A 228655-nucleotide genomic window follows, 5' to 3' on the forward strand; every position below is an offset into this window, starting at 1 on the left:
TGCATCTGGCCTGAGCCATTTAACGTTGCCCCACAACTCTCTGCCTTGGTATTTAGCTCTACAGGAAACTTTATTACAGAGTATTGGTGGTGTAACTGTATACCATTACTGCCCCTGGGCTATAATGACCCAGATTGAAGGGTTTGCAGTAAAAAGACAGAGATGGAGCTGCAGGAACCAGGAGAGTTGTTGATATGTGACCCAGAGGCGAAAGCAGGACTGAGTTGGGAATTCATGTTTTAATGGAGCCACATGTGTGTATATTTATGCTGAATCACATCAAACATTGCACCAGACAGACACAGAGAGTTTAAAAGAAGGCTGTGCAACAGTTACAGTATGTGTTGGTACTTGCCTGACTGCCTGAGAGGAGGGAAACTTTAGCTGGCACTCAATCAGCAGCGAGGGACAATAAAGGTCATTTAACAGAGTCTGAGCTCCACCTTCGATAAACAAGGTAGAGGAACACTGAGGCTCTCTTTGGCCTTATGTTCTCGTGTGTGTGTGTGTGTGTGTGTGTGTGTGTGTGTGTGTGTGTGTGTGTGTGTCAGCTTGCATACGCACACATGACCTCATGAGTGTTTTTGAATCAGACGCTTTTGTTAATAAGTCAACAGTTTCTGACTGAGACAAAGTCAGGAAAGTGATAAATTCCTGCCATGCAGTGTTTAAAAGGACGTTCACTCAAGTGCTGTGGACGTAGTATACATGTAAATATACAGTATATATAATTTACTTTTACTCTGACTTTTGCTACTCAACTACACTGATTACCACAAAACAACTTTTGATACTTAAGTACATTTAATATCAAATATTTTAAGATATATAAGTACTATTCATATGGGTGTCTTTCACTTTTACCAAAGTAATATTTTACCACGATATCTTTACTTTTACTCAAGTATGACTTTTGGGTACTTTTTACAGCACTGATCATACCGCTATACTTTCATTTAGTAACATTTTGAATGCAAGACGGTTTATTTATAAAATATGGTACTCCTACTCAGAGTTGTAAAAAGCATCCAAAAGTCATACTTGAGTAAAAGTAAAGATATTGTGCTAAAATATTAGTCTGGTAAAAGTGAAAGACTCCCACACTAACAGTACCTCAGTAAAAGTCTTTAAGTATCTGAAATTAAATGTACTTAAGTATCAAAAGTAATTTTGTGGCAAAAGAGTACTTGAGTAGCAATAGTCAGAGTAAAATTATATATATATTTACATACACTGTATACTGTGTGGTGACTGATGAGCTGCCTGGCCGAGAATCTAATCTGATATTCTGCATTGACCTCTGAATTTTCTCTCATTTTTTAATTTAATTGGCTTTGCTGCAGCATGTAATCTGCAAAGTAACTAGTAACTAAAATGACCAAAAAAATGTAATGGAGTAAAAAGTATCATATTTTCCTCCAAAATGAAGTCTGGAATTAGAAATAATTGAAATACTGAAGTACCACTACTTCAAAATTGTACTTGAGTACAGTAATTGAGTAGATGTACTTAGTTACATTCCATCACTGCTGCTACTTTACTCGAGTAAATGATCTAAATATATCTTCCACTTCTGATGCCATGTATTTGAGTTAAGAGGCTGATAAACGTCTGTCTTTTCTCCAGAACTGACAGATGTGCAACATGTGTGTGTGTTAATGCTTGTTTCTAATGTTTGTGTGTTTTCCCCAAACGTTCGTTATTATGATAAAAGTTGGGGAAAATGAAATCATGAATAGAAAAATATAACACAAAAGCTGCGTGAGCTGCATGTGTAAACACAGAACACAAAACATTTTCTGTTTGTTGATTAATTCTCAGTAGATTTAACAAATTTCTGCTCTTAATCTTGAGTTTCTGCTCCATTCAGCCCCCCTTTACCCTCCACTTCCCCGCCCCACCGCTTCACCCTCCCTCCATCTCTCTTTGTGTTGTGTAAAGACTTTAGCTGGACTTTCATCTGGCCCAAACTCATTTTCTCCGCATATCATTAACCTTCTCTCTCGCCACTTTTTAAATCAGAGCTCAAACCGAACCAAAACATTCGCCTCTCTTTGTGTTTAATAGTTAAGCTTCCCTCGTCCGGTCCTCCACATAAAAAATAACCTCATGGGCAGAGTTTATTTCTCTGATCATGATTTATTCATGTTTTCTGGTTCACTGGAGTCTGTTTCATGGAGGCTTTCTCTCCAAACTTTGTTTCCCAATCATGCTTAACAAATCGAAAAACGAGGTGATGAAGTTAAGCTGACATTAAAGGGATGATGATTGTAGATATTTGAGTTATTAGCCACGACGTTCACTGACAAAATGTTCACTGATTCCCAGAAATGATCCTCCTGATGAGCACAGTAATTCTCAGTTCTTGTTCCCTCACTCTCCAGAGCCTTTTCACTTTTCTTTTCAGCCTTTTCTTTTGTGCACATCGTCCAACTGGCTCTGCTTTGTTCGTTGTCTGGGCAACTGCAAATCCCCTGGCAGAAATAATGACCTTTTTCTGTATTATTTCCTTTCTACCCAGTGCCTCATCTCCCCTATTCTTTATGGTCTCACTTGCTTTGCCCTGATGCTTCTTTCATATTTTTTTTCCTCCCTCTTTTTCGCAACATATGCTCCATTTCTCCGCAGAGTTTTGGTTTGTTGTCACTAAACCCCCTTCTCTCCCTCCTCCCTCGCTACTCATTCTCGCTTTGAGAGGAAACCAGTGGAGCATAAAAAGCAGGTCTGATCCTGTGAGGAATTCACTTGGAGAGAGAGACTAACACAGAGAAAGAGAGAAGTTCAAGTTATATTGCGCTTATGAGTCAGCGAAGACAAGAAAGCACCTGGCGCGATAGATAAAAAAATAAAATAAAAAAGATAAAGAGGAGGAAAGAGAATAAGTTGCACAAAACATCAACGAACTGTCAAAAAAGAAGAAAGGGGGGTTTTTTTCAACACAGAGAGAATTGTTTTAAAACTAAATAAATTCTTTACTTTTTGATAAAGGTTATTGCATTCAGCTGAACATTACTATTTCCATCCAGGAGGGATGACGGATGATCTACTGCCTTGTCATTTTGAATATGCAGCTTGAATTTATCACTTCTATGACCTCGCTTAAGTAAAAAAACACAAACATCTGAATTAGAAATGGGAAGTGTTCAACTCGAAGGCATGAGACAACACACACACACACACACACACACACACTCACAGGCAGCCTGTCCACCCCCTGTCAGGGTCTGACAGCTGTGCAGGGCTGCAGGATTCAGACAACACAGATCAGTTGCAGAATGCGAGGCTTGCAGTATGTTGGGAACCGGCGTAAAACCACATACCAGGCATACTACCCTCTGAAACCTCTCAGCCACTGTCTTTTTCACTGGGAATATCCAAAAAGCAATAAATGTCTCAGATTTGAGATGGTCAGATAAACCCCCAGAGAGCCCCACAGCTCTGTTTACCACAAAATACCATCTTTTTTCCTCATGCATGTGTGACTTCAGGTCCAGGTTTGCTTCAAACATACACGGGAGTGTGCATATGTGTGTCTGAGTAAATGTACAGCTCTTCATCCACCCCTGTGCTCCCCTCTAATGTCTGTTTACGGTAACGAGTCTGTGCTGTCAGTATCAGTCACAGGCCCCGGCCAGGTCGGATTTGATTGGCCCCTGAGGAGGATCTGGGGGCGGTGGAGGTGTCAGGGGGTCACAGGGTCGCTGTCTTCCCCAGGGGGAGGTTCCTGGTTGGGGGTCAGGGTGTGCGTCACAGCCCTGGAGCGCTCTTTTTAGGTGTTCGGTGAGGAAAACGGTCGTGTCAGCTCCTCTCACTTTCCGCAGCGCTCTCTGTCTTTCCGTCGTTTCTGTTTGTTCCCTGTTGTGTTTCTATTTTTGGATGCAAGATTGTTGATATATTCTCATAGCTAGATTAAGAGTCTTCTGTCATGCTCTGTGTGGCCGTGTGGCTGGCACAGCACTGCTTGGAGCTTGGTCTCTCAGGGCTGTGGGCACTGAGCTGGCTACAGTTTTTCTTTGTTTACCCTTTCTTTAATGTTCTTTTAATCAACACAGCAAGACAGTGTACACCAAACTTCACTCTCTCGGGGGTTCACGACACTGTTTCACTCATCCCGTTCCCTCTTGAAACAATGGCAGGCAAGAACTTATACATACGCTCAGGCAAGGAGATATGAAATGCTACTGAAGTGTTACACATGTAACTATACAAATTGAATAAGAGTTAAGTGCGAAACAGGATGATAGAGTAATTATTATATTTAACAGTCCAAAACAAATCTGTGGACTCATTTCTTCTGAAAAACATATTTTACCACTCAGCTTAATAAGCCACACAATCAATATCTAAACTTAAGTAATATAAACAACCCAAAGAAGATGTAGAGTCATACGTATATGTTTGTATCTGTGGACATTGAAGCGAAACAGGCTTGTGTTTTGATGGTGGAGTGAGAATAAAATAAGCATAATAAGTGTTTACGTTTATACTTTAAGTTTATGTAGATGCCAAACTCTTGTACTTTCACTTACGTAGGGGTTTTCAATGCAGGACTTTCACCTAAAACAGTGTATTTTTAAACTATAACGACTTTCAATTAAACGCACTACAAAGAGCCTTTAACTCATTACGAAGCAGTCTCAGTATAATACTGATCCCTTTTATGACCTACATAAGCAAATGAGACTTCCAGCGTGAAGATTGGCTATTTCTGTATGAATAAAACAGTTATTCTCAATGCCCGTCACAGGGCTGGAGTCCAACTTATCTGGGTTGGATAAGTCATGAAATTAAAACTATTTGTCACGGTGGATTGCTGAGGGAGAATTGAGCGGTCTCATAGCCTGAGGTAAGAAGCTGCTCTGTAGTCTGTTTGTACAGAAGCACTAAAACAGAGCTTAGTTTATTTCACCATCCTCCTCTTTTGGCCGAAGGAGCTGCCAGAGTAAACAAAAATAAAAGTTTTTTGCAGTAGGTGTTAGTAAGGGTTTGTTTTTACGGTACTTTTGCACTTTTAGTATTTCTTCCACCACTGTTGGCAGTACATCCAACAGTTTGTACCAAAGTAGTGGACTGACCAGTTGCAATTTGTTTATGTAATGTATTGTTTGTTTTTTCTGCATCTGGTTTGGTATTTTTATATAAATAGTTTAAATAATGACTTTACATCTGTGAAATTTTTTATCTTAAAAACATTTTTAAAAAGTGCATCGTGGTCTTCGTTTAAAGTGATGACTCAGTCTTTTGAAAAAAGAGGACTCATGTTTGGATTTTGTGTTTTTAATGATCTTGAGGAAGAAACGTCCCTCTTTTTGATCATCCTTCTCGCTCTCTTGTAACCAAACAGTGCTTCCAGGCACAAGAAAAGTGCTCGCTGTAACAGATTCATTTGTCTGGCTGACACCACGCAGCCTCTCTCGCACACATAAAAGTATCTGCTGGACAAATCCTATCCTGCCTCGAGTGTCCTTGTGATCACGCAGCTGGATGTGTGTGAAGTGTGATGAGCTCAGTGTTGTCAGGGGAATGTGGGGAGCGAGGGTGAGGAGGGAGGGGAGGTGGGATTCCAGATGACCCCTCACACAGTCAGGAGTCCCTGGAGACCCTCTCAGCTGTAGCGGCGCACTTGTGCCTCGTCTTCCTCATGGCTGGAGGTGGAGGGGGGGGGGGGGGGGAGGGGGGGGATGCAGACTCTTTTGAGAGTCAGGTTTCTCTCCCCCCTCAGAAATCCCCTGCTATTCATTTGTACACACACACACACACACACACACATCTGACAGTGTGGAGGACTGCAGCCTCTGCTATGGCATTTGGGAGGCTCCTCTACAACTGTCGCCTTCTGTTCAAACTGTCACTCCAGCCCCTCTAGGATTTTACTTCCCTTTTCCCTCACCCCTTCCCTCCCTCCTCTCCTCACCTGTCTGTGCCAGCCATTGAATGAATGGGCTCCCTTTTCTTCCCCGATCCCTCCGCGCTGCTAACAATAGAGCTATGGGAATTGTTCATCAGATGCGCTCTGATCTTCTTTGTCTGGCCCTCCACCCTACTGTCTTTACCAATTACATGTTCAGCCTTTCCACACCCCTGGTCTTTAGCTCAGACAGTAGTTTAAACTTGGCTGATCGCTGCCTTAAACAGCCATGCCATGTTCCCAGGGCCTGTGGCTGCATGTAAAGGCTTATAATTATAGCTATCCTTTAATTATTTTAATTAATATTCAAATTGGCCGTAGCTCAAGGGAGAAACAAAACTCATCTAATGTAGTGGAGTAATCTTGAACGCCTTGCCCAAGGTCTGATCTGCTTTCCGTCTCCACTCCCTCCCTTTTGTCAAACTTTCAGGCAGGCTGTTGCTGGCTCCTTCCAGTGAGAGTGAATGTTGTGGCGGATTGAAAGGCGCTGATGACGGGGTGGGTGGGTGGACGGGTGAGGAGGATGGCGGACGGGGGAAACTCAGAGGGGTGCGAATGAGTGCCATTGCAATGCAGTGAGAGGTGGTGCTAAAAATACCTATTGACACATGGGCTCTGACTCACAAACAGGGTCACAGACAAACACACAAGGCGGTGACTAAAGAGGTCTCATTCATGCACCAGCGCACACACATTCAACACATGAATGCAACAATTAAAATACAGGTTATTCACATGAAAACTGAGCTTTAAAACACTGAATCCCTCTGAGTTTGTGTTTTGGAGAGCTCCATGTCAAACAGAGAGACGGCCCTTTCCACACTCAAGCAACAAGTCCTCTGAACAAACAAACCCAGCTGCCATATCGTGACCCACTGCAGGAGGAAAATGGGAGAAAGCCGCTCTGTACACACTGTGCTGAATGCTCACTGTGGCAAACATTGTGTCTGAGTTTACCTCGCGGTGACACACTGCTGAGGCAGTTTACCGAGCGTTGATCACCTGAAGAAAAGAGACGCTAGCAGTCGGATTTTCTCCCCCATTGTGCTCAGCTTTCAAAGCATCCAGTACAGATGAGTCTATTTTTTGCTGTCCACACATTTGGCCTGAGGGGAACTTTTAATCAGACTTGTGCCTCAGTGTCCACAGCAGCACTGCGGCATCAAAAAACCTCATTCACATTTTTACATTTTTTAGTGGCCTTGAAGGATCAGTGCAGTAGGAAGTACTCAGTCCTTATCATATAAGCAGTGATGGAATGTAACTAAGTACATCAACTGACGTAATATACATAAGTACACTTTTGAGGGAGGCCTACTTGTACTTTAGTTGAGTATTGCCTTTTTTTGACTTAATACTTCCACTCCATAGAGGTCGAATACTGTACTTTTTACTCCACTGCATTAATTTGATAACTTTAGTTACTAGTTACTTTTAAAAATCCAATAATCAGTCGCTCATTAATATTCAATATATAGATACATGTAAACATATGTATAATTTACTCTTAATGGTACTTTTGATACTAAAGTACATTTACTATCTGATAAGTTTACTCAAGTACTATTTGTAGGGGTAACTTTCACTTTGACCAAAGTAATATTTGAACACGATATCTTTATATTTACCCAAGAATGACTTTAGAGTACTTTTTACAATACTGCAAATATGTAAAAGTACTGATAAAATAATCTAAAATACTCCATTACATGTAAAAACACAAGTATAAGTACAGAATCAGCAAAATGTGTTTAAAGTTTCAAAGTAAAAGTATAAATTCTTTAGGAAAATGGCCTCTGTGGGTGATATATTATACGACAATATTTGATTATTGGCCCTTCATCGTATAAAAAGCATTATACTGTTGTAGCTGGCCGAGGTGGAGCTAGCAACTGCTTTATAAACTGTTCAGTAGTTTAATTTAGTGGTTCGCAGTCCCAGTGCCAGGCACCTCCAAAGTACATGTAAATCTAAGTGGTTGTGAGATGATTAATGGAGTTGGAAAGAAAGAAATTAGATATATAATTCTACCTTTGTGTTCATTGGACCTTTATTTAAATTAAAGAGAAGTGTAGTGGAGAAATCTGCCTTTCGTCAAACTGCTTAACAAAGAAGGTGCCCCAGCTGGACACTTTTTTTGAAAGGTGTCATTAGTCAAAAAGGTTTAAACCTCAGCAGTGCCTTGTATTTTATGAGCTCATGACATGTTAATAAAAGCAGATAAAAGAAAATGTACAGTATTTCAGCCTGAAATGCAAGGGCATGAAATGGAATTACTGAAGTACCTCGAAATTGTACGGCGTAAAGCAATTGAGTAAATGTACTTCGTAACTTTCCACCCTTGCAGGTGATGGTAGTTGAGGCCAGCATCAAAAGAAGCTGTAGAGGACATCCAATCTTAAGGGCCGAGGCCTCGTCACCCCCCACAGCGCTGCTGGAGCACCGGGACGCTGACTGGAGGGACAACTGCCTGAGCTGTAAATCAGAATGTGCTTGACCGTGTGTGGTCTCTGAATATAAGTGAAAAGTGTGTGACTGTAGCAGAATAGGGATTTCTACCACAACCTTTACAAGGTGCATGGAGAAGGAAATTGTTCAAAGGGATGCAGGAGCACGTGGACCAAAACTCTGATAACTGCTGGTCTGAAATTCATTCAGGCTGATCTGCAATCTGTGTTTAAGACAGAATTCAACCCTGTTCAGTGGTGGAAAACATTATACTTCAGTACAGTTTTAAGGTACTCGTACTTTACTTGAGTGTTATCAATTTTTGTCACTTAACACTCAACAGAGTAAGATTATAGATAAAACATATGATAAACTTATGAAATACAGAATAATGTGTTGTTAAAGATTAGAAGTTCACAAAAATGCAAAGATTACAGAAAAGTCCAAAAAGATAAATACAAATATGTGCAACAGAACTTTGTTTTTTCTTCTTTCCCCTCACAATAATCATCTAACAGTGAGTTATTTTGTGACCCTCTGGATAAAACTGCCTGACTCTCTATAAAGCAGCTCCACTTCAGCCAGCTGCAACAGTATAATGCTGCCTTTGCATTTTCACATCATCATTAACACTTTAATAATGTCAATTCAGTCACAGGGGAAATTTTACAGCAGAACAAGCGCTTTTACTTTTAAAAAACTTAAAGTGCATTTAGCTGGAAACACTTCTGTATTCCTGGCTGTTTCACACAGGCTACCTATCTATTACAGAATTCAATTTTAAGATTTTACTTATTACTTTTAAATCCCTACATAGTCTGGCTGCAGATTACATTTCAGAACTGCTAACCCCATATCCTGCTCCAAAACCCTTCAGAGCAGAGATTCAAATGGTGCTAACAGCTCTACGGTGCAGGTTTAAAACAAAGGGGGATCGTGCTGTTTATGCCGAACAAACTCCCCCTAAAAAATCAGATCAGCTGAGTCAGCGACTCAATTTAAAAAGCTTTTGAAAATATACTTTGGATTATGTTTATTCAGAGGTTATAGTTTGCTTTTATCTCTCTATGTTTTAAACTACTTCTTTTATTGTTCTTGTATTCCCTGATTTTATTGCATTTTATTTTGTTTTATTTCTCAATTATTCTCAAGCTTTGCACCTTTTGAAAGGTGCTATAGAAATAAGCTGTCTTGTTGTTGTTGTTGTTGTTGTTGTTGTTGTTGCTCTTCTTCTTGTTATTATTATTATTATTATTATCATTATTATTATTATTATTACTATTAGTAATACTTTATAATAACATACACAACAATGTGAGTAGTTACTGAGCAGTGAGTAAGGAATGAATCAGAAATGACTTATAGTCATGAGTAATTCCTCAATAACTGTAATTTGAGGACCATATAGTAGATAATAATGAGTTACTTGAGAACAGACTGGGAGATAATACATTAATGAATAAGGTAATGATTAGTTTATTAATATCTGTGAATCAACATACTATCAACCAGCTGCTATATAATGAGTCTGTATTGGTAATTTCTCAGTCTGATGTCTCAATTTACTTGATGATACACAAAAAGAGTAACTAATGATTTAGTAATTGGTAACGAATGAGTCGTCAGTAGTTCACGCCAGGCCAGTTGATAGTTAATCAAGACTCATGAAGAAAGTGCTCGGTATCTTGATTCACTGATATTAGAATCTAATCATTACCTAATGATTCATTAATATAGTATCATACAGTCTGTTCTCCAGTAACTCATCATTAACTATCAAGTCGTTCCTGATTCATTCCTTACTCGTTCCTCAGTTACTACTCTCACTTTTGTGTACCTTATTGTGGTGTAACTGTATTGTTATTATTATTATTATTATCATTAGATTGTCTTAAGTATTGGCAGCCCACCTTTTCTTGAGTAATACACCTGAACAATTGCACCACTGACCCTCATAACACTTTGTTACCGACCTCCTCCGAGGTGATAAATCTGAACATGGTTGTAATATCACGTAACACATTACTGCACATACACACTATAAACACCACAAATGAGAAGCCTGTTCACAATCAGCTCGGTGCACCTGACTATTAACTGGAGCACAGACTCACACTAATGCTGGCTTTGATAGCCCTCTAGTGACCACAGAGGTGTACCTGCCAGCTGAGATATAGAACTATAATTTACTATAATGAGACTTGCTGCAGTTCGGTTGTTTCTATAAAGCCAACAGGGACATTTGATTTTAGTTTTTGTCTTTAAATGAAACACTAAAACACTCGTGGCACTTCCCATTCACTCTCCATCTCACCTGTGTGTGTGTGCATGTGTGAGAATGTGTGTGTCCACAGCGCCCAGGGGAGCAAATAAAACCAGACTAATGAATTTCCCTGCTCTGCTTATGCTCCGGCTCTCATATGAAACCAATTCATTACTTCGTGGTCTCACCCACATGTTGGTGGGGGTCACGTAGGGAGCAACAATGGGGCAAATAAGAGAGAAAAGGGTGGAGGAAGAGGTCAAGAGTCGCCACAACAACCAGCTTGCGTCATGAGAAAGCTTTCCGAGGAGTAAAAAAAAAAAGGAAAGATCAAATTTAAACCACATGGGCATTAAAGGCGTGACTGATGCTGGCAGCTGAGATATTTAGCACAGCAGAATTTAATTAACAGTTTTTAAATTTATGGTATCATGCTCCAGTAAATCTTCGTCCTTTGTCTGGCTGTAATTACTGCCATACAGGTTTGAGGGCCACAACATAGTTTGAGCTCTAGCTCGGGAAATTAAGCAGCTCATGGCTCCGGCTGCAAATCGGAAACAATTCCAGATGATTCCTCTCTTCCCCCCTCAGAGTTTATCTAGTCAGCAAATAGCATCTCTGAGTACCGCACAAGTTGGCACTGGATCCAAATTATGCAAGATGAGGGGATTTCCACCCACTTCCATTGCGTAAATAATGATTATGGCAGTTCACAGTGGTGATTATCATCATGGCGTCTCAGCTCGCTCATGAACGGTGCCCACTGGGTCACGGTAAACATAATGAGATAATAGCTGCAGACAGATTTACTCTGACAGGAGGACTGGAGAGGTGTCAAGAACGTGACTAGATTGACAGACATTGTCAATACAGTCATCCCATAATGAGGTTGATGAGCAGCACTCAAATGAGACATAAATCTCAAGGATTTGCTTCACATTTTTTACACATGACCATAGAAATCATTTTATTAGAAGCTGGGAGAGGTGATAATTTATTCCACATGCTCCTGGGTTAATAAAAGTGGTGGCGCAGCGGACAAGGCTCAGGGTTATGTTGTATTGTTAGAACAGCTCTCCTCTTCCCATGCATATCCCGTATTATTAAATGTAGTCATGTAAGACACGCAGTGGCTTCGAAATGAAAATTGGAAGTGCTTTGATAAACAAACACAATCATAATAAAAGCAGGCTCACAACATAACTTCAGCATCTTTTCAAGAGCCTGTCGCTTCTGTTCTGCTCCCTCGAGGGGATCAGACGCCTCTTGAGAGAGCAAATAAATCACATGCTGTTTGTTTCAAGCAGTGCTCATAGTAGAATCTGATTTAAATATGTTTTCTTCAATATTATTCACAGTGGTGTTGCAGAAGATAGGAGGCTTCAATCAGGCCTGTCTGCAGGCGGGGTCAAAGGGTACATGGTGAGTAGTCTCAGGTCCACTGAAGAAGAGATGAGTAAACCTCTGTTTATTAACTCCGCCAAGGAAGTTTTGTCTTCACCCGGGTCCATTTGTTTGTTGGTTTGTCAGCAAACTCAGCAGTATTACACAAAAACAACAAAAGAGATTTCCACGAAATGTAGATGGAGGTTTGGTCTCAGCCCAGAAAAGACCCTGTTAAAGTTTTGTGCTGATCCAAGAGGTTTTTTGACAATTTGATATGAATCCTATCTGGTGATCTTTAATTATGTTAAGCAGTTATGGGACAGTTTAATTTAGAAAGATATGGGGCTATCGAGTTTGATATCGGATAAGGCTTGACTGAATTGAAAGGGACTGTTGGGCAATAATTTACTCCTAAAAAGAGAGAGCCCCTCAATTAAAACATTCAACTTTAAGATGTCTACAAACTGAAACAATGAATTTGAACCTGGCTTCATCCAATGTTCAGATTAATTAATTAAAGTGTTTTACCTTATTTTATTTTTTTACCTTGTTTTACCTTAAAGTAAAAGGAGGAATATAAAGTATCTGTAACTGTGACAATCTGATTTGTAAGAAATTTCAGCGTTTTAAACTAACTGACTTCCCCTTGTGTGCTTCATAATCATATCGAGTATGTGTATGCGAAACAGAGCGAGCACTGCCTGGATGGCTCATTAACACTGAATCTGGAGAAAGTTGCTAGAGACTCCATTGTGTCACCGCGAGGCTAATGACAGAGAGCTTATTTAAAATTGACTGTGTTGGTATTAGAGCTAGGGATGGGTGGGGATGAGGGCCCCAATTTGGGAACGTTTGTCCAAGTCAATAATTACGAATGGCTGGCCTGGTTTTAAAGGATGAGTGCACCTAAAAATAAAAATTCAGTCATTATCTACTCACAACCACGCTGATGGAAAGTCAAGTGAAGTTTTGTATTCCATTAAACATTTCTTGAGCTTCACAGCAAAACAGTGTTGCAGTACGCTCCTAGACAGCTGAAGTAGATGGAGACATAAAAAACAACAGAGAAAAAAACATAAAATTGCTTCATACAGCTGGTCCAGTGTTTTCAACATTTAAAGAAAAAAGTCCCTATCTACTTCTGTTGTTTAGGAGCGTGTTGCAGCGCTGTCCACAAAACTTTGGGTGAACTTCTCCTTTAATGCTGGACTAGAGTCCATCCTATAATGTATGAGACAAAAGGCCCCTGCTCATCACAGAGGTCATACAGTGTCTCCATGTGCACAAATATTTAGCGTAACATTAGTTTTACAAATACAGCACGAGAGCTCAAGGTTGCTAATAGTTAAAATTCTACCTTAACGTTTTATCGTTGGCTAAATTTTACTTCATTTCATGCTTTCTGCTTCAACTGTCGCCCATCTGGAATTTTACCGATAAAGTCGTTTGGGGGGGACTTTAATTAGATACGAGTACAGCGCAGCTGATCGTTAGTATCAGTTAATCTTGATGCAGTAATTATCTCTCTTTGGTTCTTATAAAAGGAAGTCCCCTGACTAATTACAAGACAACTTTAACCATAAAGCACGAACATCTCCATGAGAATACACATACACTATAACTCTGAGTCTCTTTGGCAGTCAGACAGGATAAAAAAAGTGTAATTAGTTTGACAAAGCTCATCCAAACATATCCCAGCTGTCCATTTTGATCACAGATTTCCTCTAAAATTTTGTCAAATCGTTTTGAAGTTCCCACATCATTTAATCATGTGCATCTGAAATGAGTGGGAGTTGGCAGGGTGTCTTTGCTTAATCAAACAAGAAGTCATTAGAGGGTTCGTCATTAAAAGATAATTTCCTGATAACATATTTAATCATCTACATGCATTATCTATCACAGCGAATATATTAAAGATTTCTTTAAATATACTAGAAAAAATGTCACAGACACCTATGTGGTTTAGAGGATTATTTATTCTTTTATTGCAGAAAGCAGTCCAGTCATCAGTAGGCATACTAGGAATGAAATGAGGAATGCAGCAAATAGCCTTCACACACCTCAAGCCTTCACACTACACTCTCCAGACGCTGTCAGTTTTCATACTTCCAAAAAAAACTAAAACATAAATCCACATCAACACAACTAAAAGTCTGTTATGTGTCTAACAGCATGGTAGTGTTGTGTAACTGCTTTGAACTGTACCAGCGGTAGAAATGACTGCATGTGGCTGCAGTGTGATGCATTACACAGTAACACAGCACTCTGCTGTAGAGCTCCCTCAGTGAACACATGAATGAGGTCAGACTACAGCACGCAATAATACAGCACTCGGGATTGGAGCGGGGCCATCGCACATCACAGAGAAAGAGAGAGAGACCAGAAAGAGAGCAAATGTCAGTTATTCTACTTCAACAGAATATTTGATGAAAACATGGCGGTGACGACCACTAAGAATTGTCTGCAGCGGTGCCTTAACAGCTTTACAAGACCTGACCTTGAGATTGAGTGAACATCACAGGACAGATGGAGTGTGTAATGTTATTTATAATGATGGACAGATGGAAGCCGAGATGGCCAGTCTCTCTTTCTGTGTGGTTAAAGGAATAGTTCGACATTTGGCAAATACACTTCAGAGATCAGCGTACGGTAAATATGAAGCTACAGCCAGCAGGCTGCTTTCTGATAGCTTAGCTTAGCACAAAGACTGGAAACAGGAGAAGAGCTAACTTGGTTCTGTCCAACAGCATGAACCTTTAAAACTCACCAGTTACATGACAAAGTAAGAGATCTTTTAAACATAGGCTAACTGTTTCCTCCTTTATTTCCTACTCTTTATGCTAAGCTAGGCTACTCTCCAGCTTCATATTTAACAGACAGATAACACTGTGGCATCCGTCTTCTCATCACACCTTTTAGAAAGTAAGCAAATAATCGTACTGTACTTTCCAAAATGTTGAACCATTCCTGTAACAGATTTTTAAGCCGTCTCTGTTGGCTCAAACCTACTGATCTTTTCGCATATAAACTTGCTTAACTAGTGTAGACAAAATCCTGCACTAAATACTGTTGATCTCCGTCTGTATTGAGGGATCATTTTTGCAGTAGTTAAAACACTACAGGTTAAATTCCTGAAACAGCCTCGTCCAGCAATACAGGATTCAACTACCCTTCCCACCCCGTTTTATATTTAATTTCCTGCTGACTGTGTAGAATCACACCAAATAAAATATTACTCTCAGATACAGTATAACTCAAATCAAACCCCAGTTTAGATAAATTAACCTCCAACAGAGCTGCAATTCTGCTAAAAGCAAAACTGTGTGTGAAATACTGGTTTGATCCATTCTACTTTTATGGTCTAATATATCTTATATCCCATCCCGCACCCTTTAATCAAAGTTGTGAGAACTGATGGTCTATAAAGAAGATTTAGAGTCCTTTTCTTAAATCTTCAGCTGCTCTGAGAGCTAAAGGGCTGCTCCAGTGAATGACATCATATTGACAGTGCTTCTGATTGGTTTGTATCATTCTTTTCTGAACTTTGGCGTCACAGCTGTGAAGTCACTTATCAATAAAGAGATTGAGTACCAGTTGATTGATTATTCCAGGCTCAGGGAAGTTACTTTGTTCAACTACATGCAAAAAAAAAAAGAGGAAAGATTAAATCAAACCAAACCAAACCCATTCCTAGAAGCAACACTAAAGAACAAGCTTCATGGATGAACAAGCAGAGCAGAGGCACAGCATGGAGTACATGAATATGCTCTGTATATAATAGGGAGAAGGAAATGGGCTCAATGAATTAGAAGGGATCATGTCATGTCATGTCATGAGGAGTGGAGGAGCAAGAATAAACGAGAAGGAATGCAGATTAAGGAAAAAAGGGAATGAAAAGTGCACTGGGGTAATCAGGGCAAAGTCAGGGGAGAGGAACAACTCATGTCTTCCTGCTCGTCTTTCCCTCCGTTATCACTCGCACTCATTTTCCCGCAGGACATTGTACATGTTGACAGTAAAGCCAGATGGCTTATCGTCCTTCCGGCTTCGACGTCCAAAGCCTTCATCTTCATCATCTCCATCCTCGTCGTCGTCTGCGTCCCGGTCTCTCTCTTCCTCGGGCTCAGTGCTGGACTCCCCATCGTCGTCATCGTCTCTCTCTCCCGCTCCTTCCTCCTCTGTCGTCCTTCCTTGAAGAGCCATGATCTCCGGCAAGTCTGGGTGATTTTCCCAATGCTCTGTAGACCATAAATAATCCCAGCAATAAATTTATTCCACCCACCTGCCATTCTAACTTTTCAAATACACTTGAGCTGAAATGATGAGTCATGAAAGAGCCACTTCTACCTCTCAGGCAGCTGTAGCCAGGTGGTCTCAGGCAGAGGCACAATCTGCCATCAATTGCCAACCTCAGGAGACTGTTAGCTGCACGGTAAACATCGTTACGAGCTGCTTTTGCTGTCTTATAGCATCTCCTCTCTGCCCATGCTGAAGGAACATAAGGAGATGGAGAGAGGTGCAGCATTTCAACGACAACATAAACAAAAGAGAAATAAGACAGGTCTATTAAAATGAACAACTAATTGTTCATTGATTGATTAAAGTCAGCAGGTGTAGGGCAACCCTTCAACATTGTAAATAAATGAATACATCCTTTTGCTATGTTCAAGGGTTGTCCTACACCTGCTGCCCTGCTTACAATCAAACTCAACAGAACATACCTGCTGCTCCTTTGGATCGGTGCTCTAACTGCACTGCAGATGTTTTACTTTCTTGGTTATGTTAAGCATCACTGTAAGGGGAGTAGTGTGTGTGTGTGTGTGTGTGTGTGTGTGTGTGTGTGTGTGTGTGCGTGTGTTAGTAACTATCCATAATAACACTGAATGTTCTGGCTTTGACAAATTGACTGCAGCATCATTTCTGTGGTTAATTTCTCGAGTAGACCTCAGCTAACTAAGGTACTTCATAACCAGCCCCCATATTGATTTACGTTCTCAAATATTCATTACATTTAGCCATAATTAACATATATTAATTAGCCTTTATTTCAGCTATTACTCATATTGATTTACCATGATTAAGTTAAAAGCTAACGTTAACATTATCTTGGGCCCGGATGTTTAGACTGGATGCTTTCTGCTGAGATGCTGTAGCATTGACATTGTGCTATTCTGGTAGGCTAGTTTGATTGTACATCGACCCACTGTACTGCTCAGTTTTCATTTTGTTTCAGCTTGAAATAATCCCAAACTTTGGGCAATTTGTGTAGTTTTTTCTTCTCTCAGTATTTTCTCTCTCTTCTTCCATTTTACAATCTGCACCATTAAATAACATCTTCTTTATGTCATGCATCCACAGCCTTGCACACTGTCCCATAGTAATAATCATCTGTACAACAACGCTGTGTATATTCATAGGGCTAAACTATTTTTTAGTGGCCTATGGGCCATCCATTTTATCTATAAACACATAAATGCATGTTCTTCAATATAATGAACATGCTTTTTGTTTCTGAATACTGTAGATACAACAAATTAGCTGGTCAGCGTCACTGATAAACACCTCACATGAGAAATGTGGACTGAAGTCATTGTGACTTGGAGTCAAGTTGATACGAGTCACTGTTATGATGACTTGCAACTTGACTTGACAGAAAATTAATGACTTGAGACTCGACTTGGAAGTTAAAGACTGTCTGTCTGTGTTCACTTTATGTTTTTTTTGTTTGGCTGTCAGTGTTTCACTCTTTAAACGTGGCAGGGAGGGAATTATTTTTTTTGATTGAGAAGAAATTAGGCTCATGATCAGCTACTGAAGATAAGACTGCAGTATCTTGTGGGGTGTTGAAGTGACTTGACTTGGGATTTGCTTGAGACTTGGGCCAAATGCTTTGAGACATATGTGTTACTTACCCTCACACACATCCCAGGCAGTCCAGCTGAGCTCTTCAGATCCCTGGTTTCCTAGGTGTGGATCGTTGTCCTGCAAACTGGGATGTTTGAGCTTCAGCACAGAGAGGAAAGGCGTCCTTTCACACAGATAACCAACTGAGCTGTATGGCTCCTGCAGCTGAGACACGGGGTAGATGCCTGCCAGAATCTAGAGAAGATAAAACGAAGGCAAACATAAAAACAAGAGGAAGAAAAAGATCACTAAGACAAATCAGAGCAAACTCCAAAATCCTTTTTGCGAATGGCAAGATAGTATCAAAAACAGTTTGAAAAGTTGAGCAGCCACCACACAAAACAACCCTGGAATTCATCAAGAGCCTTTGAAGGATACCAAGAGGGAATGTATAAAATCAATAATCCATTTTCCCAGAGGTATGTGAGCATGTTTTCAACACAATTACGTTTCTATGGAGCCTAAATAGACAAGTAAACTCAAAGTCACATCTGCTCTGAAGTAAGCAAAAGTGAGCTTGTACCTGCAGCTGTTTGTCGACACGGGAAGGGAAAACCAGTCCGGGGCAGTCGCAGAGTTTCACTGTCTGGGTGAGGTAGTAGGTCTGGAAGTATTTGGTGTGACCTGGGGTCCGAGATACACTCACCACCTTCCTCCCCACCAGGCTGTTAATAACAGATGACTTGCCGACATTAGGAAAGCCTGGGGGAAGAAAGAGAGGTCAGTCTTTAATATCTACAAATGATGTTCCTAATTTAGTTTTATGATGCTAGCCTGAAATTGCTCAGTGGTGGTTCAGGTTTTTTTTTTTTTTTAAATCAATTTTGATGGTGACGCCTTGAAGACAGATATGATTTACTTCATATGGACACGTTTTTCATATCATATCAGATGAAATGACTGTGGATTATAAAAAGAAAAGAACATTTAACAGGTCCAGTAAAACGCATAGGAGGCCCTTGTTTTCTTTCCTAATCACATTAAAATGAAATAATATTGAGGTCCCAGATAAGCTTTGAATAATAAAAGGTGCTTATTGATGCAATTATCCTTATCAAGTCAAGTTAAAAAAAGACTCTAATCAGAAATCACAGTTGAGAAGTTACTTAGAAACCTCCTTCTCTTATTTCCAAGGTTTTATTTAGGAATCATTCCTCAGAAACTTCCACTCAATCTGGCAATATGATTCACTTCTCTTACCTATGCAGCCAATTGTGAGAACCCCATCTTTGTAGAGCTCCTGGGATGGGCTGCTCATCTCCATAGCGCTGTCACTTTGATGCTCAATCAGCACCGACTCGGCTCCATCATCTGGACGCTCGCCATCCAGTTGCTCAGCAACAGCATCTCTCTGAATCTTCTGCTCCCAGCTGGACAGGTCAACTTTGGAAATAAGAGGTACCACTTATAAGGATCAAAATCAATGTCCATCAAGTTCAGAGTGGACAAATGACTGACATGCCTGTGTTATCACAGCTTAATTATGCAAAGAAAATAGTCACAGACACCCACCTCTCCCTGCTGTGATCTCTTGGCAGGCCTTCAGGATATCGAGAGGACCTCCAGCGTGACTCCAGCCAGCCTTCTTCCTCATCCTCTTCTTCTGGAGCACTACAAACCAGCAGACAGACAGACAGGTAGTTATTCTCACTGCAACAAGAGCCAATCAGGTTATTCTGGTGATAATGCACACAAATAAATCGACTGAGTGGCAGGTTTATTTACATTTTATTTGTCCTCAGTCCTTTTCTTATCCTCCCAGTTTCCCGCCCTCTCCTTACTCTCCCTCTACTCACCTGTGCTGTAGGGCTGTCCAGGGTGAGAGGTGAAGCACACTATTTGCAGGTGCGGGAATTGGGAGGTCATGTAGTGTTTCCAGGCGATCACCAGTGGGGGAGGACACAGATCGGCTTTGTTCAACACCAGGACCACCTGCTTCTGGAGATCTCCTGTGATGTAGTGGTACAGGGCTGGAGAGAACTGCAGCACCTGGGTAGGATTACATGAGGATACCCTGGGTTAAAGTATTAATTATGGCCTATTCAACAAGTAAACCATGAGATCATGTCTTTATTAATAGGAACAAGATGACTTGTGCTAATACTGGAAACTCTAAATGGAGGGTAGGAATTCACTTCACATAAAGTATATCTGGCTCGTTAGAAGTTTGACTAAGTATGTCAGGAGCTGATGTCTTATAATTAGAACCAAAAAAAACTGGGTTTAACTTTAACTTGGAATCAGATGACACTAGCAAATCTTGAGCACAGCAAAACGTTAAATGAAGCCACTTCCTGAGTTTATCAACAACACCACAACAGTTTTATAAGATTAAATAAGAAACTAATGAGGGAAAACCAATGTTCAATATTAAATACTGTAGGTCACACTGCTGCTTTGAGGGTCAAATTTATCCATATACAATATATGACCATTTTATTTGTTGTTAAAAAATGGCCAGATTTCCCTTTAATTACATTTTAAAAGGACAGAAACCGTAAAAATTAAAAGTAGGGGTTCAAAGTGGTATAATCAGGTGGAATACATTTCTCCAAACATCTATTTTCTTTTTTTCCAAATCTACTTTCCTAATCTTGCATCTTGTCAATGTTATCATTATTTTGTTTTATTATAATATATAGTTTTATCTATACATGATCCATCTCTTGTAATCTAGACAACCATTTTAATTGACCAAATTGCCAAACAAAAACATGATAAACTTGAAAATGTCTAAAGTAAACAAAGTAAACAGACAATAATGAACACCATGTCAGCCATTCAGATGGATGTTGACTGTGTCTCCATCTTGTGGCCGGATCCATCCTGTAGGCTTTTGCTTACAAGGTCACCTACCGGGTGCCTGATGTCCACGATGAGCAGGATGACATCTGACATCTCCAGCACTCGCCATAGCTGCCTCCATGTCTAAAGTGAAGATTAAAGGAGAGAGACGTAGGTGGGGTTTAATATTGTAAATTGTAAAATGATTTCTGTTCTTATTCAGCATAACAATTTACTGGGAAACAAGGGTAAAAGATTAATTTTTTTTAACTACTTTAAGCTAATATCTATAATTCTGTTTTATATCATGCCCCAGTTTAATAGACTGTATGAATGTGAGGTTTAATTTAAAGATATATATGTAAACACGGTGTTTTCCCATGTTTCTTCTGTGTTGCTCTGCTGACGTCTTTGATAAACCAAATAAACCCGACAGCGACATCTCAATGCCAGTCGGACTAAACGCCGAACTCAAGCTGCTATTTTCTTTAGTCTGCGGCCCAACAGGTAAAGGTGGGTCTCCACCCTAACATGAGTGACAGTAAAGCATCAGACGTGCATTGTAGATGAATGAGATGTATACATATTGAAATGATCATGAAAAAATAAAATTAATTTGTATGTAAGCTACGCGACATAGGGGTTTTCTCGCTGAATGTTATCGTAAACAAGCTTTGTGATTAGTTCTCTATTATAAAAATAATATTGAGTCTAAATCACAAAATAACCTGTTCAAACAGCACCTTATTCATATATGTTTTATTTTTCCATCACATTTATCCTCAGCTCCACTTAAAAAGCCATCATCTCTAGATTACTGAGAGTCACTTATCACACCACCAGCTGCTCAATGCCTGCTTCTGCTGTAATGTTCCTCCTGAGCTCAGCCCACGCTTTGAAATTAAATGATCTGCAGGGTTTTTTGATTTTGAAAAATAGCGTTAGCATTTTCACTGCCAGAGCAAAAGAGAACAATATCACTGCATGCAAGATACAGTGGTACTACAGTGGAAAATACCAGACAATAGACAGGTGTGACAAAAAATCCCTGCAAATCCCTGCATGAGTCAACTTTACCACAATTAAATATTCAGTTCATGATACATTATGGCAACTCATTAATAAGCAGGATTACTTCATCTGCTGTCAAAGGGTTCGACTGAATTCATTAAAACTATTTATGACTACTTCTCCTTTTTGCGCAGAAAATGTTCAGGCAGCTCGAGCTTTTAAGACTCGGTTCTCTTGACACAATGGCTACATGCTAAACTGGCTGTTCTCAACGGAAGAAAACAAATAAAATTGAGGAGAGAGAGGATCAAAAGCAAATGTGTGCACCAGAGAAGGTAAAAAAATTGAGCAATCCTGGTTCACCAGGAAATTGGTGAAGTCTGACCTGTATTTCTTTACCTGCTGGGCGACTTATAACAAAGAATGGATTGAATTTTGATTCAGGGCAACGACAAACAAGAATAGGTTATATGAACGCGGGCATTAAATATACAGTAGCGACTACAATGTTTATGGCAATGTGCAAAATTCCAGCAATGTCCACCAATGATCATGGTAGGTTTGTCTGAGTTAGTTTAGGTTGCTAAGAAAAGGTTGAAACAAAAAATTTGGTTACATTATTCACAAAGGCAGTGTTATACCCCACATGTGGTGCCAAATTGTTCGATTATCAAAACAAAATGAACTATAAAATAAATTAAAGAAAACAAGTTTTGGCTCCAGCAAGGGCAACTTCATTGTTGAAAAGCCATTAACTGTATCGATTACCTCTAGATTGTGCTCAAAGTGGCTGAGAGACCCAGGGGGGTTTCTGGAGTGCAGGTCATCCAGGTAATCTCTGTACGACTTCTCCTCTTTCCTCAACAGATTCTCTCGTGTCATCTCATAATTCCAGGACGGCCGTCGTGGGAAACCAAGACCTGGCAGTGAATAATCAAGTTTAAGCGTGTCAAGCAGTGTGACCCACTCCATTAACCTACTCTGCTCATCTGTTTGCCTTATTTTGAGACATGTCATGTGGAAAGCATTAAAAAGCCAGACCTTTCTCTGTGGGGTAGATGTCATTGATGTTGATCTCAAGTTCTTTGTCCGAGACGTGCTGCAGGACCTTCTCCCTGGCCAGCTTCTTCCTCTTTTCCACCTCTTCTTTACTCTCTTTCTCAAAGTGCAGTCGGAACCTGGACATGTTGAGTTAGCCAACTGTTACAAGCTCACAAGGGGTTCATTGTCAAGAGCAAGATCCACCTGTATGTCTAACTGTTTGAATTCTGGTTGACAAAAAATATGAGGACTTCTCGATATCATTGCAGAATTCTTTTATTACAAAATAATTTATCACTTAAATGGGTTTAAATTGCATTATTACATATTAGGAATTCATAAGAACATCAGACTATGGAATCTGGATCGGTACGTGGATCTGTGACCTCAGACCGATATCCGATAGGTGAATTAGGTTAATATTGGCTCCAAATGCCGATACTTGATCAAACCGCTCCAACTCTAGTTCTGACATATTGCTCCAATTATTTATCATAGAGTAGACACTGTTTTTCTAATTCAAACATTCTGCTGCTGCTCCAGGCATTACATTTTATGTATCCCTGAATATCAAATAACAGACGCTCTGTGTACTGTGTATCTATCTCAGCAGAATATATCTTTCAAATTGCCATTCTTTTAATGAAAGTGAGTATGAGTAATAATACTGACAACTCACCTGTTGGGGTCATATCTACCTTCTCTGTTGAAGGGCTGCTGATTTATTCTCCTAACATCAGTGGTCTCACTGTCTGACGTGTCCGACTGTCGCTCTCCTCCTCGCTCCACACTGGCATTACGGCTGCTCGGCCCAGAACCTGTGTCACCTGGAGGTCAGGGGCAATCGTCAGGGATTAATTACAGTCAAAAACAGGCATGGATTATGCACTAATCAGCTTTCTTGAATCCAATACCAAGATCTACTTATTTTCACTCATCTTGGCTGTTACAGATCTCGATATGCTTCTAATCAGCTGCCCTCTCTCATGTCCCAATCCAGGAGGCTTCAAATTACTTCTTGATGACAAATCTACATTCACCCTGCAATGGCCTCTTCCGCTGATGAAGTTATTAACAGATGAATGGCCCTGACCCTATGAAAATTCATTTCCTTTCAAGTTATGTCACAGTTGTACTCAGAAAGACCCAACTGCTACAGAAGTTGTTAAGTCCTAAAGGGGATGGATTCAATTAAGTTGCAATTAAACAACTTTAACAGTTGTTTAGGGTCTAAAATGATGTCTGGTGGCTGTGTCCTGTGCTCAATCTTGAGTGGTATTACGTTATACATAAAGCTCATGGAAATCTTAGAGTCAACATGTCATCACTATTAAATGCTGTTTTGAAATTGATCTGCAGGTGGCTGTTCGCTACCCCACGGTCTGAGCTAATTTGGCACTCTTTATTTCATTATCAAGAGCTAAAAATCAAACATGTATGCGATTTTCACGCTTTTGTAACAAATGCGCAAGCCTGTGCTGTTGTTTTATTTACACTCGTCAAGTTCACAGGCAAGTTATATCACTATATTGTCATTACAGCTAGCTTACAGACAACATGGAGGTTATTTAACAGGCTGCCTACACGAGTGGTACTTAAAATCTGACTTAAACCAACACAGCACAGACACCGACACAACTGTTCGTGCTCCACACGTATAATTAGCTGTGGAGCACGACCCGTTAGCTAACTGCTAACGCTAGCATGGTTAACGCTAACGGCCAATGTAGTTACCTCTCTTCCTCTCCCGTTTGACTTGTAGCTGTTTCTTCTTCTGTTTGTTGCTAAATGGCTTTTTCCGGGGCATACTTAAAAATAAGCTGTTTAATATATATAGCTATGTACTGTGTATTGCTACCTACAGCTTTTCTAATTGACGTTATTTACATGGGTGAAGTTTCTCGACTCCTACACTTTTCAGTGACGCCATATCCACTGCAGACTGCAGAGAATGGCGGACGAGACCACATTTAAGTGTTTTCAAAATCACACGAGGTGAGATCATTTTGGCTTACGGTAATTTTGATCTTATTTAGAGGTATTTGAATTCGAGTACACGGCCTTATTCCAAGTATCATTATTTACGTAGACCTCAGGATTGTTGGCTAAACTGACAGTAAGCCCCCCTTCTCCGTAATGGTACAGTCCACTTTTGTAAACACCTCGCAAATTTGCACATTCCAGCAGAGCAGACGAGATGAAACAATGAATGTACCTGGATGTGCAGTTGCATGATTGTCATGTAATTAAGACACAAGCAGCTTTGTGTTTGCTTATCTGTTTTTCAGGTGTTATATATCTGTCTGCTTACAGCTGGAAAAATAATAGGTGTTTACATGTAATGTATACAGAGCTTAAGCAGTGTATCAATCAATTAGACCTACTCAGTTCACAGATAATTGATCAACAGTCATTTTGATAATTGGTCCATTGTTAAAGCAATGTTTCTGAGCCAAAAATATCATATCAAATATTTGTGAGTTTTCAAATGTGAATAATTGATATTGAATAGACTGGATTTGGGTGTTGGACTGCCATCTAAAATGTTATCCTTAGCTGTGGGAAGACTTTTACAAGCATTTTCGCATTTTTTTTCCACATTTTATGCACAAATGATTGTCCATCAATCAAGAACATAATCAGCAGATTACAATCTTTTAGTAACACTGAATGAAAGTCTTCTCATGAAGCCACTGTGACACATAAGAAACATTCAATTTGGTATTATTAAGACTGAAACTGAAAAAAGCCAATGACAAATATTTCAGATGGTTTATTGTATTATAAACTGAAAATAAAAACACAAATTTCAGATGTGCCAGTATGTCCATAAAGAAGTCTTATAAACATTGTCATCATGGAAGTACAATAGCATGAACACATTTGGATAACATTACTTTTAGGACATAGACACAAAGCAGTACAATAGGATTACATGAAATGTGAACTGGCTCGTCACTTCCCTGAAGGTAGTGAAGGCCTGCGAATAGGTCTCGGTTATATGGATTACCACATCCTTTAAACACACAATCATACTTTATAAACTTGTAGTATATATATCTATATATATACTTGATTGTTTTTTTTTTTCATTCCTGAAAAGGAAATAACCGCTATGTCCCCTTTAAAGTTAAAAAGACTTAATTGTGGGTGTGTATTTTACAACATAGTAGAGGTATTAACACTGATGTCTCTGTACGAAAGTATAAAAATTTACCTTCACAGTCAACTGCCAATTTTATTAACATAGAGGCCATAAATTGCCGTGGCCAAAGCTGTATTTGTAGGGAAGAGCAGGAGGTGATGCAACAAGAATAAAGAGAAGCACTGTCTCTTTGACTGTCTTCCCTTTATAAAACCATCACTGTGATGGACTTAAAGATATTTTATTGCAGCCTTTACATGCACTCTCTACTCAGACAAGACAGCTCAGCAAAAGAAAAAAAACCTAATCAAACAAGGCAGAAAGAAAAAACTGATAAACTGATAAAAATAAAATCAAAATTATAGCATTCAGTATACTGCGTCACCATGTTGTTTGTCCCGTCTGTCTCAAACCATCATCCAGGCACAGTCATTTGTGTGTTCCAAAGTTCTTGTATTATCTTAGTATTGCTTATATCCTTCGACTTTCCATCCTCGAATTAATTTTAACTTCCCCAAGCCCCTTTTCATCCCCCCTAAGAGTTGAGGTGCTCCACTTGAATAGTGGATGCTGACACAGTGAGACAGAGGTCCTTGTTGGAAGTAAGGTCCGCTACAGTGACTGGTTTGTACTGGATGTCACTTGCAGACACCGTCTTGTACTGATGCATGTCAAATGGACAGGAAATGGCTTCTGTCTGGGGGTAGCCGCTCTGGCTCTGCCCTTGCTGCCCTCCGCCTGCTCCTCCGCTCCCAGCTCGACTCGATCCTCCAGCTGCGCTCTCTGCCTGGCCCTGGTTTTGGTTCTGGTTCTGTTGTGCCGACTGTGCTGCCGTTGCAGTCAACTGGTCTGGACTGTGTTTCTCCATGTGTTTCACCAGATACGTCTCCTGAGATGAAGGGAGGATAGGTAGAGGGGAAACAGTGGACACATGACTACACGGTACAAGGTAGTTGCCAGTTGTCTGATGCCAATGAGGCGATTCATAGTATTTCATGTAGTAATGTTCTTCAGAAATGGACATTTGTCTTACTGAGGTATAAGTGCGGTTGCAGAGACCACACGAGTAGATCCTCGCATGTTTGACCGTGTGTGTAGACATGTGAACTTCCAGGCTCGCTGCATCTATGTATCCTTTATTACAGTTGGTGCACTTGTAGGGTTTGTCCTTGTTGTGCTGACGCCGATGGGACTGAGAAAGAATGGTTATTGGACAAAAGTAGTTTTACAGTACAGCGGATATTAGAACCAACACATTACATAAATTTACTGTATCAGACGAAAACTACATCCTTTCACACCTGTAAATTTGAGAGTTGTGTGAACGACTTCTCACATCCTGGATGGGCACACTTGTATGGTCGATCCCCGGTGTGAATCCTGAATAAAAAGCACTTTAATGTACATAAATGGACTCCTATTATGTTCATGGTGATCTAACCTGACCCCAGAGAGACACTGAGGCAGATGAGAAACCCAAGACCAGTGACTCACTTACCTGTTGTGCTGCTGAAGGTGACTGAGCTGTCTGAAGCACTTTTGGCAGTAGGAGCAGGAGTAGGGTTTCACTCCGGTGTGGATGCGGATATGTTGGGCCAGGTAGCTAGAATTGGCAAATGACTTGGTACAGTGGGGACACTTGTGGGGCTTTGACTCTGTATGGTTTCTGATGAGGGCAGACAGCAGGGTGAAAGAGAAAGAAACAGGATTGTAAAGGTGGACTGAGACAAAAGAAAGATGATACGGTACATGACACATTCAAAGTAATTGCCTCAGTTTATCAAAACCTGTCAGGAAGTTCATTAAAGACAAAAAATTGGCATTGTTTTACACTTATGCTGCAAGGAAAGCGCTGTCAGTTTTATGTCCTTTAAATTTGATAATTTAGATTTCTTTAAATTTCATCTTTTGATACAGTGTCAAACAATCACAGAATAACAAAGCAAAGGAGGATTATTTTGACTCTGTCCTTTTTATGCATATCCTTCTGCCCTAGATGATTGGAATGTGAAAATAGAAAAAGAAAATATAACGTATTAATTGCAAATTTTAAAAAAGGTGCAACATGTAAGAGATGGCCACCTTGAATTCATACTCCCAACAAACAGGGGCAGCATATCAGCAGAGTGACTGCTAACTTTATTCTTTTTATACATAAATGACTGTAGCGAATGTTAGCTTTTGGGGACCGTGGCTAGCTGGTTAGCACGCTAACTTCAGTAAATATCTCTATAACACAGAACATTAACGGCTTTGACATAGCGTCAAAACGGTGGTTTCTTGACCTTCTGTCGATAATTTTGTTTAATTTTTAATGTTTTATACTCATTTTCTTACATATTGCACCTTTAAGTTTTAAAAATGCATCCGTTTGGACTAACATGCCTCCAGAAATGAGTGTAAATCGATCAATTTGATGACAGCGACAAAGAAGAGCAACAGGATGATTGTAAAATGATTTCAGAGAGCAAGAAAGCAGAGCATGGCAGCAAAGGATTTCCATTGCCGTTCAATGGAGAAGGTAAGAAAAGGTATTGAAGTATACCAAACAATCACACAATGGGTTAATGGGGAAGCACAAAGGAAATATGTCTTTCATTAAACCTTCATTTCAAGTTGTATTTCTACATGTGTATGTGTTTTTCTATTGAAGAAGCACTGGCAGAAGAAATGACAGAACACACAGACAAAAGGAGTGTGTAAAGCAGGAAAATGTGATGAAAATGCAATGCAGATAGTACAGAGAGAAGCAAGTATTGTGTGCACAAATGAAAAAAAGAAAAGAAAAGGTCAAATATTCTCATCAATTAATATAACACAGCTCCATGCATTTCAAATGGCCATTCTGATTAATGTATAAATTATGGAAAATCTTTTTATGGACAGAGCCCAACTTTAAAAGGTGTAATTTGAATTTTGATTTTTTTGAAAAGGTCACTCCTGGATGGATCTGGTAGCATGCGAGCCAACATCTACACGGCAGTGAAATATGCATCTGCACACCTCTCCAATTTCTTCCCCAGGAGGAAGGTGAAGACAGGAGTCTGGGCTTCTAAAAAGCTCTTGGCAGGACAAGTTAACAGGACAGGGGAATATGGTATGGGATTGGTTACGGGGAAAAGGGGGGTGGGGGTCTGCAGTACCGTGTGTGCTGCTGTAAATGACTGAGCTGCCTGAAAGATTTCTGGCAGTAGGAGCAGGTGTAAGGCTTGGCCCCACTGTGGATGCGGATGTGCTGGGCCAGGTAGCTGGAGTTGGCGAATGACTTGGCGCAGTGAGGACACTTGTGAGGTTTGGCCTCTGTGTGCGACTTGGAGTGGATCTGCATGTCAGACTTACTGAGGAAGGTCGCCGCACACATCCGGCACCTACAGGCGGAGAGACACAGAAATGGGAGGGCGGGATGGAAGAACAAGAAGGAAGAAGAAGGACACATATACAGAAAAAGAGACACAAGAGAAGATGATGGAAAGGAAAGAAAAAAAAGGAGATGATGGTTGTTGGAAGTAGACAGGGGAACCACAAAAAGAAAGAAAGATATGATAGAAAATGAAACTTACAATAAAAAGGAAAATAAATGATATCAGATAAAACAATGAAGACAGGGGATGGGGGGGGGGTTAAATTAAAATGTACAAGAAAAGTAAACAGGGAAAGATGTCAAGGCAGAAATCAGTAAAAACGGACAGGGAAAGGTACGTAGATACAATAAAAAGAGAAAGAGCAGGAGTGCTTGAGAGTTCACAACTCAAAGAGCATGCTATATAAAGACAAAGAGGACGGTAGAGGCCAGGTAGCATTTCATTTCCAGTGTGTGCAGAGGCAGAGAGGGCGACTATGAAGCACTGATGTATTTGTATCTCAAATACATTAAAAGAAAGAATCAACTGCCACTAAAACACAGGCAAGTTCTGCCGGGACATGCAGTGAAGTGTGTTTACAGGAGGTGTCTGTGTGTGTCAAATGCTTATATCCAACAGCGTGTAGTTCATCTACAAAAGCTTAACATCTCTATGCTGATTTCAACAGGACACAGAGGAACAAGTGCGATTGCATTCCACAGCTAGAGCGAGGAGAAATGGGGATGCACAGCAGGTGTTACTTTGACACCGTACCTGTATGTTTTAGTGCTATCTTTAGGCGCATGGTCTTCGTCTTCATTTGACAGCTCATACGGGTCTCCAGGGTGATGCTGCAAAGTTGCCACCTGTCAAAAATAATACTCAAAGTTATCTGATGATTTTTTTTTTTTATCATGTCTTATTTTTCTTTTTATTCTGTATTTTCTTACCTGGCCACTGGCCAGATGAGCCAGTATTAGCGTTTCATTTCCTGATGGACCGATCCTGGCCACCGTTGTCTTCTTCTTTCTGCCTCGTTTTGAGGGCGCTGGCATCACGACCACGTGCGACGCCGCATCCCCTTCTTTTTTGTCTACAACAGGATCAACGGCAGCAGGGTGAGAGGAGCGAATACTCATGAACCGAGCAGTAGATTTTAGAAAGAGGGTTTGCAAGCTCTGTGGTACAGCTGTTTACGTTTCTAATGATCCTTCCTGTTTTTTAACTGCCCTCTACACATTGATCTGTAGGTATGCTGACATCAAAGTCTAAATCTAAGCAGGCTGCAGGAGGTCTCAAGTTTTTTATTGTCATTATTATTCTTTTTCAGGTGTAATTGGATTTAATTTACTGAAATTGGTTCACTTAAAAAAGGCATAGAAGCATTAGTTAATGGCTCAGACTGGATAAGCATTAAATCATTAGCTGCTCATTTTCAGGTTTAGTTGCTGTGTAACTGCAGAGACCAGTGATCTGTGAGAGCAGTGCTCAGTTGGGTTAATAACTCACAGATATCATTAACTGAACAAAATCTAATCTTATTTTCTCTCTCAAAGCCCAGGGCATAGTAAAAAGGACACCCACCAGGTCTGATCATGTTCCAAATCACTAAAACGATAGTATATTACGCAGAATTAACATTTTTCTTGGTCTCTTGAGTTTTGATTTAAAATACAATTTGTGGTTCAGCTGATTCTTGTAAAAGCAAATTTACTGTATGTGCGGCCACAGACATCAGAAGGCATTGACATTATACTCAATAATACAGTAGTTGTGGCTACTGCGGCTACATTTCAGAACCATATATGAAACGTATATTCACGTGGTATGTGTCATTATGCTTGTTTTACCTGGAGGATGGAGTGCTGAAACAATCATGGTCGTTGCTGGGTGACCCGAGACAAACGATTGAGACGAGGTGGGAGAGACGAGTGTTCCCTGAGGAGTTGTGATGACCAGACCCGCTTCACCGAAGGTGACGGACAGAAACAAAGAAATTATCACACATGACAAAGGCGACTACAGGCAGTATTACATTAAAAGACTGTAACTGTGGAAACTGTTCAGTCTAAAAGTGTATTACCAACACAATTGTGTATGTTAAACACAACATGTTGTGTGTGTTAAGATAGTGCTACAAGGTGCTGCTCCTCCATTATTTGATGAAGACCTGAGGTTGTAGCATAAATTGAGGTGTTTACTTTACTTACGTTTGTTTTACAAACAAAGTGTGCTCTTAGCCTATAGTGCTATGAGCACACTTTGTTCTCATCACCTAAATGTTTTAATCCACTGCTGCAAATGTATGTTCAAAACTAAACATGTAGGACCTAGATCAGCCTTTGGTGTTCTCCTGGTTTTAAATTGATCATCATGGAATAAACTAAAACAGCCTCAAACTAATAAAGACCCAGACTCACCTGCTGTCATGATGCCCGTGGAGGGGACAGACAGCATGTTCTGGTTGCTGTGAGGAGGGTGGAGTTGTGCCACACCACCAACATGCCCTCCTCCATCTGTCTTTGTCCCAGGAGTGGGAATGGTGAGAAGGGCTGTTTGATAGTGGGATGCAGAGGAAGCAGAGAAGGTAGCGTTCTTTTCCTGCTGCTCCTTCATCTTGTTCAGGAACATGGCATTCTCAATCTGTCAGGAGGGATGAGATTTTAATTTGATTTAAGGGATTGTTCTCCTCTCAGTGTCTTTTTGTAGTCGCAGAACACTCCTCAAATGAGTTTGTTTTTCAAATCAGGTCTGAAGGAAATATATATTCTTGATTTAATTGTCCGGACTTACCTGTCCTGGTACTGTGGGGATGGGAGACCAGAAATACGATGAATTAAAATGAGAATCTTCCATCATTTCTGTAATGACATTTTCAATTATGATTAGTAGACACACACAGAGGTTATTTCTTTGGTCAAGTGGAACTCTTCAAGTATATTCAAATATGTAGCTGTCATTTCATAGGTGAAATTAGAGCTTGGCTCTTGATCTTTAATAGACTACCTCCTGATATTGTGACACAAGATGAAACAATTGAAAATGTAAGTTAGAGTCTACTGCAATAAGTCCATGTAAGTTAATTAAACAGAGACCCACATTTCTCCCAGATGATTTAAAAATAGTTATAAAGAATATATCAACTAAGTTGGATGCCACTGAAAGCTGAGAGATGATTGGCCATGATGTGATTATCCTAGTTGGAGGGCCGAGCAAAAGTGAGCTGCTGAGCCCCATTAAACCCCAGGTTTACAGTGCGGTTATGTCATTAAGCACAATTAATGTTTCACTTTAATAACATAATCAGACTCACAATTAGGTTCAGATTAGAAGTGGGAATCACAGAATTTCTCATGAGACAATTCGGTTCACGATGCGGATTCTGTGATAATTTATACACTGCAAGACAACCATCTAACGATACATCATGATGTCTGTGCAACTGAAGAATACAAAATGAATCCCATATAAAGGCGAAGTGCAGGAATTACACTACTACTACTACTATTAGTTAGCGATATTGGGATATGTAAAGTGCGTAGATATGCAATAAAAGTCAAATGAAATGTGTGGCATTATTTTTGGGGACCATAAATATTGACAAAACACAAATATTCAGATGTGTCACAGAATAAACAATCAAGTGAAACACTTAAACATCCCAACATCCCAAACTAATTTTGACAAGTGTATGTATTTATTCACTGCATTGTGGCGTTTGTTGCGCAGAATTTGACAACTGAAATGAAACAATGTGCAAGAAGAGCATAAAAGCTTAGTAACACACACACGCACACTGACTGCGACTTGTCTATGTGCGCCAAAAGGCCAAACTAGCAAAAAGCAGAACAATCATGTAGATAAAAATGTTTAACGGATGGATACTAAGTTTACACCTCGAGGAGTTATGAGGAAGTGCCAGCATGTATTAATAAAAATATTGACATTCAGTGCAGCCGGTGAATCGTATTGTAAGAGGAAGCGATGCATTTGGCTGCTGGTATCGTGCATGCTGGTTCACCTGAGCCATCTTTCATCTTACTAGTCGCACATGTTTTTTTCTACTGTGATAAGTCAACATTATCTGCTTTTAAAAAGGTCGTATTAATCAAGTAACCACATAGAGGAGTGTGGGGGCCCCTGGAGGTGTGGGGCTCTTGGGGCTGCTGTAAATAGTACAGCATTGGGCCCAGCAGTCAAGATCATACTGGTTATAAAGAGATGCAAAGACTGACTGATAAGAGGAATTATAAAGGTTTAATAACTAACTGATTATAAGAGGTATGATGGGAAAACACCATAAATATGGCTTGAGACTGTCTCTTGTAAAAGTGTACACTAAAGATTATACTCCTCCATTATGTAATTTAATGTTCCACTTTCTTATCTGGACCACAGCTGTAAGGTGAAGGATTTGATGATCTGTCGTGCCAACACACAGTGACGGACACAAACTAAATTTGGGGGTTATTCACAGCAGATTTCAACTTCCCAGCTTTAAGTTGGCTCCCGCGTAATGATCAACAAAACACCACGTAATACTAACTTTTATGAAACGCCACAAATGAGACGCGGGCCTTGATAATGTTTATAACAAGCCGTGGCTCAAGAGAAGGACTCCATTTCGGCTCCTTGCATCTTGTAGTTAATCGGGCCCGACGTGCTGATTAACATACAGTTAGCTAGCAGACAGCGGTGTCTGTAGTGCCCTCCTGCTCGGGGAAAAAAAATAACAAGCAAAGCGAAAAAAAAAAAAAAACCAAAGGATGAAAAAACTGAAGCGAAGAGAAAAAAACCAATAGACCATCCTCACAGACTTCCGGCTGTGGAGACGGGTGGAGAGGCGGCAGCGGAGTCATGCAAATCTACTCAAAATTACTACCGACTGCATGGAGAGTGGTGGCGTTTACCGGTACCGACGACTCCGTCTCCCTCCCCGGAACTGTCGTGGGTCGGGACGAGTTGGACACAGTTTCCAAATCGGTCGAAATTCCTGCAAACCAGTGAAGTTTTCCCCCCTCTTTTTTTTTTTTTTTTTTTTTTTTTTTTTTTAGTTTTTTTTTTTTCCCTCCGGTGAAGCAGCTGCCTCGTCTGAGCTTCACTTCCTCCGGATAAGGTCGTCAGACAAAAGAAGTGTGTGTAGTGACGTCACTTCCTGTAATTTGGGGGACGGTTAATTTAAAAAAAAAAAGAAAGAAAAATTGTAAAATATCAACGTCTTCTCTGTTAGCTGGTGTGTGTCATCACAACAGTTAAAAAAGTGAAGATACACGGATTTTTTTTTATCACATCCGGACTCGATTGTTTGGGTTTACTTTGTTCCGTTCGAGCTTCAAGTTGAGGCAGGGCAGCCGGTGTGATGCATTCACGTGCTGTCGGAAGTAACAGAGTCCAATACAATTTGTTCCCTCAAATCACAGCTAAACTTTCCCCTTAGTTCAGTCATTTATACCCTCAAGTTACTTAATGAATTCCTTGCGTTTAATAAAATTGATTGATTGAAATGTTTATTTTGAGTTGTAAAACAAATCATATTTACAGACAATGATAGAATAAAGAAATATATATTGTCAAGCACACAATGACTTTGTTTATATATATTCGAAAACACTGTGAGAAGAAGTATATAAGTACGTATTTAATCCCGTCCCTTTCCCATAAGTCATTTAATGGTAATTTATCTTTTTCCTTAACGGTCTAACTTATACTCTAATTTTCCTAAACTTGTCTAAATATTATATTGATTGCCTTTTATCTTTGTCATACAAAAATATAAAATAATTACTGTTATACTATCCTTATCAAAATATAAATTCATTATTTACATATTTCTATCAGTCATATTTATCTCAATCGTATTGACCTTTTATCTTTTTGTATATGAAATTGATTTGTGCCTTAAAGGATAAGTTCCCCCAAAAATGTTAATATAGGGTGTGTTCTGAATCACATACTTTTTCTTTTTTACTTTTAGTACATACTGCAGCTGCCCTTACAAAGTATATACTGTTGCATGCTGTATGCATACAATTGGGACTTCTAGGTGATGTATCGTAGGCAACACAATGAACTCAGTACAATGCTGTACTGGGTTCTCTCCCGCAGACAGCTTAACAACCATTCACACCTGGGCTCACCTAGCCTTAGCAACCCACATGAAGGCCGGTTTGACCAATGACCCACAAGTGGCCCTAACGATTTGAAACTCAGAGCTCACACGTGTCCTTAATGAGTCTGTAAGAACACACCCACACAGAGTTTAAAAGCCAGCCTACTCCTCTCCAGTTAGTTAGAACTGAAGAAGCCTCTTGGATGAGAAGTGAAACGTCTTCCAGAAACTGAAACAAGTCCAGTTGCCTACGATACAGCACCTAGACTTCATCAACATACAATTGGGACATACTAATTTGTCATGACAGTGCCCCCTGAACTTTGACCCTCTTGCTCCTATGTCTTTTCGCAGCCCTAGTACTTACACTTAAAGGTGCTTTCATCTCTAATTGCAGTGTCTGCCATTCTGTAAAATGGGCAGTCTCAGCTTTATTTATATTTGTGTGACACACCGTGACATATGACACATATCTTCCACTGCACAGATGATTGTGGGTCAGAATAGCCAGAAAAGCACACTGGCTTTCATACAGCAGAATGTGACGCATGCTGCATGTCATACTAAATTTCATTTTTCTTACTAAAATATGGCAGTATGGGTATTGGAACGCAGGGATAGTCTACTCATCTCTTTACTGATGGAAAGTTGGGTAAAGTTTCATAGTCCACAAAAAGATTTCTGGAGCTTCATAGTAACAGTGTTGCAGCGTTCTCCTTAACAGCTGAAGTAGATGGAGGCTTCAACAACCAAAAAATAACCATGAAATGGCTCCATGCAGCTCATCTGGTGTATTCCAAGTCTCCAGAAGCCCTGAGATCCAAATTGATTTTAAAATACATTATTTACACCCTTTTATAAGTCAAAATCTTTGCTTGAGCTGCTAAGCTAAAAAAAAAATGTGTTGCACTCAACAGCTCAACCTGAGTGAGAAAATAACATCTTTTCAAATCAATTCTGGATCTCGGGACTTCCAGAGACTACTTTAATTGTTTAAGAGAACGCTACAATGTTGTTTTGCTGTGAAGCTCCAGAAATGTTTTGAGGACTACAAAACTTCACCTGACTGATAATCAGCACAGGGATGAATACACAATGACTGAATTTTCATTTTTTGGTGAAGTTATCCTTTAAAATTGGCTAATTCATTCACTCAAATGAACAATTATCAACATTATTTCTATAAATACATGTCACTCCATGGGTGGATTACCTAAAGACCCAGGGCCCAAGGGTCCAAGTAGAGTTGAATTTACCCACCAGGGTAGTGAATTATTTGAATTAACAGAAAACTAATTGAGTATTTTAATAATCAGTTCATGCCTTTAGCCATTTTCAAGCAAAAATGGCTAAAAATGAACGACTCTAGCTTCCCAAATGTGACAGTTTGCTGACTCTCCATCCAATATTGGAGTGCATTGAATATTTTGGGGTTTTGGACTGTTGTAAATAGAAAACAAATTAAACACACTTTGAGGTTGCAGCAAATTTATTTCAGATTTTGGAATTGATACCATGCAATCTGGTCCCTCCAAATGTTCACAATGAAGTAGTACCAGGAAGTGTCATGCATTCCTCTCCATAATTGGTGCATGATTAAGAAAAAAACCCAATTTTCTACTGCATATATTTTTGCAATGTTTAAAGGTTGCCTTCTTACCCGTTTATTGTATATCAAGTCATTTTTTGCCTTGATGTTTAGTTGGCAAGCATATGTTCAGTTTTTTATCTAATAAAATATCAAAGTATGAATAGCTTACTTTTGACACATTTTCTCCTCTTTACCTTGGTTCAAATAAACTTGTTGGCACTGTCTTTATGTTTGTTTTGTCTCATGTACGAATTGGAAGCTCGAAAATACGAGCTGGTGGGATAGCACATGAAGGCAGCACAGAGTGAGTCCTCCGGCTGTCATTGTGACCTCTAGTCAGTCAGGCTTTATTTATATAAATAAACTGCATGTAACATGTACAACTGTTTACAATGACGTCTGCTTTGATGAGTAAGCAACACAATTTTGTAAATGTACAATAATATTAATTGTTAACTGTTTTTAAAGGCACTTCTTCACCCGTCCACACGGTGTCGCTGTAAGGACAGTTATACACGTTTACTGTCGTCAACATCCGGCGACACGTCTCTCCAGACCAACACCGAGCAGTCAGATATTTCTTATTTATCTAACACGATGTTGTTTCTTTGACTATTCCGGAGTCAGTCGGGCAGTTTGAGGTGTAGTTTTGGGTCATAGTTTGAGGTTTGGGGTGAGGCGGTTTACAGCTTCAAATGGGGGAGGTGAGGAAGCTGCAGAAGAAGTTGAGACAGATTGAAAATCTGGAAATAAAAATCAGTCTTACCCCAGAGGAGAGATTCAAGGTACAGAAACACTTCATCTGCATTTTCCCCCTCCCAGTGTGATCCATGTGTAATATGTGTGACTTCTGCAAAGCCTGAATAGATTTCCCTAAGGTGTAACAACAGGTCACGACTGCAGCTCTGGCTTTATTACACATTTAGTCTAAATTAAAGACAGTTGAACAAATATGAAACTTCACCAGCCTTCAGAGGAGCAGTGTTGAATATTCAGACACCAGAAACGTCATTTAGGCATTAAAGTAAGTCAGACTTGGCTCAATACGGCCAGTGTTGGAATATAACTAAGTACATTTAAGTAGGCTACATTTACTCAGGTATCCTACTTGTACTTTACTTGAGTGTTTACATTTTTTTCCCTTCCCACTACATTTAGGATGCAAACACTTCACTTTTTACTCCACTAAATGTATTTTATAACTCTAGCTACTTTGGCTCTGATGCAACATCCTCTCACACCATGTCCCACCTACATTGATATCAACATCAAATAAATGTATTGGAGAAGAAGTATAAAGTAGCAGAAAATGGAAATACTCAAGTAAAGTACCTCAATGTTATACTTAAGAACAGAAGTTGAGTAAATTGTGCTTTGTTTATTTCATCACTGGTTGTTTGAAATGTTGACACAGAGATTTTCATCGTTACTTGATATGTATATTGTCCCAAATATCGTTGTCGGCCTATATGTTGTCTGATATGCACCAAAAACTGTTATTTTAGAGATTATAATGCACTGATATCACTTTAGACGCCAATGTTTATTGTTAAACTGTAAAATATCCTGTCTTCATTACATATTATTTGTTGGAAGTGTTTGATGACCACATTTGAGGGATCATTGCAAGAAATGTGTGTATATGGATCGATATATTGATGTTTTTAGTTTGGCGCTTTTACTCCCTTCTATCAGCATCGGCCCCAAAAATCGAGTATCGGTCAGGTTCTGGTGACGAGTTACATTGTAGTACCACATTTCAAAATTGATTAATTTTATCTGCAGCAAAAAAGAGTGTTGGGTTGCAGCGGTATGAGATTTTCACCGTAAAATGAACTTCTCAGAAAATATCACGGTTTCACACTATCAGTGTATTTCACAATTATTATATTTGTTATTATTAGTTACAATGATCTTTAACTGAATGACAACAAAGGGGTCTCTTGTTTAAACAAATGCTTTACTATAATTTTTTTTTTAAATCTCGTCCTGACAGACATGAAACTATGCAAATCCATACAGTATGATAATCGTCAACGTTCTTATCACGGTATATCTTTTAAAAGGTGAATCGCTGCAAACCTAATACAGTGTACATACATGTAAATATATGTATAATCTATTTTCACTTTTACTTTTGATACTTTTTTAGTACATTTAATATCAGATTCTAGAAGTAAAGCATCGCACACTATAAATAACAGTGTTGATCTCAAAAAGAAGCAAAATATGTAATTAACATGAATTAATTATAATGTTGGAGTGAATGATTTGACAGCTCCTGCCGCAGGAATTTGAGAGATCAGAAGCTTACACTTGCACCGAGTGCATCAGAAAAAAAAATAATGATCAGGAACTTGAGGAGAGACTCGGTATGTAAAAGGGCAGAATCTGAATTTTGTAAATTATGGCTGTGCCCTACAACAGGGTTGTTTCTTTACTGGGCTGCCCTTACATCCCCTAATTGGAAACTGGAGAATATATGCTCACACTGGTGTCCCACACATGATGGTGAAGGTTACTGGTATAGCAGCCATAATTCATTTCTCTGTGCAAGTTGCATTTTATTCGTTTGAACTTGTAGCGTATGATGAAATAACCCACAACCAACCAGAAACTGATTGTAATACAAAAGCAACACAAAATAAATTCTCTTTTAAGTAATACAACACTTTATTTAATTCATATTTATCATTTTAAAAGCGTATTGCACTTAAAATTGGGGACTGGTGGTGGAATAAGTAAGTGCATTTACTCAAAGGTGCTGTCCTAAGTGTAACTTTGCAGTATTTAAAATGGAGCATTTCCATTTTATTTGACCACTTTCTTTTAGAGGGACTTGTTGCACTTATTACTTCACTAACAGACACTTTTGAGATCAAAGTTTAACATAGAAAACATATAACACGTTTACAAAGTATGATGTACTCTTACATATCATTATAATATACTGTATATAAGCTCAAAATGAAAATGCTGCTTACAGAGTTACACATTAATACAAAAAAAAGTAGTAAAGAAAAGTACTTTTTACTCCGCTGCAATTATTTGACAGTTTTAGTTATTAGTCACTTTGCACAAGACATATGAAGAGCATATGAAATGTGATGATTGGTGGCAAATTAAACAACCCAGCAGTTTAAACAGGAACAGCTGACAATTAAACACTAACTATGTTGATAATTGTTCAAGTCATTGTTTTATTATAGCGACAGCACACATTTATACCACACATCGAACAAACAAGCTCAACTCAACCTCAGTATGCTGTTTGTGGTCAACAGAAAGGAAAGATTGTTATATAAATAATCATACACATACATTGTTTAAGTTAATTTTTTATGCATGAGGATCTCCTGCTTTTACTTTTATTACTGTAATGTATTTTTAATAATTTTGAGGCTCGAACTATTGGGTGGACAAATCAATGGAGAAAACTGAAAATAATCATCAGTTGTAGTTCTATAAACAATATTTCAGAGCTCCACAACAGCAATATCCTGCTTTTAAATGGATGCATGAGTAATATTAATCTAATGATATAACATATGATAATACAGCAGTCACAGGGGACATTTCTCTTTTAATACTTTAAAATATGTATACTCACATAGAATATTTTCACAGTGTGGTAGTGAGTAACAGATCTTAAGTCGATACTTCTGCCAGAGAAGGATTTTTTTCTAGGGTCAAAATCAAAGTAGCAGATATACAGACTTGTAGTCTTTACTAAGGGTCAAACCCTCCCCAAACATTGGCTTCCTACATTTCCGACAATATAACTCAGTCCTGTCTTTGTTAGACCGTCCCTTACCACTAATTTCCCACATATTGTCAAAATTCACCTCCCCAGTTTCTGTCCAAAAAATGTAGTCTCGAAGCCCGAGCCGAGATAACTCAGATGAGATCATTATTACATCATCAGGAGTCATTTTACTTAAAAAACAAGCTCCACCAGAGCCACAAAAGACATCATGTAAGTGTTTTTATTATTAAAGAAGTCAACCTCTTATGTGTAAAATGTCGGGAGTGCTTGTTTAACACAGGAAACATCCGCTTAATATGAAGTTAACATACCTAATTCGCTCATTGATGCACGGTTCACAGCTCACAGTCAGACAGGAGCTCCGTGTGTGTTGCCAGTAGCAGTGTAATAAATCAATACAGGCTGAGCGTGTTGGTTGTGCATATAAACAACTTGTGGATTGAGCAGCTTGGTTTACAACCAATCTCGTGCCTTCTTCCCTCTCAGATCTCCAGGAAGGCGGAGCTGCGTTCCAGATTGGCTGAGCTTCAGCTGCAGCTTTCTGGCCCGCAGCAAACTCTGGGGATTGTGGGAGACGGAAAAAAGGAGAAGATGAAAAGACAAGTGTAAGGAAGTGAGGGAGAGGTAGCGGCGAGGGGGGGCCAGATGGAGAGACGCGTAATTCTTCAAAAGCAACAACATTCACTTTGAAGCCTTTGATCTTTTTTGTATGTCTATCCAAACACACTGGAGGTCAAATACTGTCACGCTCGAAGAAAATGGAAACTCTCTTCTGTTCATAATGTCTCATGTAAACATCACTCAGGGATGACATCTACCCATTAAAGCCCCTCAGGGTTGTTAGCACATCACTGAAATCACCATATGCAGATATTAACATCAAAATGAATGAAACATATTCTTTCTGGAATCTTGTTATTAAGAAGTGCTGTTTTTGTTTACGCGGGACTCGGATTGCCTCCACAGGTATGCTCCCTGTCGCAGAGGACGCCGTGTGCTGTTTGCATCTCGATTATTCATTCAGCTCTTGCTTTCTGCACTGGCACAGGGAGGATGCCCCTGAGGCCCTTCCATCACAAACGCCTCCAGCCTCCAAGATCCTTAAGGGAGAAGAGGAGTCCAAAGCTCAAGCAACGCCAGCGCCGGCTGCCAGGCAGAGGGAGAGAGGAGGGGGAGCAGAGATAGGCAGACGTCGGGAAGGGACAGAGCCGGCCAACGTGTCAGATCAGTGCCGAGACGCGGACAACGACCGGCATCTACGGCGGGAAGGTGGGATACTTAAGAAAAGTGGGCGAAGAGATTGTAATTCCAGTTAAAAGTACAACGCAGCGCCCTAATTTATCCAACTTCAGATTATACACGTACGCCCAGAGGAGTCCTAACAAGCTCATGTGGCTGCCAGTATTAAAACCAACAGGCTGCATGTGCTTCCCTGAAGACAGGACCCACGCTTCGCATTAGCACACTAATCCATACTGAAGAACTGTGTAGATTAACAAGCTGGGGCGCTGATGAGGCAACACTGCTAATTGCACAAATCATTTTTTTTTATTTACAGAAGCTGAATTTACATCCCTCAAAGCGTCTTGGGAGAAGTCAAGGTTTCGCTTGAGGCTGCTCGAGGGTCACAATGACATAGTTACCTGTGTGGTTGCTGTTGACAACCTTGTGGTGTCTGGAAGGTAAAGCGGGAAAGAAGCCCTGATTTGCATAATGGGTGTGCAAAGTGAACACTTCACCTAATTTATCACTTAATATGCTCCGGCTCTCTCCCTCGCTGTCTGACATGTATTTGTTTTTCTTCCTCCGCCCCGACCGCTCGGCGCAAATCTCTTGCGATTTATGTTGAGCGCCTTTTAACTTTGCTTGTTTTCGCCCGCCTTCTCTCACTCACTATAACTCCCTCTTTCAACTCCCCGCATCCTCTCTTTCTCGCTCCGTCCGTCTTTCTCCTCCAAGCCGAGACACGACGGTGAAGGTATGGCACGTTCCCACGGCGGCCGAGCACAAGAACCTGGGGGGTCACACCGGCGGGGTCACCTGTCTGGCTGCACCTCCCCCTGAGTTCTGCAAGAGGCTGGGTGAGGACACGCGTGCACATTCACACACACACACACACACACACACACACACACACACACACACACACACAGATCCTTACATGTGGGCAGGCTGCAGTTGAGTAATGCCTGTGTCCTGCGGTCTGGTAATTATAGGAGCGGTTCATCAGATCAAACCCAGTGAGAGATAACCTCAGCAGACACTTTAGAGAGTTCACTGTCTGTCTGAAGCAGGCAGCCTTCCATCACTTGAAATCCACCGGCCTCTCCGGCTCTCCTCCTACACTCCCTCCCCACCTGCTCCTCCAACTTAAAATACCAAGTGGAGAAGTGCAGCGCATAAATGATGCAGCTCAGCTCATCGACTAATTTGTTTCTTTTTTTAAAATCACGTCCATTCTCTCTTTGCCTCACTCTCACAATCTGTCTTGTCTTTTTTTTTTCATTTTGTACATCATCACTTATTTACAGCTTCCTCCCAGCTTATTTTTTTTGTCCTCTCTTCTCTCTCTTTTCTTGATCCCCGCTCCCCCCTGCTCCTCCTCCTCCTCCTCTGTCCTCCCCACTCTTTTGTCTGTGTCTGCCCTCTCGCCAGCCTGGTCACTGTCTTTGTCCGACAAAGAGAGGTTTATTTTGAGTGGCTCTGCAGACTGCTATGTGAAGATCTGGGCCCTGAGCATTGGTACGCTTAACCACGCAAACATGCAAACACACACACACACACACACACACACACACACATATACATATATATTAAGGTAGACGGAGCCCCGGGGCTATGTCTGTGAAACACGGTGTGTGCGCATTGTAATCAATGTATTCCTGTGTGACTGCTGGTCTATGTCCTGTCAATTAAATTAGTATTTTCTCGTTACCTCCAGGGCAGTGTGTTAAGTCTATCTACACATTCAACGCTGTGACTGCGCTCTGCTTTGTGCCAGAGGAGGACGGCTACATCATCACCGGGTCAGGTGTGTTTTTGTGTGAAGACATGTGACACAGCGAACACAATAATTGGACCTAGATTATGTCAGATCACATTGTATTTGTGTTTGCTTCTGTACATGTATGTGTTCTGGGAACGTGCATGCATATCTGTGTGTGTGTGTGTGTGTGTGTGTGTGTGTGTATGTCTTTACTAGAGTCTCACACGGTGGCATCATCTGCCAGTGAGTTAGAAAGTGTAGCGCAGAGTTATCGGGCTGAATCAGGGAGATGGAGGCACACAGTTTAGGCAGTCAGGCTCAGGTGGGTCGACCGTGACCAGCAATAATGACTGCCAGACGCCTGTCAGCACATGTTAACCTCACACTCTGTCACCCCTGCAGACGGGGGGAAAGTTCAAGCCTGGAGCTGGCACACCTTTGAAAACTGCCAGTCAATCAACGCTCACGAGGAAGCAGTCACATCCGTCCAGGTGGGTGGGTCACTCACCTACAGGCCGAGGATGCTCAAGCTGTTTTTCATGTTCAGCCTATTTTTACACAAAAACACTCTCTGTAGAAGCTGTCTCAAGTACTTTCAGAAGTCTTAATTATTAATTTGTGGAAAAGCTTCTCCTCAGGAAATCAAACGGCTGTATTACTTCACTCTTATCCTCCGTGTTTATAGCTCTCAAATGGAAATCAAAGATATTTGTTGAGATGTAAGCTGCGGAGCTCGTCCATCTTTAGAGAGTATACTGTACAAATTATTGTGAGCAAGAAAAAAGATTTTTATGGATGTTGAAATCCAAAGCTGTGCTGCATATGCACATTTTTTCAATTTGCAATCAAAATGTGCCTGAAGCGTTAAAGCGTAGCACATCATTGTCATCCTCTTTGTTGTTTATCATGCAAAGAGCACAATCCATTTATAACCAGCAGCAGCACAGAAACTGTTCACACACTTTTTTTTCCCCATGTACACAAACATATGTACACTCTCTGTGTATCTGTCTATCTCTCTCACACACACATGCACACACACACACATACTGGGTAAAGACTCAGATCACCATGACAACCGTGTCTCCTGTGCCCTCCACAGTCTCAGGGTCCGCTGGTGTTCAGCGGCTCGGCCGAGGGAGGGGTGTCTGTGTGGGAGAACCGGTGTTCGGATCGAGACCCTCTAAGGCTGCTGCACCACTGGAGCGGTCAGGTGACGGGCTGCGGAGGGGGGCCGGCTGGGCGTCTGACCCTCAGCCCGCGGGGGGATCGAGTGTTCCTGGCTCACGGTCGAGCTTGGCTCAAGATCCTGCACTGGAGGACAGGTGACCTCTGGAGTGGGATTGACAGACTTTGTGTGGATGCGTGTTACTCACATTGCGGGGACCTATTTTCCTTACAGGGACAAAATGCAAGTCCCAATTTGGAAAGCATTAAATTATAGGGGGAAGGCTTGGTTTAAGGTGAAGGTTAAGGTAAGGCAAGTAGTAGTTATGGTTATGGTCTCCAGGAAATGAATGTAAGTCTATGTTAATATCCTCAAAAGCAAAGGAAACACAACTGTTTGTATGTGTGGACGTGAATTACTCACATTGTGGGGACCCGCTTTATTATGGGGACAAAATACAAGTCTATGTTAATGTCCTCAAAAGCAAATGAAACACAACTCTCTCTCTCTGTGTGTGTGTGTGTGTGTGTGTGTGTGTGTGTGTGTGTGTGTGTGTGTGTGTAAGTAAGCGTATCACTCACGTTGTGGGGACCGGCTTTCCTTATGGGGACCCCATAACGTAAAGAATTACATTTTAGGATGAAAACTTGGTTTAAGGTTAGCTTTAGTGTAGGGGTTAGGATTAGGCAGTCAGTCATTAAGGGTAAGTGACCAGGAAAGAATGTAAGTCTATGTTAATGTCCTCAAAAGCATGTGTGCGTGTGTGTGTGTGTGTATGTGTGTGTGTGTCGGATGGAGAGAGAAAGACTGAATAAAAGAAGGTAGATGTCGGAGCATTTGCATAATCCTCTACCTAACATCTGTCCAATTATCACAGGAGAGATGTCCAGACTGACCAATCACAGCAGCATCACCGGGGTAACAGATTGTGCTCACCAGACAGGAGGCCTCCTAATTGGCTCCTGCTATGATCTGGCGAATGGAGAGAGCTCGCTAAATTGTGAGTCGCAGAGTAAACCATGTGCAGCCACAAGTTACCCGCTCCACTCTGAGAGGGTGAAAGCACAATACAGACTTGAGACAAAATCGAAAGCACTTTGTTTCCCTCTGTTGACCTCCATTTCTCTTCTCCCCCCCCTCTTCTCCCTCTAGTGTTCTCGCTGCCTCAGTGTCGGTACCTGGCCTCTCTGACCTGGCCCGACGCTCCCAGAATCCTCTGCTTTGCGGCGTGGACCACGGGGAGCGGAGACCACCGGTGGGTCACCGGAGGTCGCGACCTCATCGTATGGGAGCAGCTCCCTAGTTCTGGGAAGCAGAGGTGGGCACGATGCATGTCAACGCAACTCGGCTAAAAAGATTTGAGTCTAAACCGCTCAATTATATTTCTCATTTGCATATTTATTCCAAGGTCAACTGCACTGCTAATTCTAAAGCTATACTGGGATTTATAATGCGCTGGTGGATTTAACTGATTTTGACACGCACTTCTATTGATATTAGGCGTTTGATGAATTGCTCGGTGTAAATCTTACAGGGGTGACGTCACAGTGAGGAGAGACAGTCGACTGGAGTCCTGCTCGCTGGAGTCTGAGGGGGACTCTGAAGATGACGAGGAGACTGATGGTACACACACACACTAATTCAATTTCACACCTTTTCATGTATTCGTTTACTGACGCACACGCTTAACGGGTTACCATGGAATTGATTTCACTATCAGGTTAATTTTAGATGATGCACGTCGTGACGAATCCTCGTGACCTCCTTTGTCAAATTTAGATTGTGAGGATGATGAGGACGAGGGGAGAGCCGGCCGACGTGACAGCGCGGAGGAGGATGGAGGGTCCGGCTCGTGGCTGCGCTGCGTCCTCCAGTGAAAGCCGGCTTTCTCACTCCGCGGCCTGAAGAGGAAATGAGAAGGAGGGAGCGCGGTGACAGCGAAGGAGGGGTGCAGGGGAGTGAAGTGTGACAGACTGAGTGTCAGTGTCGAAAGGGGAGAGTGAGTGTGTGTGTCTGTGTGAGCCGTAGGCAGATTGTTTTCTATGTAAATATTATTTCCACATAAAATAAAGCTGTCACACTCTCACCTCTAAATTTGCGTCTGTTGTTTTTTTTTCTTCCTTCCAATCTGACCTGCCTCTTCTTCAAACATCAGTTCATCGCCCTGCTCTGCCGGTGCAGCCTGTGTAAATGAATGTAAATTAAATTTTATTCCATCTTTATTCCCCTCCCATCCTCCCTTTCTTCCTCCCCCTCTCCTTCCTCCTTTGCTGTCTCTGTCTTTCTCTCCCTCTCTCTCTCTGGGGTGTCCTTGCTGTTTTTGTAAACATAATTGAAGAGTTATTTTTTTCCTCCGCCTCTAAAACGAGCTTATTAATGTCGTCCTCAGTATCATTTCTGTTTGCCTCGTCAAATTCATTTCTTTTCCTTTGCGTCCATTTAATTGAACCCGTTTTAGAAAAAAAAACACATAATTAGCATTTAAATCTCTTTCCTACAGTCTCTTGCCCTCCCTCCATCACACACACTCTCTCTCTCTCTCCCCTCTCTTACTCCAGCAGACTCTACATGTCTCCGTCGCCACGGCAACCGATGCTTTTTTTTTTTTCCTCCTCTCACTCTGTATCTCCCCCTTTCTCTCTGTCTCCCTCTCTCATTCCCTCTCTCCACTGCCAGAGGTAGGCATCATAACTGATATGTGTCGGTGTGTCTGTGTCCGTCTCCTCGGTGTGCTCGTGTGTCTCTCGGAGTGACATTTCTGTGGCATTTACGCGGCAGCGGCAGCGGCGGCGGCAGCAGCGCGCATAGGAAGTTACCGCTCTGCTCTCAAAGTGCCATATAGAGTCCTGGCTCCGTGCATGACGCCTCTAATGATGATTAATGTGCCGTGCTCAGGTGTGTGCACTGTAAATGTGTGTGTGACGGACAGACAGACAGCCAGACAGAGAGACAGTGAGTGTGCACTCCTGCCTGTGTATGTGTTTACTGTATGGGCATGTGGCGCGTAATTGAGCGTTAAATTTGAAAGCCCAGGGGAGAGTGTGATAGATTTTTTTTTTTCCCTCTTTCTTTTTAAAAAGTGACAGAGTTGGCTCCGCTGCTGTCTGTGTTTACATGCTAAAAGAAGAGAGAAAAAGCTGGACCCTCCTCCTCGCTCTCTCCCTCTCTCTTCTCTCTCTTGCCCCTCTGTCCTGTCTTCCAGAGAGAGATGATCGGAGGAGCGGAGTCTCAGTGAACACAGCGAAGCGATGGAGAGATGGTAAGATGGATAGTGTCTGAGGTGAAGGAGGGTTTGTGTGGCGTGCAGATGCATGAAATGTCATTCTGAGTGATGGCTGGCATGGGAATCAATGTCTGAGCTGATGAGGTCGCGCAGGGCGCCGGCAGACAATACATTTTCTCAGATAACTTCTCTGTCACTCCACCTCCTCTCATGCTTTCCCCTCCACTTCTCCTCCAGCTCCATCTCTCCTGTCGCACGACTGACCGCCCTCCGCTGCCTCGTTCCCCTCCTCCTGGTCGGTCTGGTGGCGCAGCCCTCCACCTGTAACCGTGACGAGGGCGAGGAGCAGGTGGACGCCCTGCCGGTCCAGCTGTCCGTCACGGCCCAGGTCACACCCACCCCGCTGTGGGCGGTGGACTGGGGTCCCACGCAGCCCGTGGAGGACGAGACCTACCACTTCCTCTCCAGCCAGGAGAACGACCCCCTGCACCAGCATGGGAGCCAGCAGGAGGCCAGCACCGCCACCTCCGAGGACTGGCCTTATTTTCCTGACGCGAGCGCGCAGCCCCGAGAGGAGGCACCGCTGGAGTCCAGGAACCGGGAGGGAGTGGAGGACGGAGGGACGGAGGCGGAGGAGAAGGAGCCCGAGGAAGGTGGGCACCGGGAGATGCACAATAAGGATTTCTAAAATAAAGGTGGCCACGAGCTACAGCCCATGTGAACACACGCACACACACAAGTCCTCCAGGGAATGAGCTGTCAGCAGCTGACACTGTGCTGTGTGCAGCCGGCTGTGTCTGTGGCGGGGGATGCCTAATAAAGTTCTCATCACTCTCAGGGAGGAATTGGCCGCTGTCAAATTGCAAGATACAGAGAAGACGTCATCGGATTAGTGTTGTAGTTGGAGGCCTCATCCAATTTCACATCTCAGCTGGCTTCACCCATTTCTTCTGTTGTTCTGGATACAATTAGACATGCTGTGAGATTAGTAAATGTGTGTGTGTGTGTGTGTGTGTGTGTGTGTTTCAGTGGACCCTCAGTTCTACGTCACCGTGACCATCTCCTCCCTGCTCATCCTGACAGCGGTCGTCATCACAGCCAAACTCTGGTAGGAACCTGAGCTCTCTCCTCTGAAATCCTGTGTGTGAATGTCCACATGAATGTAAACAAAAGCAGAAAGAGAAAAAAAAAAAAAAAGCTTCTTTGATGAACAAGAGTGTATGATCAGCAAACTTTTCCCTGCACGAGCCGAGACACCTGTCTCACAGCAGGAGGCCACTACTGGTCCTCCTGATTAAAAGACCTGAGGGTTCTTCATAGCGAGTGTTGTGATGATGCAGCCCGGCGTGAGATTTAATACGAGATGCCTCCTTCAATATGGCTTAAATTTGAATTTCTAAATTGGACACTTGGAGACTAAGAGGGTTAAATGAGATGCTTGATTTGAAAGCGTCTTACAGATTCCTGCATTGCATTTACTCTGACAAAATTGATTTTTCGGAGAACAACGTGTACCTCATATGAAGCAGGCTTGTATCGAGGTGTAGAAACTTTCCAACTAAGTGGATAAATTGTAAGATATATCTAAGGTGGGGAGATCATTAACACGATCAGGAATAGAAAACATATTTCTGCTACACAGAATTGAGTTTCTTTCAGAAATCAGTGTAATCTTTTTCTTTAATCTTAATTTTTATCTTGTGTTACTGGATAATTCTACATTTTAGAGGCCTTAGTCACCTTTTGGTTGACTTGCTCGTAATCTGTAGACATTTCTCAACACAGATAAGTTTTAGGAGTAAAATATGTATTTATTTATTTATTTATTTAGGGCTTTCCATAAGTGTAAAGACATTGGAGTATACAGCGATTTTGAAAAATGGGGCTAAAAGAGTCGAGGATTTGCTATTTTGTGCTGAAAATTGAAGACTGCCCCCTTTTTACCCACTGACAGAGATGCTGGAAGTGAGTCACAGATGGGGGTGCTGAGGGGTCAGTCCATATAATGACGTCATTGTAAATGGTATACAACGTTCATATTTTTTGTATTCATTTCAATGAAGTCGCAGTTATTAACAACAAAAACAACATTTTGAGAACATTTTGCACTTGAGCAGATGGCAGACTTGAACACCAATGTGCTGTAGGTCAAAGCAGCCACAGCTACACACAAGAAGATGAAAAGAGAGAAATTTGCCAGACTCCCTGACAAAATCGCTCAATTTTGTGAGTTGTTGAGCTAGGAGGAACGTTATAGACGTTGTGAAACGCTGTCTATGAGCAATTCTGAATTAACAGGGCCTTCTAATAAATTCGGCATATGTTACACATGAAGTTGATGGTTTTTTAAAATGCCTTGTTATTTGGTCATGTAGCCCCCTCGGCGCCCTTACTTCCTGCGACCATGCCCACTGCTGGGTCAAGATGAAAATGTGTGGATGTGTATGGAAAGAGGCCAGATGTGTGGGTTTTAGTGAAAATAAGCCCTTGATCGCTGCAGATGTGTTTGCACGTGCACGCTGATCAGTCTGTCTTGTCCATGTCCTTGCTGTCCGTGATTACGTAATGCGACTGTATTATCCCCCTTTAAAGTGAGAGCTGCTGAGTAATTGCTTACTAATGACTTTTATTAACAACACTTCTGTTCCTAAAAGTCACAGTTGGCGCAGATGTGTCATTTAGTGCCCAATAATTAAACATTCCCTGTAACCAATAGGCAGGGGGAAGAGAAACATGGCTTCACTGGTGTCAGTACGCTTTAACAGCTCGGCGGCCATTAAACAACTCACTGCATGTAAACACAGGGTGGGGGTCTGTACATGTTTCGGGCCTTGTAGGCAGTGTTAGCTGCACACTTGGCCATTAGCTGGGAATGGGGAGCCATCTACGTGATGTAGTGAAGCACTTCCACGCTTTGCTGATCAAACCAATAACACCTAGTTTATTTGACCGCTGGGACACAAACCCCTTCCTCTCTCTGTGCGTCTCACACTCTCACTTTTCACTTTTTTTCTCACTCATTTATACTTTTACTCTCCTCCTCCTCCTTTATGTAATTCCCTTATCTGCTCATCTTTCCCACATTTCTGTTGTATCATTTTTAATTCCATCGCCTGGATCTGTGCAATTTGTTCTCCCCTTTTCATACTCTTTTAATCTCAGTTTTGCTCCCACACTCTTACATTATCCCCCCTCCACTCCCTCCCACTCGGGCCTCCATCCCCTACGCCTCCCAGGGATTTTTCTTCCCTCTGAATACCTGTGCTCCCCCCCCACCCCCCCCCCCCACCCCTTCTTCTTTCAGTTTCTTACTTCCAGTAATCGCTGTTGCCTTGCTCTAAGGCTGCCTGTCTTTGCACAGCTGGTACTCCCCTTATCTCCCTCACCAGTCTCCTATCTCTCCCAGCACCGCCAGTCCGGCTGCAGATCCACAGATAATCCTCCAGCTTGCTGTGAGCTGATACACGATAAACCCTTTTCTCTCTGTTCCTGAGACTGGCCTTGGCTCTTGTTTGGGGAACTTACTTCGCCGACCCCCGCTGTGGAGGAAAACCCATCAGAAGTGGCCTTACAAAAGTGAGATTTGCAGGGAGTCAGACCGGAGACATGGCAGCAGCCCCTCTCTATAGACTGGCTCGTGCTTCAGTGTCATAAATGTGTAAATAACGCCATGTGTTAGATGGAGAATGTGCCGCGGAATGAACGGGAGGGGGGGTACAGATGGACCGAAATGATAGCCTATAGTGGAAATTGGCCAGCGTCCAGTTCATTATGATTATAGAAGAGAGGCATATGTGCTCAGTGATTTTCCGGGCCCTGAAATCGTCAGTGTGGCTAATGTAGTCAAGCGTGACGGTGTTTGTGTGTAGCTGTGTGTGTGCACACGGAGAGAGAGGAGTCAGTGAGGAGAGGACAGGTGTTACCGGGGCTACAGGATGGCTTTTATGGCTGCGAGAACAGCTTTGTTGTGCCACTAAGTATTCTTAAGAGCCTGAACCTGTGACTCTCCACTGTGTCGTCACCTCAACCCGCCATCCTTCCTGAAGTAATGGCGTCACCCCTCTGTCCATCTCTTCGCCTTGATGCATCCTTCCCACCTCTCTCCCCTCCTGACTCCCTCCCTCAGTGCCTGTCTCCTTCCCCATTTCTCGCTCTGCCTCCCTCTCCCCTCTGACAGCGTTTTAATGAGTCCGATGAGTGCACTAATTCTCTCTCACAGTGGCAGTGTAATGTGTTCGCTGATGCTAAATGGCTCGCCTGTTCTTGATGCTCTCTGACTTTGTTTCTCTGCCTCTCCCCCCTCTGTCTTTTCTCTTTATTCTGCCTTTTCTCCCCTTATCTCTTTCTCTGTCCATCTCCCTTCCTTTCAACCTCTCCCTCCATCACTTCTTGTTCTCTGTCTCTCCCTCGCTCACCTTCTTTTACTTCAACTTTCTTTGTGTCCTTTCATCTCTGTTTCTATTCCTGTCCCTCTTCTTCTTTGGCTCTTTTATCTTCAATTCCCATCTTCTTCTATTCCCACATCTTTCTTTTTCCTCCTGTCTGTCTCCTCTTTTCTTCGCTCTCCATCGTCATCTATTCTTTCGGCCTCTCTTTCTCGTCTCCCCCACCCTCTGCTCTGTCTGTGCCACTATCCCTCTCTCCCAGTTACGATCGCAGCTGTTCCCAGCATCCGCCCCCGCTTTCCCGTGGCGTGGCTCCCCCTCTCTCCCTCGCGCTCCCTCGCTCCCTCGCTTCGGAGGACAGCCGGCAGACGTTGCACAGCACCTCCTCCTCCTTCACCGACAGGGAGAGGTAATGAGTCGCCTCGCCAACTCCGTGCACTCTGAGTGTGCGTGACTGTGAGTCTCCTTGCACCTCTGGAGTCAAGTTTGACTCTTTGTGTGTGCGTGAGTGTGAGTCTGTGAAGCAGCCTTATATTACCTCTTTAACGTGCATTGTGATGATGTACATGGAGTATAATTGGACCTCAGTGTTATTCTCTGTGGAGTATTCAGGGCCTCACTGTTGCTGCGGCTGTAAGATGTATCAGTGTTTTAAACTCCCTCTCCAGATGAGTCATCACGGGCCTGTGAAAAGGCGCCCAGCCGCCGCCGTCCATGAAATGATGCTTTTATTTGAGGGTATTTAAAGTTAATCTCAATCAGGATAATTATAGTGCTGTACTCCTGTGCTCCCTCTCACTTCCTCCCTCCCATCAGCTTTTCCTCCACCTTCCTCCTCTTCCTCCTTCTCTTCCGTCCCCCCCCACCCCACCCCCCCCGCCGTCCTCTCAGTCCCCTGTGATGCAGCTTTCCGTTTGCATGTACGCCACTTTTCCAGCTTCGGGCCTCCCTGTTCCACTTCTCTTCTCTTTCTCTGTCCTTCCTTCCATCATCAGCTTCCCAAAACACCCCTCCCCTCCTCCTTTCTCCCCCCCTCCCCTTCTCTCAGTCTCACTCTTCTTCTCTGTGTCTCTTGCTGTGTCAGGATCCCAGTTGTGAACCTCTGAGGTGACTGATTTTCCACATGGTAAACATTTCTACGGGGCCTGAGGAGCAACATCAACATGACCAGAGGGTGTGCCCGCAGCACCGCTTTATTTTCTCTGAAACTGTGAAATGAATTCAGGGATCCCAGGTATCCAGCCATCACAAAACTCCGCGGCTCCCCTGAGGTCTGAAAAAACCCAAACTCATCTCCCCGCTGCTCCCTCCTTCCTTCCGTCCTTCCTCTGTGCTCGGTGTAAATTTATTTTATGTGGCTCTGCGTCACTGTAACCTGCTCCCTGTTCTCCATCCCCTGTATGGCCCCAAGCTGTGCCAAGCTACCCAACAGCTCTGCGTTTCGACCTGCCTTGACTAACTCACAAACAAGCAGTTTAACTGCCGTGTAACATCCCATTACCCCCGAAATGCCCTACCTGTGCTTCCACAACAACACGGGAAGCTGCTCAGTGTTAATTCTAATCCAGCAGGCTGTTTGTGACACTCGCATTCAGTTCAGTTCAGCACACTCGTATCTGGTTTGCAAATGGTTAAAAAGCCATTCTCAGCATCTCCAAACACTGAACGGGGTATTTTACAAAGCTGTTTGGCACGGCTTTAGCCAACAGGCAATGTGTTTAACATGTCACGCTCCAAAAACTGCTGTTTATTCCCCGCTTTGGGCGCCTGAAATGCAAATAGTGTGGCTTTTTTCCTCTGCAGTGTGTAGAGGAGTCTGTTTTGTTTCGCTTTTTCCTCATGATTTGTTCTCTTAATTATCTGGCTTACGTTCACCTCTTTGTCGAGCCTCTACGAGCAGCCTTTGTTCCTGCTGGACTGTGTCGAGGTGTGTTAAGCATAGAGTACTTCCAGCCGTGGAGATAAAATAAAATATTCAGAGTGGGGACGGATAGAAGAGGCATTCCTGTTTTAAAATCAATGATTCCCAAAGGTTTCGGATGGTGCAGAGCAAAGACAGATTTATGTCATCATGGAAATGAGCATCTGTGAACTATACGCGTGATCAAAGGACTCATGTTACCACGACAAGGAATCTTTTTCCACCTGACAGCCAAGTATCTCAATCTGGAAAACAAAACCTCCACCATCTCCCTTCATATCATTATCAAGCCACTGTATATCAGCTGTCTCGGGTGCACCAAAGGAAAGTAGCACATCAAGGAGCATCATTTTCTGTCTCTACAATCAATCTGCATGTATACAGTAAGAAAACCTGTGAGAGTTGCTTCAAATCTATTATTTATAAATGTCTATTTTATCTATCAGTGAGTGATAGCTTACAGAATCTCTCAAAGCCAAATGTCAGTGTGTGTTTGGCAACTTTTCTAAGCGTCTTACAGACATAACCCCCTCCCCCCCCCAACGTACACACATTTCCACTACAGACATAGTGCTGGTGGCATCATGCGTGGCTCGTGCAATCCTCCAGATACCCAGTCTTGTGATTTTTAGTAGCAATTCCTGTAGAAATGTGGTCTTTCTGTACCATGGAAGTTAAATAAAAATTCAACACTGGCGTTTTAGCTCTGTGTGTCTATCTGTTTATTTCTGCGCATGTTGAATGAATTCCCCTGGGAGCTTGTGCGATGTGCAGCGCTTTATAGGAATGACAAAGCTTACACGGTGCATTTTAATAGCTACCCCCTGTACCCCTAATCTTTTTCTCCCTGAAGTGAACATTTAGTCCACCGCCTTGCATTGATTTTGAACCGCGGGCTTGGCATTAAAAAAGTCCTGCATGTGCCAATCATGTTTTTACCAGTGAGGAGCAGCTGAAAAGGAAGAATAAGGCTGCTGCTCGTGTGTGAAGCCCTCTCCTTATCTCCTCACCTCATATGGATTCCTCTCGCTTCAGAAAGATTAACAGGATGCTAAGCAAGAATCTCCTCTGTGTACAGTTTTTCAAACAAATGTCAATAAAATCAAGGCGGGCGCCAGTGGAGAAATGCCACCCGAGTGTATTGAGATTCTCCCCCAGTCTGCTGCACAGCAAGGGTTTCCATCTCCTCTGGGCATTTTACTGATCAATCAGGGTAATTGATTGGCTTTGTTCCACTCGGAAGTTTTAATGACCGTCTAGTTATGAGGCGCATACCAGCAGATGCTGCAGCAATCTGCAACCACTGTGGACAAACAACAAATGCAGAAGTTAGGTGTGAACTCCAGTCATCGCTCACATGCTCACGCGTATAATAAACACGCCCGGCTCACCTTCTGCTTTCCCTTCACATTACACCGTATGCCAGCTAACCCCTTTTCTCACTAACAAACACTTTCTAGAGGTGTACAGCTGTTAGAATTCACAGCTCCAGTCTGGCAAAAACTGATCTAATCAAGCTCAATCACACTGACTGAAATTAACACCACTATTTATAGAGGTGAGAGAGATGTTGGAGGGAGGGGAGGCTGGAGGAAGATGCGGGGGTTAATCGAAACAGGAGCATAATTTCCCCGTCTACTTCCCGCTCACTATTGCTACTGGTCAGCTAATCGCTGCCATTAACGTCAAGCGGGACGAGGAGCAGAGGATTTAGAGGAAAACTGAATCAAAAGAGTGAGAGATGGACAGGGCCGGCATGATGAAGGCAATTTTGACTGCGTGATGGAGGTACAAGAGAGGGTGGCAGGCAATTTCAACAGGCAATTTTGACATTGAGATAGAAGCTCTGGGCAAAACATACTGGTATGAAATATGAATGCACTTGGTGTGTGTGTGTATGGATGTGTGTGTAGCCATGCTGGTTGCGCACAGGGGAAGCCTCAGCTCTATAATACATTAGTCTCTTTGGGGACATGCCCTAATTAATGGCTTGACCTCCTAACGGGTAGCCCCCTTCTGCGAGTTAACATTTAGCTGTGCACCCTCCAGAGATGCACTTTGAAGTGCATTTAATAAAAGAAGTGACAGTGACATTAATGAGACAGTACAGTGCTTCGTTTTATTTCCCAACAATTTATATTCAGATTTTATACAAGTCTCAACTCAGCAGAGAGAAGAAAAAAAAATACAAAGCAACATAGAATTAATCTAAACCAAAAGAACATTTTTTAAACCAACAAGTGATACACACACACACAAACATGTCAAATACACTGATCCTGTTTCTGGTCAAAGGCAACTGACTTCTGCTGTTCTGTCCTGATGTATTGCAAGTGCTGTGTGTGTGTATGTGTATGTAGATATATATATATATATATATATACATACACACACACACACACACACACACGTGCACACACACACATACAGTGACAGTCCACCTGTTGGACTATTAAGAACTGCAAGAATGGATGTCACACCTGTCATTTCCATCAGCCAGTGTGTTTCCGAATCCTTCATGTTGAGATTTAGTGACAAGAAAAGTTCCCATTAAGCTTTCCGGTTTTATTGTGGCGAGTGTATGTGACAAGAGAACACCAGTCACATCCTTTAATGTATCCGTTTGTCCGTCAAAGTGTCCATCTGTCCATCCGCCGTCTCCACGCCTCAGTGTCTTGTCTTCAGTTGGACTTGGACCAGATCTTCCCACTGCCACGCAGCCTGAGTGGGAAACAACCAGTAAGATACAGTGGATTGGTGCTTCGTTTGGGATTTATTAAAATAATGTTATGTGTTACTTTATGTTTTCTATCTACTTGCATTGCTAAGCCCGCGTATCAAGGATGCAACCTGGGCGCAAAAGTCTCTTTGTGTTCAAGTATTAACATCAGCATTTAGTTTTTTTGCACTGAAATTGATCTCGGTTTCTCTTTCTGCAAATTATAAAGAATTTGTGCAAAGAGCCCATCTCTAATAATAACTGCTGCACAATCAGTCCCCTCCTTTAAATAGCTTTATAAAGAAATGGTGTCAAAACTAATTTTAATTCGAGGATTGAGGTTAAGCTATCATTAATTTGGATTTCAAAACACTAAGTGGATCTTCATTTGAATGAAGTGCAGTGCTGAGTGATGAAAATTATAGGGCTCTATGCTTCATCAAAATGTGACAGGCAGCCAGAAAATAATCACTGCTTTCTGTTTGCGAGTGACAACATAAACAGCAGGCGAGCAGAGCATCTCCTCTGATCACTGAAGGGGGAAACAGTTCTTTCAGGAGGATAGCACGAGGGGCATTTGTGTATCCAGTGACATTTTACAATCCAGGACAGATGTGAAATTAGCCAACGGTAATTGGGCCGGATGGAAGCAAAACAGAAAGAGTCCCTGATAGCAGGGTTAGAACACGGCTCCACAACACCGATGTGCATCTGATAATAAAGCTACTTCATGCAGACACATGCACGCACTCGCACACAGACAAACCACTTACACTAGCAGCTGGCTTTTTATCATTTATTGGGGGAAAAAAATGGAAACATAGCTGATTTTGTGTTGAATTAACTTTGCACTCTACGAGAACATTGGACTAATGGCTTTAATTCAGTGTTTAAATTCAAGTCTTCTTAGAGCTTCGGTTATAGCTAGGTAATTCCGTATTTATAAAGCACCTTTCACAAGCACATTTACAAAGTGCTTTACAGAACAAAAGAAGAAGCAGCAATAAAAGAAACTTAATGGAAAAAACCTCCACATGCTGCTTTTTCCAGTTTTGTGACATGTAGGAATAAATAGAACTTCTTGCTTGAAATTGAAAAAAATACAACATTTATTTAAGAGCGCACCAACTATTCTGAAGAAAACACTTTTCCAGTAAATTATTCTACACGGCCAAACGTGTTCAATTTCTGAAAGGTTTGGAAACTTTGGAAAAATGAATGCCATTTCTATGCAAAATGTTGATGGTTCATTTATATGAGAGCCGTCACCGCCAAGATGCTCAGAAAGCTTCATTCATGTGGACATGATGTGGCTCTCACCCTCCCTGAGTGTCTCCTCCATTTAATCACAGTAAATCCTAAGGTGATGTCACAGTACTCACCCTTTCACCTTTGAGCTCTTTTTGCCTGGTTGTCGTGGTTCCTGAGAGGAGGCGGGGTCTCGTGGCTCTGCAGGCTGGTCTGCGTCCTGATTGGAGGCGGCTCCGGCAGGGGCGGGGCCTGATGACGGTGAGGCGGCGCTGGCCTTTAACGTTTTCTGTAGGTTTGAGACCTGAGGGAAGAGTGAATAAAGAAGAGATTAAAAATGAAAGATTAAAGATAAGGGATGGGTTACAGGGGAGCTTCACAGCTTTCAAGTCTGTTTTAAAACAATAGTGAGGTCCCCATATGAACATCGAAACAGGTTTTTTCTTTGTTTGGTGTAATTGTTCCTACTTTTCATAGTGGCACTGATACATCAGTATCTGTATATATGTTGTGTGATGTGCACCGATATGAAAAACTTTTTTTTTTTAGAAATGTATAAGGCAGAAAAAGATGCTTGGGGTATAAATTCCCAGCAAATCCCAGATGATTTGTTTGATAGCGACATTTGAGGAATCATTGCAAAAAAAGTAGTATATATACACAAGTATATCGACTGATATATCTATATCTGAATTTTTTTACTGCCTAATATCACTATCGGCATCAGCCGCAAAAATGGTTCATCAGTCGGGCTCCAATTAAGAGATTCCCTACTAATGCGCTTCCAATGTGAGTGATGGGACACGTAATCCACAGTCTGAGTAATAATGTACCAAAGAGTTTATATGACTCTAATACGAGACTTCAGCAGTGTAAAAAAAATCCAACTAAAATATGGCTTTTGTATTTATGGGGAAAGCGTACAAGCAGAATTCATTTCCAGGTCTAGTCGCCCCTGGTGAAATCTGTAAATATGTATTTTCCCATCGGTCTCCATTCAAGCAGCAATTGAACATTATTTAGTCAGCGTTGAGTATGAAAGACAGACTGATGTAAAAAGGAAAAAAGAAAATGAAAACCAGCGTAACATTGTCACTGACCTTCAGGCCGCTTTCAACTGTTCCCTGTTTTTCGACGCAATCAACTATTTTTTGCAGGTTTATCCACATTTAAGAATCCTGCATATAGATGCTAACTTTGATGTGAAATGGTTTGAATAAAGGCTTGAACACACTACACGTCAGATCACAGTTGTGCTCACACTACACAACTTTTTGTGTGAGCCTTACAGTTGTGATTTTCACACTACATGAATGATCAGCAACACGGGGTCATACACGACAAGATCACACATGCGAGACGTGTCATGGGAATGAAGTGATCCAAACAGTCCAGGTTGTTTGAGCCCTGATTTGCAGATAATAAAAAAAAAAGTACGAAAAAGAAAATAATGTGGGTGAGAGGATGGATTATGATGCGCTAACAGCAAGATTTTTTTTTCACTGAAAACACATGACTGCTTGCTTGTATTATGGTTTAGCAAGGACTCAAGGTTACACATACCGAAACACACGTGTGTATGTATTATGATAAACTATAGGCTATTGTTGTGTCCACTCCATAGGAAATAGATACCAGATGAGGCTGGGATGAGGTTCGTTTCCAGTGTTCATTGCTGGGCTGCAGCTGAATTGGACTGAATTTCAGAGACACTAAGACAGTAAGACAGTAACCTTGCATGTATTCACAGAATGAGGACTGAGTTGTGTCTCCCATCACTTCTGTCCGATACAGCACACAGTAAGAAGGGATCTCTTCACAGCCAATATCACCAGGAGGTATGATTACAGCGAGCAAAACCTGTTTCAGTGTTCATACGGGAACCTGACTATTGTTTTCAGACGGAGGAACTGTGAACCTATACTTTAAAGTTAGATTTATGAACCCAGAGCTGCATGAGTTTGCCCTCAAACAAGATTCAAAAACAGGAAATATGCAGTCAGGGGGAAACTAAAATACCACGAGAAGCTGGAAGCATAAAAACAGAGATGTAGTTGAGGGAACAGTTGCATTTTCTGGGTGGAAAGAGTGAGAGCACTGTAGGCAGAAGGGATGAGGGACTAACCTCTGTTTCCACTTGGACTTTGACCTTTAACTGGCTCTCTCTGTATTGGTTTGCCCTCGAGACCTGCTCCTCAATACCACACAGCACCGCCTCGCACCCTGTACACCTGAGAGAGGAGACAGGCACAGAGGGAGGCAGAAAGCAGATTGTTAGGAGCTGGGAAAACAGATAATTGAGACATAAATCTAAAGTGTGTGCACAGACACACAGAGGTGATACTGACCACTCTTGCAGCGTGTTGATTATGTTTGGGAGCTCGTTGGGGCCCAGGTCACGACCCACGCTGCAGTCCACCTCCACCTGCTGGTTCCTCTGGTCCAGTTTGCCCTGAATGATGTCACAGTAAACGGCCTCAATCAGCAGGTCCTCCAGCTCCCGCACATTCTTCAGCTCAAGCTGCTGTAGGAGCAGCGAGTACGGCAGGCACTGAGGGGAAAAACAGAAACCTTAATCTCCCTATTCTCTTCTATTTTAACCAAGGTATGCAGGCAGATAATTTGAATTTAACGGTTTGATGGAAAATGACAAAGAAATGTTACAGTGAATTTGCCAGTTTGTCTAAATGTCACAGCCAGGGGAAGATGAAAGGAGTGTTTGGACAATCTAACAATCCTCCACTGGGCAATTATGGAGTTCAAGCCTACATACATTGAAAGCAGTGACATATTAGGGAGAAAAACCAGGGCAAAAGTGAAAGGAGCAATGGTAGTGGAAAGTAACAGAGCTAGTGAGAATAATGAATCAATTATTTATCATCAGGAGCAGAGAAAGAAAAGGGCATAAGCAGTGTGGTGACCAGGTCTCTCTTGAGAAAAAGACAAGTTTCTCAATGACATAACCTGTCTAAATAAAGGTTAAATATAGCAAAAAAATGGTTGAAAGGTGCAAATGAGAGAAACATAACTTTTAATACTATCTCATGCATAGGAGCGAGACGGGTTAGATGTCTAAAATGACATGAAAAGTAGTGGCTGTGCTAATAACTTTTTGTTAAGACCAAAAGGCTTGTGATTCTAATTTAGCCGATATAAAAACAGCCACAAGCTTAAAGTTACAGCCAACCTCACATGAACTTTTTGAACAAAACAGCAAAGCCATATCTAAAAGCAGAATTGTTAATACATCATTAATATTTGTATTATGAAGCCTACAGCTAATATGAAGACTGCAGAAATTAGATTTATTTTCTATTTTTGAGACAAATAAAACACTTCAATTAATCTTCACTTTTGAACAATGTAAACCAACAATGAACCGGTACCTTGAGGTTGGACGCCAGGCTGATGATGGACAGATGGCGGAGTTTGTTTCTCTGTGCGGGGGTCAACTCGGGAAGAGAGGCTGCTCTCTCTACAGCGGCAGACAGGAACATAAGAAAAAAAATAAGTCATGATGGGGAAAATATACCAGAGCAGTGTGTAAGTGTCACTTTGCTGAGGGTCAGACGGTCACACGTAATCGTAGCACTACTTATTACTTTGAAGTGTAATATGACGTTGAGACATGCAGGGGAGTGTGAAGCTGTTTAAGCAGTCAGAGAACAGGGTCGGGAGGAAGTCGGGAGAAAGTCGGTCTCCAGCGACCGTGTCTCCGTGCTGCCATGCTCCCCTGGTGACAGGACTCACACCCTCAGAGACAGCAGCTCTGACAGCTCCTCTAAGGGCTCCACTACACAGCTCTGTGAAAGTAAATGTGCTCCCTGTCGGCGTGACTCGAAAGGGAAGGGAACAATAAAGTAGGCTACATTCTTTTTCCAGGCTATTGGTTGATATTCAGCATAAATTTAGACATAATTAACATTCCACTTCTTGTTACAGCTTCCCGACGAAGTACACAGACAGCAAATTAAGTCACAACAGATTCGTTTATTGTTCATTTGCGCCAGCGCTGCTGTGAAACAGACAATCATCAGCCAATCGGAACGCTTGATGAAAAGTGGCCCAAACAGATAAAAGCACTCTAGTAATTTTGTCTGTGAATAACCTGCCTGCGGTGTCTCAGGTGAGGGAGTTTAAGCTGCTGTGTCAAGGTGCCTGCCTCGCAGCAAGGAAATACGGCTCATAATAAAAGAGTTGCCGGGCTGCCCTATTACTTATTTACACTGTGCTGCCACTGCAAATACCTTTGTAGTCGCAGTAGGTTCCATAGGCAAAGAGGTTGAGGAGCTGGTACACTGGTGCATGAGGGCCATTCTCCAGCTGTGGGAAGGGAAGATGAGGGGAAAAGAGAAAATGATGTGGCAGAACACAGAAGTAATGAGACTCGCTACATAAAAACTGTGCAACTATATTTTTGTCTTTGCAATGAGCAACTCTGAAGAGAGGTCTTTAATGAGTGAGAGAGACAGAGAGACAGACCAAATGAGGACCTGACTTCTTATATTCAGACTGGATTTATCTGAGGCTACATCACCACTAATACGTCTTTGTTTTAAAATGCATAACTTCGCTACGTTTACGCCTGCCGTCCACACTACTCTGGCGATTAAGGACCCCTAAAACTGAGACTTTTAGAAACACTGCTGGCCCTGTTTTAGTGTTTAACTCCGGACAGGCAGAAACAGAGACATTTGGAAAAAATGTCACTGGCACCTACATCAGTCACAAGGTGCCCTTCCCTGATTTGTCACGCACCTAACAAGTTGCCCATTTCCAGAAGAAAACAACAGCAGACATCAGACTTGACTACTAGTGTTTAATTCAACATTGATAATGAAATACAGGCATTGCTGACCTATTTGTCTATACTAGCAGCTGTCATGCAGTTTAATTTTGCATTTTATAATGCCACTACTGCCTACATGCAACAGTTTCAGTGTCCAGCTGAGTTTAATTTTGCCAAAAGCAGTCACGTTTCGCTGCTTCATTATTTTTGTCCTGTTTTCAGAGAAAATATCTCTAGCCTCTGTACCAGCCCTAGTACCTGTTACATATTAGGAAGTAAAAATAAGAGTAAGTACAGAAGTGCAAGCCCAGCCCGCTGTCTGTGCATGGTCATATGTTATGCGCTTTCATGCGTGTTAGTGTGGATGGAGAGTAGATCTGAAAGGGTGCTAAAATGCTTGTATAGATGGAGATCATCTATTTTTATTAAAACTCCTTTATTTTAAAAAGGAAACCTATTCCTGTGGATGTAGCCTGAGAAGAGATGCTTTTTCACCTGCATTAGGGGTGGGCATCTGGCCAAAAAAAGAATAGCATGATCTATTTAATCACAATCACAATTAATGATCTAAATTGCCATCTTATTTCTCAGTTTTAAAATACCCTGTACACTAACAGTCAAACAAGAAAAAAACAAATCTAGTTTCTCTATTTTCACCATTAAAACACAGTATTTCATTAAAGATTGGTCTTTTTTAGCACAAGCTCCTCATCATCCATGTTGCTATAACTCACATTGCATGATTTACAATACATTACACACTGAAGGTTAGAAACAGAAGTAAGAGGACATTAAATACTGCAATCTCTATGTGGACGCCTTTAAGATCGATCACAATCTAAAATTGCCAGATTGCCCACCACTACCCGGCTTCAGTATCTGTTTTCAGTGATTCTTTCTGATCAGACTTCAGGTCCCTGATTGATATTCAAACAGTGAATCACTTCCACAGTGTTTCCCTATGGCTGACACATAGCTATTAGCAGATGTCTTCAAGATTGTATATGTTAATGTAAGTGTTTTGCCTTGTGGATTATGTTTCAAATGGCTTTAATTCTTGCTGTACAGTAAACACCTGGTGGGGAAATCCACTGGGTTTAGCAAAAATAACTACCACGGTGCAAAATTTTGTGTCGCCTCAATTTTTTCCCATTTACATGTAAATGAGATGATATGATTTCTACAAATGCCAAGCTAATTTGACAAGTGTCAGTGATGCAGTGAAGAGCAAAAGAAAATGTTCTCTGTTGTTAAGCCACTAATATTGTTTGCAAAGAACACACTTCCAAGCATTTATTCGTCCCCCAAGAGGAAGGTCAAATGTCAGAAAATATAAATAGCAAAATGTTGTGGGAGATTTTTCATACATCTTTAAAAAGTCCTCTGACTAGAATACTGCCGTAAACATATAAAAAAATAATATGACAGGCCTACTTGCAAGTATTATTGTCTGTTTCATTCATATTTTACAGGACTGGAACTGCTGTGAGCCATTAAAAGTCAAGACACCACTGAGGCAAACAGAGAGGTAAAGCTTCGTGTTTTAATAACAGGCTGTTGTATTGTTGCTCTTTTGTCTACGGGAACTTTATAATGCGTCTTTTTAATTTGCTGTTGTATTCTTTACTGCGGCTACTGAAGTATTTTCATTGTCTGGACCATTAAGACATTTCTCTCACTGTTTCTGTCTCACAATTTCGACCCGGCTAGTGTTTCTCTACCTCTCTCTCTCTGTGTTTATCCAATAAAACAGTGCAGCAGATTTTACACCTGCTATTCTCAGATGTTAAATTTTCTACTCAATGTCCTCTGATACCATTCTTCTACAGTGCTGCTTGTTTTCCATTTTACCTGAAAAAACCTTGGTGTGCTCTTTTAGCAAATAAGGACAAATGCAATTTGACTGTTCGGTGCATAAAAAAGGGACACAAATCCTTTGGAAATATCCCACCAGCTCTGCATCCTTTCTAGGGCTTTAAGAATGGAACAATGGTGCTGCACAATCCTGCGGTACTGTAACAGCAGCATTTCACATCCAAAATGGGGTGTTAGCTGTGCAAGTTTAACATACAACATACGTAATAGGTTCCGGATGTACTTCCTCATTGTGCCCAGGAGTTATATACGTAGATGAGAGTTGAGTTGCAACTTAGATTACATAATTGGTGCACAAATGTAGACGCTTTAACTTCCACTTGCATAGATGATAAATTTGGTCCAGTGGTTTGAAAATACACTTGTGTTGATGCTGCACTAACAATGTGGTTGCATGCATCGCTGACCCCTCTGATCAGATTCTCCAGGTGTCTGGGATACATTAACACTTGTGAGATTAACTGTCGAGTCGTAATTAAGACCGTTTTCTCCATGCCAGGTCTGAAAAGGTCCCAAAAGACAAAAAGGGTGAAGAAGATAAAGTGCAGGAGAGTGTGTTTACCTCTCTGACATTAGGCAGCTCCAGGATGTCAGAGAAGACGTAGAGGCCTGGGGTCTCCAGCAGGGAGCTGACAGCCTGGGCCAGTGCTGAGCCTGACAGAGACAGGAGCTGCTCCACCTCCATCTGATGCCAAGGGAAACACAGGTAACAGAGACAAGGTTAGCAGGTTGAACAAAAGAACTACAGAGAGAAGCATGAAAGCATCAGAGCCATGTAAAAAGGAAAAAAGGAAATAACCTCCCTGTAACCGCCGTGGCTCTGCCACTTTATATAATGGGGGAGGAAAATGTGATCGAGAGACATCGTGTCACAATCTTCCATAAATACTTAATATCAAAGCTCTATTAATGAACATGAAACTCGAAACATAGTCCAGCAGCTACTTGTGGTCTGTCGAGAGGACACAGAATTGAACGAACAATGCTCCCTTTTCATTTAACGTCCAACTGCCAAGTGCTCTTGACCAAAGCACTTAACCCTCAAATTACCTGGAGAGCTACAGAGATAGTGGAAGAGTAGCTGCACTAGGTAGCACCAATACGGGCAAGAAGTGTAATGAATGTGAAGCAGGGCATGTATATTCATCAAAACCCATTCCCGGCATAGAGACGATGCAAATGCACTTTGGGCTGAGGGCAACACCAGAATAATTACCTCAGTAGTGAAAGAAATCTGCCTTTGCCTCCAGCAGATACTTCTTCAGAAAATGAATCCCAGCAAAACAAAACAAAAAACAACACAGGAACATTTCCTGATGCATAACCACATGTCAGGTATCTAAACATTATCATGACTCTTGCTTTGTAATCGCTCTATGGTAACAATAGCACAGAATTGCCTTGTGAGGAGATGTCCTCTGGACTTTGAGGGATATTATAAGATCTTAATCCCAGATGATGCATCTTGAGACACAAGGGAAGTTCAGTCTTACATATACATGATAAAGTTAGTGCCGTTGCATCAGACTGGTTTTATTACCCGCGGCCATTTCCTAAAATTAATGCAACAGTGTGTCTGGATGCCTACTGCTGAGCAAAGACTAGTCTGACTGGTTCTTCTCATTAATCTCAGTCGGTGCTTATCGGTGCTGATGTATTGTATCATCCTAAATCTGATACATTTAGATGCAGACATGCACATCTTCCATATGTTGTCCCACTGGACCACCATCGAGCAGGTCTAAGAGCACATTCTCAGGCAAGCTGAACAGATGAGCGGGCATGTGTTGCATCCCAACAAATTAACCCACACTGTTTGAAAAACAGCATCTCTTTCATTTCAGGATTTTTTAAAAGTCAAATTGAGAGCCGAATGTGAGGCTGAATTGCTTCCATCTGTTTATGTCTATTGAATTTAAAAGGAGGACAGACCTGGCTGCATTTCAGTGAGAGATGGCTGGAGGAATATGTGGATCTGTTCAATATTCAGGGTGCAGCTGTTCAGATACAGAGTACCATGGTGACCATTGAGATACAAAATAAAACAATATATGACACATATATAGACTGAATCAGTGTGACATTGCTAACAACAGTAGTCACTTCTGCTAGACAACTGTCAGTTCATTTGCATTGCAGTGATATGTGGAATTGCCAGACTTACTTCTTTTGTCATTTTCAGCCCTGTAATGTTTAAAGATATATAGTAAAGCACGAGTATTTAATGAACTGTGCTGCTTTGCTAACATCTTGGATGTAATCTACCCAAAAGCGACATCTCCAACAAATACTGAAGACACTGCAGTATGGACAGTGACCATACTCATATATTTTAGGACTGCCCAAAAATACAATCATTTTGGGAAAACATCAGAGAAAGAAATGGAGAAAATTTTGGAAAAGGACATCCCCCTGGACACAGAGTTATTCTAATTGGAAGTATCACCCAACCATCTGTTTACCACGGAACAATGTTATATATGGGTGACATGCTGAGAGCGACAGTTTTTTGTAGTGCTGTGCTATATTTTTATTCTGTATTCTCTGTTTTTGTTTTTCTTTATTCATTATAATTATTATTATTGTTGTTATTATTCTTATGTACTTTAGTCGAGTCTCTTATCAAAAGAATTTCACAGAAGTGTACTTGTACAACCAGAGTGACATAATAAACATCTCAAATCTTAAATGATGAAACACATGACTGCTCAGCTACAACTAAAAGTGCACATATTAAAAGGATGACCCTCAGTTATTGACGGTAGGATTCTTGTGCCTTATTTTTTTTGCTTGTTTGTTTTTCAATCTAAAAAATATTTTTCTTTTGAACGTTTAATTTTTAAAAGTATAGTCTTTTCAGGTAGGTAACTGCATGTGTGCTCTCCCCTATGAGTATTCTTTCATCTATATGACAAGTGAAGCCCAATCTCAAGGTGATTTTCTTTTATGATGTTAATTGCCTGTTGATGTGAATCAATAGCAATAAAGTTAAAAAAAAAAGCGACATCTCACCAGTGGTCAGACTCACTGCCTGTTTTGGGTAAGCTCAAGTTATTGTTTTCTTTATTCTGTGGCCCAACGGGTTAATAAAGACTCCAAAGTAACAATGAGACTTGAAGCATCAAACATGGATTTTAGATTATCTAGATGCATACACTTATAAATACAAATAACATCCTTAAAAAAAGACTATTCTATTGTTTGTAAGCTTGTGCATGATGCAGGGGTTTTCCACCTGGAAGTTTTTGTGAACAAACACTGATAATTCCAAGGATCCCTAAGTGCAAAAGGACGCAATGTTACTTGTACTACTACTAATTGTCTTGTGATGCAGTAATGAGCTTAGATAATGAACACTGTTGTTGCACTGCACTCAATTCATTCTGCCTATTATTGTCATCAATGGCTAATTGTGTATAATGGCAGCAAAATGTCAACAAAAGTACTTACTTTTAGAAAAATTCTACTCGTGTCCTAATACCTACTGTTCTCTTTTGTACTAGTACAACAGGCACTGCATGCTCTATCCGATACATTTGTTTTGCTATTGTTCTTGCTCTATTGTTATGCATGCCTAAAGGTAGCTTTAGATCCAAAATAGAATTAGAGTGTCAAACAAAATAAAATATTTCATAAAATAATTTCTTTTAAAAAAAAGGTACAAGGCTACTAAAAGGAAAACAATTTAAATTGGGTTTGGCAGTGGTGTATATCAAACCCAAAACTCACTGAGGCAGCACTCACTTCAATAGCCTCTCAACTCTAATAAGCAGTTCATCCATCTTTCCCATAATCCTCTTCAACCAAAACGGACTTTAAGATCACTGCAAACCACTTCTGAGCTTTTACTGAAATGGAGTGCATCTTTGTAAATTAGTTTATTAGTGATGAATTCAGCATTTCTTCACATATGCGGTCAGATATGTGATGTTTTGTCAATGAGCAAGTCAACTTCATACGATCCAATAGCATTTAACTCAAATTCTCTCCATAAAGCACTGAGAAAAAAGTCTGATTCAACTACCTTATTCCTTGATCACCACTTCACATGACAGGTAAAGTATCCTTAATCGCCACTTTTTGGAGAGGCTTAATTTTTAATAATTTTAACATGCAAGTGAATGCTTGAAACAGTAAAGAGCTTTTATCTGACAGCAGCACTACCACAAGTCTCTGCCTATTACTTTTTGGAGTCTACATAGTAGTAACACTGCAAGGGTAGAAGCCGAGTACGTGTAAATACTTGTTTCTGCACTTTACTGAAAATATGTGTGTATTTATCGCCTTTTGTGTATATGTCCATTTCAGCAGGTTTATTTTGGTCAGTATTTATTTATTTATTATCATTATATTTCTTTTTGGTCATTTTGGTTAGTATTTTTCTGAAGTAGTGTTCCTCAAAACATTTGCAGTCACAGCCATAACAAAGTTGAATGTTGTTTACTCCCCAAATACTCTTTTCTTTTTATTTGTTTTTTTGTGCTGGGTTGCCTGTATTGTGTATTTTGGTGTTGATGCCTGGATTTTCTAGTTTGCTGTGTGGATGCCTATTTCTGTGCTCAGATGCCTCTTTTTGTGCAACTTAATGTGAAGCCCTTTTAATTTCCTTGTACACTGTAATGACTATCTATCTATCTATCTATCTATCTATAGTGAGCAACTGTTTCACCCGCAAATCTCGAGACAGAGGAGTTAATTTACAAAAGGTTGATTGATCAATTTATTGTTCAAATCATTTACAATGCTAAAATAAGAAACATTACGTTAGGAGTTGCTGCTTTTCTCTCTATTATAGACTTTTGAAAGTAAATGTTCTAAAGCAAATTTATTTGGGTTTTTAGACTGTTTCAACCTGAAGATGTCTTTTTGATCTCTGGGAATTTGGATGACATATTTCAGGTTTTTGACTGATTATTTATGAACTTAATGGTTAATCAAATATATAAAGACAACCGACATATGAAACCGTAACAAATATATGTAATTGCTAATAATAGTTGATAATTGTTAATCCATATGTATATCATTCATACATATTCTCCTTTTTAAAAAAAAGACAGGAAGAAAGAAAGAAAAGGATACAAATAACAGGGACTTCCACTCTGACATTATCCAGAAACTTTCCCATACATTTTTCAGATTTTAATATCTTTAAAGTAGCAGTGCTTTCACTGGACTGTGACATCGCAATAATCTAATCACCACTGCCTACATGCAGTTAACACCCTCACATAAAGTTTTACCATTTTAATTTCCTTCATGTAGCTTTAAGGTTATTAAAGTCATCTTTTCCCAGACAGTTTGACATTATTATATAATGTATATTTTCTATCAGCCTGTCTCAACCCTTTATTGGAGCTATGTGAAGTTTAAACTGAGTGAAATATTCACACTTAAGACCCCTTGTTTTTATGTTAACGTCAACCAATCTACAGGATATATTCTAAGTTTTGTCGTTTGCAATATCTGATCCCCTACAGACTGCAGGTTGTTATAGGGTTAAGAAATTACAGCCAGGCTTGCTCAGCCAAACTCTCTGCCTGTGTATTAAAGTTAACGTTAGCTCCACAGCTAAATTACCAGGCTAACATTAAAGCTAATGATCTTATGCATCAACAGACATCAATGTCAAAGCAAGATAAAGTGCTCAGCGCACAAAACATATACATCGTTACAGGAACGAGACTATTTTCATAACAGTTCTCATTAAAATCTATGTTAGCGTGCTCGGTTATTATTCAAGCTCAATGTGTCATGCTAGCTCGGTTGCTAACGGCTAACGAACCGCAAGGCTTCGCTAACCCGTTGACGTTAGGCCTCAGTCCATTTTAAGCCTTTCTACTGATTTAAATCATACCACTAACTGCACGAATAACCGGTAAATACAACATGCACGTAAATGTTCCCACAAAAGAGTTAAAATAAGGCTGAATGTGTCCAAATTTACCTTGTTGTGTTGGTTTCTAGTAGACAGCTTCTCGGTTGATGAGTTCCGTCGTCAGCACAATCACGCACGACAACAAAGGAACGTAACATTTGATTGGACAGTACAACAAAGTGGGCGGGACATATCTAGCTGTCGATCAGCATCTTTCTCAGGGGCTCAGGGAGAACAGCGTCATCTAGCGGTGAGGTGATTTACACCACCTGGGACTGTAAATATCAATATGTTCATCACGCAGCAGCTCACAAACTGAAGGTCAGAAGTCCTCAAATAACTCAGAGGAGGCCACAAAAACGATTAAAGGGAGGACTTCTGTCTTCTGTCTTGTCTTTTATATTGAAATAGCCTTTAATCCTTTAGAAAAAAATCCAAGGCGGCAAAATCACAAACCATATAAGGCCATCACATGTGGCAAGTGGTCAAAACAGAAATGTTGGCATCTACTTTTCTACTGTGTGTATTACAGGCTCCAGTTACATCAAAGACTGGTAAACTGATTAGTAGGCTGTATTGAGGTGTGTATTTCAAACTGCAGAAAACAAAAAGGTAAAACATGTTTAAGAAGACAATTTTATTGATGTACGTTTCGTCTCTAATGTCTGAAGGAGTGCATGGAAGAATTAAAACATAGACTTCACCTGTTAAGCCAGAGCAGATATTTGCTCAGACCTGGTGACATATATACGTATACACATCTGAACAAATGTTCCCTTTATTATGATACATTATTCAAATAGACCTTGTAGTTGCAGAGACACACTCTCTTAAACATATGCATGTCATTTTCAAGCACAGACTCAAAATAGAGGCTAGTTTTTAACAGGTTAAAACAACACTAAAAGAAATCTAATCTGAAATAATTTACAGCTCCATTTTGAGTTGTAAATTTGCACAAATGTGACAATAATCATTCTTATGCCAAACGTCTAGGACACAGTGACAGCATTCATTAAACATTACAAAATGAAGGCATTTTTTCTCTAGTCAGACCTGGATGATCTAACATAACACTATTAATTAATAGTAAATGGACACACTTCAAATATTGTCACCTGATTGTCATTGTCAATCAGAATCTGAATCACAAATACTTAATTGATCCCTGAAGGCAAATTATAATGTTACAGTTGGTCTTTCTAGAACGGAAATGTCACACCATTGAGAGATTTTATTAAGATATAAATATAGAAGACAATAAGAAATAAGAGTGAGTAAAAATAAAATATACAAATAATAGAATAAAATAGAAACGTCCTTGTCTAAAATCAGTGCAATGCTACAATATATCTTATCTTTTAAAGGAATGTTTTTCCTTTCAGAATATCTCAACATGCAAACAAATACAGCAGCAGATCAAGACTTGATCTGAGAGTCTGAGATCGATTGCTTGCTCTCCTCGCACACACCTGGGGAATTCGCAGAATTTTCCTCATCAGACTCAAGCTGTTGCTGAGGTAATATCATTATATAATTCTTGTGATTATTCCTCCCCATTTTAAGAGGCGTAACAGTTGTCTAAAGAGACACAGTCCTCTCCGTGTTCTTCTCCTGACTGGTTATACTTGTTATCTGACTCTCAGCTCCACTGATAATATCTTTTACAGAGGGAGAGAGGAGGAGCAGGCTATAGACTGGGTAAGCTTCAAATAACTACTGTGAACATTTCTGACAACTGTGGACAACAGACTCACCTCGCTCCAGCCCTTGCTTCAATGATGAAATGTTTAAACTCTGTTGTGTGTCTTCTGAAAACACATTCATCATTTCTTTAGATGTTATTTGATTTATACTTGCTGTACGTATCAGCATGGTAAAACAGGCAGCTTATTTTTCTTTTGGTGGTTTAGTTTCCTCCTGGACAGTTTATTCAATATCATAAATATGTTAAACTTTAAACTGTCAACTTTAATACGAAACGTAAATGAATAAATGATTTAATGCATTAAATATTAAAATTAGATGGTACTTGTGCTTGTGCAAAGTCATGTTGTCCACACATCTCCGGTCTGCTTCATTCTCTACGTGTACATCAGATAGGCGGATATAGAAAGGCTGATCACATCTACCAATTCTCCTGGCTTATTTTTCCAGAGCATCCTGAAGTTAAACACACACACAAACACACATTATTGACATAATATATTACCAAGTCTTAAACCCCTTAACCTTAAATAGTCCTTCAGAAGGTGGAACAAGCAAAATGTCCTCATTATTCCAGAAATGTGCTCACTCAAGCTCTAAAAGTCAAATCCAAACATACCCAAAACAAACACCTTCTCATCGTGGTTTTGATGGGAATAATCTTCAATTTTCGAACAAATCTTTTACTCTTTAAAGACACAATGTGTAATTTTTTATTGATATATAAACATAGAAGTACAAGGCAAATTCATACACATGACAGGCCATTCTCACAGCAGACACTTTAAATTCTCATAGAAAAATCGTATTTATTAGTCTAGAAGGCTAAGAGATCACACTGAACGTAGAGAACTAGCTGCTAACACATCGCTGAACTGGCTAGCGAGAGCTACAACTACAGGACAGTCTGTAGTCAGGTGTTCATGTGAGTGGCTCTGAAGGGAGGACGTGGGATTTTTTCAGTTTGGATACTTCCAAAATGTAACTTGCTTTCACTGGTTTCTACAGTCTTGCCAACCCCAGCTTTAACAATGTCAGTTTACAGATTAGGAACTGATGTGTGTAGTTCACATTCGGATCATGGATAGGCCTCGTTCATGGAAGACATTTTGATATTTTGATGGCTGAATTCCCTTTAGCTGCTTCACTTACATAGTGTCACACTGTCAGGGCTTACTGGAACACTTGAGCAGAACGGAGCTGTTTTCAGTGTTATCAGTGACAGCTGTGCTCCTCCTACAATGACAAGTCAAAATGTCTCCTCAGAAAAAGACCTAATGCAGCCTTAAATCTACCTTCTAATCTCCAAACTCTGCCTTTGTAAAAGTAAAGCCGAGATAAAGTGACCTTGCCTTTGCTGAGATGTCTTTATGTTTCCTGTCTTTACACACACACACACACACACACACACACACACACACGTCTTAAGCTTTCTTCTCCAGACAGCACAAAGTAACCGACCCAATTAAGGGGAATGAGGAACACCTGTGCCGGTCAGCAGGGCTCCACAGACAAAGTGCTCATTTCTGTCTGTGAAGTCTGTTGATAGGGTGTGTTCAGTTCAGGCTCCCACACACACACAGAAACACACAAACATGCTGCTCCATAGAGTGCAGTATGATAAGATGGCTGCCCATCTCTGCACAGCTGTCTCTGCTCTTCAGCCAGTCCAGCTTGTCCCTGCTGAAGTGTTAACACGGCTCTCCGACATGAAGCCATCCTTCAGCGCACTCCCTGCCCTGCTTAACTGTTAATGAGAGCGAGGGCAAGATAAGAGGATAAGGGGGCAACACAGTAAATCAAAGGCAGCAGGAAATAAAGATCATGTACTGGTTTCATCTACACCCTGTCACCTGTCATTGAACAGCTCTGTCCTCTCACAGCTGCATGTATCGTTTTCGCTCTGAGGTAAGTTTTGAAGCCAGAGGTGAGGAGTGCAGGGCTGCATGTGGATAGGTGGATGGCGTATTAGCATGCTAATTTTCTAATTACCCCTAAACTTCAATAATTCGACCACCATGTTTCACTGTGGGTTTGATACACTGTGGTATCATTCTCTCTCCTGTTTGTCTCATTACACAGACCCTTCAGATACACTTGAATTCACCAGTAAATAGGCCTTTTCCCAGTCAAGTGTTTGGCCTTGTTTCACCTAATGAGAAGTGTATTAGAAACTGATACTCGTCCTCTGAGACCACTACAAGACGGCCTTCTTCTGACAGTACTTTTGCTGATTGGAGTCTTGCCTTCTTTATTTATCAAATTCTGTATCTGTGATCAAGTTGCTTTTCTAACTCTCAGAGGACGAAGCTCGATGTATTGATCTTCTGATGGTGTGGTCACTTTGGGTCTGCCAGATCGTGCTTTGGAAACAAGTGATACAGTTTCTTCAAATCATTTTAGAGTTACATTCGCTGCCCCCGATACTGCAGAAACCTGTAGTATTGCAATGTGTTTTGATGCAGAGAAAGGCCTTCTTTGCTTAGAATAACAATTTGACCTCTAACACTTTCACTTTCTCTCTGAATCCTCAAACTTTTGATCATCTCCAGGTTTACGTGACAATATCAGAGATGTTTTAATGTGGTCTTAGACTTTTAGACCCCACTGTATACATATATTTAAAGGAGACCTGTTATGCTTTTTAAATTTTTTGTGCAAATAAAAGATCCTAAAAGTTAAAAAGGTCAAAGTCCGCAGAAGCTCCTCTCTCCCACAGAAAACACTGCTCCTGAAACACCTTGTCAGTAGCCCCACCTTTAATTCTGTGACTTTGTGACATCACATTACATCACCGTGTCACACATTTGCATAATTTATACCTCGTGGTCAGTTTGGCATATAAGAACTGATTTAACACAGCTGCTCTGTTGTTGTTGGCAGTGCTGGCTCAGACGTGTGTGAGCTGACCAGTCAGAGGAGACCTCGTATTCAGGAGGAGGGTTCTTAAAGAGACAGGAGCTAAAACAGAGCGTTTCAGACAGAGGGTGAATACAGTGCCGCAACACTGGACAGTATGAGAAAACTGATGTGTTTTTGAGCATTAAAGCATGTAAACCTGTTCTAGCAGTAACCCAAAATAAAATGATGTATCTGAACATGATGTTGTTGATAACATTTCTGTACTTTGACTCAAGTAAGATTTTGAATGCAGAACTTTCACTTGTAATGGAGTATTTTTAAAGTGTGCCATTGCTGCTTTTTCCTAAGGATCTGAATACTTTGCCACTACTAATATTGTGTCTGTGTGCATAAGTGACAACATGAGAGACAAATAAACACTTGACCAAACTTCCAGCAGACATACATTATTATCTTTTGGGACTCGTAAATGTTATGAGGCTAAATTCTGGTCAAGCTCTCCAATCTCCTTTAACTCAACGTCTGCACTCTGTGCTACACCAGAGGATTAAAAATGGTGAATTGACAGCTAGCATGCTGCGGACTGTTTTGGGTCTAATCAGGCTCCCAGGGACCGAGGCAGGGCGTTGAGTGTTTGAGGAGTCAGACTGCTCTCCTGATGGTTATTGGCTTTTTGGCCTCCATCTGCGCCAGCCTCATACTGACTGTGCTCTGTGAGTATAAACACTGTCTTACAACCTCCCGAGTTCCCTGCCCTCCAGTCTGAGTGTGTTCATCTGCCCGTCTGTCTCTCTGTCTCACTCTGTTCCTACCTCTCACTGATTATTCTCTCTTTATTTCAGCTCAGTGTGCTTTTGGACACCTATAATTGGCAATAAAAAAGATAAAGCGCTCTCTCCAGTCCAGTGAGGGTCATGTAATAGAAAAAGCACAAAAGTCCATAATTGTGAAATATTTCTCCTGCAGGGCCAACAGTCTCTGGCAGCTCGGCCTGATAATGTGCTTGTGAGGACACTCTCTCATTTAAAACAAACACCACTGGGGATGTACGTGCTTGATCTATTACCACCACACACACACACACTCATACACACACATTCATAGACACACAGACAGAAGGTATTGAGCATGATTTTAGTACCTGAAAATGATGACTTGCAACTAGAGAAGGAATAAAAAGAAACACGTAACACTTTCCGTGACAACTGGATGTGTAACAGCGTAAGACTCTCGACAGAGAAAAAAATTGATTTCATTCTACTTTATGAATATTGCATACGAGACCAATTTTTATGTACTGTATCACTATAAATTGGCCAATATTCCTCGCAGTTAGGTGATGCTACTGTGGCTCAAGTAAGCTGAATGTTTAAGTGTTGTCACTTTATTTAGGCAGACTGCTTTTCATTTGCCATATCATGACACATTAACTGCACACTAAACCACATCTGCCACATGAAAAATATAGCTCATTTTATCAGTTCATTTATAAGATATAAAATATGTATAAGCACAATTTTAAAGTACGGTTCATAGCAGCGGTATATCTTGATGGTTTCTGTGAAATCTGTGTCACCCACATTTAACCTCACCACCGCACCTGCACCTGTGTGTTTACATCAGCAGTCTTGCCAGGAAACGGTGAGGTAATTAGTTTTATCGAGAAGAACCAATGCTTGTAATACACACTAACTGTGACCACAGCAAAACTCTTTAGAGGTTTGGGTAAAGTACACCGTTAATACTAAGTTGAACTAAAGACGGTAAAAGGCTTGACTTTCAGTTCCTCTGAACCTGACCAGTTTCAAACTCACCCTATCTCATATTTGTGTCTATGGCGGTGTCGTTTACTGAAAGCCTCATAGATATATATCTTTCATCGTCATTAATGACTTATATAAGATCAATTACTCTTCTTAGAAACCATTATTTCTTTCTTTAAATCATTAATAGGCAACAGCAAAGTAGTGACATAAACAGAGGAAACACAAATGTGGAAAAATATCTGGCAATGACACCAGAGAAAGTTTATGTTGTAAATGATCATTCTTAACAGCCGCGAGGGAGCTCATAGAAATGCAATTATTCCAGCAACAGCAGCAGTAAAATCTTACAGAGACTCACAGACTGTACAGAGGAGCATTATTGTTTGAAGAGGGAGGAATTAGTGGAGGGTGAGAAAACACAACAGTATGACAATTAAATTAGTTTTTGGGTGAACTTTGGTCCAGATTGAAATATCTCAACACCTATTGGATGGATTGCCATATGATCCCCCAGTATATCACGTAAACCCAACTATGTAATGTCATAAATGTAATAAAACACAATAAAAGCACTTGTGCCCTCATAGCCCTCAGTAGTGGCACATGATGCAGACACAGGACATGCGTGGGAATCTGAGTCTGTTGTTGGTGGCTGACCTCCAATAAACAGTTCAAGGACATGTTAGACATTTATTTATTACACCCACTGAATACAATAAAAACACATTTAAAACAGTCACCAGTCTTCATATTCTCTGCACAGAATTACAGGTCATTCTTTATTTTAGCTAGAAGTTAGTTGACATTTGCTATAGTCACGGCAAAATCAGACAGTGTTTGCGGTTTTTAAATGTTGCAATGTAGTTTTACTTTGCTGGCAAGGTTACAGGCATTTCATTAGCAGAGTTACAGCAATACTTTTCATGTGCAACTCAGGAACTGGTCTTTTGAAAGTGCAATTGGTTCTTGGTCTATCTGGATTCCTGGGTTTTTGTATCCATCCTTTGGTTCATGACTGAATGCCGAGCAACATTTCCCTCACTAATATAGTTGACTTGAACGTAACTTCAAATTGAAATACTCAACTAAAGTAAAAGTACCTCAAAATTACTCTTAAGTGCAGTACTTGAGTAAATGTACCCAGTTATAATTCACCATGGTCTAATAATAGAAGTAATACGATCTTTTACATAAAAGTAAAAGTAGAAATACCAAACTGAAAATGCTGCATTGCAAATATTGAATTAATAGGACAAAAGTATTATCTGCAAAATGCACTTAGGTATAAATAATAAAGGTTTAAACAATTATGCAGAATGGAGTTAAAATATTTAATTATTTTTATTGAGTCATTAGCTTGTAAGCAGAATTGTATCCTGTAGCTGGTTGAGGTGAAGCTGAACTTGACTACACATCTTTACAATAGCTGTCAAATACAGTATGTAAACAGTGTGATTCATTTCTTTCTTAACCAAGATGTTCAGTATAATATGATGCATTGTTATATAGTAGATTAAACCACCCACAAGAATATGAAATATAATCACATGGATCAGTGATAAGAATTCAACAGTATAAGATTTAATAATTGAGTACTGATAGAGGCCATTTTGCCCGTATAGTGAGGACTTTTACTTCTATACTTCAAGTACATTTAGCTGATAAAACTTCTGTATACTTCTTCCTTCACTGTATGTAGTACAATAGCAAAAATATTTCCTCTGACATTACAAAGAAGAAAAGTACACGTCAAAAGTGTCACAGATTTCTGCACTTGAACATTGAGTGCTTGAAATGTTCCTCATCTGACTTTTTCACACATCTCTCACTTTCTTTGTCATATTCACACACTAAATACCTTTGCTATGTTCAAGAGCAGGCCTGTTCCCAGGTGTCGGCTGCTCTGTGAACACCTGCAGGCTGACGTAGTTTTCTCTCTCATCCAGGGCTGTGATGCCCTTGTTAACACTCTTCCTCACTTTGTCTCTCTTTGCACTGTACCTCCTCTGGTCCCTAAAGGCTTTGGTATCTCCTCTACCAAGCAGCAATATTTCTCCTTGAAATTAAATTTGTCCCTGCTGGTTGATTTATCGAGGCACGTCCCCCTGCCTATAAAAACACTGCTGCAGTGCTGTAGCAAATGTGCTCAGAGAAGTTTAGTTAAACCTTCCTGTAAGAATCTCAGCTCTGCTGAAAAAGACTCTGCTGATCCAAACTGGAGCGTTCATCTTGTTGGCTCCATGTGGTGTATTTCTGTTTGTTGTTCTGGTGTTTCACTGTCAACTTGCCCTGTATTGAATAATCCGGGGTAGTTTCTTTACTCTGGAGCTCCACTGATCTGGATATGACAGATGCGTGATAGATGACAAAGAACATAGCGTGGGCATGTGAGTCAGAACGGAAGAATACCATTTTTAGAAATAGGTGGGAGAAAAACAGCAAGTAACTTCAACTTCTTGACATTAATTAAAAAAAACTAAAATTGGAACTGTGACAAGGTTGTGACGGCAAAGCAGCTGGGAGCTGTGTGTGTGCGTGGGTGTGTGTGTGCTGTGGGTGTGTGTGTGCTGTGTGTGTGGGTGAAAGATAATCTCTGAATTGAGGAGAGACTACACAGATTCAGGTGATAAGAATTTGTGATGATGTGCAACCACGAATTTTAGCTCAGCAGTCTCTGAAGTGGACACGGCGATAAAAACTAAATACTCCTCTGCTTTAATTAGTTTGGTCTGAATAACAAAACCTCATGAAGCAGAAGAGATGACACTGGCTGTGGGAATAAAGTGCCAAGAATGAAATAATAAATGGGACGTATACCAAAAAAAAAAAAAAAAAAAGAAAGGAAAAAAAACAGTTGACAGTCTGTTGGAGCAACAGAGTGGGCATCTGGTGTGTGTGAGTATGTGTGGTGTAGAGGTGATATTGTTGCAGATGCTCTATTAACGAAGAGAATACAAATAACTTTCCACCCACACACTGTGCAGATAAGTGCTGAGTCATACAAAAGAAACCTTTGCTCATGTTACAACAAATAATGCCCACCCACCATCAAATGTTTGTTTGTTATCGAAATTGGCGGGCCATCAATGTGAGATATGCCACCATGTGAGCTTACACGATTCGATGATCATGCGCACTTGTCAATTTGTGCAATCTGTACTTTTCACCCCGTTCTCTTTTTGTACACACGCTGCTCTATAAAATACCCAGAGATCAGAGAGAGGAAGCCAGAGTTTTTTGTTGCTCTACCGCTCAACGACAGACATGATGATGAAAGGTAAGACCACCTTACACAGTGTGTACAAGTGATGTCTCTGTGGGTCTGTTTGCTTGTGTTCTACCATTGTTTCTTCTCTCTGTCTCTTCAGGCCACGCCATCCTCTTTGTTCTCGTTGGCTTGTTGGTTTCTGAAGCCTACTCCCAGGCTCCAGACAAACCACAGGAAGACGTGACCTCTCTGAAGCTGGAGATAGAGCTTCTGAAGAATAGCTACAGACAGCTGTGTCAGAAATACACGGACGTGGCAGCCAACTGCTCAGTTCCAGGTACTGTACTTTCCTCTTCCTCATTCCAGCAGATGGATGATAGTTCACCATTTTTTAAATATATGTTCTGCATACTTTTTCTGCTTTTTTCTGTAAACTTTACCTCAGCTAACCAGGCGTTCTTTGTTTGCATTGTCCCTAAGCGTTCAAATGCACCGAGTGTCCCAGCCAGTGGCTTCATGTTGGAGAAAAGTGCTTCTTCATGAGCCCTGACAGGCAGGACTTTGCCACAAGTGAACAAAAGTGTCAAGAGATGGGGGGCCATCTTGCCATTTTGACCAACAAAGAAGAGCATGTGAGTGTTTTTCTGTGTATGGTGGATGCTTTTTTCCGTGTTTGAATTTATTTGTTTATTAACAAAAGACAGTGCGTTTTTAGGACGCCGTGGAAAAAGAAGGCCGAAGGATCGGAGGGTTATACACAAACTACTGGATTGGACTGTCGGACAATGAGACTGAAGGACTGTGGAAATGGGTGGACAACTCACCACTTGCAAGATCGTACGTATGAAATGGCTTAAACTTGACAAACACTTTAAGTACAGTAATGACTTTCCAGGCATGAACAAAATACACACACATAAGTGAGTGTTTGCATGTCCATGAATTGAAATTGAATGAAGGTTCAGTGACCAATAATATTGTGGGACACCTGCCTACAGCTTCAGGATGCATTGACAGACTAACAGTGAAGGATCAAAACCAGTGAATTCAACTTCAGACCTTAACAAATGTTTTTGGTGTGTAAGTCGACCTTGTTGTTCAGATGTAGTGAAAAGCAGAAGCGTCTGTTGAGCTTATTCGTTCCAATATGTGTTTGCACATTCAGACTTCTGATATTTCTATCAGTGACCGGCCACTGTTAACACTGCTGCTGCTTGCCAATAATACTCTCAAGATTAAACCATGCTAACAGCTTGTTGAGGCTGTACTTGAACAGCAGTGTCTTCAGCTTAAAGCTAAAAAGCTATGATAACATGGTGATGTTTAGCAGGAATACTGTTTAGCATGTTCACCACCTTACATCAGTGTGCTAACATGCTAATTATTTGATAATTAAGTGCAAAATACAGCTGATTTTGATGGGAATGTCATTAGTTTTTTTTATTGTGCTGGATGTTAGCATCGCCCTGGTGCACTCGACTAAAAGCATTCACAGATGATTTTTGAAGCCTGGAAGTAAAAAGCTAATGTTAGGCTATAAACGAAATACATCACGGTCGCAGGACTTCATTGTCACCACCCTGAGCTTCCTGCTACACGACACTTTGTACTTTTAGAGCTGACTGCCCATGGCACACTGGTCAAACAAGTCCAAACTACACAGTTGACCAACAACAGGTCTAAGAGTTGACTTTAAATGACATAAAAAAGGAAAGTGAGGAGGACGTGCACTCCACGTACGTCCAAGATGTATTCAAACCTACAAGATATATCGGAAATATCATTGGAAAATATGAAGCAAGGAGCAGTTATTCAGACTCAAGGTGACTGATGGTCACTTTGAAGGCTTATAAAAAAAATAAAATTGCAATTTTCTTGACAGATATTATGATTGTGATAAGGTTCACGATTCCTGAGAATGATCATACTGGGCATGTACGAGCTGTGTTGCTATGGATACCCCTACTATATGTCTACTGTCTGGGTATTTGTGTGTTTGAAAGCATGGCAAACTAACCAAACTTCATCAAATACAGACAAACAAAGATTAAACATGTTGAATCTGACCAAACAAACACAGGCAGCCATGGCAAACCAAACAAACATCTGTGTTTGTTGGAGAATTGGTGTGCCATGGGCTTCAAGTCAATGTCTCATGATTTCAGAAAAAAAACACTCCTGTTTCTTTTATCCATAGAAATATAAAGATTTCAAAACCTAATCCCTGAGCTTATCAGAAATAATAACATTTAAATTCATCGTATTTGGAGATATATGGTTATCACCGGCCAGGAAATGTACGAAAAATTGTCATCTGAAAAGTAACTAGTAACTAAAACTTTTTTTTCTCCTGCCCTGTGTGTAGTTTCTGGAACCTTGAGAAAAACGAGCCTGACAACAACGTGTCCGGTGGGGAGGAGGGAGAGGACTGTGCGGTGGTGGACAGCTACAGTCAGTCCTGGTTTGACGTCCCCTGTTCCTTCTCGTATCCCCGAATCTGTCAAAAGGACGCCAGTGCTATCCAGTGATCCCCATCACAGCACAGCAGGACCACGACTCAGTCATTAAAGATATTGATTCTTTATTGAAAAACATCAGTGGCCAACGTACAAAATAAAAAAACTATCTGACAAAAGCATCCTGTTTTTGATTAGACGTATTCAGTATCAACATTTGCTCATTTTAAGAATAATATATTTGAATATATATGTATAAAAGCAAGTAACCAAGTCACAGTATCAACGCAGTATCATAGAACGTCATAAAAAATACATTAATAGAAAAGACAAATCTGAAAACAATGTAAGAGGATATAATATAAAGAATTATTAACAGCAATAATCACATAGAGTAATGTTAAAATGCTGATTAAGTGGAAAAGCAGTTTCATAGACAATCTGATATAGTGGTGTTGGTGTTGTTCTGGGAACATTATTAATTAATGTTGCTCTAGGATCATCACTGTAACTGACCTATTATGTTTTTGTAATGTCGCAGCGTTCCGACTCTGAAAAAAGACTGGAAAAGTACACACATCGGTGAAATGATCCTTTCTAACACGCCATTAATGTACTGAAAGGCTCTTTTTGAACTCAAAACATGTTTTACTAAACCTGAGTATTTGTGTTGTTTAAACTGAACAGAATGCAACATGAAACTGAAAAAAGGGGAAATTGAGAGTAAAAACAATTTGTGAAAAAGTAAACAATGTGTCCAAATAGAATATAAACCCTGAGAGTCCTCGAGACAAAGGGGAATTCCAGTATTTTTAAATGTGCTCCCTGTATTTACATGTTTTGGTGTGTAAATGATTAATTTAAAGCTAGATTATGTAGAAATTGTCCCTTTGTGCAATTTGGCACCCCCTACAGTTTCTGAGCGCAACACCACAAATCCCAGGTCTGTAACAATTTGTCAGATTTAATGTAGGTGCTAACTACAAACAAAAGTCATTACATCATAACAAGTTGAAGTAAACACGTGTGTAACGCTGTGATCCTACCCTCTCACTGAAGTTACAGTGCAGAAACAAGTGATGGGGGGCGGAGTGGCTGAGACAGAGACACCATTCACCCAATTACAAGACACTAATGATTTTGAAGCCGTTATTTTAAGGTAGAAAAGTTACATAATGTTGCTTTCGCAAAAGTTTTATAATTGGTCCAACTCTGACCATCAAAGGTACATCCACTAAAATTGATTGTTTTTGCCACTGACAGGCCGGAGTTGTTATTCTAAGTGTCTGACAACATTACAGAAACGATTCCTACAATGATAGACCATTTTGTTATCATTAGCTGTGTCGGGGGTCCCAGCTGAGGCGATCTGCTGGACCCATCTCAAAACTTTTGGTAGGTATGAATCATTCACACATCAAAACATGGAAATCTAGGGTCCATGTTTGAGAAATAATATAATTCAACCCATTCAGCAGCCTTCTCTAAAAATAGATTTTGTGGCCTCTTCTTAAATTGAAATGACGGTCCTGGAGAAACATGTATTATAATCATCCAGGAATGACACAAAGCTATGACATCACAACAATGTGATTGATCAGTTGCAAAGATGGTCCTGGAACAGCATAAACATGGTGGTATCAGATAAACCCAACTTTGATTGAGGAATTGAGTGAAATAGAAAAGTTTCTAAGAAAACATTTACATTTTACGAATCACAAAATTAAAATCATTCTAAATGGACCGATATTTACAAGTGTAAAATACATTTTTGTGTGTCTGTCCGACATTTCAACAATGACAGAACTTTGTTTTAAACTTTTCAGAGCCACACCTACAGAGTTTTACAGTTTAATAGACAGGACAGAAAAATCTGATCTGGTCTGGTCGCGATGTCCTCTTGAAAAAGTCTTTCTGGGAGATATTATGTTCTGTAGAATCCTTTGGGCTTGGGGCTGAAACAGAAAAGTCACAGGTTTCTCTTTGAGTCACGGACACTAGACGCTACAAAAGGCAAAATGAAGATATTTATTTTATTAAAGTCTACATCAAACACCTCATGGCTAAAAGTTCTATTCAGATTTCAGTGCTGATGAGTGTGAATGTGTTCGGAGCCATTTCATCAGTCCAGGAAATGGTTGGTACATACTTTTTGCAATGGCAGAGTCGATGCCTGAGGTGTCTCATCTTCCGCTAATGTCAGCCACAGAGACGGAAACAAACAGAGAAACAGAGATAACTCTTAATGCCATCCAGTGTGATCTAACACAAAGGAATAAGGATGGTTTAACTGTACCTGTCTGCGTCGGCACAGGACGAAAACAAGGATCAGGAGGAGGAGGAGCACGATGACTGTGACACTACATATGATGACCAGCATCCACACACTCAGCTTTGGTTCTGTATACAACAGAGAAAGACAGTCATCAAACAGTATACAGTACAGAGAACACATCATGTACGAAACAAAGTCTCTGTCGTAAAGAAGATTGTTGCCACAAGGTCATGCCCTTGTCATATTTCCTGTCACATCTCACTTCCTGCGCTCACCGATCTTCAGAGTTATCACAGCCGACGTCAGCCGTGTGTCGCTCTGCCACAGCTCACACCTCCACTTTCCGCCATCTCCTGTACCCACTTCCGGGATGTTAACAAGGGCGGGGTCACGGTCAGATGTCAGAGTTTGCAAGGACGATTGTTCAGGTGGGACCCATTTCACTTTCAGGTCCGAGGGCAGCGGACGGCCGAGGCTGCAGGTCAGGTTGAGCTGCTGGCCAGAAATCAAGTCTGTTCCTGGGGAGGAGATGACTGGAGAGAGAAAGGGCAGAAAGGCAGAACAAAGAAATAAAAATATGCATTACAACGAATATGAAATGCATTGGAAAATTTGGAATTCAAAACCTCTCCCTTTCTCAACTTTTACTGTCTATGAACCAGACTGAGCCTTTGGCTTCTGCTGCTGCTGTGTGCCAGAGAGATTTGGCAAATAAAAAAGTTTTTCAAAAAGAAGCAGAGAAATAGCGTTACATAACTAACTAATTAACTATTATTTGTTACCTGATATCTTCACCTATCAGTAGCCATTATGAGACTGTGGTCCACACCGTGGTTTTGATTTGTTCATTTCATCTAGCTGTCTTGAACACCATTAAACAAATAAAACCTTGATGTACTTTACACACTAGCACTCACTCACAGCACTGTATTTGATACACAGACAGTCTTTTAAATACATGCTAAATTAAATCTAGTTTGGTGGACGGTGGTGGTTATTCCAGGGTGGGAAAGCGGGAGAGAAACAGAAAAATTGCAGAATGACTCAGAAGGATTTAGAGGGTTCAAAAGCAAACCGGGGGACCCACATTTGCTTGACACACCCCTGCCTTGAATTAATCCATCAGGTTGTTTCTTTTTCAAAGTCTCTGGTCGAATAATAGTTCAGATAAAAATGAGAAATCTTTTACATCATAAATCCTCAGAACACAGAGTCCAATTAAAATTCATTGCGTTATCACACTCCTCTGGCAGAGGCAATGCTCGTTATACTCTATTAAAACAAGCGCAGCTAGACAAGTGTATTAGCCTCATGCCACACCAGGGACACTTCCAAATAAACTCTGCAGCCCAGAGATGAAAAACACTTGCACACTACAACAGAGAGGTAGAAACGATTGTCTCCAACTTGTCATGAATGACAATTAGGAAGGAGCAAAGAAACTGGACATCAAAAAGATAAATGAGGACACTGTGATTATGAAAGAACAAGGAAGCAAAATTTCATTTGACAGATGTGACTGTGCTTGTACGAAACAATTTGTTTTGACTTACTTTGCAGCACGTTTACTTGCACAGTCCTGTTCAGAGTGACACCATTGCTAAATTTCATGCTGCAAACATAGTCGCCTCTGTCTTCTTCCTTCGCTTTATTTTTGATCAATGACAGATTTCCTTTTGTAAGGCCTGAGTGAGGAGTCAGTTCTCGGTTTTTGTCTGGCTGCCAGGTCATCTTATCAGTCAGAGAGAGGGAGAAGAGCCTCTGTGGATCACCAGGAATGGGACTCGAGTCCGTGTTAGGGAAGAAGTCCCAGTGCACTTCCTGGACGCTCTTAGCTTTGACTTCTTTCCAGGTGATTTCAGAGGGAATGGAACAGGGGATGGTGAGAGGTGAGGATTTAGATGTATACACAGGACGTGCAGGAGCTGGGGAGAGGTCTAAATGAAAAGGAGAAGAGAAATGATAGTTAACTTACGTCGAGGATGAGAGTAAACAAATGCATGAATGTGCATAGGACTCACCGACAACCGTAACTTTGATCTTGGCTTTGCTTTCTTTATTATCGAGTGTCACAACACAGGTCCACTCGCCATTATGTCGGCCTGTGGCTGTCACCGGCAGTTGCAAGATGTTTGTTCTCTCTCCCTGGGGATTCAGCCAGTGTATCTGTGGCTGCTTGGAAGTTTGAGGCTTTTCCGCATCGCAGGTCAGAGAGAAACTGTCCCCGGGCAGCAGAGGAGAGGGTGGGTTCATAGTCACTGGAACAGAAATTGAGCAAGGTAAAGCAAACAGAATGGAAATGATGATGATAAGGTTTTTATTTTTTTCTTAAAGCAATATTATTTAGAAATTTGCATTACATGCAATTTGGCGCCCTCCACAGTTTCTGAGTGCAATAAATAAAAAACCCTGGTCTGTGACAATTCGTCAGTCGCAGGCCTTGTACACACTAATATGGATATTTTTCTAAGCAGATATTTTCCCCTTCCATTTAAAACAAATGTTTTTCTTTTTTCTCCATACACACAAGAACACAAAACAGTTACAAATGCTGAAACTTTCTGAGCATGCTGAGTGAACTTTTTCCCATTTGGCGGTCGTGACTTTAAAACATAAACACTAGTAGCTAGTTATTAATTTACTTACAGTTATTTGACACATATTGCCTTAACTTTAATTTAAGATCTTTCTAGCACACTGACCAGGTGCTACAGAGAAGCAAAAGGTGATTTAATTTGTGTGGATTAACAACGAGGTGGAGTTGGGCAGAGTGGCTGAGACAGAGACAACTACTTAAATGACTAAACACGAATAACCTTTTCAAATGAACAGATCATGTCACCTTATTTTTACCCTTACCTTGGAGTTTTAGTAGTTGTAGTTTTAACCTCTCTTTTTGAACGTCTTGGCTCTTCAGCTTCAGTTTACATGTAAAAGTCCCAAAATTTTCTTTTTTGATGTTTTTGATAATCAGTGAGTCGCCAGACCAGGCCAGTATATCTTTCCATTTTCCCATTTCCTGCTCATCCTCTTTTTCTGCAAAGAAAATGGTTGTGACTATTGAAAAAAATCTTTAATTGCAATTTATTTTCGACAATTTTATAATTTACACTTGCGTAATTTGTTGATGGTAAAAAAAACACCAAAAAAAAGTTATATTTGTGAATAGTTCAATGCACTGTTTACCTTTATTCAACCCCGTCCCTCCATGGGTGTTATGCCAGGCAAGTTCAAGGGCACCAAAATGCCAGTACATATAATACTCGCTTAAAGAGACCCCATGTGGAGGCGTCAGGGTAACCGTCTCTCCCACTTGTCGATATATCACCTCATCTGCCCCTGAGAGAGTGAGAAGGACATCATGTGTCAGCGCACAAAACCAAACTGTTCACAAGTCTGTGAAATAAATTATTCACCTGCAATCAGTTCATCTTACCTGTTGTTGACATGAGCACAGAAAGGAGAATAAGGGCTGGCTGAATTAAGTTCCTCATCTCTGGCACAAATCTGAAAAACATTTGAGAAAAAATACGTATTTATAATAATGCTGTGTGATAATAATAATAATAATAATAATAATAATAATAACAATAATATACTTTATTTGTATAAAACATTTCATACATAGAATGGAGTTCAAAGTGCTAATACATTAAATTAGATTCTAAAAGAAACAGGGAGCTATAATTAAAAAAAGATGTAATCTGCTCTCGTTTACTTGGTTAAGCATATGGCAGCTTTATTTTTTTATAAGCCGAAGTCTATTCACTGACCTCTTGTGTAGTAAAAGATTATTGCAATAGTCAAGAGGAGACCAAAACATGATTCAGTTTCTTTACGCTGGAACGTGTAAGTTATAGTCTGACTTTTTCTATATTTCTAAGGTGGAAAAATGTGTTCACACAATCACTTCTTAAGTTCAGTCATGATCTCTAATGACACCCAGGCTTTTGCCTTGAAGTAGACCTGTTTTGCCTGAGTTATAAGGCCACTTAAATCTGTCTTTTTGACTTGAACCAAAGAAAATATTTTCTTGTTTTTTCTCATCTAGTAACAATTAACTGTTGCTCATCCAAAATTAATCATCTTTCAGCAAACCAATGTTCAATAATTTAGGTTGTTAGGGTTTTCAGGCACTGATATAAATACAATAGTGTGTCGTCAGCATAGTGCTGAAAAGTCAACCTGGGTTGTCGTATATTGTTGATCCAACTCTATATTTTTAAAATAATTTCTTTCTGTATTTATTTAGGAGCCTGTTAAGAAGTGATGTACTAGATTTCAGAAAAGAAAATAGTTAAAGAAAGTTAGAACATCTACATTATTGAAATCTGACACTAAAGCTGATGACAGTACCTAAGGTTACAGCAGTAAAGAGCTGAACCAACACTTCAATGACTTGTTGCAAGGTTCTTGAATTGCATTGCATTAGATTGTACAGGGTCCCTAACAAACTGAGCACGCTTCGATACAATACCTTGAAAATTAATGATATTCGATTCTATGTTAGATACCCCAGGGAAAAGTTTATTCAACATTAAGGGCATTAAAAAAAAGAAACAAATAACAGGACGTGTGTACTGTGTGTTAAGCACAACAGCATCTAAGTTAAGTTACTTCCGGAAGAGGTGGAGCTGTTTCAGCTGTTGGAGAGGAGAGTGGAAAAACACAGCTACTAGTGGGGTATCGATACTGCAAAAAATGAGTATTGAAAATGTTTCAAATATTCAGAGTAGATATTTCTGTATTTCTATATTGAACACTGGTGTAATACGTTATTGACAAAAAAATTAAAACAAATTTAAATACATAAATACATAAATGTTGTAGAGATTTTCTCACTTCACACCATTTTGTATGTTTATCAAATTTTGCTGCAAAGAAAATACATTTAGCAGGAAGCAAACAGGGGTTTGTGGTGGTCTCAGATTTGGAGAGATTTGTGGAGATAAAACACAAAGAGCTGAGAGAGTAGAGAGTAGGCGGCCTGTGGTGGGTTTTGGATGAGAAGACAAATGTTGGAGGGAAGAGACACAGAGTGCAGGCTGCGATGTGGTGGGCCTTGATTTAGTTAAGGTGCAGATTCTTATCCCAATCCTCCCCCTCTGCCTCTCACACCCCCTCTCTTCCTCCCCTGTTCCACGAAAGACGGATCTCTCCACGCTTGAAAAGAGAAAAAAAGAGACCACAGCAGCAGCAGCACACCTAAACTGTGGTTTAAGGTAGATGTTTCTCTCTTCTCTCTCCTTGTCTCACTCCCTTATCTCTCTCTTATCTCTCTACAGTGTATACATTATGTCATGATTGAGCACAAAAAACCTTTTCAAAGACTTTTTATCTCTGCTTTTATTCATTATTGATTCAACCCATTAAAAGAAAAGATAAAGGTTATGTATCAGATCTTTATTTTGAATTTAACCCAAGAAGATAAACAATAAAGGATTGCGAATATAACCACACGGCCCGGATAATTTCCCATGATGACGATAAAGCTGTTATAACTTTGAGTCGTGTTTAAAACCAAAAGCGAGCACAAGAGACAAAGATCAGAGAATTATAGGTTAAAAACTTATTTGACATTGAGATCAAATAAACGTCAAAATCAATGCAAAAAAGTATTAATGTTTGCCTCAAGATTGAATGCATTATACTACATAAATAGATGAGTAGACATGATTAGCGTTGGCTTCACCTCAAGGATTCAACTGAAATCACAAGATTTAGCTGAGAAAAAAGGACACTATTACTTTTTTTAACATGTGTAGTATCACTTCCAAATATCATGTGCTATACTACTTCTCATTATTGTCATATACCATGTAATGTTTAATATCATGTGCATTATTACATTGATTATCACATGAAATATCTTTTTTTTTTTAACTACCTTTGATATCACTGCCAATTTTACTTTCAGTGTCATTGCCAATACTTCTTTTTTCTATTTTAGTTCATTTTTAGTACTTACTTCTATTGTTTTGCTATTAGGCACTGTTTTTTTGCATTTACTCCTTAAACATGTTATATTTTGTATATTTAACTAGTATTTAGTGCTCTAGCGTCCTTACTCTCATAAAAACTGGGCCCAGTGTGCGACCCTGACTCTGTGAACCCACTGGTTGTTACTGGTTGTACTGTAAATCTTCGGCACAAGAATTTCCTTCAAGATTAATGAAGCTCTAACATCTTATCTTAGTTTATCTTAAGAACTAACAAAGCAATACGTAAGCTCATACAAACAGGAAAATAATAGGTTTAAGTCCAATGTGAGTTACATTTGCAAGACATTCAGATAATGTGGTACAACCGCGATTCCAAAAAAGTTGTGACGCTGTAAACGCATAGATAAAAACAGAATGCAATCAATTGCAGACGGACTTTCCGACAACAGTTTCAGGAAAGTTCCCGAGCCTATGCAGTGTCCTTTACACGATCGTGTGTTTCGCTTGGTGGTGAACCTCTCTCCGTCTTCGCTTGTCAACGACTTAGCCTTTTGAGGACGCCCCTTTCGCACCCAATCATGATACTATCACCTGTTACCAGTGAACCTGTTTACTTGTGAAAGGTGTTTTTTTTTTAGCATTACACAAGTTTCCCAAGTAAGTAAGAATATGTTTACAAAAAAATCAATGAAGTTGATGTAGTGAGACATTACATATATTGTCTTTGTGCTGTTTTAGATTAAGTATATGTCAAAAAGGATTAGCAAGTTATATACGCTGAATGTGGACATTTATTGAGGACTATTAGCGTAAAACTGTCAGTAGGCTCAGCCTGATTTTTGGTGTCAAGTTGGGCGCTAAACCTCAGGTTTTGCTTCTTGGTTTGCCCAGTCTTTGCCCAGTAAGGAAGGCTGTTTGATATACTTTTATACGTTTGCTGCCTCGAAAAAAATATATTACTCAGACAGATCGATAATACGCCCCCTACAATTGTTAGTCGGCTCGGCATGTACTGATATTTGAGATAATACCAATGGAATATCTAACATACAGATTAAATGTAAAATGGATGATATTTTTTAAAGACATTCCCTCTTCAGATACAAAGTGGGATAGTATTGTATTTTATTTAATTTCTAATTATTATTTATTATTTATTTTGTCTTCTCTTCAGATGTTTATTTGTGGCATCACTGTTAACTGTTATGGGATTGAGCTTTTCGTTATGCGTATGTGTATGTATGTATATACGTGGATACTGTGATGATGCGGCCGCTGTTGTAAAGCATAACAAAATATTTGGGGGGAAAAAAAGGATGCGCAAAGGATCACATCCTGTTTTGTTCATGTTTTACACGGCGTCCCAACTTGTTTGTATAAAAATATCAATATTTGAGCACCCTGGTGGTCCACGGGTTAAAGCACCAATGCTGAACACAATGTCGTCTTTCTTCTGCATATCATTCTTCATCTTTCTCCCCTTGTCTCCTGTCACATCTCTACTGTCAACTGTCCAGTAAATGCATAAAATGCCTGAAAAATCTCTTTAAAACTCTCTTTATCTCACCATTAGAGGCACCGATGATACACAGTGTAGTGAGGAAATTAGTTATAGCCCTCTACATAAAAGTATTAGGATACATTTAGAATTTATTACAATCCTAAAGTCCTTTTTATTCCCACATTAATCCCAACACATAAAATTCTCCTTAAGGCTTTAAAATCTTATTATCCTCCGTCTGGGACCTGACTCTTAAAATATGAGAACATTGGGTTGAAAATAAAGGAAAAGCCCGTTAAAAAAAACAAAAGGTTTTTGGTTTGTTACATAAGTTATCGGTTACCGAAAGAACACCTTTAAAATCTGAGGTGAAGTGTGTCAAGGAGAAACGTCTCAAGGCAAATGGTTTATGTATGTATGTTTCCGGTGTATCTATAAAAGATCAAGGACTGCAAACATGTGAATATGCAAAATATTTCAAACTTGCCAGGGGGGAGATTTGATAGAAAATAAATAAAGATGCATTATTTATTGCTGAGCTCAGAGTTTGTAAGAAAATAAGTGGAAGGGGAGATCAGAGACAGAGTGAAATTGATGATAAAGAAATGTCAAAGTCATCGCACCTGTGGAGCTTTAACCCAGAAACCAAGACGATCGTAATCTGCAGTCAGGATGGAGCGTCAACAACATGCAGAGACGGAGGGGGGAGGGGAGGGTCAAACACAGTGGTGAGGTGAAGATGGGGGAGAAGAAGAAAAACACAGGCAGGATTAGTGAATGATTTGTTGACTGAAATGAATTTAAATTCTTGTTTTGGGCTGAATTTATCATCTCTCTTTTAAAAATGTTCCTCCTCACTCAACTGAACACAAATAAAGTTTACACAGCTTGGAAACAAAATTGCTGAACCACTTTAGTACTTGACAGAAAGACATGATTTTTATATTAGAGTTATTTTCACAACATATTGCTTGTTTGTTGATTTATCTTCCACTGAAAAATCTGCAGCGCACATACTAACGTTGATGGTATCTCAAAATATTTTGCTCAGCTTGTCATATTATATTTTAAGGTCCACGTTAATTTGATGCACTTATACAAGCACAGAAATTAATTTTACCTTTCTGATATATAAAGTGTGTATAGCGAGAGTACATTTTGTGCCGTCATTGCATAAAATTAAAACATCAAATTGATTTTAGGTGTACAGAGAATTTTATACACAATCTATTTTAAATGTTTAATCTTTTAGTATTTCTTTCAGTTTTATTTAAAGGACCATATGCGCTTTTAATTTATACATCTTAACTCTAGCTGTAATTCGATGAATACTTAAAACTCACTATGACATTTCATCCCCAGCGGGTCGGCTGAGGTCTTACAGGTTTTCGATGCAAACTTAGCATCTGATATGAGAAAAAATCTGACGCTGATATCTCGTGTGTATGGCACTCAATGTTTTATATTTTAAAATATATTTAGCTAAAATTAAAAACAACTGACAGCATACTTACAGCTGGTGTTGAGTGCCGAGTGTCCCTCTGTGTTCACTGATCTGGAGTCAGGGTGGAAATGGTGAATATTTATCAAACAAACCTTCTTTTTAAGTGCGGTTGCACCTCCCTCGCCAACGATTGGTCTGGAAACGAAGCACAGAGTCAGTGATCAAACCCAGAATCAGAATAATGACCTTTGATTGGTTGTTAGTTACAGAGGAGAAGAGCAAGATCTCATCCTTTTGCTTTTTTATACAATTAACAGTTTTAATTAATCGCCCAATTTACGACTAAATTAGGGCAGTGTAATGTTGCCATATTTTAATCAGTCAATTCAAATGCACTCGTGAGTTTCTTTATTCCTTTTCACTTTTGAGTGTGTCCAACAAATAAACAAATAAACAAATAATCTTAATTGGCTGAAATGGCTCTTTGAGTTGCTGCCTGATAACAGAAGTCCCAAAAATTTGTGAAGGGTCTCACTGGGCTCATTATCTATCTTTAGCACGTTCTAAATAGCACATGGGCGGCGTACGGCCTAATTTATTGTAATTGCTCGGTTGATTTTCCCCTGTTCATAATTTTGTTCTGATTTAGATGCATAATTAGTGTATCAGAATTCAAGCCATGAACTGCTGGACCAATCTTCACAAAGGCAGTTGATAAACGAAAATTAAAAATGCAACATTTCCTAAACAGAAACACACACAAGCGCCTGAATGTCTCGCAGGGACGGCTGTACAGAGAGATGTGATCATGTGAGTTTAATACACATATGGTATAAATCTAGCATCAGGCTTTAAATCTTAAACAACAACCATCAACGCAGTTCATCTTCTCCCAAGACCAGTCCCTGTGCTTGTTCTACCACTATAGACTTAATTTTTCATTAAAATTGTCTTTGATCAATCATTTTATCAAAGATAAAGTCTTTAGATATCTTCTAGGAAGCGGGCGAATGCCGTTGTGTGAACAACGGGAGCTACGCACGTCAGTTTACTCCGTAGTCTTAAAGTTCACAACAAGATATATGGATGTTAAGATTAGATGAAGTCTGCGGGGCCATTTGTCTCGTAACAAACAAAGAGACTTTCAATGCACAGATGAAGACTCTTCGGAGTCCAAACTTGTAGACTTATAAAGGATTTTTCTTATTATCAAAGTGCCTTGGATACTTTGTCAGGCTGTCGACCAACAAGTAAGCAGGACAGTCACTCTTTCATGTCAAAATATTTGTTAGTAAGTGCTACTTGTGTATGTAAAAATACTGAATCTCAACCAAAGAAACATACATATAAGCAAAAATTGCCAAAATATTTTACTTTAATTCCCCCCTTAAGTAAAACAAAGAGAGGATGACTGGCTGCTCTGTTTAACACAATGTCGGCAAAAACTGTGTCGGGTGCTCTTGGAGAACGGGAGAAAAGGTTGATTACAAAGGCCCTCCGAAAAAGAAGATATCACAAAAGGAGGAAGGAAATATTAAAAAGCCTTTATTGTAGTGGCTAAATCATTAAAAGGGTAATCATGAAAAAGCCAACATGTTTGGACCATTAGGTCTTCATCAAGGCTCCGCGGGGCCTTTTAATGATTTAGCCACTACAATAAAGGCTTTTTTGATATTTCCCTTCCCCATGTTTTGATATTTTCTTTCTTGGAGTGTCTTGATTGCTTCTGGAATCCCCCTTGAGTTATATTAAAGTTATATAATTCATTTTTTTCCTTCACTGTTTGATAACCTGGCATGTATATTCTCTGTCTGCCACGGCGCTCCATTGACGATGCATCACACCGGTATCGAGTCAAACGTTCAGATCCCAGACACTGTTTCTTCACTGCATCACTTGCATCATATTAATTGTCATGTTTGAATCTTTGATGGTGAAAATAATTTTCCTGGAATCAAAAACAGAGGTCTGAGGGTTTGAACAAAATTCTCATCCATGCAAGCTTATGAACGGTAGACCCGCCAAAAAGCCCAAGAAGATGGAAGAGATTAACGTTTTCCATTAAATGTTTTCATCGAACCTCATTCTTGTTTTCTTTTTTGATAAACGATGAATTAGAGTTTGATGATAACACAGGCTGATCAGAGTTAACCAAGAAAATGAGAGCAGCGCAGGGATTTAACAAACAAACAGCGCAGGTTCGATCTCTGTATCAACAAACATTTATTTGCTAAATAAATTATACTGTAACTAAATGATATATATTAGATTGATCTGAAAATAGTCCTGCACTCACTGCCTCTTGTAGCGCTGCTTTTGATGGACCATGAACGAAGGTGTCACTTTATGTTGTAAAGTGGTGTGGACAGAAGGGCTCAGATGAAAGAACACTTCTGATGCAGTCTTCAACATAAGTGATTTTAGGCAATGTAATAACGGGACCGATATGAAGTCAGAGTAGATCATTACAACAGGAAAAGTCTGTATAGCTGTGTATCAATAGGGCACAGGACCACGCAAGTAGTTATACTTCTTTAACATTAGAGAAAGAGTTCGCAAGAATTCACGAGTCAGGTTCAACGAATCATTACTGAATCTAAGCGTAAGGCCACAGGCTATTTAATCCTTGAAAGTACAGTAGTTAAAAGCGATAGGGAGAAAAAATCAGCCATTATAAAAAGTGGTCCAGTGTCCCCAGTTTAAAGGACATCATATGAACATGAACTCACTGAGAAAGGAATATTTTGTTTTTGTGAGAAGATCAGCTTTTTGCAGCAATTCACAGTTAATTAGATATACAGGCCTACGGTCATGTTCATTTTTATTGATTTATTTTGGCGTTTATTTGTATAGGGACAAGTATGTAGCATAAACCGATGCTACACAGCAAAGCATTTATAGCCTAAGCTCATTTACACTGCCTGGGCCTTTAAAATACAAAAGATCATTCTTGCTGCCCTTTTTAAAAACTGTTTTGGTCTGTGTTTAAAATGATCCGAGGATCCAGTTTGAGTTCTGCAGGTCAGGAACTCCACAATCTGTTTATCCAAATGATGATTTCGGCACGATGTGCTCCCGATGGAGCCCGAAACACTGAGTGGAACCACGAGGTCACTGAGCACCTGCGGAGGCTGATTATAGAATTATAGGCAATTATAGATGAGTTAAAGATTAGAAAATGTGATGAAATGAACAAAACACCCAAGATCAAATTCAGACTACACTCTGCATCACATAGTAATTCTTGCATTTGGTAAATGTACACCTGTGAAGGAGCCAAACATCTGTTTGTGCTTATCTCCCCTCCTGAGCTGCTGTGGAGTTGCATTTGCACTCAATACAACAGTAATATAACATCTGTGCCGCTCTGTTTGTACTTTAACAGCTTATTGTGATCCTTACTGAACATAACTGTTACAATATCGCTTTACAGCTGTGCCAATTTGGGGAGTTTAAAAAAACCTTTAATAAACATTTATACAATTAAAACCAATCGCAGGTTTTGTCAGTTTCTAAAGAGGTGAATGAAACTGTAATGGCAGCCACAGTCGGCGTGAGTTTATCTTTGTTCGTTTCTTTTCAGTGAACCTTGATAACCACTTGAAAATCTGCTCATTAAAGCTCGAAACCGCCGAAGAAAGTTAACAAACTAAAGCACTTCTGTTGATTTACTGGCATCAGTGGGTGAGAAGAAGAGAGGGCAAAGTATTTATGGTACAGAAAGCTTGACGATCGTTTGAGGATCATTTATTCTTCCACCGCATTAAAACATTCATTTTTAGGCATCACAACAAAAATAACAATCCTTCTTCATACAATATTGAGTTGATCTGTCAAGCTTTGTCCCAAGCTAACCAATTACAGCTACAGGAATCAGTTAAGGGACCAGAACTGCAGAAACACACTGCCGAGGTGGTTTACAGACACGAACCACAACAAGGACAAAACAAACATCTCGCTCTCGTCTCATGTGTCTCTCTGAGGTTTGTCTGCATGCCTCTGTACTGCCTCCATGAAGGGCTCGCACCTGCTTCTGTTTCCCTCTGAGCTCGAAATGAAACGAGCCTTTTTGTTTGCTCCTCAGAACAAACCCTTCAAGTTACGGCTACCACACAGAAACGTTTACTTCTCGTGGCCCAGCGCAAGTGAACATCTGGGCGTCACATCTGGCACCACGAATAGGTCCAAATTCTACCGTCTTTCTCTGTGGATCTGTTTTTGAGCTGTGATTTTGATGGAAAACACCTGAAAGTGAGGACTCCCTCATTAGTCACACACCTAACGAGGGCGAGCGTACCACATCGTGTCATTACTGAAAGAGAAAAAGACAAAAAGTGTGGGCCACAAGCAAGAATGAAGGGTGATTCACTTTTTTCACATACATCTCATCTTTCCTCATCCTCCGTTCTCTCCTACAGAGGGTTTCCCTCACCGGGCAATCTCTATTCTCTGTTTCTGACTTTTTGTCTGTGTTTTATAACCATTTTGAGTTCGACTAATAGTGTGTGATGTAACCAAAACACTGGAGGATGTCTGAAGCACGTACAAAGACGGGGAGGTACCGAGTTTGTACTGTATGTGTTCTGATGTTTCAGAAATAAACAAAATGTCAGTGGAAAAGAGGTTAAGAATCAGAAACAAGTGACATTCAGTGACTGAAAACAGTGTGTCTGTCATGAGGGGAACTTCATTCAAGCTTCTTTGAAACCTCACGGTTGTGAAACAGAAGATAAAGACAGAAAAGTTCTTCTCTGTCTCTCCCACTCACAGCTTCACCTTCATCATTCATACACAAGTTATTTTTGAGCACTACTGTATTGTTTGTGGGCTGCTGCTCGATCATTTCATCAGAATGGAAAAATACATTCTTCTGCCTCTATTTCTTTCCAGTTAGTTTAATTATCTTGGCAGTAAATGTCAAGTCATGTTTGCATATTATTCCTAAGAAATGCAAACTAAGCCGAACGATTTGTGTGATGGGGAAACAGCATCATGTTTATGTTAAAACATACTGTTACCGTAATGTTTTCATTAACGTAGAGCTGATTTTGCTGAAACTGAGTTGATGATGACGTGGGTTGTGCCATGGAAAAAGTGCTGCACAGTCCCACAGCGCCTACATACAGCAATAACTGTTTCCGTAGTATTCTGTCAATAATCAATTTGAACTCATCATTCCAAAATACTGTCAGAGTGAGACCTCTGACAGTATTACTAGCGAGAGGCCTGTGGTAGGTGAGGGCTGCTGAAAGAGGTCATGATACAAAATACAGATTGAGAAGCAAACGCTGTCGTCAACCGTATGCTAAAACTTAATAAAAAAAATCCTGCAAACAATAAAAATCCTTTTTCGATGCCACAGCATCAACATTTACTTACTGATGCACCACTTTAGTATATGTTCATTTTGCACAATATTAAAGGGGCATTTTACATGTATAAATCACTATATATGAGCGGATTGTAACGTCACGTGAAAAATGAGACCTTCCCCGTCTCTCTTGTTGCCTGTGCAAGCCTGTGGACGATTTATTTAAGGTATTTAAAGCTGCTGGACTGTGGACTTCTTTGCAAAGGATTCGGGTTGCCACCGTCCAAAGGATGTGACTTTATGCACGTTCTCGAGTGCCTCGTCTCAGTGCCTCTCTCCGCTCCGCTAACAGACAGCACTAACATAAACTAAGTCCACTAACATAAACTAAAACAGTTCCACAGAGCACCTTTAAGGTGTACGTTCAGTAAAATGTTAATGAAATGTTCGGCAGCAAGAAATCTAAAATAAACCTAAATGCACAAGTTTTGACATCATAAAGCATTTGCTCTGACGATCCAATAAGTTATCGGAGGTACGGCACATAACCACAATGTGCTTGGTTCTAAACCCGAGTTACAAAGTGATTTACGTCATTTACAATGTAGATTAAAGATAATGTAGAGAAATGACAAATACTACTGACCACAGATCATATAAATACAAAAAATAGTCAACCGCACATACAAAGACACACACTCAGAGCACACAAAGATCCATTATCACACAGAGCAAGCTTAAAAAAGTGTGTTTTTAAGTCCACAGACTGAGCTGATCTAACGAGAAGGGAAGACTATTCCAGAGTCTGTGTGCCAAGACCGCAAAAGAGCAGTCACCTTTGGGTTTAAGTTTTGCATGTGGAATAACCATCTGTTTGGATGACCTAAGAGGTCAGTCAGCGATGGCAGCCAGTGCAGAAAGGCGAAAATCTGTGTAATGTGAGTTCTCCGACCAGACCTTGTTAAGAGCCTAGCTGCTGCATTTTGAGCAAGCTGAAGTCGAGCCAGGGCAGTTTGATTAAAGCAAGTAAAACGGGAACTGAAGAAGTCTGATTTTTGCAACATTACTCAGTTGAAATCAGGATCAGATCAGTTCACGGTGTTAAAACTTAAGTTCAGTGCGGGGGTTGTCACGATTAACTTAATTTTGAAAAAGAGGACACACTCCCCTTAAGGAAGCAAAAAACAGTTCACTACCTCCAGCCTACAATTTTTTATTGGTCATTAACGATGAAACAAATAATAAAAAGTCACATTTTAGTGAAGTAAAGGTCATAAGCAAACTCCTGTTTGTTTGTTCTCCCTACATAAATCACAATTATTCAACTGAGTTTCAGAACCTCCCTACAGTCTCTCTATGCCCATTAATTAATGTTGGTCTCGAACCATCACTGAAACTGACCAGTCTTGTTTTTGCAATGTCATAACTTAGACTCGAGGAAAAGGAATTTGCTTAAAATCCACACGAAGAGAAATTATTACGTGTATCATTGTGAACGGATGTATTTCGACCCAAACTTTTGTAAAATCAAAAGCTGTCAGACAAATTGAGTGGAGTAAAAAGTGTAATATTCACCTCTGAAATGGAGCGGAGTAGAAGTATAAAGACGCATAATGGATGCATGGAAATAATCAAAACACCTTGAATTTGTATTTAAGAACAGTACTCGAGTAAACGTATTTTATTGTCATTCATTTCAGCGCTTAACGCAAAGTGTCCGACGAACACAGGTGCTGTCATCCACCTCGCACTAACAGCTTTAGAACAGTTTAACCATTATATCTCATTTCCTGGTTCAGTTACCCTTGGCCTACTGGGATCCATCTTCTAGCTACAAAGCTTTCACACCCCAGCAACACTGGCACACTGCCATCTTGTTGTAATGACAAACTACAAAATGCATCATTTAAGTGCGAGACTGGTCAGTGATCGATCACCATGAACGAGTTGTTTAAACACTGACTGCACGCGTCAGAATCTGCTCTGACAACTGAAACCTGCGTGGAGCTGAAGCTTCACATGAGGGGAGTTTACAGAACGGGAAATCACCTCTCAGATCATCATCATTGTAAATTGAAGGATTGTTTTAAAAAATCACAAAGTGTGCTCTTTCCACCTACAGTTGCAGCGCAAATGAATGACTAAAAAATGCTGCTGTTTGGCATTCAAGATAATTGCCTTGTTTTCTGCATTACACATTCGTACCAGGTGGTTACATGGCTTTGTTTAAAGGGACAGTTCACCCCAAAATCAAAAATACATATTTTTGTGTTATTTACCCATCTAGAGTTTTGGAGATATCGGCCATAGAGATGTCTGCCTTACTAATATAACTAGATGTCACTGGTGCGCAGTACAGAAATGGTTACTCAAGATAATCCACAGACCTTGTTGTGAGCAGTTAAAACTACAACCAAACTACACCTGCCAATTCACAATGCATAAATAGGAATCCTAACCCTAACCCTTGATATCTAGTTCAATTGGGGCAGGCTTCTCTACAGTTGATATCTCCAAAAGTCGACACAGTCTAGACGGATGAATAAAACTACAGGTAAGGGGCAGAACTGTCCCTGTAACCTCTAGTAATATTCACCATAAGTAAATTTATTGTATACCATTATTGTCTCAGGTACTGAAAATCACATTCTCTGACCTGAATTTGGCTCCTGATGTTTTGCACAGGTAGAATTAAAATGCAAATACAAGAGGGAGAGGACACACTCTGTCTCAGAAATTTCAGTTTCACTTAGAACGAATGTGTGTGTGTGTGTGTGTGTGTGTGTGTGTGTGTGTGTGTGTGTGTGTGTGTGTGTAAGACAGACAATGAGAAGAGAGAACTGAGTAATAGCCATGAAAAGGGAATCCCATTGTCTCAAAAACACCCCCAGAGCAACAAAGATGTTATATTTTCATCGAGCACAGAGCGAGGGAGACACAGTCTGGTAATCGCCTACAGAAAAGACAAAAAAAACGCACACTGGGCCTCTAAGTGTGAATGTTGACATGCTCCTCACGACCCCGAGAGGAAGAAAAGGAATACATGACGTTTTTTTCTATTACTTTTTCTTTTTCATCACATCGGCTGTGTACCCGTTCAAATCAAACAATGAATGAGATTAAAGTGCTGACCTCCAGCTCCATCCGTGTTTGAAGATACTGAACTCATAGCCCTTTGTTCTACGTACTCCGCAGAATTTTAGGTCTATGCAGCAGAACAGTGTGTTTAAACAAGTAGTTTTCTACAGCCAAACACGGTGACCAGCCAAGTCAGCCACTTGGAGTCAATACAGCTGTGTACCCATTCACAGAAGGCCGAGCTGATGGTGAAAGCGCCCAAAACAAGCAAGACATAAAGATTGATGCAGTGGCAGAGCATCACAGGTAAAATACCAAGTCAAGTCAGTGTCATTTATATAGCCCATAATCCCTTATCACATTGCTTCAGGGCTTTACAATCTGGACAGTGAATGACACCCTCTGTCCTTCGACACTCATTTTGAGCAAGTAACAAAAAGAGGAAAAAATGGAAAGAACCTCAGGAAGAGCCGCAGAGGAGGGAGCCCTGCAATAGATGTCGCGTGTACAGAACAGACCGACACAGAACGTAAAGATTACAGCTGCAAAAATTCTGATACATGCAGGTTATTAAATAAATGGAAGAATCTGGATCCAGGAGGACAACTGAGCAAGTAACGGTGTCAGAAAGTGGTCGTTAACTACAAACCTGCAAGCAAATATTGACTGTTCTCAAAAAATGAAATTTGAAAACTCCCAAATTAAAATGAAGCATCGACTTTTGATTCTCATTGTGTAATTTCAAATCAAATGCCGGTGTGATGCCAAAATAAGCAAACCTGCCGTGGAAAGCACCCCCGTGTAGATAATAACCTTGGTTAGGTCGAGGCACGAGGAGTGAAATTAGTTAGGGTTAGGCTAAGAATATCAGGGGAAGCCAATCGGAGGCAGTGGGTGCTTTTCACGGCGGGGTTGATTAATACGGCACAACGCTGGAGCAGCGAGCCAACAAGGAAAGCAAATTAGCCATGGCGAGAAGCCCAAATACGTTGCATCAGTTTGCATTTTTAATTAGATGTAGCAATGCCTCCATGTGTTGTCTCTGTCAAATAAACTGATAAATAAATAACCACAACAAAAATGTATCCCGGTCCTTCTCCTTGGACTTTACCGCAAGGAACCTTAAACATAATAAAAATGAGCAAACAACACAAAAATTTTCACAAACAAAACGATCTCCCAGAAGGCCTGCGTAGGTGAGTTTTTCTCAACTGATGGCTGTTTCGACTACATCTAGTAGTAGTGAACACAGCAGGGACCAACACTAACGAGTTTAGGAGATTTCTCCTGTGGCCATTAATGCTGTAGAACAAATAGCATCAATGCACCTGAGTAAAATGAGTATAGAGTGTTTGCTTTAACTATACTTTCACTTCAGTGCATTTGAACACTTAATGTGTCCCTCAGTGGGCAATTCGAGGCTTGCGGGCACAAAGCAACACAAATAATTCATTCACACACATAAAAACAATTCAAAAATACAAAGTGTGCTGATGTAAAGACGAAGGTTTAAACACATGAGGTCAATGGCAGTGGCCAGTCTGACGCTGACCACAACAACATGGGAATATTATGTGAAAATGTGCTAAATGTGCCGGAGCATTTATCCACCTACACACAACATAAACTGACCGTCTACTGCACCGTGTCTGTTCATAAATCTTACGTGTTTTGGCTATATTGCACAGACAGAGGTATATCTCCCAGCAACTTATACAGACTGTATATCATGTACACTACAAAGGCCGGTTTAGATCATTTTTAATGTTCTGAATAACTTTTAGATTGACATGGTTTTTGTTGTTTCCTGTATTACGGTCCTAAAGTAAAAGAACATATCATGTAAGTAAAATGTTGACAATATACAGAGTCACTGGGTTTGCTGAAGGATACACGCACCACATTTTTAAGCCTTTCAGGCTCCAGAACACCTTTGGGTCTGAGTTACAGCATCATTTTGCAGAATGCCGCAAGATGTTATTAAAAGATGCCGGATCATTCTTTTGTTTTATATCAGATTACTTGACAACCAGCAGGACGTTACGGGGAGAGACAAACATGAACCTACAAACACAAACCAAAGACGGTCTCCAAATAAGTTTAAAGCTTTAGATCTTGTCCTCATTACTTTAGTGTTTGAGTGGATAAAAAACATACTATGTTGAATATTCTAGTCATGTTACATTTATAGACGCTGTATGCTACATAACGTATTGTACGTGGATTGCGACACACACATTACAGCACAGTATACGCTGCTTTTCTTATGGCATTATTGAAAGCACATTGAAAGCTATTTGTTCTGACAGCCTACTGCCGGTATACTCACATAATGAGCAGTACGATAAACCTGTAGAGGGTCAGTTCTGGCATTGTGTTGATATCATTTGAAAGAACTAATACCTTACGTATAAATAGTGATATTTTATGTATAAATATTGGTATTATATGTATATTTGTGCCCTAAAATACAAAAACAAAACACATTATCATGAGTTCTGCTCTGTTTCAAATTAGAAATCAGCAACAATATTGTAAAAATGTACGACATCTCCATGATTACTCCGTGCTCTTCAGAATAAGACATTATTTACAACAAATAACTCACAGTATGATATAAATACAGAACAATTCTTCTGAATAGAAAGACTAAGTATGACTGTAACAGTTATTGTCACATTCATTCTGAACATCGGTGAATTATTTTTAATATTTTTAAAAAGTAATTGATGGATAAAAGCTGCAACAATCATTTTTTCATGTTAGGCAGCAGTTTGCAGTCCACAGAGCTGAACTCTTGAGCAATATAGTCTAAATATTTACGTTCTCCTGGGTTAAAGCTTTTCTACATTTAGGAACAGATTTGTTCCATAAGAACACAATATCGTGTACTTCTTCATGTACTACTTGTGTATAGGCCCCCCCCATCAATGCTAACGATTGCAAAATCAACAAAATGTCATCATTCGTTATTGCACAAGTGTTTATCTTGTGCAATAACCATCATCATAACTATCTATCGCTTCAGTAAACTGAGGAACAGTTTTCTATTTTTGGCTTCTCTGATTTGAGATTTTGAAATCCCTCTCAGAGTCGTCATCATGAGCAGCACAGCGCAAAGACTAGTGAAGTCTGAGTACCAAAGAGGGTCAAATCCATAGATCAAGACTAATGTCATTAATATTGTGTAAGGGGATAAAACAGAGAGCCATTCATTCAGAATTATATTACTTGATCGAGCTCATCTGTGTTTTTATCAGACAAATATCACAAGGCATTCAGATATTCTGGCTCGTCGTCGTCTTGTAATCATTTGAGATCATTTGTGCCAGCTTTTGAGGCAAACTGCGAACAAGACAGATGATACCCAACCAAGGCCAAGACAAATCAATCAGCATTTGTAACGAGACAAAGAGTTTTTAAAATGTGGCCTTGGACAAGACCAGATTTGAGCACTAAAGCCTTGTCCCTCGGTGCCCCTTGGCTCCTGTCTGCGAGAGTGGATCTCCGGCAGCGTCTGGGAGATTTGCCAGTATTTGTAGAAACAATTTGTGCTCTCATATACACACATATTGTCATCCTGACTCATGTGTCTTCCCTCTAAAAGGATATCCCTTAAATCAGCTAATAACAAGCACAACACTGAGTATATGTACAGTGTGTTTAAGAGTACTCACATGTGATGTTCTCAGTGAAGCGATGAGTTCAGCACTGACATTTGGTAGACTGTCGGCACTGCAGGTGTCGCTTTCGTACTCACACACACACACACACACACACACACACACACACACACACACACAAACACAGGAAGTCAGACACCACTATGATCCCATCCTTTCTGTTATGTGCTAAATGGATTACATAGATCAGGATTACATTGTCTCTGTCTCTGCCTCTCTCTCTCACACACACACACCAAGTTTTACAAAGTAGGCTACTGATGCAAAATCTAAGAATTTCTTAGCTCATATAGGAGATCATATACTTTTTCACTCTTATATACAAACACGTATGTATGCATATGTATGTATGTAGTTTGTGGTCTTGTGTTACTGTGTTAAACAGGTGTTTACTGTGTGTTTCATTACATGTAGCGCAGCACTGGTGTCAACACCTGCGTTGTCCTGCACCAGTTTTGGAGAATACAGGGTTTCTGTGCCAATGCAGGCACGGTTTAATGCCTGTTGTGGCATAAAAGAGGCAAGAAAATGTGTGATATTAATTTGAACAAAAGGTTAAAGTTACAATTCCTAACATATTTATTTTTCAAACCCCTTTTTGATACTACTGTATGTATTTTTTTCTCTTGAAATAGCCATTCAATGTGTATCCAGTGGGTAATTACCTGTTTATAAAGTAGTTTGTTTCTTCACTGGCAGGGTCCGCCTTTCCCGCACTGCTTTCAAACTACCTAAACAAACAGGTATTTGGAAACAATTTCTTTTTTGGTTCAAATCCCTTTTTTATTCCATTCAATGTATATTCAGTCAGTGATTACGTCTTTAAAAAGTAATCTGTTTTGTTACTGGCGGGGTCCGCCTTTCCCGCACTGTTCTCAAAATACCAAATCCCTTTTTCTACACTACTTTATATCATTTTCTCTCAAAATAGCCATTCACTGTATAGCCAGCGAGTAATTACGTGTTTATGAAGTAGTTTGTATCGTTAGTGGCGGAGTCCGCCTTTCCTGCACTGTTTGAGCATCATCTAAACGCACAGGAAATGCTGCACGCTCAGTTTTACTGTCTGTTATTTTATCTCACTGACAGAAGTTTCCCTGTTCTGTTATATGAGGATGGAAATAATTTAACAAGTCTTGCAGTTGGGTATCCGTATAGTTTATTGACTGAGGAAAAAAAGACATCAAATTTTAATACAGCGCTCTAATCTTTGCATTTACAGCCTTAGAGAAATGACGTATACACACACATATATCACACACACAGAAAGTCATGAACAGAAATGCATTTAAATCAGCTGAAATAAATTCAAGATCGAAGGCAGCACAGAAGAAGTCGACACATGCTGCATTCATGTAAAAAATAAGTACAGACGGTTGCTGATTTCAATTGCAGTGGGAGAGCCCATTTGCATTCACTTCACTGGTTGTATGTGTTGAAAAAGCTCAAAGTGCCCACATCATTACATTTGATTTTCATTTTCATCAAGAGCATTCAAAAGCCCATTTACATTCATGCCATATTCACACTGGGGTTCTCTTCCACTTGCTTTCTCCTTATCTCTATCTTTTCCCCCTCTCTCACACTTTCTCTCTTTCTTTTTTTTGTCTGTCTCTCCTTTTCTTCGATCGGCCTTTCATGTCACTCCATTAGGAGGGGCTGCAGAGGGGGAACTGATGGTTTCTCTCTCCGGCGTCCTTGCTGCGGTTTCGCTGCAGCTGTTGGGCTGTGATAAAGAGAGGAAAGAGGAGAAGTTTTCACACTAATTACGACACAATAATGAAGCACTTGGTAAAAGGCACAGTGAAAATGAAGGTCAAACTGTCATTAATATAAAGTGAATGGAGTCCATTAGAAAGCATCTGTAAAGTGAGCAGATTACTGGAGAGCGGATAAAGCAGTCTCTTTTACTTGATAGAAGAAAGTTAAGAACATTTACCGGTTACACTGGCAGTACTGCCTGGGCGTGAGCAGCTGGCGGCCATTTTTCATCTTGTGCAATTTTCTCTATCGCAGGAAAAGAAAAATCACATTATAATTTTCAGGGGGTTTTCCTCAGTAACCCATCCTCCTCCAGCCGGACTACTAATTTAAATCTACTAAGCATACGATTCCCTTGATGATTTTCTATACATACCTTCTTTCTTTTGATCCTCTTGCACAAGACAATGACTAAGACCATCAGGAGAATCACAACCAGGCAGCCAACTCCAATTACAACCCACATCCACCAGCTGAGCCCCAGCAGCAGATCAGAAGCAGGTTTGGTATCACCTGGTTGAGCCATGACAGCAGACCACGGCAGAAGAGGAGGATAACGAATAAATGACTCATACACTGAAGAATGTGCTCAAAGTCAGAGGTTTTATAGTAGCAGTACGTACAGTTGGTGCATGTCGGCTTGCTGTTCTCTGAGTTTTTGGAGGAGACTGGTGGAGGTGTTGTAGTTGCCGGCTCTGAAAGCAAACGTACATCATGCCTTTAACAGTGGCCGCAGAGGCTGCTTTTTTATGTTAAAAAGCCTCCAGTAGAAGAGTGTCCTACCTTTAACCTTGATGTTCAGGCTCGCACTGTGCGTTTCCCCACCATGGGAGAATGTGCACTCCCAGGTCCCTGCATCTGAGAGGGCCACAGAGCCAACTGGCTGTGTTGACCCTGCCGGTAGACTCCCACCTGGCCTCTTCCACTGAACTGCCGGTACCGGGTTCAGACCGGTTATGTCACACCGGACCTCTACCTTGCTGCCCGGCTGCAGGTCACCAGAGGGGCTGGCTGAGACTGACAGAGAGGGACAACAGAAGGGGGCGAGGATACAGTGAGAGTCACACAGAGAAAAAGATGAACAAAGGACTTCATCCAGATCATGACAGATTATGACATGATTGGGAGCAACATTAAAACATAACATGGCAGTTTGGGTGGTTTTACAAACTGGAGCATCTGAATTTTAGGGATATTAAATCAGGAAATTAAAGGGGCACTCCACTGATGTCACACATAGAGCTCAGATTAAAAAAATGATACCAGTCATATCGTTAAAATAGCATTATAATAAGCTGTGATGTGATGTAACTTTTCTACCGCTTTATACTCCCACTCAACCACATTTTCGAGGCAACTACATTTATTTGATAACTCAAAGGTCATATTGAACATTTTTATGTAGACAAATCATTTTTTTAAATATTACATCTACAGATCATGTAGAAAGGTGCAAAATAAAAGAATCTCTTTTCCTAAAAAATTTTATGATGATTGTGAATTACTATTTTTTATATGTTGCTTTAAATGCTATAACTATATAATAATACAGTATAGTACAACACTGATATCTGTGTTTCTTGGCAATCAAGAGTCTTGGTAGTTTGGCTGAATGTTATCAATAACACCTTTAGGTAAACAGTTACTTGCTGACTGAATACTGCAGAGCCAAAGTAGCCCATTTTAAAATGTATTTATTTTATCAATAGCCAGATAAAAAAACAAAAAACAAAGAAAAAAACGCTGTTTCTGATGATCAGATAAAGGCACATCAGACCCGATAATCAGTTGACCCAGAGTGTACAGTACATACATGTGAATATATGTAGATCTTACTTTTATTGTATCCTTGATACTTAAGTACACTCAATATCAGATACTTTAAGACTTTTTCTCGAGTGCTATTCCTATGGGTGACTTTCACTTTTACCAAAGTCATATTTTAACATATATCTTCACTCTTAATCAAGTAGCTATGACTTTAAGGCACTTTGTACGACACTGATAATGAGGAGATTTCAGATTTGAGGAATTACTCCTGATGATGTCATCAGGCATAGAGATGTGCAGGAAGCAGAGAGTTTTAAACACGAGGAAGTCTACCAGGTGCTCGACTATTAAAAATCTGAATCTTGTGAACCCCCCAAGTTTGTAAAGATTCAAGAGTAATTTGCTAAAAAACCCTTTAATTTATTTTAAAAAATACCTGTGTGTGTGTGTGTGTGTGTGTGTGTGTGTGTGTGTGTGTGTGTGTGTGTGTGTATGTGTGTGTGTGTGACAGTAGATTTGCATTTAATGTGTTTTTATCTCTAGCATTACACAGCAAGAAATAAGTGAATAAATACTTTAATTGCTAATAATTTAATTGTTAGTAAATGTACTGACTGAAATTTGGTGTTTTTTAAAAAAAAATAAAATAAAATTGGGAGGAATTTCGTGTAACAGAATAAATAACAAGTATCATCATAAAGTATCTTATATGCACTTCCTTTTCTAAAAACTTGATTGTAATGATGAGACTCACTCAATGCAACACTAAGACTTATTTGCAAACACGTTTTCTTGCTTACCTGAGACCACAACAAGTGTATGTTGATGACCTTTCCCATCTGCCTTGCAAGTGAACGATCCAGCATCTGTTGGCTTCACACCCCTGATCACCAGATTATTCTGCCTCAGTGTTGACCTTTGCCCAATGTCACCTTTGTCTAATGCAGAAAAAATGTAAAGTAATTAGCAATATAAACAATATTGTGCTGTAGGTATTGTCTAAAGTCTGTTTCTACCTTTCATAGGGATTCTCCCATCGGAAACAATCATTTGATTCTCACGATTCCAAACCAGACTCCTTTTGTAGGCTTCACAATCTAGGGTGGCGGTCTCCCCTGTTTTTGTGACGATCACTCTGCCTGCAGCAGAGAGTGCACCCAGCACTGAAGACAGAGCATCACATTCATGAGGCACACTTCACTTAGTATGATATATTCACAGGAGGTTACCACAAATTCTGTGCATTAAGACAAGGACAAACTAATGTTATTGGAATATATTCTCATTACTTTGCATTAGAGGCTCATATAGAGAATATAAAGTTAAAAGGCAATTGATTTGGTTGAATAGAGGGAGTTTGTAGCCATCTTGGATGAGTAAAACAAACTGCAGCTATTTTCACAGGTAGATTTAAAAATAGTCTTGTAAACATACAACAAGGACAAATTTGGATCTACGTCACTTGTGACTAATTTACCTTTTAATGTAAAGGATCATTTACGATAAGTATATTTACTCACCAAACCCAAACCACACAACTGTCTTCATTTTAAATGTTGGATCTAAAAGTTAAAAATGACAAACACAAATGTACATTTCCATCAAAGAATAAAAAATGTGCTGCAGTAGTTCAAAGTGTGAATGCACATTTCCAGCTTCGAGAACCCGCACACAGCTTCTGTTTAAGGCGAGCAACATGTGATCCCTAACCACCGAGCTACCTCTCTACTTCCTTCCTCTCTGTATCAAAAATCTAAAACTTGCTTCGTAGACTTGAATAAAAAAACAGGAACAAATATCTCTTGGAGGATTCAAGAATATGTTTAGGCTCTTTTGTATTTAATTTTATGCTCAATAATTCATGCTGAGATGATTTTCTGTAAACCATCCTGATCCAAATGAAAATAATTGTAGGTACATCACAAATAAGAAGTTTGTCAAAAAGAAAAAGCAACAATTTTGTTCTGCAGTTTCGTTACTTACAAGGAAACCAAATCAAAAGTAAAAACTTCTGAGAAGTTATTCATCACTTCTTGTCTTACTCTTTGTGTTTCATGATTCTGAAAGGTTTAGGAAATAAATTCAGAAAGCTAAAATACTCACATCTATTTCAACAATCTATCATATGAAAGCCACAACTGATCTCTTTGTATTTTAGTTATTTTTGAGAGCCAGAACAAACACAATCTGACCAGAAAACTAACACTTACTAGTAGATAACTGTCAAAATTGATCTAAAAAAGTGTTCGTTGACATATTTCACAATAAATAAATGTATTTCACTCACCGACTGAGCAGTACTTATAGATTTAGATCACAAAGTATATAAACCATTAAAACAGAGTTTACCTTGACGTACATATTAAAGCATTGGAGACATGGTTGAGCACATTTTCTTCCTATTTGTTTACAATCGTTTAATCAAGACTCAGAGTTTCTCAAAATATATTTTGATTACAGATACAGGAGGGAACATAGCAAAAGCTGCTAAATGTTTTATAGTATATTTGTTACTCATTCGTCATCGTGGTCACTTCACGCAAGTCAAGAAAAAACTTTCACAATGTTCACATCGAATCCAATAATTTCAATAAAGCTTGATTTTATAATATAGTTCGAGATCTTACCTTTATTTTGCGGCAGTACAGATTTTAATGTCCTTACTGAAGGCCAAAATCTGTCCTCATCCTCTCTCTGCTTCACTTCACTCGAAAAACAAGAGAGCAAGGATGCAAAAACTGCACAAGGCGGAAGAGATCTTAAAAAGAAACCTGCAGTTTGGAAAGTTGTAGGCCAACACAAACCCCCAGCCCTTTGTGGGTTTGCTTATCATGCGTGCGCTCTCTCACATAGTAGGCCTGGGATTTTGTGCATGAAGGTGAATAAAGTTCAGCAACCTAAAAACACTTACTTACAATTCCCCTAAAGGATACGATCATTAACCTAATGTTAAGACAGTTTATAGGATTGTGCCAACTCATGGCTTATTTTGAGTCATGGTGTCGTAATCATAATGTGGAAAAACTATGAAGGGAACTGAAAGTCGCCTGAAAATCAACTCCGTTATGACTTAAAGAAAAGAACAAAGGCAGAATGACAGAAAGACAATTCTTTATTTGTCACAGCAGAAGTAACAAAGGATTTGTTTGCAAAATAAAAACAAAATAAAACAAAAATCATCCAGATATCACCCTCACCAAACGTTTAAGAAAAAAAACAAGTTGATTTGGTGCTTTGACGTTTTTTTTTATTTCCTTTTTGCAACACACATTTGAGCCGTTATTTTATTTGATTTACTGACAATTTCCTCTCATCGTGGATGCTGAACTGTTTTTACTGAAAAGGGTAGAGGAGGAGGAGGAGGCGCCGGGCTTACCGGGTGACACCAAGCTGCAACCGTCCAATTAAAGAAGAGGGGGCTGGAAGCAACATGTTTTGATAGGGAGGGGCAGTGACTACTGATGGCAGTGTAAATCAATAGCCAGGACACAGATTAACAGTGAAAGTTAAAGCATACTTATTAATAAGGAGTGAATAGACTTGACTTGAGGCCCGTTCCATGAGGCAGTTTCTAAAATTATCTGGACAGTAAAACTAGGAAAAGGTGTTTAAACAGATTTCATATGTCAGCTGTCCAGGTGACAGACTCTGCTTTTCTGAACAGGCGCATGGTGTGTAATCAATGGATCAAAAGAAAAATCCCCCCGCCCCCAACACCATATCTGTACATCTGCACCAACTTATTTAACTGTGTATATATGCAGTCTGAGAGATTTATTTACACTTTTGTCAGCAGGGAAGCGTGCCAGGGCATTTGTAAGAGTTTAGTGGGGTGTGACTACGAAGGTGTGTTTTTGTTAGCGTCCACATTTCTCCTCCTTCACCCCAAGTGTAACCTCCTTCATCTCATTCAGCCACTCTCCGATAGAAGTAGAGGTATCCCAGGTCTTTGGGAGGTTTCTCAGAAGCACACACCTTCTGATCGTTGAAGATGACCCACCTGTGAAACACAGAGATCACAAAGAGTTCACAAAGAGCTCCTGATAACAGACAGTAAATGCATTTAATTATGTACAAACAAGAGACTTTTAAACTAACAGGGTCTTATTTCAGCATAAAATATCCAACACTCAGTGTCCCCAATGACCAACATCATATCTGAACACAAAACAGTCATTTTTAAACAATCTTAAGCCATATCTTTCTAGAATATGGCAGAATTTGAGCGTAGCTTAAAAAATATAGGAGGCAGCTTGTCACCAGAGTAACCACCAGCTGCTGCCCTTTACTTGGCTGTAGCTAGCTACCGTTAGCCTGGCAGCCCGAGAGTGAACACAGCTGGACACCGAAACAGGACTGAACACAGCCTCCAAGCCGGATGGATACCAATTTGAAGACAGTACAGAGGTAAATTTGACAGAGGCTACAGGGACAAGAAGACACAGCCTCCCCTGTGGGGACAGGAGAGGCGTACAGCGGACAAAGAGCGAGAGAGTTGACCATGGTTACTTTTGCTGACCTTGATATCGCCCGTCGTGTTGACAAGCATGTTTGTTAACATAAAGAATTTCACCAACATTTTAGCCAATATGATACCAAAATAACTCTGTTTTCCATACCATTATAAGGCTTGGGTGCAGAAAGTGTTTTTTCACATTTTATTTATTGTTTTTGTTGTGAAGTTTAGTTTAATTTATGTTTTATGTAATTAGATTTTTTTTCCACATTCAACTTCCAGTGTCTGAATATTAAGAATTCAAAGTTCACGGCTGTTTGAAAGGCTGCGCCTGCATTATTATGCTATTATTTTATCATTGTATCAGTGGGATCAAAGTCTTAAAATGAAAAAAATATATATTTTTTACAATTATTTCTGGGACAATATATCATCCAGCAAGAAGTTGTTGTTATGACAGGCCTTTTAAAAACACCAGCTCTTTGAGAGGTTGATACTTTGCAGTCAGTAGCTATTATTGCTCAGACCAGACCTGGAGTATGGTGCCCCCTGCTGAGGCGCTGTAAAACTCAGCTACTATTTTATTACACAAGAATATGATTTTATAGACATTTAATATATAAATGAACTACTGATTAGAGAACAGAAAGCATTTACTTTGTTAGACTTTAACTGTTTTGGGGGTTTTTTTGCATGAAGAAAAACAGAATCTTCTTTCAGGATCTGATATTTGTAGTGGTTTTTTGGTTGGTTGGTTGGTCTGACCTTAAAGTGACAAGATACTTTAAAATATCCCTTAAAGTTAGAAACACAAGTGCAAAAAAGCCCATAAACAAACAAAAACTACTTACTGCTGATCCTTCTTGATGTGACTGACGTAGTGGCCGCACATTGTGCTTGTCCCCATGTGACTGATAAACGCAAACAGCTCATACTCTGAAAGGAGAGAAACCATGAGTTAATTTTAATTTGAAAATATATTATAAAATAATAAATATTGATGGCTGGAAGAACGACTTAAAAAAGAAAAATGTAATATCGCGGTCATCTTCATTTCATGTTTATTAACACATCTCTGCAGCTAATTTGTGAGGACACAGTCTGGGGTCTTGGGACTCACTTCCTGGTCCGTCTCTGACACGTGGCCCAGGTGGAGGCTCTCTGCCGCCCTCGCTCTCTGCGGCTGAGCGACCACCTTCAGACACATCCATGGACTCCAGGTCATCCAGGTGGGAGAAGATCCAGTCCACTGCCCGGTCCAGGACATTACTCTGTGAAACACACACCAGTTAAAAGGAGATATTATTAGAGAATATCAACAAATGGAGCTTTTAGTACAAGAACAATATTTTACAAGATAGAGGGCCAAAGACAGCTGATGTCATGTCTTCGGGGGCTGGCCATCAAAATCAAAAGCTGTGCGGAAAAATCTCTCACCAGCGTTTCTGGGCTAGCTTAGCTTAATGCAACTTTTTGTTAAGGTATTAAGGACAACACTGGTTTGAGTCTCCAAGCATGACGAAAAACATGGCTGCATTACAGTCTGAATAAAAAGAACAGCGGCATCTGTACATGCACAGCTCTACTTCTACACAAATGAGATAAGTAAAATCTCTAACTGGATGGAGTTTGATTCTAACCGTGGCTCGAAGTGCTTTGGTTGCCTGGTCTCGGCTGAAGCCCATGGATACAATGGTTGCCAGGTGCTCCTCAGACAGGCTCTCTGTGGGTGTGGTCCCAGCGCCAGAGCTGCAGCCGGGCAACACCAGAGGGGCCGAGAAGTCTGCGGTCAATCAGAAAGAAGACAACATAAAGAGTGAGGAGTGACCCGACTGACTGAGGATTCTGTTTCTGGTAAATTCCCACTGCTCTGCACACCTGGGTCATCCATATGGCTCATGATCCAATTCATGGCAGCATCGATTCCAGTGTTCCCAGTGTAGTAGACCGCTTTCCTGCAGGCCTCCAGTGGGAATCCCATTTCACATAACTGGGACACAGTGGAGTCATCGAGGACTGGAGCTAAAAGGTGTGTTAGGAGAGAAAAGTTGAATTACATTGATGTACTTTGTAGATCAATGTGCATTTTTACATTGTTTGTTTGCTGGTGAGAACACCAATTATTTGTAAAATAAAAACATTGTTTTTTTGTGCCCTGAACACTTTCTTGATAAATAAAAGTTTCCCAAAAAATTGACAAAATTGGCAAAATAATGAAAATAATAGAAACATCAACTCATATACTTCAAAAGCAGAGACCAAACAAAATGAACTTAGATACTGTCTCTTCAATTTAAAATATAACTCAAATCACTTCACATTATGCAAAAGTAAAAAAAATCAAAAGGCAACGGAAGGACGCACGGAAACAGAAAAGGCTGAAAGAAAGAAAAGAAGGAAACAACGAGGGACAAATAACAGAGGAGGAAGGAAAAGATCGGAAATGACAGACAGACTAACACAGCAGTGGGGAGTAGAGTGAGTCGTCCTCCTCGGTGAAATGGGAACCCAGGATACCTTTAACCTCCACGTCTGGGGTCATGAGTGGGGGCGGGGCCACCTCTGGTAGAAGCTCCTCTCCTGGCTGCTGGCCGGTAGCAAGTAGAGCGCTCAAGTCCAGAGTGTCAGGAACGTCGATGCTCACGTCTGCACAGCATTCAAACACACTTTTCATTTCAAACTTTACCACCATAGTTTTCTACAGCTTAGATTCTTGACATTATAGTAATATTGTTGATAGCATTCTTAGAATTTAATCATCCTCAGTTATTGTTTATTTTATACCTTAATTACCACTGCTTCTTGCAGGAAGCTCCGTAGAGGAGAGCTGCCATTTTTTGTTTCATTATCTTTTCTCCTGATTTTTAGTTATTTTGTGTGTGTGTGTGAGTGGAAAGGGAGTTCAGGATTTTAACTTTTTTTGGCGAAATACAGATCCCAACTCTGTTTGGAATACACATTTTTGAGTGCAACAACAAACATGCTCATAATATCTTTGCTCACCCAGTTTCTTAGGAACCCAGTCAAGGCCAAAGGTGAACTTCTTAATCTGGATGACCAGGTGGTCGGGGAAAGAGGCAAAGCGGGTCGTTCTGACAAATGACACAAAAGCTGATATTAATAAATATATTTAAGAATGTTTTTTAATTATCATGTCACTATCTCTCTTCATACTTGGTAGCAGTAGTCTTGGTTTGCACAGCTGAGCTCCAGAAGTCTGTGAGGATCTCTGGTTCACTGAGGGCCGCCATGCAAGCTGTGAAGGGGATTTGTGCACGCACTGTAGGGGCTGATGAGTCCCCCTCCTCACGCCGGCGTTCTGCCTCCTGAAGCTCTTCTGTCAGAGAAATATATGCATGGTTGAAAAACGAGGCATAAAACCAATAAAATGTCTATAGGAAACATATTCTATGATTTTAAGAAATTTAAAAGAATCATCCCTGAGACTTAAAGAGCCCTCAGATAACCCCCTTAAAGCAGCACTCTGTTTCCATGTCATGAGGGGCGCTATACACCCTGTGAAAACCTTGTATATCTACTGTGCATCTGTAAAGTTTTCTAAAATAAAAATAAATAAATAAAAATAATAAGAAAACAACTTCAACCATATCATCACCTCAACACTGATGGATAAAAAAGTTTCATGCAGCCACACCTTATTTGATTGTTGGTTTCTTACTCACCTTCTTCTCATCAAGATGATGAATTGCTGGTGCCTTTTTTCTAAATCATTACACTGTAACATATAATTCACAAGACCACACAAGGTGCCCTGATAGCTCACCTGATGGAGTGTGCGCGCCACGTTCAGAGGCGGAGTCCTCAGCAGCTGCCTGGGTTTGATTCCAACCCGTAGCTCTGTGCTGAATGTCATCCCGTCTCTCTTACCCACTTCCTGTCAAACTCTACAAGCTGTCCTATCTAAATAAAGGCTAAAATATAATCTTTTAAAAAAAGCTAATACTGCTAACCTAATGTAGAATTGTCTCACCTGTGTTGGTAGCCTGGTCCATCGGCACAGGCAGCTGCACGATATAATCCACCCGCTGTGTGTACTTGGCTTTCTGCGATTGCTGACACACAATCCTCTCCTCTACCAGGAACCTGAAAGCTTCAGATGGGTTGGACCCAGAGCGACAGTTCCTCTGTAGGTGAAAAGAAATAATATGAGGAGAAAGCTGGGGACCCAGAAGAGAAGCAAAGTGAGGGAGATGCTTTACCTCCACCATGTTTATGAAGTGCAATAAAAACTCCTGAGCATCCTGTTGTCGATTGGTGGAGAACTCCGGGTGGCCCCGCCCAACAAGTGCTTTGAACATTTGTGGTGCTATGCCGATTTGGTCTCCCTGCAAACAAGCATGAACAGTCAACGGTGAGGACTAATAATAGGTAGAGCATATTGTCAAGTATTTCTGAGAGTAAATCCCACATGTGCCGTGAATATCTGCAATATGTAAGACTTGTAAATCCACTGTGACTGATTGTTTCTTCTTACCCTGGGTTCAGATGCACCGTTTTCATCTCCAGGGTCTGGTGCTGGTTTGGAATACTCTCCTGACAACAGACCATACCCGAGCTTGGCTCTGTGATAAACAAATCAAGCTGACATCACTGCACATCCAACAATATACCAGAGTCTCACACAGGAGGAGGATTTGGATACAGGCCTAAATATATTTTTGGCTTTCAAATTGCATGGTGGAATGTCTTATCAGGGGGAAGACTTTTTCAAACAGTATCTGGGGAATAAAGACCCTGCAGCAACAAAAGTTGATATTGTTTGAAATTAGGCCACATACACATTAAATCTGCCAGATTTCAATTTAAAATAGACACATCAAATGTGTCAAATTTTGGTGTAAAATAAGTTACTGCACTGAACAGGAATACATCTAAACTCGACACCAAAAGGTGTCAAGTCACTGTATTGGACATACACACGAGAAGACTACTCCAGACTAAGGTTTCACTTTTCCACAATAAGAAGCTCCATCAGTTTAGATGAGTTACAGTAGAAGCAAAGCTCTCTTTTCCTTCAATCGCAAAGAGCTAAAATGACACGAGGCCAAGTGTCAGCACAGGTCTGCACTAAACCCTGCTGATATCAATAGAGCATTTCGATACAGGAGGATAACCCATATTAAAAATATAAATCACATTTAAACACGGAGCTGCCTGAAAAGGAGTCTGTAATCGGCTTTGTAGGTGAGAGCTGGCACACTATGAGTATGCTTGTGTGTATTCGTGTGGAGGGTTTCTTTCATCTACGGTGCATAATGGCAACATCTTCAAAGACAAAATGGGAAAGAGGTTAGGATGTGTGTCAGAAAGGATGTGTGTGAAGACCGTTATATGAGAAGATGTATACAGAGAAAGCACTTTTCCTGTCATTGCGTTCCTCCTGTACCTTGGGGGGATGTTTTTGGGCATCAAATTGTAATACAAGTCCATGTCATATTGGACAAAAAACCCACTTACATCTGGCTTTTGTCTAAAATGTAATTGGGTACAATCAGCATCAAATGACTGCAGTGGTCATGGGTGTCAATCAGCCTCGGTTCTGATTGGCTGTGATGAAAACACAACACCCTTGGCCCTTGTCGGCGTGATGACATGTGTTAAAGTAACGACTCCTTGCTTGGTCACACTTTGTCATCCGCCTCTGTTCAAACAGTGGTTGAACACTGTTCAGTCGGCGCTGAGTTTGAAAGAGAGACTGAAGTAAAATATAATTAAAACGTAACTGCTGTTAGTCGTTTCTGTGCTTTACAGTTTCCTGATCGATACTGCACATGTGCAACTCAACAAAGATGAGACAGAAGTGAGATGTCTCACTCCTTGGCAACTTCATCGTCAAAAACCATAATTCAAAATGTTACTGAATGCATCTTTTTTTATTGTTCTCCATTGTTCCCTGTTTTACCATTGAAATTGTGATGACAAACGCTACACACAACCACACACACACAAACACACAAAAAGGGAACAGATAGACAAACTCATCTACTTTCCCAGAGGAAAAGGAGTCAATCGCCTATACTTAGCAGGTTTTAGCTACGATTAAAAAAACCTGCATATATACACTAATTTAAAGTGGAAAAGTGGAAACAGAAAACAACTAGACAATAGGAAAAGACACTCACACTTGGGTTTTGAAGTCCTGGGTGGGGTCACTTGGGGCATCATCAATGATCTTGTCAATGTTAGACACATACCTGGGCAGCATGAACAAACGGATATGAAACAAATTCTTGACATTCAGTATCCTAACGTTAAAGCTGGACAGTGTGAAAAGTGTCACAAAAAAAGGAATATTGAAGAAATAAAAAGACATTATTTCACATCTATTACCTGTAATAATCAACTTGACAACAATATTTTTTATTGCAGTCGGTCATAATAATTTATATTGTCTTTCCCCACAGGAAATTACATATTCCCTTTAACAACTGGAAGAAACAGGAAGGAGGATTAGAGGGTACTGACTTGCTCTGGAAGTCTGGAACGGTGAAGAGCACTTGCATGACAGAGTTGAGGTAGCAGCTGTTCCCCAGGTTCTTCATGCCCGTCAAGCCGGGGCCAAACATGGGCCGTAGGGTGGTCCCCGACTCCTGGATCACTTCCCACTCCCCCACACGCTGGTTCACAGCAATCTCCAGCTCTGTCATCGTCCGCTCGGTCTGAGAGCAGAAAAGTCAAAGGGATCAGATAACGAAGGATACAGTGTATAAGCAAATATATATATATATATATGGCAACATTCATATAAAAACGGCAAGTTTTGAGAACAATGAGCAAATGGGCAAAATTAGCCAATATGCAGTAGTAATGACAGCAGTCAGATGATGAAGAAACTACAGACACATCATCACAGCACTAAGTGCTGCACTTTGTCTTCTGCTCCAGTGTAGCACAATTCCTCCACCCCCTGTCTGCACATCATCATTACGTGTGTGCAGCAATACATTAGCAAGACAAGAAACAACATTACAGGGCACGGTGAGACGTAGAGATATTGACAATTGTTTAGTCTGCACTCTGCATGAGGGGACAAGCAGGTGGCAAAAAAATGAACGACAACAGGGAATCAGAGTAGAAACAGGGTGGGAGGAAAATATCTGAAACTGGGGACATTATGTGGATACAATAATGTGTCTTCTATGAAAATAAGAGCACACAAGGAGAAGTATTACAATCCATCAGTAATAATACTGTAATGATACTTTAATAATGTCACAACGTATACATAATACATAGTCAACAAAGTGATGGCAAGAAAAAAATAAACATGAGGGAGAACCAGGCAAAACAAAATATGAATTTTCTGTGGTATTAGTTCAGTGTTGTTGGCTCTCTAAGACTGCAGCTAAAATGACCATTGACCATGTAATCAATAGCTGCTCTATGAGGAAGAGCCAGCCATAACTGTCTGGATGTCTGCCAATAGGAAAAAAAATCCAATATCTCTGACTAAATCTGTAAGACTTCAATCGTGAAGTGTAGAGTTGAACAATACTTTTGTCTACAGGAACTTGATCCAATGTTAAACGTAGTAAACCAGTGGCCAAAATGGCAGATTTGATATTTTTAATTGTCAAAGAGAAAAAAATAACAGCTTTGGCTAAAAACAACAGAAACACAGAGCTTACCTTCTCCATGGTCATCATGTCGATGCCAAAGTGAGATAGGTGCTCTGGTAACTTGGAATCCAGCACCATGTCATCCTCATCATAGGAGTACACATCTGGACATACAAAACAGTGGTGGAAGTTAAGAGCAATGAAGCACTGATGCCAAACAAATGCAAATACTGTGTATAGTCCAACAGAGATCCAACATAGCCCACATATTATGCCTGCAATGCAATCTGACTTCAGTTTAACTTCAACATTTTACCACAGAAATATGGTTATGCTTACCTGCTCCATCGGGAGTAATGGTACCGAGTTTGACAGCGAGAGGGTATCCTGTCTCCTGGAAGTGGAGAAGGGCGTGGTTGTTTCCACCGGAGCCATCAAAATACCTGCGACCACACAGCACTTTTCCGTCCGTCAGGTTCATCCAAATATTCTCTTGGAGGTCACACACCTCACACCGCCAGCCACTAGGATGTAGAGAAGACACAACAGCATTAACGGACTAACGCAATAACGGATTAATGGATCCTATATGCACTTCTGCAACTCAGAGAGGATCCGTAGTTTGTAGAGACAGCAGCTGAAGTTACAGTTGTGCACATTATTTCTTTAATTTGTGTATTCATGTGGAAAGTGGATGGTAGATTTATTTACAGGACGGCTGTGACCTGATGTCTCACCTGGGAGGGATCTTGACTCCGTTGTCGAGCTGTTTAAGATCAACGGCATGCCTCGACTCCTGTCTCACCTCTCCATCCCACTGTTGAACTTGTAAGGTGTGAGACACTGAGTCAGCTGCCATGATACCCGCCATCGACAGGGACACCTGGGGGGACGATAAATGAATCGATAGGAACAAATTACATGTGACTAATAGCTCATTGCGAAACTGAAAATAACACATGATTATCCATATGTCCCTGTATATCACTAAGGGCATGTGCCCATATGCTCTAGTATTCAGGGAATATATTGTATGAACATTGACTTGATCTATAAAGACTGTCTATATTGGTAACAAGCCTCTTTGCTGTTCTTGATATATATTGAGAGCGATCACACTGTGAGTGAGTAAATGATGACTTTTTTTTGCCAGAAAACATACAAAATAGCTCACCCTCTCTCTCACAACGTCAGGCATGGTAGCAAGGTCCTCTGATGTCACCTCCTGCCTGTCAGGTAAAATTACCACCTTTACATCCTCCTCATATAGCTCCTGCTCCACATCAAAACCTCCTTCAATCCCTGGACAGACCACAAACAGGATGAGAGGAAGACTAGGTCAGTCTCAAAACAAGTCACCTGTATGATCTATATTTGTGTTCTTCTCATGCTCTCACCTATAGCCAGCCTGGTGGGCTTTTTCTTAGGTGGGTGTCCAGATCCAGAGTTATTGTCATCTTCCTTCTGTGACAATAACATAGGGTGTCATTGGGTGTGGAGATTAGTTCACTTGACATGGAAACAGATGGCCCTGACAGTGTCAAATATATTCTAGATATGTGTCCATGTCAGAAAACACAAATCAAAAAGTAGAATAAACAATCCACCTTAGCCTTGCGAGTCCGGATGATGTGCAAGTAAGCCCTCTGGCCTGCCCGGGCATGGTGTCTGTCCACATACTGACCCCCAAAGCCCAGGAAACTGTTCATGCACACATACAGGCCACCTTCACTCTCCTGCAAAGAAGACACAATGTTCAGTGTTGCAACCTGTTCTTATCTCTCTCCATCCAGACACAACACAGACATGTGAAAATTAGATGCAATAATGGTAATAATAACTTTATTAATATGGCACTTAAATACATCAAAAGGTTTCAAAGCGCTTCACAGAATATATAGATGAAAACAAAATTGTAACCATGACACATTATAAGCTACTGTATTTTAGCCAACTAGCTAAAATCAGCCTGCTAACACTTGCAATTCAGTTTAACACTGGTTTGATGTTATCTATCCACGAGAAACTTCCCCGTAAAGATGGAGATATTATGTGCTTAATTATATTAGAAAGCATGGACAGTCTTGCCACAGTTGTGACCAGAAATCGTCCAGGTTAGCTTGCTAGCTACCGTTAGTTTGACAGCATACCCTATTACACTATCACAGCTAGCTAAAAAGCTAGAGCAGCTAAGTTTCCATTACAGTGCATTATTAGCTTAGCTTGAAGCTAGCTTGCTAGTTAGTTGCAACAAGAAAATATAGGAAGCCAGTGCGTCAAAGTGGGCGAGAATAGACATTAGACAAAAACAAAGGAGAGGGGAAACGAATGGGAAAATGAAACAACACTGTTTGTTGGCTGACGTTTAAATTTAAAAGGGAAGATGGCTCACCGGCGAGGAAAATGACAAGGCGCATTCGTCTTTGTGGACACGGTCCCCGGGCTTCGGAACCCGAATTGTGGACAAAACCGACATCAAAACCTCCCCAACATCCGCCATGACAAGCTAGCTAGTTCCGCCTTTCAGTGGGACACTTGCTCCTTTGAGTTTGGACCCCCAGCCTCTTGATTCCCTGGCTCGGTTGAGTGTCCGTTGTCTAGCCCGTGTTCTGCTGTCTGTGTTTGGCTGAATGAATCATGAGCCGCTGCCTTGTGTTGAGGGAAGGCCGGACGAACTCAGTCGCCCGCACGCCGACGGGCTGCGGCTCGTTGCCGTAATCTGTGGAACACGGCCGCCTGCCACGATTTTGCAAAGCAGTAAATTCACGTTAAAATCACATCTATTGAAGCTAAATCACCGCGCTCACGTGCGTTTACACGCGGGGGATCGATTAACTGTGAGTTTGTGAGAAGTGATCCACGCGTTCACCAGACAATCGATAGCGATTAATTACAGTTGAGCCTGTTTTATTTGTATGTTTACGGTAACGTCGGTTGAACTCAACCAACGGCTTCCTCTCGTGGCGACATCGAGGTACTGCAACCTAACTTGCTGGATAACACTCCGTTAAACACACAGACCAGCAACAACTAGTTCAAAACAACACATTTAGTTACATTTAGCTTGATTTAATTGACCAGAGCCACCATTTGGAGACGTTAAGGAGGTGCAGTTGTGAGTACACCATGTTAAACGAAACGATAGCACCTACTTTCCTTAAACTTTCCTCCTCCGTTCCCTAAATATTTCCGTGGTCTCTCCTCCTCCTCCTCCTCCCCCAGCTCCGTCTCCTCCACACGGGTCGTTCCTCGGACCATGGCGCTGCAGGCGGACTACTTCACTGTATACGTGGCGTTTTATTTTGTTTTTACAACATCACTTAATTTTGCCTCGGCAGCCCCGGGTGGTGGCGGCTCTAATGTTTTGTCCCTCCTGCAGCCGTATGATTTCTTGTACTACAGTGGAGTACGTGCTTATTTTGGTGGGGAGTGGACGAAGTCTGCGGAGCTGCTGGAGAAATCCATCTTAACCAAGCAGTCACTGTTCAGAGTCCGCAGACAGTGTCATGATGACTGTGTGGCAGCGGGGAGAGAAGCACTCGATAAACTGGGTGAGTTATGAGAGGTATCACATACTGCGTGTCTTCAGATGGAGGGATTGGGTGTTCCTGCGTGCAGTCGGTGGTGTGCCAAATGGTCTGCTTCAATAGCTGTTAGCAATCCCTTAAAATAATCAAAGTCACATGGATGATCTAGACTCTATACAAAGTCTAACATATTATTTAAATGCAATACATGACTTTAATTACCTCACCATAGCCTATGACTGTGGTTCCCAAACCCTTAACCTTGTGACCCCTTTTTAATAAAGTCATGTTTACTTGTGACCGCAGTGTGTGCATCAGCTGTCAGCACATCAGTTCAACCAGAGTTACATTTTAGAGGCCTGAAGTCAGTGATTGAATGTAACTAAGTTCATTTACTCAAGTACTGTACTTAAGTAAGATTCAGAGGTACGTGTACTTTGCTCTAGTGCTTTATACTTAGACTCCACTGCAGCAGACCCAAACCCAAGGACTCTTCATTTACTGTCATAAATGATTGCTATGCTATGCTGCTGTTTCTTACATGTAAGAAGCAACACATTTTCTTTCAATAGACTAATTCATTTATCGACTAATCGTTGCAGCTCATTCATTAATTCATATTAACATTCAACATTTTTTGCCTTAAGTCATCATATTTAGCTGTTAGTCCATTCAGTGGCTAATTTAATACAACAGCGATGTTAATTAAAGTGCATTGTCCCTGAAAAAATAAACAAGCTGTTTTCATTCACTTTTTACTGGCACCATGCCTTGCAGTTTGCCAAAACAACTGCTATGGATACAAGATAATTAGTGGGTTGACACTAAACTATGAAGCCACTGGCAGCTTCCCTGATTCACAGTTTTTAAATGTGTGCTTCAAGTCTGAGATTGACCTCATGTGAGGTGACTTTATACTTTATAAATCAGGGTTTGTTATGTATGAGTGAATCTCTTATCATCACTGTATAGAATGTAGATTTAAAACACAAAAGGCTTCATATATATACAAATGTTGATGATACCTAAACATTGTTCATCATCTGTATGACTGACAGACGATGTGAAATTCATGTTTTCTGTATTGCTAGACTCTGAAACGGGTCACCTGTGGGACCTCAGGGCCTTGGACTGGGTGCAGCAGAAGGCTGAATGTTTGAGGTTCTGTGTCGGACGCTCTGCCACACCTGCAGGACAGCTCCCTGTTTCTTCGGACATAGATTATGAATTCAGCAGTCGCAACCCTTACAACTTTCTGCAGGTCACATACTACAAGGTGAGCTATTCTTCGGGCAGCCGTACAGATCTATAACGCAACAACTGTTCATTTCTCATTACTAGGCTGACATATTACACTCCTGTCTGTCTGTCCTTCTGATCAGTTGGAAAAGTTGCAGAAGGCAGCATCAGCAGCTCATACCTACTTTGTTGCCAACCCCAGTCACCTGGAGATGAGGAACAACATTGAAAAGTACAGACGAATGGAGGGAGTGACCGATGAGGCCTTCCAGGACCGAGAGATCGAGAATGAGAAACACTGGGTGAGCACGGAGGGGGATGTCTTTGAGGAAATGGAGTTGCAGGAGGGTTTTTGTACAGGATAAGCAATCATGTCGTATAATATCCAGAAACTTCACTGGTTTGCTGGTTCATATACCAAATGATGCTAAAGGGAAGGGAAGGGAAGGGAAGGGAAGGGTAGAGACTCTAGCTTTCCACAGATGTACCATTTTTTCACTACTGTTTCGGAAAAGTTTAATATTTCAACTTTATTTAATCACTTTGTGCGGGCTCATGTGAAAAGACAGCCATGACTTGAGGGACTAACTTCCTCTCTCCCACTTTCACTTTCTCTTATCCAATCATGTAATCCAAACCTGGTTTTGCCTTTCGAAGACTGCTGCCTGAGCAACCTATTTCCTCTGTTCAGACGTGCTTGTTATAACACTATGAGACTTGTTTGAATGAAGCTTAAATGGCCCATGTAATTGCAGGCACTCGCGTCTCAAAATTCAACAGATTGAGTTTGTACTTTTATTTTCCTGTAACAAAAGCCAGTCTAGCAGCATCTTTATATTTAACTATATTATCCTCTCATTGCTCACTGTCAAACCCAGGTCCTGTATGATTCTGCAGTTCAGTCTGAGTCCTCTTCTGACTGGGTGCAAGTGGCAGAGAAGTGGAAATTGTGTGTGAATCAAACTCTGCAGCAGACAGAGGAGTGCAGGGTGCAGTGTGAAGTGGCCTCCCAACAGCTGCCCGATGACAGGGGAGTGGACACTGTTGACGGCGCTTATGAGAAGGCTGCGGGTAAAAAAAAACAAAAAAAACACAGGTCACAAGAAAAAGAAATTGGACTCATATCCAGAAATAAAACAGAGCAATCACTACATTTCTTTCTGTCTAGTTCTTTCCCTCTCACTGCTCGCATGCCGACAGTCCTGTGTGACCGAGGTAGCCACAAGACCGGGACGGATTTCTGCTCAGGAGGACTATCTGCCCTCACAGCTGGAGCATCTGCACATTGCACAGTTTAAAGGTCAGGGTTCAGAGGTCAAACTTAACATTATTCAAAGTATATTCAATGTTTACCCCCAAATCAAAAGTACATATTTTTCCTCTTGCCTGTATTTGTTTTTATCCTTCTAGTTTTGGTGTGAGTTTTCGTGCTCACTCAGCGCAGGATGTAAACATTCATGGCAGCCTCCTGAGTTTTTTGCTCGGTGATGCCAGGTGAGCTAGCAGAATCAGTTAGCTAGAAATTAATGTATTTTAATTACGTGGTGATACGGTTGACAGGGATAGTTAGGCAGAAAGAAAATAGTCCCTTCATGGAACTGCTCACAACAGAGTAACTGGGTCATGATTTCTGGAAAGAGACATTGCTGGTGAGTTTTTCAAATGTGTCATTTGAGATGTATCCATGCAGACCTGAGCGCAATGTAGATCCATTATCTTCAAGAGAAGGTAGACATCTCTACAACTGATATCTCCAGAACTCAAGAACTTACACCAAAACAGTCTAGATGGATAAATAGCACTACAGGTAAGAGGAAAAGTATTTTTTTTTGGGTGAACCGTCCGTTTAACACCTTAATTTTAAAGCCTTTAGTGCCTTAACTCTCCTTGTTTTGCTGCCTGCCTCCCCACAGCTGGTGATATTAAAGGAGCAGTGCAGACTCTTCGCTCTCTTCTCCTGTTTTACCCCTCTGACAGGGACTCCTTAGACAACCTGCAGCTCTACTCTGAGACACTAGGAGGAGACACAGAGTCACAGGGCACACAGCCAGCTCAGGTATCACTAAAACCACCACTGTGGTTGTAAAAGTCTGACTTCAGTTTCCTTTATCATTTTCTTACTTTTGTTCATGCTGACTTCATGCTTCTGTGTTATACAGGAGATTGTCACATACATCAGTCGCTCCTTACAGGAGAAGAAGCTACTGTATTTTGGCATGGAGAACTTTGACTTCAGTTTCATTGACCCAGTAAGTACTGAGGCAAAAATACGCTACTTTTGATTCACAAAATACATCCACAACTTTAATTATTGCATTCCATTTAGGACCTTTGGACTCCAGAGGATGTTGTACCTGAATCACTGAGGGACATCTGGAGGTGAGAAAGACTGAAGGTGCTAGGAGCTTAAAAAAAAAAGTTAATGTGAATTCGACTCAGCATTGTTTGTGTTTTACTTTCAGAGCTGAAAAAAAGAAAATGAATGAGAAAATGAAAGAGGGAGAGCAGCAGGAGGAAGTGGACGACAGTGGATTCTTTTCAGGTAAGATCATCCTCTTGTTTCAGTCAGTAGCACATACCAGTTTCCTTTCTCATCCTGTCTTTTTCGTCCTCTCTCCAGGTGGTCCGGTCCCTCAGGTGGGTGTGACCATCACCATGGACGACGAGCGTCTGAACGGGACCAATCGCGTAATGCTCGACGGAGTCATGACTGAGAAGGAGTGTGACACCATTCTGCGGTTAGCAGCAGTAAGTTCAGATTATTAAAGAGATTCTCAGATAGATCAGCAACACTCTCACCTGACGTTTCATCTCGTCTCTGATAGGCTGCAGGATCTGCCGGAGATGGTTACCGGGGACGACGGTCTCCACACACGCCTCATGAGACGTTTGAGGGTCTGACAGTTCTCAGGGCTGTGAAGGTGGGTGAACAGGAGATAACAGGAGCAGAACTATGACACGTTTCTGAGTGAACCTTAATAACCTGCACTCAAAATTAATTAACTGATGGTGAATTAATTAAAGAACCAAGCATCAAATTATCTTTGTGTGCTGTGGGGATCTCATGCCTGAACATGATTTATGAAGTATTTGTTTTTTCTTTTGTGGCAGTTGGCTCAGGATGGCCTGGTGAACCAATCAGATGCCAAGCTGTTACATGAGCTGGGCGAGAGAGCGAGAGTCCTGCTGCACTCCTACTTCAGGAGCCCCTCGGGACTCTTCATGTCTTTCTCACACCTGGTCTGCCGCAGTGCTGTCACAGGTAATACCAACATTATCCATATGTCTCCATATGGGGAGATCCTCATTACTTAACACGTGGAACCTCGACTACGGGGTCTCACAGCGCTCTGTTGACTCGTATGCTGTGAACTTAAATGTGCTCCTTTGGGATGTAAAATTATTCGTCTGATTTTCTCTGCTCCTCAGGTGACCAGGAGGGCAGGCTGGATCTGTCTCACCCTGTCCATGTTGACAACTGTCTTCTCGAGCCGGAGACCAAGCAGTGCTGGAGGGAACCACCAGCATTCATACACAGAGACCTCAGGTAAACAAAACTAATCAGTAAGGGAAAGAGCAGCAGCCACAAAGAGGTGAACACTTTCTTTTAGGGGTACACATATTATGTACCCTAACATATATTTAACAATCTCATTCTGGCCCATTTATCATTTTATTAGAAAGCGTATTAGCCATTCATATATATGTCTGTTGCTTAGCACGAAAACACCCTTATTTCATGAAAAAGTTTTAAGCCAGGTTGTTTAAACAGGGGGAATTTATAGAATCAAGCTGACAGCCTACTTCTTATATTAAAAAGGTGTGTTGTTTATTTTTGTACTGCTGTATATACAATGTCTCTTTCTTGTTTATAAACAAAGTTGAGAAAAAAAATGTTTTAAGTACTTTGTTTTAATGGGGATCTGTGTTGTCTGGCCTAGAATTTGTAAAATGTGGTCATGCAGATTATTAAGTGCTTTCTAATGACTAATACATAGCCAAAATGCTACTAATATGCATGATCATAAGCAGCTAGTTAATGTTTAATAGGTGTACCCTAATATAAAATATTACCGAAAAGAGAAATTGTAGTAGTAATGCTATATGAAGCTGTAAAGAAAAATAGAAATTACATTTTAAAGATCAAGTCTAAAAACTTTAACTGGCTTGGACCATAATCACTGTCTGCTTTCTTTCTCTCAGTGCCGTTCTCTACCTAAATGACAACTTCGATGGAGGACAGTTGTTCTTCACTAACAGGGATGCTAAGACAGTAACAGTAAGTCACTTTTCAACCTGAGGTCACTAATTTACTGATAAATTAAACCTGCTTTATGACCTTTATCCTTCCTCTACACATCTCCAGGCCAGAGTAAAACCCAGCTGTGGTCGACTGGTGGGTTTCTCCTCAGGTCCAGTGAATCCACACGGTGTTACCGCAGTGACCAGTGGCCGGCGGTGCGCGCTGGCCCTCTGGTTCACGAAGGAGAAGCTCTACAGGGACATGGTGAGAATTGTGACGTCAGCACACAGCACTGACCTCCTTCTCAGGTTGGACCTGTCCTCCTGAAGTCATTTGGTTGTTGATGTCGTGACACCGGCACTGGATAACAAGGCCAGCCGGAGTATAATGCAAATGCAGTGGTTGTTATCATGTTTTGGCCTTCACAGTGCCCGCTCTGATCATACCATGGTCTTTTTTATTGTTATTATTTTAAATCATTCTGTAGTTAAAGGTCCAGTGAGCAGGATTGAGGGGGCTCTTTAGGTAGAAATGTAATATACTTTTCATAATTATGTTTTCATTAGTGTATAATCACATGAAACTAAGAACTGATGTTTTTATTTCAGCGAGACCCTTCGTCAACATTTTCTTACAGTAGCCCAGAACAGACAAACCAAACGCTGACTCTATTTTTTGTGTGTGTGTGTGTGTGTGTGTGTGTGTGCGCCAAACACTGACTATAGAGGGCCATTCACATTCCTTGTAGGGGTGGGTGAGGCAAGGGGTGTTCAGATTGTTGATATGTGAAACCTCACTGCTAGATGCCACTATTTCTTACTCACTGGACCTTTAAATTTAAAGTTGGAATTATAATTTAGTGCAGAAACAGAAATACCAGGAGCTGCTCTGAAAAGTGTCTGTTTAATATTAAGCCAAAAATTGATACTAACAGCAGCTTACCCAGCTCGATGCTACTTAATGTTTAAGATCACGCAGACTGCCTAACGTATCTTCACAGTGAGAACTTTTAGAGGGAGAAATAAAAAGTCAAGTCAAAGTTTATTATAGCCCAATATCACAAAGCATGTCTCAAAAAAAGCCTTAAAAAACGAATATTGTCTGCCTACAATCTGTGTAATAAAACAGTAATGAAAAGCATTAACAAAATATACATAAACGGTCAGAAAGGTGTAACCATGCCCACACAGACTAAGTAAAAGTTGGATAGCAGAAGTTTAAACTAAACGAGGTTGAAGGCTGATGTGAAAAGATGTATTTTCCCTCAGTCTATCAGTGATTAAATAGGTCAGCAAAAAATATCTGGTTTCAGAATATTCCTCCAGAAAGTACAGGGATATAAAATTACTCTTAACAGTAATCATTCACTTGAACTCAATATTTTATCCGTCATTGCTGTGCTTTTGTGTCATCCCTCAGGAGCGAGAGGAGGCAGAGGCCATGTGGGCGGCAGACGGACAGAGCGTGGTGAAAAAGGACAAGGAGGAGGCAGAGGGCACCGCCGGCCGGAACGCTCGGAGCCAAGCACCGAAGGAGAGGAGCCGAGGGAGAGGCAGGGTGACGGGCGGCAGAGATGAGCTGTGAGAGCCAGAACAAACCTGATAGACTGAACCAACCAAACGGGAATACATACATTCTCAATTCGCCATCCCATCACAGGACCGTGGACACCTCTCTGTTCAGATTTTTCAGTTTTATCCACACATTCACGTTTCCTCTTGCTGCCTATTTATGTAAAGCTGCTTTCTTGTTTGTATACTGTGTTTATACTGTATATGATGAAGATGAATGAAGGAAAGACGGTTCTTTCCTCTCTATAATGTCGATCTGTACTTCTGTGAGTTCTGTGTGGAAATTAAGAGATTAAAAGACGAAATAAACGTGACTCTCTCCCAGGGCCGAATGAGTACTCCGTAGTGAGGAACTATAAGAGCATTAGAGACAAAGAGAGGAGGGAAAAGGCCAGAAAAGTGAAAGCAAGGCTGCGTAATCTATTAAGTGATCGCCTCACACCCTCTGTGGCTGCCTGCTGAAATGGAGAAAGGGTTAATACTTTCCTCAGTCTGTTTCTGTCTTTTAATAGTGGAAGCATGTGATAAGATATGCAATTAAACAGCAGCAAAGTAAAAGTAGTTACATTAGCGTCGTACAGTCTGAGACGAGGGAACAGAGTGAGAGAGAGAGGTGCACGGGGGGAAAAAAGGATAGAAATAGAGAGATTACTGTTAATCCCTCATAAATGAGTGCATTTGTTTATGAAGCTTAAAAAATCTCCCATTTAGAATATGGAATAGTAATCCAGCGAGAGATCATTTAATCATTCACATCCAGCGGAGTGTCACTCGACCACCCGTTCCCATCCCGTTACTACCAGTGCCTCCTTTCAGCCCCCTCCTCAGCCTTCGTCCAGTGCATTAGGTACTGAATCAAGCACTGTTTATGGCCCATATTAACACTCTCACTCCCCCCCTGTGTTATAATCCCCCCGCCGCTGCAGAATTGGGTCGGGAGGCCTGTTTAATGGAGCCTCGGTTTTAACCTTTTCCCTCCCTCACACGCTGAAACCATGCAGCACCCTAAAAGTCTGCATTAATCTTCTCTTAAGTAGGTGTTATGTCTATATAATGCATCCTAGCGTCCTCACCCTAAGTCGTCTACTGCTCCAATTACACACTTGGTTGGAAAGTATAACATTTATAGCTGTGTGATGTCATCTTTACATTTTATATGATTAGCAGAAATGATGTAAGGCCTAACAGCATACTACCTCCTGTTTTTATCGTTACTGAGTGCTGTGTGTAGTGAGTGGTTGATGTAGTCACTTATCCCTCAAGTTTCACTTCCACGCATTAATTATCCAACTATTTCAGGACAAAACAACTCATCGGCATATTCCGATTTCCAATCACGATCTGGTTTCTGGCCTTCCTGTGTGATGCTCAACATCATTTTTAGGAGCAATCATAACATGAGATGCACAAGAAGGCATAGTATTTATCCTACATTCATGTCACAATAGCTGTTTGTGACTGTCATTTAATCCGGTCACCCCACCCCTCTCCACCAACTTAACCCATTTATCTGTTTTTTTACAAAAGGTTCAGTGACCTTTTCCAGGCTTTATAGATTACAAAAATACTCTCCTAACAATGACCAAGTAAAGCAATGCTAGTTATAATATAAGCTACAAACAGAGATATAAAAAGATTTCATCGTAGGGATAATGCAAGATTGAGACACTCAAAATAACACAGAGTCTCTCTCTGTCTTTATCCTGGCTGGTGTCTGTTCGCCTGCTAACAAATCCTTTTTGGTTTTCTCTCAGTTTTACGCTCCATCTCACAGGCAGCGGTGCACAGACTCCATTTCTCCAAATCCAGGGTGAGCGCAGCCAGCAGCTCAGTCAGTCTGCTTCTGTCATCACCGTGCTCGAATGAGCAGAGGTCAACACTTTTAAACTACTGAACTGTGTTTATCCACGCTGGATCATAGAATAAAGCCAGGAAGTAAGCAACACACACACAGACAAAACACAAGCCTTTTGTAGTGTGTGTGTGTGTGTGTGTGTGTGTGTGTGTGTGTGTGTGTGTGTGTAAGCATACCCTGTTAGAGTCACAATGAAGATGTTTAATCATCTGAATGTTTTTCCTCAAGGCTTTCCACAGAAAGTAATAATGTGATCCTTGTAGGGAACCTTACTTTTGCCTCTCTTCTACTGGGAGGTCAAAGGTCATGAGCAGCGACAGCAGCACTAGTGGGCACAAGTGAGAATTTGTGAGACCTTGTTTCACCTCAGTTGAATGTGTTTTCCTCAGTTTCTGCATAAAATGTGGCGTCTGTGTCACGTGTCCACTTGAAAATCAGGAGGCAGAATGAACTCGTGTGTATTCAAGACACAATGCCCATTATACCACAAGAGATGACCCTTTATGTTAAGGTGCTTCTAATAAGCATTAATTCATAGGTACCTAGGCCCATACAAGTCCTGGTAAGATGCTTATTGACATTTGTTATGTCTGAATAATAGTATAATTAACACATTTGTTTTTAGATTTAAAAACAGTTTAAAGACTTCTCGAGAATGTTAATAAAAGCCTTATGAGTTTCTTAGAATTGTTTATAATTGCATAACAAACACATTCATTGAGTTGAACTAACTTACCTATGATGTCTGAAACCATTGCTAAGATTAAAACATACTTAATTATGCACTCATCAGCTAACTATACTTTTTGTAGCCACCAGATCTAAAGTGAGAACGATGCAAAAGATCGGTTGTAACTTTACAGTGGCCATCCAAATGACGTTTTTAGACAAAAAAGACACAGTATTCATTAGCCTTTACAAAGTATTATAAACATCAGTTACAACTTTAAAATAAACAATTGCATAATAAATGGTTTACAAAGCATTTTATGGTACGTTAGGAGAAAAATGTTTATGGCCTATATTAAACCATATATTATAACCATATTGGCTGTACGTCTTCATTGTTTCAGGGAATGAATTGTTTTCTGGACTATGAAACTTCACCTGACTTTCCATCAGCATGAGGGTGAGTAGATAATGACTAAATTCTCATTTTTGGGTGAACTATCCTTTAGGGCACTTCCCATGATCACTCGGCTGGGGCACCATGAAAGGCAAGTCAAACTTAACCAATGAAAAACCACCCTCTCTTTGGCCCGAAAGTGCCATCTCATGGCAGCGGGAGCAGGCTGTACATGTTTCATAACTAATACAGGTGATTTACTTTGTTAGATAATTTGCACCAGCAGTGACGTGCGCAGTGCTAACGGCTAAGGTCAGAAATTAAAAGATGATCCTCTAAGTTTAGATGCCTCGTTTTGTACCAGAGGGTTTCTGGTCCAAACATGGAGAGCCTGTGGTGTGACATCAGGCCATATATGATTAAGAAAAGAGAGAGAAAGTGTTTTATTTGACACTCAGAACAAAGAACACAGAGAACAGTAACAGTAGAACATATCCTGTACACTGTTAATATATGTCCGTGCCTGATGGTCATGTTTGTGTTGTAAAAATGAACCACAAAGAGCTCTCTCCTGAATCCCACAGATATTCTATATATCACCACTCTGCCCTGTCTGATCTCTGCTATTTTCCCTCTCTGCCCATAAACCTTCTAATATTAGCCTCACCTCGGGTTTACAAAACACAAACCCTCCTGCCAGTCATAGATCTTTTACCTTAGCACCATAAAAAGCCATGTTCCCAGGTCCTCTATTTATCTTCTTTGCCCTCCCCTCCACTATTTCCATGTCTTAGTTTTTAAAACGGATTCACCCCGGCTCAAGTCTTGTGACCCCATAATCACGCTCTGCACCTTGTTTGGTTTCCCCCACTGTCTCCTCTTCCCTTTCTGTCTCTTTTTTTTACCCCCACCGCACACCACTAACCCCCACCCCCCTCCACCCCTCTTTCTGTCCATCCCAGGGTTTATCCCCTCATCACTGATCTCCCTTCATCCCTCCAATCCTCATCTGTTCCTCATAGGAGCAGTGGAGAGAGTGAGTGACGGAGGAATATCCCACTGTGTGTGACACCAAAAGTGAATGAGCGGGAGAAAGTGTGGTTACAGGCGGGCTGAACTTATGACAACGACCAGAGAGCGACCGCTGGAGGAAGACTGACTAAAGATCTGCCGAAACACCTTGAGAGGAGTCTCCTTATTGGTGAGTGGACGGTCAGATGTTGTCAGACATTTTTGCTCTTGATAGTTGTGAAGTTGCAGCACGCTGCTCAGATGATGGATCAGAATCAAAGAGTCAGATAAAAATTGGGTTGAAGTCTGAGAGGACATTAGTCAACTTTAATAATTTGGCAAAATACTGAAACTCAAAATGATATTTTCACTGTCACGATGATTTAATCTTTAACTTCAAATTCATCCCTGAATTTAAAAGTTACAGTACTTAGGACGTTTTTAGATATCAGATCTGTAGATGCTGTTCGGTATCGACACACATTTAATTTACTTACATGTCCTTTATCTCGTGTTTATGGAACACACAGCAGCGGGATTTACATGGGATCAGCAAACAACGCTGGTTTTGTCATGTGGATTGATAATCTGACAAAAAACAAATTCCTTTTGTTGTCTGATTCGTAATACTGTGAGACATAATCTGCACGATAACTCTGTGTTAAGTTGTGGATATATCATGCGTGGACTCAAAGTGGTGACATTTTATTGTGAAATTACTGACTGTCTTCGCTTTAAAGAAGAGAGAAAGGGGTTTGGGCCATATGGACAAAATCCTCTAATAGGGTAAAAGTCATTTTTTATTGGTCTCTATATACGATCGTAGAGGAACCTTTATTGAGACGGATAAAATAACATGATGGTTATGTCTGTTTTTGGCTAGTTCAGTGGCTTGAACACGTGAGGAAAAAAGGTGCATCATTACATCGAGTGCAAAAATAATCAGAAATCGAATATTAACATAAATCGACCCTGATCGTTGATTTACGACATCCCAGAGGTAATAAACACCTAAACAAATTAATTTTATTTAACGATATATGTTGTCACGTCGTCAAACTCTCGTACAATATGTTTAGTTTTCTAGGAAATATAAGCAGCTACAACCAGCTACATTTTAATCAAACAAGAGCTATAGTCTTACATCAAGTTGGACCATGAATACAAGACTTTCAGTTGTAACTGGTCGGGGGTTTTCAGCTGAGAGCACCGCAGTCGGCGCTTAGACTCAAGTTCACAGGCCCAGTCCCACTGCAAACACTCTTTGCGTCCCATCCCACCTCCTCCATCTGCCCCCTCCCTCATTCTCATCCCACTATCCACCCCCCTCCCCCTCCCCTCCACATCCATCCCTTTCTCTATCTCTTATCCAGATGCAAAGAGCAGTCAGTAATCGGATGAGAGCAGATTTGATTCAAAAGGCTTCCCTTAAAATCTCAGCCAGTAGGATTTAAAACTCACTCTCCTGCCTAGCCTCTTACCCTCCACCCTCCATCACCCTCCCCTCCCTTCCCCTCCCCTCCCCTCTGCCCATCTCTTCTCTCTGACTGTGTTAATGCACTTCAACATCCAGCAACCCACTCGCAGTCATTTAATCACATGGAACAATGGCAGGGTCCCTGGGACAGAATGGCAAAAGGGTAATAGCACGACTAAAACACTCAAGCATTCATTACGGCAATCATTATCAAAGCAATTTCCCATCTGGAACAAAGGCCTAAAATCCCCTGGTAGCAACTTCAGCAACAGTGTGCTCATCAGCGGTGTAAGGCAGGACACCCAAAGCGTTGATGCCGAGGTGTTTGAAGCACCACACCACATTAGAGGCCGCAAATTTAACACATTTTTGGCCGACTTCCATTCACTTAAAGCATTAGAGATGGGTAAAGGATAGGGGCCAGTGGCAAACAATTAAAGCAAATCTCTTTCTTCTACAGAGTCACTCCCTCCTTCACTCCCTTCCTCTTCTTTTCACTTCAAACAAATTAGAGGCAAATCCACTAGGTCATGTGTTGTGACAGGGGCAGTCATTCAAATAGTGAGAGAAAGAGAGAGAGATTGCCGCAGGGACACATGAGATAAGATCAACGAGAGTATTCCCTGCTGTCAGTTTTCAAGGTAAGATAAAGGAAATCCTGACACGAGAAAGAAAAGTCTTTTTTAATATCTGTACGGTAGAAGGAGGAGGATGTTGTTGAGGTTATGTTGTGCTGCTTCACCGTGAGGTGAGTGCCATGTGTCGTGTCTCTTTGGACAAATCTGATTCTGTCAAATCAGCTCGAGATCGTGACTCTGCCTTTTCACTTGTGCCTTGATTACATTTGTCACGCCGTATGAGTTTGTCCATTAGGTGATTGAGTTACTGCTAAACAATGCTCCTTTAATCATGACATTAGCAAATTCAATAGCCATCAACATTAGGCGAGTGTTCACCGGAGTGTTAATGGCACAAACCACCTGTCAGTGTTGTGAATTTGTTGAGCTGATACACTGATGACATTATTACAGGACATACTGGTTTCTGTGTACATTCAGGGTGAGGATGTGTGTTCTGAACAAGTGTCACATCTCCCGAAGAGCAAACACTTTCTCTTCTAATGTCATGCTTGAATATTCATAAAGTCTGCTTGCATTTGTGTGTGTGTGTGTGTGCGCACACAGACATGAGTGCGTTCGTAGGTGTGTTCTGTGGGTTTGTGTGCGCGCTCCTGCGTGTTTATGAAAGTTTGCAAAGTAGACGAGGGCCAGTTTGACTTGCAAAATAGCACTGACTTGGAGACTGGAGCTAGGGAGGATTTAAAACTCTCAGGTAGGTGCAGGTTAAATATAAGTATTAGTACAGTCAATGCTTTTATTGGAAAATAAACATGCTATTTACAAGTATTTTCTTGAAGCATGCCTCGGTTAGTAAACTCTGTTTTTGCTCTGCTTTTCTTCTGCTTTGTTTCAGGATTACCAGCTTTCCTGCCATCTCTCCTTGTCTCCACTGGTGACGGTGCCTAACAAACATCGCCATGGGTGAAATGGAGCAATTGCGAAAGGAGGCGGACAGCCTCAAAGACCAGATCACTGTCAGTAGGCCCATCTATATCACCTTTAGTTAACTGAGTAATAAATCGTGTTGTTCAAAGTTTTTCAAAGTTTTGGAAAATGCTTAATTTTAACTGTTACATTTTTAAGGTTAGGAATTGCTTGTATTTGAATGTAATCTTTGTAAACTGCATAATTTTAACCACAATCTGGTGTTATCACTTTGATATTTAAATTTAAAACAATTCTGTTGCCAAATTTGGCTGGAATTAAAGGTGCAATATGTAAGATTTTCAATTTAAAACGTTCACAAATTGTCAACAGAATGGGAAGAAATATCAGTTTTGATCATATCTCAAAGGTGTATGTATTGTGTCGCAACAATATCTATTGACATTGGCATGCTAACCAGGTAGATCTTAGCTACATTGTACCTTAAGGGTTGATAGTTCAATAGTAAACAAAAGTGTGGGCGGAGTCAGCAAGTATGACCAAGCTTCATGGTTGAAGGTGCAACATGTCAGAGTTTTAGTTTAAAACATTAAAAAATCAACTAAATTATCAACACAATATGAAGAAATAACAGTGTTGACGTTGTGTCAAAGATGCTAACCAGCTAGCCATGGGCCTGAAAAACCTCTTTCTCCAAGCGATCCAGCAGTGCTAGCACCAACACTCCCCCAAAAGTCCGGCTAGCTGCATGGCTAACTGGACTAACAGGCTAACAGTAGCTATAGTCGTTGATGTTTAAACAGGAAATGGTTAGCAGCAGTTAGCAGTTATTAGCAGTGATATCCTGCCCCCTATTTGTTTGAATCAGACAGGCGGCTGATTCTCACACACTGCACCTTTAAATAATCGGAATCAAAGCAAGTGACGATATATATTGATTGCTGTGGCTTTAAAGCAATTATGTAATATTTATTTTTGCAACTGCATTTATGGTAGAAATTTAGATGTGATGATAAAGGCTTTGAGCTTGTGTTTAATAATGTCCTATAAACCGTTCATAACTACATCTTAGCTCGGCACAGGCAGTACCCTGACTTCCCTGTTTGTCTCTGCTCCTCAGGCAGCTCGTAAGGCGGTGCAGGACACCACGTGGCAAGAAGCAACAGGCAGTATCACTGTGATGGGTCGTGTCCAGCTGAAGACCAGGAAAACACTAAGGGGTCACCTTGCCAAGATCTACGCTATGCACTGGGGCACTGATACTCAGTAAATAAACCGCATATTGGACACAAATTGAATGAACACCTGCCATTTTAATTCACAGCCAAGGTTTTTATTAGATTTAGCACAAAATTGGAGTGAGGTGAGCCAATAACAGCAAGATCGGGGAATTAGATTTGTGAAGTACACTTTACTTTCGACTGGATGATTAATAGCTACATATGCTTGATGTTGATTTTACAGCTTTCATGTCTCCTCTTTTCTGTCTCATTCATTTTTTTTAATTACTCTTGTTGTGTCACCACCAGGCTGTGTGTCAGTGCCTCACAAGATGGAAAACTCATAGTGTGGGACAGCATCACAACCAACAAGGTAGGGGAGGAAAAGAGTGGTGCATCCAGATTACAGTTATGGTAGATGAGCGCAAATGTACACAATATGAAGCCATGAAGGTGCTTTCTAGGCCAAAACATTGCAGTGTCAATATCCTAAAAATAACATGGCATTATAGCTTAAGAATTTCTCTAAAACATCTATTATTGATGATTATGTAAACAGAAGTCAGAGTTTAAACACTCAAAATGTCATTATATTACTATATACATATACATACATCAGATCTGACTGACAAAATTGGACCAAACAACATCAACTGTCATCAGATCCTTATTCAAATGTTGCTAAATCCTGATTTGTGCATTGAAGTACAGTGACATCACCTTTAAAAAAAGGTGTTTTAAAAAAACAGACCTTTTTTAACCCTAACCTAAATGTTTTTAACATGGCAAAAAAATATTGTGTTCATGTCGGGCCCCATAGTTTATACTAGCTGATTAAGAAGATATGTTTTTCAGGGCCTTTAAAGGGTAACTCCACCCATTTTAAATATTAAAGTGTGTTTACAGGTCTTGGGGAGCACGACTGCATAACACTCATAGCCTGCATTGCATTGTGGGTAATGTAGGTGCTAGGTTTTGAAAAGCACTCCGCTGGACCTAACTCCTTTTACACTTTGGACCCATTATGGACAGTTTAAAAAATGGTCAAAATCGATACAGCAGAACTGGAGATATCGCCTTTTTATTCCACGCATTCTTCTTCATTTTCAAAACCTGCTGCCTACATTACCCACAATGCAACTTTTCCACTGAATGACATCACTGGGGGACATTTATCAGGTTGCATGCAGCTTCCTCTGGAGCCACAAAAGGCTTTATACGATTTTTTTGGTTGTGTTACCCATCGAGTGTTTCAATAATTGAAGTGTATGTAATTTTAGCAGTCGAAGACACGAGTCTCATCTGTCTTCCGTGTCCCCAGGTGAATGCCATCCCTCTCAAGTCATCGTGGGTGATGACTTGTGCTTATGCACCGTCGGGGAACCTCGTGGCTTGTGGCGGTCTGGACAACATGTGCTCCATCTACAACCTGAAGGGCAAGGACGGGAACGTCAAGGTCATGCGGGAGCTGGCAGCACACACAGGTAGGACGGGTCATGGATGCTCTAACGTTGGACTTGACTGAGTTGGGTTTGCTTTGTCTTGAAGTTCCTCAATTGGTATTTCATTCATTGGCCAGGCTACCTGTCCTGCTGTCGTTTCATCAGCGACAGTGAGATCATCACCAGCTCTGGAGACTGCACTTGGTAAGATTATAGTATGATTAAATGAGCTAAAAAGTATGTTTCAACTGCCTTTTAAACATTGTCTTTGTCCGTCTTCTTCCAGCGTACTATGGGACATTGAGACAGGGACCCAAAAGACCATCTTTGCAGGACACCAGGGAGACTGCATGTCCCTCGCTGTATCCCCCGACTTCAAGTTTTTCATCTCAGGGGCGTGCGACTTCACGGCCAAGCTGTGGGACATCAGAGAGGGCGCGTGCAGACAGACCTTTGGAGGCCATGAGAGTGACATCAACGCAATTGGGGTGAGGATCAATTCCATTTCTGACTTTTTTTGCTCAAAAGAGGCCAAGTTTCTGATCTCCTCTCTTTCTTCCAGTTCTTCCCCAATGGCAACGCAGTGATAACAGGGTCTGACGATGCCACCTGTAAGCTGTACGACCTGCGAGCCGACCAGGAGCTCATCACCTACCAGGACTCGGGCATCATGTGCGGGGTGACCTCCCTGGCCCCGTCCCTGTCCGGGCGCCTGATACTGGCAGGCTACGATGACTTTAACGTCAACATCTGGGACTCACTTAAAGCAGAGAGAGTGGGTGAGTACAAGTGGAGAACAGAGAGGAGAAAGTTGATATTAAAGCGTCTACAACCTCCAGTGTGTTGCTTACATCATGTTTTTTCTTCTGTGTCGTGGTCCAGGAGTGCTGGCCGGTCACGACAACAGGGTGAGCTGTATCGGAGTGTCCTCAGACGGCATGGCGTGTTGCACAGGGTCCTGGGACAGCTTCCTCAAGATATGGAACTGAGGCTGTTCCTGAGCAGAAAGAGAGCAGTCAACATCTGCCTGGGAGAAATTGAAGAAAGATAAAAAATTAAAAATTAAAAAAAAATTGGAGTTTGAGGGAGGGATGAGGGACAAGGAGCCACATAGGGTGAGAAGAGGGTATTTTAATTGTGCCAAGTCCTATCTATTGTTGGAGAGGGGTTGTAATGTGAAGATTTTCTCCTCTCTCTGTCACATCGCGCTCTCACCTTTCTTCTCACGTTATTGGGGAATTTGGGGCGGGACAAGGGGTAGAGGGTCTCAGAAAAGATCATTCCTCTTAATAGTTTCATTGCGGTTCAAATCGATAATATATGCACATTTATCGCAGCAATTCAGAGATCACCCGATGAGAACAGTTGCCAAATGGAAATGGTAGCACACTGGATGAGACAGAATTGAATATGTGTCAAGTCGCAGCCTGTGTAGGTTCACACTAGCTATGCTGTGTTTCATATCAAAGCATAAGTTATGTCATATGAATAATATGAGCAATTTTGTTTCAGACTGTTGTTTGTTCCTAGTTTTGGTAGATTCCCTACATGCTTACATTTAATTTCTTTTTCATTTTCTAATTTTAATTCAAATGGAGTTATAGATTGCAGATGTCTACATTTAGTGTTTGACTTGTTTTGTATGTGATTGATGGACAATATTTAGCAGGATTTGGGGTGTCATCATTTGGCCTAAGCCCCCTCCCTCCCCCAGTAGCTAGACCTGAAAAGTGCTTTGGGTAAACTGTTGGACTGACAGATGGGATAATAAAATGTTTTTCATGCTTCACTAAGCACTTACAAAAAAAGATGACCCATTTGTCTCAGGACAGGAGGACTTTTGTATGAGTGTTATATGGATGATAACGTCTATTGTGCGCAAATGAGCAATACATCTGAATCTGTATATGACTGCTTAACTTTTCCTCTACAAAGATAAACTTGAAGGACGGTTTGTGTACATACAGAAAGATAAAAACTCTGAGTTCTGACTAGAATTTGGACTGCCTCTTTTCCAACACTGGATTCACACAATGTGCAAAGTAAAGCAATACTTTCTTTCTTAAAGACTGTCTAATAAACATGGGATTCTGCATTACACTAGTCTTCAGTGTCCATTTCTGACAGGCTGACTCAGTTATAATAATAATAGTTATATAAAGCATTTCTGATTCTGATAATGTCCATAATTAAAGGTGTAATATGTAAGAAATGGCTGTCAAATTCAAACAGAGGGAGGGATATCGCCAGAGTAACCACAAACTGCTGCTGCTCTTAGACAGTTAGCTCATTTAGCCATGCAGCAAGCGGGCGTATTAGGGTTAGGGATACCTTTTGAGGTACGAAGCGGCTAGGGGCCAGCTGGTTAGCATGCTAATTTCACAACATACCCCTGGGGAACAGTACATACATGCCATTGACATATTGTAACAGTTACTCCTTCGGATTCTGCTGATAATTTTAGTTAATTTTTGATTTTTTTTTAAAAATCTTACATATTGCACCTTTAACTTCTGCTGGATTTGAATATAAAGGCATGAAATATGGCATCAGCATTGTAAAATCATCAACAGAATGTGAAGAAACACAGTGAGCAGCACTTGGTCTGCTGATACCTGCCCATATTAGTTGAGAAAACAAAGTCAAGGTAGCCAATTATTTTGTTTTGGACAGTTTAAAAAAAAAAATGTTAGATGTAAATGCATGGGAAAATGTTCTTATGCACTTTCAGTCCTTGGAAAAACTCTGATTGGATAGAAGCATAAAAACAGAAACATTTTATGGATCAACTTTAAATGTCATGGTTTCTTCACTGGCTCCCTCTAGTGTTTGTTACAGAAGCTACAATACAAACTTCAATGAGGGAAGGAAAACCAAAAACTAGTGCAGCTGCATGACACAAGATCTGCAAAATGAACAAATATTTATTCTTGAGCCTTTATTCTCTTTGTGCATAAATAAAAGACTAGAAATGTTACAATTTAGGTGTGGAAGAAATTAAGTTATAAAAGTATCTCAAAAAACATGAGAAAACACAAGAGAAACAATAGTTAACAATCACTACAAATGATTTAAAACTGAAGTGTGTATGCAAATAATTTTATTTATATTTACAAGATTACAAAACAGGGCAGAAAACTGCTGAAAGTGAAAGTTAAAGTAATATACACACAGAAAAAAGAAAGCTGTACAGATAAAAGCTTGTTTTAAGAGATATAAAAGTGGCAGGATTCTGTACACGTGGCTGCAGTTGATCATCTGTTCTCCTTATCCAGAGACACTGCCAGCACCCTGCGGTCCATCTGTCCGAGTCTCTGCTTATCTGGGGTGGACACCTTCGGCTTCATCTGGAAAGTTGGGAGCAAACATTACCTCAGCTGACACCAAATTAATCAATATCACCTAACAGAAAACAAAGCGATATACTGTAGTCCACATTAAGATTCAGTAAATACCTGAGAACGTTTGTCCCTGGGCGAGTTTGTTTCCTTAAGGATCTGCAGTGGGGAGCGGCCTTCAGTACCTTGAAAAGAAAAAGAAATGTCAAACAAAAACGTCATGTCATCATACAGTAGATCACAAGACGCCACAAACTTCCCACACACCTTTCTGCTTCCGTTTTCCAGACTGGCCTTTGTTTTCATTGGTTACGTTCTTCACGGCCAAGCGGACAGCAAGAGGAGAGGAGCCTCCTCTAGTTTTCAGCCCAGTGGCGCCAAAACCTTTTCCCAACCACTGGGGCTTGAACACCACCTGACTGGGGCTCTTTGGGTCGATGGTGGGGCAGCGGATGCCAGCGTGGAGCTGTGGCTGCTCTGAGCTGGGGACAGTCGGTGGCTCTGGGGCGGGAGCAGACTGCAAAGACGATTCTTTAACAAGCTCCTTCGTTTCCTCAGAAGATGGGGTTTGCTCTACTTCCTCTGACTGTGCTGTGGACACCTGAACTGGGGACTCATCTATATCAGCGGGCAGGGAAGGCTCAACAGGGGTCTCAGTTTCAACAGTGATAGAAGGAAGGGCGTAAGAATGATCCACACCATCCTTGAGCGGCTCCATCACCACACTAGGCACTGGGGATGTAGCACAGTCACGGTGCACCTCAGCAAAGATCTGGGTTGAAGTTGCTCCATCATGACAGGTTATCAGGCTCATGCTCAGCCTCTTATGAAGAGGAGACTCTTTTGCCTCTTCTGCCTCCTCCAGGCTAAAGTCTCCCTCGGTTTCCAGCCCCACCTCCACTTGGGGCTCGCCAAGAAGCACAAAGGGGCTTGAGCTACCCTCACTTTGCAGAGGGGGCATTACAGGGGTGGCCAGAAGGTTAGCGTGCTCGGCCAGGGAGCCAAAGTTGCGGATAGACTGAGGAGTCAGGAGGGGCTCAGTGGAAGCAAGCTCTTCATCCTTTAAGACCTCCTCCTCCACGACATCACTGAAGCGTTTCTCGGAGGCTTTGCCTTCAGTCTCGTTATGGAAAAGCATGCCCAGGCGGCGAGTAAGGGACCCGACTGTTGCTGTGAAGAACAGAAAGTGTTACAGGACATTATGGAGGTCAGAAAAGTCAAACTGAAAGTTATTCTTTAACAAATAATTACCTCTCATGACTTCTCTGACAGGGGTGCGGCTAATACCGACAGAAGGCGAGCGGGGATCAGTGAATGCCAGTGGACATTCACTTTTTACTTCATTAACAGCTTTGGGCACGAGCACACCAACCTAGGAAACATTATTTGTAATGGTTCAGCTATTTTACATATTCGCCCTTCCCCCACAGCTTACAGTATGATTGGTAACCTACCTGAATGGGTGTACGGTCAATTCCTGTTGAAGGAGAGCGTGGATCTATCAGCTCACCGACACGACTGTTTTTGATGGCCGGCTCTGGTTTTACTGGTGCACATGCAGTCATCTTGCTCTCACTGGATCCCATGACTCTTTTTAAATGTGAACTGGCTCACAGGAAAATAAAACAGAATACAGTTTTTAAAACAGAGAAAAACAATGAAAGATCACGAAATACACACAATAACATCATCAAAGTATAAAACAACACTAGTGGAAAAATTACAGATAAGATACTAAAGGATTTTCTTGTCATTTGTGAATAAAATCCAACGAGCACATTTCCAAACAATGAAATCTTACAAACAATAACGTATAAACAAGTAAAAAAAAAACAAGTTAATAAAACAAAACACTGTTGAGGAATACGTGTGGCTCGTTTTTAATAACGTGTGTGCCTGTAAACCTATATCATGATACATAACTAATGTAAAAACTAAATTCACCTCGTTCAACGCTGATACAAAACATAAATTCAAATGTTTACATACTTGTATTCATACGTTTATGTACATTAGCAAATAATATACACGCCAACAGCGAAGCTTAACCTACAAGAGCTGTTAGCTAGTCAACAACAAGCTAATTTAGCGTTAGCTTGTCTGAACCCAGCCTCTCACTTTCTGTCTTAATATCAAAACAAGACGCATCATTGTGATAGTAACACTGACCGTCATGAGTTTCATATGATTTGAGTTCAGACTACGTTAACTAACATCAGTGTGCAGTTTAAAATATATCCTCTGGCTTACCTTTCACGAAGACAAAGGTGATGCTGAACCTCTTTTCACTTACTCCACACTGGCGTTAAACGGAGAAACACACACGACTTTTAAAACATTTAAATGGCGGGGCTGCGTGCATGTTATTTTTGAATGAGCCAATCAGTGTGCGCGACCTCTCCGGCTCCTCGGCGCTGATTGGCTCAGAGGGCAGCGTTCTTGAACTGGGCGTGGTTTGCTGCTGATAACACAGTTTTGAAAGCTGCAGTCTGTAAGTGAATGCTTTGTTTATCACGTGTGTCTGTCTGAGGCAGGAAAATGAAATGTTAGGTCGGAACAGTGCCCCTCCCTGAAAAAACTGCCTGAAGATTTAATAGAGGTACACAAAGAACAAGAAACACATCAAGAATATTATTATCATCAACATATATTTTCTACATTATTTGTGGAAAAGCATATTGCAAAATATGTTTCTTTTTCACACCATCTTGACAGAAATATGGAGGCTAGAGTGTTCAAGAGGAAAATACTTTTTTTGCATAGAATTACCCCACTTAAAATGAGTCGTGGATAATGAGATATTTTTGTTTCACTTTAATAATGCTACACATTTCATTTATCACATATCCATGCACATGCATGTATGGAAGAGTATTAGGGCCAGGGGTTGAGAAAAAAAGAGGTCTCTTCCATTACTATATCCAGTTTTTTAAGTGACGCAACGGCATACATATATATATATCATCATCAACATCATTATGTTTTTATCAACCTAACATCAGTCAAGTCATCAACCAGCCACTAAAGCATATAGTCTCAGAAGGTTGACTTTAATCTTGAAATGTAGTTTATTCTAGACGTTTCAACTTTTTTCTTGAAAATGCATAATGAAAAAAAAATCCTTCTCATTTTTTTTTCTAATAATAATAATAATAATAATAATAATAATAATAATATGCAATATCATCAAATTAGGACATTTTCTGAAAGAGCTGACTTTTTTTAGTCTACTTTATGGTATGTAAATAAGGTGGCCAAAATATTTTAACACCACCACTCAAACTGTCCTGTGTACCCAACTTTTAGTCCAACTCACACAGCAGCAGTAGAATAATTTATAATTATAATAACACATACAAATGTAAAAGCCTTTTAAAATGTATTCATTTAAATTAAATGCAACTTATTAACTGGTGGCACACATCAGGCTTCATATATGCACAGCTGTAACTAATAATCCTATTATATAATTGTCATTATTCAAAACAAACTAGTTTTGATTTACATTCTTGGTACAAGTGTTTCCAACTTTAAACATCATCTGCCATCCCATCTGTTATCTGTTATCAGATTTGTTAAAGAGGTCTCTGTTCAGCGCCTCATACTTCTTTGTCACTCGAGCCAAGCTGTTTTGTTTACCGACTGAAAAAAAAAAATCACCAACAGATGTCTGGAATCAAAGCTTTATTGCTGAATATTATATTAAACATTGCAGTCAGGATTTAACTAGCCTGAAAACAATTATAGTGCAACAATTATGTTACAATACACAATATGGCATTTAGCATTATTTTACAATGAAGCAAAATTGTTTTACAAGAGCGATATGAAAAAAAGAGGGAGGAGCCCAGAGAGATCATTCTCAATGATATTACAATTATATGATCTTTTCATCCGTTACACGATTAATATCCCCCACCCAACCCAAAACACACACACACATACTGTACACACACACACACACACACACCCCTTTTCATAACAGTAACAGTCCCGCTGGTTGTCAGTTCATCATCCTGGTTGATATTTGATTACTAAAAAATTAAATAAAGTATAAAAAAAGAAAGCTGCTGTAGCACTTCTGTTTAGTGTCTGATCTCTGGACCGGCCTAATCCTTCTCTACGGAGCACTTGTACTCTTCTCTATTCAATGTTACAGCCATACTGTACCTTTAATCTACATAACCGTACTAAGTATAGTTTAAGTACTAAGTTTAACGTACAACCTGCTGTTGAGAAAGACTGTGAGAGCACTGAATATCATGACAAACATAACAGTCCACACGGCTGAATACAGAATAGATTCACTCATTCTACATCATCACTTTCTTCATTGAGAACAAATTTCAAATCATTGTGATATTTGATGAAACGCAGTTCTCAGGAGGAAATGTGAGGACTGTCAAACATGTAAAATACAGCGACATGACTGTATTACCGCTGGCTGCGTCCTCCAAGTAGAGACTAATACTGCAAACTTGATAAAAGTCCTTTAAGTGCACACGACCACAAGATGATGTCTCTAGGATGTTGGATAATTCACAGTGTCTTCCTCCGCCATTTCTTTGAAACCGTTACCTCTCTGATTCCGCTTCATTCAGTCACCCAAACATTTACCGCCCAGCAAACCGCACTCACACTCAATAAACCCCCTCCCCCTGGCTGGTCCTCATTCAGTCCCACCTTCCACCTCTCTCTGGCAGAAGTGAACCAGCAACGTGTCCAAGTCCCGGCGATCAGCAGCAGCGTACAGAGAGCTCTCTCCCATCATGCTGAGAGCCATGCGCAGGGTGGACCAGATGTTGTCAGACATCATGGTGGCTGCGGCACCTCCTGGCCCCCTCGCAGCTCTCGCTCCATCTCCGGCGGCCTGGCGCTGAAGAGACAGAGCTTCGAGGAAGTGCTCCACTGCCTCTCTGAAGAGACAGGAGAAAGAGAACAGGACAGGATGAACAACAGATAATCATGACTACATTTAAACAGTATCTGATATTAATTAAAATAAATTAATACAGTTTTTTCTTTCCAAACAGCTGGAATAATATAAAATATAATATTTAAATACAATAATCATAAAAATGAGCAAACATGAAACAACTTATTATGAATATAATACGGTTCCCATTTTCAAGCGCTTTATCCTACATACAAGCACTTTTCAAACCTTAAAACACCGTTTTTAAAATTCAAGTGTTTTCAAGGATTTCCAGTACCTGTACGAACCTTATAAATGATCCCCTCTCTGAAACATTTTCAACAAAAACATTTACATATTCATAAGTTGGATTTATTTTAGAGCTGTAATATTAAACGGCATTGTTTTTATTAAGCTAGGTTCATCAAATAAACTGGCAACTGAGTCGATTTTACAAAACTGCTGATGCCATCTAGTGGAAGTAAAAGCTATTGCACTGCACCAGGGTTTGTTAGGTTCGGATGTATCAGCAAATTCAGCAAGAAAGCACAATCAAGTCCAGTTCAAAGTAACACAAGTTTAAAAATAATTTGCTCGTATTGAATTTGAAACTAAAACAGAAAAAACATGATGGTGTTTTGTTCGTTAATAGTAACACAAGTAAGGCAGATTGTTTTTGTGATTTCAATTGTTAATGTTCTATGTTTGCAAAAAGAAAGGCTTGATCTAAGCAGCTGTATGTTCATCAAGTGATCAGTTTCACTTCAAACCTTTAGTCTGTCCACTTGCACAGGGCAAATGTAATGTTCATTTTACCTATTTTACACAAAGGTATAAAATAAGTCACATCGCAATAACCTAAGATTTACCAGGCCACTAAGTAATTATAAAACTATTACAGAAATGGGTAGCGTAGCGTCATGTTTTTATCCAATGTTTTCTTTTGGTCTAAAAGGAGTGTAAATATTCATGGAATCCATCTAATTAATGTAAATATGGTAACTGCGTCCAGACACATTCCTTTTAAAGCTAAAACCTGATACAAATAGGAGTATGCAAACACATCCAACCCATTAAAGGTCTGGAGCTGGGTCAAAAGTGAGCTGCTCTACAGACTGATGAACAGCAGTAGTGCTTGAAACATCACTACTTTGGTGCATTAAATATGTGGATATTGGAGTCTGGCAGTGTGGGGGGGGCATTTGTTTATTTCAACCCTTTTTCAGACAAAACTCACATACAGACCAAAGACTTCCTCACCTGTGTGCTCCTAGGTTGACACAGCTGATTCCCAAGTTGTAGCGGCTGCGTACAAAACCAGGCTGCAGTTCCAGAGCTCTCCTGTAGGCGGCTACCGCCTCCTCTGAGCGGCTTCCATTGGCGAGTGTAGCACCCAATTTATTCCACAGCAGGTAGTCCTGATGGAGACAAAAGAAAAGAAGAGAGCGCTCAGAAACAAACAGCAGGCAGTTTGGAGACAGATGTTAGGATCTCAGCACTTCTACACCAACCTGTGGTGTGACAGAGAGAGCGGCGCTGAAACAGTCCACCGCCTTGTCGTACTCCCCGCTGAGGTTGAAGAGAACTCCCAGACCACACTGCAGCTGAGGGTCCACCTGGGCGGGGTCAGAGTTAGCTGCATGCAGGTACAGGGTCTGGACATCAGTGAACAAGGATCTGTGCAGGAGAAACGGAAAGAAAAGAAGGGGTGAACACAAGAGAGTCAGAAGATATTTCTATCATTACAAACATCTGAGGATCACTGGATGCTGGATCTCTGTTTCGTTTTAAACCCAAAATCATTCTGAATCCCACATGTGTGTGTGATACTCACTCTGGCAGCAGTGACCCGAACCTCTCCCTCTCCTTGTCCCTTTCTCTGGCACCATCCTGTTGGCGTTCACGCTCAGTCTGCTCCCACACAGAACGGTATTTAGGATTGTGCTTCAGCCAGTCGCGAAGAGTCTCACAGGCCTGCCTGTGCAGCGATTCGTTAGTGAAACTGACAGCCAACGCCATCAGAGCTGTCAGGTTGTCGTTCTTCAGCTCTATACATCTAGTGAAAGAAGAAGAGGCAATGAGAAAAGGGAAGCAGTCACAGGAACCAACATTATCTTGTCGTACCTGAGCTGTAAGGTCACTGTACACTTGTATTAATTAGGCATCAGGATAGACTCTATTTCCATTATTGACTTTTTTGCTTTTTAGGCAGCTTCTTGAATTTTTTTTTGGATGTTTACTCAAAAAAGGCAGTAGAAGAGCACCTGCAGACATGAAAATTATTATTAAGCTACTATAAAAAGGTAACTATAACTTCCAAACAATGTCTAAAAGAAAACAGATGACTATATATTATATTTTGCCTCCAAACTTTACCAAACACAATGTCTGTTTTGCATCTGGATGGTTTAAGGCAACATTTTGCAATTCTGATTTCCTACCTGCGGAGGGCGCTGATGGCAGCAAATTCTTGCTCATTCTCTGCCTGACATGTTCCCAGATATTGCCAAGCCTGCAATTTCATGAGAAGAAAATGTACACACACACACAGAAAAGGGTAATTACAACGTCATTCTGTGGGGAAACAAACATGAGTGAAATCAAAAGTAAGACGACTTTTAGGGGCCGTTCTTACATTTATAATTTATGATATATGATTTAGGATGATCAAAGAAAATGTAAATGAAACCACAGGCTCACCAGCTGGTTGTCTGGTTCTCTCTGTACAGCACTTTCAAAGAATCGCACGGCGCCTGGGATGTCCCCTGCCTCCATCCTCTTCACTCCCTCTGACAAAGGGTCCGGGTGGGATAAGTAGGGGTTTTCCTCTTCAAACTGATACCCCTGGGGCAAACGCACGGAAAAAAGGAGGCTGCTCAGAGCATGTGTATGTAGACTGTCCAACATACGGCATGTCATGTACTTTTACGCATCAAATCCTCAAACATGTAAACAGATTTCTTAGCAGATGTCTGATCTGAGTGGGTTGACAGCTACCTTGTCATAAGAGGAGCTGAGTAGCTGATCGAAGTCAGACAGCCAGGGATGGCTCTCTGCATCCCTCTTAGCCATCTCCTCCCACTCCTGCTGCAGCTTCTCCCAGAAATCCACATCACTCTGACAACATGACAGATATACATCATTACTTCAGTCCCCTCACATTATATATCATCCTGTATTATAGACATATTTGACCTTTACTTTTCCAAAGGACTGATGAGAGTGTACTGATGGAGTTTTGTAGCATAAGTCAACAGTGGTTGTTTATTTCTCAAAGAGGATTAAGTTACTTTCTCAAGGGCTCCTTGATAGACAATTTGTGTTTAGGTAAGTTTCCCAATTCCCAAACATTTATCTTCCAGGACACCGGTGTGCTTCATCTATAGATATCACTGCACTTCAGGTTTGGCTCATTGATTCTCGCCTCACCTCTACAGCAGCTTTAGCTTCTTGGAAATCCGGTCCTGATGTGGCGAACTCATCCACCCAGGCTTCAGCCGATTCCTCTGACACCTGAATAGCAATGAAGAGCAGTAACAGTGACTGACTTGAGTCAGCAGTTGCTGGCAATGAAAACTGTTATTAGAGCTGAGGATGTGGATTTTAAAACAGGAAAAATATAGAGGGAAGTGAATGAATAGGAGGAAAAAAATGAAAGAAGAAATAACAAAGAAAAAGCTTTTTTTCTCCTACTCCTTTCTTACATTTCTTCCTAACTACCTCCTGATTGTCATTCACTTAGAAAATGCACTCAACAGCAACACAATAAATAAATGTTGCTGTTATTTTAAGGTTTGTGTTGCTAAAACTTAAATATAGCAGTAATTGCAGCTAAAAATAAAAAACCTATCGCTGTCACGACCACAGAGGTCCTACCTGCCTGACGACCTTGGCCCACTGCTCTGCTTGTTTAGCTTTAACTTTCTCAATCTTCTGATTCCTCGCTGGGGGCTCCAAGGGAAGACTCCCTCCCCCTGTCTCCGTCAGGAACTATGGCGGGAGGGGATGGCAGTGGGGAATGGGGCAATGTTTTGAGGAGGAGGGAGCAGTTGGTGAGGAGGTTTTTTTCGGAAGGGTGGGCGGAGTAGGAGTAATTTTAGTAGGAGGAGGAGTAGATGAATGGCGGTTTTTAATTGCGGGAATGGCAAGCCGAGAGTTCGGAGGTCAAAAAATGGAAAAGTACATGTCAAAGTTAGAGGGCAATAAAGTACAATGGAGCCATGGTGAACAGATATTCATCAAAAACAGGACTGAGAGCTACACATACATAGTATAATATGGAAGCCCATTTCTGCCAGGATGAGAAAAAGAAAACACATAAAAAGTTGGACATGACAAGTTTTCAGATTTGGGGTTTCTGGCTCAGGGAGAACGGAAAAAAATCTAAAGCGGTCAAAACTCCAGCAACACTTATCAGCCAATATTGGCCTATCACAGATGCCGTATCAGCATGTTGCCCTATAGGCGCTAATACAAAAACTCTTTTTTCAAAGATGTTAATGCAGAGAAAGATGCTTCAGTTCATTTATAATTATTAAAGTCCAAGTTTACTGTTTCAGTGCACTGATGTTTAGACATTAAAGTTAACTGTTCAACTGAAAAACATCCTGCCTTCATTAAATATCTCATATGTCAGAGGGTGTTTCATAGCCACATCTGAGGGATCATTGTGAAAAATGTGTGTGTATCGGCCAATATACAAAATCAAGTATCAGTCAGGCTTTAATTCTTTTTCTGCAAGTGTTGCTGGGGTTCTGACCTCTTTAGACTAGTAAGTAAAAGTAAGAAATTCTGACTGTTCTGATACAAAATCACACTCAAAATAACTTGAAATGACTTTACGTCACTTAATATATCACAATGTTTGATTAGTAAGTTAAAATTGTGACTTATTGTTTTATATATTAAACTTATTGAAAGAACTGAAATATAGTTTTAGATCTAACCTTTGATCTATTTGTTTCTTTTCTTAGCAGAAATGGGCTTCCACATATATATATGGCAACAGCCTTTTTCTGCTTGAACTGAATGGGGTCAAAGTAATCGCTTACAAGTACCCGAGTTTTACCCCAGTAAAACAAAAAACTGAAGGAAAACTGACTCAAGATGGGAATAACCACAGCTTGACTGTACACATTAAAAACTAAATGCATAAGAAGAAAAGCAGAGTCGTCTGTTTGCTGAACAAATTCCATCAGCAATGCTGTGCAGCCATGAGCTTCATATTACAGGGAGCTGAGTGGCTGCTTTTGGTTAGATTTTTGGAAAATGTTACTCTGCATTAGATACTGGGGTGATGAGTCACATGGCGTTGCCTATACTGTGCAGAAGTGAACCAATGTGCTTCCCCAATGTATTCCCAGTTGCAACCATCCCCTCCTCAGTGGGCAGAGACTCGTACCTGGTTGAGGTTGGAGGCCCAGTTCTGAGCCTCCTCGGCCTGAGCTTTATCTGTGAGCTGTTTGTCTGTTCTGCTCTCCACTGTCACACTGCCCTCGCCAATCTGCCTAATGAATCGCAGGAACTACACAACAACGAAAAAAATGACAGCAAAAACAAAAAAGCATTCACCATTAACCATTACTAATTGGTCAGGTTTATACCAACATACTGCTAGTTTCTTTCCAAACCAACAAGTTGCTCCCAGGGAACTACTATACAAAAATGTTAATGAAAAAGAGAAAAGATATGGAGATAGATATGTAAAAAGGAATGACACATGATTTAAAGAGGATCCAACAGCTGTCAGGTAAACATTAAGTCGTTGCTCACCTCTGTGTTTTGTAACTTGGGGTCATCAACCTTTGAGACAAGCTCATTGGCTGTCTGCCTCAGCTCCTCTCCTGGTTGATACTCCTTTGTCCTGTCAGATTAACAACAAAGTACTGTTAATATTATACTGTAAGGAATTCAGAGATAATGTCATGTCATTTCTTTACTTTTTGTTAAGTTATGTTGAGATAATGGGCTCTTGTGTGTTTTCCATTAATGTTTTTATATGCCATCAAACTGTCAGGGACTGCAGATGAAAATTAGCGTGAATGGCTTAATCTGGAACATTTACATGATGGACCAAAGTGCTTATGTTAATAAATGTGCATCATGCTCTTTTAAATTACATAAATACAAGAAGAAACAGTATTTATTCTGCATATGTACACCAGAACAAATCAATTCAGGCTGAAGGCTGTACTTTGCATTTTTGAGGTCAGTGCACTATGCTGATGATCAGACATCTGTAAGGCTGTTATTCTATACAACAACTTCAGCTCTGGTTCAGATAGCCTTTTCAATATTGTCACGGACAAGGATGAATTGTTTGAAAAATTTAAATTCAACAGAAACATCTGCCCGACAAGAAGACAATAACATTAAGGTTCAGACATGCATTCAAATCTGCTATCCTTTGTCTGCCTCTGCTACTATCCTCTTTCACTCCCCACACAAGTGGCTTAACTACAGTCTACTACATATTTATTGTAGCGTGACTGAAGTAGCCAATTATACAAAACTGAGTCTTCAACAGTTACTGCAGGGGGGCAGCCAAGTTATTGTTTGATGGAAGAGCGTTGTTCTTTGACAAGAATATGTCTGATGAAAGCCGACTTGTTTATATTTAATAATAACTACATGTTATTGTAGGCCCAGTTTCATATGCAATAGAATTTTATACAATATACTGTATACAATTTATGTAATAGGGGATCCCTCCTCCTTCTCACTATCAGCTAAGGGCTCCTTGGCTTGAAAAACATTGAAGACCCCTGATAAAAGCTATTTTTCATCTGCGTACTATGAATACTTTCTATCCATGTCCTCCATTCTCTGTTCTAACCATTCATTCTCCTTGTCTCCCAGATCTCCCAGCCACAACTTCTCCTCCGACTGCTCCAGATACTCCTCTGCCCAGCGTCCAGGATCTGGAGCATAGGAAAAAACACGGATAGGCAGATTGTAAAAATGACATACGAGGCAAAAATCAAAGGATTTATCCAAGGCAAATTTACTCTGATCTCAGTAGAAAGTGATGACACATGACAGACTGATGATGACATGCACATCAAGCAGAGTGTGCGTTTCCAGAGTGAAACACAGGTTAGCAACAAAGAGCAACTAAAGGAAACTCAAGCTACCTGCAGCCTCAGCGATAAATTCTCTCGTCCAATCAGCGTCTGCTGCATCACCGAGAGCAGTGAGCCCCGGTGCGGCGGCAGCGTCAGGACCTGAGAGGAACTCGGCTGCCCAGTCACCAGAGAGGGCCAACGCTGCCACATCTGGAGCTATGGCATAGAAATACGTGGTGCTTAAAATGCTGAAAACAGTCATAGTCTAAAGAAAATACCTGAAACGTTAGAAATAATACATGCCTCTCTGTGGAGCTTGTCTGTAGCTCTGTTGGTCAATCTGCTGCATTTCCTCCAGCAGCTGACCCATGTCAAACGTGTGTGGGGGTCGTGGGGGCGCCTGAAGGAACTCATTCACCAGCTGGAGCCAAAATAAAAGCATGTTACAACAGCTACGAAAGATTAATCTACTTTTTAGAGACTATTTGAAGAAAAGGCATCCAGTATACACAGAGAAACACATCTGAGTGGCTGAAATACACTGAATATGAAAAGGAACAGAAGCACTGACCTCTTCTTCAGTTGCAATTTCTATAGCAGCGGGGGGAATCTGTGAGAAAATATGGAAAAAAAGAGGTAACAGAGAAACTAGTGCCATGTCTGTTGTCAAGCAAGACTCAAATATGTACACTTCATAATAGAGACATTTAAACGGATATCTACAAATTACTCACTGTAGGTGTTGAGCGGTGCCGCCATGCCCCCCCTTCCTTGGTCATGTGACTGGTCAACTTCATGAGGGGATTGGCTCCCCCACATTCTGCCTCCACCAACTCCCGCATCGCCATGGCAACACAAGGATGAGGCAAACCCAATCAGACCACCTGAGAACTGAGAAGAGAATGAGCAGATGCATTTCTCAATTTCTGTTTTGGATGATTGTGCAAAATCCAATTTGTTTTCAAGACAGATCGGTCAACAGTGTGATAAATTCAAGAAACTCCAACAGGTGAAGTTCACAGTTATGTTGTGGCTGCTACAGGGATGCCCCGGCCTACAAATCATATTCTCCAGACGTAAGGAAACGTGTAGATCCTCACAACATCATCATTGTCATCCTTTTCAGTGAAAATTAAACGCAAAAATTACCATTCCAACTACAGCCGTGACTCACATCGCAATTGCAATATATGTCAATATCATCACAATGTTCTGCCCTACATGTAATCATTTGTATACTATCTCAAATCCCCATTTAAAACATATGTAATTGTTGTTGGCCTCTTTAAGAGCTGACAGGCCAAGCAAGGTGAATCTTGAGTGTGTTCACACTGCACAGATAAGCTCATGTCACGTAACCAAATTCAAGCTCCATCTGCTGTTTTTCGGGTCATTTCCTGGCTGAGGGTGAACCATTAATAATGTGGATGTGATGGGCCGGCAGGCACAGGCATTCACTGCATATTACATATTAGCACTCTGACTGCACTCCAGCCTTTTCTGTGTGAACAGGACATTCACATCACCATATTGTTATTGCTAAAAACAAGCCTATAATTATTATCATGTAGGGCCGGGTATTGAACTTCAACTCGTCTTTGGTACGGCCAACAAAATATGTCCATAGCAATGAGTATCAAAAAAACTGCAACTCAAAGTCTGAGCATGTTGTTAGCTTGTTCTTTAATGAGATATTTCCTAATTCAAATAACATTTTTGACAATTTCTGACTATTTAATTCAGGCAACATCTACCTGTGCACCTTTGTTAAATAACCTAAAGGGTATTGTAGAAAAAAACCTCTTAATCTTTCCAAGTCACAAATGACTTGACAAACCCTGGGTATTTATTTGACTAGAATGAAAAAAATAAAATAAAATCTAATTTTAGAATTTTTAAAAATCAAATTTTAACGTATAGATCTTATGAAACTTGATATAAACTTAAAATATATACATTTTTAATGTCTGTCAGGACATTTTATTTTGAGAAATTATAAATGTTTATTCACCCAAAAAAACCTTCTATTTTCATTCCTAAAAGGATAATAATTGTGAAATACCATCTACCCTTATACCTTGAAACCGTGATATTTTCTTTGAGGGTTCTCGTAACGTTAAAAAATCTCATAACATTGCAACCCTACTTGTAGCTTAAGTTATCAATTAAATTCAGAGGAGTGGAAGAATAGGTGCAGAAAATGGTTAAAGTACCTTAAAACTGAACTTAGGTACAGTATTTGAGTAAATTATACTTAGTTGCATACCATCACTGTTTATTCTAGTTTTTGACAATATGATTTTTATTTTAACTGCAAATGTAAATTGGTGTCCTTGATTACTAATAATCAGTATTAGCTCTAAAAATGCATATTGTTTTTTCCATAGTCTATAGAAAATAAGCATGTTTTCTAACAATCGGAGAACAGGATTTGTAGGTCAGGGCATCTCTGCAACACTCCCGTACCAAATCATAATGCTGTTTTGTCACAGGTTTTACCTTAATCAAAAAATTGCAGCTTCTGCGATTTGGATATTACACTAGGCCATATCACGATTTTGATAACACTTCCATTATTTGCACAGCCATACACCCAAAACTGTCATCATTACACAGCACCAACATTATATTGTCATTATGTCCTATTTGGTCCGCATTTATCTGATGATCACTCACCTGATCTTCCAGGAGTAAAACAATAACAAAAGAAAAATCCTTATGACAGTGATTTACTTCCTAGCTGCATTACTGAAAAAAAAACTATACGTTGTCATGGATGAAATCCTGCTGCTCAAATCACTGACCCACATCCAGGCTCAGAGATGAACAGCTGACAAACTGCTGTACATGCTGGCCTACTCAACTTCTCTAACCCCTCTGGAGGGATACGTAATAGCAACAATTTCCATAATGAACAGTCAGGAATAGAGATTTAATTCCCTGTGCACTCCACTCAACTGAGGACTACTCTAGCACCACAAAACATCATAAAAGAGTCTGATCCACAGGTGGGCTCTTATGGTTTAGTACACAGATGAAATAATATTTTATTCCTACTGATTCAAACAGCTGCTGTATGATGATTAGGGTCAAAGTAAGAGGATTAGACACAGATATTAATACGCACACTATCACAGATAGACAGGCCACTGTGACACCTGTCTACTCGCTCACTTCACCGTCACAAACACATTACCTTTGGAGGAAGGTACGCTTTTGTCCCGCACATTCACACATATCCTACTTTTATTGAGTGAGTAGAAGTATTACACTGTGCACACCTGAAGGCAACTCACTGCCAGCTCTCTCACACACACAGGTTTTTAAACTGTCAGACTGCTGTCATGTGTCAAAGCAGTTAACCAGACTGGGAGCAATGGTAGCTTTGTTTTGCACGAAGCTAGCAAGCTTCAGCTTCAGCTACAAGCAGCAACATTAGCTTGGTAAACCGTTCTCTACGTAACGTTTATTTCCTTTTGTAGCTCGTTAAACAGCGAGACGAAGGAAGAAGATTTGAAGAAATAACGACCCTTAGAACAATAGCAAGTGTAGCTAGTGTTAGCATACAGTGCTATCTAGCTACTGTAGGGCTAAGTGCAGACATCATTCCTGTAGTATGAAGCCACAGAGGCATGAATAGACGGGGTAGCATGATGTTCATCTCACCGCCGACAGCCGCTGCTGTAGCCGAACCGACAGTCCCTCCTCTCCGCTCTGCTCGTCTGCCTCCTCCGCCTGTTTTTTAACCCCCCGAATCACAGCAAAAGTTGCCGCAGTGTCAAACCTCCCGGTAACCGTCCAAAAGCAGCCGCGGCGTGTCACAAGCGCGTCTCTTTTTATTTACCTTCCTCCTCCATGACCCACAAAACCCTTCACCGTTCGCTCGGAGTGTCTCGTAACCGTACGCCGGTTTCGTATTCGTGAACGCGCTTACGTCAGAAGATGTCAGGGCTTGAAAAAAACAGAACGTAGTGGAACAGACGCAGAGTGAGCTACGTAAAAAAAAACAAAAGACATTGCGCAGGCGATCAAAGTCCAACAAATCAGGCGTGCAGTTGCCAGGTGCCAAACCAGAAACCCCCGTGATGAAAAAAACAAAAACCTCTTATTATTCTTTTTTTCATTTATTCTTCATTCATTATTCAACGATGTACAAATAAGTAATTGTAAATAAATAAATCGAAATAGGCTACACGTCTCCCGATTTGACACGGTGGGCCTCTGGGACATTGATGACCCCGGGCCCCTGACCCACTTATAGTTACAGTGGGATAGAAACAAAGGTCAAGTTGAAAAGAAAAGAAAGTGAACCCAGTGGTAAATGTTGGCTGGATACTTATTGCTGTTAAAAGACAAATGGCAAACTTAATTCCTTTAAAACAAATTGCAGCGCTGGTGTATAAAAACATTTTTTATTGTGTCCCTCACCGCATTTTACCTAAAGAAACATGTTTGAAAGTATCAATACAAGGCAAAATCTTTAAAGGTCAAAAGTCTAGTATTAATATATCATTATCAATGAAGAACATACTAATTTTATTTTATTATAATGTCACAGGAAGGATTCAAAAAAATCATTGAAACACATAGTAGCAGAAGCACAATGGTGACATGAAAACATCTTGGGGAATATCGAATGAGGAGGGTATAATTGCAAGTATTTTTGCCTTCAAACATTAAAAAATAAATATGTAGTATGGTATTTGTGCATGTTATATTATATTATGACTGGGACCTCAATTTCTCATAATCAATAGGAATGGCCTGTGACAAAATGGCCATTTTGAAAAAATTTTAAAAAATATGTTAAAATGATCTTTGACTCAACCAGCTGCAACAGGTAATGGGAGAGAGAGAGGAGACGACATGCAGCAAAGGGCCACAGGGTGGACCTGAACCCCTGGGCAAAAAAACTAACAAATGAGACTGAATTAATTTTGATGCACCATTATGCAGTTTTTAACTGCTTTAATTATCTGCTCTGACCTGCAATCTCCTCATTACATTGCCTAAGATCGTATATGTTGAGGACCACCCTTTTTTTATCAAACCCTTATGTCCCCCACTGCTTTTCAACATAGTGACCCCCTTGAGCACCGTGCTGGGTTAGAGTGGTAAATGTGAACATCTGTGTGAATTATTTGAAATATTTTGCCCATGAAAAGTGCTTGAACAGCCCTTGAATTGTATAATTTCATAATTGAACAAGTTTTTCTAACTACTGTAGATTGTCAATAGCCTTATCTTAGCCCTCATGTCGCCACCGCTCTTCACCACAAGTGACACCTTTAGGTATTCGTATAATGTCGTAGCTGTTGTTACCTTTAGGTCAACTTCTAACATAAGCAGCATTTTATTGCTCAACCTAGTAGAGTTTGTTTTAGGTACTTCATATAAACCTTGTTAGTTCAATCTAAAACAGTGATTTATACTTTATAAGACTATAATGTTGGTATCTTAAACTGAAACGTAACTTGTAACTCCAGCTGTCAGTAAAAAGTACAATATTTCCTTCTGAAATGTTAGTGGATGTACTGTATTAAGTAGCAAAAATGAAAATACTTGAGTAAACTTCAAGTACCTCAACATTTTACATATGTGCAGTAAATGAGTAAACTTTGTTGCATTCTGCTACTGTACATTTAGTCATTTTGTACTCCATATACTGAAATATAATAAAGTTGCATGACATTTGTTATGGGCCTAATCATACGTGATATCAAGATATTGTAGATTTTTAAAAAAATATGTGAACTTCTAAGTTACTTTTCACATATGACATATGATCACTTTTTAACAGTTTTACATTATTAGTGTCATTTCAGTGAGAACCCTCCTCTGACAAGAAAGCTCTCTCGTGGAGACGTCATATAGTGTTTTTATTATGAATTTTGTAATGTTTTCTGACAGTTCTCAATAACAATTAGTCAGCATAATCCATGTCATCATCGTATCAATAATTACAGGTAATGTTTCGATAGTAACATAGTAATAATATAAGTTATTAATCAATGCAATGTTTATTCCTTCTTAACATCACACTCAAAAACGACAGGCTTTATTTACTGACAGGTTTAGCACTGCACATTGATAGGCTACACAGACAGACAGCAAGAGACACAGAGGGAGAGGTGAAGGAAAGAGGCGGGAGGCAGGAGGGGAAGGTGAGGAGAAGCACACAGTTGTACATTCATTGAACCAAAGATAATTTATGGAGGGAATAAAAAGAAGAAAAAAAGGTTTTGAAATGTCAAAAAAATGACCTGGAAGCGTGAGAGATAAAATGAGTGAGACGTATCTAAGCATCACAACAATGTGCCCTCCTTTTTCTGTGATTCAGATATTGACAAGTTCTTAAATTACAACAATATTACACACAAATTAAGAGACACTCATCAAGCCAGGGATTATCATCCTTATCACTACTACTATTATTATTATTATTATACTGTTTTCTGGTGCTGTAAAGGTGATTCACTCAAATGGGGAAAAGAAAATCAGAATCTGCTCCCTCGCAAAGTGTGCAGAAAAAGAGTGGCTGCAATAATAATAGTAATAACAATAATATCATAATATTCATCATTGTATGTACAGAAAAATTCATTACAATCAATACAATCAAAACTGCCCAAGCTGAGCTGACATTCTGGAAACAGCAGGGGTAGCGTCATGGAGTGTGTTTGTGTGTGTGTGTGTTTTCTGTGTGTGTTTGCACGTGACGTCTTGTAGTTATTGTAAGAGCAGTGTGCAGTGAGTGAAACAGTGCAGTGAGAGTCACATTCCAGCGGTCACTGTGAGGGGAGGGAGTCAGAGGTCTGGTTTATTGTAGATGGTGATGTTTTGTCATTTAGTGGCACAAGCTGAAACTTTGCAAAGACTCCAATTTGGCTGAACACCTGGAGGCTTTTATTCTCTTTCAACTTGTGTAAATTATGAGGTGTATGGTTGATAGTCCTCAAATCTTCTCATCTTATCATCAGCCCCATGTAAAGTATAGTCAGGAGCTGAAGCGCTAAAGTAGACACAATACCAAAAAAAATACCTGCAAGCATAGTGGATTTTAGTTTTTTATGAGTGGCCGTAATGCCTGACCTCACTGTCCTCACTCTGGTTGAGGAATATGCGGCGAGAGGATGCAAAGACGGAGGGAAGAGCTTGTGCACAGACTTCTCGAGTCAGTCTAATAAGGGAGTGCGGAGATGTGTCGGGATCAAGGCTTTGTGTCTTTGCCTACAGATCTGTTCAAGGCCGGCATGTTGCGGATTGTTTTCATTTTGTAAAGATTTCATTCTGTGTTCAATAACAAAAGATAGAATACAATCTTTTTTTTTTTTTTTTAAACAAAAGTAGTCTCATTCAACCAGTGTTACACTATACAGACACATTACCATCTCGTGATTTAGAACTGGTGCACCACAAACAATTTTGGTGGGGTTTGCTCAGGCGATTAAATTACATTAACTGTATACATTGTGCCATTGAACATTTAGGTGGAGAACAACAGCCCATTGTTGGCTATAGGTCACATATGGCGTTGAGTGTCAAGAGTATTACAGTGACTGTGTTGTGCGTAGTGTTTGTAAGCATACATTCCTTATACTAGTGGTGTCAGCAGTCGTTGATATTAGAAGTGTTGGAGTGTGTGACTGGTGATCCGGTTTGTGGTTTCCATGAGAACTGGTGCAGAGACACGTGTGGCTCAGTAGCGGCGGGCGTTGCCGTCCCTCCCCTCCTTCTTGATGATGATTCGCTGGTCGTCGCTGGCGTCGTCAGGTGACTCCGCTACCTCCTCGTCCTCCTCCCCCTCCCCCTCCGTGTCAGCAGAGATGCCCATGCGAGATTCATAGGACTGTGAGAAAGAGAGACGTGTGGATGAAAACAGGAGGTTAAAGACTAATTCTGGCACTTTTGAACATATTTTAGGGACTTAATGATTAAATGCGGCAGCTGGAAGCCAGTACTCGGAAGTGATAGCTATCGTGTTTGAACACCAAAGTCACACAATAACACAAAACTATCTAACCGATTGTGGAAGGGCAGACCAGCAACCCCTGTCTGCTGTGATGTAAAATTACTGTTTTTGTCAATGGAGTTGGGTAGCTTTGAACAGAATGATATACTGTAACAGCTGTTTTCTGGTTGCATAAAGATTGTTATTCTATAGAAAGAATTGCTACAGAGATAGTCCTTGGCAATGAATAAGATCCTGTATGTAACCAGAAACAGAAGTCAGATCCCTCTGTTCAAGGCCACCAGACTACAATGACGAGCAACTATTGTGTTCTGCGGGGTAAAATTACTAATGATGTCAATGGAGTTTGGTGGCTTTGAACAAAGCGATATAACAGCTGTTTTTTATTTATTTTTTTATTTTATTATTTATAAAGATTGTTATTCTATAGAAAGAATCCCTACAGAGACCTATTTGTTGTAAGGGTAAGATCCTTTTTGTAACCCGAAACAGCCGTTGGATCGCTCTGTTCAAGGCCTCCAGACTCCATTAACAAAAACAGCAATATTACCTTTCTAAGATGTTACCTTACAGAACATCTAAATCTGTTGTGTGACTTTGGTGTTTAAAACAACAACTCTCCGCGAGGTAAAATAACTGTTTTTGCCAATGGAGTTTGGTGGCTTTGAACAGAGCGATATAACAGCTGTTTTCTGGTGCAGCAACTTTCTATTTTTTAATTAGACCCCAAAATATGTAAAAAAAAATTAAAATAAAATAAGGCCCAGGTGTAAAAACACCAGAATCACCCTTCAACAGGTGTGGTCATTTATTACAATCATATCATTTTCAGGTTGATAACTTGTCTGTTTTTTTTATACCTCCATAGGATTGACGATGATGGTGAGGGCAGAGTCATCCCATTGGCTGCTACCCTCCTTAGCCCCGCCCCTGGCACCCTCGCCACGGCGATGGATGGAACGAATTCGGAACACACCAAGGATCACCATGACAACCAGGAAACCCACACACACCATTATGATGACGGTGGCTGCTCCTGGCACCACTATACAAAAAACAACAAAAATACAGTGATTATTTTGTCATAAAACCATCTTTTTGTTGACAAATTAAAATAACAAAACCAACAATGTATTGACTCTACAAGTATTGTCTGGACAGTGAAAGCCTGATGTAGCGTATTCCTCTGTTGCTCTGTACTCTGAGCTCCATTGTGTTTCAACAAACATTAAATACACAAGTGAGCCACATCATTGCACTTGGTGAGAGGTTCCTTATTACAACCAACTCAAGAACTGCAGTTTATTTCAGCAAATCATCTTGTGTTCATCTCGCAGTGAAACTTGGGAAATGAAACATAATTACATATATCGGAATTTTTAATGAGAGAGAAGGAGTAGGTGCCATTTTGAGGATTTTAATGTGGCAATTATACTTTTTCCCTACATAAGTCTGGCACAAATGAGAGAATTTCTACGTGTGCCTTAATACATGTGTGGAGAATATCTTTAAGGATTAACAGCATGAAGTGGGTTTGGGGCTGAGTGACATTGACAGTGTAGGGAAGTCCTTGAAAGGACATTTTTGTTCGGTAAACTTCTCTCTAATTTTCCTTCATATCCAATGGGAATCCAAACTTTTTTTTCTCTCTTTGTGAAGTTTAAACATATGTTGACCCAATTCATGAGTTAATTAGAAAAAATTGCCCCAGTCTGAGTATTAATATATGAAAAATAGCACAATTATCTGAACCAACCAGCTGTTTAAGGGTACATTTTGAATTGAGTATTTGCTGTAAGACTTTGAGGGCAACATTATTCAACCTGTTAATCCTATCAGCTGCGTAGCTGCAGTTATTGCACATATGAAACACCAGAGGTGTAGCAGGACATTACACAACTATTGATATCACTGCATTAAAGTTCTGCTGCAGCCATTTATCACCAGTAGGTCTCTGTGGTCTTTTGATTTGGGTTTGATGGTTGTTCTTTGCCCAAGGCATCAAACTGAAGAAGACATTAAATTTGAGGTTGCAGCTCCCAATCTCTGAACTCTCCCTTTGGACACTGGAGTTTTCTTGTGAACAAACGTCAAAGTTTTGTTTCCAGTGTTACACACACAAAGTCACTGTGGGTGTGTTGATCTAACAAATGTGTCAAAGCTGATTCTTAAAGTATTTTATATCCTGAAATGTTTACATCCACAATCACTGGTGTGCAGTCTTCTGGCGCATTGCAGCATATCATTGTCTGTTACTGCCACCTGTTGATCAGTTGAATAGTGTTACATCATTGGTAGGCTCATGTATCACAGCACATGTGTGCATGTGTGTACATGAGATAAACAAAGCAGGAACCGACTCATAGAAAAACAGCTCCAACTTTGAGGTCTAAAGCTTTAATAACATAAAACAGTGCAAACACCTTCAAAAAGCAGCTCAAGATATTGGACTTACCTACTTATTTATTTTCATTTCTATCAATTCCTTCTGTTTAAGACAATCTTTTTGGTATTTTTGCCTTTATTTGATAGTCACAGTTCAGCGAGAGACAGGTCACAATGTGAGAGACATTGTGTAAAGGTCTCTGGTTGGGAATCAAAAGGCGGACGCTGCAGCCATGTGGTACGAGCCCCAACCATTAGGCTACCCTAATCCATCACTCTTACATTGTGACTGTATTTTATATGTTTCTTTTGTGTTTCACTGTGACATCTGTTCTAGGAAGGTGCTGTAACAACAAATGTAACAGGTCAGGAAAAGCTGATGAGAGGGAAATGTCACCTGAGTTGCGGTGTGGATTGGGCAGGGTGTGTCCGCTCAGCTCTCCAGCGTGGTGGGATGGATGGAGAAACTGCTGCTGGGAGGCCAGCAGGTGGGAGGGGTGGTACAGACTGTCCAGAGAGTGCAGGAAGTTCACCTTTAAACAGAGAGGAAGCAAGAGTGACCTCACTGGGTTTGTGGCTTGAAGAATATAGTACTTAAAAAATCCAAGGTTATGTATATTCTGTTCCTAACAGTCAAGAACCTCCATGCTAAAATCTAAAGGATATGTCTATCTTTCTGTCAGTCCCAGAGGTGTTGTGTGAATGATGAGTCCTCTCACCTCCAGAGTCAACTCATTGCTGGTGTATCTGCCATTCATCTCAGAGCAGGACAGGCGGAACCGCCTCTCAAAGCGGGCTGAGCCTTTGGCCAGTCGGTAGCGTACTGAGCGAAGGACGTCCTCGTACACAGAGATGGATTCAGCACCTGAAGGAGCACAGAAACAAAAGAGAACAGAATAAAAAAGGAGACAGGGAGTCAATACTGAAATGAAAACTATGGACACAAGGAGGAGGAGGGAAAAGGAGTCTGCAGCTACTTATTGACAGCTGGGAGTGGCTGTTTGGGATGGATCACATCACTATTTGAGGTCATTGGGAATCCATCATGACTTTTAAAGAACTGAGTGAATAAGTTTCAAAGGCCTTGAAAACCTAGTTTCAGTCATTGTAAATGGTTTTGCTTTCCTCACCGTTTTTTAATTGGACCTGACTCATCGGAAGAAGGCGATGTCACCTATTTAGTGATATTTGAATTTAATGTGATGACATTCGTGGGGCTGTTTGCTTCTGTCTGTTAATCAGTTCTGATAAAACCACATCCACACGCTCCTGATGAAGCAAAGTTTGAGTGATTGTTAAACTAAAATGTTTTTCTGACCTTTAACTCTCATTGTCGCTCATCATGTTATGAATATTTAATGTTATAGTCATACTTCAGGGGCTTCATAAAGAAGAGACACAAACAAACAACAGCAAATTATTAAATCTAGATTCTTCAGACATATTTTGTGGCATCTGTTTTATGTTGTTTACCTGCAACTCATTGTTATTGCTGCCTGTCTTGTCCAGGACAAGATAATTCTGATGCTGACGATGCTTTCTTAGTTAGAAAAAGGAGCGGTTTCGATGACAGTTTTAAAATGTGCAGAACATCTTCATGCGGAGTACCTGTGATGGCAATATAAGCTGTAGTATTGATGATTTCCAGTCCCCTCTCTCGCACAACATCCATGTCCACCAGAAGCTCCTCCCTCTCTGGGTTTAGCTCCTCCCCCAGTGGCTGGACCTCACAGCCGTCCAAAGTGTGAGCGACGGCATCGGACATCAGAGCTAAGAGGAGGTGAAAGGAGACAAATGAGGACTTCATTACCCAAATTTAAGGAGCAAAGGAGGCAGACCACAGATGGTCTCTCATTTCCTTATACAGAAAGTGGTAAGAACAGGTGATATGAGACAAAAATCTCTTAAATTAGCTCATAGATGAAGCACTGGGGTTACTTAATACCTGACTCACCTCCACCCTCCATCCCCTGTGCAGCCGTGTTGACAGCATGAGACAAGGAGCAGACGATCCGGAGCTCAGGGAAAAGGGGGACGCCACGGGGGCCTTCAAACTCAGGGGCGGGCCGGGCCAGATGAGGGCCGACCCCGGACAGAGAGATCTGAGGGGCGTCAGGCTGGAGGACCACCAGGTATCCTTCCAGCTGCTTGAGGGACAGGCAGCTCTCCTCGTTGAAACATCTGGCAGGGAGGAAGGAAGTGTGCGTGTCAGAAAGACAAAGGAGATGTGAAAAATGTCATTGGTTTGATCACTCAGCTGTCTGCGGTGTCTGTGGGAGCAACTTTGCAGTTTTTCTGCCATGCAAGCCATCTGGCTCTTAAGATTGGTCTACCACTTTGGTCGAGACTAAAATAACTATGAAGCTATTAAATGGATTGCCATGAACTTTACTGACTTTGGTGATCGCCTGGGTTTTCCTCCAACCCCATCTTGAGTTTGGCAGTTTTGTTTTCTAGTGAATAAGAGACATTATAGTCCTTCCTCAGGGTGAATTAAACAACTTTGGTAATCCTTTGAATATTTTTTACTAATTAGCATTGCACCTCTACAACATCGTCAGACTCACGAAGGACAGTTTAAAAAAAAAATCTAAATCAGTGCAGCAGAAGCAGAGATTATCCCACGCATTCTGCCTCTTTATCACAACCCTGTCGACCTCCAACTGTTCGGCTGGAGATTCGGGTGAGTTATGCTCGTGTCAGCTAACGTAGCCTCAAGCAGAGAAGAAGAGCAGGCTCAGTGAGGTTTAGTGAGTTCACTTCTTTTTACATCAACACCCTGTTTTCAAACTTGTCAATTTATCAGACTTTGCACAGCTTTATCTGGAGCTAAGAAAATACTTTTATGCAACTCTTTTACACGTACACGGTAATCCCAAGTATAAGCCATTGGTGAAAACGTCAGCCATTGTTTGGCATTACAGCGTCTCCATTTGGTCTTTTGGAGCCCTAAGTGACCATATTTGGACGAGAGGGTGGAGCTGGGGAAGATTTCCTGATTGGATCCGACAGTGGTAGCAAATTGTAGATCATAGCGCTAAAGCACACACTGCTTTATCATCTATTTTACTCTAAATTGATCCTCTGCATCCTTTATACTTTGAGTTGCAGATACAGATTATCTTTTATTCCATCGGCTATTGGCTTTTTTAGCAAACTATAACCTCCATGATCTACGGTGATAGTGCAAGTGATGTGGATCTTGACTTGTTTATGTGGTTGATGTATTATGTATTTGTGTGTGACAACTGTCTGTATAGCAAATTGCCCCACTGGGACATTAAAGTTTTACTCTACTATACATTTCAAAAAAATAATATCATGCTGTACTGCAGATGACTTGAAATTAGTGATTGAGACTATAAAGTCATCAGGAAACTGTTTACTGATGTGATAAATCAAGTTAAAAGTAAAGTCATTTTCTCATAAGCTTACATAGAGTCAGACTTCTTTTTTGCAACCAGTATGAGTCGCCCCCTGCTGACCATTATTAGCTGTCTATCGGTAATCCCAAAAATCTGTAACCAGACTTTGACGTGTAAAACTGGTATAGTTCCCCTTTTCACTTGTCATCTAGCGCCATCATCTGGTCAAAATTTAGATTTGTCCAAACCTTCCACCAGTCTCAGCTGCACCGTACATGTTATCAAAACATTATACACGCTGAACACCATCATTCTCAGTGTTAGCATCCTGATGTTAGCGTTTAACTCAAAGTACCACTTGCATGCCTTTAGACTCTCAAATCAGCAACACTGTGGCTGGAAAGTTGGCACGATGATCGTGTACAAAAAGCTCTAAATCCAGCGCAGTGTTTTCTCAAAGTAGTTCCCTAATTTCACCATAACTGTGGCGAACAACGGCTCCGTTGCGACACTGGAAATAGCAAATGTCAAATCCCAGTAGCTCTGCTGTTACAAATTTAATTTTCCTGCCAGAAGAGGGAGAGCAAATCAGATTGATAACAGGCTGCTTACATATATTTATTCATCTGCACTATAATTCAGCATCGCATTTGAAAGGGGATTAACCAAAGTGTGTGCAAGTGTGTGTGTGTGTGTGTTTGTGTGCATTTGTGTGTTACATTTCCACTATCAGAGTGAGCAGCTGCTTCTATCGGCCTCTCCAGAAGGGCCTGCTGTTCAGCCATCTGGGTAACTCCTGGCCTCAAATCAGTCTAATCTTCACACACGCAATAAAACACGCTGGAGGAAAAAAAAAACTCTGGTACACTTGAGCTGAAACTAAGGGAAAAAAATCTGCCCATGACCTTGAATTGCTGAGATCTTGAAAAAAAAAAAGTAGGTGGGAAAAAAACCCTCCAGCACTGACTTGTAGCTTGGCAATCATCTTTATCTTATAACCATGCGACAAAAAAACAACAGCCCCTAAAGACAAAGACAAGAATATCTGCACAGCCTGAGAGTTTGACGAGATCTGATTTGTCATCATGCAGCTAGTTTAGGTATAAATACACAATATAGCACGTAGTATACGCGCTCGCTGTGCTTCCCAGGGTGAATTAATATTTCATCAGCTAAAAGTGACTGCTAAAGCCAGAGAGCCAGCTCGCAGTTGTTAAGCATGGTTGAGCACTGACCCGGAAACAGAGTTTGTGTGCTTTTTATTTTCACAGCCATGTGATTCAGTGTGATGCAGACAGAAGCAGGGAGTCAGGGATTGTTTAGGAGCTGAACAGCCTGGTGCTGTCAGTCTGTCCGGCACCATTAAGGATACAGAAAAAACATCCTAGCAGGAAGAGTGTGTTTTTCTCCAGGTGAAGGTGAGAGACTAACATGATGATGACAGATGATGGCAGCGAAACAGCTTCTCGAAGTTAATCCTTCAACAACCTGAGTTACTATAAAACCAGGCTGATTGAATTTTTCACCTCTGTCTTGCTGACCGAATGAGCAAGAGATAAGATATTCCTTGTTATCTCTTGCTTTGACATATTCTCTATATAATCACCTCTTTCATGCTGCACCAGCTCTTATCACCACTGAGGCAAGGTCCATGTTTGATGAGTTCAAGAGGAGGCGTCAGAGGGGTGCGCGGCGGCAGAGTGTGAGATCTGATTTGACTGCTGCAGACTGACTCTCAGATTCTCAGCAAACTGTTAGCAAGTGTCTGATGAATGATTTGTGACTTACAGTGTGATCATTTACATTTCCTTAAGTCTGCTTTAGTTAGTTTCCTGCATTTCACAGAAAGACTTTCAATCAACATGTATGTTTGCGTGTGTTTTTGTACCTGAGCGAGGTGGTCAGTTTGAGGGGTCGGACTCCGGGGGTGGCGAAGCGTAGAGAGTTCCTGTAGGTAACCTGCTGCACCGCACGGTTAAAGCTCTCAATGTCGTCACCCTCCAGCACCAAAACTGACTGGCTGGGGTTCACATGGACCTGCAACGACAAAGAACGAGCTTGAAGTTCCCATTCATTTACATAAACACATCATGTTACCAAGGGTCCAAAATACAAGAGAATAAAAGAGAAAGGGAAACTTAAGAAAGGTTTAATCTCCTTGAATCAACAGCAAAGAAATGATAGCTTTAGCTGAAACACTATTAATATAAGTCACCACTAGAGGAGGTTAGAAACACATCTGGCAACAAAACAATTTGTGCTGCAGTTGAAGTCTTATTTCTGTCTTATACAATAATCAGGTGTTCACATGAAGATTGAAACATTGCATTCCAGTGACAATAATGCTCTTTTTTAAAAATCGAGCTGCAGTCATATATATTTGTAGCGTTGGACTGTTCTCAGTTACATCACATAATTGCTGTCAGTAACCCTGTCTGGCTCTCACTCGCTGAGAGGGATGCTGTTTTTCTGGGGGAAGATCACTGAAGACTCGGTCAGAGGGGCTGACTGTAGCGGTGACTTTTCCAACAACACAGCGACAAAAACATGTGAGTTAAAAGTTTTCTTGCTTGAAATCACCTCACATAATCATCGCCAGTCAACTGCGGGAGCCGCCTGGCTCTACCACATTACTGTTGTTTGGTCTTGTAACTTTGTCTTGTGGGTTGAAGATTGGGACATTTCTCTTTTATTTGATGAGTGAAGGATCTTTGTAGTTGTCAGACTGAGAACGCCATCAGGCCGACACCCCTGTCCTGTGCTGCCAGCTTTTCCATTTGCACAGAGGTCGTCTTGCCTCTGTTGCAGCTCTGTTACTACCTCCCCTGGTGGATCAGAGGCGGAAGGAAACGGTCCCCCCATTCTGCCTCTGTAACTTTCACACCGATGGCGAGGAGGAATATCGGCGCAAGATTCCCGCCTTGAAAAGGCCGTGACAATGGGGCGACTGTGTGAACAATTAAAGGCTGCTCCTGACGAACTTAAGCGACTGGGGACAATTCTCAACTGTGCATAGGTGTACGCCACCCTGTGCATGTGTTTATGTCAACTGATGTATGTCTCTATTTAATATAGTATGTTTTTATGCGTTGTGTGTGTGTGTGTGTGTGTGTGCGTGTGTGTGTGTATGTTTAAAGGTCCTATTTGTCACAAAAATTGATTTTGGAGCCTCATTCCCAACTCGTCAAAAACTGACCCGCCCTACAATCCCACAGAGTATTTGACGAGTTGGGAATGAAACTCAAAAATCCACTTTCTAAGAAATTTGGCCTTTAAGCTTGCTGAAGCACAAATTGCTCACTTCAGACAAATGCGAAGCGACTTGACTTTTAAAATAATAAAACACAGTGAACTGTGACTTCAAAGCTGCTTGCAGATATGGAACAAGCGATGATGTGTATACTGTATGATTACAATTGAGATTTCAATTTACAGGGGTTCTCAATACGGGGATGTTTGCATTTGGATTTCTAAGATTGGGCTCTTCCAGTCAGTTAAATGAGGAGCTATATCTGAACCCATAGATCTTAAAACTCAGCAGTAATACACATTTTTGCCAAATGAGGGGTGTGGTATGGTCAACCAAATTGTTTAAGGGTTATCCATAATAACAAAGAATTGAATACACACACATCTGTCACACATTGACACACTATTAGTATGCTATACTACTTGATTTAAGTCACTAAGATCTTTGGGTGATTTCTATTTTGTAAAGAGCAATTTTTGAAAAGTTGGTTATAATATTGTACGTTTTGTTTTTACAGTTACCTCCACCAATTAGGTTATTAGTTTTCTCCCATCTCTGTTTGTTTGTTGGTTTGTCAGCAGGATTACACAAAAACTACTGAACGGTTTTCCATGAAACTTGGATGGAGGATGACTCTCAGCCCAGAATAGAGCCCATTAACTTTTGATGCAGATCCGGGTAAAGGAAAGGATCCAGAATTTTTTTCTCACTGTCGTTTACATTGTGAGTTTGGGCATTTCTCGAACATTTTTGTTAACATCTCAGGGAATAATGAATGGCTCTTGATGAAAAAAAAGAAATCAGGCATAATTAGGTGGCTGATATCTATGAGTGAGATGCGGATTTTAATAAAAATCCCGATCTAGCTGATTTAGATATTTTTAACAGCCACTGCATGGTAACAAATAGCGATAGAAACCTGCAGCTACCACCAATGTGCAGCTGAGAAATAGCGATTCAGGGAACTCATGGGTCTTGGGGGAGGTGTGCACTCTACTGAGTGCCATTCTAGTTTATATATATTTATATATCCCCTAAAGCAAACACTGTGTTTGGTTTATTTCATTCTAGAAAGGGATTTGGTTTTGAAGATGGCTCAAAATGTTTGGTGAATAAAGCACGATGTACTAGAGAAGAGTGGTGCAACATGGTTTAATTTTGAATGTCTGAGACAAATGTTCAGTGACTCATTACACATCCACTCTCTATAGTGAGGCAGTCTTTAGCTCTCTGAGGCTTTACCTTCATGCCAGAGCCCAGAGTCTCCAGGTCTCCGAAGTCGAGGCCCTCCCTGCAGGCGTACAGACACTCGACCACACTGTGAGGCTCCACGCTGCCTGGACGCACCGTCACTCCGGACAACAGGCCGTGGTAACCACCCACATACTTCACTAAAGACCAGAGACAGTCCAGCATGAATACCACACTAATATTTCAATATGCAAATACTGGAAACAATGACACAGCAACATCAACTCTGCCACTGACAACAGCATGAAAACAGCGAGGTCACCTGAGTCTTTACCCTCTGGGATGGTGTTGTTTAGTATCTCCTTCTGCTTCTCCTCAGGCTCTGCAGGGAAAAGGGGAACAGACAAAGAGAAAACAGTAAGGCACACTGAGGAAAATAGGAAAATGTAGTGAGGTATGAAAAGAAAGTGAGAGGGAGTGCCAGAGATTGACAGGAATAATGAAATATATAATAATAACACCAGCAGGCACGAGTGAGAAAATGCAAGCAAGGAAAAACTGTAGATGTTATTCAAAAATGCACCATCTCCTCATTATCCAGCAGCAGCTGTTGCCAAGCAGGCAGCAGAGCGACTTCCAATGTGGAGTGAAAGGCTGTAAATATGTGTGTGTGTGTGTGTGTGTGTGTGTGTGTGTGTGTGTATGTGTGTGTGTGTGTGTGTGTGTGTGTGTGCGTGTTTCACTGCTAATTGGCAGCCAGAGTTTCCCAGTTTAACCAGCGGTCTGGGTATAAGTGGCTGATAGCTGTCTGGCCCTCGTGTTGTTCTGCTGCCCTGAATAATTGATAAGTCAGTTATATTATTAGCCCTCAAAGACAAAATGCATCAGGAAAATTAAGGAGTGGAGCGAGGAAGCAAAGGGCGAGACGTCTCGGACGATTGTCTTAAGGTGCCTCGTGAGGGTTTACGAGTTGCTGGTGCTTATGCCAGAAAATGTCAGCCTGCTATCTTTGTTGATGTGTGTCTCTGCTCCGCTTGCATTCATTTCTGTCAAAATCCATCATTAAGCTGGGATAAAATGTATGTCAGTCGTGGATTCACTGAAGATGAATTTCTTTACCCCAGCAGGCGCCGATGAACATCCTCTGGCGGGGGGCGGGGCTTGGGATGGCTCCGTTGTCATGGATGAGGGCAGGGTCGAAGGTCACACCATCGACGTACAGGGTCACCGAGGGGAACTGGACGCTGAGTGAAAGATGATGCCACTCACTGTCACACACCTGTTTGACGGAGATAAGATGAGGTCAACATGAGACAGAACAACGGAAACAGTTGGTGCTCAGTATTCAGGGCTCAAGACAAGAACCAGTGGCACCAGTGCGACCAGTGAAAATGTGGAGCTGCACAGATTTTTGGGCGCATGTGCAAACAAAACAGTCACACCCTGGAGCTCTGGTATCAGAAGAAGTATTTAGAAAAAAATTTAGAAGACAACAATGTGAAAATATCTAAATAATCCAAATCCTGCATTCATACTCGGGCCGGACGATATGGCCTTAAAATAATATCGCAATGTTTTCAAGCTATATCGCAATACAAGATATAGATCTCAATATTTTGAAATCACCTAAAAAGCACCTCATTATTGCTAAGACTGGCCGACAAAATCAAATATCAGGAAATCCTTCACCAAATACCTCAATGTTGATACTGCAACAATATTGTAGGGATGACTATTGACTAAATATTCACACAACCGGACGTTGAACAGGTATTTAAATGAAACCAGCTGAGAAGTTTAGAGGGGAAATGTCTCTTTGGTGGAAACTTCTAACAGCTCATAGACACGTGAACTGTGACAGCTTGCCCCAACTAGCCACATCCAGAAAAACAAAAGGTTTTGTTTTGGCCACGAGTTTAGTCTTTTACTATATGTTGTATAATAATAATAATAATTCTAATAATATATAATAATAATAATAATTAAATATAATAATTGTGTGGACTTTTAATGAATGTAATAATCCCTGCTGCAGTTTAATTCATGTTCTCTCATATAGATATTTAAACCTTATGCTATGAATGAGTCATTGCTGTGATTGCTTTGCAGAGGCAGTTTATCTTAACATCTAAAGGTAAGGTTGATTTATTATCTTTAGCTAACTTTACGTTCTTCTTTCATTTGTTTCTTTTTTTATATTTTAGGGCAGTGATATTGGAAATCGCTCTCTACAGTAGACATGATGTTGACAGTGTGATGCTGTTGTAGCTGAAGATGTAATGCATCTACATCGGACCTCATTAAATCCCCCCTAAAATTGCACAGACCATTTCAACACAGACCTTTTGTCCTCGCCACTTTGTAACACAAGGAGAAGCCCATGGTATACAATATCAGAAAATAGAAATACTCAAGTAAAACACAGGAATTTCAAAACTGCACTTAAGTAAATGCACTTAGTTGAATTCCACCATCAGTGTTAATCCCAGTACACATTTGTGTGTATTTGCTTTCTCTGCAGATATCAGAGGGAATACAAAGAGGAAAGATGGGGGAGTTAATCTGACATAGGGGCAGAAGAGGAGGACCGGGGTAATAAGATATCGCGGTTCAGACAGACGGATTTGACAAATCTTCTCTGTATCAGCTCAGCATCCTTTAATCCATGCTGCCTCAATATGTCTGGGACCAGTGGCTTCAGTCAAAACAAACCCCTTTTTACACCAAACCCCCCCCAAAAGAAATCCCCAAAACAAACAACACACACTCACACACATGCAGCACATGCAGGTATGTAACTTTGCCACATGAGCAATATTCAAAATAGGTCACTTGGAACCATTTTACATGCACATTTCTCTTGTATTCTGCACCGCTGCATGCATGAATCACTGTTAACCTTTACGTACACGTTTCGGATGACAAAATACGAATATGAGGCTGAGAACTGTGTTGTTAATTCATGTCAGAAGCATCTTAATGTGCTCGGATGAGATGTTGACACAGTCTGAATTATAAAGAAAATGAATCTCATTTTGTTTATTGTTGTCCTTCTTCCTGGGAACTAAATATCACTTAATTTAGTAAGAAAAGAAGCCCTTCATCAGGATAAAATGAACGTTTTCCAGATAAATATATCATTTGAAGGTAGATGAAAGTACTTATAATGCTGCAATTGATGCTTTTTTGTTGTTCCCATGTTTTTGTATTACTGGATGATGTTGCATCGCCTCCATTTCAGCTTAATTTCAAGGTGTAAATACAGAAGAAACAAGTGCAAGTGTGAGAACATCAAAGCTCAGAGTTGCAGTTCCCCCAGTACCTGCTCCAGTTTCCACAAGAACTTGACGGGCCGTGCGGCGGAGACGTCGGCCCAGTAGAAGAGAGAGAGGCGGCAGCCGTGGACGGAGAGGGAATAGTGGGAGAACGAGTCGTCTGCGGAGCAAAAGGAACAGAAAATAATTGGTGGGTCAGTGCGGTCTTGTCAAACCGTCTCAACTTCAGCAGGCATTTCCTCAGAGAATAACCACAGTGAGGAATAAAATGAGTTTAATATAGATTTTAATCTTTGTTATATCTCTCTCACCTGTGAATTTTGTATCCGTATTTACCGAAGGAAGCTCTGCAACCAACAAAGTCAAACAGTCATGTGATGCACGCGATATTCTGCCTGGCACAATTACAGTGTTTTACTGTTCTTCTGCTGTCCACTTGGCTGCTCAAGTGGAGCAGCTGGGTTTTAGTGTCTCTCTCAAGAGCACCTTGATACGATAGTAGCTCTTAAAACTAAAAACTTTTTTCCCTCCTGCTGTTCTGAGGATTTGAGGGGGGGGAGGGGGTAACCTTCTGGGAGTTTGCTATGAGATTGAAAAAGTTTCATTTTTAAACTTTCCTTACTGAAACTGCCAGCTACATTCTCAAAAACGCTCCTTTAAAGGAAGATACGGCGGTGAAGACATTGTTTTTTCATGCACTGGTCAAGTTTGAAATTTTAGGATATTTTGCCGTCAGGCTAGTGGAAAGAAAACGTCCAAAATACACATTCATGTGTCCATTTTAGTTCAGATTTCTTTTGTGGGAATTTATGTAAGTTAGTGCCTGTTTAATCATATTGCCAAATCATTTAAAAACAAAATATCAGAACATTTGTAGTACAAAAAATCATCGCCTCACTGTTTCACAGTGACATTGACAAATGACACTTTTTATCCTGTTGAGGAATTTTACAAAACTTATCTTTAAAGGCTGTTTTCTCAAAATGAGTTTTTTTCTGAGACAGAAATCTCCACTTCAGTAACATTTGGGGTTGTCCCGAAGACTATTTTTTTCGGGATTCCTATAGTATTGTTATTTGTTATTGAATAAAAATACATTTCCCAAAAGGTTTTGTGTGTTTTACTTATGTTTGTAATCCCGAGCGGTTTGATTTTAACAAGGTCTGATAACAGCTACTTTGTATTTTGCCCTTTATTTAACTGCATATCTACCCATAGAAAATTTGGGCTGAGCCCTCATATTATTTACATAAACCAAACTTTAAAGTTTTATTTATATCTATATTCTGGAGGTTTATACAGAGAGGCTTGTTCATACATCATGTATAGCCTGATTAATATTACATTGTATACCTCAAAACATGGCAAACATTGATTCTTTGAGGCTGCTGACAATATTCTCTGGTTTATAAATTGTTAAAAAGAGATATCAAATTCTGTCTGTGAGAACTTTTGGCACCAAAAATCCAGTATTGGTCGGGCTCTTCTAACATGTCGAAAAAATAATCACAATGTCACATTTGCATATTTAAAAATAAAATTTCAGAAAACTTGTAATACAAAAAATACTTGTCTTAATGTCTTCATGATAATATCTATTAAGTAGAAGCTTTTGTTGTCTCATCACGTACCGTTCCTGACGGTGCTGCACACAATCGTCTCCTCCTCTTTGCGATTTCCTCGGCTCTGAGTGGTCGAAGGCTGGATGTTGGCTCCACCCCTCCTCATCCACAGCTGCAGGGTGAAGTGGTCGCCCGATAACGCTGAGACGACCGAATCCGGCACCACGGCGACGTGGTTGGACCCGTTGAAGGAGAAGACCAGAGATGAATCAGAAGAAGGCAGAGTGGGCAGAGCGGAGGTCCAGTTGGCAGCGGGTGACGGAGGTGGGAGGAGGTCTACCTCACCTCTGACAGCACCTGAAGGAAACAGAGGGAGGATGTTCATAAGAAAATGATCCGGCCCGCTGAATATTCACGTTTTCATCTATAAAACAGAACTCACCACACAGACGTCGCACAGATCTGTCAGAGTAGCTGTCTCTGTCGCAGCCCTTCCCGATGTGGCCGGTCTGGAGCTCTACGGTGGCCTGGATGTTCCACACTGTCTCTTCACAGGTCTCCAGGTGCAGGCTGGGGAACAGGGGGATGCTCCCGGACCCGGGAGTGTACTCCACACGCTTGGTCCATCCTGGAAAAATGTAATATGACACAATCATAACCTGACATGGAGCATATATGCATTAGGAGCATGCTGTTGTAGCAAGGATGTTGGTTTCATTGTGTGTGTGTGTTTTATAGGTGTTTTCTGGTTTTGTGTTGTCTTTTGCCCTTTCTCCTGTGTTCTGTATCTCCCTCCTATTTTCCTGCAGACCTCACCAGTTTGCTTTCCCACCTGCTCTGCATCTCCCTCTTTAGCCTTTCCCTCCCTCCAGTGTTTTTCCGTTCATTTCCCTCACCTATGTTTCTCCGCCTCACTCCACCTGCACCTCATCCCCTCCTTAGTTGTGTCTGTATTTAAGCCTGTGTGCTCCATTCTGCCTTTGTCAGTTCGTCCTGTGTGTTTCACCTGAGCCTGTTCCCACCAGTATTCTCCAGCGTCACCCAGTTTTACCTCGTGGTATGTTTCTGTTTTTTGAGTTGTACTTTGCTCCTCTTGGTTGATACTTTGTTTTAGCCTTTGTGTTGTATTTTTGTGATTTACAGTTCTTGGTTGTTGTTTTTTAGGTTTTTTTTTGTGATTCTTGGTTTTTGGATCACTCATTTGGGACCTCACAACCTTTAACTACAGTGTAACACCACATTCGCTTTCATTTTTTGTTTTCAGTTTACTGTTGCAATTTGGTTGGGTTTAGGCAGCTAAAATACTCCCCCAGCCGCAAAGCTTTGACATTATAAAAACCTGATTAGTCAGTTGCGATGACGGCTCTGGAGCAACATTAATTAAGATGAAGAAACAACACCAACATGGCGACATCAGATTATGTTAAGTTATTCAGTCAGTTTCATACATTCATTCTCTAAGAACTTACAATTTAGGAAAAGAAATGAAAAGAAAATGGCTGATTTTCCCTTTTTAAAGACACAATTTATTAAGGAATGTTCGCAAGCGCCAAGAAATGTTAACTATGAGTATACTTTATCAGCTCTCTCTATCAGCACCTTCATTTGTGACTGGCGGCTGCTGATTGTGGTGTGAAATTATGACAAACTGAATAAATCACATTACGAGACAACATGTCCAGGAAAACTGTTTTTGTGCATTAGATAATAGATGCGATCAACATATACTGTTAAATCACAACCTAATACATTGGAGGGACTGATCAGACAGATAGCAAGCTAGCTAGAATAGCCTGAGGTTTGCAGACCTATTAAAGCTGCTGTGAGTGATATAATTTTAAATAAATAAGTGTGAAATAGCTCTATATCCCAACAGTAATCACTGTTACAGAGTGTTTGGTCACTTTATCAAATCAGGATGGAGAACTCCATAAAGAGGTTGTCCTGTCTGTACGTGCAGAGAGCAGGATCTTCCTGTTTGCAATTATCACTGCCTGTTCATGTGGTGACGTCAAGAGGAAGGGCGGGTTTGCTAACTGTAAAACGGACAGGAAGTTAGCTAAGACAACGATTACAGCAGCTTTTTAGGCTGAAGTGTAGCTTGCTTAAGAAGTTTCTAATGTCTCCTTTTTTCTCTTCTACATCGCATTGTCTAAAATCAGATATGTCGAAGATTATTTTAGGAGATTATTTTCATAGCACTGATGTTCTTAGCACTTATGTTCCCACCACTTTTCTACAGAATAACACGCTTGAGGAAAAGAAGATCTTTGGTTCATCCCCCCAGATGAAATGTCATAGCATCTGGTCACTGACATGTTAAAAGGTAAGTAAAAAAAAATAAAAATCAGATCCACAAACCAGAAAGGCTGCCAATAAACGGTGCCTGCTCATCCCGCAGAGGGATCTAGTGTCAGGGGAAGTGTAGCAGTCGTATGTATGCTTATGTATAAATACATTATCACAGTTTAATTAATTGCCTCCCCTTGATATCACTTGGTGGCATGGCTGCCGCTTTAAAACTCAGCTCTTGATATAAACATGCAAAGGTGAATCATCCAAGCGGCAGCCCACGCACATTCCAGCTAAAAGTGATAGTTGAAAGGAGAAACAACAGATAAAGAGACTAAAACACATCTCCTGAAGCCTCGTGAGAGTTATCCATATGTATATAACACTGTTTACCCATCCAGCCGGGTTTGCAGGACGGCTTGACCGTGACGACAACCTGAGCATCAGCCTGAGCACGGTTCTTTCCGCAGTCGAAGGCTGTCACCCAGAAGGTGTGAACACGCTGACGCTTCGAATCCAACGGTTCGGTGTTCTTAATGTTACCTAGGAGACAGAGAGAGACAAAGAAAGAAAGGACGAGAAAAAAATCAAACAAAGAATAAAAGGGAAACAGAAATAGACGGCGTTAGTCATCAACAACACGCTTACGTAATTGAAAGCCCAGAACAAATGAAGATCATTGATAAAGCATCTCACGCCGCACGAACACATTAAAAAAACCCACTATCCTGCTCGGTGCGCTATGTTCAGGATTAGAAAGAGATAAAGCGAAAACAGCGGGAGATGAATTGTGCAGAACAAGACGAAAACTGAAGGGCTTCTCCTGTTTTAAAGAGATAAAGGTAACAGCGAGTAACTGTGATAGGCTGACAGCGCTCAGCATGCCAGCTGTCAAACAATAGGTAAGACAGAAGATGCTGTGACATGGCGAGAGGAGAAACAGAAGGATGAAAGAGACGGCGGCAGCAGCAGAAAAGACGAAGTATGGAGGAAAAGAAAATAGACAATGACAAGCCCACAGCATCTGAACAAGGTTGGAACAAAAGGTCTCTGTGCTGCTGTGCCAGCCTGACCCAAAAACAGAAAGGAGCTGCTCATCCTCAATCCGCCAAACTCTCCGAGTCCAAACAGGGCGATTCTGCAGAGTCATCCTAAAGCAGGGACCCCCTCTGCTGCTGTGTCACATTACAATTGATCTCCCACCAGCCAGTCAATGAACACACAACCACAAGGAAGAATTTCGGGAATCTACGAGCAGGTAGGAACAGAAGGATGCTATATTAAACCAAACAGCTGCTGCGGAGTTTATGCAGAGGCAGAACAAAGGTCCGCCCACACGAAGTCTATTTTAACATCTTTTGGTTTCTACCTGTGAGAGGAATTAAACACTCACTCTGTCTCAATGCAGACATCGATATCTCAGCAGTGTCTGCTGTGTGTGTGTGTGTGTTTTTTGTATAGACGACATCCGCTGCTGAATACTGAACTGAATATTGAATTTAGTGATTCTACTGAGAGCTGATAGCACAGACGGCATGAAAGGAAAAATAAAGCTGTGACTGGTGGGGTTATTGTATTTCTGTAGCACAGAGAGAGAAATATTAATAGGTCTGCGACTCCCAACGCCCGCTGATTTAGTGCTACAAGATAAAACATATCTCACCATCGTTGTCAATAGCGAAGGGCACATTGGGAGTGATGATGTCGTAGAAGCAAATCTGGCTGTACTGCGGGGAGCAGTCGGCATCCAGAGCCTCCACACGCACGATTCGGTCAAACAGGCGCCCTTCTGGGACCGAAGCCTCGTAGCGACGCTCGACGAACACGGGGGAGAACTCATTGACGTCGTTCACACGAACATGAACGGTGGCCCTGAGGGGAGGAGGAGTGGGAAGCAAAACAAAAGCAGAGGGGGGAGAGAGAGATGGATGATTGTCACAACAGGAAGTAGAGATGGCCGGATGGTCTTTGTAGCGCACAGCCAGAGAAACCTCAGATAGAAACGGTAATTATTGTTTCAAACGTTAAATATCTTCAGAGGACAGAGACGGGACTGACTTGTGGGATTTCTTGCTGTTGACTCCATCAGGTCCCTCTCCGCAGTCGTAGGCCTGGATGGTGAAGCTGTGCTCCCGCTGGCTCTCGCAGTCCAGTGGCTCCTTGGAGCGGACCAGACCCTCGCCGGTAGAGCGGTCCAGAACCACTGCTTCAAACTGGACCGATCCTGAACCCGAGGGGCCATTATGAACCCGGAAGCCACAGATTTCACCTGGAAGACGATGTGAGGGAGGAAATATAAAAACCATGACTTCAAGTTTGCTTATATCGTAGTTTTAAATAAAGAAATAGTCTAAAATATCTGGTATAATAATATAACTTTGTATTAACTTTCTTATGTTCAATGATTGAAAGTAGCAAAGCATATTCACTCAAGTACTGTACCTAAGCACAAGTTTGATGTACTTGAGGTACTTGACTTGAGTATTTTCTTTTTGTTGCTCTACTACCTTCTGGGGGTAAATACTGTGCTTTTTACTCACTGGATTAACTTGATAGTTACTAGTTACTTTTATTGACAATCAGATTAAAGAAAGCACTGATTCAGATAACTCCGATAATAAAAATGCTGGATATTCGACCTGATTATCGTTCGAGCATATCGAGCATTACGTATATGCATACATGTAAAGATAACCTTAATTTACTTTTACTTGTATCTTTAGTAATTAAGTCCTTTAATTACCAGAAAATTTAGTTTCGATTCTTGAGTACTTTTAAGACTCAAGTACTTTTCGGAAGGTTAACTTTCAGTAGGTTGAGTTTAACTTTTGGGTACTTTTTACAACGCTGCTGTTGTTTATCATTCTTTAACTCAAACACCGGGTCACCTGGGACAGGTTTCAGGTTTACTCTGTGTCCCCAGGATCAAAACAAAGCAATGTGAAGCAACTTTTAGTGTTTAAGCCCCCTACCCGAGAGGCAATCTTCCTGAATGCCTGAGGTCTGCAAAAGCTATTGGCTCATTTAAATCGGAGCTTAAAAACCACTGTTTACTGTGGCCTCCAGTAATACGATTCATAACTTCTTTGTGTAATTTTTAATTGGCTTACTTTTGTTTTTATTGTCTTATAAATGCAATTTCTACTATTTATTTGTTTATTTTTGCTCATTGTTTTGTCTTTGCATTGTCTTTCAATATGTATGTGTGGCCCTGTAAAGCGCTTTGAGTTGCTTTGTGTCTGAATGATGCCATATAAATAAACTTGCTCGCCTATTCTTTTATTTCCCTTTGAATTGATTATTGTAGCTCAAGTGGCAAAGCCTGCCTGAGAGAGATTATACAACCCTATTTGCGCCGGCTTCCAGTTGACTTTCGAATGGATTTTTTTTTTTTACCTTTTCCTCATTATTTTTAAAGCACTCTGGATCCAGCAAACATTTCTGAGTTTGTGCCCAAACATACCTGCACTCAACCTTAGATCCTGCTGCAAAACTCTGCAGTCTAGACTCAAACATTTCCTGTCAGCGCCTCCTAGACTTTGGAACTTCCTATTAAAATTCATCTCGCTGCCTCAGTTATTCCTTGAAAAATCCAGTATTTTTCTGTCTTTCTGTGCCCTGAAATGTCCTCTTTTTATTGTCCCAATCATTGTGCTATTTTAAACTTATTTTTCACTTTTTCTCTGTGAAGAAGAGTGCTATAAAAATAAAGGTTACTGTCATTATTATAACAGCTACAGCAACCGGTGACATATCACCAGAAATCCAATCAGCCCACAGTCCAGTCGAAATGCCCACAGTTTGAGCAGAGAAGAAGGAAATATCAGCCGTCTGTCATTATTGAACTTATCGTGACAATTTATTCTTACATTCAGTAGATTTAAAGTCATATCATTCTCCTCAGGATATCAGAGGAGGGCAGACAGATATCTAGAGGGTTCCTTTTATGTGGCAATTATAATAAGAAAAGAATAAAATAGATTGCATTTGAGACTCAAAATAAAACCCTCAGTGTAGCCGCTTATCTTCCCCGGCTGACATATAGGTTGAAGGTAAGGAAAGTTCTTTGCTCAAACACCTAATTTTCGACTTCCCTTCTTGACACGAGCCCAATAAATTTCAGGGAGTGTTTGAGTAATTCTAGTTGATCTATTATAATTTGACTGAACACGGTTATTTCCAGGAGCACGAAGGCGTTAACCTTATTTCATCAGGCTGCAGAGGCAGAGAACTGCTGGGATGAGCAGGATCTTCCTGATTGCGATTATCACTGCCTGTTCATGTGGTGACGTATAGAGGAAGGGCGGGTTCGCTAACTGCAAAACGGACAGGAAGTTAGCTAAGACAACGATTACAGCGGCTTTTTAGGCTGAAGTGTAGCTTGCTTAAGAAGTTTCTAATGTCTCCTTTTTTCTCTTCTACATCGCATTGTCTAAAATCAGATATGTCGAAGGTTATTTTTAAGAGATTATTTTCATAGCACTGATGTTCTTAGCACTTATGTTTCCACCACTTTTCTACAGAATAACACTTCTTGACACGAGCCCAATACATTTCAGGGAGCGCTTGAGTAATTCTAGTTGATCTATTATAATTTGACTGAACACGGTTATTTCCAGGAGCACGAAGGCGATATCCTTATTTCATCAGGCTGCAGAGGCAGAGAGCTGCTGAGATGAAGGGTTGAATTACACTATGATGGTCTAAAAATAGTGGACTCTGTGACTGAATACATTGCCTTTTTAATATTTAGACCGTCTGTTGGGAAATATGGCTGCAAATGGCAGCAGTCTGATAGCTCCAAACTTCTCTCATGTTTACTATTAAAGCCCGAGCGCGGCCTGGTGAGATAATTTTCAATTTTGGCTCGGCGAGCGCTCGATTTGACCTATTTTTCACAGTTCTCTGGATGTTCACGGAATAGGTCAAATATTTGCGAGCATATTTCTTGCCAGCTCTCTCATCCTATATTCTTCCATGCTGTTTGTGGCTGTTGGTGTTACCAGCGTAGTGCAGTGGAGCATCTTTGTCCAGGGCAAAGAGAGGGGGGTTGAGCAGCACGGTGTTGTCGTTCTCCATGACGATCCCCTGGTACTCTGTCTCGATCCATGGCTTGTGCTTATTGGCTGAACGGCACAGAAGAAGAGACCAAAGAGGCTTCGGGTTAAATGGAGCAATTAGAAGGAACCAACGTGTCTATTTTTAACACTCCATTATGGGCGAAGGACGTGGTGAGAGTGTGCACGAGTGGGAAAAAAACACAATGTATGCATGTGCGTGACCACGAAGACACTGTTTAATCACATTCACACCCTCTCTGAATCTCCCTGTTTCTTCCTTTCTCCATGTAGACCTCATGTCAAACGCAACTCCGCACACCTCCCTGGTTGGCAGTGTAATTAAAGCCAGTCAGATTTCACCTTATCGCACACACAGAGAGGTGTATTGCTCATATCAATCATGCAAACTGACCTGCCACGGGCGCCACACAATAGAAACACAGCCGAGTCAAAAAGCAAATGCCTGAGGTTTACTGTGAATTTAACCTTTAATTGCGGATTAATTATTCATCCTTGTGCTGAATGTTCTGTGCTGAATGATCAAAGGCCAAGTTAATGAGCCAGAAGGATGACGATTTTACACTCCAGCAAAGAGCAAAAACAAAAGCCCGAGTGCCTCCCTTCTGTTGTCCTCAATCTCTGAACGCTGAAGCTACAGAGTTTGAAATCAGACAGCGGCACAAGACTTGTGTTAAGCAATTGCTTTGTTGTCTACACAGTGAATTTTCCAGAAAATCAGACCGGAACTAATTTCAACGTCTCGTCTGTGAGGAGAGAGTCAACAGAGGAAAACACTGCAAGTTGTGAATCTGATCGAACTTTTATCTCTTCAAAGACGGGGCCGGGTATCGCTTGAATTGTTACAATTATAGAGTCAATGCAATACTTTTTTTGGTACCTTAGCTTACGGCTGCACAGTGAATTGAAATATTATTGCAATGTGACCGAGTGCAATTTCCAAAACACAAGCAATTTTTGGTAAATGTAAAATGTAGGACAAAACATCATTATCATGAAGTACTGTAGAGCTGCAGAGACGTCCTGACCAACAAATGTATTTTTCTATTAGAACAGAGACCCCAACTCATTTTGAATCATATCGCAATTAAATTATTTGTCACAATAATCACAATATGAGTTTTGACGATCTTCTGCCATAGCTTGATAATTTTAATACCTTTTTCATACCAGTACAACTACTAAAGTATTGCATTTAAGCACACTTTGGAGGTATTTTACTTGAGTATTTAATTCAACTTTAAAAATCTATTCCATCACATTCCAGAAGAAAATATAGTACTTTGTACTCTACAGCATTTATTTGACTGACATAGCTATTAAATTAGCTTAATTTAAACCTTACTGAGTAACAATCAGTAATAAAAATCTAATAGTGTAATAATGTAATACAGCACTCTGAAAGAGGCCATTGTGCTGCATAATGAGGGCTAGTTGAATCTAAAAAGGGTTGTTAAGCTGCTCTTTAAGCAAATATTGCTGATAAGACTAAAAAGTAAAACTTTCGATGAAGGACTTTTACTTGTAATGGGTTTTTTTTTACATTTAGGTTTAGTCAGTTTTTGACCCGAAACAAATAGATGATTGATCGAGAAGATTTGACAGAAAATGATGCCTCATGGTTTCAAATCATTTAAGTATTTTTTGAAGCAAGCTGACTCTCTTCAGAAGTGAGGATTTGCTGCTTTTATTCATCTTTTGTGATAATTCAGTAAACGTCTCTGGGTTTTTGTACATTTGGTCGCTGAGGACATTAACCAGCGCTGCGGGGTGCCGCTATTTTGGTTGCAAAGGCGCCCAGATATCTGTCAAGTGTGACCACACATTGTCATTGGTCGCACCGGTGCACCTGATATTCAGCAAGTCAGATTACAAAACGTATAAAAATACTTTTGTTGCTGTTTATTTCTTGTTTTGCGCGCTGTGATTTAAATCTCTGAACATTTATTCTTGTTAACAATCAAATCAAATTTACATAATTTATTAAGAAATGTAATTAAAATGTGTTATTTGATGCACCAAAAGTTCATCTGCAGCCCTGTGAACTGAACCTCTAACAGGCATTTTTCCCTATTTTGTGACTTTTTATAAATCAAATGATTAATACAGAAAATATTTAGTAGATAACTGTTAGTTGCAGTCCTTGCCTCTTTTCCTTGAGTAAAGAATGACTATGCAAGAACTTGGCCAGAGTAAAAACACTCTGAAATTGGCAAAAAAAAAATCATGATCACAGAACAAGTAAATCAGAACTGACTACGCTTTTCATGCTTTTGATGAACGGACAAATTATTGTTGCTATCAAAAAGTGGTTGAGGGTCGATACCCAGCCCTAATCAGAGGTATTCATCGTCTCCTCTCAAGGTCTAGCCTGACACCGTCTCCTCCTCCTCCTCCTCTATTACCACAGTCCACTGCCATGTCTCTTTTTTGGTCATTTATCTCCCTCTCTCCGTCCCCTCGGATGATCTCCTCCCTCCCCCCCTCCCTCCCTCCCCTGCTCTGCTATATAGCATTAATCTGAGCATCAGGCCCGTGGATTACATCCGGGATTACAGATTGAGAGGCATCCCGTTCCATCTCTGTCTGTCTCTCCTGGCACTCTTCCTCTCTCTGTCACTCTATGGCTCCACCCACCCCTCCTCGTCACACAAACACATATGTATCTACACACAAATGCGCCGGTATCTCGTGCTTTTCTTTTCCCCTCATGTCACCTGATCTCACGTACCACCACCTCTCCACCACCACCACCACCACCACCTCCTCCTCCTCCCTCCTTATCAGCCTGCGTCTTTTCGGCCACGTCCTCTCCTGTCACAGCTCCTTCTCCTCTGTCTCTCTCCCTCCTCTCTCTGACACCCCATCTCTCCTTCAATCTCCTCGTCCTCCTCTACCTTCCTCCTCTGACATCCCCCCTCCACGCTGTCTGTCTCGTTCGCCTTCGCCCGGCATGATAATCATTGGAACAATGATGTTGAATCAGAGTCACGGTTATCCTGGATGATAAATCTGCTACGGAGGAGGAAACAGATTTATCATCCTCTCAGAGTCACAGCACTGGCGAAACAGGCACACATGCACACACGCCGGGTCACGCAACAGCAAATGTGGAAACATATATGTGATCATGAGGGATAGAAATACAGTCATCAGGAGCATTTCAGGGCAAAGCAGCCAGATCTGCGTGCTCCCATGGCAATCTGAACCATCACTTCACAATTAACAGTCGAAAAGGATGAGGAACTGACCTTTGTTGCCATTTGCAACCGAAGTCAAGCAAAGGAGGAAGAAGGAGAGAAAATTCATTCTGTCCATCTGAGGGAGGAAAGGAAAAGGTAGAAGGGTGGGGTGAGGAAGAAGGGGGGAGGAACACAGTACATGCATCAACAACTGATCAGGTACAAAACAGAGAGAGACAGAAACAGATCAGGCCTATTAGATGGTGCACAGAGCTTCTTCTTCTTCTTTTTTTTTTTTTACCTCGCTGTCTGCGCAAAAAAAAAACACATGTGACATGTGTGCACCCTACACAGGTAAGAGAGGCCCCTGTAATGAAATTTGCAGCTGCAGATTCAATCAGCATAATCCATAATTGTCCCCGCTCTGTGGATTTCTGTCAGGCGTCCAGAGCCTTGAAAATACGGAGCATGCTAGAGTAGGTTTTGCAATGTGGCCGTGTGGGTGTTTTCCCATGTTTTAATTGTGGTTTGTAAAAGAAAAAGGAAAAATGCAGCTGCTGTCTGGTGGCAGTGGCCACAGCTGAAAAATGAATCCTAAGGGGGGTTTTCAGCTCCCATTGACATAACAAGCCTCTACGTTTTTTTTTTTCCCCCTCTCCACCTCAGTGCTGCAGTCCTTGATAGGCTACAGGACAACATACACTGAAAACATGTAAGAAAAAAAAAATACACATAACAGGAGATTCATCTGTGCACAGGTTGTTCAGGCCACACAGTAGAAACATGCTATGCGACAATAATCAGCCCATTGGTATTGACACACATTACCAAGCTTCCCTCCATGATAGCCATGTTGAGAGCCTTGATACCAAAGTCGGGAGAGGACATGTCGCAGAAATGAAGGTTAGCAGGAGCACGAGCCTGACATTTTGTCTCCATATTTTCACATTACCGTGGTGAGTGCGGTGATGCTCCTGGTTGGTACCCTGCCTCTACGCTCGCAGCATCCGCCTCTCACGCCCCTGCCGCTCGGCTCGGCAATCCCCCGCAGGCTGGAAACAAAACCTCCAGGTGGAGAGGAGAGGAGAGGACGCACGGACACTCCTGAAAAAAGACGGAGAGTCGGAGGAGAGGAAGGTGTAGCTGCGTTTCAGCCCGGTGTTGGACGTGAGGAAGGTTGAGAGACGCGATGGATGCCCTTGTTTTCTCGGCTCTACGGAGGAGAGGAGAAAACGGTGGGAATATTACGCTGGCGTCCCCTCCCTCTCGGCGTTTCTTAACCCGCCCACACTGCGTCCTTCTCCCGCTCTATCTCTCTCTCTCCCCCGGCCCCCACCAGCTCAGCACCAGACTGCTGCTCTGGCTGTTTTCTTTTTTTTTTTTTAGTTTTTTTTTTTTTTTATTTCTTGCTGCACATTCAGAGTGACTCAGACCTCAACACAGCAATTCATCTCATCACGTTGCTTTACAGGTCCAGGCCTGTTTGACGAGTGACACATTTCACACCTTTTTTTTTTTTTTTTTGCTCTCCTAAATATTAATTGTCTCTACTTCCTCGCGCTCAGGCTTCTCCGTAATCAACCAGACTGCAAAATGACGTCATATCACCCCCTTTTTTTTTGCCCCGTGCTCCTGTCAGGCACATGAACGCAACGGGACGGGCAGCTCGTAAAAAAAAAAAAAAGCAGCGGTGAGATGTAACGCGGAGGAATTCGTGCACATCTGCACGATTTCTGCAATCATTTCGTGCCACAGAGCACGACGTGAACACATCCGCGTCCTGGTTCGTGAATCCTAAAGGTCACATTTCATCACTGTTTCAAGAAGTGATTTTTAACAGTCAGTGTTGGGCAAGTTACTTTAAAAATGCAATACATTAGGCTACATATTACTAGTTACCTTCATTTTAAAGTAATGCATTACTTTACAAAATTACTGTCTGCATAACAAAAACACTACTTTTTTGTGACAAATAATCGATAGGCTATAGAACAATTAAATTAGATCTTTTTAAATAAACAAATGGCCTTGGACACAGGGACGAGCAGGCAGACAAAGGATCAAAGTCTGATATATTATGAGATGGGAATAAATATTTTTAATTGTAGGCTCAGTCATATGAAACACAACAGACCACCTTCTATAATGTAGCCCCATAATGACATGACAAGACAAAAATCTCTTTCTATGCCTTTTTATTATAATCCACAGAACAAGGAGTGCTTGGGCATATGTGATTCAAGAATGTAAATTAAAATGCTCATCAGAGGTTTAGGCTTCATCATCAGGCCATGAAGTATGGCTCATTTCAGTCACACAGAAACTTAACAAAGAACTTATAGGCTCGGCTATGTTAAACACACGCACAGCCTATATTGTTATGGTCATGTTGGTGGGGATGGATTCTTAAAAAAACCACAATAAACGCTTCACTTCGGTCTGTAAAGTGGATTGTAACACATTACTGTAGCATATTACTGAAATATTATTAGTGACGTGCTATATTACTCCGTTACCGCTTTTGTATTGCATTACCCCCAAAATTAAATTTGTATTAAAAGTGCAATATGTAAGATTTGTTTGTTCAAAACATTCAAAAATTAACTCAAAAATTGTGGCGTAGCTTTTAGTCCTAAAACCAGGTAATCCGGTTGGCGCTTTTGTACATCTGCTCCGCTCGTCTCAAAGTCTTTGAGTTTATTTAATTGGTTTTCGTTTAAATGCCTGAAATAAGCTCTGTTGTTACCACAGGCTTAGAGTTGATGAAGGTTCTCAGTAATCCAGGTCATGATCATTTTAAGTGCTGTATCGTAGGCAATACAGTTTCTTGAAGACGTTTCACCTCTTCAGTTCCAACTAACTGGATGGGAGTTGCAGGCTTTTAACCCATGTGTGAGCGTTTCCTTACAGAGTCGTTAAGGACACGTGCACCCTTAAGTTTCAGAGTCGTTAGGGCCACTTGTGGGTTGTTGACCCAACCGTCCTTCATGTGGGTTGCTAGGGCTGGGTGAGCCCAGGTGTGAATAGTTGTTAAGGTGTCTGGGGAGGGAACTCAGTACTGCACTGTAGGTGGGTGATAAGTAATGTCGTAGGCCACCTCCACTCCCACAGCATGGAGTGGAGTTAGCATGCTAACCAGTTAGCCCTGGGCCTGAAAGTCGTTGGCATTTGTCTGAACAACATTGTTAAAATCTGTTCTAAGACCACAGGAGAGACACAAAAGGACTTGATCTCTTTTTTCAATCAACAGATCCTCCAGAAAGTGTTTTAGCTTCTCCTCGACATGTTCTTGTTGGTGAATTTCCTGTTACCGTCACGGCGCCATTCCGTTTTACTGCTCGTAAAACTAACCACAACTCCAAATCTTTCATTCCCTCTGTGGTACGTCTTTTAAATTTGCTGGAGATGTTTTTTTTAAATTTGATTTCTTATTGATTTTACTGTTTTTTATGTTTATTCTTTTTAATTAATGAGCAAGCTATTCATTAACATCTTCTCTTTATTGCAGATTTCTTTATTCCACTGAACTCCTTTGCATAATTTATTGTATTTTATTCTTATTTATTTTGTGCAAGGCAAGTTGTTCAAACAAATTGACCCTAGAGGGATTAAAGACGTTGTCTGAATCTGAATTTATTTAGTCGATAACTATTCAATCAGGCCTAATCGATGCGGATGTATTAATTGTGGGAGCTTGGAGCGCTGGGGGAGTGTTAGTGTTGTTTACTATCAGACTATTACCAAGGTCCTAATAGGCAACTCTCCACTCGGCAGCCATTTTAATAACAGCCCCGGGCAGTTATTACAAGCTAACAAGACCAAGCCCCTATCTAAATGAATGGGGAGAGAGCCAGAGCTTCACTTTAATGATCACAGAGACAGAGAGACAGAATCGCTCATCAAATCCGATTTTAAAAAACACTTATAAAGGTTTAAAAACATTTAAAATGCCTTTCCCCCCAGGTTCTACTTCTACTACATGTGGTTTCATAACACCAACTTCTTTTAGGGCTCAATATAGAGTGCCGCAACACGATGTCGTCAGGTCATCCCACCAGAGCATTTGAACAAAAATGTGATTTCAACATCTAATTTCTGAATAACCACATCTTTCTTGGTAATCCTATGATATTTATGAGAATGCTGTCTGCAGCGGCACCAAATCGTTTGAAACTGTTTGGCAATCTCGCTTGCGTTGGTGCAATACGCTGATATCTTTTCCAGTTCGGTTGCTGTAAAGCACATGATCACTTTCTGTTGATATTTTTTAGTTAATTTTTGAGTGTTTTAAAGGTGTGATATTTATAAAGTTTAGTTTAAAACATTCAAAAATTAACATTATTGACAAAATGTGACCAAAGAACATTTTTGACATCATCTCAAAGAGGGATGTATTGTGTTGCAGGGATATCTGTTGAAGTTGGCATGCTAACCAGCTAGCCCATAGCCACATCGGTACCTTGAGAGGTGATAGTGTGATAGTGAATGACACCAACATTTGGCTAATACGACCGCTAGCTGCATGGTGGACAGGCTAACACAGCAGTTAGCGGTTACTCTGGTGATATGCTATCACTCATCTTTTTGGATTTGACAGGTGGCCAATTCTCACATACTGCACCTTTACTTTACATTTCTTACATCTGCTCCTTTAAGAGCTTTTGTTGCCTGAAGCTTATCACAGACTGGATGCCCGTGTCCCGGCCTCAGACTTTGTACATCCGCCATCCACACCAATCTCCTCCCCGCGATGCAAACATGGTTCATAAATGCAGCATTTCATTCAGTCAAAGAAACACGGTGCAGGCACAAAATACAACCGTGCTGAAAAAATAGTGTATATAAATCCTGTAGATAATATTTCATGACAGTTGTCCAGACACACAGTAACACCACAGGGTACTTGCTTGAAATGCAGCATTTTAATGAACATTATAAAATTGTATTTGAAAATCACTCCCCCCCCCCACCCACCCTCCCTTCTCCTCCTCAATCCCAAGTCTTCGTTTGTACATTTGGTAGGAATAAGGCAAAAAAGTAGTCTCTTGAAATAGCAATTCACATCAATTAATAATCACCATGTCATGTATAAATATTACTAAAATTTAGGCTGTTGCTACAGTGAGGTTCGTCCTCTCCATGTGTGTGTTAGTCAGCGAGAGGACGGCAGCAGCAGCAGTGCTGGGCCTTCCTCCAGCATGTCATGGATCAGGTAATCCAGCCCCCTAAAAAATGTAAATAAACAAATAAAGAGGCATCCCCACAGTTGGATGAGATGCTTCTTCTCCACACTTCTTTTAATCTCCACCTGCTGTTAGAACAGGCCATAGGTGAAACCAAAAGTGGACTCTTTTTTTTTTTTTTTTTTTGTTTGTTTGTTTGCTTCCAGTTCAAAATGAGACAGTTCCTTGCTTCAAAAAGTATTCATGAAGATCAGAGTGAATATAAGATGAACCAAAATGATTAAATGTAGTGACTGTATGGCTGGGCAGTGTGCAAGTCTCTTTCTAAAGGGCCGGGCTTGAATCGAGGCCCGACGGAGGACTGAACAGAGGGAGAAGAGGAGACACCGCAAGAAAATAAACAGCAACGTCAAACCAGGAAAGGCAGGAGAACAATGCAAATTCTTTCCATGAAATCTTATCCAAAGCTACAAAATTTTCTTTTTTCATAAAAGCTGCTAAAACTCTATAAAATCAAGTCTTTTTTCCAGCACAAATCAAATTAAAACCCAAACAAATGTAATTGTAAAAACATTCATTAATACAAGGCCATTTTGAGTTGGGGGTTAGTGTCGAGTGTGTGATTTACAGTGCTTGTATAACCACTGGCAGCCATTTTCAAGAAACAACCCCCCTGATTATTATTATTATTGTTATTGTTATTATTATTGTTATTATCATTATTATCACCTGTCTTTTGCAGAGAGCTGTATGCATTTTGTATTATTACATTATAGTGCCACATACGTTGGTTCTGTGCTTAAACCCCCTGTGAAGTCTTGGCTGCTGCCGCTAAATGTGGGTGCTAGATGTGAGACAGAGAAATGGGGAAAAAAAAAAAAAGAAAGAAAGAAAACACATCAGAGCCAATGACAGACTCTGAACCCGTGACTGGTGAGTGCAATTCTGTGTCGACAGCATGTAAAGTCTCTCAAGTTCTACAAGTCCAACATTTCTTTAAAAAAAAAAAAAAAAAAGATTGAGAGAAACAACAAAAAAAGAAAAACAGGAAATCGCCCCTGATTGGCTCACAATTACCCCATGTGGCACGATGGTCATTTCCTGTAAACATTTCTCCGAATGTTTATAAAAACACCCTCCCATTTAAAACACAAAAATATATAGAAATTTATTTTTACATGGACATATATATATAGATATATATATTACTAAAGGCCTTAAAATATTTTCCTTTCTGCTCCTTGAAAGTCACAGTTCCCTTCAGTGGATATACAGCCTTAGACGGACCTGGAAGGAAAGACGGAGATATTTAAACACTATAAACATTTATTCACAGCTCATCATTTGTCTTTACAACAACTTTATTGACTGCTTACCATGCCGAGTCTGAGTACCAAGTTTTAATCCTGCTTTATCTGGCTCCGTTCTTTCTTAGGCACCAGCGCCTTACGGAGGTATGGCATGATTAAAAAGGCTACGAGGAAGAATACATGTCCACAGAAATAGATGGACGAATACACCTGAAAGACAAAAAGGTGACAAAGAGTCAAATTAAAATCCTCACTGAAACATCCCAGCAACAAATTAAATCAACTTGAATACTGTTCTAAAATAAAATGTTCAAGTATCTCTATGAAGGTTCTCTTTTCTTTTACTCATAGTGTTGAAGTCAGCGGATACATTTTTTTTCCTATTCTAAAATGCAACTGGTTATACACTGCATTCATCACAGGAGAAAAAACAATCACAGTAAACGACTCCTACGCCTGTCAGTCAAGTTCAGAGTGTTTGCTGCATTTTCTGAAAACTTTAATTTGAACTTGATGATGACTAATGATGGAAATGGCAGATGAAAATGACGATTCCTCACAACTAGAGTGTCCATGGCCATATCTGAAGTGTTTGAGATTTTGAAATGACAAAAGATTCATATTTGTTTAAATGTCTGCTGTGTTTACTGCACACAAACTTCATCACAGCCTACAAGAGTTCACCGTCCCACCTAGGAAAGCATGTTGAGGTGTGTAATCATTCGTTCACTCTGAGATAAACATTTTAAAACAGAGATATCTGTGTTTGTTGTAGTTACAGTATGTAAGACATGGGTGGTTAAAAAAATGGACTTTGTATGAATTTTTATGGATGTGCCCACCAAGTTGTCGTATTTGGACAGGGTCCTGTCTGAATCTCTTGCTGACCTCTCCACCCCACCTGTCCACCATCAGTTGCCATCAGAGAGTTTCCTGTCCATGTCAATCACCGGTCACAGCTTCTCTCTGCACTTCTGTCCCTCAATCCCTTGTCAGGTCACAGGTTCCTCAGCAAGCCCCGGTTTGTAAATACCAGCCACTTTCCCAACTCTGGTCATCTGAAGTAGCTAACCCGACACATTGTTCCACCCATTCCTGTTCCAGTTCCTGAGAAGCTGCCTGTTATATTTTGTCCATGTTGAAGACTCCCTTCTTGTTGCTTTTTCTTGTAAGCTAACTTTAACCGTGTCCCAAAAGACAAAAGCTTTGCATGAAAAAAACGCAGCCCCCTCATTGTTTTCACTGAACACAACAGTGTTGCAGCAAAACAAAACAAAAACAAAGCCCTGTTGTCCAATCAAATGCCTGCAAGTGCACAATCCTGGTAGATTGCTTTGCAACATGAACACCGTACTTATGATGTTGACTGCACCTGGTGAAATACATGCTAGTAATTAAGTAGTGATGGTAGTGATTTCACTGTCGCTATTTGACTTGATTTTACACACATGACATCGTGGCATGTCTGGAAGGAGGATGCCTTCCCTGTTGCACTTCCTGAAGCGTTTTTTGGTCATTTTTCTTTTTTGAATGAAGGACAGAGGGTGTTGCTGTAAACTAAGGCAACTCTGCAAATTGGGGTTAAATAAATAAAATTGACTTGACCTGATCCGTCATGACGAAATATAAAATCATTGTTGAGTTGTTAAATCCTCTCTCATAGTATCATAAACAGCTCTGCAGTTTTTTTGGTGCCTGATAAACCTTTTAACTGATGCATCTATTATTCGAACTCGCTGAAGCACCACTTACACTCAGATCACAAATGGTGGCAACATCCTGTTTCACAAATGATTGTCGTTCACAAACCACAGGAACGTTAATGATTCCTAAAACGCTCCTATGTGGGAAGCAAGTACGGGGTTTGTTTAGACTAGCTGAACAAATCAAAATGATCTCGTATTACAAATCAAAGCTTGCATTTTGTAAATTTGACCAAATAGGGCCTTGGATTGTATTTCAACACACCCCAACCGCTGGATATTATCTTAACACAGGGTCCTCTTCCCTGATGTGTCAACCTGGACTCAAGCTTATGAGTGAGACCAACCATATTTATCCTATGACCCACATCATCCGTGAGAGTTACCTTGAGCCATTTGTCATAGGTGAAGAGGCAGAATGGCACCAGGGGGTAGCCCATGAAGAGCCAGTGGAAAAACTGCTGGACTACATAGATGAGAGGGTAGAGCGGGCTGTTGGCCAGCTTCGTCAGCAGGGGACTGTCCCTCACTAGTGCCAGGGCCTGTCACACACAAACACAGAAATATATCCCAGAGTGGTTTCAGTAATATAATAAAAGAATGGTTATATAATAAACTGATGCCAGATTGTGACTGCAGTCAATATTTAATTACAGGTACACTCAGCAGTGAGGTGCATTTGATCAATAGTGATATGATATTTAATAACAAGAGACTGTCTTTTCAAAAAGTGAACAATGGGTTTATATGATGCAGACAGAAGAAAATAAAATTAATGCAATAACAAGTTTACCACTTACTGAAATAAACACCCAGATGGTTTGAGCTTCCTAAACATAATTATCTTTAGACAACTCATTCCCACATTTTGCTCTGTATCTGTAGCTTACCTGTCTCTCTACAGTGATGATGAAGAACTCCATGGAGAAACACAGGATGTATCCAGAGTGAAGGCCATGCCAGATCGTTAGAAAGAGGAGTGTGGCCACATGGGAGAGGGTCTTGTTGCCCAGGAACTTCAATCGCTTGAAGACATTTCTTTAAAAATAAAAAAGAGCGAGAAGAGAGAAAAACAAGCCCAGAGTTATGCTCGTCTCTTTTTGACTCAGAATCTAGATAATGGCAGTCAGAAATGCTCAATGCATCAGCTATCACTGCCAACAAGGCAAGCACTCACTTACCTGGGAGTTGTTGTTGCATAGCAACTGAGGTTATATAAAAACATTTCAACAACTTTGCATCCTCTATGAGGGTACTCATGAAGTCAGTGCTGGCCCTAACTTTCTGTTATGATATATTATACAAGAGCATCGCACATTATCTTTTCAATCACTGAAACTGTGGGGTTTTTTTTTGTTTTGTTTTTTTCTAACAGCTCACTGGTGACGAGCTGCAGCATTAACTCCAGAAGCAGTGCATGAAGTACTACTGTTTAAAAGCTCTGAGCCGCTGACAAACCTCTCTTAATGCAGCAGCTGGCCAGGTGCTGAGGTGCGAAAGTGTGCAGGATTTGAACCTCTCAGCTCTCTTCCTTCATGCTTCACACAACTACTACTGCCAATTTTCGAGTTTACAACCGAGGACAGCACGATGAATGCCCTTGAGTAGAGACTGTTGATTATACAATTCATTGCTGAGCACTGACTTTCACCTGACCAAGTGGCCACTGGGAACGGCTCTAAATGGTATTTCAGACAAAACTAGTGTGTGTCTAGGCATACTGAAACCTTCAAGGGTAACCTCCAGTATTTTTTAACCTGGGCCACATTTTATTTCTCTTTACATAATTTCGGGTTTCTCTATAGGGATCCTTTCCATAACATAGCCTATCAGTGACATACTTTGCCGGGCACAGGTACCCTCCTCACAGATTACTTTGCAGCCATTTTGCATTTCTGCTCTACCAATTCCCTAAAAATAAGGCCCAGGTTTGAAAATACAGGAATTACCCTGCCTCTTATGGAGCGTCTCCACATATCCAACATCATCTTTATCATACTAATTCGTCAGACCTCTCTGACTCCCACTGGCTTCTGTCTTACTGTATGTCTTATGAATTTAAATGCCTCATAAAAAGCTTGCATTTTTATTATTCTTTCCAACCAGGCTTCCAGAGGAGGGAGGCTTAGAAAAATCTAAAATCTAACTTAACCCATTTAATGCTAAATTGCTTAAATGTGTGCTGAGAGAATAACAACTCCAATGTTGCGCATATGTGACTATAAATAGTTTTCTTTGTAGGTCAAACAATTGGAGCATTTTAACTGTCAAGTCTGTGTTTTATCTAGTAAGAGCATGACAGCTTTACAATAAAAAATATAAGTTCTTATTAGTTACTTGAGAGAATTTTATTTCCATTTTGGAAAGATATCACTCCCCTCCTCCACTCTCCATTTCTCATGCAGTTTTGGATAATAGAAAGTAAAAGTGAGCTTAGGTAGCTAATGCATTCAACTGAAATGGACCATGTAATAAACTGTATGTTCAATAAATTGCTTTGCTCACTGTAGTCATCATAAAAATGGAGTCACATGCTCCTACTGGAAAACTTTAATTGTCTGAAAAGTTAAAACTTTTAAACCCTTCTGTGGATGTCTGCTCCCTCCCCTGATTCTTGTGGTGTGAAAACAAACCATGAAGCGAGGCCTTGCCGTGTGTGATTCCAGGCTACTCCTCCCTTGTGAGGGCACATATGCATATTGGATTGAACTGTCATAGCCCTGTACTTCACTGTTATCATCTGAGTAAATATTTAACCATTACAGCCACTCTTCGAATACAAGCAAGAGAGCGTCACAGATTTCTGGCTCGACACTGACCTGGCAGCCCACGCGTTTGTGTTGATGTTGAAGGAAGAAATGGTTCCTCCAAAAAGTGGCGTGGTTTCAAACAGCCACACCTTCATATTGGCACAGGCGTCCCACTGGGGCTTTCCATCCACGACACCATTGTAGCCTAATCCAGTTAATATACATACACCCTCCTGTAACACACAAAACACACATCAGTCTCATCATTTGTTCCAAGTCACACCATGAAGCACACGATCCTGAATAACTGGGACCGCACCATTACGTGTGTGTGATGAGTGTATGCAAAGGTATGCAAAGGGCGGTGTTTCATTGTTAATAGTCGTTACAGCTTCCTTTGTATGAGGCTGTTGACTGTTTGTCATCAAGGCACAACTCCACTTTTTCAAAACACATTTCAAGCACATATTTGCAGATCAAGAGGCTACTTACCGCTATAACCCAACAGCTGACATATTTGTACAAAATGACTTTAGCCCAAAGCAGAATAAACACACAGCGATACCAGAAGGGCTGAGCCTGTGGAGAGGACACAGATTTACATTTTAGACGAATAAAGTAAGCATACACTGATTATTTTTTGAGCATATTGTCGTTCTCACCTCATACTCATCTGTTAAGTAGTAGCTGTCTGAATAATAGGGACTAAATATTGCATAAATCACTAGGCAGAGAAAACCTAGGGCAAACCTCTTCACAGCCGGTATAACACTGGAAGAGAAAGGAGCAAGATGAGGATGAGAGAGGGGAAGGTAAAAATGTTAAGGGCAGGGACACTGGACAGAAGTATAATAACTATAGTCTTTCAACTCCTTTTACCTGTTAGGAGGCTCTCCAGGGCAGTCAGTGAGCTCCCCTGCCACCAGCCTCTGGTAGCTGCGCAGTGTAAACTGGGGCCCCACCAGGAAGCCTCCATAGAAGTAGGAAAAGCCGTACACCTCGAGCAGAGAGGGCACAGACGGCAGGGCTGATTTCTTCTGTTCTGAACTCAGCTGGGACTGGAGTTTACGGAAATGAGAAGAAAAGAAGACGTTGAAAAACAAGAAGGGAGAAGAGTGGAGTCATTTCAAAAGCATGTGGATGAACTCTAGTTACAAAGGACTCTTTTAGCATTTGACCATAATCTTAACATGACTGCACTAAATACTGGAATTTAGCTGCAGGCTATAAACTGTGTGCTGAAGAGTGACCCTTAGCATTCATTTGAAACACTTCAGATACAGTGATAATATTAACCGGATAAGGGCAGATTTATATACATTTAAACAGATAAAGATAAAACAGACAGAAAAGCACAGTACAGACAGAGTTATTATTCTAACAAAATGAGCTATGTTAGTGTCTGAGTTTTTTGGTCTTTGAAATAAAGCATTGTTTAGAGAGGGACTTTAATATTTTACAGAGCCGTTTCAGTCAAAGTAGCAAAAATCTGCTCCCACACACTGTCAATTTATGCTAATAGCTATGTTTCCATGCCAACATAGCAATTTATTTATTCTCCTACACACCTTTTGATATATTTTTTCACCAAAAATTAGATTTTTCTGCTTCCAACTTCTGAATATTTTCAGCTTTTCTTTGTTTTTCTCCAATAGTAAACGTAATATCTTTGAGCTGTGAAACGGCGGTCAGACAAAACAAATAATCCAAAATACGTCACTTATACAGTAAGTGACGCATTTCATAAGTAACTAAATACTGACTGTACTTGCTGTGCATTTGTACATAGTGATTATCTATTTATCGGTGGTGAAAACTTTTGAATATTCTTTCAATCAAAGAAAACATTGACCTCTCTTTCACACATGACAGAATGAAAAAGAAGCAACAAATGGCGATAAGAAAGACTAACAGAGATAAACAAATAAACAATGAGTAAAAATCAAACAAGCAGCAATCCAAGACTGACGACATCAACATATTGACAGATGATCATGCAGGCAAAAGCAAAGAGAGATCAACCAACTCACTGGTTCCTTCCCGCCGTCATAGTAATCAAATGACAAACCTGTAATCAGAAAATGCAACTGGTGTCAGAAACTATGTTAGGGTGACTAACGCTGTCATGATCACTTGAATGAACACATTAAAGCATGCTAAAGGCCATGTGAGCAGTATATCAGTGTGTTAATCGTTCACTACAGTACAGAGGGAAATTGCAACAACGGCAAATCAAACAAAATGAGTAAACATCAGAGGAGCGTAAGAGGAGCTGCAGTCAACTCACCAACAAGTTTGAGTGTGAGGACACAATGAGGCATAGTCCATTTGATGTCATACTCCTCGGTCGCTGTGTAGTAATAACCTGCCAGCAGGTATATCTACAGGAAGATGGAACGAGAGGATTAAAATACATCCAATAAACAAAACTATGCATTATCAGATGTTTGAAACAGCTCTACGTGGCAGAAAACCTTAGGAGAAAAGAATCAAAACAAGGAAATTGCAAAAACAAACCACAGGAAGCGTACCCTTATCAAGGGAATCTCAAGTGGGCATATTTCTGGTTTCATTTCTGTACTTCTTAAAGTTTAAGCAATAAATACATGCAAAAATAATGGCTCCAGCATTCTCACAGAAAGCATGTGACTACATCGTAACATTTCTGGCCTTAGTTATAAGTGGCCTCTTTTAATATATGAGACAAACAGTGTGCAGGCTTTGACAAGGCAATTATAGAAAGTCCCAGAATGCAGATGCAGAAATCAGATATTAGACTGTGCAGACACACTGGCAGGCAGTAGGTGCACCACTGCAGTAAAAGTCTGACGAAAGGGAACTAAGGCTATAAAGTAAGCCTGGGTGCAATGGGAGAGGAAACACCAGCACTCCTCACCATTTGAAAGGTAAAGCTGCATAGGACAGTTGTTACCGTCCTTCCCATGAGCCTCAGCATCAGGAATTGGACAAGGATGCATACTGCGGAGTGATAGAGCTGAGAGCCTGGGAGAGAGACGGACAGAAGGGGGGGATGGGGATGATGGTGAGTGCAGTCAAGTGTGACCTGTAGGAGTGGACATGACAACGGCATTTTTCCTGCACGGTTCAGTATTTATCAGCAGAGATGGAGACAGGACAACAAGGCAAATCCACGATACGCATGCGACCTGAAAATGAGCTTTCAAAGAGGGCTTGGAGGACAAAATAAGTATTCCACCAGGAGAAAGATAAAGCAACAGACCTGCTGTAAAATCCAAGTGCAGCCATAACAGAACAAAGGAAAGAGAGAGAGATCAATGTTAGCAGTTTGTGTTTACTCCAGCATGCCATGGGGAAGCTCCATCCATTCATCCCATCTATTGTTTTCACTTTGGCAAATACAAGTGTACTCTAATGAAGCGATTAGTCATCATAGTCGTTTGGACGAAAACTATTTTGACAATAAATGTCATTTTTAAGTGGTTTCAGCTTTTCAAATGGGAATATTTGCTGTCCTCTATTATGATAAATTGAACTGAATGCAGGGGTGCAACTAATGATTTAGCTAGACAATGAAAAGCAGAATAACCAATTAAATGTTTTGTCTATGAAATACAAGAAAACGGTGAGTTATGCCTGTTATTATTCATGAAAGCTGATGGAAATCTATTCAAAATGTGCTTGTTTTATTCAGCCAACAGTCGAAAACCGACAGATATCCTTTCTAATATAATAATAAGCAAGACAAGCAGGAGGAAGAAAAAGAAAGGAGCTGAAACAAGTAAACGTCATATTTTTCTCGGAAAATGATCAGACTGTTGGTTGGACAAAACAGGAAATCTGGAAAGATCATGCATATATCACATTGCCTTCAAAACAGGAAGAGTCTGAGCTACATGCTAAAAACTAAATTTTTTTGTCAATTGTCAGACTTGCTGGCGTAGTCTGTCAAAGAGCACCACATTCACTTCCCCGAAATGATTCAACAATGATGGTGATGATGAGTCACACAAGTGAAAGACTTCTCTCAGCCATTTATGATCCGAAAATAAATGATTCAAAAGGGCTTCCTGTTGAAGTCCAGCACTTCATTTAGACAGTTTTTCATTAAATATGTAACTTGCAAATATATCACATATCCTTCACTTATCAACCCAAAGCAATCCATGAACAATGATTCAAAACAAAAAAGTCTATGCATTAATGAAAATAAGTCTGGATAACTGGTGGCACTTTAAGAAGCATTTAAAAAAGATTTACTCAGCTATAGCAATGTATTCATGCTGCAATTAATATCAGCAGGATGTATTTGATATCCTCCGGAAGCCCAAACTGTGCAGAGAATTGTTCATTTTCCTAAGCACAGATATCGTTTGAGTTGATCTGACAGCTTTCAATCGTGTTTTGCGAGCAGCAGGGGAAAGAGTTTTGGCAGTGAAGACCAGCAGACAAAGAGAAGACGAAACCTCAGATTATCACATTTCGGATCTAAAACTCAAACTTCAGCTCAGAAATGACATAGCTCTTTTAAATGTTTTTTTTTTTAAAGTATTCTTTAAATTTATCATACAGATAGTCTGTTTAAACATGTTTAAAGGGCATTAAATGTTGGTGAAGGCCGTATACTGACTTGTTTAGGACTCAAAACACAAAGTTTAGGGACTCAGGACTTCATAGCCAAGAACTGAGACTTACTTGTGACTTGCACAACAATGACTTTATCCCATTTCTGGAAGGCAAAGCTCCTGAGCTTCAGAGTGTGTAGCTGGTGTATGACCTTTAAATTAAAGGCCGTCTGTGGAGTTTCTGACTGCTCGTAGTGCTATGGAGCAGGTTTTAATGAGTGGTTCCCCATTTTGTTTGCCTCATGCACACACATGAGAAATGCAGCAATGCACCACAAGGCAGAAATCAAAATGTTAAATAAAACTCGACTTTACAGATGCCTCATGAGGGAGGAAATGATACACACAATGCATTATTATAAGTAGCTGTGAATTTAAACGGAACAGAAGTCACGGAATAAATACGAAGTGATAATCATCTATTTGTTTTTCACAGCTGAATAAAAACACCCGCCCTTAATCTCCCTCTTCATCTCACCAAAGTTGAATGCTGCTAGAGCCAGTCCAGAGAACGCATGGAACAAGTGTATAACTGTGGCAGGCTGGTAAAACAAGAACCGCCGGTACAGCAGAGCAAAGGGATACCCTGCAGAGTAGAAAAAGAGAGAACAAAGAGAGAGAGCGAGAACAAAAATGTTAATGTAGCCACAGCATGTCTTCATATCAGCTATGTGAGCCATTGTTGACACCTCCTGATACTAACAACACTGACCTTGTGGTAGAAACCTATTGTCACACACACACATTAGCACATTAGCACCACTGGTACATACGTGCTGCTGTAAATCTGGCATCTCAAGGAGAAAGATAACTGTTCTAAGAAGGATTGTGGAAAGGGCAAACGCTCACCAGTGCTCACAGTGAAAGTTATTTTCACAGAGGGCCAGCCAGTTCAGTCTGACTCACATTTTGATTCATCATAATGTAATTACTTATTTGAATACCTTCTTCAAATTCCGTCTTCTTCTACTGGGGTTAGCTAAACAGGATAAGGCATTTTCTATATTTTTTCTTACTGACGACAAATCTCATGAAATCACACAATGAACTGATCCGATGAGTAGCGTCAGCATAGCCAGAGCCTGATATAGCTCCTTATTCCTCTTTGCCATAGACATCATTTGCACGCCACAGTCACACCACTGCACTGGATGACGTGTCCTTTCACTACGATGAAAGAGGGCACTGTAGTTCATGTGGCGTTGAACCACATGCACCATCCTGCTGACAAAAATATTCCCTAGTGCATATTGATATTAGTTTATAAATATTCAGCTGTAAATAAATCACTAACTCCTGCTTGAATAATGTTTGCGTGTAGTGATCTTCTATTTTAGGAGACGCCTGAAAAATGAAACTACATACTGTATTAATGATCTGTTTTTGGGCGAATGCCATTGGCAGGCCAGGGAAGTCCAAAATTATTGAGAGACAGATTAAAAGATAAACTCACACATAAGTCAGGTGAAGTTTTGTAGACGTATTTTCGTATACAAAACATTTCTGGAGTTTCACAGCTAACAGTGTTGCAGCAGTCTCCTAAAGGTAACATCTTTTCAAATCAATTTGAGACTTAGATTACACCAGATAAGCTGTACAGAGCCATTTTATGTTTTTTTTAAGTTGTATTTTTTTATGTTTTAAAACAAATCCCCATTTACTTCAGTTGTTTTGGAGAATGCAGCAACGCTCCAGAAATGTTTTGAGGACTACGAAACTTTGCCAGACTTTCCATCATGGGGTAGGAGTAGATGATGACTAAATTTTCCTTTTTGGGTGAACTAATCCTTTAACCCAATGTTGCTTGTCGTGGGATTTGTGGACATTAGAGAAATACAGAATTACACCGGTCTTATCCTGTAAAAACTTTTGCAATCCAATTAGCCAAGTACAGAGTAGCTTCAGGGCTAATCATCTGAGTGACTTGGATACAGAGTCTAGCAAGCTTATTTTAAAACTGATTGGTGGCTGTAGTGGCGCATTTTCAGCCAATTATCGGGCCGATATTCAGCATTTTTCCGATTATCGGTCTCTGTGATCTGTCAGATTGTTGATAAAATAATCTAATTTAAAAATGTGCCAACAGTCTCTGATTGGTAAAATGTCAAAGTTACTAGCCTATAAACACTGAGTAAACTGAATCTGCAAAGTAACTAGTAACTAAACTTATCATATAAATGTAGTAGAGTGGAAGTATAAAGTCACAGAAAATGGAAAAACTCAAGTTAAGTACCTGAAAATTGTACTTAAGAACAGTAATTGACTAAATTGTACTTTGTTCATTTCATCACAGGTTGGTCGAATTTTTGACACAATAATCGGTATAAGTGTAAGCCCTGAAAATGCCAAATCGGTTGACCTCTATTCTAAATACATAATACAGCAGCTATGGATCTAGTATCAAATATCAAGGTCCACACAGAGCATTACCATGTAGTGGCTCTTGCAAAGCAGTTGGGGACCAGAGCCTATTTATAGCAGAGGAAACACTGAAACCCACCTGACATTTTGGCCGCAACTGGCAGTTACTATACGAGTATAATATTGTGTAAGACACATTAGGCAACGCTAGGATAAATTACATGCAACAGGGCTGACAGAGAGGTTTCAGGCATTAGCCGCCCAAAGTCTGATTAGAATAGCTACGCTCAGTGTGTTGTATTGTGAGTGTGAGGAGACGTGTCCATGTGTCAGAACAAAGTTCAGAGAGGACAGCATGGAGGACACCCTCCCCCACCACACACATCCACACCCCTGACTCCCAGTAGTCCTCACAAAATACTACATGTCACAACCTACAATAAAACAACAGAGACCCAAGCTTAACCTTGGTACACTTTTATGAAAAATCACTGCAAATTGTGGCCTTTTTTCAAACTTTTTTTTAACCCCGTCAGAGTGTGTCTCCCCTTCTGCTCAACTGAGTGGAAAATGGAGGGGTTGGGGGACATGTTTTGGCAGCCTGTCCTCATTCACCCTGTCAAAGAGTCTCCCTCCCCCAACAACATTGGAGCTATTATTTTCAGCAACACCAGTCTCGTACAATTATGCTAACGTTAATCCTACAGCCCACAAACTATTTCATCAAAATGCAGGAGGGCGTGTTGTGCTAGTCTGCATTTTATAACTGCCAAGCTAACTTGACCTAATAGTCTTTTTGTCTTTACACAAACACCAACATGTAGGAAATTAATCAAAATGAGGGGCTAATGGCAGTTGTGGCTGACACGACACCATACCTAGCCTCATCCCGTCATCATGACAGTTAACAACCACAAGTTAGCCGTTGGTAGTGATGTTTTGCAGGAAACACAATCTTAGCCGTCTAAAGGTGAGTGGCGTTTTAGTCACAAGCTTTCTGGAAATCAATATGTTTGTTCAGGGAAGCCCGCCACTGATTTAGGAGGATACTCATTGAGCTAGCTAAACAGTAGTGGACCAGAACAACTGGTTTGCAGCCTGTAGCTGTGTCACAGTGATTACCTGACTGAGCGTTATGTTAGCAGTGAGTGTAACACTTACACACAGCTATGACAGCGGTTCAGTACTCAAACGTGTCACCGGGACACATGTCACCTCAGCTAGCTAGAAGAACAACCCGTAAATGATTCGTGAGGCGAAACTCACCGATTAAGATAGATAAAATGAGTCGAACCGCTGGTTCCGGGGAACCTAAGGACTCCGACAGACCCTCCAGTAAGGGAGCCGCCATCTTTCTTGTGGGCGGAAACGTCTCCTCGCGACGGTTCAGTGAACTCTACTGATTCACGGCAGACACACATACACACAGACACACACACACATCCAGGCTACACTCCTCTCTTTTTAAAGCCCCTCCGCGGTTCAACCTCCTTGAAAGTTACACCGTGTGTTTCTCCTCCCACCTCACCTCCCCTCCCGCCCGTCTCCGGCCCACTGCACCACACTTTTATCGCTATTCGTGGCTAAAGATTAGACTTGTGGGCTGACAGGTAGGCTATCTGTAGCAGCACGGCCATAACGATGCAGCTAGCAAACCACTTAACTAGTTCGTGATTATGTGTGAAGATTAACCCTGTATTCAGCATACATGTGATATAGTTGGTGGTGTGAGTGTGCCTCCATGTGGCTTGTTGCGGGAACAACATTAATTAAAGGTCCTATCAGTAAGACAAGTTGTTTTTGAGTCTCATTCCCAGCTCGTCAAATGCTGACGCTTTGGACCTACAATCAACTTTTCTTACTAATAGCACCTTTAAAATGTACATATATTTATATTAATTATATTTTTACGCCCAAACAAACTACATAAACAAACTCCCTTTGTTTTCATGACTGATTAAACTGAATAAACAAACTGACCTTAAAGGGCAACACAGTTTCATACTGTCTTACTTTGTTTATATGTGGCGGACCCTGCCACCTTTCTAGCTTCAAACAGTGTTCTGGGGACCTTATTTTCCTCTGAGAAACAGCTTGTTTATTCAGTTACGGAAAAAACAATATTTCTGAGTTTGTATTATTACCTCATTAGTATTGTAAATATTAAAATTCTGAATTTGGATTTTTTTCTCCAAAACTACATAGTGCTCCTTTAACACTACTGTTGTGTCAAACAGGTGTAAATAGTCATAGGCTACTTACACATACAGTATAAAACATTTTTCAAAAATACAAAAACTTTACATTAAAAGGGGTGCAATGATCTAATTTTAATTCTAGCTCTATAATTCTCGTGAATCAAATATCTCATGGAGGTAAGAACATCGATAATAAAACATATTTCATGTCAGAATCAGAATCAGAATTGCTTTTATTGGCAAGTAAGTTTACACATATAAGGAATTTGCTGTGGTCTGTAGGTGCAAAACAACAAACAATACTTAAAGTACTTAAAAGACATAACATAAACTGTCTGTGTGATAATGAAAATAGAAGACTTATAAAGAGAGATAATTGTACTTTACTTTGAGTATTTTAGATTGTACTTCTACTCTACTACATTTCAAGAGGACATGTTGTTGGGTACAATAGTTGATAGCTATTTGACAAAGAAAGTTTTTACATACAATGCATACTATCACCTAACAGCATATAATACAATGGATGATGTTTTAAATTAAAGCTTATGTCTGTTTTTGCAAATTGTTCCGTAATAAAGTTGGTTGTGTTTGTCTGCTGTTTTTGGAAGACCTGTGCTTTCACACAGCCAATACATCTAATGCATAAAGTTTGTGCTCTTCCAATAAAGACATGATTTACTTCTCCCATAACACTGCAATAGATGTATTGTATCTTCAAAGAGAATAAGTTTGACTTTCAACAGTAAAATGGGCTTCTCTTTACGAGAAACCTGCTAGAGAAATATCTAAAAAGAGCAAATTATTCCTGATGAGTCTATCGTCTAATGGCAGTGTTAGTATACGGAATGAACTACTGTTTGTCATGGTGTTGAGTTGTATTTATTTAAGAAAGTGGACTATTTATTTAAGAAAGTCGACAGATTTACAACAATATGAACAAATCTCGATGTATAATTTTGTCAAACGTCACGTCAAACTTCATAAAATGTAACTTTATCTGTGTAAAAACCGACATTTTTACCGCAGTGCAGGATGGGTATGCGAAGCTCGGCTGAATGTCCTCCAATCAGTAGGCGCCGTACTAGGTCAGGGGAGAAAAAGGGGGCGGGATTTATTTCGTTTCAGCCAATCAAACCGTGCATCATTGTGGCTCTCGCATCGAGCCATGGCTCACAATCGCATTTGTGATCGATTTTTAGTGATAAACGTGTGTTATTGTGTTTGGCATTGAAATTTGATATACTAATGTCAAAAGACAAAATATTACGGCTGAAATTATACAATATCACTGTGGCAGGGAGTGTTGAGTAGTGAACAGTAACACATTAACTTCGATTACTTTCCCTTGAGGTCAATTGATAACCACAGGTTACATCACAACAATCAGACATCAGTTGCAGGACAGGCAGACAATCATTTAAAAATATTCCCTGTAGCTGCTTATTTTATAATAACTCTTAACATGCCATTTTAATTGTCTTTTGTAGGTCTACCAAATCATGATAAAACAGCAAGAATGTTAATTTAATAAGAGCAACAAATCCAACACTGTTAATCACGGATGCAGAAACACCATAACAAAGACAGTTTGTGTTGTCTAGGCTTTACGCCAGACTTTGTCATCTCAGCCATTCAGAGAAAGCAGACCCAGCTGGCAAGAGGCCACTTCTTGTATCTACTTTACACACCATACTGTACTGTTTTGTTGTAGGCCGTTCCTATTGAAAATGAGAATTTGAGATATTCGTAATATAATATAACATGCACAAATACAATACTATATAATACAATACTATTTTAATGTTTGAAAGCAAAAATACTTGCAATTATACCCTCCTCATTACATTTTCTCCATGACATTTTCATGCATCCTTTGTGCTTTTGCTACTACATGTTTCAGTATCTTTCCTTTGACATTATAATAAAAATAAGATTTGCATGTGTCACTGGTGTAGTATAGATACTTCAGGTAAAATCAAGAGATGCGATGCTCTCTTTCAGGAACACGCAATCACATTCGCACCAGGAAGCTGCCCAGTAGTACAACCACAGTTGGTGGATTGAGGGTTTTGCTCAATGAGGATGGAGCAAGCACTGTGTTTCACTTTCCCCACCCAGATTTTTCCTGCCAGTCCAGGGGTTTGAACCGGTGATCCTTCGGTCCCAACCCTGCTTCCCTAGTCTTTAGGCCCCCACTGCCGAAACTTTCCAAATAATAAAAGACCAAATGGCTCAAGATATGATAGTGAAACAAGTCATGTACATATTGCACTTTTAAGTGCATCCACTTAAGTATTGAATGTAATTAAGTACAATTTTAAGGTACTTTTCTGACGTACTTCCATTTTCTGCTGCTCTATACTTCTACTCCACAACATTTCAAAGGGAAACATTGTAGTTTTTACCCCACTACATTTGTTACATAACTTTATACTACTCAAAATGAGTTATGGATATATTATGATATTTTAGTGTTTCACTTGATTGTTCATTCTGTGACATATCTGAATTTTTATTTCATGTTTTGTGAGTATTTTTGGTCCCCAAAGATAATGCAACACATTCCTTTTGACTTTCTTTGCATATCCATGCTCATGCATATATACACCCATATCCCAATATCCATAACTCATTTTGAGTGGTGTAGTTACTAGCAACTTTGCACATATATAAAAAAATCTGATGGAAATGAGACAGGATCAAATAAACAATTATAAAACTTTATTTATATAGCACCTTTAAAAACAGAGTTTACAAAGTACTTTGACAAACAAGCAAAAGCAGGAAACTCTGGACAATATTACAGAATAAGCACTCAACAGTCAAGCCAAACTCAAGGAAGTCTAGTCTAAGGCGAGTTACAACAAGAAGGCAGAACAGAAAATGTAAACACGTAAAAAGTCAATATGATCAACTACAAGTAAAAGGAATCAAAGAGATAAAACAGGCAAAAACACAGAAAAAGAAAGCGAGAGGGAAAAAACAACAAAAAAGTAATCGAAAAATAGAAATACATTGAAGAATAAAATCAATAAAGGACGATAAGAAGATGTTAAGATGTAAAATCTTGAACGCAGAACTTTTCCCTGAGGTATTACTTCTTTTACTTAAGTAGAAAATCTTCTCTCAGCCCCCTCCTCCCAACAGGTTGATCCATATGTGGGAAAGCTTTACGCAAAGCACCTGAACGCAGCATGACATTTTGCTCTTCCCCTTCCTCAAAAGGGGGGAGATGCGTTTGCGGGCGTGCCGCCACAAACCAATGAAGCCGAGCGAGAGGAGGGGTCAACTCTCCCGTGATCATAAAAACTCTGAGCTGCTCTCTCACGTTCGCTCTCTTACCCCAGACGAAGTGCACCCTGGTGGGCTCTTGGTACCGTTTTAATTCTTAGCAAAACCAGCAAAAAAACAACAACACCGCAAACATGACCAGGAAATTCTTCGTTGGTGGAAACTGGAAGCTGAACGGCGACAAGAAGAGCCTTGGGGAGCTCATGCACACCATGAACGCAGCCAAGGTGGACCCCAATGTCGGTACGTTGATTTTGACAACCTCCTCACCAAACCTCCTTTAGAAAATTCAGAATTTTAGCCACCTGTTTTCCGATTATCCTAATCACATTGTTAGCTACTCCAGCCACTCCTCCTCTTTTTGTTTCCTCTTCTTTTTTTTTTTTTTTTTTTGGAAACCGATTTTCCATCCAGGCTCAAAATGGCTCGGTCATTCAATAAATCAATATCACCATTAGCATCACACACTTCACATCTTCTCCATTTTATACCCTCGTGAAGTTGCATTCAGTGTCTGTTTTTCGATTTTGCACCGAGCAAAGACATTGAAGAGGCACAAACCCGGGGCAGACATAAATGTATGAATAGAAATGACGGGTTTTCAGTCATGGTGGTGCGGGTGGGTGTGCGTTTACAGCGGCACGTAGTCCAGCAGCCAGCTCAGCCTCTGCTGTGACAGTGTAGGGTGCATTCAAGTGAGGCTCCTCGTTTACAGCTCAGACTGATGATACAGTAGCCTGTTGTTAGCTTCATGGGAAGTTTGGTTTCCTAGCTGTCCAACTTTCAATTTCCATGGTCACGGAAGTGTTTAATCGCTCTGAAGGCCGCAGAAAAAACAGATAAATCAATTGTTTAGTTGTTCTTTTGTTCCGTCTACGATTTTCCAGCGCTACCTGAATGCAGCAGGGGACATTTGCCCTGTTGCTGACTGCTTCCTCCAGACTGGAGACTACTCACACTCCTGCTGCTATTCCTCTTTTAATTTGGGCTATTTTTTTTCATTCAGTGCATGATACTCTGCAGGAAGTTAGCATCAACAGGCAGACATTGAATGTGTCCTGGCCTGTTTGTTCCTGTGTGCTTCTCCTGCAAACTGGTGTTATGCAACCATAATGTTGTGCATGCACACCAGTGACGGGTCTGATCTGCTCCCGAGCAAACTCTCACTCACAGTTCAGACTATCCTTGGACCTTGCTCCACTAATGAATCCACCCCCTTACAGTGCCAGTGTGAAACCCAAGCAGACTTTTCCCACTGGTCTCTCCGTGCAGCTTTTAAAGTCAAAGTTCAGCTGTTTCCTCCCCAGACTCTTCTTCTGCACATGTTCCTTATGTTTGACCCTTTTAAACGCAGTGTCATGACTTTCCTCCGACCTCTGCAGAATGCAGTCATGTAGGCGACCTTTAGGAGGCTGAACTCAGACCTTTAATGCAGGGAGGCTTGAGTGTGTCCAGAGAGGAATGACCTTTACCAAACCAATAATAACAGGAGGCCTTTAATATAGACTCTCGTGACCCCAAGATATAGTTACAATTTTAATGTCAGTGTCTTGACTGTACTGTACTCTGTTTGACCCGTGCAGACTGTACTGCTGTTGAAATCTGCACATGAGGACAAACATTTTGTAACTGTTGACACTACAATACACGTCAGCAGCAATGGAGTATAATAAAATGTGTTTACTCATGTACAGTACTTCAGTATAATTTTGAGGAACTTGAGGTTCACTTGAGTATTCACATTTTCTCCTGCTTTGTACTTCCACTCCACTGTGGAGACAAATATTTTCCTTTTTACTCCCTGACATTCATGTGATAACTTTAGTTTCTCGTTACTTTGCAGATTTCATGCTGCAAAATGAGTGCAGTTTTAAATAAAATGGATAGAAATAATATAGGACTAGACAGCTTCTTCAAGTCACTGATGTGAGGATATTCACGATTATCCCAAGCACCACAGTTAACTAATCCTGAGTGTATTTTATTGCAACCCATGATAAAATTTTATATTCTCCCATCACTGGAAAAGACTGAGCCGAATTTGTCCCTTTAGTCCCCCTGGTGTTGTCTTACTGTGGGAAGAAGTGCATATTTAGTTGTGTACTTGGCAGCAGCTCAGGGTGGTTGTTCAATGTTTATACAGGCTGTCATTTTAACTGGGAGGTCGGTGTTAAAGCACACATTTTGCATCTGAATTACACCAAATGTGAATCCCAAACTACTGTCACATCATTAATATTAAATACGTTGGTCAAAATGTCTTCATATTTGGTTTTATGACGAGTATCACTCATTTGTTTTCTTCTTCTGTGTTCACAGAGGTGGTGTGCGGTGCTCCTTCAATCTACCTGGACTTTGTCAGGACCAAGCTGGACGCCAAGTTCGGCGTGGCCGCTCAGAACTGCTACAAAGTCGCCAAGGGTGCCTTCACTGGGGAGATCAGGTGGGTTTTTCTCCCTTTGGAAGGAAAATGACAAGATAATGAGCTGATGAAGATGGATCGATGAGATCATTTCATCATATAGCAGCTTAAAAAAATCAGACTTGAATCATATCTATGAAATCTTGTTAATGTTTCATATCATAGTATTAAAACTGTTTGATTATTTTGTGTTTATTTTTTGAATGTAATCTGTCTGCAGCCCTGCGATGATCAAGGACTGTGGTGTGAACTGGGTGATCCTGGGACACTCTGAGAGGCGCCACGTCTTCGGAGAGAGCGATGAGGTAATTCTGGACGATATTATCTTTTATCACCTCGTCATTGCATGTGCTGACGCAAGAGTGCCCAATGAGTAAGAAACACATCAAATCACATCACTTTTTTTTTGGGTTTCGTTAGCTCATTGGTCAGAAGACAGCCCACGCTCTGGAGAATGGTCTCGGTGTCATCGCCTGCATCGGCGAGAAGCTGGACGAGAGGGAGGGCGGCATCACCGAGAAGGTCGTCTTCGAGCAGACCAAGGTCATCGCAGGTACGTGACACCTGACAACCCCATGTTCACGAGCGAGTCTGAATGTTCTTTTCAGGGACAGTTTGTGCAAGCGAGAGTGTGGTGGATATCAGACATCTTGTGAAATTCGAGTCTTATCACACGTCTCTTTCACAGACAATGTAAAGGACTGGAGCAAGGTCGTGCTTGCCTATGAGCCTGTGTGGGCCATTGGCACCGGCAAGACCGCCTCCCCACAGCAGGTAAATATAAGAAACCACTGGAAATGATAAAAAAAAAAAAAAAAAGACTATCTTCTCTTATAAACAATCATAATGTGTGTTTTCTGTGTGGGATTTCAGGCACAGGAGGTTCATGACAAACTGAGGGGCTGGCTGAAGAAGCACGTGTCTGAGGCTGTAGCCAACTCCGTGAGGATCATCTACGGAGGTCAGTCAGCATGATGAGATAAAGTTGTATTTTCTCATTTTCTTTTTCCACATCAAATTTTATAAAGCCGTTCTTTTTTTTTAGGCTCTGTGACCGGTGGTACCTGCAAGGAGCTTGCCTCCCAGAAGGACGTCGATGGTTTCCTCGTGGGCGGAGCATCTCTCAAGCCAGAGTTCATCGAAATCATCAACGCCAAGGCATAAAAACTCCATCAGCTGCAGCAAGGCGAGATCAGAGGCCGGCTCCATTCATCCCTCACACTCAGCACTTAGTCCTCTTCCCCTTTTTATTCAAAGTATTCGTGTAATGACGTCATTCCCTCCTTTTCCTTTGTTTTTCTTGGGTATATTTTGTCATGAAGAAAAGGGACAGGTTGACACATACACTGTACTGCACTGAAAAGAGTTAAGCCCACTGAGAAATAGCCCATGTGCGTACTAACTTCCACACCAAGTGCTCAAGCTGCAGACTGACAACTACACCTTGAGGTGGACGGCCAGTCCGCGCCTTTACTTGAAAAGTTTACGAACTTTTTTTTGTAAGCAGTGTCACAGCTCATGTCAATCAGATATATTTTGTCTTTTTAATATCTGTGTGTCTCTTTCTTGTGTGATTATGATGTTCTGTGGCTTTTACCTCCCTGTAGACGTGCATGATCCACTTTCTGATTGGCTGTTTTGCCGAGAAGGAAAGTGTCCATTACATGTTAATCATATTGGCCGAAGAGTTAAAGGGTGGGAAGGCTGTAAGGAAACATTATAATAAACAGTTTAGAGACTGATCTAGTGTGTTGTGTCTTATTTTGCTTTTGTCTCGATGAGTTTATCCCAAGATCTTCTACAGCAACTCTGCCATATTCCCTATATTTTTATAATAAGAACTTTTATTTATCTATAACTTTTTAAGGACAATTTACAAAAGAGCTTTACAAAGACATAAAAACATGAGAAAAGTTCATTTTTAAGAGGGATTTTAAAGAAGAAAGAGCTCTTACATTTTCTTTTAGCCTTGCACTACATAAACGAACCCTTCTTAATAGAAATACCTGCTATTAACTGCTCTTCAGGCTGCTCTGCTCGCATACAGATGATGGTAATCCCAGTGGTATTCTCAGGATGGTGAGGAGAGAGTGTCTCGTTACAGTAGTGAACTCCTGTTAAGACAATGCCATGCAGAGAAGCATTCGACTGCTATTTTTATCTCATCTCTGAACTCAAATAGAAGCACAGCAGCAGTGAAAGATTCATGTATCAGGGGAAACTTGTAGCTCAGCTAATTACAAACTTGCACACAGAAACCAATGTTTATTAGTCTGTAACATAAAACCCCAGAGCATGCTGAGCATATTAATCACCACATCCTGCTTGTTGGAACAGTTTTATTCCCACTTCAGAAGTGTTATTAGGTCTAAATGTATGGGGAATTTAGATTTTTAGATTGATCCAGCAAAAACAGTCTTTTCCATTTGTTCTCCTGAAGCATCAACCAGTATGTGTGTTCAGCCCGAGCTGAGGTCAAAATCTCATTTTTGATTTCCTTTACAGTCTGCAGTCTGTCTTCAGCAAACACTTGGTTTTAACCAAATATTTGTCCGCCTCAGTGTCTTTGTCTTCTTTATATTCCAACTGTGTTGAAACAGCACAGTGCTGTAGGCATGTGCAGGAGGGGGACAATGTAATACGAATACGATATGATGTGATGTAATTCAATACAATAGCCTTTTGGAAAATAGTGTACAATGTCTTATACTTTACACAAATAATCGGGAACAGAAGAAGAAGATAAAAAAAAGTCCTTGAGTCCTGCTACATCTATTTTTAGACAGCGGAGTGTTGAGGATGAGTTCAGGACTCTGACAGCCTGGGGGATGAAGCTGCTCGATTGTCTGGTGGTACGGCAGCAGATACTTCTGTATCTGTCAGATGGCAGCAGGGTGAACAGACTGTGGCTGGGTGGGTCTTGTCTCTTAGTATCCTTTGGGCCAAGAAAGAAATGTACTTAGTTACATTCCATCACTGCAGAAGATGACAATATCATCAAAACTGCACTGCACATAAAAAACAAGCAAAAATACATATAACAGCATTAATCAGTTAGGATAGAGTGCATAACATACATACACAGTCCTACAAATGCACAGGGTAGCTGTATGTGTCTGATGATTTAAAATTAATGAATTAATTATTATCATTAAAGTCTTTAAGTTAGATCTTGACACTAGGCCCTTCTATAATACGAGACAATGCCTCAAGTATTGGATTGGACCCTTATCATTACCTTACCATATTGCCAAATTTGTAATTATTAATTTTTTTTACAAATTAAAAGCCAATCTGGCAACCTAGATACTGCATGATATATATCACTGGAAGATTGTTTCAACCCGTAATGTCAAACCTACAATTTCAACCTTGTGTATGCCACAAAGCAGTTTTCATTTGGGAACCTGATTTATAAACAGTGGCCCTTCAAATATACAAAGTTTGTAAGGCTTTTAATGTTGTATATTTTTTTTGATGAGTCAAAAAAATATGATGTTGACATGTTAAACTACACTTCTCAAAATTATTATTAAATGAGACAAAACACAACATAAAAATTCAGATATGTCACAGAATAAACAATCAAGTGAACACCACTGAAGAAGAAGGGTGTTACCGGTGCACGCCGGTCCGGCAGGGGGCGGTGCTGCCTCACGCTGTCCCCTCAGTGTTGCTCTGTCTCATGTCCGTGTTTACAAGTGAAGCGTGACGTTCAGGGACCCGCAAGAATACGTCTCCTCGGGCAACCAAAAGCTATTAATTCTCATTAGAAACGTGCAAAAATGCTTTCACTGAGAGCTTTTCTCACCGACAGACTGACGGCAGCGGCCGAGGAGATCTTTGGAGCTGTGGAGAAGACGATAGCCGAGTACAAAGAGGAGCTTTCTCGGTCAAAAGATTTAGAAATCGGTCGTCTCAGGATGCAGCTGAAGCTTCTCAAGTCAGGTTGGTTTGAATTGAATCTGCTTGCAACCAGACCTCATGCAGATTTGTGTTGATTTTATTGAAATGGCGTGTTTATGATGTGTCTTCCCCAGAGCCCAGGTTGGATAGATGCCTCGGAGCCCAGCTGCAGCAGCACACCCATCACCACCATCACCATCCTCCTCCTCCACCACCTCCTCCTCCTCAGCAGCACCATCAATCAGTCCCTGCAGCGGAGGCTCCTGAGGAGGAGGAGGAAGGTGGAGGCAGCAGCATGGAACAGGAGCACCCAGAGGCCTCACACGTGAAGAAGGAGCAGCAGCAGAAGAGCCACAGGGACTTCTGGATGGGTCACGATGATGCTGCAGAGCAGCTGGAGAGCCTCGAATCAGACATTAAAGACTTCATCTCATCCCCTTCCAGTCTGAGAGGCAGCCTGCAGGACCACACCTTACCCTTCCACTCCAACCACAACCACAACAACAACAGCAGCAGCAGCGGCGAGGAGAGCAGAGAGAAGCCCTACTGCTGCTCTGTGTGTGAGAAGCGCTTCAGTAACTGCTCACACCTCGCAGCTCACATCAGGACTCACACAGGAGAGAGGCCTTACAGATGTGAAATATGCAGGAAGACTTTTATCACCACGAGTGCCCTGAACAGACACCAGACGATCCACACTGAGGGGAAACACTTTATCTGTAATTACTGCGGGAAGTCCTTCAAATGGATGGAGTCTCTTGGCAGGCACATGAGAAGTGTGCACAAGAGAGACAATATCCCTGTATGACTCTCAGTGAAAACACTATAATATCCAGTAGAGCTGTAACTCATTTTTCAATGTCAATTAATCTATAAATACATATATTGGTCTATAAAATGTCAGAATCAGTGTTTGCATACCTCAAAATGACGCCTTCAAATGTCCTCTTTTGTCCACAACCCAAAGATATTCAGTTTACTGTCACATCGGAGGAAAGAAACCAGAAAATGTTCACATTTAAGAAGCTGGAAGCAATTTTTTTTCCCTAAGATTAAATTTAAATGATTAATCGATTATCAAAATAGTTGCCGATTAATCGATCGGTCGTTGCAGCTCTAATGTCCAGCACGTTAATGTCGTAACTGTAGGTTAGTCCTTTATCATTTCAGTGTAAGCGAACAAAGAATGTAACGTCTGTTTTCTATGTTTTGTCGTGTGGGTAAATGTGCATGGACCTCATCGAGCCTTGTGTTCATAAACACCAGCTCCAGGAAATGATGTGAAAATGAATGAATGAGTACGTTTTATACGTTAAATGTTTTTCTTACAAAATAAAAATGCCAATAATACTCGAAACACTCAGTTTGGTGTTGTGTAATGTGCTCAGCTTGCTGCTGCAGAGACATAAGGAAGGGGGAGTAGCACAGTCATCCAGTAGGTGGCAGTAACAGCATTTCATTCACAATTTTACATCAATCTTGAGTACTTGTCAGTGTACAGACTGTAGTGTCGAATGTACTCAGCCTGTACTGGGAACTGAGAGTACGCTCAGTTAGTGGATATATTACATGAGGACATTAATCCCCCATTCTCAGTGGTGGAAAGTAACTAAGTACAGCTATGAAAGTACTGTACTTTACAATTTTTAGGTATATTTTCTACTAACTAATACTGTGTCTCCATACAAGCTCCACTACATTTGTCTGACAGCTCTTTTTACTTTACAGATTCATCTTATTAACACAAAATATAATCAACAAATACATAATCATGCATTAGTTCAGATTACGCAGCGTTGGGAGAAGAGGTCGACTGATATGGCTTCGTCAAGGCCGATACTGATTATTAATTTGAGTATTTCCATTTTCCGCTACATTATTCTTCCTCTCCGCTACATTTATTTGACACGTTTAGTTACTAGTTACTTTGCAGATTCAGATTATTCAGTGTTTATAGGCTATTTATTGTGACGTGTAACCAATCAGATATGGTTGTGGGCGGGACATCGTGTGAGAGGGTGTTGCATCAGAGCCAAAGCAGCACATTTTCAAATTAGTTTTTATTATTGGCAATCTGACAGAAAATAGTCCTGTTAGTAATCTTCACATGACAAGGCACAAGTGTAACTATCAACATTAACAGTGGTTGTGTTCTGTTCAAGTGTCGCAGTAGCCATAAAAATATGACAGTGAACCCACCACCCTCTGAAGGTCTCGGTGGTGGATGGACTGAAGGAGAAAGCTGGCAGCGGTGTCTCTTCTGCTGAAAGGCTCACATCAGACAGTATTAGGAGTTATGAGCTAATGAGTTTGGGCAGGCAGTGAAACAGGTGGTTGAAGGAGCACAGTCGTATTAATTAGTATGAATTAATTTTAACTTGGCAGCTTCTGGGAGGTGGGTTGGTAGCAGCACTCTGTTTGTCCTGGCTGATGGTTCCTGCAGTAACGTCCAAACTCACTGGCACACTTGGCCGATACTCTCGTGGCTGGAAAACGTTGTTTTTTTTCTCTCCTAAAAGTCGTGGCTCTTGACTGGCTCAGACTCTGGGTTTGTGTAGGTGCTTTTAACAGAAGATATTTTTGATATGGCACAGGAGGAAAAGCAACAAGTGTAAATGACAGAATGAATGATGAGTTAATTCCATTTAGCTGCTTTAGTTTTAGGGTCCTGGTACTGAGCTCGCTGGCTCGCCATCATGCTGCTGCTCCCTGGAAGACTTTAATACAACAGAGCCATCATTAATGTTATTAGTTACATGGGGGTGACTGTAGCTCAGGAGGCAGAGTGGGTCGTCTGGTACCTGAAAGGTCGCTGGTTTGATCCCCCTGCTGCATGTCGAAGTACCCTCGAGCAAAATACCGAACCATAATTTGCTGCTGATGAGCAGGGCGGCACCTTGCATGGCAGCCTCTGCCATCAGTGTATAAATGTGTGTGTGAATGGGTGAAGTGTTGTAAGGCTATCTATCTATCTATCTATCTATCTATCTATCTATCTATCTATCTATCTATCTATCTATTTTGTGGTATAAATGATATATACAAGTCTTTAATAATCTCATTCACAGGTAAAAGTATCAAAGTGTTGTTAAGGTACACAGTATACAGAGCTGGTTGTGGTCGCAGGTTTAAGGAGCCAGTACACACACTTCAACAGTCCGCACACTCCTTTGTCATGTTAGTCTTGAGATGCAGATAATGACCGTGGTAAGTGGCCAGCGCTTACACTCCATTCACATCTCACAGTGTTGTAGGACATCTTGTTGAACTGGATTATTATTTCAGGGTACACTCACTCGTTGGAGAGAGATTTTCTGAGAGCTCTCATGTCGTACCTGCAGGTGCTCTGTGCAGTAAACCACTCACCACAAGTGTGCAGAATTAAAATGATGGCAAGATAACTGGATTAAATTAAAGATGAATTGTGTGCTCCAGACCAAGGACAGGAGTGTCGCTCACCTCTGGCTGTATGGAGACACTGAAAGGTTAAGTGTCCTTAAAGGGGAGATGACCTTAACGTATAATTTCACAACCCAGTCTGGAGCTTCTGCTGTCTGGTGGAATGATTCAGAAAATACCAGAGATAGACTTTACATCAAGTCTCCAAAAGAGCAATGTGCTTCCCATTAACTCTGTGGCCAAGAGGCTCCTTCACTCTGTGTTCCTATTAAATGGGTACAGAACGTTTCAGGTATCTGAGGAAACAAATATTGTTGCTCTAAACATCCTAAAATCATGTGGAAAAAAGCAAAGATGACTTGAACGGATGGTCTCCTTTTTCTAATCAAGAATATTCATCTACATTCATTCTTAAACACTTTCCTTTACCAGTTTATTCAAGCTTTTGTCTGATGAATATACTTTTGACCTTGAGCTTGTGATTGTTTGAATCGTCCAGGCCTTGCTCATTAGGATTGTGAACGGATTCATCAGCATTAAAATCCTTTTTCACCTTCCGATGTGTTTCTATCATCCTCAGCACAAATCCAGCAGCACATCAGGCTATCCAAATATTCATTCGGTTTCATCTGTTTTTCATGTCTGACTACACAGTCTCGGACAACTTTCTGCAACATTCAAACCCAACATGACAGAAGCATTAATGAGCCTCACAACCATAGTCTTGTGTTTTCAAATTTGAGTGGTCTTATACTTAACAGACACCAGGGGCGGACTCAAGCTGTCTGAGGGGCAGGGGGCACCAGCTGCATGTGTAACAATATCCGATTGGTAACACGTCACGATTAATAGCCTATAAACACCGAATAATGTGAATATTCAAAGTAACTAGTAACTAAATGCATCAAATAAATGTAGTAGAGAGGAAGTATAAAGTAGCAGAAAATGGAAATACTGAAAAATACTGAATAAATTGAACTTCAGTTTATTTCATCACTGGTTGTTTGAAATGTTGACACAAAGATTTACATTTTTTACTGCAAATAAATATCGGTTCCAAATATCAGTTTTCAGACTCTTTGATTTCTAATAATCGGTATCAGCCCTGAAAAAGCCATATCGGTCACCCCAACCCAATTGCCAGAATAAATGTTGGTATTGTATCAGTCTGCAAACCACAGATATTTGTATGTTTCATGTGTTAAAATCCGATGTTTTATATCATGAAGATACCATGAATCTGTACAGTTTCCATTTTCCTTTAATGTGACAATGCTGTGTTTATGGCCTGGTTAGGTTTAGGCACAAAAAACACTTGGTTAGGGTTTTGGTTAAAAATATCTGGCTTTGTTGCCCCAAAGACGGCCGCAAAATATTCCGACCGGTCACTAAAATTTCCCCGCTGAAGTGGTCTTGACGATTGTCTCTTCTCTTGAATGGCAGCTGTCTCGCCAAGCTGCTACGACACCACCATCTCCTCCTCCTGATACCAATGTCAGTCCATATAGACATAATAATACATCTTGTAGAAATGTTGCTTTGATATGTATGAAACGTACAAATTTAACACATCTGCAGATTGCAGAATCGTACAATGACAACCTTTTTTCTGGTGACTGGGCTGGAAGATTCCCACCGAAGATATCCATTCTTCTTTCTAATTGTAGATGTTGTGTTGCAAGAACATCCACCCATCCTTCTCTACACTTCGGGGGCCTCTTCTAACATGCTAGACTAGCCTAGCTTAGCTTACTTTGTGCCTTTGACACCAGAGAAGACAAAAAGAAAACTTACAAGGCAAGGGAATTCAAAGTGGGATCCTTAACACGCGGCAGATGAGTAACAGATATCATGACTCGTTTTAAACCATAGTCATCACCTCCTTGTGTTAAGGAGCTGCTGCATGCAGGTTATTTGTGTAACCACCCTGACGTCACCCACTGCTTTGTGGACTACCATTTTAAAGCGTTTAAAGTTGTGGGCAGAGAGTTCTGCTCACATATGTTGAATACAACCACTTCGTTTCCACTCTGTGACGATCCTGCGAGATTGTCTTCTCCAGGCTGAGTGAGCAAGAGGTCAGAGAGGATTGATTGTGCGGGCGAGAGGAGGTGAAAAAAGGCAACAGACATTTCTCAGCGGGCACTTGAGCCACTTTGCAGTTTGTCTGTTGATGGAAGATTTGCTCGTGAAAATGTTTCACTGACCAGAGAAAGTATCCCTCAAAGACAACATTCTGCATCTAAGTGAACGACACAAACAGAAGAGCTTAAATGTAAACAGTAAAAATTGGAGATGACAGCCTAACAGGAGTGGAGCAGCTAGTTGTGTCAGCCGGGCTAAAATGGACCACAAGAGAAGCAGAGCAGCAGCTACAGTCGGCGCACAAGAGCAGGACAAGGTTAGCGGTGGTTACAGGGCAAACTTTATGAAGTATGACAGCTCCTGCAGGAGGAGAGAGATGGGTGTAGAACAAATATGTTCGCTAGAAGAGGCAGCAAAGTGTGTAAAACTCTCTGAGGCCGAACAGAGCTTGAAGGAAAAGGGGAAGTGTAGAGAGGAAGATGTTTTTGCTGGAGGGAGCTGTGGGACCGGGACTGAGCTAAATGAATCACCGTTTGTGCAAGGTACGCTTTGCTAGCATCAAACCCAAACATAAGTTATCGTGTCTGTAGGAGGCTTTGGGTAATGGCACAAGAGGAAGGCTGAATCCCATCAGCTTCGTATTAACTTGTTTTGTACATCTCCCAACGATTTTATATGAATGTGAGGGCGTTTTGCTGTTATTTTTTGTTTTACTCTAAATTTATTTGGAACAGCTTGTCAGAGCTTTCATACATTTACAGTTATCAGCAGCTATGAAGGGCACATGACGGACAACATGCTAAGTTTTTGGGCATGTTTAAACTAGCAAAAGACAACTTTTTTACTATCATTCTGAAGTAAACACTACTTTTTTTTAGAAATACTTTTGCGTTCCCTCGCAATATGTTTTTCCTTCCCCTCCTTCTGAGCTGTGTTATGCCTCTCCCACGGTCTTCTGCTGCTCCTGTCGGGGTCACTCATCCTCCGGAGCCGCTCTTCACTCAGCCTGTCTGCTACACTTAAGGTTAAGCAGGTAAGGTAGAGCAAACAGGCTGGGTGGCAGAGCAGCGGGAGGATAGCCAGAGTAAATGGACTTTCTATAGCTAAAGTGCCATTGGCTCACAATTCGTCGCATCAGCTCCACAGCTTGCTGTTTTTTTTTTACAAACCAACCGTGAGAAAACCGCAAGCACAACCCATTAACACCAGAACCAGAAGAACATACAGTCAGAAAATAACACGCATGTCCCACTCTTGTCCAGCAGGCTACCAGGGCCACGAAAATCACTGCCTGCGTAACTGACACCTTATTCTTTGTTATTCATGCGACTGCAGTGTAATCTGTTTGTAGCTTAACATTAGCTTTTTACTTCTAGCGAAACATGTAACTACATAAACTTGTGTTCGTCACAGACATTATTTTCAGCAATAATCCAAAATCCAATTCAGAAATCCCATAGGCTTATTGTCGAGGGAACCGGGGCGATGCTAACTTCCAGGTTAGCCAACAAAAATTCATCATCCCTGCAACACTCTACTGACCACATTACAACTGTTGGACTAACCTATCTATATTATCATTACGGCCATTGGGGGACAGTTCAGACTTTATTAGGCTCGTATGACTTCGACATTACTAGAAACTCTTGCAGAGAAAAACTGGCCCTGATCAGATGAGATTGTGACTTTAATCATTGTAAAATAAAAGACGGGTGTTGTTTGTTTGATCTGCACAAATTAGTATCACATGTTGGACCAAAAGAGCTGGCAACCCGTAGTTTTTACAATCAGCTCGGGGTCTGTCACCAGTGACACTCAATTAATTGTACATTATTTCATAAACCACAGGGGTGTACCGAGAGGTCTTGTGATTCAAAGTTTTGACACTGCGCATTATTCTTATGCAGTAAACCATTCATATGTAGGTCAAAATGAAAGAAATAAGAATTATTTGCAGAAATTTGTCCCAGATTTGAAAACAACAGCTGCTAATAATAACTTTTATTTTACATTTCCCACCAAAATTGCCAAAAAAAGAAAAGGCTGTGGTGAAATGCAGTGTTCAGATGTCTTTCATCTTTCATCCACACCTTTCACAACATCCTGAGGAAGGACTGATGAGGTGCTAAGAATATCCCCCAGATGTGATGTCACCAGAGGGGGAAATCAGATTTGTCCTGCTGAAAGATACTTTACATTATGTTGACACACTTATTCAAGGTGACTTTTAATGACACACAACCTACATACCAACTCAAAGGCTTGCCCTGTGCAGTATATATTTCACATACTGAAGCACATCTAATATCACCATCCTGACTGAGACGGTTCGTACAGATAGGTCTATCAATCAACGCCACTTCTGTGTGAGGAGTTTTTATTACAAGAAAAGGGATACAGACTTTAGGCACCCTGTGAGATGATTTAAACAGACAAAGTGTGACATTAAAACAATAAATTAAAGCTGCATTATTGTGAAGTTTGTTGATCCAGATCGACGTGTCCCCAAATGTGCCAAATGTGCGAGCCAGCAGTGATTCTGTCTTGCAACGCGAAGGCCGTAATCACTGATCCGTGTCCGTTTGAAGGAGATTCCTCCAGCCGGACACGGTGAGAACACACACAGCCCTGAGCCTTCAGCAGCCTCCGTAAATCACATTCTCACAGCTCCTCCTCTCTTTCTCCCTTTCATTTCTCTCTTTATATTTTTTTTTTCTCGTTTCTTT

At 40.7% G+C, this 228655-nt stretch overlaps 17 protein-coding genes across 36 annotated transcripts; 7 read left to right on the plus strand and 10 right to left on the minus strand.

Moving 5' to 3' along the window:
- Positions 1-13963: 13963 nt before the first annotated feature.
- On the minus strand, positions 13964-24676 carry gnl1 (guanine nucleotide binding protein-like 1). The gene is made up of 12 exons (XM_084357076.1): positions 24480-24676; positions 23425-23572; positions 22746-22882; positions 22473-22624; positions 20766-20837; positions 19706-19898; positions 19422-19520; positions 19110-19292; positions 18433-18611; positions 17918-18104; positions 16353-16493; positions 13964-16243 (listed from the first exon to the last, which is right to left on the minus strand). The coding sequence occupies exons 1-12, from the start codon at positions 24550-24552 to the stop codon at positions 15978-15980; spliced, it is 1830 nt and encodes a 609-aa protein (XP_084213202.1). The 5' UTR covers positions 24553-24676; the 3' UTR covers positions 13964-15977.
- An 827-nt stretch (positions 24677-25503) lies between these two features.
- znf384b (zinc finger protein 384 b) lies at positions 25504-34262 on the minus strand. 5 transcript variants are annotated; one of them, XM_084357443.1, is made up of 11 exons: positions 34142-34262; positions 32025-32092; positions 31652-31874; positions 31082-31195; positions 30182-30324; positions 30006-30097; positions 29034-29258; positions 27389-27556; positions 27192-27270; positions 26924-27082; positions 25504-26779 (listed from the first exon to the last, which is right to left on the minus strand). In XM_084357443.1, the coding sequence occupies exons 2-11, from the start codon at positions 32088-32090 to the stop codon at positions 26426-26428; spliced, it is 1623 nt and encodes a 540-aa protein (XP_084213569.1). In that variant the 5' UTR covers positions 32091-32092; positions 34142-34262; the 3' UTR covers positions 25504-26425. The 5 variants fall into 5 exon arrangements, with proteins under 5 accessions (XP_084213569.1, XP_084213570.1, XP_084213566.1 ...); XM_084357444.1 differs by lacking the exon at positions 29034-29258; XM_084357440.1 differs by having other exon boundaries at positions 25504-27082.
- Positions 34263-37474: 3212 nt separating this feature from the next.
- On the plus strand, positions 37475-48110 carry LOC311259979 (telomerase protein component 1). 3 transcript variants are annotated; one of them, XM_084357448.1, is made up of 14 exons: positions 37475-37716; positions 41184-41302; positions 41746-41966; positions 42256-42379; positions 42657-42778; positions 43353-43439; positions 43639-43728; positions 44086-44174; positions 44786-45008; positions 45729-45851; positions 46004-46169; positions 46386-46474; positions 46631-47529; positions 48054-48110. In XM_084357448.1, exons 1-13 carry the CDS (start codon positions 37627-37629, stop codon positions 46726-46728), a joined length of 1641 nt encoding a protein of 546 aa, XP_084213574.1. In that variant the 5' UTR covers positions 37475-37626; the 3' UTR covers positions 46729-47529; positions 48054-48110. The 3 variants fall into 3 exon arrangements, with proteins under 3 accessions (XP_084213574.1, XP_084213572.1, XP_084213573.1); XM_084357446.1 differs by lacking the exon at positions 48054-48110 and adding an exon at positions 47932-48021 and having other exon boundaries at positions 46631-47803; XM_084357447.1 differs by lacking the exon at positions 48054-48110 and adding an exon at positions 47932-48016.
- On the plus strand, positions 48020-55083 carry pianp (PILR alpha associated neural protein). The gene is made up of 5 exons (XM_084357466.1): positions 48020-48110; positions 48312-48727; positions 49104-49182; positions 52722-52868; positions 53544-55083. The coding sequence occupies exons 1-5, from the start codon at positions 48100-48102 to the stop codon at positions 53563-53565; spliced, it is 675 nt and encodes a 224-aa protein (XP_084213592.1). The 5' UTR covers positions 48020-48099; the 3' UTR covers positions 53566-55083.
- A 1394-nt stretch (positions 55084-56477) lies between these two features.
- cops7a (COP9 constitutive photomorphogenic homolog subunit 7A) lies at positions 56478-71065 on the minus strand. 2 transcript variants are annotated; one of them, XM_084357462.1, is made up of 8 exons: positions 70959-71065; positions 65574-65696; positions 62595-62670; positions 61734-61822; positions 60696-60898; positions 60473-60578; positions 58490-58651; positions 56478-57101 (listed from the first exon to the last, which is right to left on the minus strand). In XM_084357462.1, the coding sequence occupies exons 2-8, from the start codon at positions 65694-65696 to the stop codon at positions 57048-57050; spliced, it is 813 nt and encodes a 270-aa protein (XP_084213588.1). In that variant the 5' UTR covers positions 70959-71065; the 3' UTR covers positions 56478-57047. The 2 variants fall into 2 exon arrangements, with proteins under 2 accessions (XP_084213588.1, XP_084213589.1); XM_084357463.1 differs by having other exon boundaries at positions 58482-58651.
- Positions 65633-84745, plus strand: cldc1 (C-type lectin domain containing 1). The gene is made up of 6 exons (XM_084357465.1): positions 65633-65717; positions 80435-80501; positions 80593-80769; positions 80913-81064; positions 81148-81269; positions 82798-84745. The coding sequence occupies exons 1-6, from the start codon at positions 65700-65702 to the stop codon at positions 82958-82960; spliced, it is 699 nt and encodes a 232-aa protein (XP_084213591.1). The 5' UTR covers positions 65633-65699; the 3' UTR covers positions 82961-84745.
- cd4-1 (CD4-1 molecule) lies at positions 84716-106149 on the minus strand. 2 transcript variants are annotated; one of them, XM_084357449.1, is made up of 12 exons: positions 106117-106149; positions 94121-94245; positions 93230-93267; positions 88600-88670; positions 88350-88502; positions 88023-88199; positions 87185-87421; positions 86717-87100; positions 85439-85696; positions 85185-85288; positions 85038-85081; positions 84716-84843 (listed from the first exon to the last, which is right to left on the minus strand). In XM_084357449.1, exons 4-12 carry the CDS (start codon positions 88655-88657, stop codon positions 84813-84815), a joined length of 1446 nt encoding a protein of 481 aa, XP_084213575.1. In that variant the 5' UTR covers positions 88658-88670; positions 93230-93267; positions 94121-94245; positions 106117-106149; the 3' UTR covers positions 84716-84812. The 2 variants fall into 2 exon arrangements, with proteins under 2 accessions (XP_084213575.1, XP_084213576.1); XM_084357450.1 differs by having other exon boundaries at positions 94117-94245.
- Positions 106150-107288: 1139 nt separating this feature from the next.
- Positions 107289-112474, minus strand: cd4-2.1 (CD4-2 molecule, tandem duplicate 1). Of its 2 annotated transcripts, none has more exons than XM_084357460.1 (9): positions 112281-112474; positions 111174-111215; positions 110670-110792; positions 110454-110591; positions 108667-108900; positions 108507-108578; positions 108260-108396; positions 108062-108129; positions 107289-107848 (listed from the first exon to the last, which is right to left on the minus strand). In XM_084357460.1, the coding sequence occupies exons 2-9, from the start codon at positions 111199-111201 to the stop codon at positions 107764-107766; spliced, it is 885 nt and encodes a 294-aa protein (XP_084213586.1). In that variant the 5' UTR covers positions 111202-111215; positions 112281-112474; the 3' UTR covers positions 107289-107763. The 2 variants fall into 2 exon arrangements, with proteins under 2 accessions (XP_084213586.1, XP_084213585.1); XM_084357459.1 differs by having other exon boundaries at positions 110670-110816; positions 112281-112473.
- A 273-nt stretch (positions 112475-112747) lies between these two features.
- On the minus strand, positions 112748-124365 carry usp5 (ubiquitin specific peptidase 5 (isopeptidase T)). Of its 2 annotated transcripts, none has more exons than XM_084357433.1 (20): positions 124082-124365; positions 123297-123425; positions 123087-123153; positions 122864-122991; positions 122427-122572; positions 122029-122213; positions 121759-121853; positions 120596-120789; positions 120253-120324; positions 118605-118692; positions 118330-118455; positions 118101-118254; positions 117284-117446; positions 117113-117201; positions 116570-116755; positions 115988-116131; positions 115750-115892; positions 115230-115380; positions 114961-115045; positions 112748-113653 (listed from the first exon to the last, which is right to left on the minus strand). In XM_084357433.1, the coding sequence occupies exons 1-20, from the start codon at positions 124187-124189 to the stop codon at positions 113560-113562; spliced, it is 2547 nt and encodes an 848-aa protein (XP_084213559.1). In that variant the 5' UTR covers positions 124190-124365; the 3' UTR covers positions 112748-113559. The 2 variants fall into 2 exon arrangements, with proteins under 2 accessions (XP_084213559.1, XP_084213560.1); XM_084357434.1 differs by having other exon boundaries at positions 116627-116755; positions 124082-124363.
- Positions 124366-124678: 313 nt separating this feature from the next.
- On the plus strand, positions 124679-132583 carry p3h3 (prolyl 3-hydroxylase 3). Of its 2 annotated transcripts, XM_084357435.1 has the most exons (17): positions 124679-124804; positions 124912-125240; positions 126308-126492; positions 126599-126757; positions 127334-127526; positions 127624-127755; positions 128369-128511; positions 128615-128704; positions 128782-128834; positions 128918-128997; positions 129076-129203; positions 129281-129376; positions 129567-129717; positions 129885-130002; positions 130659-130734; positions 130822-130962; positions 132118-132583. In XM_084357435.1, the coding sequence occupies exons 2-17, from the start codon at positions 124946-124948 to the stop codon at positions 132280-132282; spliced, it is 2205 nt and encodes a 734-aa protein (XP_084213561.1). In that variant the 5' UTR covers positions 124679-124804; positions 124912-124945; the 3' UTR covers positions 132283-132583. The 2 variants fall into 2 exon arrangements, with proteins under 2 accessions (XP_084213561.1, XP_084213562.1); XM_084357436.1 differs by having other exon boundaries at positions 124725-125240.
- A 1444-nt stretch (positions 132584-134027) lies between these two features.
- On the plus strand, positions 134028-143943 carry gnb3a (guanine nucleotide binding protein (G protein), beta polypeptide 3a). 3 transcript variants are annotated; one of them, XM_084357456.1, is made up of 11 exons: positions 134028-134204; positions 136213-136391; positions 138139-138319; positions 139152-139272; positions 140304-140449; positions 140713-140776; positions 141725-141887; positions 141983-142049; positions 142132-142333; positions 142408-142624; positions 142728-143943. In XM_084357456.1, exons 4-11 carry the CDS (start codon positions 139216-139218, stop codon positions 142832-142834), a joined length of 1023 nt encoding a protein of 340 aa, XP_084213582.1. In that variant the 5' UTR covers positions 134028-134204; positions 136213-136391; positions 138139-138319; positions 139152-139215; the 3' UTR covers positions 142835-143943. The 3 variants fall into 3 exon arrangements, with proteins under 3 accessions (XP_084213582.1, XP_084213584.1, XP_084213583.1); XM_084357458.1 differs by lacking the exon at positions 138139-138319; XM_084357457.1 differs by lacking the exons at positions 134028-134204; positions 136213-136391; positions 138139-138319 and adding an exon at positions 138945-139010.
- A 985-nt stretch (positions 143944-144928) lies between these two features.
- cdca3 (cell division cycle associated 3) lies at positions 144929-147538 on the minus strand. Of its 2 annotated transcripts, none has more exons than XM_084357452.1 (6): positions 147434-147538; positions 146638-146788; positions 146435-146555; positions 145451-146353; positions 145301-145368; positions 144929-145192 (listed from the first exon to the last, which is right to left on the minus strand). In XM_084357452.1, exons 2-6 carry the CDS (start codon positions 146767-146769, stop codon positions 145100-145102), a joined length of 1317 nt encoding a protein of 438 aa, XP_084213578.1. In that variant the 5' UTR covers positions 146770-146788; positions 147434-147538; the 3' UTR covers positions 144929-145099. The 2 variants fall into 2 exon arrangements, with proteins under 2 accessions (XP_084213578.1, XP_084213579.1); XM_084357453.1 differs by having other exon boundaries at positions 146638-146792; positions 147434-147532.
- A 1314-nt stretch (positions 147539-148852) lies between these two features.
- pex5 (peroxisomal biogenesis factor 5) lies at positions 148853-161056 on the minus strand. Of its 3 annotated transcripts, XM_084357437.1 has the most exons (17): positions 160829-161056; positions 157897-158053; positions 157734-157772; positions 157466-157583; positions 157232-157378; positions 156934-157018; positions 155871-155961; positions 155500-155622; positions 153975-154088; positions 153528-153611; positions 153096-153215; positions 152799-152942; positions 152540-152610; positions 151933-152154; positions 151610-151775; positions 151359-151516; positions 148853-150099 (listed from the first exon to the last, which is right to left on the minus strand). In XM_084357437.1, exons 2-17 carry the CDS (start codon positions 158008-158010, stop codon positions 149853-149855), a joined length of 2043 nt encoding a protein of 680 aa, XP_084213563.1. In that variant the 5' UTR covers positions 158011-158053; positions 160829-161056; the 3' UTR covers positions 148853-149852. The 3 variants fall into 3 exon arrangements, with proteins under 3 accessions (XP_084213563.1, XP_084213564.1, XP_084213565.1); XM_084357438.1 differs by lacking the exon at positions 153975-154088; XM_084357439.1 differs by lacking the exons at positions 153975-154088; positions 155500-155622.
- Positions 161057-163024: 1968 nt separating this feature from the next.
- Positions 163025-192016, minus strand: clstn3 (calsyntenin 3). 4 transcript variants are annotated; one of them, XM_084357430.1, is made up of 20 exons: positions 191667-192016; positions 190784-190850; positions 187458-187580; positions 184513-184723; positions 184118-184326; positions 182848-182997; positions 180605-180790; positions 180232-180519; positions 178912-178947; positions 178648-178760; positions 176445-176604; positions 175660-175707; positions 175377-175525; positions 172773-172921; positions 169474-169700; positions 169128-169289; positions 168239-168384; positions 167917-168052; positions 165995-166179; positions 163025-165011 (listed from the first exon to the last, which is right to left on the minus strand). In XM_084357430.1, the coding sequence occupies exons 2-20, from the start codon at positions 190848-190850 to the stop codon at positions 164862-164864; spliced, it is 2895 nt and encodes a 964-aa protein (XP_084213556.1). In that variant the 5' UTR covers positions 191667-192016; the 3' UTR covers positions 163025-164861. The 4 variants fall into 4 exon arrangements, with proteins under 4 accessions (XP_084213556.1, XP_084213555.1, XP_084213558.1 ...); XM_084357429.1 differs by having other exon boundaries at positions 175648-175707; XM_084357432.1 differs by lacking the exon at positions 178912-178947 and having other exon boundaries at positions 191667-192015.
- Positions 192017-196330: 4314 nt separating this feature from the next.
- Positions 196331-210144, minus strand: lpcat3 (lysophosphatidylcholine acyltransferase 3). Its single transcript, XM_084357451.1, has 13 exons — positions 209892-210144; positions 206743-206850; positions 204557-204663; positions 203948-204041; positions 203691-203728; positions 202540-202718; positions 202323-202431; positions 202153-202239; positions 201730-201893; positions 199801-199948; positions 199297-199452; positions 197274-197417; positions 196331-197184 (listed from the first exon to the last, which is right to left on the minus strand). Exons 1-12 carry the CDS (start codon positions 209974-209976, stop codon positions 197298-197300), a joined length of 1395 nt encoding a protein of 464 aa, XP_084213577.1. The 5' UTR covers positions 209977-210144; the 3' UTR covers positions 196331-197184; positions 197274-197297.
- Positions 210145-214146: 4002 nt separating this feature from the next.
- Positions 214147-218281, plus strand: tpi1b (triosephosphate isomerase 1b). The gene is made up of 7 exons (XM_084357464.1): positions 214147-214360; positions 216437-216560; positions 216760-216844; positions 216960-217092; positions 217228-217313; positions 217413-217500; positions 217585-218281. Exons 1-7 carry the CDS (start codon positions 214252-214254, stop codon positions 217701-217703), a joined length of 744 nt encoding a protein of 247 aa, XP_084213590.1. The 5' UTR covers positions 214147-214251; the 3' UTR covers positions 217704-218281.
- A 1919-nt stretch (positions 218282-220200) lies between these two features.
- LOC311259986 (uncharacterized protein) lies at positions 220201-221828 on the plus strand. Its single transcript, XM_084357461.1, has 2 exons — positions 220201-220487; positions 220580-221828. The coding sequence occupies exons 1-2, from the start codon at positions 220325-220327 to the stop codon at positions 221251-221253; spliced, it is 837 nt and encodes a 278-aa protein (XP_084213587.1). The 5' UTR covers positions 220201-220324; the 3' UTR covers positions 221254-221828.
- The last annotated feature ends 6827 nt before the right edge of the window (positions 221829-228655 follow it).

This window comes from Pagrus pagrus, assembly GCF_965226575.1.
Source record: "Pagrus pagrus genome assembly, chromosome: 7".
Classification (NCBI taxonomy): Eukaryota; Metazoa; Chordata; class Actinopteri; order Spariformes; family Sparidae; genus Pagrus; species Pagrus pagrus.

What these genes read in the sequence shown, in the direction of transcription:
- gnl1 (XM_084357076.1), bottom strand. Translation starts at nt 24,552, where the DNA reads ATGCCCCGGAAAAAGCCATTTAGCAACAAACAGAAGAAGAAACAGCTA. An exon ending in CAAACGGGAGAGGAAGAGAG is followed by an intron (nt 23,573 to 24,479) that starts GTAACTACATTG and finishes CCTGACCTCCAG; the next exon opens with GTGACACAGGTTCTGGGCCG. An exon ending in GGTAGATATGACCCCAACAG is followed by an intron (nt 22,883 to 23,424) that starts GTGAGTTGTCAG and finishes CAACATGTCCAG; the next exon opens with GTTCCGACTGCACTTTGAGA.
- znf384b (XM_084357440.1), bottom strand. Translation starts at nt 32,090, where the DNA reads ATGATGGAAGATTCTCATTTTAATTCATCGTATTTCTGGTCTCCCATC. An exon ending in CACGGGCATCATGACAGCAG is followed by an intron (nt 31,196 to 31,651) that starts GTGAGTCTGGGT and finishes CCTTCGGTGAAG; the next exon opens with CGGGTCTGGTCATCACAACT. An exon ending in CACAACTCTCAAATTTACAG is followed by an intron (nt 27,083 to 27,191) that starts GTGTGAAAGGAT and finishes ATTCTTTCTCAG; the next exon opens with TCCCATCGGCGTCAGCACAA.
- LOC311259979 (XM_084357448.1), top strand. Translation starts at nt 37,627, where the DNA reads ATGGGGGAGGTGAGGAAGCTGCAGAAGAAGTTGAGACAGATTGAAAAT. An exon ending in CTACATCATCACCGGGTCAG is followed by an intron (nt 43,729 to 44,085) that starts GTGTGTTTTTGT and finishes TCACCCCTGCAG; the next exon opens with ACGGGGGGAAAGTTCAAGCC. An exon ending in CCTAGTTCTGGGAAGCAGAG is followed by an intron (nt 46,170 to 46,385) that starts GTGGGCACGATG and finishes TAAATCTTACAG; the next exon opens with GGGTGACGTCACAGTGAGGA.
- pianp (XM_084357466.1), top strand. An exon ending in GGAGAAGGAGCCCGAGGAAG is followed by an intron (nt 48,728 to 49,103) that starts GTGGGCACCGGG and finishes TGTGTGTTTCAG; the next exon opens with TGGACCCTCAGTTCTACGTC. An exon ending in GTCATCACAGCCAAACTCTG is followed by an intron (nt 49,183 to 52,721) that starts GTAGGAACCTGA and finishes CCTCTCTCCCAG; the next exon opens with TTACGATCGCAGCTGTTCCC.
- cops7a (XM_084357462.1), bottom strand. Translation starts at nt 65,696, where the DNA reads ATGGAGGTGGAGCAGCTCCTGTCTCTGTCAGGCTCAGCACTGGCCCAG. An exon ending in AACCTACTGCGACTACAAAG is followed by an intron (nt 61,823 to 62,594) that starts GTATTTGCAGTG and finishes CTGCCGCTGTAG; the next exon opens with AGAGAGCAGCCTCTCTTCCC. An exon ending in GCCTGGCGTCCAACCTCAAG is followed by an intron (nt 60,899 to 61,733) that starts GTACCGGTTCAT and finishes TTTTCCCCTCAG; the next exon opens with TGCCTGCCGTACTCGCTGCT.
- cldc1 (XM_084357465.1), top strand. An exon ending in GACAGACATGATGATGAAAG is followed by an intron (nt 80,502 to 80,592) that starts GTAAGACCACCT and finishes CTGTCTCTTCAG; the next exon opens with GCCACGCCATCCTCTTTGTT. An exon ending in AGCCAACTGCTCAGTTCCAG is followed by an intron (nt 80,770 to 80,912) that starts GTACTGTACTTT and finishes ATTGTCCCTAAG; the next exon opens with CGTTCAAATGCACCGAGTGT.
- cd4-1 (XM_084357449.1), bottom strand. Translation starts at nt 88,657, where the DNA reads ATGAGGAACTTAATTCAGCCAGCCCTTATTCTCCTTTCTGTGCTCATG. An exon ending in ACAACTACTAAAACTCCAAG is followed by an intron (nt 87,422 to 88,022) that starts GTAAGGGTAAAA and finishes TTTCTGTTCCAG; the next exon opens with TGACTATGAACCCACCCTCT. An exon ending in TGTGATAACTCTGAAGATCG is followed by an intron (nt 85,289 to 85,438) that starts GTGAGCGCAGGA and finishes TGTTGTATACAG; the next exon opens with AACCAAAGCTGAGTGTGTGG.
- cd4-2.1 (XM_084357459.1), bottom strand. Translation starts at nt 111,201, where the DNA reads ATGAAGACAGTTGTGTGGTTTGGGTTTG. An exon ending in TGGGAGAATCCCTATGAAAG is followed by an intron (nt 110,592 to 110,669) that starts GTAGAAACAGAC and finishes TTTCTGCATTAG; the next exon opens with ACAAAGGTGACATTGGGCAA. An exon ending in TACACTTGTTGTGGTCTCAG is followed by an intron (nt 108,901 to 110,453) that starts GTAAGCAAGAAA and finishes CCTCTCTGTCAG; the next exon opens with TCTCAGCCAGCCCCTCTGGT.
- usp5 (XM_084357433.1), bottom strand. Translation starts at nt 124,189, where the DNA reads ATGGCGGATGTTGGGGAGGTTTTGATGTCGGTTTTGTCCACAATTCGG. An exon ending in GGAGTCAAGATCCCTCCCAG is followed by an intron (nt 122,214 to 122,426) that starts GTGAGACATCAG and finishes TCTACATCCTAG; the next exon opens with TGGCTGGCGGTGTGAGGTGT. An exon ending in ACGGTGCATCTGAACCCAGG is followed by an intron (nt 118,456 to 118,604) that starts GTAAGAAGAAAC and finishes GCTTGTTTGCAG; the next exon opens with GGAGACCAAATCGGCATAGC.
- p3h3 (XM_084357435.1), top strand. Translation starts at nt 124,946, where the DNA reads ATGGCGCTGCAGGCGGACTACTTCACTGTATACGTGGCGTTTTATTTT. An exon ending in TGCAGGTCACATACTACAAG is followed by an intron (nt 126,493 to 126,598) that starts GTGAGCTATTCT and finishes CCTTCTGATCAG; the next exon opens with TTGGAAAAGTTGCAGAAGGC. An exon ending in TTCATACACAGAGACCTCAG is followed by an intron (nt 130,003 to 130,658) that starts GTAAACAAAACT and finishes TCTTTCTCTCAG; the next exon opens with TGCCGTTCTCTACCTAAATG.
- gnb3a (XM_084357456.1), top strand. Translation starts at nt 139,216, where the DNA reads ATGGGTGAAATGGAGCAATTGCGAAAGGAGGCGGACAGCCTCAAAGAC. An exon ending in AGCTCTGGAGACTGCACTTG is followed by an intron (nt 142,050 to 142,131) that starts GTAAGATTATAG and finishes GTCTTCTTCCAG; the next exon opens with CGTACTATGGGACATTGAGA. An exon ending in ACTTAAAGCAGAGAGAGTGG is followed by an intron (nt 142,625 to 142,727) that starts GTGAGTACAAGT and finishes GTCGTGGTCCAG; the next exon opens with GAGTGCTGGCCGGTCACGAC.
- cdca3 (XM_084357452.1), bottom strand. Translation starts at nt 146,769, where the DNA reads ATGGGATCCAGTGAGAGCAAGATGACTGCATGTGCACCAGTAAAACCA. An exon ending in TTGACCGTACACCCATTCAG is followed by an intron (nt 146,556 to 146,637) that starts GTAGGTTACCAA and finishes AATGTTTCCTAG; the next exon opens with GTTGGTGTGCTCGTGCCCAA. An exon ending in TGGAAAACGGAAGCAGAAAG is followed by an intron (nt 145,369 to 145,450) that starts GTGTGTGGGAAG and finishes TTTCTTTTCAAG; the next exon opens with GTACTGAAGGCCGCTCCCCA.
- pex5 (XM_084357437.1), bottom strand. Translation starts at nt 158,010, where the DNA reads ATGGCGATGCGGGAGTTGGTGGAGGCAGAATGTGGGGGAGCCAATCCC. An exon ending in CTCTCTCTGTCACACCACAG is followed by an intron (nt 151,517 to 151,609) that starts GTTGGTGTAGAA and finishes TGTCTCCATCAG; the next exon opens with GACTACCTGCTGTGGAATAA. An exon ending in GTCAACCTAGGAGCACACAG is followed by an intron (nt 150,100 to 151,358) that starts GTGAGGAAGTCT and finishes CTGTCTCTTCAG; the next exon opens with AGAGGCAGTGGAGCACTTCC.
- clstn3 (XM_084357429.1), bottom strand. Translation starts at nt 190,850, where the DNA reads ATGGACAGAATGAATTTTCTCTCCTTCTTCCTCCTTTGCTTGACTTCG. An exon ending in GTGCAGCACCGTCAGGAACG is followed by an intron (nt 178,948 to 180,231) that starts GTACGTGATGAG and finishes TGTTGGTTGCAG; the next exon opens with AGCTTCCTTCGGTAAATACG. An exon ending in AAACTGACCACCTCGCTCAG is followed by an intron (nt 169,701 to 172,772) that starts GTACAAAAACAC and finishes CCTCCCTGCCAG; the next exon opens with ATGTTTCAACGAGGAGAGCT.
- lpcat3 (XM_084357451.1), bottom strand. Translation starts at nt 209,976, where the DNA reads ATGGCGGCTCCCTTACTGGAGGGTCTGTCGGAGTCCTTAGGTTCCCCG. An exon ending in ATGACGGCGGGAAGGAACCA is followed by an intron (nt 202,719 to 203,690) that starts GTGAGTTGGTTG and finishes CGTAAACTCCAG; the next exon opens with TCCCAGCTGAGTTCAGAACA. An exon ending in ACTTAACAGATGAGTATGAG is followed by an intron (nt 202,240 to 202,322) that starts GTGAGAACGACA and finishes TCCTCTCCACAG; the next exon opens with GCTCAGCCCTTCTGGTATCG.
- tpi1b (XM_084357464.1), top strand. Translation starts at nt 214,252, where the DNA reads ATGACCAGGAAATTCTTCGTTGGTGGAAACTGGAAGCTGAACGGCGAC. An exon ending in CAAGGTGGACCCCAATGTCG is followed by an intron (nt 214,361 to 216,436) that starts GTACGTTGATTT and finishes CTGTGTTCACAG; the next exon opens with AGGTGGTGTGCGGTGCTCCT. An exon ending in AGACCGCCTCCCCACAGCAG is followed by an intron (nt 217,314 to 217,412) that starts GTAAATATAAGA and finishes GTGGGATTTCAG; the next exon opens with GCACAGGAGGTTCATGACAA.
- LOC311259986 (XM_084357461.1), top strand. Translation starts at nt 220,325, where the DNA reads ATGCTTTCACTGAGAGCTTTTCTCACCGACAGACTGACGGCAGCGGCC. An exon ending in GCTGAAGCTTCTCAAGTCAG is followed by an intron (nt 220,488 to 220,579) that starts GTTGGTTTGAAT and finishes TGTCTTCCCCAG; the next exon opens with AGCCCAGGTTGGATAGATGC.